The following is a 282,933-nucleotide window of genomic DNA, read 5'->3' on the forward strand; positions in this document are numbered from 1 at the left end:
GACGCTTCGTAGGCGTCAGTTGTTGATGTGTGCAGAAGGTCCCTGGTTCGCGCCCGGGTATGGGCGAGGGGACGGTTTAAATTTGTACTGTTACACATGGATGGTCAGTCCTTGCATCCATAGGTCTGTCTGTAGTTACATTTATCCAAACCCATAATTTTATTACCAAAATAGTGGTGATTTGTTATTGTTTGAACTGCAGATTGCTGGGTTGTGTGGGGTTTTTAAACATCAACAAAATGGCCACCCAGAGACTTGGTTAACAGCTGAGGGATGGGGGAAGGAGAAGTGTAACCACTCTCAAATTCATAGAGAACGATATTGTAGAAACCTTAACCCAACACCTAGCGACCTCGTCAAGAAGTTCAGACATCTTGGCGTAACAGTTATAAGGTGTTGATTTGACAGTCGCTAGGACCCAGGTTTGAGTTCAGCTCAGGGCCTCTCCCTGAATTCACTACACTATGAATACAAGGACTAGGCCATCCATGAGGTCATAATGATAATTTAACCAGTTTTCTAGGCTATATCGTATATTCTAGAATTAATCCATGATGCCATAATGATAGTTTAACCAGGTTTCTAGGATATATAGTATATTCTGAGAATTCATCCATGATGTCCTAATGATAGTTTAACCAGGTTTCTAGGGCTCTGTAGTATATTCTCTCATTTTGTCTGTCACAGTTGAAGTGTACCTATGATGAAAATTACAGGCCTCTCGTCTTTTTAAGTGGGAGAACTTGCGCAATTGGTGGCTGACTAAATACTTTGACCCACAGTATGTCATGCAACAACAACCAAAGTGCTTCTTCGTTCATTACAGGTATATTTGTTGTTCGGTGAAGTTGTGGGCCAATATGGCAAACAGTGTACAAACCCTCATTGTCAGGTTGATGGAAAAGCCAAAAATCATTTTACTGCATTGAAGTGTTTTTTTGATTTGCGATGATGACACAAACATTATATTAAGCAGGACATTCAATCGATCCTTACAATTAACATCCAAAGTAGTGTGAAATGCTCTCATAAGCAACCTGGAAATGGAGGTTACTTCCCTGAGTTTTCCCCCATTCACATTCAGAATACATTGTGAAAAACAAATCTTTGCTCACCATTTTTGCTCCTGGCAGATATACTACATCCATAACTAGTGGTTTCCTCATTACCAGATATACTACATCCATAACTAGTGGGTTCCTCATTACCAGATATACTACATCCATAACTAGTGGTTTCCTCATTACCAGATATACTACATCCATAACTAGTGGTTTCCTCATTAGCAGATATACTACATCCATAACTAGTGGTTTCCTCATTACCAGATATACTACATCCATAACTAGTGGTTTCCTCTATTACCAGATATACTACATCCATAACTAGTGGTTTCCTCATCACCAGTGTCACGGTGCCGACTTTTGCCTAATACCTGCAGCGAATGCCTCTACCCCGTCTTCTGGCTGGGCAGAGTACTTTAGGATTTTAGTTACTGCGGTGTAACAAGGGCCTAGGCGTGCGGCCCTACCAACCCTTCTATTTCTTCGTAATGGCCCTTCGCGTGAGTTGGGTTTGTTCCTTCGTTCATGTTGTCACTCCCTTATTTTCCGGTCTAGTATTGAGGTCTTGGATAGATATACTCCTATTTAAATATTCTGAGTGTTATGGATTCCTCCTGGATTTCCTTACCTTCAAAGTCTCTTTTACCTCTGTATATATCAATACCTAGTAACTTCTTCTCTATTGGTTATTATGCTCGTCAGCTAGGTTTCAGTCACTTGGAAACTAGTATTGGTATATATTTTGACTCTCCTTAAAAATATATTATTGTCCACACAATGAAATATTCTTTAGTGCAATCACTTTAACCTATAACCAGGGTCACTGTTTCCGTTCAGTGAGAGTGTTAAAGGCGTTTGCTCTCCAGACTCGTTTAATCTGGCCTAGTTGTCAAAGTTTCAAGCTTTTATTTAAGTCACTCTGTCTTTGTCTTATACACATTATTACAATTCAATGGTTCTACAGTTTCCTAACAGATCAATAATGCTCAATCAATCCTTAATGCTTTAAGCTATGCCAGATAATATTGCAAAACTTTAAATGCGTTAACACTTCTAACAATATTGACTAAATAGCAAAAATAGTTAAATTACCTTAAATGTCTCCAACCCCTGGTCACTTTCCTGTAATTGGTATTCTCACAGCACTAACACTAGATTCCCAATTCCAATATCTCTATACACTTCCAACTCTGTGTATGGACTCAATATATTGTAACCGGTACTTGGCTGTGTCCTTGTATTGCTAATCACATCTGTACTTGATGTCTCACTGTGTGACTGCCGCTTTGTCTGTGATCAAGAGGTGTCAAGACCCCTGTGTTTCAAATATTGTTCTAGTCTAACAAAAAGCGTATAGTGCAATAGTAAATTTACCTATGATGATTCTCCATATGAAGTCTGTCTCATATGTCAGTGAGGATCATGCCTCTCTTATGATCTCTATTCTCTTTATATACCTTTTTACAGGGGAAGTTAAAGTTCTGGAGCTGTGGCTAAACCACACTTTCACACTGACACTGCCCTGCTGCTTGCACCGGCCGCTTACTCGGGGACTGTAGATTGCTTACACAGAGTGCTTACTCGGGGACTGTAGATTGCTTACACAGTGCTTACACTGGGACGGTAGATTGCTTATTACGTCATTGCAGACCTGTGTCTAAATGGAAGCTTCTTATTCTAAATCTAGGTCATGCACTACTAACTCCCATTCTGCTGCTTCCGTGTTACTGTTGGCTGATTCTACTTAATGATACCAGCTGGTTGTTTCCTCTACCACTTGAGGCGGCGTAGGTGGCATGTCAAGCGTCAGCTGGGAGAAAGTGTTCTGATAGGTATCTCCTCTGCTTCCCCCTGTTGTCCAGTTTCTGCAGGTGTGGTCCATGGTTCCATGAGGTCCCGTGAATGCCCTGTGTTGCTGTCCCATTGCTTGATGGAGTGGGCAGATTCTTTTCATCTCTTGTCACACCAGATATACGACATCCATAACTAGTGGTTTCCTCATTAGCATGGAGGAGTTTATGCAATCAAATTGCCCTCGTGCCGCAATTTTAGAAAACACAAAGGGGCCTGTATTGTAGACCAAAAGTCTTCTACCACACTGCTTAGAGTTCAACAACATGAATAACGTATTTCTAGTCTACAATCTTAGATGTTACTACTAATATGAAAACAAGACAAAATATGACTTCTTGCTCATTTTAAGACAATAATTGTAACATTCATTACAGACATTCAATTGTTGTACAACATCATGGCTATGCTGTTGGCATCAACTTTTACACTGGATTATCGCTGTTATGGGCCTTTAATCATCTGTCTGACTTTGTTGTTCACACAGGAGAGAGACGTGACTATCGTGGATCCTCTGGGGAGCCTCAACAACCTCATGATGCTGAGGAGACAGAGGAAGAGTCTCTCCACATTAGAACACCTCAATAAACACCCGCAGAGACCCACAGGGAAGAGAACTCACTGCTGCTCTGACTGTGGGAAGAGATTCACATCATCAGGTATTGAATACATCAGAGAACACACACAGGAGAGAAACCTTATAGCTGTGATCAATGTGGGAAGAGTTTTGCTCAATCTGGCCAGCTGACCCGACACCAGAGAACACACACAGGAGAGAAACCTTATAGCTGTAATCAATGTGGGAAGAGTTTTAATTTATCTGGCAATCTGACTCAACACCAAAGAACACACACAGGAGATAAACCTTATAGCTGTGATCAATGTGGGAAGAGTTTTGTTTATGCTTGCCATCTGACTCAACACCAGAGAACACACACAGGAGAGAAATCTTATAGCTGTGGTCAATGTGGGAGGAGTTTTAGTCGATCTGGAGAACTGACAGTGCACAAGAGAATACACACAGGAGAGAAACCTTATAGCTGTGATCAATGTGGGAAGAGTTTTGTTCAATCTGGCCAGCTGAGCCCGACACCAGAGAACACACACAGGAGAGAAACCTTATAGCTGTAATCAATGTGGGAAGAGTTTTGCTAGATCTGGCTATCTGACTTTACACCAGAGAACACACACAGGAGAGAAACGTTATAGCTGTAATCAATGTGGGAAGAGTTTTACTAGATCTGGCTATCTGACTTTACACCAGAGAATACACACATAAGATAAATCCTTACAGCTGTGCTCAATGTGGGAAGAGTTTTACTGAGTCTAGCACTGACTAATCACCATAGAACACACACAGGAGAGAAATCTTATAGCTGTGACCAGAGTTAATCTGCTAAAATATCAGAAAATACATACATGGAGTTGTTTCATGATATCAATGAATTAATGTCACAATGTAGAATGTTTTAACATTGTATTAGTCTCAATGTAGAAGCCTTCAGCGAGATGCAGTGCCTTAGACCGCTGCGCCGCTCGTGTGATAAAGGTGTGGGATTCTGGGTAATCCACAGCAGATTTATGGAGAACTTGAAAATTGAGTGGTCCTGGGATAGAAATGTATAAAATTGACATTACATCATTAAATCCACGTTTTAAATCATACATTAGCAATTTATGTTTTAGTAACTACTGTTGTTGGTTTGGCGTCAAGTCAGCCTCTTTGTATGTTATTTGCCAAATCTCTGTTTTCCATGTGGGTTTTATGCTAAAGATCCCTCTTTCAAGTTGGTATCTAACTGGAAAATGCATCTTCTTTAGGAGTGCTATTTGTACCCTGTTCACTACTGATCGTTCATCCACACTGTGGGGGCGGCAGGGTAGCCTAGTGGTTAGAGCATTGGACTAGTAACCGAAAGGTTGCAAGTTCAAATCTCCGAGCTGACAAGGGTCATTTATGACAAAAGTATAAAGTATATGTTTTACAAACTCATGAACACCAGCGAGTTTATCAGCCCGGTTTTGTTAGTTTAGGTGTATTATACTTCTTCGCCACCTGAGGGGGACATTGAGTAATTTTCCATGTCAATTTGATATATTTTGATACTAAAATGGATGACGCGATATTCTGATGTTGTGAATATGAGACACATGGAAACAATTGATTCATTTATAATAGTAAATGAGGAATTAGTAGGAATTGTTAAATCCACTATACGATCACAATGACTTTGATAGACATTTCAACTGTTTTTTTTGTTAGTATATTACAGGGCAGATTAATGTAGAATTGCTGTGGGAGTGGTATTTATATCCCGTCACTACTGATCATTCATCCATACTGTGTGTGTCCCATCATTGCAGCTTTGGAAATAAATGAACTATCCATTCATTGCTCCTTCCTGTGTTGACTCACTGACTTGAGGGATCAGGATGGTCACACTAGCTCGATAGGTTGATATCGAGCTCAAGCTCCATCTCATGCTTTTCATGAACTGTGTGGTTGTGTTATCTAGTGGGAACCCGTTAGCAGGGCTCTGGTGCCTCAAATGAACTGTGTGGTTGTGTTATCTAGTGGGAACCCGATAGCAGGGCTCTGGTGCCTCATATGAACTGTGTGGTTGTGTTATCTAGTGGGAACCCGATAGCAGGGTAGGCTCTGGTGCCTCATATGAACTGTGTGGTTGTGTTATCTAGTGGGAACCCGATAGCAGGGCTCTGGTGCCTCATATGAACTGTGTGGTTGTGTTATTTAGTGGGAACCCGATAGCAGGGCTCTGGTGCCTCATATGAACTGTGTGGTTGTGTTATCTAGTGGGAACCCGTTAGCGGGGCTCTGGTGCCTCATATGAACTGTGTGGTTGTGTTATCTAGTGGGAACCCGATAGCAGGGCTCTGGTGCCTCATATGAACTGTGTGGTTGTGTTATCTAGTGGGAACCCGTTAGCAGGGCTCTGGTGCCTCATATGAACTGTGTGGTTGTGTTATCTAGTGGGAACCCGATAGCAGGGCTCTGGTGCCTCATATGAACTGTGTGGTTGTGTTATCTAGTGGGAACCCGATAGCAGGGCTCTGGTGCCTCATATGAACTGTGTGGTTGTGTTATCTAGTGGGAACCCGATAGCAGGGCTCTGGTGCCTCATATGAACTGTGTGGTTGTGTTATCTAGTGGGAACCCGATAGCAGGGCTCTGGTGCCTCATATGAACTGTGTGGTTGTGTTATCTAGTGGGAACCCGATAGCAGGGCTCTGGTGCCTTCTTGCCGTGGGATCAAAACAACAGAGGAAATCAACCTGCTTGCTCCTTTTTGTTTTGTCAACTTTTCGGTAGGGATGTTACGTTACGTTTGATACCGGAGCTACGAGGCACGCGTCCAAATCGCTAAACAGTAAACTTCAAAGCAGTGTGCCGATGCCTGTATCACTTTATCAGCAGCACGTCATCAATGACGTCTGAATATTATTATTACTTCACACCATCATAGGTAATAGGCTGGTCTTCCATATGACATCACTCCTGACTTTATCATTCTAATGAATTCTGATTGGTTTTATGTAACAACTCCAAAAATAGAACAGTGAGGTGTAACTTTGAATTGGGACTTTAAAAAGAAATGTTGATCTTTTATAAACAATACAAAACATACAAATGACGACATCACACCTGTCCAGACCCACTAGAACACACCTCCATCTCCATTAACTACATCACACCTGCCCAGACCCACTAGAACACACCTCCATCTCCATTAACTACATCACACCTGCCCAGACCCATCAGAACACACCTCCATCTCCATTAACTACATCACACCTGCCCAGACCCACTAGAACACACCTCCATCTCCATTAACTACATCACACCTGCCCCGACCCACTAGAACACACCTCCATCTCCATTAACTACATCACACCTGCCCAGACCCACTAGAACACACCTCCATCTCCATTAACTACATCACACCTGCCCAGACCCACTAGAACACACCTCCATCTCCATTAACTACATCACACCTGCCCAGACCCACTAGAACACACCTCCATCTCCATTAACTACATCACACCTGCCCAGACCCACTAGAACACACCTCCATCTCCATTAACTACATCACACCTGCCCAGACCCACTAGAACACACCTCCATCTCCATTAACTACATCACACCTGCCCCGACCCACTAGAACACACCTCCATCTCCATTAACTACATCACACCTGCCCAGACCCACTAGAACACACCTCCATCTCCATTAACTACATCACACCTGCCCTGACCCACTAGAACACACCTCCATCTCCATTAACTACATCACAACTGCCCTGACCCACTAGAACACACCTCCATCTCCATTAACTACATCACACCTGCCCAGACCCACTAGAACACACCCCCATCTCCATTAACTACATCACAACTGCCCAGACCCACTAGAACACACCTCCTTCCCCATTAACTACATCACACTTGCCCAGACCCACTAGAACACACCTCCATCTCCATTAACTACATCACACCTGCCCAGACCCACTAGAACACACCTCCATCTCCATTAACTACATCACACCTGCCCAGACCCACTAGAACACACCTCCATCTCCATTAACTACATCACACCTGCCCAGACCCACTAGAACACACCCCAGTGGCAATTTTAGCATGTCAATCTTGGTGGGGTCTCCTCAATATTGTTTTAGATGCATGCCTGCAAGACACAACACAACAGTAAGATGTTGGCATGATCAGTTCAATCAAAGCTACCGTAACGTGATTTTACGTAATTTTATCTGTGGCCAATGACCTTGAGCCTTCTTGGAAGGCCACTTGTAATATTAACTCTATGGCAGGATGCAAAGCGCTGACATTTTGGATGTCTACCTTTACTAAGGACATAAACTTCACCACGACGTAGTGTCCCCATGAGTGACAGAACACTGAGCCAATTACAGCGCAATGCTCCTGTTTTTTGCTGGCTCGCCCCACCGCCACAGAAAGCACTGAGCTAAGCTGAAACACCTGCAATTTGGAGCTGCCTTACTCAAGAAAACAAAAATATGCCATGTGTGTATGCAAATGTATTAACTCAATGATATATATATATATATTTTGACATTGTTTGCAACTGATGTGCAACACTTATTAATGCCAAAATAACATGCAAAACAGGCAAGCCCCCCCACATGTTTATATATATTTGATTTCTTGGGGGCAAAAATTCTGGGGCTCTGCCCTGAATGACAGGTCGCCACTGACACACCCCCATCTCCAGCTCCTGCATCACTCTCCGCCACATGGCCTCAAACTGCACCATTTTATTTCTCTCCATCGCCCAGAACTTTACATTTTTAGATAATAAAGAATTTGACCTTTCCGTTGAGTTTACAGTGGAAGATTGGTTGATTTCCAGTTTTTAATATTTAAGATGATTGATGAGAAAAGTATCATCCAACCAACGGGTATCTCAACACACCCTCATATTCCATGTCTTGAAATATGTAGACAGACGGATTAAACACAGTGTCTCCTGACCCCTCCTGTCTCAGCCTCCAGTATTTATGCTGCAGTAGTTTATGTGTCGGGGGGGTAGGGTCCGTTTGTTATATCTGGAGTACTTCTCCTGTCCTATTCGGTGTCCTGTGTGAATCTAAGTGTGCATTCTCTAATTCTCTCCTTCTCTCTTTCTTTCTCTCTCTCGGAGGACCTGAGCCCTAGGACCATGCCAGAAGAGGACTGGCCACCCCACATATGCTCTCTCTAATTCTCTCTTTCTTTCTCTCTCTCTGAAGACCTGAGCCCTAGGACCATGCCCCAGGACTACCTGACATGATGACTCCTTGCTGTCCCCAGTCCACCTGACCGTGCTGCTGCTCCAGTTTCAACTGTTCTGCCTTATTATTATTCGACCATGCTGGTCATTTATGATAATTTGAACATCTTGGCCATGTTCTGTTATAATCTCCACCCGGCACAGCCAGAAGAGGACTGGCCACCCCACATAGCCTGGCTCCTCTCTAGGTTTCTTCCTAGGTTTTGGCCTTTCTAGGGAGTTTTTCCTAGCCACCGTGCTTCTACACCTGCATTGCTTGCTGTTTGGGGTTTTAGGCTGGGTTTCTGTACAGCACTTTGAGATATCAGCTGATGTACGAAGGGCTATATAAATACATTTGATTTGATTTATGATTTATTTCTGACAGTCAACTTTCTAACTCCACCCATATCTTTATGACGTCATAACATTCCCATAACATTCCCAGAAGGATTACTGAGTTATTGGTAGTTTTACACTTCAGACATGACTGCCGTTGTCCTATTCTCCCTGTGCACCTGCCAATGTAAATCCATTAAGTGAGACAAGTTACCAGACAGGACGTATTGCTAATGCTCTTCCCATTGATAACCTGAATGACAATTAACTTGTGGGTGGTGGTGGTGATGACGGCCTATTAGATGATGTCGTCCATCGGGATTCCCCCCAAGAAAGAAGACGCTCTGGATTGATCACTGGGGTCAGATGTGAAGGAGGTTGATCATCAGGAGTCAGATGTGAAGGAGGAGGTTGATCATCAGGAGTTTATGTCCTATCGTTTTGTTGGACAAGTTTGCTTACCACCAAAAGAAAACAACTTCCATTTCACATAATAATCAACTACAATGCTTCACCTTCTACAGTATAAACATGGTGTAGATTGGCTGTCAACAATTAAAAACAAGAAAAATACAAATATTTTTCCCCACAAGCTTCTAGAACTCCCGTCTTCCTAAAAACACACTAGCTTCTAGAACTCTCGTCTTCCTAAAACCCACTAGCTTCTAGAACTCTCGTCTTCTAAAATTCACTAGCTTCTAGAACTCTCGTCTTCTAAAACTCACTAGCTTCTAGAACTCTCGTCTTTCTAAAACTCACTAGCTTCTAGAACTCTCATCTTCCTAAAACCCACTAGCTTCTAGAACTCTCATCTTCCTAAAACTCACTACCTTCTAGAACTCTTGTCCCCTTAGAACGAGTCCAAACAAAACTCATCTCCAATACAGAAAAACGTGTCAAAATAAATTGTGATCCATGGAAAAGCACTGGCTAAACGCAAAACACAAATATTTTTGACTGCCCACCCTTGAAACAATCAGCAACCAAGTTGTCCTTACCACCGACATGTCTGAGTTCAAGAGGAAACTCCTGTAATATCCGTAGTAACTTTCTACCTCACTGCAGAGCTTCTCTCTCTCTTCTCAGGGTTCACTCGATAGGCATGTTGTAGGATCGGGGCCCAGTCTCTAGTACATTTGGGTTGGCACATCTGAGAATGATCCCTGATATTATAAAAGCAGGGCAACAATGTCAATATAATTGTACCCAAAAATTGTCAGTTGGTTGCATAAATAATTCTTAATACTAAATGTTACATTAATTATAAATATGAAAACCAAATGTACACCCCTTTGTTAATATGTAATAATTAACATAATGGTGAGGCATGGAATAATAAAACATGTATCTTTTGTCAGGCTGAATGTTTGAAATATGAGGTGATTTGAGTCATGCTTCTTCAGTAGTGGAATAAAGACAATTAGCACTTGAGTGTTGTCAAGAAATGCTGGAGTGATGTAGGATTGTTAATAAAATTGATTATAGACCAATGTATTATACTGCGACCATGTGTATAGGCTGCAAGTACCTTGAAATTAAGTTGTTTTAAAGTTGTTGAAAAAAACAACCCAAAACAACATTTTTAACTTTCCCATTCAACTACAACCGAACGCATATTGGACGTTGGGCATAGCCTTCTTTTCAATGTCTTTCCAATTACATTTTTCCCCCCCAAGTTTCCAAATCAATAACTGTCACAAGAATGTCTAGTTCCAATGATATGAACTCAAAACTCACGATCTACTTTGACCAATTCCCCAGTCAGACTGCTGGGGGTTGTAAGGCCCCTTCATAGAAGAATTGGACAAAGTCCCAGAATTTCTGCAAAAGGTAAGTTCTTTATTCAGAGAGCTCCGAAAATCATACAAGCACATAGCCTTTTATACCTCACATTTGGTCATATAAATACCCCTACTCTTCTCAAACACTGTCAATGCTGTTTTACAAGTCTTCTCCAACACATACATTGCTTATCATATCCTGAAACATGTTACATAATCTACTGCAAGCCTAACGGTTTCCCTCAGCCCTGGGTGGGGAGACCTCCTTCCTGTTATCAGTTTTACAGTGGTCACAAGTTGTCTGTCACAAGCTGTCTGTTAACAGTTCCTCTTTTCCTTGAATGTCTCACTTGAATTGCTAAATAGTAAAGTCTTCATTTAACACACAATAGAGAATTACAGTCTATTAATTCTAATTCTTTACACAGTTATACGTTCCAGGGTGGAATCCTTTAGTCATTACCTTAAACATATACATTCCATTATCAATAACCAATATGCAGAAACTGTTTGTGATATATTGAAAGCCTAAACATAAAATGTGCTATATACACAAACATCTGCCACAATAATCATATTACTTGAATTTTTCTTAAACAAGCACCTGAAATAAACTGCACAAGCACCAGAAACGCTGTTGTTTTGACAAGTAGCAATAAATCAATGATATCGATTAGGGGGGAGGTCAGATTGTACGTGCTGTTGAAACGAACACAACTAAAAAAACAAATGGAAGAGATATATTTCACCTCACTGGTTAGAGGACAACCTGCAGAAGACAGTCAGCTACATGTTGGAGTGATGCATTTAAATGTAGGGGTCGCTAAACAAAGGAACACAACACTTATTTGTCATCACTCATCGATATCATGTTGAAATCAATTGTGCCGAGAGGAGGGAGATGAGGTTGTCCGTCCTGTTAAAACTAACAGCTCAAAAACCACACGGAATCTGGGAATAATGTGTACATCCCTGGTTAGAGGAAAATGTGTAGAAAACAGCTCGCCACATTGTTGCATTTTGACTCAAGTGGGTCACCAATGTGGTAAGTGTAACGACTCCTTTTGTTAGTCACTTTTCGTTAAATCTCATAAGTAGTACTCTTCCATTTCAGAGCCTGGATTTTTCCCCTGAGGCTAATATCCACATCATGCTGAAATCAATAGAACAGGGGGCAAACGTTTAGGGTTCTACATTGTGACATCATTAAAATAATCCTACTATAATGTTAAAACATTCTACATTGTGACATCATTAGAACACTCCTACTACCATGTTAAAACATTCTACATTGTGACATCATTAGAACACTCCTACTACCATGTTAAAACATTCTACATTGTGACATCATTAGAACACTCCTACTACAATGTTAAAACATTCTACATTGTGACATTATTTCATTGATATCATGAAACAAATCCTTCATGTATGTATTTTCTGATGTTTGATCAGAGATCTTTTTTCAGAGATTCTCTGGTCACATTGATCACAGCTATGACGTTTCTCTCCTGTGTGTGTTCTCTGGTGTATCTTCAGAGGGCTAGATTGAACAAAACTCTTCCCACATTGATCACAGCTATAAGGTTTCTCTCCTGTGTTTTCTCAGATGAATCTTCAGTTCCCCAGATTGAACAAAATTCTTCCCACATACAGTACAGCTATAAGATTTCTCTCCTGTGTGTCTTCTCTGGTGTGTCTTCAGAAGGCTAGACGTAAAAAAAAACTTCCCACATTGAGTACAGCTATAGGATTTCTCTCCTGTGTGTGTTCTCTGGTGTGATATCAGGCCATATGGCTGAGTGAAACTCTTCCCACATTCATCACAGCTATATGGTTTAAATGATTTCTCTCCTGTGTGTGTTCTCTGGTGTGATATCAGGCTGGTTGAATGAGCAAAACTCCTCCCACATTCATCACAGCTATATGGTTTCTCGCCTGTGTGTATTCTCTGGTGTGATATCAGGTTGCTTAGCTGAATAAAACTCTTCCCACATTGATCACAGCTATAAGGTTTCTCTCCTGTGTGTGTTCTTTGGTGTACAATAAGATGGCTAGATGTATCAACACGCTTCCCACATTGAGTACAGCAATAAGGTTTCTCTACTGTGTGGATTCTCTGATGAATTTTAATGCCTGCTGATGAGGTGGATCTCTTCCCATAGTCAGAGCGGTGAATTATCTTCCCTGTGGGTCTCTGCTGGTGTTTCTTGAGGAGTTCTGATCTGGAGACTCTTCTCTGCCTCTTCAGCATCATGAGGTTGTTGAGGCTCCCCAGAGGGAGCCTCTCCTGTGTGAACAACAAAGTCAGACAGATGATTAAAGGCCCACAACAGCGGAAATCCACTGTAAAAGGTGAGGCCAACAGCGTAGCCATGATGTTGTACAACAATTGACGTATGTAATGAATGTAATGATTATTTGACAATTGTCTTAAAATGAGCAAGAATAGTCATATTTTCTCTTGTTTTCACATTAGTAGTAACATCTAAGATTGTAGACTAGAAATAAGTAAATCATGTTGTTGAAACTCTAAGCAGTGTGCCAGACGACTTTTGGTCTCCAATATAGGCCCCTTTCTGTGTTTAATAAAATTGTATGTACTATATCTTCCTAGAGCAAAAATGGTGAGCAAAGATTTTAGTTTTTCACAATGTATTCTGAATGGGGGAAACTCAGGGGAGTAACCTCCATTTCCAGGTTGCTAATGAGAGCATTTCACACTACTTTGGATTAGAGGTCGACCGATTATGATTTTTCAACGCCAATACCGATTATTGGAGGACCAAAAAAGCCGATACCGATTTTTAAAATATATTTTTTTAATGTATTTGTAATAATGACAATTACAACAATACTGAATGAACACTTATTTTAACTTAATATAATACATCAATCAAATCATTAAAGTTATCTAGCATTAAAGTTATCTTATAAAAACAATCAATCAACCATAATCACTAGTTAACCACACATGGTTGATGATATTACTAGATATTATCTAGCATGTCCTGCGTTGCATATAATCTGACTGAGCATACAATCATGCGAGTATCTAAGTATCTGACTGAGCGGTGGTAGGCAGAAGCAGGCGCGGGGGGAGGAGATGACTGTTACATCGAAAGAGGAGGAACCTGGATATCTGGGCCCGGTTTTCCGAACGCATCTTAAGACATCCAATGGTTCAAATGAAGAATTTAGCCATAAGATGGTTTTTAGAAACCGTTCCCTGATTAACACTAGTAAGTACTGTCTTAACAACAGAGGCACAAACTCTGCAGGTGTTAAAGCAGAAATCTGCAATTGCTACATTCATGTTATGACTTTTAAATAATTTATTTATAGCCATTGATTCTTGAAGAATATAACACATGCCTCATGAGCTTAGTTCAACTGTTGTACCCCATCAGAACCCAGAATAAGCTTTTTTTTCTTTAATGTTTAGAAACAATGTAAATAAACACTGTATAACCTCAACATGTCAGCTCGGGGATATGAACTTGCAACCGGTTACTAGTCCAACGCTCTAACCACTAGGCTACCCTGCTGCCTCAACATGGTTAAAACTATAATGTTGATATTATTTTTTTTTTATTTATTTCACCTTTATTTAACCAGGTAGGCTAGTTGAGAACAAGTTCTCATTTGCAACTGCGACCTGGCCAAGATAAGGCATAGCAGTGTGAACAGACAACACAGAGTTACACATGGAGTAAACAATTAACAAGTCAATAACACAGTAGAAAAAAGGGGAGTCTATATATACATTGTGTGCAAAAGGCATGAGAAGGTAGGCAAATAATTACAATTATGCAGATTAACACTGGAGTGATAAATGATCAGATGGTTATGTAAAGGTAGAGATATTGGTGTGCAAAAGAGCAGAAAAATAAATAAATAAAAACAGTATGGGGATGAGGTAGGTGCAAATGGGTGGGCTATTTACCAATAGACTATGTACAGCTGCAGCGATCGGAAGTTGGTGAGGGAGATAAAAGTCTCCAATATCATGGATGGTCAGTCCTTGCATCCATAGGTCTGTCTGTAGTTACATTTCTCCAACCCCATAATCATTTTATTACCAAAACAGTGGTGAAATGACAGATTTGTTATTGTTTGAACTACAGATTGCTGGATTGTGTTTTTTTTAAAAACCACAACAAAATGGCTGCCTAGAGACTTGGTAAACAGCTGAGGGATGGGGGAAGGAGACCCATTGCTAACCACTCTCAAATTCATAGAGAACGATATTGTAGAAACCATAACCCAACACCGAGCGACCTCGTCAAGAAGTTCAGACATCTTGGCGTAACAGTTATAAGGTGTTGACTTGACAGTCGCTGGACCCAGGTTTGAGTTCAGCTCAGTCCCTCCCCCTGAATTCAATACACTATGAATACAAGGACTGGCCATCCATGATGTCATAATGATAATTTAACCAGTTTTCTAGGCTATATAGTATATTCTAGAATTAATCCATGATGTCATAATGATAGTTGCTGACTTTTGCCTTATACCTGCAGCAAATGCCTCTACCTCGTCTTCTGGCTGGGCAGAGGACTTTAGGATTTTAGTTACTGCGGTGTAACAAGGGCCTAGCCGTGCGGCCCTACCAACCCTTCTATTTCTTCGTAATGGCCCTTCGCGTGAGTTGGGTTTGTTCCTTCGTTCACGTTGTCACTCCCTTATTTTCCGGTCTAGTATGAGGCCTTGGATAGATATACTCCCATTTAAATATTCAGAGTGTTATGGATTCTTCCTATAATTCCTTACCTTCAAGTTTCTTTTACCTCTGTATATATCAATACCTAATAACTTCTTCTATTGGTTATTATGCTCGTCAGCTAGTAGTCACTTGGAAACTAGTATTGGTATATATTTTGACACACAATGACAGTTTTTTATTTTACCTTTATTTTACTAGGCAAGTCAGTTAAGAACAAATTCTTATTTTCAATGACGGCCTAGGAACAGTGTTCAGGGGCAGAACGACAGATTTGTACCTTGTCAGCTCGGGGATTCGAACTTGCAACCTTTCGGTTATTATTCCAACGCTCTAACCACTCGGCTACCCTGCTGCCCCAAATATTCTTTAATTGGTTTATTGGTATTCTCACAGCACTAACGCTAGATTCCAAATTCCAATATCCTAATACACTTCCAACTCTGTGTATGGACTCAATATATTGTAACGGGTACTTGGCTGTTTCCTTGTATTGCTAATCACATCTGTACTTGATGTCTCACTGTTTTACTGCCGCTTTGTCTGTGATCAAGAGGTGTCAAGACCCCTGTGTTTCAAATATGGTTCTCGTCTAACAAAAAGCGTATAGTGCAATAGTAAATTTACCTATGAGGATTCTCCATATGAAGTCTGTCTCATATGTCAGTGAGGATCATGCCTCTCTTATGATCTCTGTTCTCTTTATATACCTTTTTACAGGGGAAGTTCGCAAGTTTCTGGAGCTGTGGCTAAACCACACTTTCACACTGACACTGCCCTGCTGCTTGCACCGGCCGCTTACTCGGGAACTGTAGATTGCTTACACTGAGTGCTTACTCGGGGACTGTAGATTGCTTACACTGAGTGCTTACTCGGGGACTGTAGATTGCTTACACTGAGTGCTTACTCGGGGACTGTAGATTGCTTACACTGAGTGCTTACTCGGGGACTATAGATTGCTTACACTGAGTGCTTACACTGGGATGGTAGATTGCTTATTACGTCATCTTAGACCTGTGTCTAAATGGAAGCTTCTTATTCTAAATCTAGGTCATGCACTACTAACTCCCATTCTGCTGCTTCCGTGTTACTGTTGGCTGATTCTACTTAATGATACCAGCTGGTTGTTTCTACCACTTGAGGCGGCGTAGGTGGCATGTCAAGCGTCAGCTTGGAGAAGTCTATGATAGGTATCTCCTCTGCTTCCCCCTGTTGTCCAGTTTCTGCAGGTGTGGTCCATGGTTCCATGAGGTCCTGTGAATGCCCTGTGTTGCTGTCCCCATTGCTTGATGGAGTGGGCAGATTCTTTTCATTCATCTTGTCACACCAGATACACGACATCCATAACTAGTGCTTTCCTCATTAGCATGAAGGAGTTTATGCAATCAAATTGCCCTCGTGCCGCACAAACACAAAGGGGCCTGTATTGTAGACCAAAAGTCTTCTACCACACTGCTTAGAGTTTCAACAACATGAATAACTTATTTCTAGTCTACAATCTTAGATGTTACTACTAATGTGAAAACAAGACAAAATATGACTTCTTGCTCATTTTAAGACAATTTTAACATTCATTACAGACATCAATTGTTGTACAACATCATGGCTATGCTGTTGGCATCAACCTTTACCCTGGATTATCGCTGTGTGGGCCTTTAATCATCTGTCTGACTTTGTTGTTCACACAGGAGAGAGACGTGACTATCGTGGATCCTCTGGGGAGCCTCAACAACCTCATGATGCTGAGGAGACAGAGAAGAGTCTCTCCAGATCAGAACACCTCAATAAACACCCACAGAGACCCACAGGGAAGAGAACTCACTGCTGCTCTGACTGTGGGAAGAGATTCACATCATCAGGCATTAAAATTCACAAGAGAACACACACAGGAGAGAAACCTTATAGCTGTGCTCAATGTGGGAAGAGATTTACTAAATCTGGAGATCTGACAGTGCACAAGAGAATACACACAGGAGAGAAATCTAACAGCTGTGATCAATGTGGGAAGAGATTTGCTACATCTGGCAAACTGACTCTACACCAGAGAACACACACAAGAGAGAAAGCTTATAGCTGTGATCAATGTGTGAGGAGTTTTGTTCAATCTAGCCAGCTGACTTCACACCAGAGAACACACACAGGAGAGAAACCTTATAGCTGTGATCAATGTGGGAAGAGTTTTACTGCATCTAGCTCTCTGACTTCACACCAGAGAACACACACAGGAGAGAAACATTATAGCTGTGATCAGTGTGGGAGGAGATTTGCTACATCTGGCAACCTGACTCTACACCAGAGAACACACACAGGAGAGAAACCTTATAGCTGTGGTCAATGTGTGAGGAGATTTGCTACATCTGGCAACCTGACTTCACACCAGAGAACACACACAGGAGAGAAACCTTATAGCTGTGATCAATGCGGGAGGAGATTTAGTCGATCTGGAGATCTGACAGTGCACAAGAGAACACACACAGGAGAGAAACCTTATAGCTGTGGTCAATGTGGGAAGAGATTTGCTTCATCTGGCTCTCTGACTCTACACCAGAGAACACACACAGGAGAGAAACCTTATAGCTGTGGTCAATGTGGGAAGAGATTTGCTTCATCTGGCTCTCTGACTCTACACCAGAGAACACACACAGGAGAGAAACCTTATAGCTGTGGTCAATGTGGGAGGAGTTTTTGTCGATCTGGAGATCTGACAGTGCACAAGAGAACACACACAGGAGAGAAACCTTATAGCTGTGGTCAATGTGGAATAGGTTTTAGTCAATCTGGCTCTCTGGCTCAACACCAGAGAACACACAGGATTGAAATCTCATAGCTGTGACCAGAGATAATCTGATAAATGATCTCTGATCAAATATTAGAAAATACATACATGAAGTAGTTGTTTCATGATTTCAATGAATTAATGTCACAATGTAGAATTTTTTAACATTGTAGTAGGCGTATTGTAATGATTTCACAATGTAGAAGCCTAAACGTGTGCCCACTTGGATCAAATCAAATTTATTTATAATGCCCTTCTTATATCAGCAGATATCTCAAAGTGCTGTACAGAAACCCAGCCTAAAACCCCAAACAGCAAGCAATGCAGGTGTAGAAGCACGGTGGCTAGTAAAAACTACCTAGAAAGTCCAAAATCTAGGAAAAACCCTAGAGAGGAACCAGGCTATGAGGGGTGGCCCTCGGCTGTGCCGGGTGGAGATTATAACAGAACATGGCCAAGATGTTCAAATGTTCATAAATGACCAGCATGGTCAAATAATAATAATCACAGTAGTTGTCGAGGGTGCAACAGATCAACACTTCAGGAGTAAATGTCAGTTGGCTTTTCATAGCCGATCATTAAGAGTATCTCTTCTGTTCCTGTTGTCTCTAGAGAGTTGAAAACAGCAGGTTTGGGATAGGTAGCACATCCGGTGAACGGGTCAGGGTTCCATAGCCGCAGGGAGAACAGTTGAAACTGGAGCAGCAGCACGGCCAGGTGGACTGGGGACAGCAAGGAGTCATCATGCCAGGTTGTCCTGAGGCCTGGTCCTATCTCGTTAGCATGTAGCATGACGCACTGATTGGTGTCACCTCGTTAGTCAGTATGTTTTACACCTGTGCTGGCTTGTCCATCTCGTTAGTGGGAAGGTGTTTCACCTGAGCTGGTCCAGGTTCTATTTAAGAGTGTCTGGCCCAGTGTTCCAGTTGTCTTGATAGATGTGGAGAGTCAACACCTTTAGTTGCTCCACCTTTTTGGTTAAAATATGTTTTCATTCCAAGTTGAAGCTTCTTTCTGAAGAGAGCTTATTTTTTAAAATGAATCAATACAAGCAAACAAGATCGGTTCCGGGGATTGGTATGGCAAATACCTTACGATTTGCCTGGACTGAAAATGAGATGGAGCCGTGGAGTAGAGAGACATTTGGAAGGACTATTTTGATGGGATGCCTCAGGATAGAGGTGAAGGAAGTGCTCTGCCTTCAAGGGAACCCGAATGAGAAGGCTTTCGATGTGACGTTTCACAAAGAAGAAAAACACGACGAAGTAATGAAGATGGCAAAGGAAGCGGAGAAAACGGGACCCCTGTGCCATTATGCGGTGACCAGCCTGGCGAAGAACAACTTCAGGGTGGTCACCGTAACCATGTACAATCCGCACGTGAAAGATGAAGAGGTGAGGGCCTTTCTGGGGAGGTACATGGACAATGTCTCCTCAGCGAGGTACCTCAGGGACTCCCTGGGTTTCTGGAACGGGAGAAGAGGGTTCCAGGCGTTACTCAGGGAGTCCCCGAAGAGTGTGGATGGCTACCTCCATCCTCCGGCGATGTTCTCCCTGGGGGCTGACAGGGGAACACTCTACTATGCACGTCAGCCCCCGTTCTGCAGGCGTTGTATGGCCTACGGCCATATCCTGGCCTCGTGCAGCGCCAAGAAATGTCGTTTTTGTGGGTCGGAAGAGCACGAGGCCAAGGAGTGTGACGAGCCCAAGGCTTGCCACGGGTGTGGCTCAAGAGCACACCTGTGGCGTGATTGCCCGGCTCGTCACAGGTCATACGCGTCTGCAGCTGGGGGGGGAGCGGGGGATGGGGGGAGGAAAGAGAGGACGCATGCGGATTGTACGGATGGCACAGGGGAGTGGACGGAGAAGGACGAAGAAGGGAAGAAGGAAGAGGCGAAAAGAAAGAGGAGAGAAGATGGAAAGAAGGAAAAAGAAGGAGAGATTAAAAAGAAGGTGGAAGAACGTGGAGGAGCAGAGAAGAAGGAGAAGGGGACAGTGGGACGAGAAGGAGTGGAAGGAGTGGAAGAGGGAAGGGGGACAGTGACGGAGAAGGAGGGAGGAGTGGATGTGGGAGGGGAGGGGGTGGGAGGGGGGGGAGATGGGGGGAAGGAGTGGGGGGACAGCCTGCCAGGCTTCCTCGAGGTCGAAATGAGGGATTTGGTGGAGGGGTTAGTGGGGATGGGACGTTGTGTCTCCCCGCTACCTCCTTCACCAAAGAAGAAAGGGATAAAGAGGGGGAGCTTGGCAGGAAGTGAGAGGGAGGGGGGTGTGGAGGGGGAGGGGGGGGTTAAGAGAGTGGCGGGGGGGGGAGGGGAGGGTAATTTGTCCTCCCGGTTTGCCTCAGCCCCTTGCATTTTAGTGGATGACTCCAGTGAGGGGTCGGTGGGTTGTTTGCTAGAGGGATCCCAACTCCTGTTTGGGGAGATGGGGTCCCCTATATGCAGCCCCGAGGCAAACAGGGAGGGGGGGATGGTGGGTGGGGAGGGAGGACCCAACACACTGCCTGGATCATGGGTTGGGATGGAGGACGGGGGGGCGTCAGGAGAGGAGAGGACGTCCCCGCCGGTGGAGATGGACCAGGGGAGCATCGGGTGAGTCTCCTGGTTTTTCTTTGGGTTTTGGGGTTTTTATTTGTTGTAAATATTTAAATGAATAGTTCTGTTTCTTTTTTTAGTCTAAATGTTAGGGGCTTAAGGGATAATGTTAAAAGGAGGGCGGTTTTTTGTTATTTAGAGGGTGTGGGGTTTGATTTCTGTTTTTTACAGGAGGCTCACCTGAGGGATGGTGGGGATGTGTGTAGATTTAAGAGGGAGTGGGATAAGGGGGAATCTTTTTGGGGCATAGGAGGGGTGCACTCAACAGGAGTAGGGATTTTGTGTGGGCATAGAGAGGTTAAAATAGAGAACACTTTTGTAATAATGCAGGGTAGAGTTTTGGGGATAGATGTTAAGTTTAGAGAAGCTAGATATAGGTTAATTGGGGTGTATGGGCCACAGGTGGCGGCAGACAGGAGGGAGATGGTGGACTGTCTGGCGCCCCTGTGTGTTACAAACAGGCACTTGGTGATAGGAGGAGACTTTAATATAGATTTAGGGTTAGGCGGTGATAGCAGTGCAGGTGCCATCTCTGGGCTAATGGCTTGCCATGGTCTGGTTGATGGTGGCCTGCACACTACTCCGGCAATGGTCGGTCCTACATGGCGCAACTCCAGGGGGGTTGCGCGGAGGCTCGACTACATTTTTGTATCCAGGTCTTTGGGTCAGTTGTCTGGGCGGCTGTTGCCTGTTTTCTTCACGGATCACGACGGGGTGTTCCTGCAGGTGGGGTCGCCAGTCTGCCTCTTCGGTAGGGGGTACTGGAAGTTAGATCGGGATATACTGGAGGAGCAGGCTTTCGTTGATGCATTTTTTTGTTTCTTTCGGAGGCTTGACGGCCTCCGGTCCATGTGCGAGGGGGTGTTAGAGTGGTGGGATTTAGTCAAGGGGAGGATAAGGGTTTTTATAATAGGATATTGTAGAAGGAAAAAAAGGGAGGAAAGGAGGGAGGTGGATCGTATCCAAAGGTTAATTGAACTCGAGTACGAGGCAGGCAACCTCGGCGGGTCGATTGACTGGGAGAGATTCGCAGCCCTAAAGGCGCAGCTCAGGGAGCTGCAGGAGCAGAAGGCTCGAGCTTTCCTGGAGCGTGCGCATAGTGGCTTTCTAGAACATAATGAGACTTGTTCCGCTATGTTCTTTAAGTCGGTTAGGGCCAGACAGAGTAGGAAGGTAATGAAGGGAGTTAGGGAAGAAAATGGTAGTATAGTAAGTAAACCAGAGGAAATGGTCAGGGTGACAACTGATCATTTCCAAGGTTTATTTAAGGAAAGGGAAATAGATGTAGAGCAGGGAAACGTGTTTTTAGAACACTTGTCCCGGCGGTTGCCAGAGGACATTAGAGACGTGATGGAGGCCCAGATCTCACTAGAAGAGGTTGAGAGCGCTCTTAGGAGGATGGGAAAAGGGAAGGTGCCTGGGATGGATGGGCTGCCGGCTGAGTTTTACCTCAAGTTTTGGGGTATACTTGGACCAGTGGTTCTCGAAGTCTTGAAGGCCATCCTTGAGACGGGGGTCCCGGGGGGATCAATGGCTGTTGGTGTGCTGTCACTTCTTTATAAGAAGGGGGAAGCAACTGACCTTGGCAACTGGCGGCCATTGACCATGCTGTGCGTAGATTACAAGATTCTTGCAAAGGTTTTAGCAGACCGGTTGCGCACAGCCCTTCCCTACGTCGTCCACGAGGATCAGACGTGCGGGGTAGAGGGCCGCTCTATAAGATGGAACCTACAGTTGATCAGGGATTCCATCGCTTGGGTTGAAGATAGAGGGCTGCCTTTAATGGTAGCAGCGCTAGATCAGGCGAAAGCTTTTGATCGCGTGAATAGATCTTTTCTATTCAGGGTGTTAGGTAGATTAGGATTTGGGGAGAAGTTTATAGGATGGATCCGTACTTTATATGTCGGAGCGGGGTGTCGAGTTAGTGTAAATAGTCACTTAGGTGACGTTTTTGACCTCTCGTCTGGGGTCAGGCAGGGATGCCCACTCTCGGCTCTCCTCTTCGTTCTGTACATGGAGCCTCTGGGGGCTGCCATTAGGGCAGACACAGGGGTGGAAGGCTTGTTGATCCCTGGAAGCGGTGGGCTGCGTGTTAAGATGACGCAGTACGCCGACGACACTTCCTTGCTGTTGTGCAAGGACTCGTGCCTGACAAGGTCCCTTGCCATCTTTGGGGATTTCACCCGAGCGTCGGGAGCAGTTCTGAACCATGCAAAGTCTTCCGTCAAGTTTTTCGGAAGATGGCGCGGTAGAACGGATGTGCCTGGGGGGTTATCTCTCTGTGAAGGGGCCCTGAGGATTCTCGGGGTTCATTTTGAGACCTCCGGCTCAGCGACGCTAAACTGGAACATGCGTATCGCAGTGGTACAGAGGAAGCTAGCAATGTGGAAGGCTAGGTATTTGTCTTTTATGGGCAAAGTCCTGGTCCTAAAGGTGGATGTGTTGCCGTCTCTTTTGTATGTGGCATACATCTACCCATTGCCGGCTTGTCTGAGGAGGCCTCTAGTGAGGCTTGTGTTTCAGTTTATGTGGAGTGGCAGGTGCGAGTGGGTCGCCAGGGCACGCATGATCTGTCCCATCGGGGAGGGAGGTAGGGGGGTACCACATTTCCCCCTCAAGCTGGACGCCATTTTTGTTTCTTTCTTGTTGACGGAGCTTGCTCGTCCGGTTATACACCCGTCCGGTTACCTCCTGCGGGTGTTCTTCTCGTATAAGGCGAGAAGCGTAATGGTGTGGTCTAACGCGGGTCCTCGGGCGGAACAGCTGCCGTGGCATTTTGGCCATGCGGCCAAGTGGCTGCGTGCGCACCCCGAGGTTGAAGTTGCCCGAGTAGGTTTAGACCACAGGCACCTGTACGAGGAGGTCAGGCAGGCAGGGAGTCCTGCGCCTGTAGCGGGCATCTCGTCAGTGGTCTGGGAGGGAGTGCAGGCGCGGGGCCTGGACAATAGGCTCAAGGACCTGAATTGGTTGGGCCTCCATAAGTGCTTGCCGGTACGTGCCATCTTGTACCGGTATAGTTTGGTGCAATCCCCCACCTGTCCAAGATCCTCTTGTGGCAGGGAGGAGACTGTGCGCCATGCCTTTTGGGACTGTGCCTTTGCCGGACTAGTCTGGGCTAGGGCACGGGTAATGCTAGGTGTGGTTAGGAGTGATTTTGTTTTGACATGGGCTAGGCTAGAGAGAGGCGTAGGGAGAGCAAAGGGAACGGATAGGGACAGGTTTCTGCTCTGGCTTCTCATGAGTCTCTTTAAAAAGGGACTGTGGGAAGCCAGGCAGAATTTAGTCAAGACAGGGAGAGATTGGGGGGTGGAAGGGATAGTGAGAAGGGTGGAAGGTGATTTGAGGGGGAAGATGAAGAGGGAGGAGAGGAAGTGGGGGAAGCATGCGGCACGGGAGAGGTGGAAAGGGGGTTTAGGGCTGGGAGTGTTAGAGTGAGTTTGGTAAGGGGATAGATTAGGGAAGGGGAGATAGGGAAAGGGTTAGGTATTGGTTAGGTATGACGGGGAGGGACGATGCTCCCCTGAGGTTTGTTTTTGTTTGATGTTTTTGTAAATACAATTAATTAAGAATGAATGAGAATTATGATTTTGTAATAGTATGAATGGTATTGATTGTAATAAATTATTTTAACCGTTTTGGTTAAAGATGTTTTCATTTCAGGTTGAAGCTTCTTTCTGAAGAGAGCTTATTTTTTCAAAAAAAAATGAATCAAACAAGCAAACCTGGTCGGTTCCGGGGATTGGTATAGCAAATACCGTAAGATTTTCATGGACTGAAAAGGAGATGGAACCTTGGGGCAGGGAAACTTTTGGAAGGACCATATTGATGGGATGCCTCAGGATAGAGGTGAAGGAAGTGCTCTGCCTTCAAGGGAACCCGAATGAGAAGGCTTTCGATGTGACGTTTCACAAAGAAGAAAAACACGACGAAGTAATGAAGATGGCAAAGGAAGCGGAGAAAACGGGACCCCTGTGCCATTATGCGGTGACCAGCCTGGCGAAGAACAACTTCAGGGTGGTCACCGTAACCATGTACAATCCGCACGTGAAAGATGAAGAGGTGAGGGCCTTTCTGGGGAGGTACATGGACAATGTCTCCTCAGCGAGGTACCTCAGGGACTCCCTGGGTTTCTGGAACGGGAGAAGAGGGTTCCAGGCGTTACTCAGGGAGTCCCCGAAGAGTGTGGATGGCTACCTCCATCCTCCGGCGATGTTCTCCCTGGGGGCTGACAGGGGAACACTCTACTATGCCCGTCAGCCCCCGTTCTGCAGGCGTTGTATGGCCTACGGCCATATCCTGGCCTCGTGCAGTGCCAAGAGGTGTCGATTTTGTGGGTCGGAAGAGCACGAGGCCAAGGAATGTGACGAGCCCAAGGCTTGCCACGGGTGTGGCTCAAGAGCACACCTGTGGCGTGATTGCCCGGCTCGTCACAGGTCATACGCGTCTGCAGCTGGGGGGGGAGCGGGGGATGGGGGGAGGAAAGAAAGGACGCGTGCGGATTGCATGGATGGCACAGGGGAAAAGACGGCGCAGGAAGAAGATGGGAAGAAGGATGAGGTGGGAAGAAAGAGGCGAGGAGAAGAAAAGAAGGAATAGAAGGAGAGATTAAAAAGGGGTGGAAGAAGGTGGAGGAGCTGAGAAGAGGGAGAAGGGGACAGTGGGACGAGTACGAGAAGGAGTGGAAGAGGGAACGGGGACAGTGACGGAGAAGGAGGGAGGAGGGGAGGTGGGAGGGGAGGGGGTGGTAGGGGGGGGAGATGGGGGGAAGGAGTGGGGGGACAGCCTGCCGGGCTTCCTCGAGGTCGAAATGAGGGATTTGGTGGAGGGGTTAGTGGGGATGGGACGTTGTGTCTCCCCGCTACCTCCTTCACCAAAGAAGAAAGGGATAAAGAGGGGGAGCTTGGCAGGAAGTGAGAGGGAGGGGGGTGTGGAGGGGGAGGGGGGGGTTAAGAGAGTGGCGGGGGGGGGAGGGGAGGGTAATTTGTCCTCCCGGTTTGCCTCAGCCCCTTGCATTTTAGTGGATGACTCCAGTGAGGGGTCGGTGGGTTGTTTGCTAGAGGGATCCCAACTCCTGTTTGGGGAGATGGGGTCCCCTATATGCAGCCCCGAGGCAAACAGGGAGGGGGGGATGGTGGGTGGGGAGGGAGGACCCAACACACTGCCTGGATCATGGGTTGGGATGGAGGACGGGGGGGCGTCAGGAGAGGAGAGGACGTCCCCGCCGGTGGAGATGGACCAGGGGAGCATCGGGTGAGTCTCCTGGTTTTTCTTTGGGTTTTGGGGTTTTTATTTGTTGTAAATAATTAAATGAATAGTTCTGTTTCTTTTTTTAGTCTAAATGTTAGGGGGTTAAGGGATAATGTTAAAAGGAGGGCGGTTTTTTGTTATTTAGAGGGTGTGGGGTTTGATTTCTGTTTTTTACAGGAGGCTCACCTGAGGGATGGTGGGGATGAGTTGTCTGGGCGGCTGTTGCCTGTTTTCTTCACGGATCACGACGGGGTGTTCCTGCAGGTGGGGTCGCCAGTCTGCCTCTTCGGTAGGGGGTACTGGAAGTTAGATCGGGAAATACTGGAGGAGCAGGCTTTCGTTGACACATTTTTTTGTTTCTTTCGGAGGCTTGACGGCCTCCGGTCCATGTGCGAGGGGGTGTTAGAGTGGTGGGATTTAGTCAAGGGGAGGATAAGGGCTTTTATAATAGGATATTGTAGAAGGAAAAAAAGGGAGGAAAGGAGGGAGGTGGATCGTATCCAAAGGTTAATTGAACTCGAGTACGAGGCAGGCAACCTCGGCGGGTCGATTGACTGGGAGAGATTCGCAGCCCTAAAGGCGCAGCTCAGGGAGCTGCAGGAGCAGAAGGCTCGAGCTTTCCTGGAGCGTGCGCATAGTGGCTTTCTAGAACATAATGAGACTTGTTCCGCTATGTTCTTTAAGTCGGTTAGGGCCAGACAGAGTAGGAAGGTAATGAAGGGAGTTAGGGAAGAAAATGGTAGTATAGTAAGTAAACCAGAGGAAATGGTCAGGGTGACAACTGATCATTTCCAAGGTTTATTTAAGGAAAGGGAAATAGATGTAGAGCAGGGAAACGTGTTTTTAGAACACTTGTCCCGGCGGTTGCCAGAGGACATTAGAGACGTGATGGAGGCCCAGATCTCACTAGAAGAGGTTGAGAGCGCTCTTAGGAGGATGGGAAAAGGGAAGGTGCCTGGGATGGATGGGCTGCCGGCTGAGTTTTACCTCAAGTTTTGGGGTATACTTGGACCAGTGGTTCTCGAAGTCTTGAAGGCCATCCTTGAGACGGGGGTCCCGGGGGGATCAATGGCTGTTGGTGTGCTGTCACTTCTTTATAAGAAGGGGGAAGCAACTGACCTTGGCAACTGGCGGCCATTGACCATGCTGTGCGTAGATTACAAGATTCTTGCAAAGGTTTTAGCAGACCGGTTGCGCACAGCCCTTCCCTACGTCGTCCATGAGGATCAGACGTGCGGGGTAGAGGGCCGCTCTATAAGATGGAACCTACAGTTGATCAGGGATTCCATCGCTTGGGTTGAAGATAGAGGGCTGCCTTTAATGGTAGCAGCGCTAGATCAGGCGAAAGCTTTTGATCGCGTGAATAGATCTTTTCTATTCAGGGTGTTAGGTAGATTAGGATTTGGGGAGAAGTTTATAGGATGGATCCGTACTTTATATGTCGGAGCGGGGTGTCGAGTTAGTGTAAATAGTCACTTAGGTGACGTTTTTGACCTCTCGTCTGGGGTCAGGCAGGGATGCCCACTCTCGGCTCTCCTCTTCGTTCTGTACATGGAGCCTCTGGGGGCTGCCATTAGGGCAGACACAGGGGTGGAAGGCTTGTTGATCCCTGGAAGCGGTGGGCTGCGTGTTAAGATGACGCAGTACGCCGACGACACTTCCTTGCTGTTGTGCAAGGACTCGTGCCTGACAAGGTCCCTTGCCATCTTTGGGGATTTCACCCGAGCGTCGGGAGCAGTTCTGAACCATGCAAAGTCTTCCGTCAAGTTTTTCGGAAGATGGCGCGGTAGAACGGATGTGCCTGGGGGGTTATCTCTCTGTGAAGGGGCCCTGAGGATTCTCGGGGTTCATTTTGAGACCTCCGGCTCAGCGACGCTAAACTGGAACATGCGTATCGCAGTGGTACAGAGGAAGCTAGCAATGTGGAAGGCTAGGTATTTGTCTTTTATGGGCAAAGTCCTGGTCCTAAAGGTGGATGTGTTGCCGTCTCTTTTGTATGTGACGTACATCTATCCATTGCCGGCTTGTCTGAGGAGGCCTCTAGTGAGGATTGTGTTTCAGTTTATGTGGAGTGGCAGGTGCGAGTGGGTCGCCAGGGCACGCATGATCTGTCCCATCGGGGAGGGAGGTAGGGGGGTACCACATTTCCCCCTCAAGCTGGACGCCATTTTTGTTTCTTTCTTGTTGACGGAGCTTGCTCGTCCGGTTATACACCCGTCCGGTTACCTCCTGCGGGTGTTCTTCTCGTATAAGGCGAGAAGCGTAATGGTGTGGTCTAACGCGGGTCCTCGGGCGGAACAGCTGCCGTGGCATTTTGGCCATGCGGCCAAGTGGCTGCGTGCGCACCCCGAGGTTGAAGTTGCCCGAGTAGGTTTAGACCACAGGCACCTGTACGAGGAGGTCAGGCAGGCAGGGAGTCCTGCGCCTGTAGCGGGCATCTCGTCAGTGGTCTGGGAGGGAGTGCAGGCGCGGGGCCTGGACAATAGGCTCAAGGACCTGAATTGGTTGGGCCTCCATAAGTGCTTGCCGGTACGTGCCATCTTGTACCGGTATAGTTTGGTGCAATCCCCCACCTGTCCAAGATCCTCTTGTGGCAGGGAGGAGACTGTGCGCCATGCCTTTTGGGACTGTGCCTTTGCTGGACTAGTCTGGGCTAGGGCACGGGTAATGCTAGGTGTGGTTAGGAGTGATTTTGTTTTGACATGGGCTAGGCTAGAGAGAGGCGTAGGGAGAGCAAAGGGAACGGATAGGGACAGGTTTCTGCTCTGGCTTCTCATGAGTCTCTTTAAAAAGGGACTGTGGGAAGCCAGGCAGAATTTAGTCAAGACAGGGAGAGATTGGGGGGTGGAAGGGATAGTGAGAAGGGTGGAAGGTGATTTGAGGGGGAAGATGAAGAGGGAGGAGAGGAAGTGGGGGAAGCATGCGGCACGGGAGAGGTGGAAAGGGGGTTTAGGGCTGGGAGTGTTAGAGTGAGTTTGGTAAGGGGATAGATTAGGGAAGGGGAGATAGGGAAAGGGTTAGGTATTGGTTAGGTATGACGGGGAGGGACGATGCTCCCCTGAGGTTTGTTTTTGTTTGATGTTTTTGTAAATATAATTAATTAAGAATGAATGAGAATTATGATTTTGTAATAGTATGAATGGTATTGATTGTAATAAATTATTTTAACCACCTTTTTGGTTTGCTTCCTGTCTGTAAGTTTGGTGTGGGTTTTTCTTTTGTTTCCCTCTTCTTGGGCAGATTTAGTGGGTCTCATGGTGGGTGTCTTATGTCCCAGTTGTTGTTACTAGTCAACTTCCAGTGGACACCCCCATAGTGTCTTTCAGAGCCCCTCCTAAAAAAACAAGCTAATATTTTGGGTTGGATATTCCATCCAATTAATATTTCAATCAATGGAATTTCCTTAATGTTCATTAGTCTTTCAGTTGTTAATCTTCTGTTTGTTGGGTACTAAATATTTTTGTTTATTTTGTGTTTTTTCCTGTGAATCCATTGTGTTGCATCCATGTCTGAAATGTGCTGTATAAATAAAGCTTGATTTGATTTCAACAAATGAACCCAATGACTGACCAATCATCAGACTCTTGGTCCCTCTTAGTATGAAAAACAGTATCAATCCCACTTTTCCAGCCTGCTGAAGGCGTGGTGGCGTGGTAAACACCACCCCCGGCTCTACCAGGGGCTTGAGGTGGTCTCCCACAGCTCTGCTTATGTCATGTTCTGTGGCCTTGCCGTTCCATTTCTTGACTGCCCCTGCAACACAGAAACACATTTAGTCATATTATATAAAACACTCAAAGTAATGGATATGGAGCATCTACAGCCTCAGTTACACCTGGCACCTAAATGTGACTTCTGTCATCTGATCACTCCAAACTGCATTAGGTTCAGATCTACCAGGATGGGCCTTTGACAGTCTGGATGCAGTCAGGCCACTGAATATAAACAAGCAACGTAAAGAGGTGGGGTGAATGAGTGGGGAAAAGTACATTCTACACAAATGACCATAATAGCAAAGAACAAATGCGTGTGCCTGAGGGGAAATTAACTTTCATACAGCCAAAAGGGGTGGGAAATTACACCAATATCAGTGGTCAATTTGCACTAACGTAAATAAACATGGATGATGGAACATATTACCTTTTGCTTACGTGATGAACCGCCAAGGGGACATAAATATTTACCATCTGTGACCTCTCACCTCTGGCTGTAGAAGTGTTCTTCCTAACCAGTCCCTCAACAGCTCTCTGACTGAGCTCCACCCTCACTGGGTCTTCAGAGGAGAGGAAGGCTGAGGAGGGATGGAAGGATGAATGGATCAGTCAGTCAATAAAGTGTAGAGCTGCTGTCTGACAAAATCACTATTTTAGTAGTTCATTAAAGGAAATAAGGCTTTATGACTGCTGAATACCAACTATTAATCACATAGATCATGTATTTTCAGGTAGAGATAGATCCTTGGGAAGTCACTAGCCCGTTGAAGTTGACATTTACAATGGTTAAGGTAGGGTTGAGGGTAGGGATGTCCCAAGGATCCCAGATAACATTGACCATTGTGCATTCTTCTGTCTCTTTTACATAGCAGGTGATGGGTTCTGACTTCTGAACTTGAAAAAATGAAATATCCGTATAATGTGAAATTGAATGAAATAATAATGTATGTTGATGCTAATATGATGTCCAATATTCCATGATGTTTCTATATGATAATAACAGCCTAATATATTTAATATGACATACACTATTTTTTTAACAGTTTCACTGATTCATTTTAATTAACTTAATTATTATGATTCAACATCAGTTCACCGTCTCACCTCATACTGTATTGGAGCAGCAGCCGCTGACTGCCCAGTTCAACATCAGTTCACCGTCTCACCTCATACTGTATTGGAGCAGCAGCAGCTGACTGCCCAGTTCAACATCAGTTCACCGTCTCACCTCATACTGTATTGGAGCAGCACCAGCTGACTGCCCAGTTCAACGTCATTTCGTTGATGCTAATCATCATGTTTTGAATCTGAGAGTAAAGAGATCCGATTACAACTCTAAAAATGAAGGGTTCAACTGGAGTTGTTCTCAGATCCCCTAAGAACCGCAGGGTTCTTGGTCAATGAAAAACAGCCCCAAAAGGTTCTTCAAAGAACTTGTTAGAAGGTGGGTTCATCGAGGAACCTCCGTTGTTGCTGGACTTTTTCCGGGAACTTCGCAATTACAACTGAAAACGACGGTGACAAGTTTGGATGCGACAACAAGTTAAAAAGGTTAAGTTGGGTTGATGTTTGGCTCTGAATATGTCTAGAAATAATAATTATAATAATATAACATACTAATAATTAATAACGAAGACAATGATGGTTTTCTGTGAATATCTTCCGTAACGTTACTATAGTTAATTACCGTAAATATTAGAAAGCCGGGTTTGATCGTCGGCGTTGTATGAGCTACAGTACAGTACCGTTATCTAGCTAGATAACGTTATGTCCTAACTAGGCACAACAAGGTTTGGATTATTTCCCTCAACTATATTTGTTCCCATATATTGTATATATTTTCCATAAAGCCAACATGGCTTTACACTCTATGTACAATGCTATCCCATTTTGGAAACGTTACATGTACAATGCTATCCCATTTTGGAAACGTTACATGGACAATGCTATCCCATTTTGGAAAAGTTACATGTCCGCGTTAATGATCTTAATTATCTTTTCAGAACTTCTCAGAAATGAATCAAGTCCATGGAATGGATATAGACAAAAAGAGAATTCAATTACTAGCAGAGGTAGAGAGGCGAGGCAGGGGGGAGGACATCATCCTGCTATTTTGACAGTCCCTGAAGGAAAATACAGAAGAGGGATTTGCTCTTATTCCTTCCCTTCCTCTAATGTATTTTGTAATAAAATTAGCAAGTGTAGTAAGATCAATGCTTTACTAGGACTGGAGACCACAGCAGCGATTCTGCTCTTGTCCCACCTCTTCAGGACCCGAGTGGCCTTTATGTCCGTGCCATGGTATGCTTATGCACCATTCATCTGTTTCTTCATAAACATAGGTGTGCATGCTTATATAAAACTACAGCTGAACATTTGTTATGGTCTTTGTTAGTTGTATGTGTATTAATCTTTTCTTACTTTTGTTGACACAGATTTCACCGCTCTTCACTCCTTTACTGCACATCGGCGGAAATCCATTTCACCATGAGAGTGAAATCCCGCTGGCCTTTGATGGGGAGGACGTCCCCATGGGACTTGGGGCTCTGCTTCGGCTGTATTTTTTAAAATTTCCCTTAAATTTCCCAAAAATGTCAGAAAAACACTTCTGTTATTAAGTTACTGTGTTCTGGGGATAGCAGAAGTTGGGTGAAGTTACCAGGGCCAGTCATAAAGATGGCAAACTTCCTAACATAACTAGGTGAATATGATATACACACTAAAGCTGAAAATTCTGCATTTATTACCAAGTCTACCATGTTGTTAGTTTACCTATGATTCATTTTTAATGTATGTTGTTTTTATTGTACATCATCATTTAAAAAACATTTTGTTGGGTAAATTGTTTTGTAAATATTAATTCACATTTGTCGTGCCACTAAATAAACAATGAATTATTTAAGTCAATATTGTCAATATTATTATAATATGTTTTTATAATGGAGGGAAGGTGGACAGGGAGTTAAAAAATGAACCCCAAAGGTTCTTTGAGGAACCATGATAAGGGGTTCTTCAAATGACATATAGGGGTTCCCACAAAAGGTTCTTCAAATAACTTTTTTAGCTTTTTGTCTGAAAGTTATTTTCTCAACTGCGATACCAACTCCAGTCAGCAGATGGCGATGTGTGTCTTTCAGGTGATTCTGCCACTGTGACGTATAATCTAGTGGATGGGACGCTCCTTCAACATCAACAGTTAGTCAGACACTTTGGTTCACTCAAACTTGATGGAAAAAAGGTTTATTCAATAAATCTAGCAACTCCTCTCATACTGGGAAGACCCCCACAGGCCTTAAGGGCAGTTTTATAGTTTCATCCTTAGGGTAATTTACCGTACGTAAGTGGACACACTCCCATCAGTTTCTGAGACAACTGCACAGACTTTGCAGACTGTTTAATAATGCTTAAACCTCATCTTTATCAAATTATCCATTAAAGATACCAACTTAAAACCTACGTTTGTCTACATACGGGTTGCTTAAATTATATCTAATTATATTCCGAGTTTTACTTTATCAAATCTCTAGTAATCATTAAACACACATACAATTCATAATATGTTCATATATTCACAGAATCCATATAAAAATAAATTCTTAGCTACTCATGAAAATCATTCAATTGGCTTTTTCAAGGACTCTCCATAGCTACACAGCAGCTCTCCAAACATAATCCCAGCAGAATAAAAAAATTAACTTTTGTTTCTCAGACAAAGACCACGGGATCCTCAACTGTTCTCTAAACCTCCCAGGAACTATAGACCTTCCGCTGCTTTCTAAAATATCATCCCGTTTATCTAATTTTCAATAATCTGACTAAGCATATTTCTATATGTTACTATCCAAACGTCAGATTAAGACTCATTTCCACATCCACACAACTCTCATATCAGTCACACAATGCTATTCCCAAACATACCTAATCAATTAGTTTTTCAACAATATTGTTAACTGCAGGAATATTTTCACATTTCTATCTCATGGTTAGTTCCTAGGATAAAGCAACTCATACATTTATACTCAGAGCCTCCTGACTGGGCCCTGTTTACACCTCCACACAGGAGTACACACTCAGATCCTGACTCGGCCCTGTTTACACCTCCACACAGGAGTACACACTCAGATCCTGACTCGGCCCTGTTTACACCTCCACACAGGAGTACACACTCAGATCCTGACTGGGCCCTGTTTACGCCTCCAAGGTGCCCCCTCACATAGGAATACACACTCAGAGCCTACGAGGATTTTCTAAAAACTCACTTTTAAAAAAACTAGGTGTATAGAATCTGCTCGCTGCCTCTCAGGTCTAAGGTGGGTCCATCTGCTCCGTTCCCAAAGTGTGGTCTCCATGAGATTCCAAGTTTGAGGGATCCCTCGAGGACGATTTACCCAGGTCGTCAGGAGCGGTCACCTAGTCAAGATTCACATTGCAAAATGTGGTTGTTAATTTAATATCAAATGAGAAACAAACTTATCACACAAGTCAGATTTATTCTTATTAAACTAAATCTTTATTCACTTAATAAGGGAGCAGGTCAATACAACACACACATATAAAGTGAATCAATTGAGTGCTCTACGATAATATTGGCTGGTCAACAAATCACCCCCAGATGATTCGTTGAGAGCCACGAGACAAAAGTACAAAGGTCTTTTATAGCTAAGATACACCCATTTCAACCTATATGACCAACAACAGATGTATACAACGGGTCACAAGGTTAAGATTTGTATGAAAGGTACTTATAATTCTCAGCAGACAGTATCTGCTGTCTGGCCCTGGGGTCATCTCTCCCTGGTACCATATAGAACAGAAACATTAACTCTTAATCTGGAATACTGTCTCTTTAGGTTTTAATCACCCAAAAGACATTGTAAATCTCCTGTCAGTGTTTCCTCCCAGAGGCCCATCCTCAGTAGAACACAGACACAATAGTTCTAAGAAACCTCTATTCTGTTACATAAAACAACCATTTGATGCAATAAAAGTACAGTAACATAATGTTGAAGTTTTGCTCTCACAGTGTCCACTGAAAGTTGACTAGTAACAACAACTGGGACCTAAAAGACACCCACCATGAGACCCACTAAATCTGCCCAAGAAGAGGCAAACAAAATAAAAACCCACAACAAACTTAAAAACAGGAAGCAAACCAAAACGGTAGTGCAACTAAAGGTTTTGATTTGTCACATCTATCAAGACAACTGGAGCACTGGGCCAGACACTCTTAAATAGAACCTGGACCAGCTCAGGTGAAAAACCTTCTCACTAACGAGATGGACAAGCCAGCACAGGTGTAACACATACTGACTAACGAGGTGACACCAATCAGTGCGTCCTACGTGCTAACGAGATAGACGTGCTAAAGTCCAACCTCAAAACATAAATGGAAAAACCAAAGCCTGTATCACCTTCCCCCTTAAGACAAGAAACATATCCTATATTTTTGTTGGACACGTTTGCTCACCACTAACAGAAAACAACTTCCATTTCACATTATAATCAACTACAATGCTTCACCTTCACCAATATAAATATGGTGTCTACTGGCTGTCAACAATTAAAAACAAGAAAAAACACCTATTCCTAAATAATAATAAACAATTATGTTATTTTTTTCTCCTTTTTCTTTCTATAGAATCCTACAACTCACTAGCTTCTAGAACTCTCTTCTTCCTAAAACTCACTAGCTTCTAGAACTCTCGTCTTCCTAAAACTCACTAGCTTCTAGAACTCTCGTCTTCCTAAAACTCACTAGCTTCTAGAACTCTCGTCTTCCTAAAACTCACTAGCTTCTAGAACTCTCGTCTTCCTAAAACTCACTAGCTTCTAGAACTCTCGTCCTCTTGGAACGAGCCCAAACAAAACTCAAATCAAAATTGTATTAGTCACATGCACCGAATACAACAGTGAAATGCTTCCTTATGAGCCCCTAACCAACAGTGCAGTTTCAATACGGAAAAGAATAAGAGATAAAACTCCAAATAAACACACTGGCTCAACACAAAGCACAAATCTTTTTGACTGCCCACCCCAGAGATAATCAGCAACCAAGTTTTCCTTACCACGGACATGTCTGATTTCAAGAGGAAACTCCTGCGATATCCGTAGTAACTTTCCACCTCACTGCGGAGCTTCTCTCTCTTTTCAGGGTTCACTAGATAGGCATGTTGTTGGATCTGGGCCCAGTCCCCAATATCATGCTCTAGAACATTTGGTTTATGACATGTGAGAATTAACCCTGATATTCTAAAAACAGGGCAACAATGTCAATATAATTGTACCAAAAATTGTCATGTTGGTTGCATGAATAAATATCACTACCAAATGTTACATGAAATGTAAATATGAAATATTTGATTGCATAGTCATATTTTCAACGTCTTTTCAATATAATTTTGCTTGGTGGGATAGCCCTATGTCAAAACACAGTCCAAATCAATAACCAATATGCAGGAACAGTTTGGGGATAAATTGAAAACCTAAACATAACATGTGCTATTTACACAAACATCTGCCACAATAATCACATTACTTGTATTTTTAAAACAAGCTCCTTATAAACTGCAGAAGCACCAGAAACACTGTTGTTTTGACAAATAGCAATAAATCACTGATATCGATTAGGGGGGAAATTAGGTTGTACGTGCTGTTGAAACTGACACAACAAAAAAACACATGGAAATGGGAGATATATTTTACCTCCCTGGTTAGAGGACAACCTGCAGAAGAGTCAGCTACATTTGGGAGTGATGCATTAAATTTAGGGGTCGCTAAACAAGGGAATGCAACACTTATTTGTCATCACTCATCGATATCATGCTAAAAAAAATTGTGAGAGAGGAGAGAGATGAGTTTGCAAGTCCTGTTAAAACTAACAGCTCAAAAACCACACGGAATCTGGGAGTACATCCCTGGGAGTACATCCCTGGTTAGAGGACAATTTGTAGAAAACAGCACGCCACATTTTGAAGTGTTGCATTTTGATTCAAGTGGGTCACCAACGTGGTAAGTGTAACACAACTCCTAATTGTCCCTAGAATTTCTAAGCAAACAGCTGGAGGCAGGGCTTTCTCCTGTAGATCTCCATTTTAATGGAATGGTCTGCCTATCCATGTGAGAGACGCAGACTCGGTCTCAACCTTTAAGTCTTTACTGAAGACTCATCTCTTCAGTAGGTCATATGATTTGAGTGTAGTCTGGCACCGGAGTGTGAAGGTGAACGGAAAGGCTCTGGAGCAACGAACCGTCCTTGCTGTCTCTGCCTGGCCGGTTCCCCTCTCTCCACTGGGATTCTCTGCCTCTAACCCTATTACGGGGCTGAGTCACTGGCAAACTGGTGCACTTTCATGCCGTCCCTAGGAGGGGTGCGTCACTTGAGTGGGTTGAGTCACTGACGTGATCTTCCTGTCTGGGTTGGCGCTCCCCCTTGGGTTGTGCCGTGGCGGAGATCTTTGTGGGCTTTACTCGGCCTTGTCTCAGGATGGTAAGTTGGTGGTTGAAGATATCCCTCTAGCAGTGTGGGGGCTGAGCTTTGGCAAATGGGTGGGGTTATATCCTTCCTGTTTGGACCTGTCTGAGGGTATCATCGGCCACAGTGTCTCCTGACCCCTCCTGTCTCAGCCTCCAGTATTTATGCTGCAGTAGTTTATGTGTCAGGGGGCTAGGGTCAGTTTGATATATCTGGAGTACTTCTCCTGTCTTATCCGGTGTCCTGTGTGAATTTAAGTATGCTCTCTCTAATTCTTTCTTTCTCACTCTCGGAGGACCTGAGCCCTAGGACCAGGCCTCAGGACTACCTGGCACGATGACTCCTTGCTGTCCCCAGTCCACCTGGCCGTGTTGCTGCTCCAGTTTCAACTGTTCTGCCTGCGGCTATGGAACCCTGACCTGTTCACCGGATGTGCTACCTGTCCCAAACCTGCTGTTTTCAACTCTCTAGAGACAGCAGGAACGGAAGAGATACTCTTAATGATCGGCTATGAAAAGCCAACTGACATTTACTCCAGAGGTGTTGATCTGTTGCACCCTCGACAACTACTGTGATTATTATGATTTGACCATGCTGGTCATTTATGAACATCTTGGCCATGTTCTGTTATAATCTCCACCCGGCACAGCCAGAAAAGGGCTGGCCACCCCTCATAGCCTGGTTCCTCTCTAGGTTTCTTCCTAGGTTTTGGCCTTTCTAGGGAGTTTTTCCTAGCCACCGTGCTTCTACACCTGCATTGCTTGCTGTTTGGGGTTTTAGGCTGGGTTTCTGTACAGCACTTTGAGATATCAGCTGATATAAGAAGGGCTTTATAAATACATTTGATTTGATCCAAACTCTTTTTTTGTTTGTCAATTTTTGTTAAATCACATAAATAGTACTCTTCCATTTCAGAGCCTGGATTTTTCCCCATTATGCTAATATCCATAACATGTTGATATCAATTCATAAGTGGGCACATGTTTAGGCTTCTACATTGTGAAATCATTACAATACTCCTACTACAATGTAAAACAATTCTACATTGTAACATTAATTCATTGAAATCATGAAACTACTACTTCATGTATGTATTTTCTAATATTTGACCAGAGATCTTTTATCAGATTATCTCTGGTCACAGCTATGAGATTTCAATCCTGTGTGTTCTCTGGTGTTGAGTCAGATGGCCAGATTGAACAAAACTCTTCCCACATTGACCACAGCTATACGGTTTCTCTCCTGTGTGTATTCTCTTGTGCACTGTCAGAACTCCAGATCGACTAAAACTCCTCCCACATTGACCACAGCTATAAGGTTTCTCTCCTGTGTGTGTTCTCTGGTGTAGAGTCAGACCGCCAGATGAAGTCAAACTCTTCCCACATTGATCACAGCTATAAGATTTCTGTCCTGCATGTGTTCTCTGGTGCACTGTCAGAACTCCAGGTCGACTAAAACTCCTCCCACATCGACCACAGCTATAAGGTTTCTCTCCTGTGTGTGTTCTCTGGTGTTGAGTCAGATGGGAAGTTTGAACAAAACTCTTCCCACATTGATCACAGCTATACGGTTTCTCCCCTGTGTGTGTTCTCTGGTGTAGAGTAAGACTGCCAGATGAAGTAAAACTCCTCCCACATTGACCACAGCTATAAGGTTTCTCTCCTGTGTGTGTTCTCTGGTGTAGAGTCAGGTTGCCAGATGTAGCAAATCTCTTCCCACATTGATCACAGCGATAACGTTTCTCTCTTGTGTGTGTTCTCTGATGAATTTTAATGCCTGATGATGTGAATCTCTTCCCACAGTCAGAGCAGCAGTGAGTTCTCTTCCCTGTGGGTCTCTGCGGGTGTTTATTGAGGTGTTCTGATCTGGAGAGACTCTTCTCTGTCTCCTCAGCATCATGAGGTTGTTGAGGCTCCCCAGAGGATCCACGATAGTCACGTCTCTCTCCTGTGTGAACAAAGTCAGACAGATGATTAAAGGCCCACAAAAGCGGTAATCCAGTGTAAAAGTTGATGCCAACAGCATAGCCATGATGTTGTACAACAATTGATGTCTGTAATGAATGTTAAAATCTTAAATGAGCAAGAAGTCATATTTTGTCTTTCTTGTTTTCACATTAGTAGTAACATGTAAGATTGTAGATTAGAAATAAGTTATTCATGTTGTTGAAACTCTAAGCAATGTGGTAGAAGACTTTTGGTCTACAATACAGGTCCCTTTGTGTTTTCTAATATTGCGGCACGAGGGCAATTTGATTGCATAAACTCCTCCATGCTAATGAGGAAACCACTAGTTATGGATGTCGTATATCTGGTGTGACAAGATGAATGAAAAGAATCTGCCCACTCCATCAAGCAATGGGGACAGCAACACAGGGCATTCACGGGACCTCATGGAACCATGGATCACACCTGCAGAAACTGGACAACAGGGGAAGCAGAGGAGATACCTATCATAGACTTCTCCCAGCTGACGCTTGACATGCCACCTACGCCGCCTCAAGTGGTAGAAACAACCAGCTGGTATCATTAAGTAGAATCAGCCAACAGTAACACGGAAGCAGCAGAATGGGAGTTAGTAGTGCATGACCTAGATTTAGAATAAGAAGCTTCCATTTAGACACAGGTCTAAGATGACGTAATAAGCAATCTACCGTCCCAGTGTAAGCACTGTGTAAGCAATCTACAGTCCCCGAGTAAGCACTCTGTGTAAGCAATCTACAGTCCCCGAGTAAGCGGCCGGTGCAAGCAGCAGGGCAGTGTCAGTGTGAAAGTGTGGTTTAGCCACAGCTCCAGAAACTTGCGAACTTCCCCTGTAAAAAGGTATATAAAGAGAACAGAGATCATAAGAGAGGCATGATCCTCACTGACATATGAGACAGACTTCATATGGAGAATCCTCATAGGTAAATTTACTATTGCACTATACGCTTTTTGTTAGACGAGAACCATATTTGAAACACAGGGGTCTTGACACCTCTTGATCACAGACAAAGCGGCAGTCACACAGTGAGACATCAAGTACAGATGTGATTAGCAATACAAGGAAACAGCCAAGTACCCGTTACAATATATTGAGTCCATACACAGAGTTGGAAGTGTATTAGGATATTGGAATTTGGAATCTAGCGTTAGTGCTGTGAGAATACCAATTACCAATTAAAGAATATTTGGGGCAGCAGGGTAGCCGAGTGGTTAGAGCGTTGGAATAATAACCGAAAGGTTGCAAGTTCGAATCCCCGAGCTGACACGGTACAAATCTGTCGTTCTGCCCCTGAACACTGTTCCTAGGCCGTCATTGAAAATAAGAATTTGTTCTTAACTGACTTGCCTAGTAAAATAAAGGTAAAATAAAAAACTGTCATTGTGTGTCAAAATATATACCAATACTAGTTTCCAAGTGACTACTAGCTGACGAGCATAATAACCAATAGAAGAAGTTATTAGGTATTGATATATACAGAGGTAAAAGAAACTTGAAGGTAAGGAATTATAGGAAGAATCCATAACACTCTGAATATTTAAATGGGTGTATATCTATCCAAGGCCTCATACTAGACCGGAAAATAAGGGAGTGACAACGTGAACGAAGGAACAAACCCAACTCACGCGAAGGGCCATTACGAAGAAATAGAAGGGTTGGTAGGGCCGCACGGCTAGGCCCTTGTTACACCGCAGTAACTAAAATCCTAAAGTACTCTGCCCAGCCAGAAGACGGGGTAGAGGCATTTGCTGCAGTTTTTAGGCAAAAGTCAGCACCGTGACACTGGTAATGAGGAAACCACTAGTTATGGATGTAGTATATCTGGTAATGAGGAAACCACTAGTTATGGATGTAGTATATCTGGTAATGAGGAAACCACTAGTTATGGATGTAGTATATCTGGTAATGAGGAAACCACTAGTTATGGATGTAGTATATCTGGTAATGAGGAAACCACTAGTTATGGACGTAGTATATCTGGTAATGAGGAAACCACTAGTTATGGATGTAGTATATCTGGTAATGAGGAAACCACTAGTTATGGATGTAGTATATCTGGTAATGAGGAAACCACTAGTTATGGATGTAGTATATCTGGTAATGAGGAAACCACTAGTTATGGATGTAGTATATCTGGTAATGAGGAAACCACTAGTTATGGATGTAGTATATCTGGTAATGAGGAAACCACTAGTTATGGACGTAGTATATCTGGTAATGAGGAAACCACTAGTTATGGATGTAGTATATCTGGTAATGAGGAAACCACTAGTTATGGATGTAGTATATCTGCCAGGAGCAAAAATGGTGAGCAAAGATTTGTTTTTCACAATGTATTCTGAATGTGAATGGGGGAAAACTCAGGGAAGGAACCTCCATTTCCAGGTTGCCTATGAGTGCATTTCACAGTACTTTGGAGTTTAATTGTAAGGATCGTTTGAATGTCCTGCTTAATATAATGTTTGTGTCATCATCGCAAATCAAAAAACACTTCAACCAGTAAAATGCTTTTTGGTTTTCCATCAACCTGACAATGAGGGTTTGTACACTGTTATCCATATTGGCCCACAACTTCACCGAACAACAAATATACCTGTAATGAACGAAGAAGCCCTTTGGTTGTTGTTGCATGACATACTGTGGGTCAAAAAAAAGTATTTAGTGAGCCACCAATTGCGCAAGTTCTCCCACTTAAAAAGATGAGAGGCCTGTAATTTTCATCATAGGTACACTTCAACTGTGACAGACAAAATGAGAGAATGTACTATATAGCCTAGAAACCTGGTTAAACTATCATTATGACATCATGGATGAATTCTAGAATATACTATATAGCCTAGAAAACTGGTTAAATTATCATTATGACCTCATGGATGGCCAGTCCTTGTATTCATAGTGTAGTGAATTCAGGGAGAGGCCCTGAGCTGAACTCAAACCTGGGTCCAGCGACTGTCAAGTCAACACCTTATAACTGTTACGCCAAGATGTCTGAACTTCTTGACGAGGTCGCTAGGTGTTGGGTTAAGGTTTCTACAATATCGTTCTCTATGAATTTGAGAGTGGTTACACTTCTCCTTCCCCCATCCCTCAGCTGTTAACCAAGTCTCTGGGCAGCCATTTTGTTGCTGTTTAAAAAACCCACACAACCCAGCAATCTGTAGTTCAAACAATAACAAATCTGTCATTCCACCACTATTTTGGTAATAAAATGATTATGGGTTTGGATAAATGTAACTACACAGACCTATGGATGCAAGGACTGACCATCCATGATATCAACATTATAGTTTTAACCATGTTGAAGCAGCAGGGTAGCCTAGTGGTTAGAGCGTTGGACTAGTAACCGGTTGCAAGTTCACATCCCCGAGCTGACATGGTACAAATCTGTCGTTCTGCCCCTGAACAGGCAATTAACCCACTGTTCCTAGTCCGTTATTGAAAATAAGAATTTGTTCTTAACTGCTATACAGTGTTGATTTACATTGTTTCTAAACATTATAGTAAAAAATATATTATTTGGGGCTCTGATGGGGTACAACAGTTGAACTCCGCTCATGAGTCATGTGTTATATTCTTTAAGAATCAATGGCTGTAAATAAATAATTTAAAAGTCACAATATGGATGTAGCAAATGCAGATTTCCACCTTAACACCAAACATCAGTTCAACTGCAGAGTTTGTGCCTCTGTTGTTAAGACAGTACTTACTAGTGTTAATCAGGGAACGGTTTCTCAAAACCATCTTACGGTTGAGTTCATCGTTAGAACCATTGGACGCCTTAAGATGCGTTTGGGAAACCGGAACCAGATATCCACGTTCCTCCTCTTCCTCCTTTTTCGATGTAACAGTCATCTCCTCCCCCTCCTCTTTCACGCCATAAACTACATGCTCTCCTTTCACTGTAACACCATCCTCCTCTTTCACTCTGAACGCGTCCTCCTCTTCTTTCACAGTAAAGGCCCCACTCTCTACTTCTTGTTTTACTGTGATATCTTCCTCGTCTTTCACTCTGAACGCGTCCTCCTCATCTTTCACAGTAAAGGCCCCAATCTCTACTTCTTGTTTTACTGTGATATCCTTCTCTTCATTAGAAGGAGAGTAGCTTAGTGACCGCATGGTCGGGGATGTTAGCTAGGCTAATGCTAACTTAACCAGCCCGCTTGCTGACTAATAACAACACCGTAAATATGAAATTAAATCGGATAACTAACTAGACGACAGAAATGGGTTTAAAACACAGTAGCTAATATACACGAAAGCGTCTAAAGAGCTATATTGGTTCGGCTAATTTGTCTAGCAAGCTACCGAGGTGTCTGACGAGCTGTTGCTGCTGATGAAAGAAGCGTTCCGTCCACTAGATTATACGTCACACCAACAGCATAACCATAAATTCCCAGACCGCCATCTGCTGACTGGAGTGGGTAACGCAGTTGAGTAAAATGTTTATTTAATTTTCAGACAAAAAGTTAAAGGGTTGGAATAATAATAATTTTTAAAACGTCGCCAGTCCTAAAATATTAATTAGCCCCCCCTAAATAAATCAATATCAGTCATTCATTTACGTAAATCGTGATTTAGCCAGCAAGCTGGGCTAGTTTTATAGGTGTTGTGACATGAGTATGAAATTGTCACTCTGGTTGTTTTAGGGACACCTTAAACAACCCACAAACCAGGCGGTTGTTTTGTGAAAAAGTGGATGTATAGAATCTAGCTGGCTGAAGAATTTACTGCAAATTGAATGTACAAATTTGTATTTGCCATGCAGATAGATGAAATAACGTATGCTATTGTGCAGTGGATGATTAAAATCCCTGTATGCCCATGGATGTGTAGCTAGCTATCTTCTCCCATATGTTCAACAGGAATCTGTGTGAGGCCTCACCTGGTGTCCACACCACACTAAGTGGCTGCAGAGTACTTTATGCTGAAAAACATGAACGGACCCACAAGGACAAACAATATAGCGTAGTTATAGAAATAATGAAGTGTCTTACTATTCTCCATGGTTGGCCCTCTTGCCTATTCTTTGAAGGTGGAAGGAGCCACAGTTATACACCTGAACCTGCTTACTGTACAACACAATCCAACAATCAGATTGATACATGAGTGTGTAGTTGTGGGTTATCGGGTGTCTAATTGTTCTACATTTTTTTCAAATTGGGTGATTTAAAATAGCCTGTTTTGTTTTTTGCACAGACATCACACCCTTACCTAAACAGCACCCTCACCTGAGAAGTATAAATCAAAGGGAGAGAAACTGGGAATGGAATAACTGCAGTTAACATAGCTAAGTAAATGGAAGAATACTCTTATTGCAATGTGAATGGCTCTTAAAAGAGCCTTTGGTTGTGCATAGTGTAGTCTATGGTGTTGCCAGGGAACAGCACCCTCTTTGAAGAAGTAGGAGGTGAAGATCTCCTGCACACGGATTGCCTCTCTTGCTGCGTTGTTGGACCCAATCCTTGAAACATCCTGCAGAGCAGCAGACTCCTCCTCTGGGACACAGCGGCGAGCTGCAGATCCCCTCCTGGTCCTCGTGTCCATCATGAAGTTATGCAGGACACAGGTAGCCTTCACACACCTGAATTCCTCCAGGAGGCAGTCCCAGATGACCCTGGTCACCCAACCTTGCAGTACCCTACACGGTAACTGTAGGCAATCGTTTTGAAGGAATCTCCAGCTACAAGGTATCTGTAGGAATATGGAAGACAATGTCATTATTAGACTGTTACATCACCAGGTCATTGTGGATTACTAAAGTATAATATCCATGATAACAAATCATGATAACATTGGATTGATAGATACATGGGCACACATATGTGCATGTGTGGCATGTGACAATAACAGGATCATATCAAGGATAGCATCACAAATGAATACATAAATACCACTTGAAGCTTGATGATGAGTTGATCATTTGAATCAGCTGTGCAGTGCTGAGGAAAAAACAACAATGTGCCCCTCTTTGAGTCCCCTAGGACTGAGAACCACTGCTCTTCATTGGGACCTCTTCATATGTAGTCTGGCTTTCATAGAGCTCTTTATCTGAGGACAGAAAACCTAACAAGAAACACACTTCATTATAGTCAAATTACACCACACTGGATATTATGTTACTATTATCTCGGTCCTCACTTCTAGGAACAGGAACAACACAAAAGTACCTGCCCTTTCCAGAATAGCCTCCTCTCTCATTGACAGTTGGGGCTGCTATCCTTTCACCCTCCTCCATGGCTGTTAGCTAGCTAGCTACCTATAAATGCATTTGGAGTTGTTTTTAACAGTGATAAATAGATAGGTAGTTGCTGATATTTAATTCACTTAGCTAGCTATCTATCTATACAGTATTTGAAGTTGGCTAGATAGTTAATTTAGCAGCTCATTCGAGTTAGCCTGCACTGTAGCTGTTAACGATAAACTAGGAGTGGTGGGTGGAATCAGGCGCAGAGAGCAGGGTTCAGTCGTTTGTCAATTTTATTCCCCGGCGCAACAAAACCGGTCACACCAACACACAGGGCGTGTACAAGTTCTCAGTCCAAACAACAGGACATTTTAGTCCGGAGAATAAAGACACAAACAATTTTTTTTGTGGTTAAAATAATTTATTACAATCAATACCATTCATACTATTACAAAATCATAATTCTCATTCATTCTTAATTAATTGTATTTACAAAAACATCAAACAAAAACAAACCTCAGGGGAGCATCGTCCCTCCCCGTCATACCTAACCAATACCTAACCCTTTCCCTATCTCCCCTTCCCTAATCTATCCCCTTACCAAACTCACTCTAACACTCCCAGCCCTAAACCCCCTTTCCACCTCTCCCGTGCCGCATGCTTCCCCCACTTCCTCTCCTCCCTCTTCATCTTCCCCCTCAAATCACCTTCCACCCTTCTCACTATCCCTTCCACCCCCCAATCTCTCCCTGTCTTGACTAAATTCTGCCTGGCTTCCCACAGTCCCTTTTTAAAGAGACTCATGAGAAGCCAGAGCAGAAACCTGTCCCTATCCGTTCCCTTTGCTCTCCCTACGCCTCTCTCTAGCCTAGCCCATGTCAAAACAAAATCACTCCTAACCACACCTAGAATTACCCGTGCCCTAGCCCAGACTAGTCCGGCAAAGGCACAGTCCCAAAAGGCATGGCGCACAGTCTCCTCCCTGCCACAAGAGGATCTTGGACAGATGGGGGATTGCACCAAACTATACCGGTACAAGATGGCACGTACCGGCAAGCACTTATGGAGGCCCAACCAATTCAGGTCCTTGAGCCTGTTGTCCAGGCCCCGCGCCTGCACTCCCTCCCAGACCACTGATGAGATGCCCGCTACAGGCGCAGGACTCCCTGCCTGCCTGACCTCCTCGTACAGGTGCCTGTGGTCTAAACCTACTCGGGCAACTTCAACCTCGGGGTGCGCACGCAGCCACTTGGCCGCATGGCCAAAATGCCACGGCAGCTGTTCCGCCCGAGGACCCGCGTTAGACCACACCATTACGCTTCTCGCCTTATACGAGAAGAACACCCGCAGGAGGTAACCGGACGGGTGTATAACCGGACGAGCAAGCTCCGTCAACAAGAAAGAAACAAAAATGGCGTCCAGCTTGAGGGGGAAATGTGGTACCCCGGCGACCCACTCGCACCTGCCACTCCACATAAACTGAAACACAAGCCTCACTAGAGGCCTCCTCAGACAAGCCGGCAATGGATAGATGTATGCCACATACAAAAGAGACGGCAACACATCCACCTTAAGGACCAGGACTTTGCCCATAAAAGACAAATACCTAGCCTTCCACATTGCTAGCTTCCTCTGTACCACTGCGATACGCATGTTCCAGTTTAGCGTCGCTGAGCCGGAGGTCTCAAAATGAACCCCGAGAATCCTCAGGGCCCCTTCACAGAGAGATAACCCCCCAGGCACATCCGTTCTACCGCGCCATCTTCCGAAAAACTTGATGGAAGACTTTGCATGGTTCAGAACTGCTCCCGACGCTCGGGTGAAATCCCCAAAGATGGCAAGGGACCTTGTCAGGCACGAGTCCTTGCACAACAGCAAGGAAGTGTCGTCGGCGTACTGCGTCATCTTAACACGCAGCCCACCGCTTCCAGGGATCAACAAGCCTTCCACCCCTGTGTCTGCCCTAATGGCAGCCCCCAGAGGCTCCATGTACAGAACGAAGAGGAGAGCCGAGAGTGGGCATCCCTGCCTGACCCCAGACGAGAGGTCAAAAACGTCACCTAAGTGACTATTTACACTAACTCGACACCCCGCTCCGACATATAAAGTACGGATCCATCCTATAAACTTCTCCCCAAATCCTAATCTACCTAACACCCTGAATAGAAAAGATCTATTCACGCGATCAAAAGCTTTCGCCTGATCTAGCGCTGCTACCATTAAAGGCAGCCCTCTATCTTCAACCCAAGCGATGGAATCCCTGATCAACTGTAGGTTCCATCTTATAGAGCAGCCCTCTACCCCGCACGTCTGATCCTCGTGGACGACGTAGGGAAGGGCTGTGCGCAACCGGTCTGCTAAAACCTTTGCAAGAATCTTGTAATCTACGCACAGCATGGTCAATGGCCGCCAGTTGCCAAGGTCAGTTGCTTCCCCCTTCTTATAAAGAAGTGACAGCACACCAACAGCCATTTATCCCCCCGGGACCCCCGTCTCAAGGATGGCCTTCAAGACTTCGAGAACCACTGGTCCAAGTATACCCCAAAACTTGAGGTAAAACTCAGCCGGCAGCCCATCCATCCCAGGCACCTTCCCTTTTCCCATCCTCCTAAGAGCGCTCTCAACCTCTTCTAGTGAGATCTGGGCCTCCATCACGTCTCTAATGTCCTCTGGCAACCGCCGGGACAAGTGTTCTAAAAACACGTTTCCCTGCTCTACATCTATTTCCCTTTCCTTAAATAAACCTTGGAAATGATCAGTTGTCACTCTGACCATTTCCTCTGGTTTACTTACTATACTACCATTTTCTTCCCTAACTCCCTTCATTACCTTCCTACTCTGTCTGGCCCTAACCGACTTAAAGAACATAGCGGAACAAGTCTCATTATGTTCTAGAAAGCCACTATGCGCACGCTCCAGGAAAGCTCGAGCCTTCTGCTCCTGCAGCTCCCTGAGCTGCGCCTTTAGGGCTGCGAATCTCTCCCAGTCAATCGACCCGCCGAGGTTGCCTGCCTCGTACTCGAGTTCAATTAACCTTTGGATACGATCCACCTCCCTCCTTTCCTCCCTTTTTTTCCTTCTACAATATCCTATTATAAAAGCCCTTATCCTCCCCTTGACTAAATCCCACCACTCTAACACCCCCTCGCACATGGACCGGAGGCCGTCAAGCCTCCGAAAGAAACAAAAAAATGCATCAACGAAAGCCTGCTCCTCCAGTATATCCCGATCTAACTTCCAGTACCCCCTACCGAAGAGGCAGACTGGCGACCCCACCTGCAGGAACACCCCGTCGTGATCCGTGAAGAAAACAGGCAACAGCCGCCCAGACAACTGACCCAAAGACCTGGATACAAAAATGTAGTCGAGCCTCCGCGCAACCCCCCTGGAGTTGCGCCATGTAGGACCGACCATTGCCGGAGTAGTGTGCAGGCCACCATCAACCAGACCATGGCAAGCCATTAGCCCAGAGATGGCACCTGCACTGCTATCACCGCCTAACCCTAAATCTATATTAAAGTCTCCTCCTATCACCAAGTGCCTGTTTGTAACACACAGGGGCGCCAGACAGTCCACCATCTCCCTCCTGTCTGCCGCCACCTGTGGCCCATACACCCCAATTAACCTATATCTAGCTTCTCTAAACTTAACATCTATCCCCAAAACTCTACCCTGCATTATTACAAAAGTGTTCTCTATTTTAACCTCTCTATGCCCACACAAAATCCCTACTCCTGTTGAGTGCACCCCTCCTATGCCCCAAAAAGATTCCCCCTTATCCCACTCCCTCTTAAATCTACACACATCCCCACCATCCCTCAGGTGAGCCTCCTGTAAAAAACAGAAATCAAACCCCACACCCTCTAAATAACAAAAAACCGCCCTCCTTTTAACATTATCCCTTAAGCCCCTAACATTTAGACTAAAAAAAGAAACAGAACTATTCATTTAATTATTTACAACAAATAAAAACCCCAAAACCCAAAGAAAAACCAGGAGACTCACCCGATGCTCCCCTGGTCCATCTCCACCGGCGGGGACGTCCTCTCCTCTCCTGACGCCCCCCCGTCCTCAATCCCAACCCATGATCCAGGCAGTGTGTTGGGTCCTCCCTCCCCACCCACCATCGACCCCTCCCTGTTTGCCTCGGGGCTGCATATAGGGGACCCCATCTCCCCAAACAGGAGTTGGGATCCCTCTAGCAAACAACCCACCGACCCCTCACTGGAGTCATCCACTAAAATGCAAGGGGCTGAGGCAAACCGGGAGGACAAAGTACCCCCCCCCTCCCCCTCCACACCCCCCTCCCTCTCACTTCCTGCCAAGCTCCCCCTCTTCATCCCTTTCTTCTTTGGTGAAGGAGGTAGCGGGGAGACACAACGTCCCATCCCCACTAACCCCTCCACCAAATCCCTCATTTCGACCTCGAGGAAGCCTGGCAGGCTGTCCCCCCACTCCTTCCCCCCCATCTCCCCCCCCTCCCACCCCCTCCCCTCCCACATCCACTCCTCCCTCCTTCTCCGTCACTGTCCCCCTTCCCTCTTCCACTCCTTCCACTCCTTCTCGTCCCACTGTCCCCTTCTCCCTCTTCTCTGCTCCTCCACGTTCTTCCACCTTCTTTTTAATCTCTCCTTCTTTTTCCTTCTTTCCATCTTCTCTCCTCTTTCTTTTCGCCTCTTCCTTCTTCCCTTCTTCGTCCTTCTCCGTCCTCTCCCCTGTGCCATCCGTACAATCCGCATGCGTCATCTCTTTCCTCCCCCCATCCCCCGCTCCCCCCCCAGCTGCAGACGCGTATGACCTGTGACGAGCCGGGCAATCACGCCACAGGTGTGCTCTTGAGCCACACCCGTGGCAAGCCTTGGGCTCGTCACACTCCTTGGCCTCGTGCTCTTCCGACCCACAAAAACGACATTTCTTGGCGCTGCACGAGGCCAGGATATGGCCGTAGGCCATACAACGCCTGCAGAACGGGGGCTGACGTGCATAGTAGAGTGTTCCCCTGTCAGCCCCCAGGGAGAACATCGCCGGAGGATGGAGGTAGCCATCCACACTCTTCGGGGACTCCCTGAGTAACGCCTGGAAACCTCTCCTCCCGTTCCAGAAACCCAGGGAGTCCCTGAGGTACCTCGCTGAGGAGACATTGTCCATGTACCTCCCCAGAAAAGCCCTCACCTCTTCATCTTTCACATGCGGATTGTACATGGTTACGGTGACCACCCTGAAGTTGTTCTTCGCCAGGCTGGTCACCGCATAATGGCACAGGGGTCCCGTTTTCTCCGCTTCCTTTGCCATCTTCATTACTTCGTCATGTTTTTCTTCTTTGTGAAACGTCACATCGAAAGCCTTCTCATTCGGGTTCCCTTGAAGGCAGAGCACTTCCTTCACCTCTATCCTGAGACATCCCATCAAAATAGTCCTTCCAAATGTCTCTCTACTCCACGGCTCCATCTCATTTTCAGTCCAGGCAAATCGTAAGGTATTTGCCATACCAATCCCCGGAACCGATCTTGTTTGCTTGTATTGATTCATTTAAAAAAATAAGCTCTCTTCAGAAAGAAGCTTCAACTTGGAATGAAAACATATTTTAACCAAAAAGGTGGAGCAACTAAAGGTGTTGACTCTCCACATCTATCAAGACAACTGGAACACTGGGCCAGACACTCTTAAATAAAACCTGGACCAGCTCAGGTGAAACACATACTGACTAATGAGGTGGTACCAATCAGTGCACCCTCCGTGCTAACGAGCTATCCGTGCTAAAGTCCAACCTCAAAACATAAATGGAAAGACCAAAGCCTGTAACACCTTCCCCCTTTAGACAACAAATATATCCTATATTTTTGTTGGACATGGTTGCTCACCCCAAACAGAAAACGTCCATTTCACATAATCAACTACAATGCTTCTACAATATAAACATGGTGTCTACTGGCTGTCAACAATTAAAAACAAGAAAAAACACGTATTTCTTAATAATAATATACAATCGTATTATTAAAAAAATATCATTTTTCTTTCAATAGAATCCTAAAACTCACTCAAAGACAGGAATTTGATCACCTCAAAGACATTCATACCTAAACTGCACATTAATTTGCCAAGGTAGAGTACATGATCAGTGAATATATTAAATGTACAGGCTACAATGTGGGGATCTCATGCATAGTAATAACTACATGTATATTTGACTTGAATCCTTGGCAAAACATGATATTATATTCTACTCAATCCATAGGCTTCATTAATGTCATTCAGGCTGTTTTGAAGTTGATGCAACTGGCTATGATAGCTGAGGTTCATAGCTAGGTTCTGAACTAATATGTATACCAAACGTTTGGGTCCATACACAGATCGGCTAGATAGCTAGCTACACATCCATGGGCATACAGGGATTTTAATCATCCACTGCATAATAAGCAAGAACAAGAATAACAAGAACATAGCAATCTACGCAATTTCATCTATCTGCATGGCAAATATCAGCAAGTTAAGCTTACAAAATTGCACATTCAATTTGCAGTACATTTTTCAGCTAGCTAGATTCTATACATCCACTGTTTTACAAAATGACAGCCTGGTGTGCTGGCCATCTTTGATCCATTTCTTGTCTGTGTAGGGGTACCCCTCTCTCCTAGTATTTCTGTCTGCCATCTTTGCTGAAGAAAGTCTAACAGTCACTAGTGTAGCAGCAGCCTCCCCCGGTCCTAGTACCGAACCGGTAGGACTTTTAAAATGCGATGGAACGGTTGACGAAAAAAAGAAATCACAGAAAAAATATATGGACTGATATTGATTTATTTAGTGGGGGCTAATATACATTTTAGTTCTAGCGATGTCCCTGATTCCTACCCTTTAACTTTTTGTCTGATAATAAAATATACATTTTACTCAACTGCGTTACCCACTCCAGTCAGCAGATGGCGGTCTGAGACTTTAAGGTTATGCTGTTGGTGTGACGTATAATCTAGTGGACGGAACGCTTCTTTCAACAGCAACAGTAAGTTATCCACCTCGGTAGCTTGCTAGACAAAAAAGCTGAACCAGTAAAGCTCTTCAGACGCATTCGTGTTTATTAGCCACTGTATTTTAAACACACTTCTTTTGTCTAGTTAGTTATCCGATTTAATTTAATATTTACGGCGTTGTTGTTATTAGTCAGCTAGCAGTCTGGTTAAGTTAGCATTAGCATAGCTAACATCCGCGACCATGCGGTCACTAAGCTACTCTCCTTCTGCTAAAGAAGAGGTGGATATCACAGTAAAACAAGAAGTAGAGGCCGTTACTGTGAAAGAAGAGGAAGACGCGTTCAGAGTGAAAAAGGAGGAGGATGTTACAGTAAAACGAGAGGAGGATGCAGTTTATAGAGTGAAAGAGGAGGAGAGAGAGATGACTGTTACATCGAAAAAGGAGGAAGAAGAGGAACCTGGATATCTGGGCCCGGTTTTCCGAATGCATCTTAAGGCATCCAATGGTTCTAATGATGAATTTAGCCAAAATGTGATTTTGAGAAACCGTAACCTGACTAACACTAGTAAGTACTGTCTTAAAAACAGAGGCACAAACTCTGCAGTTGTTGAAATGATGTTTGGTGTTAAAGCAGAAATCTGCAATTGCTACATTCATGTTATGACTTTTAAATAATTTATTTATAGCCATTGATTCTTGAAGAATATAACACATGCTTCATGAGCTTAGTTCAACTGTTGAACCCCATCAGAACCCAGAATAAGCTTTTTTTACTCTAATGTTTAGAAACAATGTAAATAAACACTGTATCGCCTCAAAATGTCAGCTCTGGGATATGAACTTGCAACCGGTTACTAGTCCAACGCTCTAACCACTAGGCTACCCTGCTGCCTCAACATGGTTAAAACTATAATGTTGATATCATGGATGGTCAGGCCTTGCATCCATAGGTCTGTCTGTAGTTACATTTCTCCAACCCCATAATCATTTTATTACCAAAACAGTGGTGAAATGACAGATTTGTTATTGTTTGAACTACAGATTGCTGGATTGTGTTTTTTTTAAAAACCACAACAAAATGGCTGCCTAGAGACTTGGTAAACAGCTGAGGGATGGGGGAAGGAGACCCATTGCTAACCACTCTCAAATTCATAGAGAACGATATTGTAGAAACCATAACCCAACACCGAGCGACCTCGTCAAGAAGTTCAGACATCTTGGCGTAACAGTTATAAGGTGTTGACTTGACAGTCGCTGGACCCAGGTTTGAGTTCAGCTCAGTCCCTCCCCCTGAATTCAATACACTATGAATACAAGGACTGGCCATCCATGATGTCATAATGATAATTTAACCAGTTTTCTAGGCTATATAGTATATTCTAGAATTAATCCATGATGTCATAATGATAGTTGCTGACTTTTGCCTTATACCTGCAGCAAATGCCTCTACCCCGTCTTCTGGCTGGGCAGAGGACTTTAGCATTTTAGTTACTGCGGTGTAACAAGGGCCTAGCCGTGCGGCCCTACCAACCTTTCTATTTCTTCGTAATGGCCCTTCGCGTGAGTTGGGTTTGTTCCTTCGTTCACGTTGTCACTCCCTTATTTTCCGGTCTAGTATGAGGCCTTGGATAGAGATACTCCCATTTAAATATTCAGAGTGTTATGGATTCTTCCTATAATTCCTTACCTTCAAGTTTCTTTTACCTCTGTATATATCAATACCTAATAACTTCTTCTATTGGTTATTATGCTCGTCAGCTAGTAGTCACTTGGAAACTAGTATTGGTATATATTTTGACACACAATGACAGTTTTTTATTTTACCTTTATTTTACTAGGCAAGTCAGTTAAGAACAAATTCTTATTTTCAATGACGGCCTAGGAACAGTGTTCAGGGGCAGAACGACAGATTTGTACCGTGTCAGCTCGGGGATTCGAACTTGCAACCTTTCGGTTATTATTCCAACGCTCTAACCACTCGGCTACCCTGCTGCCCCAAGTATTCTTTAATTGGTAATTGGTATTCTCACAGCACTAACGCTAGATTCCAAATTCCAATATCCTAATACACTTCCAACTCTGTGTATGGACTCAATATATTGTAACGGGTACTTGGCTGTTTCCTTGTATTGCTAATCACATCTGTACTTGATGTCTCACTGTTTTACTGCCGCTTTGTCTGTGATCAAGAGGTGTCAAGACCCCTGTGTTTCAAATATGGTTCTCGTCTAACAAAAAGCGTATAGTGCAATAGTAAATTTACCTATGAGGATTCTCCATATGAAGTCTGTCTCATATGTCAGTGAGGATCATGCCTCTCTTATGATCTCTGTTCTCTTTATATACCTTTTTACAGGGGAAGTTCTCAAGTTTCTGGAGCTGTGGCTAAACCACACTTTCACACTGACACTGCCCTGCTGCTTGCACCGGCCGCTTACTCGGGGACTGTAGATTGCTTACACTGAGTGCTTACTCGGGGACTGTAGATTGCTTACACTGAGTGCTTACTCGGGGACTGTAGATTGCTTACACTGAGTGCTTACTCGGGGACTGTAGATTGCTTCTTACGTCATCTTAGACCTGTGTCAAAAAGGAAGCTTCTTATTCTAAATCTAGGTCATGCACTACTAACTCCCATTCTGCTGCTTCCGTGTTACTGTTGGCTGATTCTACTTAATGATACCAGCTGGTTGTTTCACCACTTGAGGCGGCGTAGGTGGCATGTCAAGCTTCAGCTGGGAGAAGTCTATGATAGGTATCTCCTCTGCTTCCCCCTGTTGTCCAGTTTCTGCAGGTGTGGTCCATGGTTCCATGAGGTCCTGTGAATGCCCTGTGTTGCTGTCCCCATTGCTTGATGGAGTGGGCAGATTCTTTTCATCTCTTGTCACACCAGATACACGACATCCATAACTAGTGGTTTCCTCATTAGCATGGAGGAGTTTATGCAATCAAATTGCCCTCGTGCTGCAATTTTCGAAAACACAAAGGGGCCTGTATTGTAGACCAAAAGTCTTCTACCACACTGCTTAGAGTTTCAACAACATGAATAACTTATTTCTAGTCTACAATCTTAGATGTTACTACTAATGTGAAAACAAGACAAAATATGACTTCTTGCTCATTTTAAGACAATTTTAACATTCATTACAGACATCAATTGTTGTACAACATCATGGCTATGCTGTTGGCATCAACCTTTACCCTGGATTATCACTGTTGTGGTCCTTTAATCATCTGTCTGACTTTGTTGTTCACACAGGAGAGAGACGTGACTATCGTGGATCCTCTGGGGAGCCTCAACAACCTCATGATGCTGAGGAGACAGAGAAGAGTCTCTCCAGATCAGAACACCTCAATAAACACCCACAGAGACCCACAGGGAAGAGAACTCACTGCTGCTCTGACTGTGGGAAGAGATTCACATCATCAGGCATTAAAATTCATCAGAGAACACACACAGGAGAGAAATCTTATAGCTGTGCTCAATGTGGGAAGAGATTTACTTCATCTGGCAAACTGACTCTACACCAGAGAACACACACAGGAGAGAAACCTTATAGCTGTGCTCAATGTGGGACGAGTTTTACTGCATCTAGCTCTCTGACTTCACACCAGAGAACACACACAGGAGAGAAACCTTATAGCTGTGCTCAATGTGGGAAGAGATTTACTAAATCTGGAGATCTGACAGTGCACAAGAGAATACACACAGGAGAGAAATCTTATAGCTGTGATCAATGTGGGAAGAGATTTGCTACATCTGGCAAACTGACTCTACACCAGAGAACACACACAGGAGAGAAATCTTATAGCTGTGCTCAATGTGGGAAGAGTTTTACTGCATCTAGCTCTCTGACTTCACACCAGAGAACACACACAGGAGAGAAACCTTATAGCTGTGCTCAATGTGGGAAGAGATTTACTAAATCTGGAGATCTGACAGTGCACAAGAGAATACACACAGGAGAGAAACCTTATAGCTGTGATCAATGTGGGAAGAGATTTGCTACATCTGGCAAACTGACTCTACACCAGAGAACACACACAGGAGAGAAACCTTATAGCTGTGCTCAATGTGGGAAGAGATTTACTCAATCTGGCAATCTGACTCTACACAAGATAATACACACAGGAGAGAAACCTTATAGCTGTGATCAATGTGGGAAGAGATTTGCTACATCTGGCAAACTGACTCTACACCAGAGAACACACACAGGAGAGAAACCTTATAGTTGTGATCAATGTGGGAAGAGTTTTGTTCAAACTTGCCATCTGACTCTACACCAGAGAACACACACAGGAGAGAAACCTTATAGCTGTGATCAATGCGGGAAGAGTTTTACTTCATCTGGCAGTCTGACTCGACACCAGAGAACACACACAGGAGAGAAACCTTATGGCTGTGATCAATGTGGGAAGAGTTTTTTTCAAACTTGCCATCTGACTCTACACCAGAGAACACACACAGGAGAGAAATCTTATAGCTGTGATCAATGCGGTAAGAGTTTTACTTCATCTGGCAGTCTGACTCTACACCAGATAACACACACAGGAGAGAAACCATATAGCTGTGATCAATGTGGGAAGAGATTTACTTCATCTGGAGATCTGACAGCGCACAAGAGAATACACACGGGAGAGAAACCTTATAGCTGTGATCAATGTGGGAAGAGATTTGCTACATCTGGCAAACTGACTCTACACCAGAGAACACACACAGGAGAGAAACCTTATAGCTGTGATCAATGCGGGAAGAGTTTGACTTCATCTGGCAGTCTGACTCTACACCAGAGAATACACACGGGAGAGAAACCTTATAGCTGTGATCAATGTGGGAAGATTTGCTACATCTAGCAGCCTGACTCTACACCAGAGAACACACACAGGAGAGAAACCTTATAGCTGTGCTCAATGTGGGAAGAGATTTACTAAATCTGGAGATCTGACAGTGCACAAGAGAATACACACAGGAGAGAAATCTTATAGCTGTGATCAATGTGGGAAGAGATTTACTGCATCTAGCTCTCTGACTTCACACCAGAGAACACACACAGGAGAGAAACCTTATAGCTGTGATCAATGTGGGAAGAGATTTGCTATATCTGGCCACCTGACTCAACACCAGAGAAAACACACAGGAGAGAAACCTTATAGCTGTGATCAATGTGGGAAGAGTTTTACTTCATCTGGCAGTCTGAATCTACACCAGAGAACACACATAGGAGAGAAACCTTATAGCTGTGATCAATGTGGGAAGAGATTTGCTACATCTGGCAGCCTGACTCTACACCAGAGAACTCACACAGGAGAGAAACCGTATAGCTGTGATCAGTGTGGGAAGAGATTTACTCAGTCACACAGCCTGATATACCACCAGAGAATACACACAGGAGAGAATCCTTATAGCTGTGGTCAATGTGGGAAGAGGTTTCGTCAATCTGGCGAACTGACTCAACACCAGAGAATACACAGGATTGAAATCTCATAGCTGTGACCAGAGATAATCTGATAAAAGATCTGATCAAATATTAGAAAAAACATACATGAAGACGTTGTTTCATGATTTCAATGAATTAATGTCACAATGTAGAATTTTTTAACATTGTAGTAGGAGTATTGTAATGGTTTCACAATGTAGAAGCCTAAACGTGTGCCCACTTATGAATTGATATCAACATGTAATGGATATTAGCCTCAGGGGAAAAATCCAGGCTCTGAAATGGAAGAGTACTATTTATGTGATTTAACAAAAATTGACAAACAAATCAAATTAATTTATAAAGCCCTTCTGATATCAGCTGATATCTCAAAGTGCTGTACAGAAACCCAGCCTAAAACCCCAAACAGCAAGCAATGCAGGTGTAGAAGCACGGTGGCTAGGAAAAACTCCCTAGAAAGGCCAAAACCTAGGAAGAAACCTAGAGAAGAACCAGGCCAGGGTGGCCAGCCCTTTTCTGGCAGTGCCGGGTGGAGATTATAACAACATGGCCAAGATGTTCATAAATGACCAGCATGGTCGAATCATAATAATCACAGTAGTTGTTGAGGGTGCAACAGATCAACACCTCAGGAGTAAATGTCAGTTGGCTTTTCATAGCCGATCATTAAGAGTATCTCTTCCGTTCCTGCTGTCTCTAGAGAGTTGAAAACAGCAGGTTTGGGACAGGTAGCACATCCGGTGAACAGGTCAGGGTTCCATAGCCGCAGGCAGAACAGTTGAAACTGGAGCAGCAACACAGCCAGGTGGACTTGGGACAGCAAGGAGTCATCGTGCCAGGTAGTCCTGAGGCCTGGTCCTAGGGCTCAGGTCCTCCGAGAGTGAGAAAGAAAGAATTAGAGAGAGCATACTTAAATTCACACAGGACACCGGATAAGACAGGAGAAGTACTGCAGATATATCAAACTGACCCTAGCCCCCTGACACATAAACTACTGCAGCATAAATACTGGAGGCTGAGACAGGAGGGGTCAGGAGACACTGTGGCCCCATCCGATGATAATCTTGGACGGGGCCAAACAGGAAGGATATAACCCCACCCACTTTGCCAAAGCACAGCCCCCACACCGCTAGAGGGATATCTTCAACCACCAACTTACCATCCTGAGACAAGGCCGAGTAAAGCCCACAAAGATCTCCGCCACGGCACAACCCAAGGGGGAGCGCCAACCCAGACAGGAAGATCACGTCAGTGACTCAACCCACTCAAGTGATGCACCCCTCCTAGGGACGGCATGAAAGAGCACCAGTTTGCCAGTGACTCAGCCCCTGTAATAGGGTTAGAGGCAGAGATTCCCAGTGGAGAGAGGGGAACCGGCCAGGCAGAGACAGCAAGGACGGTTCGTTGCTCCAGAGCCTTTCCGTTTACCTTCACACTCAATCACTCAATCATATGACCTACTGAAGAGATGAGTCTTCAGTAAAGACTTAAAGGTTGAGACCGAGTCTGCGTCTCTCACATGGATAGGCAGACCATTCCATTAAATTGGAGATCTACAGGAGAAAGCCCTGCCTCCAGCTGTTTGCTTAGAAATTCTAGGGACAATTAGGAGTTGTGTTACACTTACCACGTTGGTGACCCACTTGAATCAAAATGCAACACTTCAAAATGTGGCGTGCTGTTTTCTACAAATTGTCCTCTAACCAGGGATGTACTCCCAGGGATGTACTCCCAGGGATGTACTCCCAGGGATGTACTCCCAGATTCCGTGTGGTTTTTGAGCTGTTAGTTTTAACAGGACGTGCAACCTCATCTCTCTCCTCTCTCACAATTTTTTTTAGCATGATATCGATGAGTGATGACAAATAAGTGCTGCATTCCCTTGTTTAGCGACCCCTAAATTTAATGCATCGCTCCCAAATGTAGCTGACTCTTCTGCAGGTTGTCCCCTAACCAGGGAGGTAAAATATATCTCCCATTTCCATGTGTTTTTTTGTGTCAGTTTTAACAGCACGTACAACCTAATTTCCCACCTAATCACCTAATCACTATCAGTGATTTATTGCTATTTGTTAAAACAACAGTGTTTCTTTCTGGTGCTTGTGCAGTTTATAAGGAGCTTGTTTTAAAAAATACAAGTAATGTGATTATTGTGGCAGATGTTTGTGTATATAGCACATGTTAGGTTTTCAATTGATCCCAAACTGTTCCTGCATATTGGTTACAATTATATTGACATTGTTGCCCTGTTTTTAGAATATCAAGGTTAATTCTCACATGTGCCAAACCAAATGTTCTAGAGCATGATATTGGGGACTGGGCCCAGATCCAACAACATGCCTATCTAGTGAACCCTGAAAAGAGAGAGAAGCTCCGCAGTGAGGTGGAAAGTTATTACGGATATTGCAGGAGTTTCCTCTTGAAATCAACATGTCCGTGGTAAGGAAAACTTGGTTGCTGATTATCTCTGGGGTGGGCAGTCAAAAAGATTTGTGTTTTGCGTTGAGCCAGTGTGTTTATTTTGAGTTTTATCTCTTATTCTTTTCCGTATTGAAACTGCACTGTTGGTTAGGGGCTCGTAAGGAAGCATTTCACTGTTGTATTCGGTGCATGTGACTAATACAATTTTGATTTGAGTTTTGTTTGGGCTCGTTCCAAGAGGACGAGAGTTCTAGAAGCTAGTGAGTTTTAGGAAGACGAGAGTTCTAGAAGCTAGTGAGTTTTAGGAAGACGAGAGTTCTAGAAGCTAGTGAGTTGTAGGATTCTATAGAAAGAAAAAGGAGAAAAAAATAACATAATTGTTTATTAATATTTAGGAATAGGTGTTTTTTCTTGTTTTTAATTGTTGACAGCCAGTAGACACCATGTTTATATTGGTGAAGGTGAAGCATTGTAGTTGATTATAATGTGAAATGGAAGTTGTTTTCTGTTAGTGGTGAGCAAAAGTGTCCAACAGAAATATAGGATATGTTTGTTGTCTTAAGGGGGAAGGTGATACAGGCTTTGGTTTTTCCATTTATGTTTTGAGGTTGGACTTTAGCACGTCTATCTCGTTAGCACGTAGGACGCACTGATTGGTGTCACCTCGTTAGTCAGTATGTGTTACACCTGTGCTGGCTTGTCCATCTCGTTAGTGAGAAGGTTTTTCACCTGAGCTGGTCAAGGTTCTATTTAAGAGTGTCTGGCCCAGTGCTCCAGTTGTCTTGATAGATGTGACAAATCAAAACCTTTAGTTGCACTATCGTTTTGGTTTGCTTCCTGTTTTTAAGTTTGTTGTGGGTTTTTCTCTTGTTTGCCTCTTCTTGGGCAGATTTAGTGGGTCTCATGGTGGGTGTCTTTTAGGTCCCAGTTGTTGTTACTAGTCAACTTTCAGTGGACACTGAGAGCAAAACTTCAACATTATGTTATTGTACTTTTATTGTATCAAATGGTTGTTTTATGCAACAGAATAGAGGGTTCTTAGAACTATTGTGTCTGTGTGTTCTACTGAGGATGGGCCTCTCGGAGGAAACACTGACAGGAGATTTACAATGTCTTTTGGGTGATTAAAACCTAAAGAGACAGTATTCCAGATTATGAGTTAATGTTTCTGTTCTATATGTTACCAGGGAGAGATGACCCCAGGGCCAGACCCTGGTTTCTACTCAGAGTACTGTTTTTACAGCAGATGCTTATAATTCTCAGCAGACAGTATCTTTCATACAAATCTTAACCTTGTGACCCGTTCCATACATCTGTTGGTCATATAGGTTGAAAGGGGTGTATCTTAGCTAAAAAATACCTTTGTACTTTTGTCTCGTGGCTCTCAACGAATCATCTGGGGGTGATTTGTTGACCAGCCAATATTATCGTAGAGCACTCAATTAATTCACTTTATATGTGTGTGTTGTATTGACCTGCTCCCTTATTAATAAGTGAATAAAGATTTAGTTTAAGAATACATCTGACTTGTGTGATAAGTTTCTCATTTGATATTAAAGAAATTTACAACCACATTTGGCAATGTGAATCTTGACTTGGTGACCGCTCCTGACGACCTGGGTAAATCGTCCTTGAGGGATCCCTCAAACTTGGAATCTCATGGAGACCACACTTCGGGAACGGAGCAGATGGACCCACCTGAGGCAGCGAGCAGATTCTATACACCTAGTTTTTTTTAAAGTGAGTTTTTAGAATATCCTCGTAGGCTCTGAGTGTATATTCCTGTGTGAGGGGGCACCTTGGAGGCGTAAACCGGGCCGAGTCAGGACCTGAGTGTGTACTCCTGTGTGGGGATGTAAACAGAGCCCAGTCAGGAGGCTCGGAGTGTGTATTCCTATGCGAGGGGGCACCTTGGAGGCGTAAACAGGGCCGAGTCAGGACCTGAGTGTGTACTCCTGTGTGGGGGTGTAAACAGGGCCCAGTCAGGAGGCTCTGAGTATAAATGTATGAGTTGCATTATTCTAGGAACTAACCATGAGATAGAATTGTGAAAATATTCCTGCAGGTAAAAATATTGTTGAAAAACTAATTGATTAGGTATGTTTGGGAATAGCATTGTGTGACTGATATGAGAGTTGTGTGAATGTGGAAATGAGTGTTAATCTGACGTTTGGATAGTAACATATAGAAATATGATTACTCAGATTATTGAAATTTGGATAATAAATGGGATGATATTTTAGAAAGCAGCGGGAGGTTTATAGTTCCTGGGAGTCTTGATTTTGCCGTGGTCTCTGGGAGGTTAGACAACAGTTGAGGATCCTATGGTCATTGTCTGGGAAACAAAAGTTTATTTTTTTATTCTGCTGGGAGTATGTTTGGAGAGTTGCTTCTTAGCTATGGAGAGTCCTTGAAAAAGCAAATTGAATGGTTGTCGCAAGTCGCTGAGAATTTCTGACGTTTTATATGGATTCTGTGAATATATGAAAATATGATGAATTGTATGTGTGTTTAATGATTACTACAGATTTGATAAAGTAAAACTGGGAATATAATTAGATACAATTTAAACAACCCATATGTAGACAAACGTAGGTTTTAAATTGGTACAGTGCCTTGCGAAAGTATTCGGCCCCCTTGAACTTTGCGACCTTTTGCCACATTTCAGGCTTCAAACATAAAGATATAAAACTGTATTTTTTTGTGAAGAATCAACAACAAGTGGGACACAGTCATGAAGTGGAACGACATTCATTGGATATTTCTACCTTTTTTAACAAATCAAAAACTGAAAAATTGGGCGTGCAAAATTATTCAGCCCCTTTACTTTCAGTGCAGCAAACTCTCTCCAGAAGATCAGTGAGGATCTCTGAATGATCCAATGTTGACCTAAATGACTAATGATGATAAATACAATCCACCTGTGTGTAATCAAGTCTCCATATAAATGCACCTGCACTGTGATAGTCTCAGAGGTCCGTTAAAAGCGCAGAGAGCATCATGAAGAACAAGGAACACACCAGGCAGGTCCGAGATACTGTTGTGAAGAAGTTTAAAGACGGATTTGGATACAAAAAGATTTCCCAAGCTTTAAACATCCCAAGGAGCACTGTGCAAGCGATAATATTGAAATGGAAGGAGTATCAGACCACTGCAAATCTACCAAGACCTGGCCGTCCCTCTAAACTTTCAGCTCATACAAGGAGAAGACTGATCAGAGATGCAGCCAAGAGGCCCATGATCACTCTGGATGAACTGCAGAGATCTACAGCTGAGGTGGGAGACTCTGTCCATAGGACAACAATCAGTCGTATATTGCACAAAGCTGGCCTTTATGGAAGAGTGGCAAGAAGAAAGCCATTTCTTAAAGATATCCATAAAAAGTGTTGTTTAAAGTTTGCCACAAGCCACCTGGGAGACACACCAAACATGTGGAAGAAGGTGCTCTGGTCAGATGAAACTAAAATTTAACTTTTTGGCAACAATGCAAAACGTTATGTTTGGCGTAAAAGCAACACAGCTCATCACCCTGAACACACCATCCCCACTGTCAAACATGGTGGTGGCAGCATCATGGTTTGGGCCTGCTTTTCTTCAGCAGGGACAGGGAAGGTGGTTAAAATTGATGGGAAGATGGATGGAGCCAAATACAGGACCATTCTGGAAGAAAACCTGATGGAGTCTGCAAAAGACCTGAGACTGGGGCGGAGATTTGTCTTCCAACAAGACAATGATCCAAAACATAAAGCAAAATCTACAATGGAATGGTTCAAAAATAAACATATCCAGGTGTTAGAATGGCCAAGTCAAAGTCCAGACCTGAATCCAATCGAGAATCTGTGGAAAGAACTGAAAACTGCTGTTCACAAATGCTCTCCATCCAACCTCACTGAGCTCGAGCTGTTTTGCAAGGAGGAATGGGAAAAAATGTCAGTCTCTCGATGTGCAAAACTGATAGAGACATACCCCAAGCGACTTACAGCTGTAATCGCAGCAAAAGGTGGCGCTACAAAGTATTAACTTAAGGGGGCTGAACAATTTTTCAGTTTTTGATTTGTTAAAAAAGTTTGAAATATCCAATAAATGTCGTACCACTTCATGATTGTGTCCCACTTGTTGTTGATTCTTCACAAAAAAATACAGTTTTATATGTTTGAAGCCTGAAATGTGGCAAAAGGTCGCAAAGTTCAAGGGGGCCGAATACTTTTGCAAGGCACTGTATCTTTAATGGATAATTTGATAAAGATGAGGTTTATACTTTCAGACAAAAAGCTAAAAAAGTTATTTGAAGAACCCCTTATCATGGTTGCTCAAGGAACCTTTTGGGGTTCCTTTTTTAACTCCCTGTCCACCCTCCCTCCATTATAAAAACATATTATAATAATATTGACAATATTGACTTAAATAATTCATTGTTTATTTAGTGGCAGCACAAATGTGAATTAATATTTACAAAACAATTTACCCCCCCAAAAAAACACATTACAAAATTGCAACATTTCTGCAGACATGTCAGACTATAATAAATAATAAAAGTACTTTGTAAAGTGCTTTTCATGACATTTAAAACACATCTAAAATAGCTGTGGGGTCTTTGTAATGTAGGTTTGATAGTTATATTTTCAATAATGAAGTGTTAGCTGTTATGTGACAATTAGGTCAAAAACTCTATTTTATATTTTTTGGTGTAGATGGCCAAGGAAGTTGCACAGAACTTCCCCAACATCCCAAATTGATATGGAACCTTCAAAAAACACATGGAGCAACTGCAGAAATAAATGGCTGAGGGTATACTAAAAATGTCTGGTATGTAATGACATTTAATTCAAAGTAAATGTCAATTCTTTATTTTTATGTAGTTGTGTGGGACAGCCATATGTTCAGTTCATGCCTATGATTTCAGAGTTCAAAAAAGCCTGCTTCATGTGTGCCACTGATGAAGAACCTGGATGTGGCCCAGACTGACAGGGTTAGTAACTTTATTTAACATGTTTATAATCTTTTGACAACAGTGACGGCATGTAAGACAATTTATGATATAACACAATGGATGGCTAATTCGTCATACTGCATCGATATTTGATATTACTTCTAACGTGTTCCGCTTTGTTTTAGATTGAATGCTTTGCCAACGGGGGTTCCATGTGCTGTGCCTCGGAATGAAGACCAAAGAGTTCACCAGAGTAAAGAACACAAACTGGAAGTGCAGTCTTTGTTGTTGAAAATGTCTGCTCTACCCCATCCACACTGAAGAGGCTCTGACATGTACATCAACCAGGGATAAAGAGGAAGTTAACACTGACATGTACATCAACCAGGGATAAAGAGGAAGTTAACACTGACGTGTACATCAACCAGGGATAAAGAGGAAGTTAACACTGACATGTACATCAACCAGGGATAAAGAGGAAGTTAACACTGACGTGTACATCAACCAGGGATAAAGAGGAAGTTAACACTGACATGTACATCAACCAGGGATAAAGAGGATGTTAACACTGACGTGTACATCAACCAGGGATACAGAGGAAGTTAACACTGACGTGTACATCAACCAGGGATAAAGAGGAAGTTAACACTGACATGTACATCAACCAGGGATAAAGAGGATGTTAACACTGACGTGTACATCAACCAGGGATACAGAGGAAGTTAACACTGACGTGTACATCAACCAGGGATAAAGAGGAAGTTAACACTGACATGTACATCGACCAGGGATAAAGAGGAAGTTAACACTGACATGTACATCAACCAGGGATAAAGAGGAAGTTAACACTGACATGTACATCAACCAGGGATAAAGAGGAAGTTAACACTGACATGTACATCAACCAGGGATAAAGAGGAAGTTAACACTGACGTGTACATCAACCAGGGATAAAGAGGAAGTTAACACTGACATGTACATCAACCAGGGATAAAGAGGAAGTTAACACTGACATGTACATCAACCAGGGATAAAGAGGAAGTTAACACTGACATGTACATCAACCAGGGATAAAGAGGAAGTTAACACTGACATGTACATCAACCAGGGATAAAGAGGAAGTTAACACTGACATGTACATCAACCAGGAATAAAGAGGAAGTTAACACTGACATGTACATCAACCAGGGATAAAGAGGAAGTTAACACTGACATGTACATCAACCAGGGATAAAGAGAAAGTTAACATGGTGAAATCCCACTGCAGCCCACCTCACCAGCTAACTCTCCATCCCTGTTCAGTATATGTATTGGCCAGCAAACCCACTGCAGCCCACCTCACCAGCTAACTCTCCATCCCTGTTCAGTATATGTATTGGCCAGCAAACCCACTGCAGCCTACCTCACCAGCTAACTCTCCATCCCTGTTCAGTATATGTATTGGCCAGCAAACCCACTGCAGCCTACCTCACCAGCTAACTCTCCATCCCTGTTCAGTATATGTATTGACCAGCAAACCCACTGCAGCCTACCTCACCAGCTAACTCTCCATCCCTGTTCAGTATATGTATTGGCCAGCAAACAAACTGCAGCCCACCTCACCAGCTAACTCTCCATCCCTGCTTTGAACAATTAATAGCATGACTCTCGTACTTTGCCATTTTCTTTTATGGTTGATATTAACGATAAAAGGATATATTATCTGTCTCTCTCCTATCTGTCTCTCTCCTATCTGTCTCTCTCTCCTATCTGTCTCTCTCCTATCTGTCTCTCTCTCCTATCTGTCTCTCTCTCCTATCTGTCTCTCTCTCCTATTTGTCTCTCTCTCCTATCTGTCTCTCTCTCCTATCTGTCTCTCTCCTATCTGTCTCTCTCCTATCTGTCTCTCTCTCCTATCTGTCTCTCTCTCCTATCTGTCTCTCTCTCCTATCTGTCTCTCTCCTATCGCTGTTAAATACTGTGGGAAAAAGAAAAAAACAGGGGAAATAAGTACTTAGAACTACCAATTTTTGTAGATAAATATTAAAGAAAAGGGTAAACAACAACACTGGACTGAACCATCTAACTGTCAAACTAATATTAATGTGCAACAATATAGAAGAGACATGACTAGAGGTTATACAATATGGGTGTATATCCACTGCATGCTTCTTAGGTGTGTAATTGACATGGCCAAGGAGCTATTGCAAATTTGAAACTATGAAAAATGTACGTTACACCTTGTGATTTTACACAAACCAGACTGTGCAATATGGAAGGTTAGTCAGCAGACAATAGGTCACACGACCAAGGAGCTATTGAATTTTTAATTTACATTTTTTTAAATGTAAAACCATGTGAGATGAAAATGGACAAACTAAAGTGTGTGCAATATAGAAGGGTAGTCAGTGGACATTCTGAACCTTGTTTGAAGTCAGTAGATCACATGACCAAGGACCGATTGAAATTTGAATATAAAAAAGTTTGTACTTTGTTTATGCTCCCTAACTAATTCAACAAGGAATACAAAATATTGCTCACATTTCCACATGTTTATTAGCTTTGGAAAGATAATTAATGTCCAAATCGTGAAAATAAGAACTGTGCAATGTTGTGCGCAATATTTCCAACATCATGACACTTATTTGGAGTCTGTGGCTCAAGTGGTTTGAAAGCTATTTAGGTTTGAAAGCGCGAATATCTGTCTAATATCCAACTTAAAACTGTCTTTACCTCGGTCGTTACACTGGCATACAAACTCGGTAGCACAGAGTTGATCATCCATATAAGGTTGGGATATTAGTGCATTGTGGGTAGTTTAGAAGATTTTCCGAAATAAGTTAATAAATATGTAATAACGCAAAAACATAACTGTTTGTTCTTATAGGTACCATAAAGTGACTACAACTAGCTTACTAAGTCTTTAACCACACTGTATTGTTACACTGGTGAGTAAAAACTCATGCTTCCTACACTTTAACTTGTTGTCTGAAGATAAAATATACATATTACTCAACTGCGTTACCCACTCCAGTCAGCAGATGGCGGTCTGGGAATTTAAGGCGATGCTGCTGGTGTGACGTATAATCTAGTGGACGGAACGCTTCTTTCAACAGCAGCAACAGTTCGTTAGACACCTCGGTAGCTTGCTAGACAAAATAGACGAACCAATATAGCTCTTTAGACGCTTTAGTGGTTATTAGCCACTGTATTTTAAACTCACTACTGTCGTCTAGTTAGTTATCCGATTTAATTTAATGATTTAATTTCATATTTACGGTGTTGTTATTAGTCAGTTTAGGGGCTGGTTAAGTTAGCATTAGCCTAGCTAGCTAACATCTCTGACCATGACTTCACTAAGCTGCTCTCCTCCTGATAAAGAAGAGGAGGTCTGCTGGACGGAGAAAGAAGCTCTGGTGAAAGAGGAGGAGGAAGTTACAATACAAAAACAAGTAGAGGGTGAGGCTGTTACGGTGAAAGAAGAAGAGAAAGACGTCTCAGTTAAAGAAGAGGAAGATACGTTCAGAGTGAAAGAGGAGGAGGATGTTACAGTAAAAGAAGAGGAGGAAGAGAAAGAGGAGGATGCGGTTTTTGGAGTGAAAGACGAGGAGGAGGAGGTGACAGTCACATCCAAAAAGGAGGAGGAAGAAGATGAGGAAACTGGATATCTGGGCCCGGTTTCCCAAACGCATCTTCAGGCGTCCGATGGTTCTAACAATGAACTTAGCCGTAAGATGGTTTTGAGAAACCGGGCCCTGATTAACACTAGTAAGTACAGTCTTAAAAACAGAGGCACAAACTCTGCAGTTGTTGAACTGATGTTTGGTGTTAAAGCAGAAATCTGCAATTGCTACATCCATTGTTTTACTTTTAAATGATTTATTTATAGTCATTGATTCTTGAAGAATATAACACATGCCTCATGAGCTTAGTTCAACTGTTGTACCCCATCAGAACCCCAAAACGGCTGTTTTGTAGATTTGTGAACATATCAAAATACTTAAACGTACAAAATACCCGCTGTTAACTTTTAAATGATTGGAATGAATTATCCAAGATTGAGTGTAAAGATTTTTATTTTTGGACAAAGACTGGCCATCCATGAGGTCAAAATTATAGTTTAATTTCGAGGCTATATAGTATATTCTAGAATTCATCCATGATGTTATAATAATAGTTAAACCACGTTTCTAGGATATATTCTAGAATTCATCTATGATGTCATAATGATAGTTTAACCAGGTTTATAGGCTATATAGTATATTCTAGAATTCATCCATGAGGTCATAATGATAGTTTAACCAGGTTTCTAGGATATATAGTATATTCTAGAATGACCAGTGTAGATTTCCTGCGGAGGTCAAATTGTTAGAGCTGTTGATAAGTCATTGTATAATATTCAGCCAGATTATTTTCATGCCATTACATCAATATAGTCTAACCAGAAGAGAAAAGACTAACCGAACCACCTCCTCCTGGTGGCCTTTGTAAATTTCTACCAATCTGCGTGCCAGTTATGATTTTTACATGCACATTTTCGTGGAACAGTTTCATTTGATTTATAATAGTATCTCAAAATCATTGTCTGTGATTAATCTACATTCTATCTAAATTAAAATTATAAGTAACTTTTATTGCCATTGCCAACTATGTAAACAAATAGTCTACATAAAGCCAACAAATAAAAGCATTGCAAATAAATATACTATAAATCACATGGCCTGTCTACAATGAACTTGAAACATTGTATAAAATATTCTGGGCTCTCAGTTTCCCGTGCCAGTGAGTTCTGGACAGACACAGTTGTCGGCTATTTGTGAAAGGGGCTAAGAAGTAATCAGGTTTTTTATGACATTTCCACTGGATCAGAGCATTACATTTTTCCCTTTCATGCCGAGTGGTTATCGAAAGGGCGAGAGCTGGAAATATTTTTCAACTACTTTGAGGAACTATTCTCATTTGCAATTGATTTTGATTAGACTTTGTTTACTTGCTGTTTGAGGTGAAGATACATTTGCTTTGAGAAGCTCCACAACTCAATAGTGTTGGTGCGTTAAGACAATCAGAAATACTATCAGACATCCCCAAGTGGGCACATTTATAGGCCTACATTTGTGCGCAGGCCAGGTAGACTCGCCCTACTTCTATATGCCTAATTAGGTGTGTGTCCTTACTCAACATTGACAGGAGTGTTTCAAACAAAAGACAATGAATAAATTGACAAAACTGACTCATCTTGCGGGGTCAGGTCTGGGTGGTCTGGGTCAGTTCTGGGTGGTCTGGGTTGTCTGCCATGGGCCTTTTCATTTAGTATCCGTTTGCGTCGGCATGAGGAGTGATTGTATTTCCCCATGGTATGTTGAGTAAGTAGAGGGAACATTAGTTATAGTCATAACGTTAAGCTTGTCATGTGAGGAACTTAAATACTGGATCTTGCTGTCGGACAGTTTTTTGTATTCAGATCTCTGAAATGCTCTCTACCTACGTAACATTCGGTGTCTCCTTATGTTACGCTGGGAAAACAGTTTTCATTGGCACAGATCCTAAATCATTTCAGAGTTTGCTAAATCCAATGATTCTAACCGAGAGTCACCTTAACTTTATTGACAACACCCAAATCAATACTGTCATTAATGTGGTTCTTCAATAATTACACATAATTCTTAATACTGTAGCTGTTTAGTTACAGTCACATGTTCGACAATCTGTCATTCAGAAAATGGATCAGCTGATCCAGGAAATCATTTTTTGAATGACAGTCAAATGACAAACATAACGACAACAACCAAACTGCTGCTTCATTCATTACTCTGATAAAGACAGTTATGCCGTGCTCCACGTTGGATCCAACATCCCAACAAATTGATGTTTATAATTTGTTATTGTCTCCTTGATTTACTGTAGGGTCTCGTTAGTCTGTTTGGACACAGAGATACCTAACTCATAATTTTTGGAGAAGTGTTCCTTGATGGATAGGCTATTGTACAACACACACGTGCTCCAGTATGTCTGTAGTGTTTGTGGTTCGGGGAAGTTATGGGTCCTACAGTAGGTCTATGTTATTGTTAGGTGAAGTTATGGGCCAATTTGTTATAAACACTTAATGTACAAACCCTCATTGTCAGGCTGATGGCAAAGCTAGCTAAAGAGCATTTTACTGGTTGAAGTGTTTTATAAGTATAAAGCAGTTTATTTGCGACAATAACACAAACATATTAAGCAGGAGATTCAAGCGAGCCTTACAATTATATTCCAAAAGTAATGTGAAATGCACTTATAAGCAACCTGTAAATGGAGGCTATTTTTGCTGTCAGCCTATGAGAACTCCCCTGAGTTTTCCCCCACGGTGGTGAATTAGTGAATAGACACAGAGCTTAATGTGAGTTTCCTTCAGTAGCATCCTGATCTTGCACTGTAATCTTCAGAATACATTGTGATAAAGAAAATCTGCTCACCATTTTTGCTCCAGGCAGATATACTACATCGGTTTCCTCATTAGCATGGAGGAGCTTCTGCAATCAAATTGTGTGTGCGTCGCCCTCATGCCGCAATTTTAGCAAACACAGAAAGGGGCCCTTTTTGGAGACCAAAGGTCGTCTGCCACACTGCTTAGGTTTTGACTGTCTTAAGACAATTGTAAAATAATTTAACAGATGTCAATTGTTGTACAACTTCATGGGGATGCTCTGGGCATCACCTTTTACCTCAAATAAACAGTGGAGTTCTGGTGTTGTTGGCCTTTAAACATCTGTCTGACCTTGTTGTTCACACAGGAGAGAGATGTGACTATCGTGGATCCTCTGGGGAGCCTCAACAACATCATGAGACAGAGAAAAGTCTCTCCAGATCAGAACTCCTCAAGAAACACCAGCAGAGACCCACAGGGAAGAAATCTCACTTCTGCTCTGACTGTGGGAAAGGTTGCAAATCTTCATCAGAACTTAAAATACACCAGCGAGTACACACAGGAGAGAAATCTCATTGCTGCTCTGACTATGGTAAAAGATTAAACTCTTCAGTAAAACTTAAAATACATCAAAGATTACACAAAAGAGACAAACCATATGGCTGTGCTCAATGTGGGAAGAGTTTTTCTTCATCTAGCTATCTCATTGTACACAAGAGAACACACACAGGAGAGAAACCTTATAACTGTGATCAATGTGGGAAGAGTTTTACTTCATCTGGCCAGCTGACGTTACACCAGAGAACACACACAGGAGAGAAATTGTATAGCTGTGATCAATGTGGGAAGAGTTTTACTCGATCTGACCATCTGACTTTACACCAGAGAATACACACAGGAGAGAAGTCTTATAGCTGTGAACAATGTGGGAAGAGTTTTACTAGATCTGACCATCTGACTTTACACCAGAGGATACACACAGGAGAGAAATCTTATAGCTGTGATCAATGTGGGAAGAGTTTTACTAGATCTGACCATCTGACTTTACACCAGAGAATACACACAGGAGAGAAACCGTTTAGCTGTGCTCAATGTGGGAAGAGTTTTACGACATCTAGCTATCTGACTATACACCAGCGGACACACACAGGAGAGAAACCTTATAGCTGTAATCGATGTGGGAAGAGATACTCTGGTAAAAGATCTCTGATTAAACATCAGAAAATACATGAAGGAGTTGTTTCATGATATCAATGAAATAATGTCACAATGTAGAATGTTTTAACATAATGTCACAATGTAGAACCCTAAATGTTTCTCCCCTGTTCTATTAATTTCCACATTAAATGGATATTAGCCTCAGGGGAAAAATCTAGGCTCTGAATTGAAAGAGTACTATGATGTCACAATGTAGAATCCTTTATTCTACATTTATTCTACTTGATTTAACAAAAAGTGACCAAAAAAAGAGTTGTGTTACACTGACCACGTTGACCACCCACTTGAATCAACATGTAGCCAGCTGTTTTCTACAAGTTGTCCTCTAACCAGGGATGTACACATTATTCCCAGATTCCGTGTGGTTTTTGCTGCATTAGTTTTAACAGGACGTGCAACCTCATCTCCCTCCGTTCGCACAATTGATTTCAACATGATATTGATGAGTGATGACAAATAAGTGTTGTGTTCCTTTGTTTAGTGACCCCTACATTTGAATGCATCACTCCAAAATGTAGCTGACTATCTTCTGCAGGTTGCCCTCTAACCAGTGAGGTGAAATATATCTCCCATTTCCAGGTGTTTTGTTTAGTTGTGTTCGTTTCAACAGCAAGTACAACCTGATTTCCCCCCTAATCGATATCATTGGTTTATTGCTACTTGTCAAAACAACAGTGTTCCTGGTGCTTGTGCAGTTTATTTCAGGTACTTGTTTAAGAAAAATTCAAGTAATATGATTATTGTGGCAGGTGTTTGTGTATATAGCACATTTTATGTTTAGGCTTTCAATATATCACAAACTGTTTCTGCATATTGGTTATTGATAATGGAATGTATATGTTTAAGGTAATGACTAAAGGATTCCACCCTGAAACGTATAACTGTGTAAAGAATTATAATTAATAGACTGTAATTCTCTATTGTGTGTTAAGTGAAGACTTTACTATTTAGCAATTCAAGTGAGACATTCAAGGAAAAGAGGAACTGTTAACAGACAGCCTGTGACAGACAACTTGTGACCACTGTAAAACTGATAACAGGTCTCCCCACCCAGGGCTGAGGGAAACCGTTAGGCTTGCAGTAGATTATGTAACATGTTTCAGGATATGATAAGCAATGTATGTGTTGGAAAAGACTTGTAAAACAGCATTGACAGTGTTTGAGAAGAGTAGGGGTATTTATATGACCAAATGTGAGGTATAAAAGGCTATGTGCTTGAATGATTTTCGGAATAAATAATAAAGAACTTACCCTTTGCAGAAATTCTGGGACTTTGTCCAATTCTTCTATGAAGGGGCCTTACAACCCCCAGCAGTCTGACTGGGGAATTGGTCAAAGTAGATTGTGAGTTTATAGTTGATATCATTGGAACTAGACATTCTTGTGACAGTTATTGATTTGGAAACTTGGGGGGGAGGGTAGCCTAGTGGTTAGAGCGTTGGACTAGTAACCGAAAGGTTGCAAGTTTGAATCCCCGAGCTGACAAGGTACAAAACTTTCGTCCTGCCCCTGAACAGGCATTGAAAATAAGAATTTGTTCTTAACTGACTTGCCTAGTAAAATAAAGGTAAAATAAATAATAATAAATTAAAATTGGAAAGACATTGAAAAGGAGGCTATGCCCAATGTCCAATATGCGTTCGGTTGTAGTTGAATGTGAAAGTTGAAAATGTTGTTTTGGTTTTTTTTCAACGACTTTAAAACAACTTAATTTCAAGGTACTTGCAGCCTATACACATGGTCGCAGTATAATACATTGGTCTATAATCAATTTTATTAACAATCCTACATCTATCCAGCATTTCTTGACAACACTCAAGTGCTAATTGTCTTTATTCCACTACTGAAGAAGCATGACTCAAATCACCTCATATTTCAAACATTCAGCCTGACAAAAGATACATGTTTTATTATTCCATGCCTCACCATTATGTTAATTATTACATATTAACAAAGGGGTGTACATTTGGTTTTCATATTTATAATTAATGTAACATTTAGTATTCATAATTATTTATGCAACCAACTGACAATTTTTGGGTACAATTATATTGACATTGTTGCCCTGCTTTTATAATATCAGGGATCATTCTCAGATGTGCCAACCCAAATGTACTAGAGACTGGGCCCCAAATATTGGAGACTGGGCCCCGATCCTACAACATGCCTATCGAGTGAACCCTGAGAAGAGAGAGAGAAGCTCTGCAGTGAGGTAGAAAGTTACTACGGATATTACAGGAGTTTCCTCTTGAACTCAGACATGTCGGTGGTAAGGACAACTTGGTTGCTGATTGTTTCAAGGGTGGGCAGTCAAAAATATTTGTGTTTTGCGTTAAGCCAGTGCTTTTCCATGGATCACAATTTATTTTGACACGTTTTTCTGTATTGGAGATGAGTTTTGTTTGGACTCGTTCTAAGGGGACAAGAGTTCTAGAAGGTAGTGAGTTTTAGGAAGATGAGAGTTCTAGAAGCTAGTGGGTTTTAGGAAGATGAGAGTTCTAGAAGCTAGTGAGTTTTAGAAAGACGAGAGTTCTAGAAGCTAGTGAGTTTTAGAAGACGAGAGTTCTAGAAGCTAGTGAATTTTAGAAGACGAGAGTTCTAGAAGCTAGTGGGTTTTAGGAAGACGAGAGTTCTAGAAGCTAGTGTGTTTTTAGGAAGACGGGAGTTCTAGAAGCTTGTGGGGAAAAATATATGTATTTTTCTTGTTTTTAATTGTTGACAGCCAATCTACACCATGTTTATACTGTAGAAGGTGAAGCATTGTAGTTGATTATTATGTGAAATGGAAGTTGTTTTCTTTTGGTGGTAAGCAAACTTGTCCAACAAAACGATAGGACATAAACTCCTGATGATCAACCTCCTCCTTCACATCTGACTCCTGATGATCAACCTCCTTCACATCTGACCCCAGTGATCAATCCAGAGCGTCTTCTTTCTTGGGGGGAATCCCTATGGACGACATCACCACCACCACCCACAAGTTAATTGTCATTCAGGTTATCAATGGGAAGAGCATTAGCAATACGTCCTGTCTGGTAACTTGTCTCACTTAATGGATTTACATTGGCAGGTGCACAGGGAGAATAGGACAACGGCAGTCATGTCTGAAGTGTAAAACTACCAATAACTCAGTAATCCTTCTGGGAATGTTATGGGAATGTTATGACGTCATAAAGATATGGGTGGAGTTAGAAAGTTGGCTGTCAGAAATAAATCATAAATCAAATCAAATGTATTTATATAGCCCTTCGTACATCAGCTGATATCTCAAAGTGCTGTACAGAAACCCAGCCTAAAACCCCAAACAGCAAGCAATGCAGGTGTAGAAGCACGGTGGCTAGGAAAAACTCCCTAGAAAGGCCAAAACCTAGGAAGAAACCTAGAGAGGAACCAGGCTATGTGGGGTGGCCAGTCCTCTTCTGGCTGTGCCGGGTGGAGATTATAACAGAACATGGCCAAGATGTTCAAATGTTCATAAATGACCAGCATGGTCGAATAATAATAAGGCAGAACAGTTGAAACTGGAGCAGCAGCACGGTCAGGTGGACTGGGGACAGCAAGGAGTCATCATGTCAGGTAGTCCTGGGGCATGGTCCTAGGACTCAGGTCCTCCGAGAGAGAGAAAGAAAGAGAGAATTAGAGAGAGCATATGTGGGGTGGCCAGTCCTCTTCTGGCATGGTCCTAGGGCTCAGGTCTTCCGAGAGAGAGAAAGAAAGAGAGAAGGAGAGAATTAGAGAATGCACACTTAGATTCACACAGGACACCGAATAGGACAGGAGAAGTACTCCAGATATAACAAACTGACCCTAGCCCCCCGACACATAAACTACTGCAGCATAAATACTGGAGGCTGAGACAGGAGGGGTCAGGAGACACTGTGGCCCCATCTGAGGACACCCCCGGACAGGGCCAAACAGGAAGGATATAACCCCACCGAATTTGCCAAAGCACAGCCCCCACACCACCAAGTACAGTTATACAATGTAAAATTACTTTTAATCCATCTGTCTGCATATTTCAAGACATGGAATATGAGGGTGTGTTGAGATACCCGATAGTTGGATGATACTTTTCTCATCAATCATCTTAAATATTAAAAACTGGAAATCAACCAATCTTCCACTGTTAACTCAATGGAAAGGTCAAATTCTTTATTATCTAAAAATGTAAAGTTCTGGGCGATGGAGAGAAATAAAATGGTGCAGTTTGAGGCCATGTGGCGGAGAGTGATGCAGGAGCTGGAGATGGGGGTGTGTCAGTGGCGACCTGTCATTCAGGGCAGAGCCCCAGAATGTTTGCCCCAAGAAATCAAATATATATAAACATGTGGGGGGGCTTGCCTGTTTTGCATGTTAATTTGGCATTAATAAGTGTTGCACATCAGTTGCAAACAATGTCAATATATATATATCATTGAGTTAATACATTTGCATACACACATGGCATATTTTTGTTTTCTTGAGTAAGGCAGCTCCAAATTGCAGGTGTTTCAGCTTAGCTCAGTGCTTTCTGTGGTGTTGGGGCGAGCCAGCAAAAAATAGGAGCATTGCGCTGTAATTGGCTCAGTGTTCTGTCACTCATGGGGACACTACGTCGTGGTGAAGTTTATGTCCTTAGTAAAGGTAGACATCCAAAATGTCAGCGCTTTGCATCCTGCCATAGAGTTAATATTACAAGTGGCCTTCCAAGAAGGCTCAAGGTCATTGGCCACAGATAAAATTACGTAAAATCACGTTACGGTAGCTTTGATTGGACTGATCATGCCAACATCTTACTGTTGTGTTGTGTCTTGCAGGCATGCATCTAAAACAATATTGAGGAGACCCCACCAAGATTGACATGCTAAAATCGCCACTGGGGTGTGTTCTAGTGGGTCTGGGCAGGTGTGATGTAGTTAATGGAGATGGAGGTGTGTTCTAGTGGGTCTGGGCAGGTGTGATGTAGTTAATGGAGATGGAGGTGTGTTCTAGTGGGTCTGGGCAAGTGTGATGTAGTTAATGGGGAAGGAGGTGTGTTCTAGTGGGTCTGGGCAGTTGTGATGTAGTTAATGGAGATGGGGGTGTGTTCTAGTGGGTCTGGGCAGGTGTGATGTAGTTAATGGAGATGGAGGTGTGTTCTAGTGGGTCAGGGCAGTTGTGATGTAGTTAATGGAGATGGAGGTGTGTTCTAGTGGGTCTGGGCAGGTGTGATGTAGTTAATGGAGATGGAGGTGTGTTCTAGTGGGTCTGGGCAGGTGTGATGTAGTTAATGGAGATGGAGGTGTGTTCGAGTGGGTCGGGGCAGGTGTGATGTAGTTAATGGAGATGGAGGTGTGTTCTAGTGGGTCTGGGCAAGTGTGATGTCATCATTTGTATGTTTTGTATTGTTTATAAAAGATCAACATTTCTTTTTAAAGTCCCAATTCAAAGTTACACCTCACTGTTCTATTTTTGGAGTTGTTACATAAAACCAATCAGAATTCATTAGAATGATAAAGTCAGGAGTGATGTCATATGGAAGACCTATGATGGTGTGAAGTAATATGGAGGACCAGCCTATTACCTATGATGGTGTGATGTAATATGGAGGACCAGCCTATTACCTATGATGGTGTGAAGTAATATGGAGGACCAGCCTATTACCTATGATGGTGTGAAGTAATATGGAGGACCAGCCTATTACCTATGATGGTGTGATGTAATATGGAGGACCAGCCTATTACCTATGATGGTGTGATGTAATATGGAGGACCAGCCTATTACCTATGATGGTGTGAAGTAATATGGAGGACCAGCCTATTACCTATGATGGTGTGATGTAATATGGAGGACCAGCCTATTACCTATGATGGTGTGATGTAATATGGAGGACCAGCCTTTTACCTATGATGGTGTGATGTAATATGGAGGACCAGCCTATTACCTATGATGGTGTGATGTAATATGGAGGACCAGCCTATTACCTATGATGGTGTGATGTAATATGGAGGACCAGCCTATTACCTATGATGTAAACTACAACAGAAATAACTTCACATTTTTTACTTCAAATTTAACCAATCGTTTGCAATCATGACTTGAGTGATTAAAGTAAACCAATGTTTGGAAATACATAACGCCATCTAACCAAATAATCAAAGAATGGTAGCTATACAGTATGCAGTTATCTTAGCCAGCCAGCTAACGTTAGCTATTTAGCCAAATAGCAATTAGCCTAACCAGTGTAGCCAACCAGCACGGAGACCATTTACAACCAAACTAACAAAACCTAAACGTGTTTGCAGATCAAAAGATCAGAGACATAGAGAATGATGGACAAAATTAATCTTCAGACGTCATTGATCACGTGCTGCTGATAAAGTGATACAGGCATCGGCACACTGCTTTGAAGTTTACTGCTGAGCGATTTGGACACGTGCCTCGTAGCTCCGGTATCAAATATAACATCCCCACTGAAAAGTTGACAAAACAAAAAGGAGCAAGCAGGTTGATTTCCTCTGTTGTTTTGATCCCACGGCAAGAAGGCACCAGAGCCCTTGCTATCGGGTTCCCACTAGATAACACAACCACACAGTTCATATGAGGCACCAGAGCCCTGCTATCGGGTTCCCACTAGATAACACAACCACACAGTTCATATGAGGCACCAGAGCCTACCCTGCTAACGGGTTCCCACTAGATAACACAACCACACAGTTCATATGAGGCACCAGAGCCCTGCTATCGGGTTCCCACTAGATAACACAACCACACAGTTCATATGAGGCACCAGAGCCCTGCTATCGGGTTCCCACTAGATAACACAACCACACAGTTCATATGAGGCACCAGAGCCTACCCTGCTAACGGGTTCCCACTAGATAACACAACCACACAGTTCATATGAGGCACCAGAGCCCTGCTATCGGGTTCCCACTAGATAACACAACCACACAGTTCATATGAGGCACCAGAGCCCTGCTATCGGGTTCCCACTAGATAACACAACCACACAGTTCATATGAGGCACCAGAGCCTACCCTGCTATCGGGTTCCCACTAGATAACACAACCACACAGTTCATATGAGGCACCAGAGCCCTGCTATCGGGTTCCCACTAGATAACACAAACACACAGTTCATATGAGGCACCAGAGCCCTGCTATCGGGTTCCCACTAGATAACACAACCACACAGTTCATATGAGGCACCAGAGCCCTGCTATCGGGTTCCCACTAGATAACACAACCACACAGTTCATATGAGGCACCAGAGCCCTGCTATCGGGTTCCCACTAGATAACACAACCACACAGTTCATATGAGGCACCAGAGCCCTGCTATCGGGTTCCCACTAGATAACACAACCACACAGTTCATGAAAAGCATGAGGTGAAGCTTGAGTTAGATATCGACCTAGTGTGACCATCCTGATCCCTCAAGTCAGTGAGTCAACACAGGAAGGAGCAATGAATGGATAGTTAATTTATTTCCAAAGCTGCAATGATGGGACACACACAGTCTGGATGAATGATCAGTAGTGACGGGATATAAATACCACTCCCACAGCAATTCTACATGAATCTGCCCTGTAATATACTAACAAAAAAAACAGTTGAAATGTCTATCAAAGTCATTGTGATCGTATAGTGGATTTAACAATTCCTACTAATTCCTAATTTACTATTATAAATGAATCAATTGTTTCCATGTGTCTCATATTCACAACATCAGAATATCGCGTCATCCATTTTAGTATCAAAATATATCAAATTGACATGGAAAATTACTCAATGTCCCCCTCAGGTGGCGAAGAAGTATAATACACCTAAACTAACAAAATCGGGCTGATAAACTGGCTGGTGTTCATGAGTTTGTAAAACATATACTTTATACTTTTGTCATAAATGACCCTTGTCAGCTCGGAGATTTGAACTTGCAACCTTTCGGTTACTAGTCCAATGCTCTAACCACTAGGCTACCCTGCCGCCCCCACAGTGTGGATGAACGATCAGTAGTGAACAGGGTACAAATAGCACTCCTAAAGAAGATGCATTTTCCAGTTAGATACCAACTTGAAAGAGGGATCTTTAGCATAAAACCCACATGGAAAACAGAGATTTGGCAAATAACATATAAAGAGGCTGACTTGACGCCAAACCAACAACAGTAGTTACTAAAACATAAATTGCTAATGTGTGATTTAAAACGTGGATTTTATGATGTAATGTCAATTTTATACATTTCTATCCCAGAACCACTCAATTTTCAAGTTCTCCATAAATCTGCTGTGAATTACCCAGAATCCCACGCTTTTATCACAGGAGCGGCGCAGCGGTCTAAGGCACTGCATCTCGCTGGAGGCGTCACTACAGACCCTGGTTCAAATCCAGGCTGTATCATAACAGGCAGTGATTGGGAGTCCCTTAGGGCAGCGCACAACTAACAGCTCAAAAACCACACGGAATCTGGGAGTAATGTGTACATCCCTGGTTAGAGGACAATTTGTAGAAAACAGCTAGCTACATTTTGATTCAAGTGGGTCGCCAACGTGGTAAGTGTAACACAACTCTTTTTTTGTTAAATCACATAAATTAGTACTCTTCCATTTCAGAGCCTGGATTTTTCCCCTGAGCCTAAAATCCATATCATGTTGAAATCAATTGATGAGGGGGAAAACGTTTAGGCTTCTACATTGAGACTATTAAAATATTCCTAATACAATGTTAAAACATACCACATTGTGACATTAATTCATTGATATCATAAAACAACTCCATGTATGTATTTTCTGATATTTTACCAGATTAACTCTGGTCACAGCTATAAGATTTAGTGCTAGACTCAGTAAAACTCTTCCCACATTGAGCACAGCTGTAAGGATTTATCTTATGTGTGTGTTCTCTGGTGTAAAGTCAGATAGCCAGATCTAGTAAAACTCTTCCCACATTGATTACAGCTATAAGGTTTCTCTCCTGTGTGTGTTCTCTGGTGTGAAGTCAGATAGCCAGATCTAGTAAAACTCTTCCCACATTGATTACAGCTATAAGGTTTCTCTCCTGTGTGTGTTCTCTGGTGTCGGGTCAGCTGGCCAGATTGAACAAAACTCTTCCCACATTGATCACAGCTATAAGGTTTCTCTCCTGTGTGTGTTCTCTGGTGTGAAGTCAGATAGCAAGATGTAGAAAAATTCTTCCCACATTGATCACAGCTATAAGGTTTCTCTCCTGTGTGTGTTCTCTGGTGTGGAGTCAGATAGCTAGATGTAGTAAAACACTTCCCACATTGAGCACAGCTATAAGGTTTCTCTCCTGTGTGTGTTCTCTGGTGTGAAGTCAGAGAGCTAGATGCAGTAAAACTCTTCCCACATTGAGCACAGCTAAAAGGTTTCTCTCCTGTGTGTGTTCTCTGGTGTGAAGTCAGATAGCTAGATGCAGTAAAACTATTCCCACATTGATCACAGCTATAAGGTTTATCTCCTGTGTGTGTTCTCTGGTGTAAAGTCAGCTGGCCAGATTGAACAAAACTCTTCCCGCATTGATCACAGCTATAAGGTTTCTCTCCTGTGTGTGTTCTCTGGTGTAAAGTCAGAGAGCCAGATTGAACAAAACTCTTCCCACATTGATTACAGCTATAAGGTTTCTCTCCTGTGTGGATTCTCTGATGAATTTTAATGCCTGATGAGGTGAAACTCTTCCCACAGTCAGAGCAGCAGTGAGTTCTCTTCCCTGTGGATCTCTGCAGGTGTTTTTTGAGGTGTTCTGATCTAGAGAGACTCTTCTCTGCCTTGTCAGCATCACAAGGTTGTTGAGGCTCCCCAGAGGATCCACGGTAGTCCCGTCTCTCTCCTGTGTGAACAACAAAGTCAGACGATTAAAGGCCCACAACAGCGGTAATCCAAAAAAGTTGATGCCAACAGCGTAGCCATGATGTTGTACAACAATTGACGTCTGTATTGAATGTAAAAACTATTTGACAATTGTCTTAAAATGAGCAAGAATAGTCATTTTGTCTTGTTTTCACATTAGTAGTAAAATCGATGATTGTAGGCTAGAAATAAGTTATTAAAGTTGTTGAAACTCTAAGCAATGTGCCAGATGACTTTTGGTCTCCAAGGCCCCTTTCTGTGTTTGCTAAACTTGCAGCACGAGGGCGATGCACATGCAATTTGATTGCAGATACTCCTCCCTGCTAATGAGGAAACCGATAGTTATGGATGTAGTATATCTGCCTGGAGCAAAAATGGTGGGCAAAGATTTTAGTTTTTCACAATGTATTCTGAATGTGAATGGGGGAAAACTCCATTTCCAGGTTGCTTATGAGTGCATGTCACACTACCTTGGATTATAATTGTAATGCTCGTTTGAATGTCCTGCTTAATATAATGTTTGTGTCATCATCGCAAATCAACCGCTTCGTACTTAAAAAACACTTCAACCAGTAAAATGCTCTTTGGCTGAGGGTTTGTACACGGTTTGCCAAATTGGCCCATAACTTAACCTAACAACAAATGAAGGAAAATAGCTCTGTGTGTTGTACAATAGCCTATCCAAAAAGGAACAGTTCTCTACACATTATGACCACGGTAGGGATGTTGGATCCAACGTGGAGCACGGCATAACTGTCTTTACCAGAGTAATGAATGAAGAAGCACTTTGGTTGTTGTTGTATGTCTTGATGTTTGTCATGTGACAATCATTCAGAAAATTATTTCCTGGATCAGCTAATGATAGATGAACATGTGACTAACTAAACAGCTACAGTATTAAGAATGATGTTTAATTATTGAAGAACCACATTAATGACAGTATCCATTTGGGTGTTGTCAATAAAGTTACGATATTTATTATTTTTCTTAATGTTATTTATTTAACCTTTATTTAACCAGATGGCCATGATGTAATAATGATAGTTTAACCAGGTAGGCCAGTTGAGATCAAGTTCTCATTTACAACTGCGACCTGGCCAAGATAAAGCAAAGCAGTGCGACAAAAAACAACAGAGTTACACGTGGGATTAACAAAGGAACAGTCAATAACACAATAGAAATATCTATATAGTGTCTGCAAATGGTGTAGGGTGGAAAGGCAATAAATAGGCCATAGTAGCGATGTAATTACAATTTAGAAAATTGACACTGGAGAGATAGATGTGCAGATGATGATGTGCAAGTAGAAATACTGGTGTGCAAAAGAGCAAAAAAGTCAATAAAAACATGGGGATGAGGTAGGTAGTTGGATGGGCTATTTACAGATGGGCTGTGTACAGCTGCAGCGATCGGTAAGCTGCTCAGATAGCTGATGCTTAAAGTTAGTGAGGGAGAAATAAGTCTCCAACTTCAGCGATTTTTTCTATTCGTTCCAGTCATTGGCAGCAGAGAACTGGAAGGAAAGGCGGCCAAAGGAGGTGTTGGCTTTGGGGATGACCAGTGAGATAAACCTGCTGGAGCGCGTGCTACGGGTGGGTGTTGCTCTGCTGACCAGTGAGCTGAGTTAAGGCAGAGCTTTACCTAGCAAAGACTTAGAGATGACCTGGAGCCAACGGGTTTGGCGACGAATATGTAGCGAGGGCCAGCCGACAAGAGCATACAGGTCGCAGTGGTGGGTGGTATATGGGGCTTTGGTGACAAAACGGATGGCACTGTGATAGACTGCATCCAGTTTGCTGAGTAAAGTGTTGGAGGCTATTTTGTAAATTACATCGCCAAGGTCAAGGATCGGTAGGATAGTCAGTTTTACGAGGGTATGTTTGGCACTGTGAGTGAAGGAGGCTTTGTTGAGAAATAGGAAGCCGATTCTAGATTTAATTTTGCAATGGAGATGATTCATATTAGTCTGGAATGAGAGTTTACAGTCTAACCAGACACTTCGGTAATTGTTGTTGTCCACGTATTCTAAGTCAGAACCGTCCAGAGTAGTGGTGCTAGTCCGGGGGGTGCGGGCAGCGATCGGTTGTTGATTGAGTCGAAAGCCTTGGCCAGGTCGATGAAGACTGCTGCACAGTACTGTCTTTTATCGATGGTGGTTATGATATCGTTTAGTACCTTGAGCGTGGCTGAGGTGCACCCGTGACCGGCTCAGAAACCGGATTGTACAGCGGAGAAGGTACAGTGGGATTCGAAATGGTCAGTGATCTGTTTGTTAACTTGGCATTCGAAGACTTTAGAAAGGCAGGGCAGGATGGCAGGATGGACCTAGGTCTAACAGTTTGGGTCTAGAGTGTCACCCCTTTGAAGAGGGGGATGACCGCGAAAGCTTTCCAATCTTTAGGAATCTCGGAAAAAAACGAAAGAGAGGTTGAACAGACTAGTAATAGGGGTTTAGAAATTTAGAAAGAGAGGGTCCAGATTGTCTAGCCCAGCTGATTTGTATAGGTCCAGGTTTTGCAGCTCTTTCAGAACATCAGCTATCTGGATTTGGGTGAAGGAGAAGCTGGGGACGCTTGGGGTAGGGTCCAGTGAACAGGAATATATGAACCAGGGAAGCCGTTAGGTAGTCATTACTACGCTAGCCGGGAGATGCGCCTGGCTCGAGGCTAACTGGTGCTAGCTTCGGGACAAGGGCATCACGGACGTCCTGCAAAGGCCGGTTGAGGGCACATCGGACAGAATTATGTTGGCAGACCAGTCGTGATGGACTGGCTCCGTGTTGACATAGGGTCCAGGCAAATTGGCAAGAGGTACTGTAGCTGGAGTAATTGTGTTTGCTAGCCGGGAGATGCACCTGGCTCGAGGCTAACTGGTGCTAGCTTCGGAACAAGGGCGTTAGCCACTATAGCCACACTGGTGCAAAGATCCAGAGCTTACGGCAGGAATCCGGTGATGTAGTGGCTTCTAGTCGTCTTAGTGAAGAGTCTGGGAGGTATCAGCTGTGTGCCCGAGTGATCATAGGGTCCACTGGGGCAGGCCGGGAGATGAGCCTGGCTCAAGGCTAGCTTCGAGGCTGGGCCACTTGGTGGCAGCAAGCTAGCTGCGATTATCCGGTATAATGGTCCAGAGTGGGAATACGGCAAGAATACGGTGATGTAGTGGAGAAAAACAGTCTGATATGCTCAGGGTTGATATTACGCTGTGCAGACTGGCAGGTATTATCCAGGCTAAAAGATGACTAAATAGCTAGTAGCTAATCAGCTGGTTAGCTTCTGATGGCTAGCTGCTGATGGAGGTTCTAGCTATAAAGTCTAAAAATAAGCAGATCCGTATCACATTGGGTGAGGCGGGATGCCGGAAGGTATATTTAATTTAAACATGGAAAAAGAGATTGGAATATTTTGCAATATATAGAAAAAATGATGAAAAAAACCCATAACATTTACAACAGCCATCACTGCTACGGAATCTTGAATTGCAAGATGACTCAGTTAAAAAACATTGGATACAGCAAACTTTGGCACCAAATGGAAAAGGTTGCTGACTGCTGGTGTAGTCTTATCAGAATCTATAGGAGCATAACGACTGCTGGTGTAGTCTATTACCAGAAACTATAGGAGCATAACGACTGCTGGTGTAGTCTATTACCAGAAACTATAGGAGCATAACGACTGCTGGTGTAGTCTATTACCAGAAACTATAGGAGCATAACGACTGCTGGTGTAGTCTATTACCAGAAACTATAGGAGCATAACGACTGCTGGAGTAGTCTATTACCAGAAACTATAGGAGCATAACGACTGCTGTCGTAGCCTATTACCAGAAACTATAGGAGCATAACGACTGCTGGTGTAGTCTATTACCAGAAACTATAGGAGCATAATGACTGCTGGTGTAGTCTATTACCAGAAACTATAGGAGCATAACGACTGCTGGTGTAGTCTATTACCAGAAACTATAGGAGCATAACGACTGCTGGTGTAGTCTATTACCAGAAACTATAGGAGCATAACGACTGCTGGTGTAGTCTATTACCAGAAACTATAGGAGCATAATGACTGCTGGTGTAGTCTATTACCAGAAACTATAGGAGCATAACGACTGCTGGTGTAGTCTATTACCAGAAACTATAGGAGCATAACGACTGCTGGTGTAGTCTATTACCAGAAACTATAGGAGCATAACGACTGCTGGTGTAGTCTATTACCAGAAACTATAGGAGCATAACGACTGCTGGTGTAGTCTATTACCAGAAACTATAGGAGCATAACGACTGCTGGTGTAGTCTATTACCAGAAACTATAGGAGCATAACGACTGCTGGTGTAGTCTATTACCAGAAACTATAGGAGCATAACGACTGCTGGTGTAGTCTATTACCAGAAACTATAGGAGCATAACGTAAGAATTTACGAAGGCCAGCAGCAGCGGGAGGAGGAAGAGTTTTTTTTCTGATGGTTAGGCTATCTTGATCTCTGGTTCCCGAGTCATATGTGTGTCTTAATTATTTAATCAAACAGTGTGCTTAAAGCATCAGACCAGTTCAGTACATATAGTTGATTTTATTAAAAAACACATGGGGTGTGTCTATATATGGAAAAATACACGTTTATAACATTTCTCCCAATCGGTTGGTAGAAAGAAAAGATGATTCTTGGTTGACCCAAGATTTGTTTTAGTTGGGGCCCTAGTGCATTCATTAAGTTCAGACCGGTTCCCTTTATTTTGTTACCTTACTTATTCTAAATTAGATTTTTTTTAAAGAATTAAATGAAAATGTTAAATGTTTTAGAAATGCTTGAGACTCAAATTAATGAATCATGTTTTGAGGATATACAGTGTTTGTTTACATTTACTAATGAACATTGGCGTGAAAAAAAAGCTTATATTTTGGGTTCTGATGGGGTACGACAGTTGACCTAAGCTCATGAGGCATTTATAAGTGATTTCTTCAAGAAACAATGGGTATATATCATTAATGTACAAGTCCCAAAATGCTAGCCCCTCCTGGGCTAATCTAATAGGAGATATTGGGGAGTACAGTATTTCAGGCATTGTCATGGGATGCATTTGATCAATTGTTAACGTTTTGTTGATGGTCCACTCTTGATGTTCTACACGTTACAGTGAAGCTTCAGCCATTCCTACAGAACAACATTAAAGTGTAGAACCCTTTTACTGCATATTGGTTCAACGACTGCAGAGACGGTACTTACTTGTGTTAAACAGATCACCAACCTCCTCTTCTTCCTCCAATGTGACAGTAATCTCCCCCTCCTCCTTCTCATCCTCCTCTTCTTTTACTGTAACATCCTCCTCCTCTTTCACTCTGAACGTGTCTTCCTCTTCTTTCACTGAAACGTCTTCCTCTTCTTTCACTGAAACGTCTTCCTCTTCTTTCACTGAAACGTCTTCCTCTTCTTTCACTGAAACGTCTTTCTCTTCTTTCACTGAAACGTCTTTCTCTTCTTTCACTGAAACATCTTCCTCTTCTTTCACTGAAACGTCTTTCTCTTCTTTCACTGAAACATCTTCCTCTTCTTTCACTGAAACGTCTTCCTCTTCTTTCACTGAAACATCTTCCTCTTCTTTCACTGAAACGTCTTCCTCTTCTTTCACTGAAACGTCTTTCTCTTCTTTCACTGTAACAGCCTCACCTTCTACTTGTTTTACTGTAACATCCTCCTCCTCTTTCACAACAATGTTCTGCCACAGACCCTCTTTCTCCGTCCAGCAGACCTCATCTTCTTTAACAGGAGGAGAGTAGTTTAGGGAGCTCATGGTCGTGGATGTTAGCTAGCTAGCTAGCTATCATTAGCGACTAGGCTCCTGCTAACTTAACCAGCCAGCTACTAAAGCTGACTAATACAAAATAACGTAATATTAAATTAAACAGGTTAACAAGTTTAGACACAGAAGTGTGTCTGAAACACAGTAGCTAATATACACCGAAATCGTATAAATATCTTGAATCTTTCGGCTATGTTGGCTAGCAAGCTACGGAGGTGGTTGACGAGCTGTTTCTGAAGAACCGTCCACTAGATTATACGTCACGCTGGCAGCGTCGTCTGAAAGACGCACATCGCCGCCTGCTGACTGGAGGGGAAACGCAGTTGAGGATCATATTTTATTTTGAGACAAAGGATTTACATGGATTTAATTAAATAATACTATTATATTGAGACATACAAAGACCTGAATGTGTTTATTGATTAGTGCAAATAAAACGTGTTTACTACAGCACATTAAAGGCAGTTTCATTAAATCAAACTAAATCTAAATAAGTAGCTAGCTACTGTCGGTCTATAGATGTATATAATGACCAGACTAGGTCTATACTGCTCCTACATGGTGTAACAATACATCATGTAGATGTATATAATGAACAGACTAGGTCTATACTGCTCCTACATGGTGTAACAATACATCATGTAGATGTATATAATGAACAGACTAGGTCTATTCTGCTCCTACATGGTGTAACAATACATCATGTGTGGACACTACTTTTCAAAAGTTTGGGGTCACTTAGAAATGTCCTTGTTTTTTAAAGAAAATCAACAATTGTTTTTAATCATTTATAAAAACCTGTTTTTGCTTTGTCATTATGGGGTATTGTGATGTCATTATGGGGTATTGTGATGTCATTATGGGGTATTGTGATGTCATTATGGGGTATTGCGATGTCATTATGAGGGGAAAAAATACATTTCATCCATTTTAGAATAAGGATGTAACGTCACAAAATGTGTAAACAGTGAAGGGGTCTGAATACTTTCCAAATGCACTGTATATATAGGGGCAGTACTTAGTGACATCACTTCCTGAAACAGGAGGTACAAATATATAACATAGGTTCACAATATCAACATTCAAGGTATCAAAATATATGACCAAGCTGGAAGTGGAAACGCCAGCCCAGCCACAATCCTAGAGGTTCACTGATGATCAACCTCCTCCTTCACATCTGACTCCTGATGATCAACCTCCTCCTTCACATCTGACTCCTGATGATCAACCTCCTCCTTCACATTGGACTCCTGATGATCAACCTCCTCCCTCACATCTGACTCCAGTGATCAATCCAGAGCGTCTTCTTTCTTGGGGGGGAATCCCGATGGACAACGTCATTCAATAGGCCGTCATCACCACCACCGCCCACAAGTTAATTGTTATTCAGGTTATCAATGGGAAGAGCATCAGCAATATGTCCTGTCTGGTAACTTGTCTCATTTAATGGATTTAAATTGGCAGGTGCACAGGGAGAAACCCCATTAATACACTTTGAAGTCTTTAACTGTATCAAAGTCTGTGGCCTGTGATGTTGGGATAAATGATAGTCCCTTATTATACAAGAGACTAAATTCAAAAATTCTACAGCACAACGGCAGAGTCATGTCTTAAGTGTAAAACTAACAATGACTCAATAATCCTTCTGGGAATGTTATGACGTCATAAAGTTATGGGAGGAGTTAGAAAGTTGGCTGTCAGAAGTACAGTTATACAATGTAAAATTACTTTTAATCCGTCTGTCTGTATATTTCAAGACATGGAATATGAGGATGCAGTGAGATACCCGATGGTTGGATGATACTTTTCTAATCAGTCATCTTAAATATTATACTTAAAACCTGAAAATCAACCAATCCTCTGTTGTTAATTCAATAGAAAGGTAAAATGCTTTATTATCTAAAAGTTGAAAGTGAGTGTGCAACGGAGAGAAAAAAAAATGGTGCTGATGCGGGCGCTGGAGACGGGTGTGTGTTCGAGTGGGTCTGGGCACGTTTGATGGAGTTAATGGAGATGGAGGTGTGTTCGAGTGGGTCTGGACAGGTTTGATGGAGTTAATGGAGATGGAGGTGTGTTCGAGTGGGTCTGGACAGGTTTGATGGAGTTAATGGAGATGGGGGTGTGTTCTCGTGGGTATAGGCAGGTTTGATGTAGTTAATGGAGATGGGGGTGTGTTCTAGTGGGTCTGGGCAAGTGTGATGTCGTTAATGGAGATGGAGGTGTGTTCTAGTGGGTCTGGGCAGGTTTGATGTAGTTAATGGAGATGGGGGTGTGTTCTAGTGGGTCTGGGCAGGTGTGATGGAGTTAATGGAGATGGAGGTGTGTTCTAGTGGGTCTGGGCAGGTTTGATGTAGTTAATGGAGATGGAGGTGTGTTCTAGTGGGTCTGGGCAAGTGTGATGTCGTTAATGGAGATGGAGGTGTGTTTAACGTTTGCAAGCTTGAGCTTGATATCGACCTAGTGTGACCTTCCTGGTCCTGTCGTCTCTCAAGTCAGTGAGTCAACACAGGAAGGTGCAATGGATGGATAGTTAATTTATTTCCAAAGCTGCAATGATGGGACACACACAGTCTGGATGAATGATCAGTAGTCGACAGGGTAAAAATAGCACTCCTAAAAGAAGATGCATTTTCCAGTTAGATACCAACTTGAAAGAGGGATCTGTAGCATAAAACCCACATGGAAAACAGAGATTTGGCAAATAACATATAAAGAGAGGCTGACTTGACACCAAACCAACAACAGTAGTTACTAAAACATAAATTGCTAATGTGTGATTTAAAACGTGGATTTAATGATGTAATGTCAATTTTATACATTTCTATCCCAGGACCACTCAATTTTCAAATTCTCCATAAATCTGCTGTGGATTACCCAGAATCCTATACCTTTATCACACGAGCGGGGCAGCGGTCTAAGGCACTGTTCTTAAATGAATTGCCTAGTTAAATAGAGGATACAAATATTTTACACATGTACACCGTTACACTGGCAAACAAACTCAGTAGCACAGAGAAGATCATCCATATGACGTTGAGAAATACTGCATTGTGGGTAGTTTGGAAGAGTCACAAAATAAGTTAATAAATATGTAATAACGCAAAAACATAACTGTTTGTTCTTATAGGTAACCATATCGTGATTACAACTAGCTTACTAAGTCTTTAACCACACTGTATTGTTACACTGGTGAGTTAAAACTCATGCTTCGTACACTTTAACTTGTTATCTGAAGATAAAATCTACATTTTACTCAACTGCGTTACCCACTCCAGTCAGCAGATGGCGGTCTGGGAATTTAAAGTTATGCTGCTGGTGTGACGTATAATGTAGTGGACGGAACGCTTCTTTCAACATCAACAACAGTTCGTCAGCCACCTCGGTAGCTTGCTAGACAAATAGCCGAACCAATAAAGCTCTTTAGACGCTTTAGTGTATATTAGCCACTGTGTTTTAAACCTACTTCTGTCGTCTAGTTAGTTATCCGATTGAATTTCATATTTATGGTGTTGTTGTTATTAGTCAGCTAGCGGGCTGGTTAAGTTAGCATTAGCCTAGCTAGGTAACTTCCCCGACCATGCGGTCACAAAGCTACTCTCCTTCTAATGAAGAGAAGGATATCACAGTAAATCAAGAAGTAGAGAGTGGGGCCTTTACTGTGAAAGAAGAGGAGGACGCGTTCAGAGTGAAAGACGAGGAAGATATCACAGTAAAACAAGAAGTAGAGAGTGGGGCCGTTACTGTGAAAGAAGAGGAGGACGCGTTCAGAGTGAAAGAGGAGGATGATGTCACAGTAAAAGGAGAGGAAGATGCTGTTTATGGCGTGAAAGAGGAGGGGGAGGGGATTACTTTTACATCGAAAAAGGAGGAGGAAGAAGAGGAGGAACCTGGATATCTGGGCCCGGTTTCTCAAACGCATCTTAAGGCATCCAATGGTTCTAACGATGAATTTAGCCATAAGATGGTTTTTAGAAACCGTTCCCTGATTAACACTGGTAAGTACTGTCTTAACAACAGAGGCACAAACTCTGCAGTTGAACTGATGTTTGGTGTTAAGGTGGAAATCTGCAATTGTTACATCCATATTGTGACTTTTAAATTATTTATTTACAGCCATTGATTCTTGAAGAATATAACACATGAGCTGAGTTCAACTGTTGTTCCCCATCAGAACCCCAAATAAGCTTTTTTTACTATAATGTTTAGAAACAATGTAAATCAACACTGTATAGCAGTTAAGAACAAATTCTTATTTTCAATAACGGACTAGGAACAGTGGGTTAATTGACAGATTTGTACCATGTCAGCTCGGGGATATGAACTTGCAACCTACTAGTCCAACGCTCTAACCACTAGGCTAGCCTGCCGCCTCAACATGGTTAAAACTATAATGTTGATATCAGGGATGGTCAGTCCTTGCATCCATAGGTCTGTCTGTAGTTACATTTCTCCAACCCCATAATCTTTTATTACCAAAATAGTGGTGGAATGACAGATTTGTTATTGTTTGTACTGCAAATTGCTTGGTTTTGTGTTTTTTTTTAAACAGCAACAAAATGGCTGCCCAGAGACTTGGTTAACAGCTGAGGGATGGGGGAAGGAGAAGTGTAACCACTCTCAAATTCATAGAGAATGATATTGTAGAAACCTTAACCCAACACCTAGCGACCTCGTCAAGAAGTTCAGACATCTTGGCGTAACAGTTATAAGGTGTTGATTTGACAGTCGCTGGACCCAGGTTTGAGTTCAGCTCAGGGCTACCCCCTGAATTTAATACACTATGAATACAAGGACTGGCCATCCATGAGGTCATATTGATAATTTAACCAGTTTTCTAGGCTATATAGTATATTCTAGAATTCATCCATGATGTCATAATGATAGTTTAACCAGGTTTCTAGGATATATAGTATATTCTAGAATTAATCCATGATGTCATAATGATAGTTTAACCAGGTTTCTAGGCTATATAGTATATTCTAGAATTGATCCATGATGTCATAATGATAGTTTAACCAGGTTTCTAGGCTATATAGTATATTCTAGAATTCATCCATGATGTCATAATGATAGTTTAACCAGGTTTCTAGGCTATATAGTATATTCTAGAATTCATCCATGATGTCATAATGATAGTTTAACCAGGTTTCTAGGATGTACAGTGGGGCAAAAAAGTATTTAGTCAGCCACCAATTGTGCATGTTCTCCCACTTAAAAAGATGAGAGAGGCCTGTAATTTTCATCATAGGTACACTTCAACTATGACAGACAAAATTAGAAAAAAAATCCAGAAAATCACACTGTAGGATTTTTTATGAATTTATTTGCAAATTATGGTGGATATATATCTCCCTCATTTTTCAGAGTAAAAGCCTGAAACAATGCCTAAAGAATGACCACATGTAGAAGAAGCCATAGAGATCGTGACCTGGGTCCTAAGTCTTTGTATGGTGGATAGGCTTTCAATGGAAAAACAGCCTTTCAAAATAATAGTACTTCCTGGATGGATTTTCCTCAGGTTTTCGCCTGCCATATCAGTTCTGTTATACTCACAGACATTATTTTAACAGTTTTGTAAACTTTATATTTTCTATCCAAATCTACTAATTATATGCATATCCTAGCTTCTCGGCCTGAGTAGCAGGTAGTTTAATTTAGGCACGCTTTTGATCCAAAATTCTGAATGCTGTCCCCTACCCTAGTGAAGTGAAGCATTCTGTTTAATTAAATAATTAAGACACACAAATTACTCGACGTCATAACTAGAGGGAGCCGCTCGTCAACATAACCTGACCGGAGGGATCCGCTCGTCAACACAACCTGACCGGAGGGAGCCGCTCGTCAACACAACCTGACCGGAGGGAGCCGCTCGTCAACACAACCTGACCGGAGGGAGCCGCTCGTCAACACAACCTGACCGGAGGGAGCTGCTCGTCAACACAACCTGACCGGAGGGAGCCGCTCGTCAACACAACCTGACCGGAGGGAGCCGCTCGTCAACACAACCTGACCGGAGGGAGCCGCTCGTCAACACAACCTGACCGGAGGGAGCCGCTCGTCAACACAACCTGACCGGAGGGAGCCGCTCGTCAACACAACCTGACCGGAGGGAGCCGCTCGTCAACACAACCTGACCGGAGGGAGCTGCTCGTCAACACAACCTGACCGGAGGGAGCCGCTCGTCAACACAACCTGACCGGAGGGAGCCGCTCGTCAACACAACCTGACCGGAGGGAGCCGCTCGTCAACACAACCTGACCGGAGGGAGCCGCTCGTCAACACAACCTGACCGGAGGGAGCCGCTCGTCAACACAACCTGACCGGAGGGAGCCGCTCGTCAACACAACCTGACCGGAGGGAGCCGCTCGTCAACATAACCTGACCGGGGGGAGCCGCTCGTCAACTGCTGCTGGACTTTGTAAATTCTGCCGTTCTGCTCCTGAAGTTTGCAGTAATAGACTACAAATAGATAGACTAGTAATAGACTACACCAGCAGTATGCAACCTTTTCCAGTTGGAGTGCAAATGTATCTGACCATTTCTACCAATCTGTGTACCAGTTATGATTTTCATATGCACGTTTTCGTGGAACAGTTTCATTTAATTTATAATAGTATCTCAAAATTATTGTCTGTGATTAATCTACATTCTATCTAAATCTAAATGAAAATTATAGATATCTAAAAGTAACTTTTATTGCCATTGCCAACTATGTAAAAAAAAAAAGCCTACATAAAGCCAACAAATAAAAACATTGCTTTCTGCAGGTAGAAAATATCCCGATAAATGGCCTGTCTACAACAAACTTGAAACATTGTATCAACTATCAACTGGGTCAGGAAACTCGTATAGCAAGCTTGCACCATTGTATACAATATTCTAGGCCCTCAGTTTCCTGCTCCAATGAGTTCTGGACAGACACAGTAGGTGTAGGCTATTTGTGAAAGGGATAAGAAGTAATCAGGTTTTTTATGACATTTCCACTGGATCAGAGCATTACATTTTTCCCTTTTATGCCGAGTGGTTATCGAAAGGGCGAGATCTAGAAATATTTTACAAAAATTCTTTGAGGAACTATTGTCATTTGCAATTGATTCTGATTAGACTTTGTTTACTTGCTGTTTGAGGTGAATTAAGCATTACTTTGAGAAGCTCCACAACTCATTAGTGTTGGTGTGTTAAGACAATCAGAAATACTATCAGACATCCCCAAATGGGCACATTTATAGGCCTACATTTGTGTGCAGGCCAGATAGATTAATCCTACTTCTAAATGGGTAATCAGGTGTGCGTCCTTACTCAACATTGACAGGAGTGTTTCAAATGAAAGACAATGAATAAATTGACAAAACTGACACATCTTGTAGGGTCAGGTCTGGGTGGTCTGCCAGGGGACGTTTCATTTAGTATCCGTTTGGGTCGGCTGGGGAATTATTTTATTTCCCCATAGTATGTTGTACCGAAGTTGACCGACTGAAAGGGAGTGTAACTTTGATTATAATTACACTTCCCTGAAGGAGGGAATCGAGGTTCAACACCTGTTTGTCCCCACCCTTTCCTGGGTTGATGTAGAGCGGCATTACATTTTAAGGAATAAATCCAAGCCTCACTCATCACCTGTAGAAGGCGGGGCTTCCAGCGACGCGTGGATTTAATAGTATGTTGTACCTAGTTTCCCTCCTTCAGGGAACAGTAGTTATAGTCATAACGTTATTCTTGTCATATGATGAACTTCAACTTAAATAAGGGATCTTGCTGTCAGACAGTTGTTTTGTATTCTGAAATGCACTCGAACTATGTATCATTTAGTGGTTCCTTATGTTACGCTGGGAAAACAGTTTTCATGGGCACAAAAATACTAAATAGTTTGAGTTTGCTAGATCCAATGGTTTTTAACTGAGTCATTTTGTAATCCAAGATGGCGTAGCATTAAGACGTGTTTGTTGTAAATGGTATGTTTTTTTCATATTTTTTGTATATATTGCAATATATTTCAATCCTTTTCATTTTTAAATTAAATATACCTTCCGGCAACCCGCCTCACCCAATATGATATGGATCTGCTGTTTTTGTTAGACCTTATAGCTAGAACCTCCATCAGATGCTAGCCATCAGAACATAGAACATCGCCTGTCGTATCAGTTCTGTTATACTCAGACATTAGTTTAACAGTTTTGGAAAATTTAAAGTGTTTTCTATCCAAATCTACCAAGTTTACTTTCATTCGGAGGTGAAAATAGTGCCCCCTACCCTAGTGAGGTTAACACCCCGGCCGTCCTACAATCCAAGCTAGATGCCCTCAATCTCACACACATTTTCAAGGAACCCACCAGGAACAACCCTAAATCTGTAGACAAAATCACTTCTGCAAGCAGGCCTTTCTAATCGACCTGGCCCGGGTATCCTGGAAGGATATTGACCTCATCCCTTCAGTAGGGGATGCCTGATTGTTCATTAATTGTAATTTACTCACCACCTTAAATAAGCTTGCCCCTTTAAAAAAATGTACAACTAGGAACAGATATAGCCCTTGGTTCACTCCAGACCAGACTGCTCTCAACCAGCACAAATACATCCTGTGGCCTACTGCACTAGCGTCGAATAGTCCCCGCGATATGCAACTTTATTAGAGAAGTCATTAACCAATACACACAGTCAGTTAGGAAAGCAAAGGCTAGCTTTTTTAAACAGAAATTTGCATCCTGTAGCTCTAACTCCAAAAAGTTTTGTGACACTGTAAAGTCCATTGAGAATAAGAGCACCTCCTCCCAGCTGCCCACTGCAATGAGGCTAAGAAACACTGTCACCACCGATAAATCCACAATAATCGAGAATTTCAATAAGCATTTCTCTACGGCTGGCCATGCTTTCCTCCTGGCTACCCCAACCAACAGCTCCGTACCCCCCGCAGCTACTTGCCCAAGCCTCCCCAGCTTCTCCTTCACCCAAATCCAGATAGCTGATGTTCTGAAAGAGCTGCAAATCCTGTTCCCGTACAAATCAGCTGGGCAAGACAATCTGGACCCTCTTTCTAAAATTATCTGCCGCCATTGTTGCAACCCCTATTACTAGTCTGTTCAACCTCTCTTCCACAGTCATCCCCCTCTTCAAAGGGGGTGATACTCTTGACCCAAACTGTTACATCCATCCTGTCCTGCCTTTTCTAAAGTCTTCGAAAGCCAAGTTAACAAACAGATCACTGACCATTTCGAATCCCACCGTACCTTCTCCTCAGTGCAATCCGTTTTCCGAGCTGGTCACAGGTGCACCTCATCCACGCTCAAGGTACTAAACAATATAATTTCCGCCATCGATAAAAGACAGTACTGTGCAGCCGTCTTCATCAACCTGGCCTGTTGTCCGGACCTCTGGCAGTCTTTATGGAGTTACCACAGGGTTCAATTCTCGGGCCGACTCTGTATATATCAACGATGTCGCTCTTGCTGCGGGTGATTCCTTGATCCACCTCTAGTCAGATGACACCATTCTGTATACATCTGGCCCTTCTTTGGACAATGTGTTAACAAACCTCCAAACAAGCTTCAATGCCATACAACACTCCTTCTGTGGCCTCCAACTGCTTTTAAACGCAAGTTAAACTAAATGCATGCTCTTCAACCGATCGCTGCCCGCAACCGCCCGCCCGACTAGCATCACTACTCTGGACGGTTCTGACTTAGAATATGTGGACAACTACTAATACCTAGGTATCTGGTTAGACTGTAAACTCTCCTTCCAGACTCCTATTAAGCATCTACAATTTGCTTCCTATTTTGAAACAAAGCCTCCTTCACTCACGCTGCCAAACATACCCTCGTAAAACTGACTATCCTACCTATCCTTAACTTCGGCGATATCATTTACAAAATAGCCTCCAACACTCTACTCAGACTGCATCCAGTTTGCTATCACATATTTGTCGCCAAACCCGCTGGCTCCAGGTCATCTATAAGTCTTTGCTAGGCCGCCTTAACTCGGCTCACTGGTCACCATAGCAACACCCACCCATAGCACGCGCTCCAGCAGGTAGTACAGGAAGTATATCTCACTGGTCTACCTGGTTAAATAAAGGTGAAATAAAAAATTAAATCTTAACTTTATTGACAACACCCAAATGGATACTGTCATTAACGCGGTTCTTCAATAATTACACATAATTCATACTACTGTAGCAAACATTATATTAAGCAGGACATTCAAATGAGCCTTAAATGTATAATCCAAAGTAGTGTGAAATGCTCTCATAAGCAACCTGGAAATGGAGGTTACTCCCCTGAGTTTTCCCCCATTCATATTCCGAATACATTGTGAAAAACTAAAATCTTTGCTCACCATTTTTGTTCCAGGCAGATATAGTACATCCATAACTATCGGTTTCCTCATTAGCAGGGAGGAGTTTCTGCAATCAAATTGCCCTCGTACCACAATTTTAGCAAACACAGAAGGGGGCCTTGGAGAACAAAAGTCATCTGGCACACTGTTTAGAGTTTCAACAACATGAATATCCTATTTCTAGCCTACAATCGTCGATGTTACTACTAATGTGAAAACAAGAAAAATTATGACTTTTCTTGCTAATTTTAAGACAATTGTCAAATAATGTTAACATTCATTACAGACGTCAATTGTTGTACAACATCATAGCTACGCTGTTGGCATCACCTTTTACAGTGGACTTCAGCTGTTGTGGGCCTTTAATCATCTGTCTGACTTTGTTGTTCACACAGGAGAGATACGGGACTATCGTGGATCCTCTGGGGAGCCTCAACAAACTCATGATGCTGAAGAGGGAGAGAAGGGTCTCTCCAGATCAGAACACCTCAATAAACACCTGCAGAGACCCACAGTGAAGAGAACTCACTGCTGCTCTGACTGTGGGAAGAGATTCACCTCATCGGGCATTACAATTCATCAGAGAATACACACAGGAGAGAAATCTTACAGCTGTGGTCAATGTGGGAATAGGTTTACAACATCTGGCTCTCTGACTCAACACCTGAGAACACACACAGGAGAGAAATCCTATAGCTGTGATCAATGTGGGAAGAGGTTTGGTCGATCTTGCCATCTGACTCTACACCAGAGAATACACACAGGAGAGAAATCCTATAGCTGTGATCAATGTGGGAAGAGTTTTGTTCAATCTGACCAGCTGACACGACACCAGAGAACACACACAGGAGAGAAATCCTATAGCTGTGATCAATGTGGGAAAAGTTTTGGTCGATCTGGAGAGCTGACAGTTCACCAGAGAACACACATAGGAGAGAAACCCTATAGCTGTAATCAATGTGGGAAGAGATTTGCCACATCTGGCCACCTGACTCTACACCAGAGAACACACACAGGAGAGAAATCCTATAGCTGTGATCAATGTGGGAAGAGTTTTGGTCGATCTGGAGAGCTGACAGTTCACCAGAGAACACACACAGGAGAGAAACCCTATAGCTGTGATCAATGTGGGAAGAGATTTGCTACATCTGGCCACCTGACTCTACACCAGGGAACACACACAGGAGAGAAATCTTACAGCTGTGATCAATGTGGGAAGAGTTTCACAACATCTGGCTCTCTGACTCAACACCTGAGGACACACACAGGAGAGAAACCCTATAGCTGTGATCAATGTGGGAAGAGGTTTGGTCATCTTGCCATCTGACTCTACACGAGAGAATACACACAGGAGAGAAGCCCTATAGCTGTGATCAATGTGGGAAGAGTTTTGTTCGATCTGACCAGCTGACGCGACACCAGAGAACACACACAGGAGAGAAACCTTATAGCTGTGGTCAATGTGGGAGTAGTTTTAGTCAATCTGGAGATCTGAGAGTGCACAAGAGAATACACACAGGAGAGAAACCTTATAGCTGTGATCAATGTGGGAAGAGATTTGCTACATCTGGCCACCTGACTCTACACCAGAGAACACACACAGGAGAGAAACCTTATAGCTGTGGTCAATGTGGGAGGAGTTTTAGTCAATCTGGAGATCTGAGAGTGCACAAGAGAATACACACAGGAGAGAAACCTTATAGCTGTGATCAATGTGGGAAGAGATTTGCTACATCTGGCCACCTGACTCTACACCAGAGAACACACACAGGAGAGAAACCTTATAGCTGTGATCAATGTGGGAAGAGATTTGCTACATCTGGCCACCTGACTCTACACCAGAGAACACACACATGAGTGAAACCCTATAGCTGTGATCAATGTGGGAAGAGATTTGCTACATCTGGCAACCTGACTCTACACCAGAGAACACACACAGGAGAGAAAACTTATAGCTGTGGTCAATGTGGGAAGAGATTTGCTACATCTGGCCATCTGACTCTACACCAGAGAACACACAGGATTGAAATCTCATAGCTGTGACCAGAGATCATCTGATAAGAGATCTCTGATCAAATATTAGTTAATACATACATGAAGGAGTTGTTTCATGATTTCAGTGAATTAATGTCACAATGTAGAATGTTTTTTATTTTATTTATCATTGTAGGAGGAGTATTGTAATGATTTCACAATGTAGAAGCCTAAACGTTTGCCCCCTTATGAATTGATTTCAACATGTTATGGATATTAGCCTCATGGGGAAAATCCAGGCTCTGAAATGGAAGAGTACTATATCGGATCAAATCAAATGTATTTATATAGCCCTTCTTACATCAGCTGATATCTCAAAGTGCTGTACAGAAACCCAGCCTAAAACCCCAAACAGCAAGCAATGCAGGTGTAGAAGCAGGGTGGCTAGTAAAAACTCCCTAGAAAGGCCAAAACCTAGGAAGAAACCTAGAGAGGAACCAGGCTATGAGGGGTGGCCAGCCCTCTTCTGGCTGTGCCGGGTGGAGATTATAACAGAACATGGCCAAGATGTTCAAATGTTCATAAATGACCAGCATGGTCAAATCATAATAATCACAGTAGTTGTCGAGGGTGCAACAGATCAACACCTCAGGAGTAAATGTCAGTTGGCTTTTCATAGCCGATCATTAAGAGTATCTCTTCCGTTCCTGATGTCTCTAGAGAGTTGAAAACAGCAGGTTTGGGACAGGTAGCACATCCGGTGAACAGGTCAGGGTTCCATAGCCGCAGGGAGAACAGTTGAAACTGGAGCAGCAACACGGCCAGGTGGACTGGGGACAGCAAGGAGTCATCATGCCAGGTAGTCCTGAGGCCTGGTCCTCCGAGAGAGAGAAAGAAAGAGAGAATTAGAGAGAGCATACTTAAATTCACACAGGACACCGGATAAGACAGGAGAAGTACTCCAGATATATCAAACTGACCCTAGCCCCCTGACACATAAACTACTGCAGCATAAATACTGGATGGAGGCTGAGACAGGAGGGGTCAGGAGACACTGTGGCCCCATCCGAGGACACCCCCGGACAGGGCCAAACAGGAAGGATATAACCCCACCCACTTTGCCAAAGCACAGCCCCCACACCGCTAGAGGGATATCTTCAACCACCAACTTACCATCCTGAGACAAGGCAGAGTAAAGCCCACAAAGATCTCCGCCACGGCACAACCCAAGGGGGAGCGCCAACCCAGACAGGAAGATCACGTCAGTGACTCAACCCACTCAAGTGACGCACCCCTCCTAGGGACGGCATGAAAGTGCACCAGTTTGCCAGTGACTCAGCCCCTGTAATAGGGTTAGAGGCAGAGAATCCCAGTGGAGAGAGGGGAACCGGCCAGGCAGAGACAGCAAGGGCGGTTCGTTGCTCCAGTGCCTTTCCGTTTACCTTCACACTCCTGGGCCAGACTACACTCAATCATATGACCCACTGAAGAGATGAGTCTTCAGTAAAGACTTAAAGGTTGAGACCGAGTCTGCGTATCTCACATGGATAGGCAGACCATTCCATTAAATTGGAGATCTACAGGAGAAAGCCCTGCCTCCAGCTGTTTGCTTAGAAATTCTAGGGACAATTAGGAGTTGTGTTACACTGACAAGAGATTTACAATGTATTTTGGGTGATTAAAACCTAAAGAGACAGTATTCCAGACTATGAGTTAATGTTTCTGTTCTATATGTTACCAGGGAGAGATGACCTCAGGGACAGACCCTGGTTTCTACACAAAGAGTACTGTTTTTACAGCAGATACTGTCTGCTGAGAATTATAAGTATCTTTCATACAAATCTTAACCTTGTGACCCGTTCTATACATCTGTTGTTGGTCATGTAGGTTGAAACGGGTGTATCTTGGCTATAAAAGACCTTTGTACTTTTGTCTCGTGGCTCTCAACGAATCATCTGGGGGTGATTTGTTGACCAGCCAATATTATTGTAGAGCACTCAATTGATTCACTTTATATGTGTCTGTTGTATTGACCTGCTCCCTTATTAATAAGTGAATAAAGATTTAGTTTAAGAATAAATCTGACTTGTGTGATAAGTTTGTTTCTCATTTGATATTAAAGAAATTAACCACATTTGGGGATGTTAATCTTCACTTGGTGACCGCTCCTGACGACCTGGGTAAATCGTCCTCGAGGGATCCCTCAAACTTGGAATCTCATGGAGCCCACACTTCGGGAACGGAGCAGATGGACCCACCTTAGACTTGAGAGGCAGCGAGCAGATTCTATACACCTAGTTTGTTTTAAAGTGGATTTTTAGAAAATCCTCATAGGCTCTGGGTGTATTTTCCTATGAGAGGGGGCACCTTGGAGGCGTAAACAGGGCCGAGTCAGGATCTGAGTGTGTACTCCTGTGTGGGGGTGTAAACAGGGCCCAGTCAGGAGGCTCGGAGTGTGTATTCCTGTGTGGAGGTGTAAACAGGGCCCAGTCAGGAGGCTGTGAGTATAAATGTATGAGTTTCATTATCCTAGGAACTAACCATGAGATAGAAATGTGAAAATATTCCTGCAGGTAAAAATATTGTTGAAAAACTAATTGATTAGGTATGTTTGGGAATAGCATTGTGTGACTGATATGAGAGTTGTGTGGATGTGGAAATGAGTCTTAATCTGACGTTTGGATAGTAACATATAGAAGAAATATGCTTACTCAGATTATTGAAATTTGGATAATAAACGGGATGATATTTTAGAAAGCAGCGGAAGGTCTATAGTTCCTGGGAGGCTTGATTTTGCCGTGGTCTCTGAAAGGTTAGAGAACAGTTGAGGATCCTATGGTCATTGTCTGGGAAACAAAATTTTATTTTTTTATTCTGCTGGGAGTATGTTTGGAGAGTTGCTTCTTAGCTATGGAGAGTCCTTGAAAAAGCAAATTGAATGGTTGTCGCAAGTCGCTGAGAATATCTTACGTTTTATATGGATTCTGTAAATATATGAAAATATGATGAATTGTATGTGTTTATAATGATTACTACAGATTTGATAAAGTAAAACTGGGAATATAATTAGATACAATTTAAACAACCCATATGTATCTTTAATGGATAATTTGATAAAGATGAGGTTTATACTTTCAGACAAAAAGCTAAAAAAGTTATTTGAAGAACCCCTTATCATGGTTGCTCAAGGAACCTTTTGGGGTTCCTTTTTTAACTCCCTGTCCACCCTCCCTCCATTATAAAAACAGATTATAATAATATTGACAATATTGACTTAAATAATTCATTGTTTATTTAGTGTCAGCACAAATGTGAATTAATATTTACAAAACAAGTTATCCCCAAAAAAACACTACAAAATTGCAACATTTCTGCAGACATGTCAGACCATAATAAATAATAAAATTACTTTGTAAAGTGCTTTTCATGACATTTAAAAAACATCTAAAATAGCTGTGGGGTCTTTGTAATGTGGGTTTGATAGTTATATTTTCAATAATGAAGTGTTAGCTGTTATGTGACAATTAGGTCAAAAACTCTATTTTATATTTTTTGGTGTAGATGGCCAAGGAAGTTGCACAGAACTTCCCCAACATCCCAAATTGATATGGAACCTTCAAAAAACACATGGAGCAACTGCAGAAATAAATGGCTGAGGATATACTAAAAATGTCTGGTATGTAATGACATTTAATTCAAAGTAAATGTCAATTCTTTATTTTTATGTAGTTGTGTGGGACAGCCATATGTTCAGTTCATGCCTATGATTTCAGAGTTCAAAAAAGCCTGCTTCATGTGTGCCACTGATGAAGAACCTGGATGTGGCCCAGACTGACAGGGTTAGTAACTTTATTTAACATGTTTATAATCTTTTGACAACAGTGACGGCATGTAAGACAATTTATGATATAACACAATGGATGGCTAATTCGTCATACTGCATCGATATTTGATATTACTTCTAACGTGTTCCGCTTTGTTTTAGATTGAATGCTTTGCCAACGGGGGTTCCATGTGCTGTGCCTCGGAATGAAGACCAAAGAGTTCAACAGAGTAAAGAACACAAACTGGAAGTGCAGTCTTTGTTGTTGAAAATGTCTGCTCTACCCCATCCACACTGAAGAGGCTCTGACATGTACATCGACCAGGGATAAAGAGGAAGTTAACACTGACATGTACATCAACCAGGGATAAAGAGGAAGTTAACACTGACATGTACATCAACCAGGGATAAAGAGGAAGTTAACACTGACATGTACATCAACCAGGGATAAATAGGAAGTTAACATGGTGAAATGTTTCATACTTATTTGAAGTTAAGTGTCTGTTGACATGTTGGAAAAGATTAAAGGTCTACAATTTCTGTTTAATTTGTCAATGTTACATTTTTAATCATTGATTTTCTGGCCACCATTACTGTGGTTACATGTTCAGTATTTGTATTGGCCAGTAAACCCACTGCAGCCCACCTCACCAGCTAACTCTCCATCCCTGTTCAGTATTTGTATTGACCAGCCTACCTCACCAGCTAACTCTCCATAACTGTTCAGTATATGTATTGACCAGCCTACCTCACCAGCTAACTCTCCATCCCTGTTCAGTATATGTATTGACCAGCCCACCTCACCAGCTAACTCTCCATCCCTGTTCAGTATATGTATTGACCAGCCTACCTCACCAGCTAACTCTCCATCCCTGTTCAGTATATGTATTGACCAGCCCACCTCACCAGCTAACTCTCCATCCCTGTTCAGTATATGTATTGACCAGCAGTACATTACTTAGAACTACCAATTAAATATTAAAGAAAAGGGTAAACAACAACACTGGACTGAACCATCTAACTGTCAAACTAATATTAATGTGCAACAATATAGAAGAGACATGACTAGAGGTTATGCAATATGGGTGTATATCCACTGCATGCTTCTTAGGTGTGTAATTGACATGACCAAGGAGCTATTGCAAATTTGAAACTATGAAAAATGTATGTTACACTTTGTGATTTTACACTACACAAACCAGACTGTGCAATATGGAAGGTTAGTCAGCAGACAATAGGTCATACGACCAAGGAGCTATTGAATTTTTAATAAAAATTTTTTTTTAATGTAAAACCATGTGAGATAAAAATGGACAAACTAAAGTGTGTGCAATATAGAAGTGTAGTCAGTGGACATTCTGAACCTTGTTTGAAGTCAGTAGATCACATGACCAAGGACCGACTGAAATTTGAATGTAAAAAAAGTTTGTACTTTGTTTACGCTCCCTAACTAATTCAACAAGGAATACAAAATATTGCTCACATTTCCACATGTTTATTAGCTTTGGAAAGAGAATGAATGTCCAAATCGTGAAAATAAGAACTGTGCAATGTTGTGCGCAATATTTCCAACATCATGACACTTATTTGGAGTCTGTGGCTCAAGTGGTTTGAAAGCTATTGAGGTTTGAAAGCACGAATATCTGTTGAATATCCAACTTAAAACTGTCTTTACCTCGGTCGTTACACTGGCATGCAAACTCGGTAGCACAGAGTTGATCATCCATGACGTTGGGAAATAGTGCATTGTGGGTAGTTTAGAAGATTTTCCGAAATAAGTTAATAAATATGTAATAACGCAAAAACATAACTGTATGTTCTTATAGGTAACCATAAAGTGACTACAACTAGCTTACTAAGTCTTTAACCACACTGTATTGTTACACTGGTGAGTAAAAACTCATGCTTCCTACACTTTAACTTGTTGTCTGAAGATATAATCTACATTTTACTCAACTGCGTTACCCACTCCAGTCAGCAGATGGCGGTCTGGGAATTTAAGGCGATGTTGTTGGTGTGACGTATAATCTAGTGGACGGAACGCTTCTTTCAGCAGCAGCAACAGTTAGTCAGACATCTCGGTAGCTTGTTAGACAAAATAGACGAACTGAGTTAGACACTGTGTTTTTAACCCACTTCTATCGTCTAGTTAGTTATCCGATTTAATTTCATATTTACGGTGTTGTTATTAGTCAGCTAGCGGGCTGGTTAAGTTAGCATTAGCCTAGCTAACATCCCCGACCATGCGGTCACTAAGCTACTCCTCTGCTAAAGGAGAGGGGGATATCACAGTAAAACAAGAAGTAGAGGGTGAGGCCATTACTGTGAAAGAAGAGGAGGACACGTTCAGAGTGAAAGAGGAGGAGGAGGATGCAGTTTATGGAGTGAAAGAGGAGGGAGAGATGACTGTTACATCGAAAAAGGAGGAGGTGGGAGAAGAGGAGGAACCTAGATATCTGGGCCCGGTTTCCCAAACGCATCTTAAGGCATCCAATGGTTCTAACGATGAATTTAGCCATAAGATGGTTTTTAGAAACCGTTCCCTGATTAACACTGGTAAGTACTGTCTTAAAAACAGAGGCACAAACTCTGCAGTTGAACTGATGTTTGGTGTTAAGGCGGAAATCTGCAATTGTTACATCCATATTGTGACTTTTAAATTATTTATTTACAGCCATTGATTCTTGAAGAATATAACACATGCCTCATGAGCTTAGTTCAACTGTTGTACCCCATCAGAACCCTAAATAAGCTTTTTTTATTACAATGTTTAGAAACAATGTAAATCAACACTGTATCGCCTCAACTATAATGTTGATATCATGGATGGTCAGTCCTTGCATCCATAGGTCTGTCTGTCTGTAGTTACATTTCTCCAAACCCCATAATCATTTCATTACCAAAACAGTGGTGGAATGACAGATGTGTTATTGTTTGAACTGCAGATTGCTGGATTGTGTGGGTTTAAAAAAAAAACACCTAGCGACCTCGTCAAGAAGTTCAGACATCTTGGCGTAACAGTTATAAGGTGTTGACTTGACAGTCGCTGGACCCAGGTTTGAGTTCAGCTCAGGGCCTCCCTCTGAATTCACTACACTATGAATACAACGACTGGCCATCCATATGGTCATAATGATCATTTAACCAGGTTTCTAGGCTATGTAGTATATTCTAGAATTCATCCATGATGTCATAATGATAGTTTAACCAGGTTTCTAGGATATATAGTATATTCTAGAATTCATCCATGATGTCATAATGATAGTTTAACCAGGTTTCTAGGATATATAGTATATTCTAGAATGACCAGTGTAGAAATGTTCAGTAATAGACTACACCAGCAGTCGGCAACCTTTTCCAGTTGGACCATTTCTACTCATTTCTACTAATCTGTGTGCCAATTATGATTTTCAAATGCACATTTTCGTGGAACAGTTTAATTTAATTTATAATAGTATCTCAAAATTATTGTCTGTGATTAATCTACATTCTATCTAAATCTTAATGAAAATTATACAAATCTAAGAGTAACTTTTATTGTAAAAAAATTTGTAAAAAAAAAAAATAGCCTACATAAAGCCAACAAATAAAAATATTGCATTCTGCAGGTAGAAAATATCTTGATAAAAATAAATATCCTAGAAATCACATTGGCTGCACATGGCCTGTCTACAACAAACTTGAAACATTGTATCAACTATCAACTGGGTCAGGAAACTCGGATAGCAAGCTTGCAACATTGTATAAAATATTCTCCTCCCTCAGTTTCCTGCTCCTGTGAGTTCTGGACAGACACAGTAGGTGTAGGCTATTTGTGAAAAGGATAAGAAGTAATCAGGTTTTTTATGACATTTCCACTGGATCAGAGCATTACATTTTTCCCTTTTATGCCGAGTGGTTATCGAAAGGGTGAGAGCTAGAAATATTTTACGAAAATACCTTGAGGAACTATTCTCATTTGCAATTGATTTTGATTAGACTTTGTTTACTTGCTGTTTGAGGTGAATAAAGCATTACTTTGAGAAGCTCCAGAACTCATTAGTGGTGGTGCGTTAAGACAATCAGAAATACTATCAGACATCCCCAAATGGGCACATTTATAGGCCTACATTTGTGTGCAGGCCAGGTAGACTCGTCCTACTTCTATATGCGCAATTGGGTGTGCGTCCTTACTCAACATTGACAGGAGTGTTTCAAACAAAAGACAAAACCTCTTGGAACTACCCATCCCGGATGCGGGGGAATTGTCATCAACTGACACTAATTAGCATAACGCAACGGACAAAAACTCTTACTAGAATGTGTGAATGAAATCACAAGTGAAATACACTGCTCCAAAAAATAAAGGGAACACTAAAATAACACATCCTAGATCTGAATGAATGAAATATTCTTATTAAATACTTTTTTCTTTACATAGTTGAATGTGCTGACAACAAAATCACACAAAAATTATCAATGGAAATCAAATTTATCAACCCATGGAGATCTGGATTTGGAGTCACACTTAAAATTAAAGTGGAAAACCACACTACAGGCTGATCCAACTTTGATGTAATGTCCTTAAAACAAGTCAAAATTAGGCTCAGTAGTGTGTGTGGCCTCCGCATGCCTGTATGACCTCCCTACAACGCCTGGGCATGCTCCTGATAAGGTGGCTGATGGTCTCCTGAGGGATCTCCTCCCAGACCTGGACTAAAGCATCCGCCAACTCCTGGACAGTCTGTGGTGCAACGTGGCGTTAGTGGATGGAGCGAGACATGATGTCCCAGATGTGCTCAATTGGATTCAGGTCTGGGGAACAGGCGGGCCAGTCCATAACATCAATGCCTTCCTCTTGCATGAACTGCTGACACACTCCAGACACATGAGGTCTAGCATTGTCTTGCATTAGGAGGAACCCAGGCCCAACCGCACCAGCATATGGTCTCACAAGGGATCTGAGGATCTCATCTCGGTACCTAATGGCAGTCAGGCTACCTCTAGTGAGCACATGGAGGGCTGTGCTGCCCCCCAAAGAAATGCCACCCCACACCATGACTGACCCACTGCCAAACTGGTCATGCTGGAGGATGTTGCAGGCAGCAGAACGTTCTCCACGGCGTCTCCAGACTCTGTCACGTGCTCAGTGTGAACCTGCTTTCATCTGTGAAGAGCACAGGGCACCAGTGGCGAATTTGCCAATCTTGGTGTTCTCTGGCAAATGCCAAACGTCCTGCACGGTGTTGGGCTGTAAGCACAACCCCCACCTGTGGACGTTGGGCCCTCATACCACCCTCATGGAGTCTGTTTCTGACTGTTTGAGCAGACACATGCACATTTGTGGCCTGCTGGAGGTCATTTTGCAGTGCTCCTCCTTGCACAAAGGCAGAGGTAGCGGTGCTGCTGCTGGGTTGTTGCCCTCCTACGGCCTCCTCCACGTCTCCTGATGTACTGGCCTGTCTCCTGGTAGCGCCTCCATGCTCTGGACACTACGCTGACAGACACAGCAAACCTTCTTGCCACAGCTCGCATTGATGTGCCATCCTGGATGAGCTGCACTACCTGAGCCACTTGTGTGTTTGTAGACTCCGTCTCATGCTACCACTAGAGTGAAAGCACTGCCAGCATTCAAAAGTGACCAAAACATCAGCCAGGAAGCATAGGAACTGAGAAGTGGTCTGTGGTCACCCCCTGCAGAACCACTCCTTTATTGGGGGTGTCTTGCTAATTGCCTATAATTTCCACCTGTTGTCTATTCCATTTGCACAACAGCATGTGAAATGTATTGTCAATCAGTGTTGCTTCCTAAGTGGACAGTTTGATTTCACAGAAGTGTGATTGACTTGGAGTTACATTGTGTTGTTTAAGTGTTCCCTTTATTTTTTTGAGCAGTGTATATTCAAACACAGCTTAGCCTTTTGTTAATCACCCTGTCATCTCAGATTTAGAAATTATGCTTTACAGCCAAAGCTAGACAAGCATTTGTGTAAGTTTATCGATAGCCTAGCATAGCATTATGCCTAGCTAGCAGCAGGCAACCTGGTCACGAAAATCAGAAAAGCAATCAAATTAAATAGTTTACCTTTGATGAACTTCGGATGTTTTCACTCACGAGACTCCCAGGTAGATAGCCAAAGTTCATTTTTTCCCAAAATATTATTTTTGTAGGCAAAATAGCTCCGTTTGTTCTTCACGTTTGGCTGAGAAATCGCCCGGAAATTGCGGTCCCGTCAACGCCGACAAATATTCCAAATTAGCTCCATAATATCGACAGAAACATGGCAAACGTTGTTTATAATCAATCCTCAAGGTGTTTTTCAAATATCTATTCAATAATATATCCGTCGGGACAATTAGTTTCTCAGTAGAAGCGATTGGAAAAATGGCTACCTCTGTATTTTACGCGAGAGTCACCCTGGGAGCCATCAGGTGACCACTTACGCAATGTAGCCGCCTACGGCTGTTCTTCAACATAAATGCGTAAAACTACGTCACAATGCTGTAGACACCTTGGGAAATACGTAGAAAGCGTAATCTGGTTGATACGGCATTCACAGCTCAATGGGGACTCATTGGAATGCAGCGCTTTCAAAATATGGGGCACTTCCGGATTGGATTTTTCTCAGGCTTTCGCCTGCAACATCAGTTCTGTTATACTCACAGACAATATCTTTACAGTTTTGGAAACGTTAGAGTGTTTTCTATCCTAAGCTGTCAATTATATGCATATTCTAGCATCTTATCCTGACAAAATTTCCCGTTTAAAACGGGAACGTTTCTTTTCCAAAAATGAAAATACTGCCCCTAGAGTCGCAACAGGTTAAATAAAGGTGAAAAAAAAAATAATAATAATAATCGTAACTTTATTGACAACACCCAAATGGATACTGTCATTAACGTGGTTATTCAATAATTACACATACTATTTAATTCTGTAGCTGTTTAGTTACAGTCACATGTTCAACTATCATCAGAAGATCCAAGAAATCATTTTCTGAATGCCAGTCAAATGACAAACATCACGACATGCAACAACAACCAAAGTGCTTCTTCATTCTTAATGTGTAGATAACTGTTCCTTGATCGAATTTTGTACAACACACACAGCTATTTTCCTATATTTGTTCTTAGGTGAAGTTATGGGTCCTACAGTAGGTCTATATTATTGTTAGGTGAAGTTAGGGGTCCTACAGTAGGTCTATATTATTGTTAGGTGAAGTTAGGGGTCCTACAGTAGGTCTGTGTTGTTAGGTGAAGTTATGGGTTCTACATTAGGTTGATGTTGTTAGGTGAAGTTATAGGTCCTACAATAGGTCTATGTTGTTAGGTGAAGATATGGGTTCTACAGTAGGTCTATGTTGTTGTTAGGTGAAGTTATGGGTCCTACAGTAGGTCTATGTTGTTGTTAGGTGAAGTTAGGGGTCCTACAGTAGGTCTATGTTGTTAGGTGAAGTTATGGGTTCTACAGTAGGTCTATGTTGTTGTTAGGTGAAGTTATGGGTCCTACAGTAGGTCTATGTTGTTGTTAGGTGAACGTTATGGGTCCTACAGTAGGTCTATGTTGTTATTAGGTGAAGTTATGGGTCCTATTGTAGGTCTATGTTGTTATGGGTCCTTGAGTACACTATGTGTGTCATGCAACAACAACCAAAGTGCTTCTTCGTTCATTACAGGTATATTTGTTGTAAGGTGAAGTTATGGGCCAATTTGGCAAACCCTCATTGTCAGGCTGATGGAAAAGCTAGACAAAGAGCATTTTACTGGTTGAAGTGTTTTTTAAGTACAAAGCTGTTGATTTGCGATGATGACACCATCATTATATTAATAATAAGCAGGACATTCAAACGATCCTTACAAATGTAATCCAAAGTAGTGTGAAATGCTCTCATAAGCAACCTGGAAATGGAGGTTAGTCCCCTGAGTTTTCCCCCATTCACATTCAGAATACATTGTGAAAAACTAAAATCTTCATTCACCATTTTTGCTCTTGGCAGATATACTACATCCATAACTAGTGGTTTCCTCATTACCAGATACACTACATCCATAACTAGTGGATTCCTCATTACCAGATATACCACATAAATAACTAGTGGTTTCCTCATTACCAGATATACTACATCCATAACTAGTGGTTTCCTCATTACCAGATATGCTACATCCATAACGAGTGGTTTCCTCATCAGCATGGAGGAGTTTCTGCAGTCAAATTGCCCTTGTGCCGCAATTTTAGAAAACACAGAAGGGGGGCCTGTATTGTAGACCAAAAGTCTTCTACCACACTGCTTAGAGTTTCAACAACATGAATAACTTATTTCTAGTCTACAACTTAGATGTCACTACTAATGTGAAAACAAGACAAAATATGACTTTTTGCTCATTTTAAGACAATTGTCAAATAATTTTAACATTCATTACGAACAGAAATTGTTGTACAACATCATGGCTATGCTGTTGGCATCACCTTTTTCAATGGATTTCCGCTGTTGTGGGCCTTTAATCATCTGTCTGACTTTGTTGTTCACACAGGAGAGAGACGTGACTATCGTGGATCCTCTGGGGAGCCTCAACAACCTCATGAGGCTGAGGAGACAGAGAAGAGTCTCTCCAGATCAGAACACCTCAATAAACACCCACAGAGACCCACAGGGAAGAGAACTCACTGCTGCTCTGACTGTGGGAAGAGTTTCACCTCCTCAGCAGGCATTAAAATTCATCAGAGAATCCACACAGGAGAGAAATATTTTACCTGTATTCAATGTGGGAAGAGTTTTACTACATCTGGCTCTCTGACATTGCACCAGAGAATACACACTGGAGAGAAACCTTATAGCTGTGGTCAATGTGGAAAGAGTTTTACTAGATCTGGCCATCTGACATTGCACCAGAGAATACACACAGGAGAGAGACCTTATAGCTGTGTTCAATGTGGGAGAAGTTTTACTAAATCTAGCAATCTTACAGTACACCAGAGAAAACACACAGGAGAGAAACCTTATAGCTGTGGTCAATGTGGGAAGAGATTTACTAGATCTGGCCATCTGACATTGCACCAGAGAATACACACAGGAGAGAAACCTTATAGCTGTGGTCAATGTGGGAAGAGTTTTACTACATCTGGCTATCTGACATTGCACCAGAGAATACACACTGGAGAGAAACCTTATAGCTGTGGTCAATGTGGGAAGAGTTTTACTACATCTGGCAATTTGACTCAACACCAGAGAATACACACAGGAGAGAAATCTTATAGCTGTGTTCAATGTGGGAAGAGTTTTACTACATCTGGCCATCTGACATTGCACCAGAGAATACACACAGGAGAGAAACCTTATAGCTGTGGTCAATGTGGGAAGAGTTTTACTACATCTGGCCATCTGACATTGCACCAGAGAATACACACAGGAGAGAAACCTTATAGCTGTGATCAATGTGGGAAGAGTTTTGGTAGATCTGACAAGCTGACATCACACCAGAGAACACACACAGGAGAGAAACCTTATAGCTGTGGTCAATGTGGGAAGAGTTTTACTACATCTGGCTATCTGACATTGCACCAGAGAATACACACTGGAGAGAAACCTTATAGCTGTGGTCAATGTGGGAAGAGTTTTACTACATCTGGCTATCTGACATTGCACCAGAGAATACACACAGGAGAGAAACCTTATAGCTGTGTTCAATGTGGGAGGAGTTTTACTAAATCTAGCACTCTTACAGTACACCAGAGAACACACACAGGAGAGAAACGTTATAGCTGTGGTCAATGTGGGAAGAGTTTTACTACATCTGGCAATTTGAACAACACCAGAGAATACACACAGGAGAGAAATCTTATAGCTGTGGTCAATGTGGGAAGAGTTTTACTACATCTGGCAATTTGACTCAACACCAGAGAATACACACAGGAGAGAAATCTTATAGCTGTGGTCAATGTGGGAAGAGTTTTACTACATCTGGCCATCTGACATTGCACCAGAGAATACACACAGGAGAGAAATCTTATAGCTGTGATCAATGTGGGAAGAGTTTTGGTAGATCTGACAAGCTGACATCACACCAGAGAACACACACAGGAGAGAAACCTTATAGCTGTGTTCAGTGTGACAAGAGGTACTCTGATAAAAGATCTCTGATCAAACATCAGAAAATACATACATGAAGGAGTTATTTTTGAGCTGTTAGTTTTAACAGGACGTGCAACCTCATCTCCCTCCTGTCGGCACAATTGATTTCAACATGATGTTGATGAGTGATGACAAATAAGTGTTGTGTTCCTTTGTTTAGCGACCCCTATATTTAAAAGCATCACTCCAACATGTAGCTGACTGTCTTCTGTAGGTTGTCCTCTAACCAGTGAGGTAAAAGATATCTCACATTTCCATGTTTTTAGTTGTGTTAGTTTCAACAGCACATACAACCTGATTTCCTCCCTAATTGATATCCGTGATTTTTCTTCTACTTGTCAAAACAAGTGTTTCTGGTGCTTGTGCAGTTTATAAGGTGGTTGTTTAAAAAAAATTACAAGTAATATGATTATTGTGGCAGATGTTTGTGTAAATAGCACATTTTATGTTTAGGTTTTCAATTTATCCCAAACTGTTCCTGCATATTGGTTATTGATTCGGAGACGTTAAAACTGTGTTTTGACATTGGGCTATCCCACCAAGCAAAATTATAGTGAAAAGACGTTGAAAATATGACTATGCAATCAAATATTTCATATTTACATTTCATGTAACATTTGGTAGTGATATTTATTCATGCAACCAACATGACCATTTTTGGTACAATTATATTGACATTGTTGCCCTACTTTTAGAATATCAGGGTTAATTCTCAGATGTGCCAACTCAAATGTACTAGAGCATGACATTGGGGACTGGGCCCCGATCCAACAACATGCCTATCTAGTGAACCCTGAAAAGAGAGAGAAGGTGGAAAGTTACTACGGATATTGCAGGAGTTTCCTCTTGAAATCAGACATGTCTGTGGTAAGGACAACTTGGATGCTGATTGTCTCAAAGGTGGGCAGTCAAAAATATTTGTGTTTTGCGTTTAGCCAGTGCGTTACCATGGATCACAATTTATTTTGACTGCACGGTTCTTTGTATTGGGGATGAGTTTTGTTTGGGCTCGTTCCAAGGGGATGAGAGTTCTAGAAGCTAGTGAGTTTTAGGAAGACGAGAGTTCTAGAAGCTAGTGAGTTTTAGGAAGACGAGAGTTCTAGAATCTAGTGAGTTTCAGGAAGACGAGAGTTCTAGAATCTAGTGAGTTTCAGGAAGACGAGAGTTCTAGAAGCTAGTGAGTTTCAGGAAGACGAGATTTCTAGAAGCTAGTGAGAAAACAAGTTGTTTTTCCTATTTTTAATTGTTGACACCATGTTTATATTGGTAAAGGTGAATCATTGTGGTTGATTATATTGTGAAATGGAAATTGTTTTATGTTGGTGGTGAGCAAACTTGTCCAACACAAATATAGGATATATTTGTTGTCTAAAGGGGGAAGGTGTTACAGGCTTTTGTTTTTCCATTTATGTTTTGAGGTTGGACTTTTGCCCGTGTAGCTTGTTAGCATATAGGGAGAATCAATCAGAGCCCCTCCTAAAACATGTTTAGTTGTGGTTGTTGTTTGTTCCCTCTTCTGTTTGAGGGACATTTTTGGTTTTCTTGCTGGAGAACGTAACATCAAACAATGGAGAAAGACAGGATATTTTGGGTTGCATATTGCAGTGAATTGTTAATATTTTAATCGATGACATTTCCTTAGAATGCTCATTAGTTTTCAGTTATTCTGTTGTTTTATCCTCTTATGTTTGTGTTTTAAATATTTATTTATTTTCATTGTTTTTTCCTGTGAACCCGTTGGTTTGTATCCGTGTCTGAAATGTGCTGTATAAATAAAGCTTGATTTGATTTTAACATATTGCAAAACAAATTAACCCAGTGACTGACCAATCAAGACTCTTGTAAAACCAATGAACAAATATGTGAAAAAGCAAGATCCATCTTAGTGTAAATTCAGTAAATCTTCCACTATGGTATGTGTGTTTTGTATCACTTTTCAACCAATCCCAGGCCATTTGTTGAAGATGAAAAATGTTGAAATCAACCACATGTTAAAGGATTCAACTACTGAAACTAACAAATGGATCAATCCCACTTGTCCAGACTGCTGAAGGCGTGGTGGAGTGGTAAACACCACCCCCGGCTCTACCAGGGGCTTGAGGTGGTCTCCTACAGCCTTGCAGCTTTGCCGTTCCATTTCTTGACTGCTCCTGCAACACAGAAATAAATATATAATATATTTAGTCATATTATATAAAACACTCAAATTAATGGCTATGGAGCATCTACGGCCTCAGTTACACCTGGCACATAAATGTGATTTCTGTCATCCGATCACTAAGCTCCATTAGGTTCAGATCTGACAGGATGGGCCTTGGACGCAGTCAGGCCACCAAATATGCATAAGCAATGTAAAGAGATGTGGGGGAAAGTAAATTATACACAAATGACCTTCATAATATCAAAGAACAAATGTGTGTCTGAGGGGAAATTAACTTTCATACAGCCAAAAGGGGTGGGAAATTACAGCAATATCAGTGGACAATTTGCACTAATGTAAATAAACATGGATGATCGCTCCATTTGGTTCAGATCTAACAGGATGGGCTTTTGACATGTAAAATGGTTACGGTAGGGGTTAAGGTTAGGGTTGCGTTGGTAAATACCCATTAAATTGCTGGGAGATTATACATGGAGTGTGCGACTTTCTTTTGATTGTTTATTCGCCGTTAGTCAGCACCTCCACACAAAGTATTTTTCTGGGTGTGCGCCAGCTCATGTTTTTTAAGGGAAGGTAACAACACATGCTCCACGCTGATCCTCAACACAGTGGCCCCTCAGGAGTGCGTGCTCAACCCCCTCCCGTACATCCTGTTCACTAATAACTGCACGACCAGGCATGACTCCAACACCATCATTAAGTTTTCCGATGCCACAACAGGCCTGATCACTGAGGAGACAGCCTCTCCCTCAACGTGACCAAGACAAAAGAAGATGATTGTGGACTATAGGGAAAGGAAGACAGAGCACACCCCCATTCTCATCGACGGGGCTGTAGTGGAGCAGGTTGAGAGCTTCAAGTTCCCTGGTGTCCGCATCACTAGCAAACTATCACGGTCCAAGCACACTAAGACAATCGTGAAGACGGCACGACAAAACCTATTCCCCCTCAGGAGATGAAAAAATGTAGCATGGGACCTCAGATCCTCAAAAGGTTCTACAGCTGCATCATCGAGAGCATCCTGACTGGTTGCATCACTTTCTGGTATAGCAACAGCTTGGCCTCCAACTACAAGGCACTACAAAGGGTAGTGCGTACAGCCCAGTACATCACTGGGGCCAAGCTTCCTGCCATCCAGGACCTCTATACCAGGCGGTGTCAGAGGAAGAGCCCCCCCACACACTCTGTTATCATCTATGCATTGTCACTTTAATAACTCTCCCTATATGTACATATTACCTCGATTGCCTCGACTAACCGGTGCCCCAGCACGTTGACTCTGTACCAGTACCCCCTGTATGTAGTCTCCACATTGACTCTGTACCGGTAACCCCTGTATATAGCCTCCACATTGACTCTGTACCGTAATACCCTGTATATAGTCTAGCTATTGATATTTAACTTCTGCTCCTTAATTACTTGTTCCTTTTATTTCTTATTCTTATTTGTAGTTTTTAAAACTGCATTGTTGGTTAGGGGCTTGTAAGTCAGCATTTCACTGTAAGGATTCACTGTAAGCATTTCACTACACCTGTTGTATTCGGCGCATGTGACTAATACAATTTGATTTGATAGTACAGTGAAATGATTGATGAATGAAATGAAATGATGAATTGATAGTACAGATTTCTCATAGTACAGAATGAATGACTGACTGCCCAGTTCAACATCAGTTCACCATATCACCTCATGATGTATTGGAGCAGCAGCAGCTGACATGATCGTCCCCAAGTGTGGTCTCCCTGAGACCCCATGTTAAAGGGATCCCTCGTGCACCATTTACCGAGGTCGTCAGGAGCAGTCACCTAATCAGGATTCACATCCCCATCGCCAAATGTGTTTTTTAATTTCTTTAATATCAATTGAGACAAACTTATCACATGAGTCATTCTTAATCTAAATCTTTATTCACTTAATAATAAGGGAACAGGTCAATACAACACACACATATAAAGTGAATCAATTGAGTGCTCTACGATAATGATGGCTGGTCAACAAATCACCCCCAGATGGTTCATAGAGCCACGATACAAAAGTACAAAGGTCTTTTATAGCTAAGATGCACCCCTTTCAACCTACATGACCAACAACAGATGTATAGAACGGGTCACAAGGTTAAGATTTGTATGAAAGATACTTATAATTTACAGCAGACAGTGTCCGCTGTAAAAACAGTACTCTGTAGAGACCAGGGTCTGGCCCTGGGGTCATCTCCCCCGGGTAACATATAGAACAGAAACATTAACTCATGTTCTGGAATGCAGTCTCTTTAGGTTTTATCACCCAAAAGACATTGTAAATCTCCTGTCAGTGTCACCTCCCAGAGACCCATCCTCAGTAGAACACAGACAGTATAGTTCTAAGAACCCTCTATTCTGTTGCATAAAACAACCATTTGATGCAATAAAAGTATTATAACATAATGTTGAAGTTTTGCTCTCAGTGTCCACTGAAAGTTGACTAGTAACAACAACTGAGACCTAAAAGACACCCACCATGAGACCCACTAAATCTGCCCAAGAAGAGGCAAACAAGAGAAAAATCCACAAAAACTTAAAAACAGGAAGCAAACCAAAAAGGTGGTTAAAATAATTTATTACAATCAATACCATTCATACTATTACAAAATCATAATTCTCATTCATTCTTAATTAATTATATTTACAAAAACAACAAACAAAAACAAACCTCAGGGGAGCATCGTCCCTCCCCGTCATACCTAACCAATACCTAACCCTTTCCCTATCTCCCCTTCCCTAATCTATCCCCTTACCAAACTCACTCTAACACTCCCAGCCCTAAACCCCCTTTCCACCTCTCCCGTGCCGCATGCTTCCCCCACTTCCTCTCCTCCCTCTTCATCTTCCCCCTCAAATCACCTTCCACCCTTCTCACTATCCCTTCCACCCCCCAATCTCTCCCTGTCTTGACTAAATTCTGCCTGGCTTCCCACAGTCCCTTTTTAAAGAGACTCATGAGAAGCCAGAGCAGAAACCTGTCCCTATCCGTTCCCTTTGCTCTCCCTACGCCTCTCTCTAGCCTAGCCCATGTCAAAACAAAATCACTCCTAACCAAACCTAGCATTACCCGTGCCCTAGCCCAGACTAGTCCAGCAAAGGCACAGTCCCAAAAGGCATGGCGCACAGTCTCCTCCCTGCCACAAGAGGATCTTGGACAGGTGGGGGATTGCACCAAACTATACCGGTACAAGATGGCACGTACCGGCAAGCACTTATGGAGGCCCAACCAATTCAGGTCCTTGAGCCTATTGTCCAGGCCCCGCGCCTGCACTCCCTCCCAGACCACTGACGAGATGCCCGCTACAGGCGCAGGACTCCCTGCCTGCCTGACCTCCTCGTACAGGTGCCTGTGGTCTAAACCTACTCGGGCAACTTCAACCTCGGGGTGCGCACGCAGCCACTTGGCCACATGGCCAAAATGCCACGGCAGCTGTTCCGCCCGAGGACCCGCGTTAGACCACACCATTACGCTTCTCGCCTTATACGAGAAGAACACCCGCAGGAGGTAACCGGACGGGTGTATAACCGGACGAGCAAGCTCCGTCAACAAGAAAGAAACAAAAATGGCGTCCAGCTTGAGGGGGAAATGTGGTACCCCCCTACCTCCCTCCCCGATGGGACAGATCATGCGTGCCCTGGCGACCCACTCGCACCTGCCACTCCACATAAACTGAAACACAATCCTCACTAGAGGCCTCCTCAGACAAGCCGGCAATGGATAGATGTACGCCACATACAAAAGAGACGGCAACACATCCACCTTTAGGACCAGGACTTTGCCCATAAAAGACAAATACCTAGCCTTCCACATTGCTAGCTTCCTCTGTACCACTGCGATACGCATGTTCCAGTTTAGCGTCGCTGAGCCGGAGGTCTCAAAATGAACCCCGAGAATCCTCAGGGCCCCTTCACAGAGAGATAACCCCCCAGGCACATCCGTTCTACCGCGCCATCTTCCGAAAAACTTGACGGAAGACTTTGCATGGTTCAGAACTGCTCCCGACGCTCGGGTGAAATCCCCAAAGATGGCAAGGGACCTTGTCAGGCACGAGTCCTTGCACAACAGCAAGCGTCATCTTAACACGCAGCCCACCGCTTCCAGGGATCAACAAGCCTTCCACCCCTGTGTCTGCCCTAATGGCAGCCCCCAGAGGCTCCATGTACAGAACGAAGAGGAGAGCCGAGAGTGGGCATCCCTGCCTGACCCCAGACGAGAGGTCAAAAACGTCACCTAAGTGACTATTTACACTAACTCGACACCCCGCTCCGACATATAAAGTACGGATCCATCCTATAAACTTCTCCCCAAATCCTAATCTACCTAACACCCTGAATAGAAAAGATCTATTCACGCGATCAAAAGCTTTCGCCTGATCTAGCGCTGCTACCATTAAAGGCAGCCCTCTATCTTCAACCCAAGCGATGGAATCCCTGATCAACTGTAGGTTCCATCTTATAGAGCGGCCCTCTACCCCGCACGTCTGATCCTCGTGGACGACGTAGGGAAGGGCTGTGCGCAACCGGTCTGCTAAAACCTTTGCAAGAATCTTGTAATCTACGCACAGCATGGTCAATGGCCGCCAGTTGCCAAGGTCAGTTGCTTCCCCCTTCTTATAAAGAAGTGACAGCACACCAACAGCCATTGATCCCCCCGGGACCCCCGTCTCAAGGATGGCCTTCAAGACTTCGAGAACCACTGGTCCAAGTATACCCCAAAACTTGAGGTAAAACTCAGCCGGCAGCCCATCCATCCCAGGCACCTTCCCTTTTCCCATCCTCCTAAGAGCGCTCTCAACCTCTTCTAGTGAGATCTGGGCCTCCATCACGTCTCTAATGTCCTCTGGCAACCGCCGGGACAAGTGTTCTAAAAACACGTTTCCCTGCTCTACATCTATTTCCCTTTCCTTAAATAAACCTTGGAAATGATCAGTTGTCACCCTGACCATTTCCTCTGGTTTACTTACTATACTACCATTTTCTTCCCTAACTCCCTTCATTACCTTCCTACTCTGTCTGGCCCTAACCGACTTAAAGAACATAGCGGAACAAGTCTCATTATGTTCTAGAAAGCCACTATGCGCACGCTCCAGGAAAGCTCGAGCCTTCTGCTCCTGCAGCTCCCTGAGCTGCGCCTTTAGGGCTGCGAATCTCTCCCAGTCAATCGACCCGCCGAGGTTGCCTGCCTCGTACTCGAGTTCAATTAACCTTTGGATACGATCCACCTCCCTCCTTTCCTCCCTTTTTTTCCTTCTACAATATCCTATTATAAAAGCCCTTATCCTCCCCTTGACTAAATCCCACCACTCTAACACCCCCTCGCACATGGACCGGAGGCCGTCAAGCCTCCGAAAGAAACAAAAAAATGCGTCAACGAAAGCCTGCTCCTCCAGTATATCCCGATCTAACTTCCAGTACCCCCTACCGAAGAGGCAGACTGGCGACCCCACCTGCAGGAACACCCCGTCGTGATCCGTGAAGAAAACAGGCAACAGCCGCCCAGACAACTGACCCAAAGACCTGGATACAAAAATGTAGTCGAGCCTCCGCGCAACCCCCCTGGAGTTGCGCCATGTAGGACCGACCATTGCCGGAGTAGTGTGCAGGCCACCATCAACCAGACCATGGCAAGCCATTAGCCCAGAGATGGCACCTGCACTGCTATCACCGCCTACCCCTAAATCTATATTAAAGTCTCCTCCTATCACCAAGTGCCTGTTTGTAACACACAGGGGCGCCAGACAGTCCACCATCTCCCTCCTGTCTGCCGCCACCTGTGGCCCATACACCCCAATTAACCTATATCTAGCTTCTCTAAACTTAACATCTATCCCCAAAACTCTACCCTGCATTATTACCAAAGTGTTCTCTATTTTAACCTCTCTATGCCCACACAAAATCCCTACTCCTGTTGAGTGCACCCCTCCTATGCCCCAAAAAGATTCCCCCTTATCCCACTCCCTCTTAAATCTACACACATCCCCACCATCCCTCAGGTGAGCCTCCTGTAAAAAACAGAAATCAAACCCCACACCCTCTAAATAACAAAAAACCGCCCTCCTTTTAACATTATCCCTTAACCCCCTAACATTTAGACTAAAAAAAGAAACAGAACTATTCATTTAATTATTTACAACAAATAAAAACCCCAAAACCCAAAGAAAAACCAGGAGACTCACCCGATGCTCCCCTGGTCCATCTCCACCGGCGGGGACGTCCTCTCCTCTCCTGACGCCCCCCCCGTCCTCCATCCCAACCCATGATCCAGGCAGTGTGTTGGGTCCTCCCTCCCCACCCACCACCCCCCCCTCCCCGTTTGCCTCGGGGCTGCATATAGGGGACCCCATCTCCCCAAACAGGAGTTGGGATCCCTCTAGCAAACAACCCACCGACCCCTCACTGGAGTCATCCACTAAAATGCAAGGGGCTGAGGCAAACCGGGAGGACAAATTACCCTCCCCTCCCCCTCCACACCCCCCTCCCTCTCACTTCCTGCCAAGCTCCCCCTCTTTATCCCTTTCTTCTTTGGTGAAGGAGGTAGCGGGGAGACACAACGTCCCATCCCCGCTAACCCCTCCACCAAATCCCTCATTTCGACCTCGAGGAAGCCTGGCAGGCTGTCTCCCCACTCCTTCCCCCCATCCCCCCCCCCTCCCCTCCTAACTCCACTCCTCCCTCTTTCTCCGTCACTGTCCCCGTTCCCTCTTCCACTCCTTCTCGTACCACTGTCCCCTTCTCCCTGTTCTCAGCTCCTCCACCTTCTTCCGTCCCCTTTTTCTTCTCTCCTTCTGTTCCATTCTTTTCTTCTCCTCGCCTTTTTCTTCCCACCTCATCCTTCTTCCTGCGCCGTCTTTTCCCCTGTGCCATCCATGCAATCCGCACACGTCCTTTCTTTCCTCCCCCCATCCCCCGCTCCCCCCCCAGCTGCAGACGCGTATGACCTGTGACGAGCCGGGCAATCACGCCACAGGTGTGCTCTTGAGCCACACCCGTGGCAAGCCTTGGGCTCGTCACACTCCTTGGCCTCGTGCTCTTCCGACCCACAAAAACGAAATTTCTTGGCCCTGCACGAGGCCAGGATATGGCCGTAGGCCATACAACGCCTGCAGAACGGGGGCTGACGTGCATAGTAGAGTGTTCCCCTGTCAGCCCCCAGGGAGAACATCGCCGGAGGATGGAGGTTGCCATCCACACTCTTCGGGGACTCCCTGAGTAACGCCTGGAACCCTCTCCTCCCGTTCCAGAAACCCAGGGAGTCCCTGAGGTACCTCGCTGAGAAGACATTTCCATGTATCTCCCCAGAAAGGCCCTCACATCTTCATCCTTCACGTGCGGATTGTACATGTTTACGGTGACCACCCTGAAGTTGTTCTTTGCCAGGCTGGTCACCGCATAATGGCACAGGGGTCCTTTTCTTTCCGCTTCCTTTGCCATCTTCAATACATCATCATGTTTCTCTTGCTTGTGAAACGTCACATCAAAACCCTTTTCATTTGGGTTCCCTTGAAGGCAGAGTACTTCCTTCACCTCTATCCTGAGGCATCCCATCAATATGGTCCTTCCAAAAGTTTCCCTGCCCCAAGGTTCCATCTCCTTTTCAGTCCATGAAAATCTTACGGTATTTGCTATACCAATCCCCGGAACCGACCAGGTTTGCTTGTTTGTATTCATTTTTCTTCAAAAAAAAAAAAAAAGCTCTCTTCAGAAAGAAGCTTCAACCTGAAATGAAAACATCTTTAACCAAAAAGGAGGAGCAACTAAAGGTGTTGACTCTCCACATCTATCAAGACAACTGGAGCACTGGGCCAGACACTCTTAAATAGAACCTGGACCAGCTCAGGTGAAACACATACTGACTAATGAGGTGGTACCAATCAGTGCACCCTACGTGCTAACGAGCTATACGTGCTAAAGTCCAACCTCAAAACATAAATGGAAAGACCAAAGCCTGTAACACCTTCCCCCTTTAGACAACAAATATATCCTATATTTCTGTTGGACATGGTTGCTCACCCCCAACAGAAAACGTCCATTTCACATAATCAACTACAATGCTTCTACAATATAAACATGGTGTCTACTGGCTGTCAACAATTAAAAACAAGAAAAAACACATATTTCTAAATAATAATATACAATCGTATTATTAAAAAAATATCATTTTTCTTTCAATAGAATCCTAAAACTCACTCAAAGACAGGAATTTGATCACCTCAAAGACATTCATACCTAAACTGCACATTAATTTGCCAAGGTAGAGTACATGATCAGTGAATATATTAAATGTACAGGCTACAATGTGGGGATCTCATGCATAGTAATAACTACATGTATATACGACTTGCATCCTTGGTACAACATGATCATATATTCTTCTCAATCCATAGGCTTCATTAATGTCATTCAGGCTGTTTTGAAGTTGATACAACTAGCTATGATAGCTGAGGTTCATAGCTAGGTTCTGAACTAATATGTATACCAAACATTTGGGTCCATACACAGATCGGCTAGATAGCTAGCTACACATCCATGGGCATTCAGGGATTTTAATCATCCACTGCATAATAAGCAAGAACAAGAATAACAAGAACATAGCAATCTACGCGATTTCATCTATCTGCATGGCAAATATCAGCAAGTTAAGCTTACAAAATTGCACATTCAATTTGCAGTACATTTTTCAGCTAGCTAGATTCTATACATCCACTGTTTTACAAAATGACAGCCTGGTGTGCTGGCCATCTTTGATCCATTTCTTGTCTGTGTAGGGGTACCCCTCTCTCCTAGTATTTCTGTCTGCCATCTTTGCTGAAGAAAGTCTAACAGTCACTAGTGTAGCAGCAGCCTCCCCCGGTCCTAGTGCCGAACCGGTAGGACTTTTAAAATGCGATGGAACGGTTGACGAAAAAAAGAAATCACAGAAAAAATATATGGACTGATATTGATTTATTTAGTGGGGGCTAATATATATTTTAGTTCTAGCGATGTCCCTGATTCCTACCCTTTAACTTTTTGTCTGATAATAAAATATACATTTTACTCAACTGCGTTACCCACTCCAGTCAGCAGATGGCGGTCTGAGACTTTATGCTGTTGGTGTGACGTATAATCTAGTGGACGGAACGCTTCTTTCAACAGCAACAGTAAGTTATCCACCTCGGTAGCTTGCTAGACAAAAAAGCTGAACCAGTAAAGCTCTTCAGACGCTTTCGTGTTTATTAGCCACTGTATTTTAAACACACTTCTTTTGTCTAGTTAGTTATCCGATTTAATTTAATATTTACGGCGTTGTTGTTATTAGTCAGCTAGCAGTCTGGTTAAGTTAGCATTAGCATAGCTAACATCCGCGACCATGCGGTCACTAAGCTACTCTCCTTCTGCTAAAGAAGAGGTGGATATCACAGTAAAACAAGAAGTAGAGGCCGTTACTGTGAAAGAAGAGGAAGACGCGTTCAGAGTGAAAAAGGAGGAGGATGTTACAGTAAAACGAGAGGAGGATGCAGTTTATAGAGTGAAAGAGGAGGAGAGAGAGATGACTGTTACATCGAAAAAGGAGGAAGAAGAGGAACCTGGATATCTGGGCCCGGTTTTCCGAATGCATCTTAAGGCTTCCAATGGTTCTAATGATGAATTTAGCCAAAATGTGATTTTGAGAAACCGTAACCTGACTAACAATAGTAAGTACTGTCTTAAAAACAGAGGCACAAACTCTGCAGGTGTTAAAGCAGAAATCTGCAATTGCTACATTCATGTTATGACTTTTAAATAATTGATTTATAGCCATTGATTCTTGAAGAATATAACACATGCTTCATGAGCTTAGTTCAACTGTTGAACCCCATCAGAACCCAGAATAAGCTTTTTTTACTTTAATGTTTAGAAACAATGTAAATAAACACTGTATCGCCTCAAAATGTCAGCTCGGGGATATGAACTTGCAACCGGTTACTAGTCCAACGCTCTAACCACTAGGCTACCCTGCTGCCTCAACATGGTTAAAACTATAATGTTGATATCATTGATGGTCAGGCCTTGCATCCATAGGTCTGTCTGTAGTTACATTTCTCCAACCCCATAATCATTTTATTACCAAAACAGTGGTGAAATGACAGATTTGTTATTGTTTGAACTACAGATTGCTGGATTGTGTTTTTTTTTAAAACCACAACAAAATGGCTGCCTAGAGACTTGGTAAACAGCTGAGGGATGGGGGAAGGAGACCCATTGCTAACCACTCTCAAATTCATAGAGAACGATATTGTAGAAACCATAACCCAACACCGAGCGACCTCGTCAAGAAGTTCAGACATCTTGGCGTAACAGTTATAAGGTGTTGACTTGACAGTCGCTGGACCCAGGTTTGAGTTCAGCTCAGTCCCTCCCCCTGAATTCAATACACTATGAATACAAGGACTGGCCATCCATGATGTCATAATGATAATTTAACCAGTTTTCTAGGCTATATAGTATATTCTAGAATTAATCCATGATGTCATAATGATAGTTGCTGACTTTTGCCTTATACCTGCAGCAAATGCCTCTACCCCGTCTTCTGGCTGGGCAGAGGACTTTAGGATTTTAGTTACTGCGGTGTAACAAGGGCCTAGCCGTGCGGCCCTACCAACCCTTCTATTTCTTCGTAATGGCCCTTCGCGTGAGTTGGGTTTGTTCCTTCGTTCACGTTGTCACTCCCTTATTTTCCGGTCTAGTATGAGGCCTTGGATAGATATACTCCCATTTAAATATTCAGAGTGTTATGGATTCTTCCTATAATTCCTTACCTTCAAGTTTCTTTTACCTCTGTATATATCAATACCTAATAACTTCTTCTATTGGTTATTATGCTCGTCAGCTAGTAGTCACTTGGAAACTAGTATTGGTATATATTTTGACACACAATGACAGTTTTTTATTTTACCTTTATTTTACTAGGCAAGTCAGTTAAGAACAAATTCTTATTTTCAATGACGGCCTAGGAACAGTGTTCAGGGGCAGAACGACAGATTTGTACCGTGTCAGCTCGGGGATTCGAACTTGCAACCTTTCGGTTATTATTCCAACGCTCTAACCACTCGGCTACCCTGCTGCCCCAAATATTCTTTAATTGGTAATTGGTATTCTCACAGCACTAACGCTAGATTCCAAATTCCAATATCCTAATACACTTCCAACTCTGTGTATGGACTCAATATATTGTAACGGGTACTTGGCTGTTTCCTTGTATTGCTAATCACATCTGTACTTGATGTCTCACTGTTTTACTGCCGCTTTGTCTGTGATCAAGAGGTGTCAAGACCCCTGTGTTTCAAATATGGTTCTCGTCTAACAAAAAGCGTATAGTGCAATAGTAAATTTACCTATGAGGATTCTCCATATGAAGTCTGTCTCATATGTCAGTGAGGATCATGCCTCTCTTATGATCTCTGTTCTCTTTATATACCTTTTTACAGGGGAAGTTCGCAAGTTTCTGGAGCTGTGGCTAAACCACACTTTCACACTGACACTGCCCTGCTGCTTGCACCGGCCGCTTACTCGGGAACTGTAGATTGCTTACACTGAGTGCTTACTCGGGGACTGTAGATTGCTTACACTGAGTGCTTACTCGGGGACTGTAGATTGCTTACACTGAGTGCTTACTCGGGGACTGTAGATTGCTTACACTGAGTGCTTACACTGGGATGGTAGATTGCTTACACTGAGTGCTTACACTGGGATGGTAGATTGCTTATTACGTCATCTTAGACCTGTGTCTAAATGGAAGCTTCTTATTCTAAATCTAGGTCATGCACTACTAACTCCCATTCTGTTGCTTCCGTGTTACTGTTGGCTGATTCTACTTAATGATACCAGCTGGTTGTTTCTACCACTTGAGGCGGCGTAGGTGGCATGTCAAGCGTCAGCTGGGAGAAGTCTATGATAGGTATCTCCTCCGCTTCCCCCTGTTGTCCAGTTTCTGCAGGTGTGGTCCATGGTTCCATGAGGTCCCGTGAATGCCCTGTGTTGCTGTCCCCATTGCTTGATGGAGTGGGCAGATTCTTTTCATCTCTTGTCACACCAGATACACGACATCCATAACTAGTGGTTTCCTCATTAGCATGGAGGAGTTTATGCAATCAAATTGCCCTCGTGCCGCAGAAAACACAAAGGGGCCTGTATTGTAGACCAAAAGTCTTCTACCACACTGCTTAGAGTTTCAACAACATGAATAACTTATTTCTAGTCTACAATCTTAGATGTTACTACTAATGTGAAAACAAGACAAAATATGACTTCTTGCTCATTTTAAGACAATTTTAACATTCATTACAGACATCAATTGTTGTACAACATCATGGCTATGCTGTTGGCATCAACCTTTACCCTGGATTATCACTGTTGTGGGCCTTTAATCATCTGTCTGACTTTGTTGTTCACACAGGAGAGAGACGTGACTATCGTGGATCCTCTGGGGAGCCTCAACAACCTCATGATGCTGAGGAGACAGAGAAGAGTCTCTCCAGATCAGAACACCTCAATAAACACCCGCAGAGACCCACAGGGAAGAGAACTCACTGCTGCTCTGACTGTGGGAAGAGATTCACATCATCAGGCATTAAAATTCATCAGAGAACACACACAGGAGAGAATTCTTATAGCTGTGGTCAATGTGGGAAGAGATTTACTACATCTGGCAGACCTGACAGTGCACACCAGAGAACACACACAGGAGAGAAATCTTATAGCTGTGATCAATGTGGGAAGAGATTTGCTACATCTGGCAAACTGACTCAACACCAGAGAACACACACAGGAGAGAAATCTTATAGCTGTGGTCAATGTGGAGGAGTTTTACAACATTAATCTCTCTGAAAGTACACCAGAGAACACACACAAGAAAGAAACGTTATAGCTGTGATCAATGTGGGAATAGATTTTCTACAACTGGCCACCTGACTAAACACCAGAGAACACACACAGGAGAGAAACCTTATATCTGTGATCAATGTGGGAAGAGATTTGCTACATCTGGCAACCTGACTCAACACCAGAGAAAACACACAGGAGAGAAACATTATAGCTGTGATCAGTGTGGGAGGAGATTTGCTACATCTGGCAACCTGACTCTACACCAGAGAACACACACAGGAGAGAAACCTTATAGCTGTGGTCAATGTGTGAGGAGATTTGCTACATCTGGCAACCTGACTCCACACCAGAGAACACACACAGGAGAGAAACCTTATATCTGTGGTAAATGTGGGAGGAGATTTAGTCGATCTGGAGATCTGACATTGCACAAGAGAACACACACAGGAGAGAAACCTTATAGCTGTGGTCAATGTGGGAAGAGATTTGCTTCATCTGGCTCTCTGACTCTACACCAGAGAACACACACAGGAGAGAAACCTTATAGCTGTGGTCAATGTGGGAAGAGATTTGCTTCATCTGGCTCTCTGACTCTACACCAGAGAACACACACAGGAGAGAAACCTTATAGCTGTGGTCAATGTGGGAGGAGTTTTTGTCGATCTGGAGATCTGACAGTGCACAAGAGAACACACACAGGAGAGAAACCTTATAGCTGTGGTCAATGTGGAAAAGGTTTTAGTCAATCTGGCTCTCTGGCTCAACACCAGAGAACACACAGGATTGAAATCTCATAGCTGTGACCAGAGATAATCTGATAAATGATCTCTGATCAAATATTAGAAAATACATACATGAAGTAGTTGTTTCATGATTTCAATGAATTAATGTCACAATGTAGAATTTTTTAACATTGTAGTAGGCGTATTGTAATGATTTCACAATGTAGAAGCCTAAACGTGTGCCCACTTGGATCAAATCAAATTTATTTATAAAGCCCTTCTTATATCAGCAGATATCTCAAAGTGCTGTACAGAAACCCAGCCTAAAACCCCAAACAGCAAGCAATGCAGGTGTAGAAGCACGGTGGCTAGTAAAAACTCCCTAGAAATGCCAAAATCTAGGAAAAACCCTAGAGAGGAACCAGGCTATGAGGGGTGGCCAGCCCCTTCTGGCTGTGCCGGGTGGAGATTATAACAGAACATGGCCAAGATGTTCAAATGTTCATAAATGACCAGCATGGTCAAATAATAATAATCACAGTAGTTGTCGAGGGTGCAACAGATCAACACCTCAGGAGTAAATGTCAGTTGGCTTTTCATAGCCGATCATTAAGAGTATCTCTTCTGTTCCTGTTGTCTCTAGAGAGTTGAAAACAGCAGGTTTGGGATAGGTAGCACATCCGGTGAACGGGTCAGGGTTCCATAGCCGCAGGGAGAACAGTTGAAACTGGAGCAGCAGCACGGCCAGGTGGACTGGGTGACAGCAAGGAGTCATCATGCCAGGTTGTCCTGAGGCCTGGTCCTATCTCGTTAGCATGTAGCATGACGCACTGATTGGTGTCACCTCGTTAGTCAGTATGTGTTACACCTGTGCTGGCTTGTCCATCTCGTAATTGGGAAGGTGTTTCACCTGAGCTGGTCCAGGTTCTATTTAAGAGTGTCTGGCCCAGTGCTCCAGTTGTCTTGATAGATGTGGAGAGTCAACACCTTTAGTTGCTCCACCTTTTTGGGTTAAAGATGTTTTCATTTCAGTTTGAAGCTTCTTTCTGAAGAGAGCTTATTTTTTAAAATGAATCAATACAAGCAAACAAGATCGGTTCCGGGGATTGGTATGGCAAATACCTTACGATTTGCCTGGACTGAAAATGAGATGGAGCCGTGGAGTAGAGAGACATTTGGAAGGACTATTTTGATGGGATGCCTCAGGATAGAGGTGAAGGAAGTGCTCTGCCTTCAAGGGAACCCGAATGAGAAGGCTTTCGATGTGACGTTTTACAAAGAAGAAAAACACGACGAAGTAATGAAGATGGCAAAGGAAGCGGAGAAAACGGGACCCCTGTGCCATTATGCGGTGACCAGCCTGGCGAAGAACAACTTCAGGGTGGTCACCGTAACCATGTACAATCCGCACGTGAAAGATGAAGAGGTGAGGGCCTTTCTGGGGAGGTACATGGACAATGTCTCCTCAGCGAGGTACCTCAGGGACTCCCTGGGTTTCTGGAACGGGAGAAGAGGGTTCCAGGCGTTACTCAGGGAGTCCCCGAAGAGTGTGGATGGCTACCTCCATCCTCCGGCGATGTTCTCCCTGGGGGCTGACAGGGGAACACTCTACTATGCCCGTCAGCCCCCGTTCTGCAGGCGTTGTATGGCCTACGGCCATATCCTGGCCTCGTGCAGTGCCAAGAGGTGTCGATTTTGTGGGTCGGAAGAGCACGAGGCCAAGGAATGTGACGAGCCCAAGGCTTGCCACGGGTGTGGCTCAAGAGCACACCTGTGGCGTGATTGCCCGGCTCGTCACAGGTCATACGCGTCTGCAGCTGGGGGGGGAGCGGGGGATGGGGGGAGGAAAGAAAGGACGCGTGCGGATTGCATGGATGGCACAGGGGAAAAGACGGCGCAGGAAGAAGATGGGAAGAAGGATGAGGTGGGAAGAAAGAGGCGAGGAGAAGAAAAGAATGGAACAGAAGGAGAGAAGAAAAAGGGGACGGAAGAAGGTGGAGGAGCTGAGAAGAGGGAGAAGGGGACAGTCGTACGAGAAGGAGTGGAAGAGGGAACGGGGACAGTGACGGAGAAGGAGGGAGGAGGGGAGGTGGGAGGGGAGGGGGTGGTAGGGGGGGGAGATGGGGGGAAGGAGTGGGGGGACAGCCTGCCAGGCTTCCTCGAGGTCGAAATGAGGGATTTGGTGGAGGGGTTAGTGGGGATGGGACGTTGTGTCTCCCCGCTACCTCCTTCACCAAAGAAGAAAGGGATAAAGAGGGGGAGCTTGGCAGGAAGTGAGAGGGAGGGGGGTGTGGAGGGGGAGGGGGGGGGTTAAGAGAGTGGCGGGGGGGGTTGGGAGGGTAATTTGTCCTCCCGGTTTGCCTCAGCCCCTTGCATTTTAGTGGATGACTCCAGTGAGGGGTCGGTGGGTTGTTTGCTAGAGGGATCCCAACTCCTGTTTGGGGAGATGGGGTCCCCTATATGCAGCCCCGAGGCAAACAGGGAGGGGGGGATGGTGGGTGGGGAGGGAGGACCCAACACACTGCCTGGATCATGGGTTGGGATGGAGGACGGGGGGGCGTCAGGAGAGGAGAGGACGTCCCCGCCGGTGGAGATGGACCAGGGGAGCATCGGGTGAGTCTCCTGGTTTTTCTTTGGGTTTTGGGGTTTTTATTTGTTGTAAATATTTAAATGAATAGTTCTGTTTCTTTTTTTAGTCTAAATGTTAGGGGCTTAAGGGATAATGTTAAAAGGAGGGCGGTTTTTTGTTATTTAGAGGGTGTGGGGTTTGATTTCTGTTTTTTACAGGAGGCTCACCTGAGGGATGGTGGGGATGTGTGTAGATTTAAGAGGGAGTGGGATAAGGGGGAATCTTTTTGGGGCATAGGAGGGGTGCACTCAACAGGAGTAGGGATTTTGTGTGGGCATAGAGAGGTTAAAATAGAGAACACTTTTGTAATAATGCAGGGTAGAGTTTTGGGGATAGATGTTAAGTTTAGAGAAGCTAGATATAGGTTAATTGGGGTGTATGGGCCACAGGTGGCGGCAGACAGGAGGGAGATGGTGGACTGTCTGGCGCCCCTGTGTGTTACAAACAGGCACTTGGTGATAGGAGGAGACTTTAATATAGATTTAGGGTTAGGCGGTGATAGCAGTGCAGGTGCCATCTCTGGGCTAATGGCTTGCCATGGTCTGGTTGATGGTGGCCTGCACACTACTCCGGCAATGGTCGGTCCTACATGGCGCAACTCCAGGGGGGTTGCGCGGAGGCTCGACTACATTTTTGTATCCAGGTCTTTGGGTCAGTTGTCTGGGCGGCTGTTGCCTGTTTTCTTCACGGATCACGACGGGGTGTTCCTGCAGGTGGGGTCGCCAGTCTGCCTCTTCGGTAGGGGGTACTGGAAGTTAGATCGGGATATACTGGAGGAGCAGGCTTTCGTTGACAAATTTTTTTGTTTCTTTCGGAGGCTTGACGGCCTCCGGTCCATGTGCGAGGGGGTGTTAGAGTGGTGGGATTTAGTCAAGGGGAGGATAAGGGCTTTTATAATAGGATATTGTAGAAGGAAAAAAAGGGAGGAAAGGAGGGAGGTGGATCGTATCCAAAGGTTAATTGAACTCGAGTACGAGGCAGGCAACCTCGGCGGGTCGATTGACTGGGAGAGATTCGCAGCCCTAAAGGCGCAGCTCAGGGAGCTGCAGGAGCAGAAGGCTCGAGCTTTCCTGGAGCGTGCGCATAGTGGCTTTCTAGAACATAATGAGACTTGTTCCGCTATGTTCTTTAAGTCGGTTAGGGCCAGACAGAGTAGGAAGGTAATGAAGGGAGTTAGGGAAGAAAATGGTAGTATAGTAAGTAAACCAGAGGAAATGGTCAGGGTGACAACTGATCATTTCCAAGGTTTATTTAAGGAAAGGGAAATAGATGTAGAGCAGGGAAACGTGTTTTTAGAACACTTGTCCCGGCGGTTGCCAGAGGACATTAGAGACGTGATGGAGGCCCAGATCTCACTAGAAGAGGTTGAGAGCGCTCTTAGGAGGATGGGAAAAGGGAAGGTGCCTGGGATGGATGGGCTGCCGGCTGAGTTTTACCTCAAGTTTTGGGGTATACTTGGACCAGTGGTTCTCGAAGTCTTGAAGGCCATCCTTGAGACGGGGGTCCCGGGGGGATCAATGGCTGTTGGTGTGCTGTCACTTCTTTATAAGAAGGGGGAAGCAACTGACCTTGGCAACTGGCGGCCATTGACCATGCTGTGCGTAGATTACAAGATTCTTGCAAAGGTTTTAGCAGACCGGTTGCGCACAGCCCTTCCCTACGTCGTCCACGAGGATCAGACGTGCGGGGTAGAGGGCCGCTCTATAAGATGGAACCTACAGTTGATCAGGGATTCCATCGCTTGGGTTGAAGATAGAGGGCTGCCTTTAATGGTAGCAGCGCTAGATCAGGCGAAAGCTTTTGATCGCGTGAATAGATCTTTTCTATTCAGGGTGTTAGGTAGATTAGGATTTGGGGAGAAGTTTATAGGATGGATCCGTACTTTATATGTCGGAGCGGGGTGTCGAGTTAGTGTAAATAGTCACTTAGGTGACGTTTTTGACCTCTCGTCTGGGGTCAGGCAGGGATGCCCACTCTCGGCTCTCCTCTTCGTTCTGTACATGGAGCCTCTGGGGGCTGCCATTAGGGCAGACACAGGGGTGGAAGGCTTGTTGATCCCTGGAAGCGGTGGGCTGCGTGTTAAGATGACGCAGTACGCCGACGACACTTCCTTGCTGTTGTGCAAGGACTCGTGCCTGACAAGGTCCCTTGCCATCTTTGGGGATTTCACCCGAGCGTCGGGAGCAGTTCTGAACCATGCAAAGTCTTCCGTCAAGTTTTTCGGAAGATGGCGCGGTAGAACGGATGTGCCTGGGGGGTTATCTCTCTGTGAAGGGGCCCTGAGGATTCTCGGGGTTCATTTTGAGACCTCCGGCTCAGCGACGCTAAACTGGAACATGCGTATCGCAGTGGTACAGAGGAAGCTAGCAATGTGGAAGGCTAGGTATTTGTCTTTTATGGGCAAAGTCCTGGCTAAAGGTGGATGTGTTGCCGTCTCTTTTGTATGTGGCATACATCTACCCATTGCCGGCTTGTCTGAGGAGGCCTCTAGTGAGGCTTGTGTTTCAGTTTATGTGGAGTGGCAGGTGCGAGTGGGTCGCCAGGGCACGCATGATCTGTCCCCTGGTCCCCCTCAAGCTGGACGCCATTTTTGTTTCTTTCTTGTTGACGGAGCTTGCTCGTGTTATACACCCGTCCGGTTACCTCCTGCGGGTGTTCTTTCGTATAAGGCGAGAAGCGTAATGGTGCACGCGGGTCCTCGGGCGGAACAGCTGCCGTGGCATTTTGGCCATGCGGCCAAGTGGCTGCGTGCGCACCCCGAGGTTGAAGTTGCCCGAGTAGGTTTAGACCACAGGCACCTGTACGAGGAGGTCAGGCAGGCAGGGAGTCCTGCGCCTGTAGCGGGCATCTCGTCAGTGGTCTGGGAGGGAGTGCAGGCGCGGGGCCTGGACAATAGGCTCAAGGACCTGAATTGGTTGTGCTTGCCGGTACGTGCCATCTTGTACCGGTATATGCAATCCCCCACCTGTCCAAGATCCTCTTGTGGCAGGGAGGAGACTGTGCGCCATGCCTTTTGGGACTGTGCCTTTGCCGGACTAGTCTGGGCTAGGGCACGGGTAATGCTAGGTGTGGTTAGGAGTGATTTTGTTTTGACATGGGCTAGGCTAGAGAGAGGCGTAGGGAGAGCAAAGGGAACGGATAGGGACAGGTTTCTGCTCTGGCTTCTCATGAGTCTCTTTAAAAAGGGACTGTGGGAAGCCAGGCAGAATTTAGTCAAGACAGGGAGAGATTGGGGGGTGGAAGGGATAGTGAGAAGGGTGGAAGGTGATTTGAGGGGGAAGATGAAGAGGGAGGAGAGGAAGTGGGGGAAGCATGCGGCACGGGAGAGGTGGAAAGGGGGTTTAGGGCTGGGAGTGTTAGAGTGAGTTTGGTAAGGGGATAGATTAGGGAAGGGGAGATAGGGAAAGGGTTAGGTATTGGTTAGGTATGACGGGGAGGGACGATGCTCCCCTGAGGTTTGTTTTTGTTTGATGTTTTTGTAAATACAATTAATTAAGAATGAATGAGAATTATGATTTTGTAATAGTATGAATGGTATTGATTGTAATAAATTATTTTAACCACCACCTTTCTGGTTAAAAGATGTTTTCATTTCAGGTTGAAGCTTCTTTCTGAAGAGAGCTTTATTTTGAAGAAAAAAAAATGAATACAAACAAGCAAACCTGGTCGGTTCCGGGGATTGGTATAGCAAATACCGTAAGATTTTCATGGACTGAAAAGGAGATGGAACCTTGGGGCAGGGAAACTTTTGGAAGGACCATATTGATGGGATGCCTCAGGATAGAGGTGAAGGAAGTACTTTGTCTTCAAGGGAACCCGAATGAGAAGGCTTTCGATGTGACGTTTCACAAAGAAGAAAAACATGACGAAGTAATGAAGATGGCAAAGGAAGCGGAGAAAACGGGACCCCTGTGCCATTATGCGGTGACCAGCCTGGCGAAGAACAACTTCAGGGTGGTCACCGTAACCATGTACAATCCGCATGTGAAAGATGAAGAGGTGAGGGCCTTTCTGGGGAGGTACATGGACAATGTCTCCTCAGCGAGGTACCTCAGGGACTCCCTGGGTTTCTGGAACGGGAGGAGAGGTTTCCAGGCGTTACTCAGGGAGTCCCCGAAGAGTGTGGATGGCTACCTCCATCCTCCGGCGATGTTCTCCCTGGGGGCTGACAGGGGAACACTCTACTATGCACGTCAGCCCCCGTTCTGCAGGCGTTGTATGGCCTACGGCCATATCCTGGCCTCGTGCAGCGCCAAGAAATGTCGTTTTTGTGGGTCGGAAGAGCACGAGGCCAAGGAGTGTGACGAGCCCAAGGCTTGCCACGGGTGTGGCTCAAGAGCACACCTGTGGCGTGATTGCCCGGCTCGTCACAGGTCATACGCGTCTGCAGCTGGGGGGGGAGCGGGGGATGGGGGGAGGAAAGAGAGGACGCATGCGGATTGTACGGATGGCACAGGGGAGTGGACGGAGAAGGACGAAGAAGGGAAGAAGGAAGAGGCGAAAAGAAAGAGGAGAGAAGATGGAAAGAAGGAAAAAGGAGAGATTAAAAAGAAGGTGGAAGAACGTGGAGGAGCAGAGAAGAAGGAGAAGGGGACAGTGGGACGAGAAGGAGTGGAAGGAGTGGAAGAGGGAAGGGGGACAGTGACGGAGAAGGAGGGAGGAGTGGATGTGGAAGGGGAGGGGGTGGGAGGGGGGGGAGATGGGGGGAAGGAGTGGGGGGACAGCCTGCCGGGCTTCCTCGAGGTCGAAATGAGGGATTTGGTGGAGGGGTTAGTGGGGATGGGACGTTGTGTCTCCCCGCTACCTCCTTCACCAAAGAAGAAAGGGATAAAGAGGGGGAGCTTGGCAGGAAGTGAGAGGGAGGGGGGTGTGGAGGGGGAGGGGGGGGGTTAAGAGAGTGGCGGGGGGGGGGAGGGGAGGGTAATTTGTCCTCCCGGTTTGCCTCAGCCCCTTGCATTTTAGTGGATGACTCCAGTGAGGGGTCGGTGGGTTGTTTGCTAGAGGGATCCCAACTCCTGTTTGGGGAGATGGGGTCCCCTATATGCAGCCCCGAGGCAAACAGGGAGGGGGGGATGGTGGGTGGGGAGGGAGGACCCAACACACTGCCTGGATCATGGGTTGGGATGGAGGACGGGGGGGCGTCAGGAGAGGAGAGGACGTCCCCGCCGGTGGAGATGGACCAGGGGAGCATCGGGTGAGTCTCCTGGTTTTTCTTTGGGTTTTGGGGTTTTTATTTGTTGTAAATATTTAAATGAATAGTTCTGTTTCTTTTTTTTAGTCTAAATGTTAGGGGCTTAAGGGATAATGTTAAAAGGAGGGCGGTTTTTTGTTATTTAGAGGGTGTGGGGTTTGATTTCTGTTTTTTACAGGAGGCTCACCTGAGGGATGGTGGGGATGTGTGTAGATTTAAGAGGGAGTGGGATAAGGGGGAATCTTTTTGGGGCATAGGAGGGGTGCACTCAACAGGAGTAGGGATTTTGTGTGGGCATAGAGAGGTTAAAATAGAGAACACTTTTGTAATAATGCAGGGTAGAGTTTTGGGGATAGATGTTAAGTTTAGAGAAGCTAGATATAGGTTAATTGGGGTGTATGGGCCACAGGTGGCGGCAGACAGGAGGGAGATGGTGGACTGTCTGGCGCCCCTGTGTGTTACAAACAGGCACTTGGTGATAGGAGGAGACTTTAATATAGATTTAGGGTTAGGCGGTGATAGCAGTGCAGGTGCCATCTCTGGGCTAATGGCTTGCCATGGTCTGGTTGATGGTGGCCTGCACACTACTCCGGCAATGGTCGGTCCTACATGGCGCAACTCCAGGGGGGTTGCGCGGAGGCTCGACTACATTTTTGTATCCAGGTCTTTGGGTCAGTTGTCTGGGCGGCTGTTGCCTGTTTTCTTCACGGATCACGACGGGGTGTTCCTGCAGGTGGGGTCGCCAGTCTGCCTCTTCGGTAGGGGGTACTGGAAGTTAGATCGGGATATACTGGAGGAGCAGGCTTTCGTTGATGCATTTTTTTGTTTCTTTCGGAGGCTTGACGGCCTCCGGTCCATGTGCGAGGGGGTGTTAGAGTGGTGGGATTTAGTCAAGGGGAGGATAAGGGCTTTTATAATAGGATATTGTAGAAGGAAAAAAAGGGAGGAAAGGAGGGAGGTGGATCGTATCCAAAGGTTAATTGAACTCGAGTACGAGGCAGGCAACCTCGGCGGGTCGATTGACTGGGAGAGATTCGCAGCCCTAAAGGCGCAGCTCAGGGAGCTGCAGGAGCAGAAGGCTCGAGCTTTCCTGGAGCGTGCGCATAGTGGCTTTCTAGAACATAATGAGACTTGTTCCGCTATGTTCTTTAAGTCGGTTAGGGCCAGACAGAGTAGGAAGGTAATGAAGGGAGTTAGGGAAGAAAATGGTAGTATAGTAAGTAAACCAGAGGAAATGGTCAGGGTGACAACTGATCATTTCCAAGGTTTATTTAAGGAAAGGGAAATAGATGTAGAGCAGGGAAACGTGTTTTTAGAACACTTGTCCCGGCGGTTGCCAGAGGACATTAGAGACGTGATGGAGGCCCAGATCTCACTAGAAGAGGTTGAGAGCGCTCTTAGGAGGATGGGAAAAGGGAAGGTGCCTGGGATGGATGGGTTGCCGGCTGAGTTTTACCTCAAGTTTTGGGGTATACTTGGACCAGTGGTTCTCGAAGTCTTGAAGGCCATCCTTGAGACGGGGGTCCCGGGGGGATCAATGGCTGTTGGTGTGCTGTCACTTCTTTATAAGAAGGGGGAAGCAACTGACCTTGGCAACTGGCGGCCATTGACCATGCTGTGCGTAGATTACAAGATTCTTGCAAAGGTTTTAGCAGACCGGTTGCGCACAGCCCTTCCCTACGTCGTCCACGAGGATCAGACGTGCGGGGTAGAGGGCCGCTCTATAAGATGGAACCTACAGTTGATCAGGGATTCCATCGCTTGGGTTGAAGATAGAGGGCTGCCTTTAATGGTAGCAGCGCTAGATCAGGCGAAAGCTTTTGATCGCGTGAATAGATCTTTTCTATTCAGGGTGTTAGGTAGATTAGGATTTGGGGAGAAGTTTATAGGATGGATCCGTACTTTATATGTCGGAGCGGGGTGTCGAGTTAGTGTAAATAGTCACTTAGGTGACGTTTTTGACCTCTCGTCTGGGGTCAGGCAGGGATGCCCACTCTCGGCTCTCCTCTTCGTTCTGTACATGGAGCCTCTGGGGGCTGCCATTAGGGCAGACACAGGGGTGGAAGGCTTGTTGATCCCTGGAAGCGGTGGGCTGCGTGTTAAGATGACGCAGTACGCCGACGACACTTCCTTGCTGTTGTGCAAGGACTCGTGCCTGACAAGGTCCCTTGCCATCTTTGGGGATTTCACCCGAGCGTCGGGAGCAGTTCTGAACCATGCAAAGTCTTCCGTCAAGTTTTTCGGAAGATGGCGCGGTAGAACGGATGTGCCTGGGGGGTTATCTCTCTGTGAAGGGGCCCTGAGGATTCTCGGGGTTCATTTTGAGACCTCCGGCTCAGCGACGCTAAACTGGAACATGCGTATCGCAGTGGTACAGAGGAAGCTAGCAATGTGGAAGGCTAGGTATTTGTCTTTTATGGGCAAAGTCCTGGTCCTAAAGGTGGATGTGTTGCCGTCTCTTTTGTATGTGGCATACATCTACCCATTGCCGGCTTGTCTGAGGAGGCCTCTAGTGAGGCTTGTGTTTCAGTTTATGTGGAGTGGCAGGTGCGAGTGGGTCGCCAGGGCACGCATGATCTGTCCCATCGGGGAGGGAGGTAGGGGGGTACCACATTTCCCCCTCAAGCTGGACGCCATTTTTGTTTCTTTCTTGTTGACGGAGCTTGCTCGTCCGGTTATACACCCGTCCGGTTACCTCCTGCGGGTGTTCTTCTCGTATAAGGCGAGAAGCGTAATGGTGTGGTCTAACGCGGGTCCTCGGGCGGAACAGCTGCCCTGGCATTTTGGCCATGCGGCCAAGTGGCTGCGTGCGCACCCCGAGGTTGAAGTTGCCCGAGTAGGTTTAGACCACAGGCACCTGTACGAGGAGGTCAGGCAGGCAGGGAGTCCTGCGCCTGTAGCGGGCATCTCGTCAGTGGTCTGGGAGGGAGTGCAGGCGCGGGGCCTGGACAATAGGCTCAAGGACCTGAATTGGTTGGGCCTCCATAAGCGCTTGCCGGTACGTGCCATCTTGTACCGGTATAGTTTGGTGCAATCCCCCACCTGTCCAAGATCCTCTTGTGGCAGGGAGGAGACTGTGCGCCATGCCTTTTGGGACTGTGCCTTCGCCGGACTAGTCTGGGCTAGGGCACGGGTAATGCTAGGTGTGGTTAGGAGTGATTTTGTTTTGACATGGGCTAGGCTAGAGAGAGGCGTAGGGAGAGCAAAGGGAACGGATAGGGACAGGTTTCTGCTCTGGCTTCTCATGAGTCTCTTTAAAAAGGGACTGTGGGAAGCCAGGCAGAATTTAGTCAAGACAGGGAGAGATTGGGGGGTGGAAGGGATAGTGAGAAGGGTGGAAGGTGATTTGAGGGGGAAGATGAAGAGGGAGGAGAGGAAGTGGGGGAAGCATGCGGCACGGGAGAGGTGGAAAGGGGGTTTAGGGCTGGGAGTGTTAGAGTGAGTTTGGTAAGGGGATAGATTAGGGAAGGGGAGAAAGGGAAAGGGTTAGGTATTGGTTAGGTATGACGGGGAGGGACGATGCTCCCCTGAGGTTTGTTTTTGTTTGATGTTTTTGTAAATACAATTAATTAAGAATGAATGAGAATTATGATTTTGTAATAGTATGAATGGTATTGATTGTAATAAATTATTTTAACCACCACCTTTCTGGTTTAAGATGTTTTTCATTTCAGGTTGAAGCTTCTTTCTGAAGAGAGCTTTTTTTTGAAGAAAAAAAAATGAATACAAACAAGCAAACCTGGTCGGTTCCGGGGATTGGTATAGCAAATACCGTAAGATTTTCATGGACTGAAAAGGAGATGGAACCTTGGGGCAGGGAAACTTTTGGAAGGACCATATTGATGGGATGCCTCAGGATAGAGGTGAAGGAAGTACTTTGTCTTCAAGGGAACCCGAATGAGAAGGCTTTCGATGTGACGTTTCACAAAGAAGAAAAACATGACGAAGTAATGAAGATGGCAAAGGAAGCGGAGAAAACGGGACCCCTGTGCCATTATGCGGTGACCAGCCTGGCGAAGAACAACTTCAGGGTGGTCACCGTAACCATGTACAATCCGCATGTGAAAGATGAAGAGGTGAGGGCCTTTCTGGGGAGGTACATGGACAATGTCTCCTCAGCGAGGTACCTCAGGGACTCCCTGGGTTTCTGGAACGGGAGGAGAGGTTTCCAGGCGTTACTCAGGGAGTCCCCGAAGAGTGTGGATGGCTACCTCCATCCTCCGGCGATGTTCTCCCTGGGGGCTGACAGGGGAACACTCTACTATGCACGTCAGCCCCCGTTCTGCAGGCGTTGTATGGCCTACGGCCATATCCTGGCCTCGTGCAGCGCCAAGAAATGTCGTTTTTGTGGGTCGGAAGAGCACGAGGCCAAGGAGTGTGACGAGCCCAAGGCTTGCCACGGGTGTGGCTCAAGAGCACACCTGTGGCGTGATTGCCCGGCTCGTCACAGGTCATACGCGTCTGCAGCTGGGGGGGGAGCGGGGGATGGGGGGAGGAAAGAGAGGACGCATGCGGATTGTACGGATGGCACAGGGGAGTGGACGGAGAAGGACGAAGAAGGGAAGAAGGAAGAGGCGAAAAGAAAGAGGAGAGAAGATGGAAAGAAGGAAAAAGGAGAGATTAAAAAGAAGGTGGAAGAACGTGGAGGAGCAGAGAAGAAGGAGAAGGGGACAGTGGGACGAGAAGGAGTGGAAGGAGTGGAAGAGGGAAGGGGGACAGTGACGGAGAAGGAGGGAGGAGTGGATGTGGAAGGGGAGGGGGTGGGAGGGGGGGGAGATGGGGGGAAGGAGTGGGGGGACAGCCTGCCGGGCTTCCTCGAGGTCGAAATGAGGGATTTGGTGGAGGGGTTAGTGGGGATGGGACGTTGTGTCTCCCCGCTACCTCCTTCACCAAAGAAGAAAGGGATAAAGAGGGGGAGCTTGGCAGGAAGTGAGAGGGAGGGGGGTGTGGAGGGGGAGGGGGGGGGTTAAGAGAGTGGCGGGGGGGGGGGGGGGGGGGTAATTTGTCCTCCCGGTTTGCCTCAGCCCCTTGCATTTTAGTGGATGACTCCAGTGAGGGGTCGGTGGGTTGTTTGCTAGAGGGATCCCAACTCCTGTTTGGGGAGATGGGGTCCCCTATATGCAGCCCCGAGGCAAACAGGGAGGGGGGGATGGTGGGTGGGGAGGGAGGACCCAACACACTGCCTGGATCATGGGTTGGGATGGAGGACGGGGGGGCGTCAGGAGAGGAGAGGACGTCCCCGCCGGTGGAGATGGACCAGGGGTGCATCGGGTGAGTCTCCTGGTTTTTCTTTGGGTTTTGGGGTTTTTATTTGTTGTAAATATTTAAATGAATAGTTCTGTTTCTTTTTTTAGTCTAAATGTTAGGGGCTTAAGGGATAATGTTAAAAGGAGGGCGGTTTTTTGTTATTTAGAGGGTGTGGGGTTTGATTTCTGTTTTTTACAGGAGGCTCACCTGAGGGATGGTGGGGATGTGTGTAGATTTAAGAGGGAGTAGGATAAGGGGGAATCTTTTTGGGGCATAGGAGGGGTGCACTCAACAGGAGTAGGGATTTTGTGTGGGCATAGAGAGGTTAAAATAGAGAACACTTTTGTAATAATGCAGGGTAGAGTTTTGGGGATAGATGTTAAGTTTAGAGAAGCTAGATATAGGTTAATTGGGGTGTATGGGCCACAGGTGGCGGCAGACAGGAGGGAGATGGTGGACTGTCTGGCGCCCCTGTGTGTTACAAACAGGCACTTGGTGATAGGAGGAGACTTTAATATAGATTTAGGGTTAGGCGGTGATAGCAGTGCAGGTGCCATCTCTGGGCTAATGGCTTGCCATGGTCTGGTTGATGGTGGCCTGCACACTACTCCGGCAATGGTCGGTCCTACATGGCGCAACTCCAGGGGGGTTGCGCGGAGGCTCGACTACATTTTTGTATCCAGGTCTTTGGGTCAGTTGTCTGGGCGGCTGTTGCCTGTTTTCTTCACGGATCACGACGGGGTGTTCCTGCAGGTGGGGTCGCCAGTCTGCCTCTTCGGTAGGGGGTACTGGAAGTTAGATCGGGATATGCTGGAGGAGCAGGCTTTCGTTGACGCATTTTTTTGTTTCTTTCGGAGGCTTGACGGCCTCCGGTCCATGTGCGAGGGGGTGTTAGAGTGGTGGGATTTAGTCAAGGGGAGGATAAGGGCTTTTATAATAGGATATTGTAGAAGGAAAAAAAGGGAGGAAAGGAGGGAGGTGGATCGTATCCAAAGGTTAATTGAACTCGAGTACGAGGCAGGCAACCTCGGCGGGTCGATTGACTGGGAGAGATTCGCAGCCCTAAAGGCGCAGCTCAGGGAGCTGCAGGAGCAGAAGGCTCGAGCTTTCCTGGAGCGTGCGCATAGTGGCTTTCTAGAACATAATGAGACTTGTTCCGCTATGTTCTTTAAGTCGGTTAGGGCCAGACAGAGTAGGAAGGTAATGAAGGGAGTTAGGGAAGAAAATGGTAGTATAGTAAGTAAACCAGAGGAAATGGTCAGAGTGACAACTGATCATTTCCAAGGTTTATTTAAGGAAAGGGAAATAGATGTAGAGCAGGGAAACGTGTTTTTAGAACACTTGTCCCGGCGGTTGCCAGAGGACATTAGAGACGTGATGGAGGCCCAGATCTCACTAGAAGAGGTTGAGAGCGCTCTTAGGAGGATGGGAAAAGGGAAGGTGCCTGGGATGGATGGGCTGCCGGCTGAGTTTTACCTCAAGTTTTGGGGTATACTTGGACCAGTGGTTCTCGAAGTCTTGAAGGCCATCCTTGAGACGGGGGTCCCGGGGGGATCAATGGCTGTTGGTGTGCTGTCACTTCTTTATAAGAAGGGGGAAGCAACTGACCTTGGCAACTGGCGGCCATTGACCATGCTGTGCGTAGATTACAAGATTCTTGCAAAGGTTTTAGCAGACCGGTTGCGCACAGCCCTTCCCTACGTCGTCCACGAGGATCAGACGTGCGGGGTAGAGGGCCGCTCTATAAGATGGAACCTACAGTTGATCAGGGATTCCATCGCTTGGGTTGAAGATAGAGGGCTGCCTTTAATGGTAGCAGCGCTAGATCAGGCGAAAGCTTTTGATCGCGTGAATAGATCTTTTCTATTCAGGGTGTTAGGTAGATTAGGATTTGGGGAGAAGTTTATAGGATGGATCCGTACTTTATATGTCGGAGCGGGGTGTCGAGTTAGTGTAAATAGTCACTTAGGTGACGTTTTTGACCTCTCGTCTGGGGTCAGGCAGGGATGCCCACTCTCGGCTCTCCTCTTCGTTCTGTACATGGAGCCTCTGGGGGCTGCCATTAGGGCAGACACAGGGGTGGAAGGCTTGTTGATCCCTGGAAGCGGTGGGCTGCGTGTTAAGATGACGCAGTACGCCGACGACACTTCCTTGCTGTTGTGCAAGGACTCGTGCCTGACAAGGTCCCTTGCCATCTTTGGGGATTTCACCCGAGCGTCGGGAGCAGTTCTGAACCATGCAAAGTCTTCCGTCAAGTTTTTCGGAAGATGGCGCTGTAGAACGGATGTGCCTGGTGGGTTATCTCTCTGTGAAGGGGCCCTGAGGATTCTCGGGGTTCATTTTGAGACCTCCGGCTCAGCGACGCTAAACTGGAACATGCGTATCGCAGTGGTACAGAGGAAGCTAGCAATGTGGAAGGCTAGGTATTTGTCTTTTATGGGCAAAGTCCTGGTCCTAAAGGTGGATGTGTTGCCGTCTCTTTTGTATGTGGCATACATCTATCCATTGCCGGCTTGTCTGAGGAGGCCTCTAGTGAGGCTTGTGTTTCAGTTTATGTGGAGTGGCAGGGAGGAGACTGTGCGCCATGCCTTTTGGGACTGTGCCTTTGCCAGGGCACGGGTAATGCTAGGTGTGGTTAGGAGTGATTTTGTTTTGACATGGGCTAGGCTAGAGAGAGGCGTAGGGAGAGCAAAGGGAACGGATAGGGACAGGTTTCTGCTCTGGCTTCTCATGAGTCTCTTTAAAAAGGGACTGTGGGAAGCCAGGCAGAATTTAGTCAAGACAGGGAGAGATTGGGGGGTGGAAGGGATAGTGAGAAGGGTGGAAGGTGATTTGAGGGGGAAGATGAAGAGGGAGGAGAGGAAGTGGGGGAAGCATGCGGCACGGGAGAGGTGGAAAGGGGGTTTAGGGCTGGGAGTGTTAGAGTGAGTTTGGTAAGGGGATAGATTAGGGAAGGGGAGAAAGGGAAAGGGTTAGGTATTGGTTAGGTATGACGGGGAGGGACGATGCTCCCCTGAGGTTTGTTTTTGTTTGATGTTTTTGTAAATACAATTAATTAAGAATGAATGAGAATTATGATTTTGTAATAGTATGAATGGTATTGATTGTAATAAATTATTTTAACCACCACCTTTCTGGTTTAAGATGTTTTTCATTTCAGGTTGAAGCTTCTTTCTGAAGAGAGCTTTTTTTTGAAGAAAAAAAAATGAATACAAACAAGCAAACCTGGTCGGTTCCGGGGATTGGTATAGCAAATACCGTAAGATTTTCATGGACTGAAAAGGAGATGGAACCTTGGGGCAGGGAAACTTTTGGAAGGACCATATTGATGGGATGCCTCAGGATAGAGGTGAAGGAAGTACTTTGTCTTCAAGGGAACCCGAATGAGAAGGCTTTCGATGTGACGTTTCACAAAGAAGAAAAACATGACGAAGTAATGAAGATGGCAAAGGAAGCGGAGAAAACGGGACCCCTGTGCCATTATGCGGTGACCAGCCTGGCGAAGAACAACTTCAGGGTGGTCACCGTAACCATGTACAATCCGCATGTGAAAGATGAAGAGGTGAGGGCCTTTCTGGGGAGGTACATGGACAATGTCTCCTCAGCGAGGTACCTCAGGGACTCCCTGGGTTTCTGGAACGGGAGGAGAGGTTTCCAGGCGTTACTCAGGGAGTCCCCGAAGAGTGTGGATGGCTACCTCCATCCTCCGGCGATGTTCTCCCTGGGGGCTGACAGGGGAACACTCTACTATGCACGTCAGCCCCCGTTCTGCAGGCGTTGTATGGCCTACGGCCATATCCTGGCCTCGTGCAGCGCCAAGAAATGTCGTTTTTGTGGGTCGGAAGAGCACGAGGCCAAGGAGTGTGACGAGCCCAAGGCTTGCCACGGGTGTGGCTCAAGAGCACACCTGTGGCGTGATTGCCCGGCTCGTCACAGGTCATACGCGTCTGCAGCTGGGGGGGGAGCGGGGGATGGGGGGAGGAAAGAGAGGACGCATGCGGATTGTACGGATGGCACAGGGGAGTGGACGGAGAAGGACGAAGAAGGGAAGAAGGAAGAGGCGAAAAGAAAGAGGAGAGAAGATGGAAAGAAGGAAAAAGGAGAGATTAAAAAGAAGGTGGAAGAACGTGGAGGAGCAGAGAAGAAGGAGAAGGGGACAGTGGGACGAGAAGGAGTGGAAGGAGTGGAAGAGGGAAGGGGGACAGTGACGGAGAAGGAGGGAGGAGTGGATGTGGAAGGGGAGGGGGTGGGAGGGGGGGGAGATGGGGGGAAGGAGTGGGGGGACAGCCTGCCGGGCTTCCTCGAGGTCGAAATGAGGGATTTGGTGGAGGGGTTAGTGGGGATGGGACGTTGTGTCTCCCCGCTACCTCCTTCACCAAAGAAGAAAGGGATAAAGAGGGGGAGCTTGGCAGGAAGTGAGAGGGAGGGGGGTGTGGAGGGGGAGGGGGGGGGTTAAGAGAGTGGCGGGGGGGGGGGGGGGGGGGGTAATTTGTCCTCCCGGTTTGCCTCAGCCCCTTGCATTTTAGTGGATGACTCCAGTGAGGGGTCGGTGGGTTGTTTGCTAGAGGGATCCCAACTCCTGTTTGGGGAGATGGGGTCCCCTATATGCAGCCCCGAGGCAAACAGGGAGGGGTGGATGGTGGGTGGGGAGGGAGGACCCAACACACTGCCTGGATCATGGGTTGGGATGGAGGACGGGGGGGCGTCAGGAGAGGAGAGGACGTCCCCGCCGGTGGAGATGGACCAGGGGTGCATCGGGTGAGTCTCCTGGTTTTTCTTTGGGTTTTGGGGTTTTTATTTGTTGTAAATATTTAAATGAATAGTTCTGTTTCTTTTTTTAGTCTAAATGTTAGGGGCTTAAGGGATAATGTTAAAAGGAGGGCGGTTTTTTGTTATTTAGAGGGTGTGGGGTTTGATTTCTGTTTTTTACAGGAGGCTCACCTGAGGGATGGTGGGGATGTGTGTAGATTTAAGAGGGAGTAGGATAAGGGGGAATCTTTTTGGGGCATAGGAGGGGTGCACTCAACAGGAGTAGGGATTTTGTGTGGGCATAGAGAGGTTAAAATAGAGAACACTTTTGTAATAATGCAGGGTAGAGTTTTGGGGATAGATGTTAAGTTTAGAGAAGCTAGATATAGGTTAATTGGGGTGTATGGGCCACAGGTGGCGGCAGACAGGAGGGAGATGGTGGACTGTCTGGCGCCCCTGTGTGTTACAAACAGGCACTTGGTGATAGGAGGAGACTTTAATATAGATTTAGGGTTAGGCGGTGATAGCAGTGCAGGTGCCATCTCTGGGCTAATGGCTTGCCATGGTCTGGTTGATGGTGGCCTGCACACTACTCCGGCAATGGTCGGTCCTACATGGCGCAACTCCAGGGGGGTTGCGCGGAGGCTCGACTACATTTTTGTATCCAGGTCTTTGGGTCAGTTGTCTGGGCGGCTGTTGCCTGTTTTCTTCACGGATCACGACGGGGTGTTCCTGCAGGTGGGGTCGCCAGTCTGCCTCTTCGGTAGGGGGTACTGGAAGTTAGATCGGGATATGCTGGAGGAGCAGGCTTTCGTTGACGCATTTTTTTGTTTCTTTCGGAGGCTTGACGGCCTCCGGTCCATGTGCGAGGGGGTGTTAGAGTGGTGGGATTTAGTCAAGGGGAGGATAAGGGCTTTTATAATAGGATATTGTAGAAGGAAAAAAAGGGAGGAAAGGAGGGAGGTGGATCGTATCCAAAGGTTAATTGAACTCGAGTACGAGGCAGGCAACCTCGGCGGGTCGATTGACTGGGAGAGATTCGCAGCCCTAAAGGCGCAGCTCAGGGAGCTGCAGGAGCAGAAGGCTCGAGCTTTCCTGGAGCGTGCGCATAGTGGCTTTCTAGAACATAATGAGACTTGTTCCGCTATGTTCTTTAAGTCGGTTAGGGCCAGACAGAGTAGGAAGGTAATGAAGGGAGTTAGGGAAGAAAATGGTAGTATAGTAAGTAAACCAGAGGAAATGGTCAGAGTGACAACTGATCATTTCCAAGGTTTATTTAAGGAAAGGGAAATAGATGTAGAGCAGGGAAACGTGTTTTTAGAACACTTGTCCCGGCGGTTGCCAGAGGACATTAGAGACGTGATGGAGGCCCAGATCTCACTAGAAGAGGTTGAGAGCGCTCTTAGGAGGATGGGAAAAGGGAAGGTGCCTGGGATGGATGGGCTGCCGGCTGAGTTTTACCTCAAGTTTTGGGGTATACTTGGACCAGTGGTTCTCGAAGTCTTGAAGGCCATCCTTGAGACGGGGGTCCCGGGGGGATCAATGGCTGTTGGTGTGCTGTCACTTCTTTATAAGAAGGGGGAAGCAACTGACCTTGGCAACTGGCGGCCATTGACCATGCTGTGCGTAGATTACAAGATTCTTGCAAAGGTTTTAGCAGACCGGTTGCGCACAGCCCTTCCCTACGTCGTCCACGAGGATCAGACGTGCGGGGTAGAGGGCCGCTCTATAAGATGGAACCTACAGTTGATCAGGGATTCCATCGCTTGGGTTGAAGATAGAGGGCTGCCTTTAATGGTAGCAGCGCTAGATCAGGCGAAAGCTTTTGATCGCGTGAATAGATCTTTTCTATTCAGGGTGTTAGGTAGATTAGGATTTGGGGAGAAGTTTATAGGATGGATCCGTACTTTATATGTCGGAGCGGGGTGTCGAGTTAGTGTAAATAGTCACTTAGGTGACGTTTTTGACCTCTCGTCTGGGGTCAGGCAGGGATGCCCACTCTCGGCTCTCCTCTTCGTTCTGTACATGGAGCCTCTGGGGGCTGCCATTAGGGCAGACACAGGGGTGGAAGGCTTGTTGATCCCTGGAAGCGGTGGGCTGCGTGTTAAGATGACGCAGTACGCCGACGACACTTCCTTGCTGTTGTGCAAGGACTCGTGCCTGACAAGGTCCCTTGCCATCTTTGGGGATTTCACCCGAGCGTCGGGAGCAGTTCTGAACCATGCAAAGTCTTCCGTCAAGTTTTTCGGAAGATGGCGCTGTAGAACGGATGTGCCTGGTGGGTTATCTCTCTGTGAAGGGGCCCTGAGGATTCTCGGGGTTCATTTTGAGACCTCCGGCTCAGCGACGCTAAACTGGAACATGCGTATCGCAGTGGTACAGAGGAAGCTAGCAATGTGGAAGGCTAGGTATTTGTCTTTTATGGGCAAAGTCCTGGTCCTAAAGGTGGATGTGTTGCCGTCTCTTTTGTATGTGGCATACATCTATCCATTGCCGGCTTGTCTGAGGAGGCCTCTAGTGAGGCTTGTGTTTCAGTTTATGTGGAGTGGCAGGGAGGAGACTGTGCGCCATGCCTTTTGGGACTGTGCCTTTGCCAGGGCACGGGTAATGCTAGGTGTGGTTAGGAGTGATTTTGTTTTGACATGGGCTAGGCTAGAGAGAGGCGTAGGGAGAGCAAAGGGAACGGATAGGGACAGGTTTCTGCTCTGGCTTCTCATGAGTCTCTTTAAAAAGGGACTGTGGGAAGCCAGGCAGAATTTAGTCAAGACAGGGAGAGATTGGGGGGTGGAAGGGATAGTGAGAAGGGTGGAATGTGATTTGAGGGGGAAGATGAAGAGGGAGGAGAGGAAGTGGGGGAAGCATGCGGCACGGGAGAGGTGGAAAGGGGGTTTAGGGCTGGGAGTGTTAGTGAGTTTGGTAAGGGGATAGATTAGGGAAGGGGAGATAGGGAAAGGGTTAGGTATTGGTTAGGTATGACGGGGAGGGACGATGCTCCCCTGAGGTTTGTTTTTGTTTGATGTTTTTGTAAATACAATTAATTAAGAATGAATGAGAATTATGATTTTGTAATAGTATGAATGGTATTGATTGTAATAAATTATTTTAACCACCTTTTTGGTTTACTTCCTGTCTGTAAGTTTGGTGAGGGTTTTTCTTTTGTTTCCCTCTTTTTGGGCAGATTTAGTGGGTCTCATGGTGGGTGTCTTATGTCTCAGTTGTTGTTACTAGTCAACTTTCAGTGGACACCATCATAGTGTCATTCAGAATCCCTCCTAAAACCTGTTTAGTTTTTGTTGTCAATGACTTTGTTAGTTCCCTCTTCTTTTTAAGTGACGTTTATGGTTTTCTTGCTGGGGAATGTAACAAACAATGTAGTAAAACAAGCTTATATTTTGGGTTGTAGCATCCAGTTCTTGTTAGTCATTAGTCTTTCAGTTCTGTTTGCTGTGAATGTTTTATTTATTCTTCCTGTGAAATGCATTGCGTTGCATCCATGTCTGAAATGTGCTGTATTATTCAAGCTTGGTTTGAACATATTGCAAAAATAAATGAAACCAATGACCAACCAATCGACTCATGCTCCATCTTAGTATGAAAAAGTTTACATTTAGTGCATTTGTTGAAGATGAAAAATTTTGAAATCAACAATACGAGATGTTACAACGAACTGAACCGTCAATGGAGGTCTTTCTCTTTATATAGCCTGCTACAGCATGCAATACTATTAACTCACAAGGGGGCATAACGTTACATGTACAATACTATCCCATTTTGGAAACGTTACATGTACAATACTATCCCATTTTGGAAACGTTACATGGACAATACTATCCCATTTTGGAAACGTTACATGGACAATACTATCCCATTTTGGAAACGTTACATGTCCGCGTTAATTATCTTAATTATCTTTTCAGAACTTCTCAGAAATGAATCAAGGCCATGGAATGGATATAGACAAAAAGAGAATTCAATGACTAGCAGAGGTAGAGAGGCGAGGCAGGGGTGAGGACATCATCCTGCTATTTTGACAGTCCCTGAAGGAAAATACAGAAGAGGGATTTGCTCTTATTCCTTCCCTTTCTCTAATGTATTTTGTAATAAAATTAGCAAGTGTAGTAAGATCAATGCTTTACTAGGACTGGAGACCACAGCAGCGATTCTGCTCTTGCCCTACCTCTTCAAAGAGGACCCGAGTGGCCTTTATGTCCGTGACATGGTATGCTTATGCACCATTCATCTGTTTCTTCATAAACATAGGTGTGCACGTTTATATAAAACTACAGCTGAACATTTGTTATGGTCTTTGTTAATTGTATGTGTATTAATCTTTTCTTACTTTTGTTGACACAGATTTCACCGCTCTTCACTCCTTTACTGCACATCGGTGGAAATCCATTTCACCATGAGAATGAAATCCCGCTGGCCTTTGATGGGGAGAACATCCACGCCCTCGAGGACGTCTCCATGGGACTTGGGGCTCTGCTTCGGCTGTATTTTTTTTTAAAAATGTTCCCTTAAATTTCTCAAAATGTCAGAAAAACACTTATGTTATTAAGTTACTGTGTTCTGGGGATAGGAGAAGTTGGGTGAAGTTACCAGGGCCGGTCATAAAGATGGCAAACTTCCTAACATAACTAGGTGAATATGATATACACACTAAAGCTGAAAAATCTGCATTTATTATGAAGTCTACAATGTTGTTAGTTTACCTATGATTCATTTTTAATGTATGTTGTTTTTATTGTACATCATCATTTAAAAAAAAAATTGTTGGGTAAATTGTTTTGTAAATATTAATTCACATTTGTATATATTTTTTAAATGTCATGAAAAGCACTATAAGAGGTAAATGTATTATTTATTATGGTCTGACATGTCTGCAGAAATGTTGCAGTTTTGTAATCTGTTTTGTTTGGTAAATTGTTTTGTAAATATGAATTCACATTTGTGGTGCCACTAAATAAACAATTCATTATTTAAGTCAATATTGTCAATATTATTATAATATGTTTTTATAATGGGTGGACAGGGAGTTAAAAAAGGAACCCCAAAAGGTTCCTTGAGGAACCATGATAAGGGGTTCTTCAAATGACATATAGGGGTTCCCACAAAAGGTTTTTCAAATAACTTTTAGGGGTTCCCCCACAGTTTCAAATTGAAGAACCCCTAAAGGATCGAGGACGGTTTACCCAGGTCGTCAGGAGCGGTCACCAAGTCAAGATTCACATTGCCAAATGTGGTTGTTAAGTTTGTTTCTCATTTGATATTAAAGAAATTATCACACAAGTCAGATTTATTCTTAAACTAAATCTTTATTCACTTATTAATAAGGGAGCAGGTCAATACAACACACACACATAAAGTTAATCAATTGAGTGCTCTACAATAATATTGGCTGGTCAACAAATCACCCCCAGATGATTCGTTGAGAGCCACGAGACAAAAGTACAAAAGGTATTTTATAGCTAAGATACACCCCTTTCAACCTACATGACCAACAACAGATGTATAGAACGGGTCACAAGGTTAAGATTTGTATGAAAGATACTTATAATTCTCAGCAGACAGCATCTGCTGTAAAAACAGTACTCTGTGTAGAAACCAGGGTCTGGCCCTGAGGTCATCTCTCCCTGGTAACATATAGAACAGAAACATTAACTCATAATCTGGAATACTGCCTCTTTAGGTTTTAAATCACCCCAAAAACATTGTAAATCTCCTGTCAGTGTTTTCTCCCAGAAGCCCATCCTCAGTAGAACACAGACACAATAGTTCTAAGAACCCTCTATTCTGTTACATAAAACAACCATTTGATACAATAAAAGTACAATAACATAATGTTGCAGTTTTGCTCTCAGTGTCCACTGAAAGTTGACTAGTAACAACAACTGGGACCTAAAAGACACCCACCATGAGACCCACTAAATCTGCCCAAGAAGAGGCAAACAAAAGAAAAACCCACAACAAGCTTAAAAACAGGAAGCAAACGTGTTGACTCTCTAAAGGTGTTGATTTGTCACATCTATCAAGACAACTGGAGCACTGGGCCAGACACTCTTAAATAGAACCTGGACCAGCTCAGGTGAAAAACCTTCTCACTAACGAGATGGACAAGCCAGCACAGGTGTAACACATACTGACTAACGAGGTGACACCAATCAGTGCGTCCTACGTGCTAACAAGCTAGACGTGCTAAAGTCCAACCTCAAAACATAAATGGAAAAACCAAAGCCTGTATCACCTTCCCCCTTAAGACAACAAACATATCCTATATTTTTGTTGGACACGTTTGCTCACCACCAACAGAAAACAACTTCCATTTCACATTATAATCAACTACAATGCTTCACCTTCACCAATATAAACATGGTGTCTACTGGCTGTCAACAATTAAAAACAAGAAAAAACACCTATTCCTAAATAATAATAAACAATCATGTTATTTTTTTCTCCTTTTTCTTTCTATAGAATCCTACAACTCACTTGCTTCTAGAACTCTCGTCTTCCTACAACTCACTTGCTTCTAGAACTCTCGTCCTCTTGGAACGAGCCAAAACAAAACTCAGATCAAATTGTATTAGTCACATGCACCGAATACAACAGTGAAATGCTTCCTTATGAGCCCCTAACCAACAGTGCAGTTTCAATACGGAAAAGAATAAGAGATAAAACTCAAAATAAACACACTGGCTCAACGCAAAACACAAATCTTTTTGACTGCCCACCCCAGAGATAATCAGCAACCAAGTTTTCCTTACCACGGACATGTTGATTTCAAGAGGAAACTCCTGCAATATCCGTAATAACTTTCCACCTCACTGCGGAGCTTCTCTCTCTTTTCAGGGTTCACTAGATAGGCATGTTGTTGGATCTGGGCCCAGTCCCCAATATCATGCTCTAGAACATTTGGTTTGGCACATGTGAGAATTAACCCTGATATTCTAAAAACAGGGCAACAATGTCAATATAATTGTACCAAAAAATTGTCATGTTGGTTGCATGAATAAATATCACTACCAAATGTTACATGAAATGTAAATATGAAATATTTGATTGCATAGTCATATTTTCAACGTCTTTTCAATATAATTTTGCTTGGTGGGATAGCCCAATGTCAAAACACAGTTTTAACGTGTCCAAATCAATAACCAATATGCAGGAACAGTTTGTGGATAAATTGAAAACCTAAACATAACATGTGCTATTTACACAAACATCTGCCACAATAATCATATTACTTGTATTTTTTAAACAAGCTCCTTATAAACTGCACAAGCACCAGAAACACTGTTGTTTTGACAAATAGCAATAAATCACTGATATCGATTAGGGGGGAAATTAGGTTGTACGTGCTGTTGAAACTGACACAACAAAAAAAACACATGGAAATGGGAGATATATTTTACCTCCCTGGTTAGGGGACAACCTGCAGAAGAGTCAGCTACATTTGGGAGCGATGCATTAAATTTAGGGGTCGCTAAACAAGGGAATGCAACACTTATTTGCCATCACTCATCGATATCATGCTAAAAAAAATTGTGAGAGAGGAGAGAGATGAGGTTGCACGTCCTGTTAAAACTAACAGCTCAAAAACCACACGGAATCTGGGAGTACATCCCTGGGAGTACATCCCTGGTTAGAGGACAATTTGTAGAAAACAGCACGCCACATTTTGAAGTGTTGCATTTTGATTCAAGTGGGTCACCAACGTGGTAAGTGTAACACAACTCCTAATTGTCCCTAGAATTTCTAAGCAAACAGCTGGAGGCAGGGCTTTCTCCTGTAGATCTCCATTTGAATGGAATGGTCTGCCTATCCATGTGAGAGACGCAGACTCAGTCTCAACCTTTAAGTCTTTACTGAAGACTCATCTCTTCAGTAGGTCATATGATTGAGTGTAGTCTGGCCCAGGAGTGTGAAGGTAAACGGAAAGGCTCTGGAGCAACGAACCGTCCTTGCTGTCTCTGCCTGGCCGGTTCCCCTCTCTCCACTGGGAGAGAGGGGAACCGGCCTCTAACCCAATTAAAGGGGCTGAGTCACTGGCAAACTGGTGCTCTTTCATGTCGTCCCTAGGAGGGGTGCATCACTTGAGTGGGTTGAGTCACTGACGTGATCTTCCTGTCTGGGTTGGCGCTCCACCTTGGGTTGTGCCGTGGCGGAGATCTTTGTGGGCTTTACTCGGCCTTGTCTCAGGATGGTAAGTTGGTGGTTGAAGATATCCCTCTAGCGGTGTGGGGGCTGTGCTTTGGCAAAGTGGGTGGGGTTATATCCTTCCTGTTTGGCCCTGTCCGGGGGTATCATCGGATGGGGCCACAGTGTCTCCTGACACCTCCTGTCTCTGCCTCCAGTATTTATGCTGCAGTAGTTTGTGTCAGGGGGCTAGGGTCAGTTTGATATATCTCGAGTACTTCTCCTGTCTTATCCGGTGTCCTGTGTGAATTTAAGTATGCTCTCTCTAATTATTTCTTTCTCACTCTCGGAGGACCTGAGCCCTTGGACCAGGCCTCAGGACTACCTGGCACGATGACTCCTTGCTGTCCCCAGTCCACCTGGCCGTGTTGCTGCTCCAGTTTCAACTGTTCCGCCTGCGGCTATGGAACCCTGACCTGTTCACCGGATGTGCTACCTGTCCCAAACCTGCTGTTTTCAACTCTCTAGAGACAGCAGGAACGGAAGAGATACTCTTAACGATCGGCTATGAAAAGCCAACTAACATTTACCTCTGAGGTGTTGATCTGTTGCACCCTCGACAACTACTGTGATTATTATGATTTGACCATGCTGGTCATTTATGAACATTTGAACATCTTGGCCATGTTCTGTTATAATCTCCACCCGGCACAGCCAGAAAAGGGCTGGCCACCCCTCATAGCCTGGTTCCTCTCTAGGTTTCTTCCTAGGTTTTGGCCTTTCTAGGGAGTTTTTCCTAGCCACCGTGCTTCTACACCTGCATTGCTTGCTGTTTGGGGTTTTAGGCTGGGTTTCTGTACAGCACTTTGAGATATCAGCTGATATAAGAAGGGCTATATAAATAAATTTGATTTGATCCAAACTCTTTTTTTGTTTGTCAATTTTTGTTAAATCACATAAATAGTACTCTTCCATTTCAGAGCCTGGATTTTTCCCCATGAGGCTAATATCCATAACATGTTGCTATCAATTCATAAGTGGGCACACGTTTAGGCTTCTACATTGTGAAATCATTACAATACTCCTACTACAATGTTAAAAATTCTACATTGTGACATTAATTAATTGAAATCATGAAACAACTACTTCATGTATGTATTTTCTAATATTTGATCAGATCTTTTATCAGATTATCTCTGGTCAAAGCTATGAGATTTCAACCCTGTGTGTTCTCTGGTGTTCAGTCAGATGGCAAGCTTGAACAAAACTCTTCCCACATTGACCACAGCTACAAGGTTTCTCTCCTGTGTGTATTCTCTTGTGCACTCTCAGATCTCCATATCGACTAAAACTCTTCCCACATTGATCACAGCTATAAGGTTTCTCTCCTGTGTGTATTCTCTGGTGGTGTGTCAGGCTGTGTGACTGAGTAAATCTCTTCCCACACTGATCACAGCTATAAGGTTTTTCTCCTGTGTGTATTCTCTTGTGCACTGTCAGATCTCCAGATCGACTAAAACTCTTCCCACATTGATCACAGCAATAAGGTTTCTCTCCTGTGTGTGTTCTCTGGTGTAGAGTCAGGTGGCCAGGTGTAGCAAATCTCTTCCCACATTGATCACAGCTACAAGGTTTCTCTCCTGTGTGTATTCTCTTGTGCACTGTCAGATCGCCAGATCGACTAAAACTCCTCCCACATTGACCACAGCTATAAGGTTTCTCTCCTGTGTGTGTCCTCTGGTGTAGAGTCAGGTTGCCAGATGTAGCAAATCCCTTCCCACATTGATCACAGCTATAAGGTTTCTCTCCTGTGTGTATTCTCTTGTGCACTGTAAGATCGCCAGATCGACTGAAACTCCTCCCACATTGACCACAGCTATAAGGTTTCTCTCCTGTGTGTGTTCTCTGGTGTAGAGTCAGGTGGCCAGATGTAGCAAATCTCTTCCCACAATGATCACAGCTATACGGATTCTCTCCTGTGTGTGTTCTCTGGTGTAGAGTCAGGTGGCCAGGTGTCGCAAATCTCTTCCCACATTGATCACAGCTATAAGGCTTCTCTCCTGTGTGTATTCTCTGGTGGTGTATCAGGCTGTGTGACTGAGTAAATCTCTTCCCACATTGATCACAGCTATAAGGTTTCTCTCCTGTGTGTATTCTCTTGTGCACTGTCAGATCTCCAGATTGACTAAAACTCCTCCCACATTGACCACAGCTATAAGGTTTCTCTCCTGTGTGTGTTCTCTGGTGTAGAGTCAGGTGGCCAGATGTAGCAAATCTCTTCCCACATTGATCACAGCTATACGGATTCTCTCCTGTGTGTGTTCTCTGGTGTAGAGTCAGGTGGCCATATGTAGCTAATCTCTTCCCACATTGGTCACAGCTATAAGGTTTCTCTCCTGTGTGTATTCTCTTGTGCACTGTCAGATCTCCAGATCGACTAAAACTCCTCCCACATTGACCACAGCTATAAGGTTTCTCTCCTGTGTGTATTCTCTTGTGCACTGTCAGATCTCCAGATCGACTAAAACTCTTCCCACATTGATCACAGCTATGAGATTTCTCTCCTGTGTGTGTTCTTTGGTGTTGAGTCAGATTGCCAGATGAAGTAAAACTCTTCCCACATTGATCACAGCTATAACGTTTCTCTCCTGTGTGTGTTCTCTGATGAATTTTAATGCCTGATGATGTGAATCTCTTCCCACAGTCAGAGCAGCAGTAGGTTCTCTTCCCTGTGGGTCTCTGCGGGTGTTTCTTGAGGAGTTCTGATCTGGAGAGACTCTTCTCTGCCTCGTCAGCATCATGAGGTTGTTGAGTCTCCCCAGAGGATCCATGATAGTCACATCTCTCTCCTGTGTGAATGACAACGTCAGACAGACAGTTAAAGGCACACAACAGCAGAAATCCACTGGTTATTTGAGGTAAAAGGTGATACCCATGAAGTTGTACAACAATTGACGCCTGTTAAATTATATGACTATAGTAAAACGTCAAATGGATCTACCTCCTGGTCCTCTTCCCCTGCCTCTCCCACCAAGGGTAGAGACAGAGATGATCTCGCCTACCGAAATACCGGATTGGGCAAAGCCACCAGAAGAAGGCACCAGCCAACCAACTATTGAACCTGACTGGTGTCAGGAAGAATCACCCTCTGCCTCAAGTGACACCTCTGAATGGGAACAGCTGATAGACTCATTGCTGATAGAGTAAGGGCACTGTCATAAACAGAGGCCCATTTGCGCACTGTAAGAAAAGTGTTTCTTCATTGTTGCTAGAGTAATAGGCTCTGTCATAACAAGAGGCCCATATATGCACTGTAAGAAAAGTATTTCCTGTTGTAAGATATGTCATCACCCTCTCTGCTCTGAGGGAATGGGAGAAGAAGCGGATCGGGTGCAGAGAATCAAAAGGTATATAAAGAGACATTTGCCATTAATTGGCGCTGACTTCCTGAATTCTGAATTCATTTAGACAACCATTTGACTTCGGGTAAATTTACACCTGACTCAAATTACTTAAAGATTCTAACTTGTTGGATCTGAGAAGTGACTTTCCAATATACCGTTTAACTATTGAACAGCTGTTTTGTCGCATATTGACCAGGTGCGTGTGTCTCAGAACCTCGGCCTCGTTGCGTGCCACGGACGCTGCGGTAGTTCAACGGGACTGAGAGTCACTCTAGTCCTTTAGTTGATCTCTTGTTTATACCTATGGTTATCTGAATTGACCCTGTAAGCATATTGACCAGGTGCGTGTCTCAGAACCTCGGCCTCGTTGCGTGCTAGACTTTTTGATATTCCATTGGGGCAAGGGATCACCAACGGGTCCTCTCATCCAGTCCAAACTTGAATCTCTAAATTTAGTAAATCACCGACTTCAAGTCAACTTCTCAGCCAGTAGAGGGGAGTCGCTACTAACTAAATTCTAAAAGAACTCTGACCGATTGACAATCTGCTCCTGATCTCGTGGGTCTCCTCGTCATCTCTCAAAGGTAAGTAAATAACTATTATAAGCATTTAATGTAGAGATAAGTGTTATCATTGTATCAGGCATTTTATAGAGCATTAAGGCATTTGCATGTTTTTGATTAACGCTGTGTGTGACCGAGTAACAAATTGTGTATTTTGAAGTGTTTTTGATTGTAAAAAACGGTTCTCTCAAAGACAGTTAATGGCACGGGAGATAACAACTCTGACACTCCCTGCTACCAGGACACTGGAAACGGGGATCAATGCTCTATGACAGAATGAGTTACCATTAAAAGACAAGGAGGAAGGTGTGTCCAGTAGTGATTCATTTAATTGTCTTATCGATCTATCTAAGTTTTATTTTCCAAGCGATACTTAGCCGACGGGCAGAGTAGTGAGACTAAGTTGACTAAAGGTCTTCACACTTTAAACTAGATACATCACAGAGGGGAAATACTCAACCACAGGGAAATCATATAGAGACTGGTAGGACTAGTGCTTAATAACAACTCAGGGATCAATTAGTGGTGAAACAAAGAGTCTAGAGGATAAACGTGGGGTTCACACATCCCAGCTAGAGCTAGACCGTTGAGAGTGACAAGGCAAAAGACCTCTCTAAGCGGACAATGCTTCGATATAGAAAGAGAGGGAGGGCTACGCGAGCGGTCCTGGTTATACCGAGATAACCTGAAGTATCTATAGTGCCCTGTCCAATCCAGGGAACGGGACGCTAACCACCTCTAGCACCCCGCTGCCGGCCAAGCGGCGGGGCTGAAGGTTTCGTATCGCGACAAAGTATATCTGCTAATGAGGAAACCACTAGTTATGGATGTAGTATATCTGGTAATGAGGAAACCACTAGTTATGGATGTAGTATATCTGCTAATGAGGAAACCACTAGTTATGGATGTGGTATATCTGGTAATGAGGAAACCACTAGTTATGGATGTAGTATATCTGGTAATGAGGAAACCACTAGTTATGGATGTAGTATATCTGGTAATGAGGAAACCACTAGTTATGGATGTAGTATATCTGGTAATGAGGAAACCACTAGTTATGGATGTAGTATATCTGGTCATGAGGAAACTACTAGTTATGGATGTAGTATATCTGGTAATGAGGAAACCACTAGTTATGGATGTAGTATATCTGCCAGGAGCAAAAATGGTGAGCAAAGATTTGTTTTTCACAATGTATTCTGAATGTGAATGGGGGAAAACTCAGGGAAGGAACCTCCATTTCCAGGTTGCTTATGAGTGCATTTCACAGTACTTTGGAGTTTAATTGTAAGGATCGTTTGAATGTCCTGCTTAATATAATGTTTGTGTCATCATCGCAAATCAAAAAACACTTCAACCAGTAAAATGCTTTTTGGTTTTCCATCAACCTGACAATGAGGGTTTGTACACTGTTATCCATATTGGCCCACAACTTCACCGAACAACAAATATACCTGTAATGAACGAAGAAGCCCTTTGGTTGTTGTTGCATGACATACTGTGGGTCAAAAAAAAGTATTTAGTGAGCCACCAATTGCGCAAGTTCTCCCACTTAAAAAGATGAGAGGCCTGTAATTTTCATCATAGGTACACTTCAACTGTGACAGACAAAATGAGAGAATGTACTATATAGCCTAGAAACCTGGTTAAACTATCATTATGACATCATGGATGAATTCTAGAATATACTATATAGCCTAGAAAACTGGTTAAATTATCATTATGACCTCATGGATGGCCAGTCCTTGTATTCATAGTGTAGTGAATTCAGGGAGAGGCCCTGAGCTGAACTCAAACCTGGGTCCAGCGACTGTCAAGTCAACACCTTATAACTGTTTTGCCAAGATGTCTGAACTTCTTGACGAGGTCGCTAGGTGTTGGGTTAAGTTTTCTACAATATCGTTCTCTATGAATTTGAGAGTGGTTACACTTCTCCTTCCCCCATCCCTCAGCTGTTAACCAAGTCTCTGGGCAGCCATTTTGTTGCTGTTTAAAAACCCCACACAACCCAGCAATCTGCAGTTCAAACAATAACAAATCTGTCATTCCACCACTATTTTGGTAATAAAATTATTATGGGTTTGGATAAATGTAACTACAGACAGACCTACAGATGCAAGGACTGACCATCCATGATATCAACATTATAGTTTTAACCATGTTGAGGCAGCAGGGTAGCCTAGTGGTTAGAGCGTTGGACTAGTAACCGGTTGCACATCCCCGAGCTGACATGGTACAAATCTGTCGTTCTGCCCCTGAACAGGCAATTAACCCACTGTTCCTAGTCCGTTAATGAAAATACGAATTTGTCTTAACTGCTATACAGTGTTGATTTACATTGTTTCTAAACATTATAGTAAAAAAAATATTATTTGGGGTTCTGATGGGGTACAACAGTTGAACTCCGCTCATGAGGCATGTGTTATATTCTTCAAGAATCAATGGCTGTAAATAAATAATTTTAAAGTCACAATATGGATGTAGCAATTGCAGATTTCCACCTTAACACCAAACATCAGTTCAACTGCAGAGTTTGTGCCTCTGTTGTTAAGACAGTACTTACTAGTGTTAATCAGGGAACGGTTTCTCAAAACCATCTTACGGTTGAGTTCATCGTTAGAACCACTGGACGCCTTAAGATGCGTTTGGGAAACCGGAACCAGATATCCACGTTCCTCCTCTTCCTCCTTTTTCGATGTAACAGTCATCTCCTCCCCCTCCTCTTTCACGCCATAAACTACATGCTCTCCTTTCACTGTAACACCATCCTCCTCTTTCACTCTGAACGCGTCCTCCTCTTCTTTCACACTAAAGGCCCCACTCTCCACTTCTTGTTTTACTGTGATATCTTCCTCGTCTTTCACTCTGAACGCGTCCTCCTCTTCTTTCACAGTAAAGGCCCCACTCTCTACTTCTTGTTTTACTGTGATATCCTTCTCTTCATTAGAAGGAGAGTAGCTTAGTGACCGCATGGTCGGGGATGTTAGCTAGGCTAATGCTAACTTAACCAGCCCGCTTGCTGACTAATAACAACACCGTAAATATGAAATTAAATCGGATAACTAACTAGACGACAGAAATGGGTTTAAAACACAGTGGCTAATATACACGAAAGCGTCTAAAGAGCTATATTGGTTCGGCTAATTTGTCTAGCAAGCTACCGAGGTGTCTGACGAGCTGTTGCTGCTGATGAAAGAAGCGTTCCGTCCACTAGATTATACGTCACACCAACAGCATAACCATAAATTCCCAGACCGCCATCTGCTGACTGGAGTGGGTAACGCAGTTGAGTAAAATGTTTATTTAATTTTCAGACAAATTTAAAGGGTTGGAATAATAATAATTTTTAAAACGTCGCCAGTCCTAAAATATTAATTAGCCCCCCCTAAATAAATCAATATCAGTCACTCATTTACGTAAATCGTGATTTAGCCAGCTAGCTGGGCTAGTTTTATAGGTGTTGTGACATGAGTTTGAAATTGTCATTCTGGTTGTTTTAGGGACACCTTAAACAACCCACAAACCAGGCGGTCGTTTTGTGAAAAAGTGGATGTATAGAATCTAGCTGGCTGAAGAATTTACTGCAAATTGAATGTACAAATTTGTATTTGCCATGCAGATAGATGAAATAACGTATGCTATTGTGCAGTGGATGATTAAAATCCCTGTATGCCCATGGATGTGTAGCTAGCTATCTTCTCCCATATGTTCAACAGGAATCTGTGTGAGGCCTCACCTGGTGTCCACACCACACTAAGTGGCTGCAGAGTACTTTATGCTGAAAAACATGAACGGACAAACAATACATCGTAGTTATTGAAATAATGAAGTGTCTTACTATTCTCCATGGTTGGCCCTCTTGCCTATTCTATGAAGGTGGAAGGAGCCACAGTTATACACCTGGGGCCTGTTGCACAAAAGTAGAATTAAGACATCCGGGATAAATGACTCAGCTGAGCTCAATGAAGCCAAAACATGTGCGTCCAGGCTTAATTGGTTGCACAAAGACCAAGCCAGGATGAGCAGACACGGATTCATTAAGCCAGGTGAAACCAATCCTGGATAGGTGCGCGCTCACGGCTCACTCAAATAGACCCCGCCACAGATCACAGATTAACTGATTTACCATGGCAACTAGAGCCGCGTACTTTTCCCCGTCGGAAGCACAAATCCTCATGGAGGCATACGAGGAGGTAAAAGATATAATTAAGAAGAAAGGCAACACCGCCACAGTGATAAAGCAAAGAGAAAAACCGTGGCAAAGTATTGCAGACCGCCTGAATGCGTAAGTAGTGCACAATTACACACTCACCGCTCCGCTGAAACATCACAATTACAATTCAAATATTTAATTCACATCTCCAAAAATGCAGTTGTACTGTAATTATGAAACGGTTAATTTTTTTTATTGAAATGCACTGCAGATATGAGTGAAATTGTGTAAAGTAACTCCATCACACTGTATAAAGCTATGATAAAATTTTTGATATTTTTACTGAAAACAAGACAAAAATACCAAGTAATTTTTTGCAGTGTGACTCCATTAAGTGTGTGTGTGTGTGTGTGTGTGTGTGTGTGTGTGTGTGTGTGTGTGTAGATTAAACATGAACGGGCCAAAACGGACATGGCAGCAGGTCAAAATCAAATACAAGAACATTCTGCAGAATGGTATGGTCCCTGACTAATATTTAACAAAGCACAAGCATATATTGTACCCAGAAGGTGCCTGCTCACACATTGTCTGTACTGTTTTAGCAGTGAAAAAGAATACCCACAGACAAGGCACGGGTGGTGGGTCACCAAAGGCTGACCTTACCCCAGCAGAGGACATGGCCTTGGAGCTAAATAAAGGCAGGCCCGTCTTAGAGGGGATCCCTGGGGGGAAAGAGACGAGCATAGGTTCCTCCCAAGATGCCACCCGCTTCATTCAAGGTATGTCCTTCCATCTCTACATGGGATACAACCACATTCATATTGAATCAATTTGGACTGTCTGACTTTGGTTTACCTATTGCCTTGCAGTGTCTGGCAGCACTGTGTTCCTGTTAGAGCCACCAGCACAAGCACCAGACGATGCTGATCCAGTGAGTACTCCATCAAAGGCATACTGTAGGCCTGGCATGTCTTGTCTACTAGCTTCAATATGAATCCGATTAAATGTGATAGGGTGAAGGCCCCAGTGCAGCAGCAACAGCACATGATGGAGACGATGATGAGGAGGAGACCATCTCTCTGGATTCCAGAAGGCATGAGGTATCATGTTAAGACTGTGAAAGTACTATTTACTCTACAATGGTGAGGAGTCCTCATCAAAATCAAAAAATCTAATTTCTTTTACAGGACCCAGATGCTATACAGTGGGAAAACCAGCCTGGCAACATAGTGCGTATTAATAAAAGGACACCACATCCTGCCAAATTCCAGCTGCGCTAATTGTATTGTGTTCACAGAGCTCACAAGCTATCAGAAAGTTGTATGGCAACCACCTCCGGTGCCAAATAGAACTGGCAGACATAGACATTCAGTACAAGAAGAAAAAGATGGAAAATCTTGCACTGGAGTTCGAAATAAAAAAGAGGACAATTAGGAAACTGGACCTTGAAATAAAAAAACTTGAGAGGGAGGTGAGATATGCCTTCAATGTACACTGTATGCTAACTGTAACACAAATGTATTAATCATTATTTTTCTTTCCTCCCCCAGCTCCAAGAAGATGACACAGCTCAAAATAAAAATTAGGTATATTCTCGTAAAGTCAAGTGAGCCATGACATATGAGCTCTTATTGTGAGCACACAGGACGGTGGCATCTTTCTAAGGTTTTTTTTATTTTCCCAGCAATCAGTACAACCAAGTCATCGTTATAAGGCATCGCCCTCTTTTGCCCACCCCCCCCAGCACCAGGTGTGGCCACTAGCCTATATGAAGGCCCAAAATTGTGTGTTCCTTTCTGCTCTGACAATGGCATGCCCATTCGTGCGAGATGTGGTGGATGAAGAAGCACTTGTGCTGAGGAGAGCCTTCAGGTGAGAAAGGGTCTTCAGGGACCGGTTGGACCCACTGGCCTTCCCTGATGACCATCTATATGAAAGATACAGGTTTTCTGCAGATGGCATCAGGTATCTATGCAGACTACTGGGTCCCAGGATTAAGCACCGCACTGCACGGAGCCATGCACTGAGTGTGGAGCAAATGGTTTGTGTGGCCTTGCGCTTTTTTGCTAGTGGAGCCTTCCTGTACTCAGTGGGGGATGCAGAACAGCTGAACAAGGCCACAATTTGCCGCACAATAAGGAGTGTGTGTCTGGCTATCAAAGCATTAGCAGATGTCTTCATCTCCTTCCCTGGCCACAGAAGACTCTGTGACATCAAAGAGGAGTTCTATAGGATTGCAGGTAAGAGGATCTACAAATTACAGGACAACTGTTAACACATAGTAGGATACTCATTACTTTGTGTGACAGGTTTCCCCAATGTCATTGGTGCAGTGGACTGCACACACATAAGGATAAAAGCCCCCTCAGGTGCCCATGAGGCCGATTTTGTGAATAGGAAATCCTTTCACAGCATTAATGTTCAGGTGAACATAACTTTTTGATATTGTCCATTGACGAACACTCTGCATTGCCAGTGATGTGCATTGATTGGTGTAATATTCCTCATCTTATGATTTCAGATGGTCTGCAATGCTGACTGTGTGATCAGCAATGTTGTGGCAAAATGGCCTGGCTCAGTCCATGACTCCAGAATCTTTCGGGCCTCTGAAATCTATCAGTGCCTATCACAAGGTAAGCCACACAACCCCTATTTATAACCATCATGGCTGTGTCAAGAATATCACTGTGTTTATGAGGTAGTAATGATGAGATTTTGTGTTGACAGGTGAATTCTCTGGTGTGTTGCTGGGAGACAGGGGGTATGGCTGCCAGCCTTTTCTCCTGACACCTTTCACAGACCCCCAGGAAGCACAGCAGGCCTACAACCATGCCCATGCCAGGACCAGGGCCAGAGTTGAAATGACCTTTGGCCTCCTGAAGGCACGCTTTCACTGCCTTCACAAATTAAGGGTCAGCCCTGTTAGGGCATGTGATATTACTGTGGCTTGTGCTGTCCTTCACAATGTGGCCTGCCTGAGGAAGGAGAGGGCCCCCAGAGTGCCACCAGCCATGGACTGGGACAATCCGGCAATCTTCCCTGATGACGACAGTGGTCGGCTGCTGAGGGACCAATATGTGTTGAATTATTTTAGTTAGTATGTGTGCTTTCAATTTTGGTTAAATATGTCCTGCGGTGGCAGAGGAATTTGGGTTTTTTTGGGTTCGTTTTTTGACGAATTTGGCCTCTTATGATGTTTGTGCGGTATACTGTGTGTAATACAAGGCTGCAGGGAGGCTACTGCATCCATTCATTTGTCTGTTCAGTTGATGTGTATGGATTTGTCCTGCATTTATTTTAGTGTGCAGACATGCAGGGTGTGTTATACACATTCAAAGGTCTGTATATGTATAATTTTGTATAATATGCTTAGATTCTGTGCTTTCCATCTTGTAGAGTCACTGTGACTTCAGTTTTGAAAGGAGCTGATGGTTTACCTGCTTTGTTTTGTCCTTATTCAATAAAGGAACATAATGTTACACATTGTGTTTTTATATTCATATGGAATGTGTATTTGTTTATATGACAGAGTACTAGGGCCACACTGAAGAAAAAGGATAAAGTCATAAATTTATGAGGCTGGTTCTTTCTGCAGAAAAGCTACATATTGTTTTTACAGTTTTGATACTTATGACAATGTGATACTTAATATTCTGGCACATCAGCATGTCTTTGTTTATGAAACCATACTGAAGTACAATTTCACGAAATGCCCCACATCTGTCATTTTAACAACTGTCCTCCTTTAAAACAACTGGTTACAATATTATGACTTGTGTTTTTTTCCCCTCTGTGGCCCTAATATTCTAGCATTTTATATATAGCCTTATAGTCTATGGGAAACTGTAAATTATCTAATGATAGCAACATCATCTAAAAATCATTTTTTATCCAAAATCATTGAAATTAATGATCACAAACGTTTAAATAACAGTGGGTCTAGTTATATGTGATAACAATGTATAGTGAGCAGTGAAATAACTATTGGTTTCCATTTGTGGTGACTGCTGACTGACATTAGGGATGAGATTAAATAGATCCTGGAATTTAGCCTGGTCTGGAGCAGGCTAGCTCCACAGAATAAATCTCCATGGTAATTTATACCATAACATATCCTCCTGCCCCCTATCCATCTTTAGTGCAACCGGATTACGGATCAATTGAGCCAGGATCACCAAGATATCCTGGCTTAATCCCTTATCCTAGTTTTGTGCAACAGGCCCCTGAACCTGCTTACAGTACAACACAATCCAACAATCAGATTGATACATCAGTGTGTAGTTGTGGGTTATCGGGTGTCTAATTGTTCTACATTTTTTAAAAATTGGGTGATTTAAAATAGCCTGTTTTGTTTTTTGCACAGACATCACACCCTTACCTAAACAGCACCCTCACCTGAGAAGTATAAATCAAAGGGAGAGAAACTGGGAATGGAATAACTGCAGTTAACATAGCTAAGTAAATGGAAGAATACTCTTATTGCAATGTGAATGGCTCTTAAAAGAGCCTTTGGTTGTGCATAGTGTAGTCTATGGTGTTGCCAGGGAACAGCACCCTCTTTGAAGAAGTAGGAGGTGAAGATCTCCTGCACACGGATTGCCTCTCTTGCTGCGTTGTTGGACCCCATCCTTGAAACATCCTGCAGAACAGCAGACTCCTCCTCCTGGACACAGCGGCGAGCTGCAGATCCCCTCCTGGTCCTCGTGTCCATCATGAAGTTATGCAGGACACAGGTAGCCTTCACACACCTGAATTCCTCCAGGAGGCAGTCCCAGATGACCCTGGTCACCCAACCTTGCAGTACCCTACACGGTAACTGTAGGCAATCGTTTTGAAGGAATCTCCAGCTACAAGGTATCTGTAGGAATATGGAAGACAATGTCATTATTAGACTGTTACATCACCAGGTCATTGTGGATTACTAAAGTATAATATCCCTGATAACAAATCATGATAACATTGGATTGATAGATACATGGGCACACATATGTGCATGTGTAGCATGTGACAATAACAGGATCATATCAAGGATAGCATCACAAATGAATACATAAATACCACTTGAAGCTTCATGATGAGTTGATCATTTGAATCAGCTGTGCAGTGCTGAGGAAAAAACAACAATGTGCCCCTCTTTGAGTCCCCTAGGACTGAGAACCACTGCTCTTCATTGGGACCTCTTCATATGTAGTCTGGCTTTCATAGAGCTCTTTATCTGAGGACAGAAAACCTAACAAGAAACACACTTCATTATAGTCAAATTACACCACACTGGATATTATGTTACTATTATCTCGGTCCTCACTTCTAGGAACAGGAACAACACAAAAGTACCTGCCCTTTCCAGAATAGCCTCCTCTCTCATTGACAGTTGGGGCTGCTATCCTTTCACCCTCCTCCATGGCTGTTAGCTAGCTAGCTACCTATAAATGCATTTGGAGTTGTTTTTAACAGTGATAAATAGATAGCTAGCTAATATGAAGTTAGGTAGTTGCTGATATTTAATTCACTTAGCTAGCTATCTATCTATACAGTATTTGAAGTTGGCTAGATAGTTAATTTAGCAGCTCATTTGAGTTAGCCTGCACTGTAGCTGTTACGATAAACTAGGAGTGGTGGGTGGAATCAGGCGCAGAGAGCAGGGTTCAGTCGTTTGTCAATTTTATTCACCGGCGCAACAAAACCGGTCACACCAACACACAGGGCGTGTACAAGTTCTCAGTCCAAACAACAGGACATTTTAGTCCGGAGAATAAAGACACAAACAATTTTTTTTTTTTTTTTGTGGTTAAAATAATTTATTACAATCAATACCATTCATACTATTACAAAATCATAATTCTCATTCATTCTTAATTAATTGTATTTACAAAAACATCAAACAAAAACAAACCTCAGGGGAGCATCGTCCCTCCCCGTCATACCTAACCAATACCTAACCCTTTCCCTATCTCCCCTAATCTATCCCCTTACCAAACTCACTCTAACACTCCCAGCCCTAAACCCCCTTTCCACCTCTCCCGTGCCGCATGCTTCCCCCACTTCCTCTCCTCCCTCTTCATCTTCCCCCTCAAATCACCTTCCACCCTTCTCACTATCCCTTCCACCCCCCAATCTCTCCCTGTCTTGACTAAATTCTGCCTGGCTTCCCACAGTCCCTTTTTAAAGAGACTCATGAGAAGCCAGAGCAGAAACCTGTCCCTATCCGTTCCCTTTGCTCTCCCTACGCCTCTCTCTAGCCTAGCCCATGTCACAACAAAATCACTCCTAACCACACCTAGCATTACCCGTGCCCTAGCCCAGACTAGTCCGGCAAAGGCACAGTCCCAAAAGGCATGGCGCACAGTCTCCTCCCTGCCACAAGAGGATCTTGGACAGGTGGGGGATTGCACCAAACTATACCGGTACAAGATGGCACGTACCGGCAAGCACTTATGGAGGCCCAACCAATTCAGGTCCTTGAGCCTGTTGTCCAGGCCCCGCGCCTGCACTCCCTCCCAGACCACTGATGAGATGCCCGCTACAGGCGCAGGACTCCCTGCCTGCCTGACCTCCTCGTACAGGTGCCTGTGGTCTAAACCTACTCGGGCAACTTCAACCTCGGGGTGCGCACGCAGCCACTTGGCCGCATGGCCAAAATGCCACGGCAGCTGTTCCGCCGAGGACCCGCGTTAGACCACACCATTACGCTTCTCGCCTTATACGAGAAGAACACCCGCAGGAGGTAGCCGGACGGGTGTATAACCGGACGAGCAAGCTCCGTCAACAAGAAAGAAACAAAAATGGCGTCCAGCTTGAGGGGGAAATGTGGTACCCCGGCGACCCACTCGCACCTGCCACTCCACATAAACTGAAACACAAGCCTCACTAGAGGCCTCCTCAGACAAGCCGGCAATGGATAGATGTATGCCACATACAAAAGAGACGGCAACACATCCACCTTAAGGACCAGGACTTTGCCCATAAAAGACAAATACCTAGCCTTCCACATTGCTAGCTTCCTCTGTACCACTGCGATACGCATGTTCCAGTTTAGCGTCGCTGAGCCGGAGGTCTCAAAATGAACCCCGAGAATCCTCAGGGCCCCTTCACAGAGAGATAACCCCCCAGGCACATCCGTTCTACCGCGCCATCTTCCGAAAAACTTGACGGAAGACTTTGCATGGTTCAGAACTGCTCCCGACGCTCGGGTGAAATCCCCAAAGATGGCAAGGGACCTTGTCAGGCACGAGTCCTTTCACAACAGCAAGGAAGTGTCGTCGGCGTACTGCGTCATCTTAACACGCAGCCCACCGCTTCCAGGGATCAACAAGCCTTCCACCCCTGTGTCTGCCCTAATGGCAGCCCCCAGAGGCTCCATGTACAGAACGAAGAGGAGAGCCGAGAGTGGGCATCCCTGCCTGACCCCAGACGAGAGGTCAAAAACGTCACCTAAGTGACTATTTACACTAACTCGACACCCCGCTCCGACATATAAAGTACGGATCCATCCTATAAACTTCTCCCCAAATCCTAATCTACCTAACACCCTGAATAGAAAAGATCTATTCACGCGATCAAAAGCTTTCGCCTGATCTAGCGCTGCTACCATTAAAGGCAGCCCTCTATCTTCAACCCAAGCGATGGAATCCCTGATCAACTGTAGGTTCCATCTTATAGAGCAGCCCTCTACCCCGCACGTCTGATCCTCGTGGACGACGTAGGGAAGGGCTGTGCGCAACCGGTCTGCTAAAACCTTTGCAAGAATCTTGTAATCTACGCACAGCATGGTCAATGGCCGCCAGTTGCCAAGGTCAGTTGCTTCCCCCTTCTTATAAAGAAGTGACAGCACACCAACAGCCATTTATCCCCCCGGGACCCCCGTCTCAAGGATGGCCTTCAAGACTTCGAGAACCACTGGTCCAAGTATACCCCAAAACTTGAGGTAAAACTCAGCCGGCAGCCCATCCATCCCAGGCACCTTCCCTTTTCCCATCCTCCTAAGAGCGCTCTCAACCTCTTCTAGTGAGATCTGGGCCTCCATCACGTCTCTAATGTCCTCTGGCAACCGCCGGGACAAGTGTTCTAAAAACACGTTTCCCTGCTCTACATCTATTTCCCTTTCCTTAAATAAACCTTGGAAATGATCAGTTGTCACTCTGACCATTTCCTCTGGTTTACTTACTATACTACCATTTTCTTCCCTAACTCCCTTCATTACCTTCCTACTCTGTCTGGCCCTAACCGACTTAAAGAACATAGCGGAACAAGTCTCATTATGTTCTAGAAAGCCACTATGCGCACGCTCCAGGAAAGCTCGAGCCTTCTGCTCCTGCAGCTCCCTGAGCTGCGCCTTTAGGGCTGCGAATCTCTCCCAGTCAATCGACCCGCCGAGGTTGCCTGCCTCGTACTCGAGTTCAATTAACCTTTGGATACGATCCACCTCCCTCCTTTCCTCCCTTTTTTTCCTTCTACAATATCCTATTATAAAAGCCCTTATCCTCCCCTTGACTAAATCCCACCACTCTAACACCCCCTCGCACATGGACCGGAGGCCGTCAAGCCTCCGAAAGAAACAAAAAAATGCATCAACGAAAGCCTGCTCCTCCAGTATATCCCGATCTAACTTCCAGTACCCCCTACCGAAGAGGCAGACTGGCGACCCCACCTGCAGGAACACCCCGTCGTGATCCGTGAAGAAAACAGGCAACAGCCGCCCAGACAACTGACCCAAAGACCTGGATACAAAAATGTAGTCGAGCCTCCGCGCAACCCCCCTGGAGTTGCGCCATGTAGGACCGACCATTGCCGGAGTAGTGTGCAGGCCACCATCAACCAGACCATGGCAAGCCATTAGCCCAGAGATGGCACCTGCACTGCTATCACCGCCTAACCCTAAATCTATATTAAAGTCTCCTCCTATCACCAAGTGCCTGTTTGTAACACACAGGGGCGCCAGACAGTCCACCATCTCCCTCCTGTCTGCCGCCACCTGTGGCCCATACACCCCAATTAACCTATATCTAGCTTCTCTAAACTTAACATCTATCCCCAAAACTCTACCCTGCATTATTACAAAAGTGTTCTCTATTTTAACCTCTCTATGCCCACACAAAATCCCTACTCCTGTTGAGTGCACCCCTCCTATGCCCCAAAAAGATTCCCCCTTATCCCACTCCCTCTTAAATCTACACACATCCCCACCATCCCTCAGGTGAGCCTCCTGTAAAAAACAGAAATCAAACCCCACACCCTCTAAATAACAAAAAACCGCCCTCCTTTTAACATTATCCCTTAACCCCCTAACATTTAGACTAAAAAAAGAAACAGAACTATTCATTTAATTATTTACAACAAATAAAAACCCCAAAACCCAAAGAAAAACCAGGAGACTCACCCGATGCTCCCCTGGTCCATCTCCACCGGCGGGGACGTCCTCTCCTCTCCTGACGCCCCCCCGTCCTCAATCCCAACCCATGATCCAGGCAGTGTGTTGGGTCCTCCCTCCCCACCCACCATCGACCCCTCCCTGTTTGCCTCGGGGCTGCATATAGGGGACCCCATCTCCCCAAACAGGAGTTGGGATCCCTCTAGCAAACAACCCACCGACCCCTCACTGGAGTCATCCACTAAAATGCAAGGGGCTGAGGCAAACCGGGAGGACAAAATACCCCCCCCCCCGCCACTCTCTTAACCCCCCCTCCCCCTCCACACCCCCCTCCCTCTCACTTCCTGCCAAGCTCCCCCTCTTTATCCCTTTCTTCTTTGGTGAAGGAGGTAGCGGGGAGACACAACGTCCCATCCCCACTAACCCCTCCACCAAATCCCTCATTTCGACCTCGAGGAAGCCTGGCAGGCTGTCCCCCCACTCCTTCCCCCCATCTCCCCCCCTCCCACCCCCTCCCCTCCCACATCCACTCCTCCCTCCTTCTCCGTCACTGTCCCCCTTCCCTCTTCCACTCCTTCCACTCCTTCTCGTCCCACTGTCCCCTTCTCCCTCTTCTCTGCTCCTCCACGTTCTTCCACCTTCTTTTTAATCTCTCCTTCTTTTTCCTTCTTTCCATCTTCTCTCCTCTTTCTTTTCGCCTCTTCCTTCTTCCCTTCTTCGTCCTTCTCCGTCCTCTCCCCTGTGCCATCCGTACAATCCGCATGCGTCCTCTCTTTCCTCCCCCCATCCCCCGCTCCCCCCCCAGCTGCAGACGCGTATGACCTGTGACGAGCCGGGCAATCACGCCACAGGTGTGCTCTTGAGCCACACCCGTGGCAAGCCTTGGGCTCGTCACACTCCTTGGCCTCGTGCTCTTCCGACCCACAAAAACGACATTTCTTGGCGCTGCACGAGGCCAGGATATGGCCGTAGGCCATACAACGCCTGCAGAACGGGGGCTGACGTGCATAGTAGAGTGTTCCCCTGTCAGCCCCCAGGGAGAACATCGCCGGAGGATGGAGGTAGCCATCCACACTCTTCGGGGACTCCCTGAGTAACGCCTGGAAACCTCTCCTCCCGTTCCAGAAACCCAGGGAGTCCCTGAGGTACCTCGCTGAGGAGACATTGTCCATGTACCTCCCCAGAAAAGCCCTCACCTCTTCATCTTTCACATGCGGATTATACATGGTTACGGTGACCACCCTGAAGTTGTTCTTCGCCAGGCTGGTCACCGCATAATGGCACAGGGGTCCCGTTTTCTCCGCTTTCTTTGCCATCTTCATTACTTCGTCATGTTTTTCTTCTTTGTGAAACGTCACATCGAAAGCCTTCTCATTCGGGTTCCCTTGAAGGCAGAGCACTTCCTTCACCTCTATCCTGAGACATCCCATCAAAATAGTCCTTCCAAATGTCTCTCTACTCCACGGCTCCATCTCATTTTCAGTCCAGGCAAATCGTAAGGTATTTGCCATACCAATCCCCGGAACCGATCTTGTTTGCTTGTATTGATTCATTTAAAAAAATAAGCTCTCTTCAGAAAGAAGCTTCAACTTGGAATGAAAACATATTTTAACCAAAAAGGTGGAGCAACTAAAGGTGTTGACTCTCCACATCTATCAAGACAACTGGAACACTGGGCCAGACACTCTTAAATAGAACCTGGACCAGCTCAGGTGAAACACATACTGACTAATGAGGTGGTACCAATCAGTGCACCCTCCGTGCTAACGAGCTATACGTGCTAAAGTCCAACCTCAAAACATAAATGGAAAGACCAAAGCCTGTAACACCTTCCCCCTTTAGACAACAAATATATCCTATATTTTTGTTGGACATGGTTGCTCACCCCCAACAGAAAACGTCCATTTCACATAATCAACTACAATGCTTCTACAATATAAACATGGTGTCTACTGGCTGTCAACAATTAAAAACAAGAAAAAACACGTATTTCTAAATAATAATATACAATCGTATTATTAAAAAAATATCATTTTTCTTTCAATAGAATCCTAAAACTCACTCAAAGACAGGAATTTGATCACCTCAAAGACATTCATACCTAAACTGCACATTAATTTGCCAAGGTAGAGTACATGATCAGTGAATATATTAAATGTACAGGCTACAATGTGGGGATCTCATGCATAGTAATAACTACATGTATATACGACTTGCATCCTTGGTACAACATGATCATATATTCTTCTCAATCCATAGGCTTCATTAATGTCATTCAGGCTGTTTTGAAGTTGATGCAACTGGCTATGATAGCTGAGGTTCATAGCTAGGTTCTGAACTAATATGTATACCAAACATTTGGGTCCATACACAGATTGGCTAGATAGCTAGCAACACATCCATGGGCATACAGGGATTTTAATCATCCACTGCATAATAAGCAAGAACAAGAATAACAAGAACATAGCAATCTACGCGATTTCATCTATCTGCATGGCAAATATCAGCAAGTTAAGCTTACAAAATTGCACATTAAATTTGCAGTACATTTTTCAGCTAGCTAGATTCTATACATCCACTGTTTTACAAAATGACAGCCTGGTGTGCTGGTCATCTTTGATCCATTTCTTGTCTGTGTAGGGGTACCCCTCTCTCCTAGTATTTCTGTCTGCCATCTTTGCTGAAGAAAGTCTAACAGTCACTAGTGTAGCAGCAGCCTCCCCCGGTCCTAGTGCCGAACCGGTAGGACTTTTAAAATGCGATGGAACGGTTGACGAAAAAAAGAAATCACAGAAAAAATATATGGACTGATATTGATTTATTTAGTGGGGGCTAATATATATTTTAGTTCTAGCGATGTCCCTGATTCCTACCCTTTAACTTTTTGTCTGATAATAAAATATACATTTTACTCAACTGCGTTACCCACTCCAGTCAGCAGATGGCGGTCTGAGACTTTATGCTGTTGGTGTGACGTATAATCTAGTGGACGGAACGCTTCTTTCAACAGCAACAGTAAGTTATCCACCTCGGTAGCTTGCTAGACAAAAAAGCTGAACCAGTAAAGCTCTTTAGACGCTTTCGTGTTTATTAGCCACTGTATTTTAAACACACTTCTTTTGTCTAGTTAGTTATCCGATTTAATTTAATATTTACGGCGTTGTTGTTATTAGTCAGCTAGCAGTCTGGTTAAGTTAGCATTAGCATAGCTAACATCCGCGACCATGCGGTCACTAAGCTACTCTCCTTCTGCTAAAGAAGAGGAGGATATCACAGTAAAACAAGAAGTAGAGGCCGTTACTGTGAAAGAAGAGGAAGACGCGTTCAGAGTGAAAAAGGAGGAGGATTTTACAGTAAAACGAGAGGAGGATGCAGTTTATAGAGTGAAAGAGGAGGAGAGAGAGATGACTGTTACATCGAAAAAGGAGGAAGAAGAGGAACCTGGATATCTGGGCCCGGTTTCCCAAACGCATCTTAAGGCATCCAATGGTTCTAACGAAGAATTTAGCCATAAGATGGTTTTGAGAAACCGTTCCTTGATTAACACTAGTAAGTACTGTCTTAAAATCAGAGGCACAAACTCTGCAGTTGTTGGACTGATGTTTGGTGTTAAAGCAGAAATCTGCAATTGCTACATTCATGTTATGACTTTTAAATAATTGATTTATAGCCATTGATTCTTGAAGAATATAACACATGCTTCATGAGCTTAGTTCAACTGTTGAACCCCATCAGAACCCAGAATAAGCTGTTTTTACTTTAATGTTTAGAAACAATGTAAATAAACACTGTATCGCCTCAAAATGTCAGCTCGGGGATATGAACTTGCAACCGGTTACTAGTCCAACGCTCTAACCACTAGGCTACCCTGCTGCCTCAACATGGTTAAAACTATAATGTTGATATCATGGATGGTCAGGCCTTGCATCCATAGGTCTGTCTGTAGTTACATTTCTCCAACCCCATAATCATTTTATTACCAAAACAGTGGTGAAATGACAGATTTGTTATTGTTTGAACTACAGATTGCTGGATTGTGTTTTTTTTTAAAAACCACAACAAAATGGCTGCCTAGAGACTTGGTAAACAGCTGAGGGATGGGGGAAGGAGACCCATTGCTAACCACTCTCAAATTCATAGAGAACGATATTGTAGAAACCATAACCCAACACCGAGCGACCTCGTCAAGAAGTTCAGACATCTTGGCGTAACAGTTATAAGGTATTGACTTGACAGTCGCTGGACCCAGGTTTGAGTTCAGCTCAGTCCCTCCCCCTGAATTCAATACACTATGAATACAAGGACTGGCCATCCATGATGTCATAATGATAATTTAACCAGTTTTCTAGGCTATATAGTATATTCTAGAATTAATCCATGATGTCATAATGATAGTTGCTGACTTTTGCCTTATACCTGCAGCAAATGCCTCTACCCCGTCTTCTGGCTGGGCAGAGGACTTTAGGATTTTAGTTACTGCGGTGTAACAAGGGCCTAGCCGTGCGGCCCTACCAACCCTTCTATTTCTTCGTAATGGCCCTTCGCGTGAGTTGGGTTTGTTCCTTCGTTCACGTTGTCACTCCCTTATTTTCCGGTCTAGTATGAGGCCTTGGATAGATATACTCCCATTTAAATATTCAGAGTGTTATGGATTCTTCCTATAATTCCTTACCTTCAAGTTTCTTTTACCTCTGTATATATCAATACCTAATAACTTCTTCTATTGGTTATTATGCTCGTCAGCTAGTAGTCACTTGGAAACTAGTATTGGTATATATTTTGACACACAATGACAGTTTTTTATTTTACCTTTATTTTACTAGGCAAGTCAGTTAAGAACAAATTCTTATTTTCAATGACGGCCTAGGAACAGTGTTCAGGGGCAGAACGACAGATTTGTACCGTGTCAGCTCGGGGATTCGAACTTGCAACCTTTCGGTTATTAGTCCAACGCTCTAACCACTCGGCTACCCTGCTGCCCCAAATATTCTTTAATTGGTAATTGGTATTCTCACAGCACTAACGCTAGATTCCAAATTCCAATATCCTAATACACTTCCAACTCTGTGTATGGACTCAATATATTGTAACGGGTACTTGGCTGTTTCCTTGTATTGCTAATCACATCTGTACTTGATGTCTCACTGTTTTACTGCCGCTTTGTCTGTGATCAAGAGGTGTCAAGACCCCTGTGTTTCAAATATGGTTCTCGTCTAACAAAAAGCGTATAGTGCAATAGTAAATTTACCTATGAGGATTCTCCATATGAAGTCTGTCTCATATGTCAGTGAGGATCATGCCTCTCTTATGATCTCTGTTCTCTTTATATACCTTTTTACAGGGGAAGTTCGCAAGTTTCTGGAGCTGTGGCTAAACCACACTTTCACACTGACACTGCCCTGCTGCTTGCACCGGCCGCTTACTCGGGGACTGTAGATTGCTTACACTGAGTGCTTACTCGGGGACTGTAGATTGCTTACACTGAGTGCTTACTCGGGGACTGTAGATTGCTTACACTGAGTGCTTACACTGGGACGGTAGATTGCTTCTTACGTCATCTTAGACCTGTGTCTAAATGGAAGCTTCTTATTCTAAATCTAGGTCATGCACTACTAACTCCCATTCTGCTGCTTCCGTGTTACTGTTGGCTGATTCTACTTAATGATACCAGCTGGTTGTTTCTACCACTTGAGGCGGCGTAGGTGGCATGTCAAGCTTCAGCTGGGAGAAGTCTATGATAGGTATCTCCTCTGCTTCCCCCTGTTGTCCAGTTTCTGCAGGTGTGGTCCATGAGGTCCCGTGAATGCCTTGTGTTGCTGTACCCATTGCTTGATGGAGTGGGCAGATTCTTTTCATCTCTTGTCACACCAGATACACGACATCCATAACTAGTGGTTTCCTCATTAGCATGGAGGAGTTTATGCAATCAAATTGCCCTCGTGCCGCAATTTTAGAAAACACAAAGGGGCCTGTATTGTAGACCAAAAGTCTTCTACCACACTGCTTAGAGTTTCAACAACATGAATAACTTATTTCTAGTCTACAATCTTAGATGTCACTACTAATGTGAAAACAAGACAAAATATGACTTCTTGCTCATTTTAAGACAAAAATTTTAACATTCATTACAGACGTCAATTGTTGTACAACATCATGGCTATGCTGTTGGCATCAACTTTTACACTGGATTACCACTGTTGTGGGCCTTTAATCATCTGTCTGACTTTGTTGTTCACACAGGAGAGAGACGTGACTATCGTGGATCCTCTGGGGAGCCTCAACAACCTCATGATGCTGAGGAGACAGAGAAGAGTCTCTCCAGATCAGAACACCTCAATAAACACCCGCAGAGACCCACAGGGAAGAGAACTCACTGCTGCTCTGACTGTGGGAAGAGATTCACATCATCAGGCATTAAAATTCATCAGAGAACACACACAGGAGAGAATTCTTATAGCTGTGGTCAATGTGGGAAGAGATTTACTACATCTGGCAACCTGACTCAACACCAGAGAACACACACAGGAGAGAAACCTTATAGCTGTGATCAATGTGGGAAGAGATTTGCTACATCTGGCAACCTGACTCAACACCAGAGAAAACACACAGGAGAGAAATCTTATAGCTGTGATCAATGTGGGAGGAGATTTGCTACATCTGGCAACCTGACTCAACACCAGAGAACACATACAGGAGAGAAATCTTATAGCTGTGGTCAATGTTGGAGGAGTTTTACAACATTAATCTCTCTGAAAGTACACCAGAGAACACACACAAGAAAGAAACGTTATAGCTGTGATCAATGTGGGAAGAGATTTTCTACAACTGGCCACCTGACTAAACACCAGAGAACACACACAGGAGAGAAACCTTATAGCTGTGATCAATGTGGGAAGAGATTTGCTACATCCGGCAACCTGACTCAACACCAGAGAAAACACACAGGAGAGAAACATTATAGCTGTGATCAGTGTGGGAGGAGATTTGCTACATCTGGCAACCTGACTCGATACCAGAGAACACACACAGGAGAGAAACCTTATAGCTGTGGTCAATGTGTGAGGAGATTTGCTACATCTAGCAACCTGACTCGACACCAGAGAACACACACAGGAGAGAAACCTTATATCTGTGGTAAATGTGGGAGGAGATTTAGTCGATCTGGAGATCTGACATTGCACAAGAGAACACACACAGGAGAGAAACCTTATAGCTGTGGTCAATGTGGGAAGAGATTTGCTTCATCTGGCTCTCTGACTCTACACCAGAGAACACACACAGGAGAGAAACCTTATAGCTGTGGTCAATGTGGGAAGAGATTTGCTTCATCTGGCTCTCTGGCTCTACACCAGAGAACACACACAGGAGAGAAACCTTATAGCTGTGGTCAATGTGGGAGGAGTTTTTGTCGATCTGGAGATCTGACAGTGCACAAGAGAACACACACAGGAGAGAAACCTTATAGCTGTGGTCAATGTGGAAAAGGTTTTAGTCAATCTGGCTCTCTGGCTCAACACCAGAGAACACACAGGATTGAAATCTCATAGCTGTGACCAGAGATAATCTGATAAATGATCTCTGATCAAATATTAGAAAATACATACATGAAGTAGTTGTTTCATGATTTCAATGAATTAATGTCACAATGTAGAATTTTTTAACATTGTAGTAGGCGTATTGTAATGATTTCACAATGTAGAAGCCTAAACGTGTGCCCACTTGGATCAAATCAAATTTATTTATAAAGCCCTTCTTATATCAGCAGATATCTCAAAGTGCTGTACAGAAACCCAGCCTAAAACCCCAAACAGCAAGCAATGCAGGTGTAGAATCACGGTGGCTAGTAAAAACTCCCTAGAAAGGCCAAAATCTAGGAAAAACCCTGGAGAGGAACCAGGCTATGAGGGGTGGCCAGCCCTCTTCTGGCTGTGCCGGGTGGAGATTATAACAGAACATGGCCAAGATGTTCAAATGTTCATAAATGACCAGCATGGTCAAATAATAATAATCACAGTAGTTGTCGAGGGTGCAACAGATCAACACCTCAGGAGTAAATGTCAGTTGGCTTTTCATAGCCGATCATTAAGAGTATCTCTTCTGTTCCTGTTGTCTCTAGAGAGTTGAAAACAGCAGGTTTGGGATAGGTAGCACATCCGGTGAACGGGTCAGGGTTCCATAGCCGCAGGGAGAACAGTTGAAACTGGAGCAGCAGCACGGCCAGGTGGACTGGGTGTCCCCAAGGAGTCATCATGCCAGGTTGTCCTGAGGCCTGGTCCTATCTCGTTAGCATGTAGCATGACGCACTGATTGGTGTCACCTCGTTAGTCAGTATGTGTTACACCTGTGCTGGCTTGTCCATCTCGTAATTGGGAAGGTGTTTCACCTGAGCTGGTCCAGGTTCTATTTAAGAGTGTCTGGCCCAGTGCTCCAGTTGTCTTGATAGATGTGGAGAGTCAACACCTTTAGTTGCTCCACCTTTTTGGTTTAAAGATGTTTTCACTTCAGGTTGTAGCTTCTTTCTGAAGAGAGCTTTTTTTCTTAAAAAAAAAAAAAAAAAAAAAATGAATACAAACAAGCAAACCTGGTCGGTTCCGGGGATTGGTATAGCAAATACCGTAAGATTTTCATGGACTGAAAAGGAGATGGAACCTTGGGGCAGGGAAACTTTTGGAAGGACCATATTGATGGGATGCCTCAGGATAGAGGTGAAGGAAGTGCTCTGCCTTCAAGGGAACCCGAATGAGAAGGCTTTCGATGTGACGTTTCACAAAGAAGAAAAACACGACGAAGTAATGAAGATGGCAAAGGAAGCGGAGAAAACGGGACCCCTGTGCCATTATGCGGTGACCAGCCTGGCGAAGAACAACTTCAGGGTGGTCACCGTAACCATGTACAATCCGCACGTGAAAGATGAAGAGGTGAGGGCCTTTCTGGGGAGGTACATGGACAATGTCTCCTCAGCGAGGTACCTCAGGGACTCCCTGGGTTTCTGGAACGGGAGAAGAGGGTTCCAGGCGTTACTCAGGGAGTCCCCGAAGAGTGTGGATGGCTACCTCCATCCTCCGGCGATGTTCTCCCTGGGGGCTGACAGGGGAACACTCTACTATGCACGTCAGCCCCCGTTCTGCAGGCGTTGTATGGCCTACGGCCATATCCTGGCCTCGTGCAGCGCCAAGAAATGTCGTTTTTGTGGGTCGGAAGAGCACGAGGCCAAGGAGTGTGACGAGCCCAAGGCTTGCCACGGGTGTGGCTCAAGAGCACACCTGTGGCGTGATTGCCCGGCTCGTCACAGGTCATACGCGTCTGCAGCTGGGGGGGGAGCGGGGGATGGGGGGAGGAAAGAGAGGACGCATGCGGATTGTACGGATGGCACAGGGGAGTGGACGGAGAAGGACGAAGAGGCGAAAAGAAAGAGGAGAGAAGATGGAAAGAAGGAAAAAGAAGGAGAGATTAAAAAGAAGGTGGAAGAACGTGGAGGAGCAGAGAAGGACGAGAAGGAGTGGAAGGAGTGGAAGAGTGAAGGGGGACAGTGACGGAGAAGGAGGGAGGAGTGGATGTGGGAGGGGAGGGGGTGGGGGGGGGGGGAGATGGGGGGAAGGAGTGGGGGGACAGCCTGCCAGGCTTCCTCGAGGTCGAAATGAGGGATTTGGTGGAGGGGTTAGTGGGGATGGGACGTTGTGTCTCCCCGCTACCTCCTTCACCAAAGAAGAAAGGGATAAAGAGGGGGAGCTTGGCAGGAAGTGAGAGGGAGGGGGGTGTGGAGGGGGAGGGGGGGGTTAAGAGAGTGGCGGGGGGGGGGGGGGGGGGGTAATTTTTCCTCCCGGTTTGCCTCAGCCCCTTGCATTTTAGTGGATGACTCCAGTGAGGGGTCGGTGGGTTGTTTGCTAGAGGGATCCCAACTCCTGTTTGGGGAGATGGGGTCCCCTATATGCAGCCCCGAGGCAAACAGGGAGGGGGGGATGGTGGGTGGGGAGGGAGGACCCAACACACTGCCTGGATCATGGGTTGGGATGGAGGACGGGGGGGCGTCAGGAGAGGAGAGGACGTCCCCGCCGGTGGAGATGGACCAGGGGAGCATCGGGTGAGTCTCCTGGTTTTTCTTTGGGTTTTGGGGTTTTTATTTGTTGTAAATATTTAAATGAATAGTTCTGTTTCTTTTTTTAGTCTAAATGTTAGGGGCTTAAGGGATAATGTTAAAAGGAGGGCGGTTTTTTGTTATTTAGAGGGTGTGGGGTTTGATTTCTGTTTTTTACAGGAGGCTCACCTGAGGGATGGTGGGGATGTGTGTAGATTTAAGAGGGAGTGGGATAAGGGGGAATCTTTTTGGGGCATAGGAGGGGTGCACTCAACAGGAGTAGGGATTTTGTGTGGGCATAGAGAGGTTAAAATAGAGAACACTTTTGTAATAATGCAGGGTAGAGTTTTGGGGATAGATGTTAAGTTTAGAGAAGCTAGATATAGGTTAATTGGGGTGTATGGGCCACAGGTGGCGGCAGACAGGAGGGAGATGGTGGACTGTCTGGCGCCCCTGTGTGTTACAAACAGGCACTTGGTGATAGGAGGAGACTTTAATATAGATTTAGGGTTAGGCGGTGATAGCAGTGCAGGTGCCATCTCTGGGCTAATGGCTTGCCATGGTCTGGTTGATGGTGGCCTGCACACTACCCCGGCAATGGTCGGTCCTACATGGCGCAACTCCAGGGGGGTTGCGCGGAGGCTCGACTACATTTTTGTATCCAGGTCTTTGGGTCAGTTGTCTGGGCGGCTGTTGCCTGTTTTCTTCACGGATCACGACGGGGTGTTCCTGCAGGTGGGGTCGCCAGTCTGCCTCTTCGGTAGGGGGTACTGGAAGTTAGATCGGGATATACTGGAGGAGCAGGCTTTCGTTGATGCATTTTTTTGTTTCTTTCGGAGGCTTGACGGCCTCCGGTCCATGTGCGAGGGGGTGTTAGAGTGGTGGGATTTAGTCAAGGGGAGGATAAGGGTTTTTATAATAGGATATTGTAGAAGGAAAAAAAGGGAGGAAAGGAGGGAGGTGGATCGTATCCAAAGGTTAATTGAACTCGAGTACGAGGCAGGCAACCTCGGCGGGTCGATTGACTGGGAGAGATTCGCAGCCCTAAAGGCGCAGCTCAGGGAGCTGCAGGAGCAGAAGGCTCGAGCTTTCCTGGAGCGTGCGCATAGTGGCTTTCTAGAACATAATGAGACTTGTTCCGCTATGTTCTTTAAGTCGGTTAGGGCCAGACAGAGTAGGAAGGTAATGAAGGGAGTTAGGGAAGAAAATGGTAGTATAGTAAGTAAACCAGAGGAAATGGTCAGAGTGACAACTGATCATTTCCAAGGTTTATTTAAGGAAAGGGAAATAGATGTAGAGCAGGGAAACGTGTTTTTAGAACACTTGTCCCGGCGGTTGCCAGAGGACATTAGAGACGTGATGGAGGCCCAGATCTCACTAGAAGAGGTTGAGAGCGCTCTTAGGAGGATGGGAAAAGGGAAGGTGCCTGGGATGGATGGGCTGCCGGCTGAGTTTTACCTCAAGTTTTGGGGTATACTTGGACCAGTGGTTCTCGAAGTCTTGAAGGCCATCCTTGAGACGGGGGTCCCGGGGGGATCAATGGCTGTTGGTGTGCTGTCACTTCTTTATAAGAAGGGGGAAGCAACTGACCTTGGCAACTGGCGGCCATTGACCATGCTGTGCGTAGATTACAAGATTCTTGCAAAGGTTTTAGCAGACCGGTTGCGCACAGCCCTTCCCTACGTCGTCCACGAGGATCAGACGTGCGGGGTAGAGGGCCGCTCTATAAGATGGAACCTACAGTTGATCAGGGATTCCATCGCTTGGGTTGAAGATAGAGGGCTGCCTTTAATGGTAGCAGCGCTAGATCAGGCGAAAGCTTTTGATCGCGTGAATAGATCTTTTCTATTCAGGGTGTTAGGTAGATTAGGATTTGGGGAGAAGTTTATAGGATGGATCCGTACTTTATATGTCGGAGCGGGGTGTCGAGTTAGTGTAAATAGTCACTTAGGTGACGTTTTTGACCTCTCGTCTGGGGTCAGGCAGGGATGCCCACTCTCGGCTCTCCTCTTCGTTCTGTACATGGAGCCTCTGGGGGCTGCCATTAGGGCAGACACAGGGGTGGAAGGCTTGTTGATCCCTGGAAGCGGTGGGCTGCGTGTTAAGATGACGCAGTACGCCGACGACACTTCCTTGCTGTTGTGCAAGGACTCGTGCCTGACAAGGTCCCTTGCCATCTTTGGGGATTTCACCCGAGCGTCGGGAGCGATTCTGAACCATGCAAAGTCTTCCGTCAAGTTTTTCGGAAGATGGCGCGGTAGAACGGATGTGCCTGGGGGGTTATCTCTCTGTGAAGGGGCCCTGAGGATTCTCGGGGTTCATTTTGAGACCTCCGGCTCAGCGACGCTAAACTGGAACATGCGTATCGCAGTGGTACAGAGGAAGCTAGCAATGTGGAAGGCTAGGTATTTGTCTTTTATGGGCAAAGTCCTGGTCCTAAAGGTGGATGTGTTGCCGTCTCTTTTGTATGTGGCGTACATCTACCCATTGCCGGCTTGTCTGAGGAGGCCTCTAGTGAGGCTTGTGTTTCAGTTTATGTGGAGTGGCAGGTGCGAGTGGGTCGCCAGGGCACGCATGATCTGTCCCATCGGGGAGGGAGGTAGGGGGGTACCACATTTCCCCCTCAAGCTGGACGCCATTTTTGTTTCTTTCTTGTTGACGGAGCTTGCTCGTCCGGTTATACACCCGTCCGGTTACCTCCTGCGGGTGTTCTTCTCGTATAAGGCGAGAAGCGTAATGGTGTGGTCTAACGCGGGTCCTCGGGCGGAACAGCTGCCGTGGCATTTTGGCCATGCGGCCAAGTGGCTGCGTGCGCACCCCGAGGTTGAAGTTGCCCGAGTAGGTTTAGACCACAGGCACCTGTACGAGGAGGTCAGGCAGGCAGGGAGTCCTGCGCCTGTAGCGGGCATCTCGTCAGTGGTCTGGGAGGGAGTGCAGGCGCGGGGCCTGGACAATAGGCTCAAGGACCTGAATTGGTTGGGCCTCCATAAGCGCTTGCCGGTACGTGCCATCTTGTACCGGTATAGTTTGGTGCAATCCCCCATCTGTCCAAGATCCTCTTGTGGCAGGGAGGAGACTGTGCGCCATGCCTTTTGGGACTGTGCCTTTGCCGGACTAGTCTGGGCTAGGGCACGGGTAATGCTAGGTGTGGTTAGGAGTGATTTTGTTTTGACATGGGCTAGGCTAGAGAGAGGCGTAGGGAGAGCAAAGGGAACGGATAGGGACAGGTTTCTGCTCTGGCTTCTCATGAGTCTCTTTAAAAAGGGACTGTGGGAAGCCAGGCAGAATTTAGTCAAGACAGGGAGAGATTGGGGGGTGGAAGGGATAGTGAGAAGGGTGGAAGGTGATTTGAGGGGGAAGATGAAGAGGGAGGAGAGGAAGTGGGGGAAGCATGCGGCACGGGAGAGGTGGAAAGGGGGTTTAGGGCTGGGAGTGTTAGAGTGAGTTTGGTAAGGGGATAGATTAGGGAAGGGGAGATAGGGAAAGGGTTAGGTATTGGTTAGGTATGACGGGGAGGGACGATGCTCCCCTGAGGTTTGTTTTTGTTTGATGTTTTTGTAAATACAATTAATTAAGAATGAATGAGAATTATGATTTTGTAATAGTATGAATGGTATTGATTGTAATAAATTATTTTAACCACCTTTTTGGTTAAAATATGTTTTCATTCCAAGTTGAAGCTTCTTTCTGAAGAGAGCTTATTTTTTAAAATGAATCAATACAAGCAAACAAGATCGGTTCCGGGGATTGGTATGGCAAATACCTTACGATTTGCCTAGACTGAAAATGAGATGGAGCCGTGGAGTAGAGAGACATTTGGAAGGACTATTTTGATGGGATGCCTCAGGATAGAGGTGAAGGAAGTGCTCTGTCTTCAAGGGAACCCGAATGAGAAGGCTTTCGATGTGACGTTTCACAAAGAAGAAAAACACGACGAAGTAATGAAGATGGCAAAGGAAGCGGAGAAAACGGGACCCCTGTGCCATTATGCGGTGACCAGCCTGGCGAAGAACAACTTCAGGGTGGTCACCGTAACCATGTACAATCCGCACGTGAAAGATGAAGAGGTGAGGGCCTTTCTGGGGAGGTACATGGACAATGTCTCCTCAGCGAGGTACCTCAGGGACTCCCTGGGTTTCTGGAACGGGAGAAGAGGGTTCCAGGCGTTACTCAGGGAGTCCCCGAAGAGTGTGGATGGCTACCTCCATCCTCCGGCGATGTTCTCCCTGGGGGCTGACAGGGGAACACTCTACTATGCCCGTCAGCCCCCGTTCTGCAGGCGTTGTATGGCCTACGGCCATATCCTGGCCTCGTGCAGTGCCAAGAGGTGTCGATTTTGTGGGTCGGAAGAGCACGAGGCCAAGGAGTGTGACGAGCCCAAGGCTTGCCACGGGTGTGGCTCAAGAGCACACCTGTGGCGTGATTGCCCGGCTCGTCACAGGTCATACGCGTCTGCAGCTGGGGGGGGAGCGGGGGATGGGGGGAGGAAAGAAAGGACGCGTGCGGATTGCATGGATGGCACAGGGGAAAAGACGGCGCAGGAAGAAGATGGGAAGAAGGATGAGGTGGGAAGAAAGAGGCGAGGAGAAGAAAAGAATGGAACAGAAGGAGAGAAGAAAAAGGGGACGGAAGAAGGTGGAGGAGCTGAGAAGAGGGAGAAGGGGACAGTCGTACGAGAAGGAGTGGAAGAGGGAACGGGGACAGTGACGGAGAAGGAGGGAGGAGGGGAGGTGGGAGGGGAGGGGGTGGTAGGGGGGTACCACATTTCCCCCTCAAGCTGGACGCCATTTTTGTTTCTTTCTTGTTGACGGAGCTTGCTCGTCCGGTTATACACCCGTCCGGTTACCTCCTGCGGGTGTTCTTCTCGTATAAGGCGAGAAGCGTAATGGTGTGGTCTAACGCGGGTCCTCGGGCGGAACAGCTGCCGTGGCATTTTGGCCATGCGGCCAAGTGGCTGCGTGCGCACCCCGAGGTTGAAGTTGCCCGAGTAGGTTTAGACCACAGGCACCTGTACGAGGAGGTCAGGCAGGCAGGGAGTCCTGCGCCTGTAGCGGGCATCTCGTCAGTGGTCTGGGAGGGAGTGCAGGCGCGGGGCCTGGACAATAGGCTCAAGGACCTGAATTGGTTGGGCCTCCATAAGTGCTTGCCGGTACGTGCCATCTTGTACCGGTATAGTTTGGTGCAATCCCCCACCTGTCCAAGATCCTCTTGTGGCAGGGAGGAGACTGTGCGCCATGCCTTTTGGGACTGTGCCTTTGCCGGACTAGTCTGGGCTAGGGCACGGGTAATGCTAGGTGTGGTTAGGAGTGATTTTGTTGTGACATGGGCTAGGCTAGAGAGAGGCGTAGGGAGAGCAAAGGGAACGGATAGGGACAGGTTTCTGCTCTGGCTTCTCATGAGTCTCTTTAAAAAGGGACTGTGGGAAGCCAGGCAGAATTTAGTCAAGACAGGGAGAGATTGGGGGGTGGAAGGGATAGTGAGAAGGGTGGAAGGTGTTTTGAGGGGGAAGATGAAGAGGGAAGAGAGGAAGTGGGGGAAGCATGCGGCACGGGAGAGGTGGAAAGGGGGTTTAGGGCTGGGAGTGTTAGAGTGAGTTTGGTAAGGGGATAGATTAGGGAAGGGGAGATAGGGAAAGGGTTAGGTATTGGTTAGGTATGACGGGGAGGGACGATGCTCCCCTGAGGTTTGTTTTTGTTTGATGTTTTTGTAAATACAATTAATTAAGAATGAATGAGAATTATGATTTTGTAATAGTATGAATGGTGTTGATTGTAATAAATTATTTTAACCACCACCGTTTTGGTTTGCTTCCTGTTTTTAAGTTTGTTGTGGGTTTTTATTTTGTTTGCCTCTTCTTGGGCAGATTTAGTGGGTCTCATGGTGGGTGTCTTTTAGGTCCCAGTTGTTGTTACTAGTCAACTTTCAGTGGACACTGTGAGAGCAAAACTTCAACATTATGTTACTGTACTTTTATTGCATCAAATGGTTGTTTTATGTAACAGAATAGAGGTTTCTTAGAACTATTGTGTCTGTGTTCTACTGAGGATGGGCCTCTGGGAGGAAACACTGACAGGAGATTTACAATGTCTTTTGGGTGATTAAAACCTAAAGAGACAGTATTCCAGATTAAGAGTTAATGTTTCTGTTCTATATGGTACCAGGGAGAGATGACCCCAGGGCCAGACAGCAGATACTGTCTGCTGAGAATTATAAGTACCTTTCATACAAATCTTAACCTTGTGACCCGTTGTATACATCTGTTGTTGGTCATATAGGTTGAAATGGGTGTATCTTAGCTATAAAAGACCTTTGTACTTTTGTCTCGTGGCTCTCAACGAATCATCTGGGGGTGATTTGTTGACCAGCCAATATTATCGTAGAGCACTCAATTGATTCACTTTATATGTGTGTGTTGTATTGACCTGCTCCCTTATTAAGTGAATAAAGATTTAGTTTAATAAGAATAAATCTGACTTGTGTGATAAGTTTGTTTCTCATTTGATATTAAATTAACAACCACATTTTGCAATGTGAATCTTGACTAGGTGACCGCTCCTGACGACCTGGGTAAATCGTCCTCGAGGGATCCCTCAAACTTGGAATCTCATGGAGACCACACTTTGGGAACGGAGCAGATGGACCCACCTTAGACCTGAGAGGCAGCGAGCAGATTCTATACACCTAGTTTTTTTAAAAGTGAGTTTTTAGAAAATCCTCGTAGGCTCTGAGTGTGTATTCCTATGTGAGGGGGCACCTTGGAGGCGTAAACAGGGCCCAGTCAGGATCTGAGTGTGTACTCCTGTGTGGAGGTATAAACAGGGCCGAGTCAGGATCTGAGTGTGTACTCCTGTGTGGAGGTGTAAACAGGGCCGAGTCAGGATCTGAGTGTGTACTCCTGTGTGGGGGTGTAAACAGGGCCCAGGCAGGAGGCTCGGAGTGTGTACTCCTGTGTGGAGGTGTAAACAGGGCCCAGTCAGGAGGCTCTGAGTATAAATGTATGAGTTGCTTTATCCTAGGAACTAACCATGAGATAGAAATGTGAAAATATTCCTGCAGTTAACAATATTGTTGAAAAACTAATTGATTAGGTATGTTTGGGAATAGCATTGTGTGACTGATATGAGAGTTGTGTGGATGTGGAAATGAGTCTTAATCTGACGTTTGGATAGTAACATATAGAAATATGCTTAGTCAGATTATTGAAAATTAGATAATAAACGGGATGATATTTTAGAAAGCAGCGGAAGGTCTATAGTTCCTGGGAGGTTTAGAGAACAGTTGAGGATCCCGTGGTCTTTGTCTGAGAAACAAAAGTTAATTTTTTTATTCTGCTGGGATTATGTTTGGAGAGCTGCTGTGTAGCTATGGAGAGTCCTTGAAAAAGCCAATTGAATGATTTTCGTGAGTAGCTAAGAATTTATTTTTATATGGATTCTGTGAATATATGAACATATTATGAATTGTATGTGTGTTTAATGATTACTAGAGATTTGATAAAGTAAAACTCGGAATATAATTAGATATAATTTAAGCAACCCGTATGTAGACAAACGTAGGTTTTAAGTTGGTATCTTTAATGGATAATTTGATAAAGATGAGGTTTAAGCATTATTAAACAGTCTGCAAAGTCTGTGCAGTTGTCTCAGAAACTGATGGGAGTGTGTCCACGGTAAGTTACCCTAAGGATGAAACTATAAAAAGGCTTATAGGATTTTCTCAGTCCGGGTACTACATTTGAAATTAAACTGCCCTTAAGGCCTGTGGGGGTCTTCCCAGTATGAGAGGAGTTGCTAGATGTATTGAATAAACCTTATTTCCATCAAGTTTGAGTGAAACAAAGTGTCTGACTAACTGTTGATGTTGAAGGAGCGTCCCATCCACTAGATTATACGTCACAGTGGCAGAATCACCTGAAAGACACACATCGCCATCTGCTGACTGGAGTTGGTATCGCAGTTGAGAAAATAACTTTCAGACAAAAAGCTAAAAAAGTTATTTGAAGAACCTTTTGTGGGAACCCCTATATGTCATTTGAAGAACCCCTTATCATGGTTCCTCAAAGAACCTTTGGGGTTCATTTTTTAACTCCCTGTCCACCTTCCCTCCATTATAAAAACGTATTATAATAATATTGACAATATTGACTTAAATAATTCATTGTTTATTTAGTGGCACGACAAATGTGAATTAATATTTACAAAACAATTTACCCAACAACATTTTTTTTAAATGATGATGTACAATAAAAACAACATACATTAAAAATGAATCATAGGTAAACTAACAACATGGTAGACTTGGTAATAAATGCAGAATTTTCAGCTTTAGTGTGTATATCATATTCACCTAGTTATGTTAGGAAGTTTGCCATCTTTATGACTGGCCCTGGTAACTTCACCCAACTTCTGCTATCCCCAGAACACAGTAACTTAATAACAGAAGTGTTTTTCTGACATTTTTGGGAAATTTAAGGGAAATTTTAAAAAATACAGCCGAAGCAGAGCCCCAAGTCCCATGGGGACGTCCTCCCCATCAAAGGCCAGCGGGATTTCACTCTCATGGTGAAATGGATTTCCGCCGATGTGCAGTAAAGGAGTGAAGAGCGGTGAAATCTGTGTCAACAAAAGTAAGAAAAGATTAATACACATACAACTAACAAAGACCATAACAAATGTTCAGCTGTAGTTTTATATAAGCATGCACACCTATGTTTATGAAGAAACAGATGAATGGTGCATAAGCATACCATGGCACGGACATAAAGGCCACTCGGGTCCTGAAGAGGTAGGACAAGAGCAGAATCGCTGCTGTGGTCTCCAGTCCTAGTAAAGCATTGATCTTACTACACTTGCTAATTTTATTACAAAATACATTAGAGGAAGGGAAGGAATAAGAGCAAATCCCTCTTCTGTATTTTCCTTCAGGGACTGTCAAAATAGCAGGATGATGTCCTCCCCCCTGCCTCGCCTCTCTACCTCTGCTAGTCATTGAATTCTCTTTTTGTCTATATCCATTCCATGGACTTGATTAATTTCTGAGAAGTTCTGAAAAGATAATTAAGATCATTAACGCGGACATGTAACTTTTCCAAAATGGGATAGTATTGTCCATGTAACGTTTCCAAAATGGGATAGCATTGTACATGTAACGTTTCCAAAATGGGATAGCATTGTACATAGAGTGTAAAGCCATGTTGGCTTTATGGAAAATATATACAATATATGGGAACAAATATAGTTGAGGGAAATAATCCAAACCTTGTTGTGCCTAGTTAGGACATAACGTTATCTAGCTAGATAACGGTACTGTACTGTAGCTCATACAACGCCGACGATCAAACCCGGCTTTCTAATATTTACGGTAATTAACTATAGTAACGTTACGGAAGATATTCACAGAAAACCATCATTGTCTTCGTTATTAATTATTAGTATGTTATATTATTATAATTATTATTTCTAGACATATTCAGAGCCAAACATCAACCCAACTTAACCTTTTTAACTTGTTGTCGCATCCAAACTTGTCACCGTCGTTTTCAGTTGTAATTGCGAAGTTCCCGGAAAAAGTCCAGCAACAACGGAGGTTCCTCGATGAACCCACCTTCTAACAAGTTCTTTGAAGAACCTTTTGGGGCTGTTTTTCATTGACCAAGAACCCTGCGGTTCTTAGGGGATCTGAGAACAACTCCAGTTGAACCCTTCATTTTTAGAGTTGTAATCGGATCTCTTTACTCTCAGATTCAAAACATGATGATTAGCATCAACGAAATGACGTTGAACTGGGCAGTCAGCTGGTGCTGCTCCAATACAGTATGAGGTGAGACGGTGAACTGATGTTGAACTGGGCAGTCAGCGGCTGCTGCTCCAATACAGTATGAGGTGAGACGGTGAACTGATGTTGAATCATAATAATTAAGTTAATTAAAATTAATCAGTGAAACTGTTAAAAAAATAGTGTATGGCATATTAAATATATTAGGCTATTATCATCATATAGAAACATCATGGAATATTGGACATCATATTAGCATCAACATACATTATTATTTCATTCAATTTCACATTATACGGATATTTCATTTTTTCAAGTTCAGAAGTCAGAACCCATCACCTGCTATGTAAAAGAGACAGAAGAATGCACAATGGTCAATGTTATCTGGGATCCTTGGGACATCCCTACCCTCAACCCTACCTTAACCATTGTAAATGTCAACTTCAACGGGCTAGTGACTTCCCAAGGATCTATCTCTACCTGAAAATACATGATCTATGTGATTAATAGTTGGTATTCAGCAGTCATAAAGCCTTATTTCCTTTAATGAACTACTAAAATAGTGATTTTGTCAGACAGCAGCTCTACACTTTATTGACTGACTGATCCATTCATCCTTCCATCCCTCCTCAGCCTTCCTCTCCTCTGAAGACCCAGTGAGGGTGGAGCTCAGTCAGAGAGCTGTTGAGGGACTGGTTAGGAAGAACACTTCTACAGCCAGAGGTGAGAGGTCACAGATGGTAAATATTTATGTCCCCTTGGCGGTTCATCACGTAAGCAAAAGGTAATATGTTCCATCATCCATGTTTATTTACGTTAGTGCAAATTGACCACTGATATTGGTGTAATTTCCCACCCCTTTTGGCTGTATGAAAGTTAATTTCCCCTCAGGCACACGCATTTGTTCTTTGCTATTATGGTCATTTGTGTAGAATGTACTTTTCCCCACTCATTCACCCCACCTCTTTACGTTGCTTGTTTATATTCAGTGGCCTGACTGCATCCAGACTGTCAAAGGCCCATCCTGGTAGATCTGAACCTAATGCAGTTTGGAGTGATCAGATGACAGAAGTCACATTTAGGTGCCAGGTGTAACTGAGGCTGTAGATGCTCCATATCCATTACTTTGAGTGTTTTATATAATATGACTAAATGTGTTTCTGTGTTGCAGGGGCAGTCAAGAAATGGAACGGCAAGGCCACAGAACATGACATAAGCAGAGCTGTGGGAGACCACCTCAAGCCCCTGGTAGAGCCGGGGGTGGTGTTTACCACGCCACCACGCCTTCAGCAGGCTGGAAAAGTGGGATTGATACTGTTTTTCATACTAAGAGGGACCAAGAGTCTGATGATTGGTCAGTCATTGGGTTCATTTGTTGAAATCAAATCAAGCTTTATTTATACAGCACATTTCAGACATGGATGCAACACAATGGATTCACAGGAAAAAACACAAAATAAACAAAAATATTTAGTACACAACAAACAGAAGATTAACAACTGAAAGACTAATGAACATTAAGGAAATTCCATTGATTGAAATATTAATTGGATGGAATATCCAACCCAAAATATTAGCTTGTTTTTTTAGGAGGGGCTCTGAAAGACACTATGGGGGTGTCCACTGGAAGTTGACTAGTAACAACAACTGGGACATAAGACACCCACCATGAGACCCACTAAATCTGCCCAAGAAGAGGGAAACAAAAGAAAAACCCACACCAAACTTACAGACAGGAAGCAAACCAAAAAGGTGGTTAAAATAATTTATTACAATCAATACCATTCATACTATTACAAAATCATAATTCTCATTCATTCTTAATTAATTATATTTACAAAAACATCAAACAAAAACAAACCTCAGGGGAGCATCGTCCCTCCCCGTCATACCTAACCAATACCTAACCCTTTCCCTATCTCCCCTTCCCTAATCTATCCCCTTACCAAACTCACTCTAACACTCCCAGCCCTAAACCCCCTTTCCACCTCTCCCGTGCCGCATGCTTCCCCCACTTCCTCTCCTCCCTCTTCATCTTCCCCCTCAAATCACCTTCCACCCTTCTCACTATCCCTTCCACCCCCCAATCTCTCCCTGTCTTGACTAAATTCTGCCTGGCTTCCCACAGTCCCTTTTTAAAGAGACTCATGAGAAGCCAGAGCAGAAACCTGTCCCTATCCGTTCCCTTTGCTCTCCCTACGCCTCTCTCTAGCCTAGCCCATGTCAAAACAAAATCACTCCTAACCACACCTAGCATTACCCGTGCCCTAGCCCAGACTAGTCCAGCAAAGGCACAGTCCCAAAAGGCATGGCGCACAGTCTCCTCCCTGCCACAAGAGGATCTTGGACAGGTGGGGGATTGCACCAAACTATACCGGTACAAGATGGCACGTACCGGCAAGCACTTATGGAGGCCCAACCAATTCAGGTCCTTGAGCCTATTGTCCAGGCCCCGCGCCTGCACTCCCTCCCAGACCACTGACGAGATGCCCGCTACAGGCGCAGGACTCCCTGCCTGCCTGACCTCCTCGTACAGGTGCCTGTGGTCTAAACCTACTCGGGCAACTTCAACCTCGGGGTGCGCACGCAGCCACTTGGCCGCATGGCCAAAATGCCACGGCAGCTGTTCCGCCCGAGGACCCGCGTTAGACCACACCATTACGCTTCTCGCCTTATACGAGAAGAACACCCGCAGGAGGTAACCGGACGGGTGTATAACCGGACGAGCAAGCTCCGTCAACAAGAAAGAAACAAAAATGGCGTCCAGCTTGAGGGGGAAATGTGGTACCCCCCTACCTCCCTCCCCGATGGGACAGATCATGCGTGCCCTGGCGACCCACTCGCACCTGCCACTCCACATAAACTGAAACACAATCCTCACTAGAGGCCTCCTCAGACAAGCCGGCAATGGATAGATGTACGCCACATACAAAAGAGACGGCAACACATCCACCTTTAGGACCAGGACTTTGCCCATAAAAGACAAATACCTAGCCTTCCACATTGCTAGCTTCCTCTGTACCACTGCGATACGCATGTTCCAGTTTAGCGTCGCTGAGCCGGAGGTCTCAAAATGAACCCCGAGAATCCTCAGGGCCCCTTCACAGAGAGATAACCCCCCAGGCACATCCGTTCTACCGCGCCATCTTCCGAAAAACTTGACGGAAGACTTTGCATGGTTCAGAACTGCTCCCGACGCTCGGGTGAAATCCCCAAAGATGGCAAGGGACCTTGTCAGGCACGAGTCCTTGCACAACAGCAAGGAAGTGTCGTCGGCGTACTGCGTCATCTTAACACGCAGCCCACCGCTTCCAGGGATCAACAAGCCTTCCACCCCTGTGTCTGCCCTAATGGCAGCCCCCAGAGGCTCCATGTACAGAACGAAGAGGAGAGCCGAGAGTGGGCATCCCTGCCTGACCCCAGACGAGAGGTCAAAAACGTCACCTAAGTGACTATTTACACTAACTCGACACCCCGCTCCGACATATAAAGTACGGATCCATCCTATAAACTTCTCCCCAAATCCTAATCTACCTAACACCCTGAATAGAAAAGATCTATTCACGCGATCAAAAGCTTTCGCCTGATCTAGCGCTGCTACCATTAAAGGCAGCCCTCTATCTTCAACCCAAGCGATGGAATCCCTGATCAACTGTAGGTTCCATCTTATAGAGCGGCCCTCTACCCCGCACGTCTGATCCTCGTGGACGACGTAGGGAAGGGCTGTGCGCAACCGGTCTGCTAAAACCTTTGCAAGAATCTTGTAATCTACGCACAGCATGGTCATTGGCCGCCAGTTGCCAAGGTCAGTTGCTTCCCCCTTCTTATAAAGAAGTGACAGCACACCAACAGCCATTGATCCCCCCGGGACCCCCGTCTCAAGGATGGCCTTCAAGACTTCGAGAACCACTGGTCCAAGTATACCCCAAAACTTGAGGTAAAACTCAGCCGGCAGCCCATCCATCCCAGGCACCTTCCCTTTTCCCATCCTCCTAAGAGCGCTCTCAACCTCTTCTAGTGAGATCTGGGCCTCCATCACGTCTCTAATGTCCTCTGGCAACCGCCGGGACAAGTGTTCTAAAAACACGTTTCCCTGCTCTACATCTATTTCCCTTTCCTTAAATAAACCTTGGAAATGATCAGTTGTCACTCTGACCATTTCCTCTGGTTTACTTACTATACTACCATTTTCTTCCCTAACTCCCTTCATTACCTTCCTACTCTGTCTGGCCCTAACCGACTTAAAGAACATAGCGGAACAAGTCTCATTATGTTCTAGAAAGCCACTATGCGCACGCTCCAGGAAAGCTCGAGCCTTCTGCTCCTGCAGCTCCCTGAGCTGCGCCTTTAGGGCTGCGAATCTCTCCCAGTCAATCGACCCGCCGAGGTTGCCTGCCTCGTACTCGAGTTCAATTAACCTTTGGATACGATCCACCTCCCTCCTTTCCTCCCTTTTTTTCCTTCTACAATATCCTATTATAAAAGCCCTTATCCTCCCCTTGACTAAATCCCACCACTCTAACACCCCCTCGCACATGGACCGGAGGCCGTCAAGCCTCCGAAAGAAACAAAAAATTGCATCAACGAAAGCCTGCTCCTCCAGTATATCCCGATCTAACTTCCAGTACCCCCTACCGAAGAGGCAGACTGGCGACCCCACCTGCAGGAACACCCCGTCGTGATCCGTGAAGAAAACAGGCAACAGACGCCCAGACAACTGACCCAAAGACCTGGATACAAAAATGTAGTCGAGCCTCCGCGCAACCCCCCTGGAGTTGCGCCATGTAGGACCGACCATTGCCGGAGTAGTGTGCAGGCCACCATCAACCAGACCATGGCAAGCCATTAGCCCAGAGATGGCACCTGCACTGCTATCACCGCCTAACCCTAAATCTATATTAAAGTCTCCTCCTATCACCAAGTGCCTGTTTGTAACACACAGGGGCGCCAGACAGTCCACCATCTCCCTCCTGTCTGCCGCCACCTGTGGCCCATACACCCCAATTAACCTATATCTAGCTTCTCTAAACTTAACATCTATCCCCAAAACTCTACCCTGCATTATTACAAAAGTGTTCTCTATTTTAACCTCTCTATGCCCACACAAAATCCCTACTCCTGTTGAGTGCACCCCTCCTATGCCCCAAAAAGATTCCCCCTTATCCCACTCCCTCTTAAATCTACACACATCCCCACCATCCCTCAGGTGAGCCTCCTGTAAAAAACAGAAATCAAACCCCACACCCTCTAAATAACAAAAAAACGCCCTCCTTTTAACATTATCCCTTAACCCCCTAACATTTAGACTAAAAAAAGAAACAGAACTATTCATTTAATTATTTACAACAAATAAAAAAAACAAAGAAAAACCAGGAGACTCACCCGATGCTCCCCTGGTCCATCTCCACCGGCGGGGACGTCCTCTCCTCTCCTGACGCCCCCCCGTCCTCCATCCCAACCCATGATCCAGGCAGTGTGTTGGGTCCTCCCTCCCCACCCACCATCCCCCCCTCCCTGTTTGCCTCGGGGCTGCATATAGGGGACCCCATCTCCCCAAACAGGAGTTGGGATCCCTCTAGCAAACAACCCACCGACCCCTCACTGGAGTCATCCACTAAAATGCAAGGGGCTGAGGCAAACCGGGAGGACAAATTACCCTCCCCTCCCCCCCCCGCCACTCTCTTAACCCCCCCCTCCCCCTCCACACCCCCCTCCCTCTCACTTCCTGCCAAGCTCCCCCTCTTTATCCCTTTCTTCTTTGGTGAAGGAGGTAGCGGGGAGACACAACGTCCCATCCCCACTAACCCCTCCACCAAATCCCTCATTTCGACCTCGAGGAAGCCTGGCAGGCTGTCCCCCCACTCCTTCCCCCCATCTCCCCCCACTCCCACATCCACTCCTCCCTCCTTCTCCGTCACTGTCCCCCTTCCCTCTTCCACTCCTTCCACTCCTTCTCGTCCCACTGTCCCCTTCTCCCTCTTCTCTGCTCCTCCACGTTCTTCCACCTTCTTTTTAATCTCTCCTTCTTTTTCCTTCTTTCCATCTTCTCTCCTCTTTCTTTTCGCCTCTTCCTTCTTCCCTTCTTCGTCCTTCTCCGTCCTCTCCCCTGTGCCATCCGTACAATCCGCATGCGTCCTCTCTTTCCTCCCCCCATCCCCCGCCCCCCCCCCAGCTGCAGACGCGTATGACCTGTGACGAGCCGGGCAATCACGCCACAGGTGTGCTCTTGAGCCACACCCGTGGCAAGCCTTGGGCTCGTCACACTCCTTGGCCTCGTGCTCTTCCGACCCACAAAAACGACATTTCTTGGCGCTGCACGAGGCCAGGATATGGCCGTAGGCCATACAACGCCTGCAGAACGGGGGCTGACGTGCATAGTAGAGTGTTCCCCTGTCAGCCCCCAGGGAGAACATCGCCGGAGGATGGAGGTAGCCATCCACACTCTTCGGGGACTCCCTGAGTAACGCCTGGAAACCTCTCCTCCCGTTCCAGAAACCCAGGGAGTCCCTGAGGTACCTCGCTGAGGAGACATTGTCCATGTACCTCCCCAGAAAGGCCCTCACCTCTTCATCTTTCACATGCGGATTGTACATGGTTACGGTGACCACCCTGAAGTTGTTCTTCGCCAGGCTGGTCACCGCATAATGGCACAGGGGTCCCGTTTTCTCCGCTTCCTTTGCCATCTTCATTACTTCATCATGTTTTTCTTCTTTGTGAAACGTCACATCGAAAGCCTTCTCATTCGGGTTCCCTTGAAGGCAGAGCACTTCCTTCACCTCTATCCTGAGGCATCCCATCAATATGGTCCTTCCAAAAGTTTCCCTGCCCCAAGGTTCCATCTCCTTTTCAGTCCATGAAAATCTTACGGTATTTGCTATACCAATCCCCGGAACCGACCAGGTTTGCTTGTTTATATTCATTATTTTTTTATTTTTTTATTTTTTTTTTGAAGAAGAAAAAAAGCTCTCTTCAGAAAGAAGCTACAACCTGAAGTGAAAACATCTTTAACCCAAAAAGGTGGTTAAAATAATTTATTACAATCAATACCATTCATACTATTACAAAATCATAATTCTCATTCATTCTTAATTAATTGTATTTACAAAAACATCAAACAAAAACAAACCTCAGGGGAGCATCGTCCCTCCCCGTCATACCTAACCAATACCTAACCCTTTCCCTATCTCCCCTTCCCTAATCTATCCCCTTACCAAACTCACTCTAACACTCCCAGCCCTAAACCCCCTTTCCACCTCTCCCGTGCCGCATGCTTCCCCCACTTCCTCTCCTCCCTCTTCATCTTCCCCCTCAAATCACCTTCCACCCTTCTCACTATCCCTTCCACCCCCCAATCTCTCCCTGTCTTGACTAAATTCTGCCTGGCTTCCCACAGTCCCTTTTTAAAGAGACTCATGAGAAGCCAGAGCAGAAACCTGTCCCTATCCGTTCCCTTTGCTCTCCCTACGCCTCTCTCTAGCCTAGCCCATGTCAAAACAAAATCACTCCTAACCACACCTAGCATTACCCGTGCCCTAGCCCAGACTAGTCCAGCAAAGGCACAGTCCCAAAAGGCATGGCGCACAGTCTCCTCCCTGCCACAAGAGGATCTTGGACAGGTGGGGGATTGCACCAAACTATACCGGTACAAGATGGCACGTACCGGCAAGCACTTATGGAGGCCCAACCAATTCAGGTCCTTGAGCCTATTGTCCAGGCCCCGCGCCTGCACTCCCTCCCAGACCACTGACGAGATGCCCGCTACAGGCGCAGGACTCCCTGCCTGCCTGACCTCCTCGTACAGGTGCCTGTGGTCTAAACCTACTCGGGCAACTTCAACCTCGGGGTGCGCACGCAGCCACTTGGCCGCATGGCCAAAATGCCACGGCAGCTGTTCCGCCCGAGGACCCGCGTTAGACCACACCATTACGCTTCTCGCCTTATACGAGAAGAACACCCGCAGGAGGTAACCGGACGGGTGTATAACCGGACGAGCAAGCTCCGTCAACAAGAAAGAAACAAAAATGGCGTCCAGCTTGAGGGGGAAATGTGGTACCCCCCTACCTCCCTCCCCGATGGGACAGATCATGCGTGCCCTGGCGACCCACTCGCACCTGCCACTCCACATAAACTGAAACACAATCCTCACTAGAGGCCTCCTCAGACAAGCCGGCAATGGATAGATGTACGCCACATACAAAAGAGACGGCAACACATCCACCTTTAGGACCAGGACTTTGCCCATAAAAGACAAATACCTAGCCTTCCACATTGCTAGCTTCCTCTGTACCACTGCGATACGCATGTTCCAGTTTAGCGTCGCTGAGCCGGAGGTCTCAAAATGAACCCCGAGAATCCTCAGGGCCCCTTCACAGAGAGATAACCCCCCAGGCACATCCGTTCTACCGCGCCATCTTCCGAAAAACTTGACGGAAGACTTTGCATGGTTCAGAACTGCTCCCGACGCTCGGGTGAAATCCCCAAAGATGGCAAGGGACCTTGTCAGGCACGAGTCCTTGCACAACAGCAAGGAAGTGTCGTCGGCGTACTGCGTCATCTTAACACGCAGCCCACCGCTTCCAGGGATCAACAAGCCTTCCACCCCTGTGTCTGCCCTAATGGCAGCCCCCAGAGGCTCCATGTACAGAACGAAGAGGAGAGCCGAGAGTGGGCATCCCTGCCTGACCCCAGACGAGAGGTCAAAAACGTCACCTAAGTGACTATTTACACTAACTCGACACCCCGCTCCGACATATAAAGTACGGATCCATCCTATAAACTTCTCCCCAAATCCTAATCTACCTAACACCCTGAATAGAAAGGATCTATTCACGCGATCAAAAGCTTTCGCCTGATCTAGCGCTGCTACCATTAAAGGCAGCCCTCTATCTTCAACCCAAGCGATGGAATCCCTGATCAACTGTAGGTTCCATCTTATAGAGCGGCCCTCTACCCCGCACGTCTGATCCTCGTGGACGACGTAGGGAAGGGCTGTGCGCAACCGGTCTGCTAAAACCTTTGCAAGAATCTTGTAATCTACGCACAGCATGGTCAATGGCCGCCAGTTGCCAAGGTCAGTTGCTTCCCCCTTCTTATAAAGAAGTGACAGCACACCAACAGCCATTGATCCCCCCGGGACCCCCGTCTCAAGGATGGCCTTCAAGACTTCGAGAACCACTGGTCCAAGTATACCCCAAAACTTGAGGTAAAACTCAGCCGGCAGCCCATCCATCCCAGGCACCTTCCCTTTTCCCATCCTCCTAAGAGCGCTCTCAACCTCTTCTAGTGAGATCTGGGCCTCCATCACGTCTCTAATGTCCTCTGGCAACCGCCGGGACAAGTGTTCTAAAAACACGTTTCCCTGCTCTACATCTATTTCCCTTTCCTTAAATAAACCTTGGAAATGATCAGTTGTCACCCTGACCATTTCCTCTGGTTTACTTACTATACTACCATTTTCTTCCCTAACTCCCTTCATTACCTTCCTACTCTGTCTGGCCCTAACCGACTTAAAGAACATAGCGGAACAAGTCTCATTATGTTCTAGAAAGCCACTATGCGCACGCTCCAGGAAAGCTCGAGCCTTCTGCTCCTGCAGCTCCCTGAGCTGCGCCTTTAGGGCTGCGAATCTCTCCCAGTCAATCGACCCGCCGAGGTTGCCTGCCTCGTACTCAAGTTCAATTAACCTTTGGATACGATCCACCTCCCTCCTTTCCTCCCTTTTTTTCCTTCTACAATATCCTATTATAAAAACCCTTATCCTCCCCTTGACTAAATCCCACCACTCTAACACCCCCTCGCACATGGACCGGAGGCCGTCAAGCCTCCGAAAGAAACAAAAAAATGCATCAACGAAAGCCTGCTCCTCCAGTATATCCCGATCTAACTTCCAGTACCCCCTACCGAAGAGGCAGACTGGCGACCCCACCTGCAGGAACACCCCGTCGTGATCCGTGAAGAAAACAGGCAACAGCCGCCCAGACAACTGACCCAAAGACCTGGATACAAAAATGTAGTCGAGCCTCCGCGCAACCCCCCTGGAGTTGCGCCATGTAGGACCGACCATTGCCGGAGTAGTGTGCAGGCCACCATCAACCAGACCATGGCAAGCCATTAGCCCAGAGATGGCACCTGCACTGCTATCACCGCCTAACCCTAAATCTATATTAAAGTCTCCTCCTATCACCAAGTGCCTGTTTGTAACACACAGGGGCGCCAGACAGTCCACCATCTCCCTCCTGTCTGCCGCCACCTGTGGCCCATACACCCCAATTAACCTATATCTAGCTTCTCTAAACTTAACATCTATCCCCAAAACTCTACCCTGCATTATTACAAAAGTGTTCTCTATTTTAACCTCTCTATGCCCACACAAAATCCCTACTCCTGTTGAGTGCACCCCTCCTATGCCCCAAAAAGATTCCCCCTTATCCCACTCCCTCTTAAATCTACACACATCCCCACCATCCCTCAGGTGAGCCTCCTGTAAAAAACAGAAATCAAACCCCACACCCTCTAAATAACAAAAAACCGCCCTCCTTTTAACATTATCCCTTAAGCCCCTAACATTTAGACTAAAAAAAGAAACAGAACTATTCATTTAAATATTTACAACAAATAAAAAACCCAAAACCCAAAGAAAAACCAGGAGACTCACCCGATGCTCCCCTGGTCCATCTCCACCGGCGGGGACGTCCTCTCCTCTCCTGACGCCCCCCCGTCCTCCATCCCAACCCATGATCCAGGCAGTGTGTTGGGTCCTCCCTCCCCACCCACCATCCCCCCCTCCCTGTTTGCCTCGGGGCTGCATATAGGGGACCCCATCTCCCCAAACAGGAGTTGGGATCCCTCTAGCAAACAACCCACCGACCCCTCACTGGAGTCATCCACTAAAATGCAAGGGGCTGAGGCAAACCGGGAGGACAAATTACCCTCCCCTCCCCCCCCCGCCACTCTCTTAACCCCCCCCTCCCCCTCCACACCCCCCTCCCTCTCACTTCCTGCCAAGCTCCCCCTCTTTATCCCTTTCTTCTTTGGTGAAGGAGGTAGCGGGGAGACACAACGTCCCATCCCCACTAACCCCTCCACCAAATCCCTCATTTCGACCTCGAGGAAGCCTGGCAGGCTGTCCCCCCACTCCTTCCCCCCATCTCCCCCCCTCCCACCCCCTCCCCTCCCACATCCACTCCTCCCTCCTTCTCCGTCACTGTCCCCCTTCCCTCTTCCACTCCTTCCACTCCTTCTCGTCCCACTGTCCCCTTCTCCTTCTTCTCTGCTCCTCCACGTTCTTCCACCTTCTTTTTAATCTCTCCTTCTTTTTCCTTCTTTCCATCTTCTCTCCTCTTTCTTTTCGCCTCTTCCTTCTTCCCTTCTTCGTCCTTCTCCGTCCACTCCCCTGTGCCATCCGTACAATCCGCATGCGTCCTCTCTTTCCTCCCCCCATCCCCCGCTCCCCCCCCAGCTGCAGACGCGTATGACCTGTGACGAGCCGGGCAATCACGCCACAGGTGTGCTCTTGAGCCACACCCGTGGCAAGCCTTGGGCTCGTCACACTCCTTGGCCTCGTGCTCTTCCGACCCACAAAAACGACATTTCTTGGCGCTGCACGAGGCCAGGATATGGCCGTAGGCCATACAACGCCTGCAGAACGGGGGCTGACGTGCATAGTAGAGTGTTCCCCTGTCAGCCCCCAGGGAGAACATCGCCGGAGGATGGAGGTAGCCATCCACACTCTTCGGGGACTCCCTGAGTAACGCCTGGAACCCTCTTCTCCCGTTCCAGAAACCCAGGGAGTCCCTGAGGTACCTCGCTGAGGAGACATTGTCCATGTACCTCCCCAGAAAGGCCCTCACCTCTTCATCTTTCACGTGCGGATTGTACATGGTTACGGTGACCACCCTGAAGTTGTTCTTCGCCAGGCTGGTCACCGCATAATGGCACAGGGGTCCCGTTTTCTCCGCTTCCTTTGCCATCTTCATTACTTCGTCGTGTTTTTCTTCTTTGTGAAACGTCACATCGAAAGCCTTCTCATTCGGGTTCCCTTGAAGGCAGAGCACTTCCTTCACCTCTATCCTGAGGCATCCCATCAAAATAGTCCTTCCAAAGGTCTCTCTACTCCACGGCTCCATCTCATTTTCAGTCCAGGCAAATCGTAAGGTATTTGCCATACCAATCCCCGGAACCGATCTTGTTTGCTTGTATTGATTCATTTTAAAAAATAAGCTCTCTTCAGAAAGAAGCTTCAACTTGGAATGAAAACATATTTTAACCAAAAAGGTGGAGCAACTAAAGGTGTTGACTCTCCACATCTATCAAGACAACTGGAGCACTGGGCCAGACACTCTTAAATAGAACCTGGACCAGCTCAGGTGAAACACCTTCCCACTAACGAGATGGACAAGCCAGCACAGGTGTAACACATACTGACTAACGAGGTGACACCAATCAGTGCGTCATGCTACATGCTAACGAGATAGGACCAGGCCTCAGGACAACCTGGCATGATGACTCCTTGCTGTCCCCAGTCCACCTGGCCGTGCTGCTGCTCCAGTTTCAACTGTTCTCCCTGCGGCTATGGAACCCTGACCCGTTCACCGGATGTGCTACCTATCCCAAACCTGCTGTTTTCAACTCTCTAGAGACAACAGGAACAGAAGAGATACTCTTAATGATCGGCTATGAAAAGCCAACTGACATTTACTCCTGAGGTGTTGATCTGTTGCACCCTCGACAACTACTGTGATTATTATTATTTGACCATGCTGGTCATTTATGAACATTTGAACATCTTGGCCATGTTCTGTTATAATCTCCACCCGGCACAGCCAGAAGAGGGCTGGCCACCCCTCATAGCCTGGTTCCTCTCTAGGGTTTTTCCTAGATTTTGGCCTTTCTAGGGAGTTTTTACTAGCCACCGTGCTTCTACACCTGCATTGCTTGCTGTTTGGGGTTTTAGGCTGGGTTTCTGTACAGCACTTTGAGATATCTGCTGATATAAGAAGGGCTTTATAAATAAATTTGATTTGATCCAAACTCTTTTTTTGTTTGTCAATTTTTGTTAAATAACATAAATAGTACTCTTCCATTTCAGAGCCTGGATTTTTCCCCTTTAGGCTAATATCCATAACATGTTGATATCAATTCATAAGTGGGCACACGTTTAGGCTTCTACATTGTGAAATCATTACAATACGCCTACTACAATGTTAAAAAATTCTACGATGTGACATTAATTCATTGAAATCATGAAACAACTACTTCATGTATGTATTTTCTAATATTTGATCAGAGATCATTTATCAGATTATCTCTGGTCACAGCTATGAGATTTCAATCCTGTGTGTTCTCTGGTGTTGAGCCAGAGAGCCAGATTGACTAAAACCTTTTCCACATTGACCACAGCTATAAGATTTCTCTCCTGTGTGTGTTCTCTTGTGCACTGTCAGATCTCCAGATCGACTAAAACTCCTCCCACATTGACCACAGCTATAAGGTTTCTCTCCTGTGTGTGTTCTCTGGTGTAGAGTCAGAGAGCCAGATGAAGCAAATCTCTTCCCACATTGACCACAGCTATAAGGTTTCTCTCCTGTGTGTGTTCTCTGGTGTAGAGTCAGAGAGCCAGATGAAGCAAATCTATTCCCACATTGACCACAGCTATAAGGTTTCTCTCCTGTGTGTGTTCTCTTGTGCACTGTCAGATCTCCAGATCGACTAAATCTCCTCCCACATTTACCACAGATATAAGGTTTCTCTCCTGTGTGTGTTCTCTGGTGTCGAGTCAGGTTGCCAGATGTAGCAAATCTCCTCCCACATTGATCACAGCTATAAGGTTTCTCTCCTGTGTGTTTTCTCTGGTGTTGAGTCAGGTTGCCAGATGTAGCAAATCTCTTCCCACATTGATCACAGCTACAAGGTTTCTCTCCTGTGTGTGTTCTCTGATGAATTTTAATGCCTGATGATGTGAATCTCTTCCCACAGTCAGAGCAGCAGTGAGATTTCTTCCCCGTGGGTCTCTGCGGGTGTTTATTGAGGTGTTCTGATCTGGAGAGATTCTTCTCTGTCTCCTCAGCATCATGAGGTTGTTGAGGCTCCCCAGAGGATCCACGATAGTCACGTCTCTCTCCTGTGTGAACAACAAAGTCAGACAGTTGATTAAAGGCCCACAACAGCGGTAAACCAGTGTAAAAGTTGATGCAAAACAGCATAGCCATGATGTTGTACAACAATTGATGTCTGTAATGAATGTTAAAATTATTGTCTTAAAATGAGCAAGAAGTCATATTTTGTCTTGTTTTCACATTAGTAGTAACATCTAAGATTGTAGATTAGAAATAAGTTATTCATGTTGTTGAAACTCTAAGCAGTGTGGTAGAAGACTTTTGGTCTACAATACAGGCCCCTTTGTGTTTTCTAAAATTGCGGCACGAGGGCAATTTCATTGCATAAACTCCTCCATGCTAATGAGGAAACCACTAGTTATGGATGTCGTATATCTGGTGTGACAAGAGATGAAAAGAATCTGCCCACTCCATCAAGCAATGGGTACAGCAACACAAGGCATTCACGGGACCTCATGGAACCATGGACCACACCTGCAGAAACTGGACAACAGGGGGAAGCAGAGGAGATACCTATCATAGACTTCTCCCAGCTGACGCTTGACATGCCACCTACGCCGCCTCAAGTGGTAGAAACAACCAGCTGGTATCATTAAGTAGAATCAGCCAACAGTAACACGGAAGCAGCAGAATGGGAGTTAGTAGTGCATGACCTAGATTTAGAATAAGAAGCTTCCATTTAGACACAGGTCTAAGATGACGTAATAAGCAATCTACCGTCCCAGTGTAAGCACTCAGTGTAAGCAATCTACAGTCCCCGAGTAAGCACTCAGTGTAAGCAATCTACAGTCCCCGAGTAAGCGGCCGGTGCAAGCAGCAGGGCAGTGTCAGTGTGAAAGTGTGGTTTAGCCACAGCTCCAGAAACCTGCGAACTTCCCCTGTAAAAAGGTATATAAAGAGAACAGAGATCATAAGAGAGGCATGATCCTCACTGACATATGAGACAGACTTCATATGGAGAATCATCATAGGTAAATTTACTATTAAACTATACGCTTTTTGTTAGACTAGAACAATATTTGAAACACAGGGGTCTTGACACCTCTTGATCACAGACAAAGCGGCAGTCAAACAGTGAGACATCAAGTACAGATGTGATTAGCAATACAAGGACACAGCCAAGTACCAGTTACAATATATTGAGTCTATGCATAGATTTGGAAGTGAATAGTATTAGGATATATGCTTTTTGATAGACTAGAACAATATTTGAGAACCGGATAATTATGCCTAAGTACTTATTGGATCACTATCTGAAGCTACTTGGTTGAACTTTGTGAACCCGAAACTGAGTCTACGAAACACAGGGGTCTAGACACCTCTTGATCACAGACAAAGCGGCAGTCACACAGTGAGACATCAGGTACAGATGTGATTAGCAATACAAGGACACAGCCAAGTACCGGTTACAATATATTGAGTCCATACACAGAGTTGGAAGTGTATAGAGATATTGGAATTCAGAATCTAGTGTTAGTGCTGTGAGAATACCAATTACAGGAAAGTGACCAGGGGGCGGAGCATTTAAGGTAATTTAACTATTTTAGCTATTTAGTCAATATTGTTAGAAGTGTTAACGCATTTAAAGTTTTGCAATATTATCTGGCATAGCTTAAAGCATTAAGGATTGATTGAGCATTATGGATGTATTAGGAAACTGTAGAACCATTGAATTGTAATAATGTGTATAAGACAAAAAACAGAGTGACTTAATAAAAGCTTGAAACTTTGACAACTAGGCCAGATCTGGAGAGCAAACGCCTTTAACACTCTCACTGAACAGAAAGTGACCCTGGTTATAGGTTAAAGTGATTGCACTAAAGATTATTTGGGGCGGCAGGGTAGCCTTGTGGTTAGAGCGTTGGACTAGTAACCTGAAAGGCAAGTTCGAATCCCCGAGCTGACAAGGAACAAATCTGTCGTTCTGCCCCTGAACAGGCAGTTAACCCACTAGGCCGTCATTGAATATAAGAATTTGTTCCTAACTGACTTGCCTAGTTAAATAAAGGTAAAATAAAAAGTAAAAAATATGAATTTTGTGTCAAAATATATACCAATACTAGTTTCCAAGTGACTACTAGCTGACGAGCATAATAACCAATAGAATAAGTTATTAGGTATTGATATATACAGAGGTAAAAGAGACTTGAAGGTAAGGAAATATAGGAGGAATCCATAACACTCAGAATATTTAAATAGGAGTATATCTATCCAAGACCTCATACTAGACCGGAAAATTAGGGAGTGACAACGTGAACGAAGGAACAAACCCAACTCACGCGAAGAGCCATTACGCAGAAATAGAAGGGTTAGGCACCGCAGTAACTAAAATCCTAAAGTACTCTACCCAGCCAGAAGACGGGGTAGAGGCATTTGCTGCAGGTATTAGGCAAAAGTCAGCAACTATCATTATGACATCATGGATTAATTCTAGAATATACTGTATAGCCTAGAAAACTGGTTAAATGATCATTATGACATCATGGATGGCCAGTCCTTGTATTCATAGTGTAGTGAATTCAGGGGGAGGCCCTGAGCTGAACTCAAACCTGGGTCCAGCGACTGTCAAGTCAACACCTTATAACTGTTACGCCAAGATGTCTGAACTTCTTGACGAGGCAGCTAGGTGTTGGGTTAAGGTTTCTACAATATCGTTCTCTATGAATTTGAGAGTGGTTACACTTCTCCTTCCCCCATCCCTCAGCTGTTAACCAAGTCTCTGGGCAGCCATTTTGTTGCTGTTTAAAAACCCCACACAACCCAGCAACCTGCAGTTCAAACAATAACAAATCTGTCATTCCACCACTATTTTGGTAATAAAATGATTATGGGTTTGGATAAATGTAACTACAGACAGACCTATGGATGCAAGGACTGACCATCCATGATATCAACATTATAGTTTTAATCATGTTGAGGCAGCAGGGTAGCCTAGTGGTTAGAGTGTTGGACTAGTAACCGGTTGCAAGTTCACATCCCCGAGCTGACATGGTACAAATCTGCCCCTGAACAGGCAAGTGTTAATGAAAATAAGAATTTGTTCTTAGCTGCTATACAATGTTGATTTACATTGTTTCTAAACATTATAGTAAAAAAAATATTATTTGGGGTTCTGATGGGGTACAACAGTTGAACTCCGCTCATGAGGCATGTGTTATATTCTTCAAGAATCAATGGCTGTAAATAAATAATTTAAAAGTCACAATATGGATGTAGCAATTGCAGATTTCCGCCTTAACACCAAACATCAGTTCAACTGCAGAGTTTGTGCCTCTGTTGTTAAGACAGTACTTACTAGTGTTAATCAGGGAACGGTTTCTAAAAACCATCTTATGGCTAAATTCTTCGTTTGAACCATTGGATGTCTTAAGATGCGTTTGGGAAACCGGGCCCAGATATCCAGGTTCCTCCTCTTTCGATGTAACAGTCATCTCCTCCCCCCGCGCCTGCTTCTGCCTACCACCGCTCAGTCAGATACTTAGATACTCGCATGATTGTATGCTCAGTCAGATTATATGCAACGCAGGACATGCTAGATAATATCTAGTAATATCATCAACCATGTGTGGTTAACTAGTGATTATGGTTGATTGATTGTTTTTATAAGATAACTTTAATGCTAGATAACTTTAATGATTTGATTGATGTATTATATTAAGTTAAAATAAGTGTTCATTCAGTATTGTTGTAATTGTCATTATTACAAATACATTAAAAAAATATATTTTAAAAATCGGTATCGGCTTTTTTGGTCCTCCAATAATCGGTATTGGCGTTGAAAAATCATAATCGGTCGACCTCTAATCCAAAGTAGTGTGAAATGCTCTCATTAGCAACCTGGAAATGGAGGTTACTCCCCTGAGTTTCCCCCATTCAGAATACATTGTGAAAAACTAAAATCTTTGCTCACCATTTTTGCTCTAGGAAGATATAGTACATACAATTTTATTAAACACAGAAAGGGGCCTATATTGGAGACCAAAAGTCGTCTGGCACACTGCTTAGAGTTTCAACAACATGATTTACTTATTTCTAGTCTACAATCTTAGATGTTACTACTAATGTGAAAACAAGAGAAAATATGACTATTCTTGCTCATTTTAAGACAATTGTCAAATAATCATTACATTCATTACATACGTCAATTGTTGTACAACATCATGGCTACGCTGTTGGCCTCACCTTTTACAGTGGATTTCCGCTGTTGTGGGCCTTTAATCATCTGTCTGACTTTGTTGTTCACACAGGAGAGGCTCCCTCTGGGGAGCCTCAACAACCTCATGATGCTGAAGAGGCAGAGAAGAGTCTCCAGATCAGAACTCCTCAAGAAACACCAGCAGAGACCCACAGGGAAGATAATTCACCGCTCTGACTATGGGAAGAGATCCACCTCATCAGCAGGCATTAAAATTCATCAGAGAATCCACACAGTAGAGAAACCTTATTGCTGTACTCAATGTGGGAAGCGTGTTGATACATCTAGCCATCTTATTGTACACCAAAGAACACACACAGGAGAGAAACCTTATAGCTGTGATCAATGTGGGAAGAGTTTTATTCAGCTAAGCAACCTGATATCACACCAGAGAATACACACAGGCGAGAAACCATATAGCTGTGATGAATGTGGGAGGAGTTTTGCTCATTCAACCAGCCTGATATCACACCAGAGAACACACACAGGAGAGAAATCATTTAAACCATATAGCTGTGATGAATGTGGGAAGAGTTTCACTCAGCCATATGGCCTGATATCACACCAGAGAACACACACAGGAGAGAAATCCTATAGCTGTACTCAATGTGGGAAGTTTTTTTTTACGTCTAGCCTTCTGAAGACACACCAGAGAAGACACACAGGAGAGAAATCTTATAGCTGTACTGTATGTGGGAAGAATTTTGTTCAATCTGGGGAACTGAAGATTCATCTGAGAAAACACAGGAGAGAAACCTTATAGCTGTGATCAATGTGGGAAGAGTTTTGTTCAATCTAGCCCTCTGAAGATACACCAGAGAACACACACAGGAGAGAAACGTCATAGCTGTGATCAATGTGACCAGAGAATCTCTGAAAAAAGATCTCTGATCAAACATCAGAAAATACATACATGAAGGATTTGTTTCATGATATCAATGAAATAATGTCACAATGTAGAATGTTTTAACATTGTAGTAGGAGTGTTCTAATGATGTCACAATGTAGAATGTTTTAACATGGTAGTAGGAGTGTTCTAATGATGTCACAATGTAGAATGTTTTAACATGGTAGTAGGAGTGTTCTAATGATGTCACAATGTAGAATGTTTTAACATTATAGTAGGATTATTTTAATGATGTCACAATGTAGAACCCTAAACGTTTGCCCCCTGTTCTATTGATTTCAGCATGATGTGGATATTAGCCTCAGGGGAAAAATCCAGGCTCTGAAATGGAAGAGTACTACTTATGAGATTTAACGAAAAGTGACTAACAAAAGGAGTCGTTACACTTACCACATTGGTGACCCACTTGAGTCAAAATGCAACAATGTGGCGAGCTGTTTTCTACACATTTTCCTCTAACCAGGGATGTACACATTATTCCCAGATTCCGTGTGGTTTTTGAGCTGTTAGTTTTAACAGGACGGACAACCTCATCTCCCTCCTCTCGGCACAATTGATTTCAACATGATATCGATGAGTGATGACAAATAAGTGTTGTGTTCCTTTGTTTAGCGACCCCTACATTTAAATGCATCACTCCAACATGTAGCTGACTGTCTTCTGCAGGTTGTCCTCTAACCAGTGAGGTGAAATATATCTCTTCCATTTGTTTTTTTAGTTGTGTTCGTTTCAACAGCACGTACAATCTGACCTCCCCCCTAATCGATATCATTGATTTATTGCTACTTGTCAAAACAACAGCGTTTCTGGTGCTTGTGCAGTTTATTTCAGGTGCTTGTTTAAGAAAAATTCAAGTAATATGATTATTGTGGCAGATGTTTGTGTATATAGCACATTTTATGTTTAGGCTTTCAATATATCACAAACAGTTTCTGCATATTGGTTATTGATAATGGAATGTATATGTTTAAGGTAATGACTAAAGGATTCCACCCTGGAACGTATAACTGTGTAAAGAATTAGAATTAATAGACTGTAATTCTCTATTGTGTGTTAAATGAAGACTTTACTATTTAGCAATTCAAGTGAGACATTCAAGGAAAAGAGGAACTGTTAACAGACAGCTTGTGACAGACAACTTGTGACCACTGTAAAACTGATAACAGGAAGGAGGTCTCCCCACCCAGGGCTGAGGGAAACCGTTAGGCTTGCAGTAGATTATGTAACATGTTTCAGGATATGATAAGCAATGTATGTGTTGGAGAAGACTTGTAAAACAGCATTGACAGTGTTTGAGAAGAGTAGGGGTATTTATATGACCAAATGTGAGGTATAAAAGGCTATGTGCTTGTATGATTTTCGGAGCTCTCTGAATAAAGAACTTACCTTTTGCAGAAATTCTGGGACTTTGTCCAATTCTTCTATGAAGGGGCCTTACAACCCCCAGCAGTCTGACTGGGGAATTGGTCAAAGTAGATCGTGAGTTTTGAGTTCATATCATTGGAACTAGACATTCTTGTGACAGTTATTGATTTGGAAACTTGGGGGGGAAAAATGTAATTGGAAAGACATTGAAAAGAAGGCTATGCCCAACGTCCAATATGCGTTCGGTTGTAGTTGAATGGGAAAGTTAAAAATGTTGTTTTGGGTTGTTTTTTTCAACAACTTTAAAACAACTTAATTTCAAGGTACTTGCAGCCTATACACATGGTCGCAGTATAATACATTGGTCTATAATCAATTTTATTAACAATCCTACATCACTCCAGCATTTCTTGACAACACTCAAGTGCTAATTGTCTTTATTCCACTACTGAAGAAGCATGACTCAAATCACCTCATATTTCAAACATTCAGCCTGACAAAAGATACATGTTTTATTATTCCATGCCTCACCATTATGTTAATTATTACATATTAACAAAGGGGTGTACATTTGGTTTTCATATTTATAATTAATGTAACATTTAGTATTAAGAATTATTTATGCAACCAACTGACAATTTTTGGGTACAATTATATTGACATTGTTGCCCTGCTTTTATAATATCAGGGATCATTCTCAGATGTGCCAACCCAAATGTACTAGAGACTGGGCCCCGATCCTACAACATGCCTATCGAGTGAACCCTGAGAAGAGAGAGAGAAGCTCTGCAGTGAGGTAGAAAGTTACTACGGATATTACAGGAGTTTCCTCTTGAACTCAGACATGTCGGTGGTAAGGACAACTTGGTTGCTGATTGTTTCAAGGGTGGGCAGTCAAAAATATTTGTGTTTTGCGTTTAGCCAGTGCTTTTCCATGGATCACAATTTATTTTGACACGTTTTTCTGTATTGGAGATGAGTTTTGTTTGGACTCGTTCTAAGGGGACAAGAGTTCTAGAAGGTAGTGAGTTTTAGGAAGATGAGAGTTCTAGAAGCTAGTGGGTTTTAGGAAGATGAGAGTTCTAGAAGCTAGTGAGTTTTAGAAAGACGAGAGTTCTAGAAGCTAGTGAGTTTTAGAAGACGAGAGTTCTAGAAGCTAGTGAATTTTAGAAGACGAGAGTTCTAGAAGCTAGTGGGTTTTAGGAAGACGAGAGTTCTAGAAGCTAGTGTGTTTTTAGGAAGACGGGAGTTCTAGAAGCTTGTGGGGAAAAATATTTGTATTTTTCTTGTTTTTAATTGTTGACAGCCAATCTACACCATGTTTATACTGTAGAAGGTGAAGCATTGTAGTTGATTATTATGTGAAATGGAAGTTGTTTTCTTTTGGTGGTAAGCAAACTTGTCCAACAAAACGATAGGACATAAACTCCTGATGATCAACCTCCTCCTTCACATCTGACTCCTGATGATCAACCTCCTTCACATCTGACCCCAGTGATCAATCCAGAGCGTCTTCTTTCTTGGGGGGAATCCCGATGGACGACATCATCTAATAGGCCGTCATCACCACCACCACCCACAAGTTAATTGTCATTCAGGTTATCAATGGGAAGAGCATTAGCAATACGTCCTGTCTGGTAACTTGTCTCACTTAATGGATTTACATTGGCAGGTGCACAGGGAGAATAGGACAACGGCAGTCATGTCTGAAGTGTAAAACTACCAATAACTCAGTAATCCTTCTGGGAATGTTATGGGAATGTTATGACGTCATAAAGATATGGGTGGAGTTAGAAAGTTGACTGTCAGAAATAAATCATAAATCAAATCAAATGTATTTATATAGCCCTTCGTACATCAGCTGATATCTCAAAGTGCTGTACAGAAACCCAGCCTAAAACCCCAAACAGCAAGCAATGCAGGTGTAGAAGCACGGTGGCTAGGAAAAACTCCCTAGAAAGGCCAAAACCTAGGAAGAAACCTAGAGAGGAGCCAGGCTATGTGGGGTGGCCAGTCCTCTTCTGGCTGTGCCGGGTGGAGATTATAACAGAACATGGCCAAGATGTTCAAATTATCATAAATGACCAGCATGGTCGAATAATAATAAGGCAGAACAGTTGAAACTGGAGCAGCAGCACGGTCAGGTGGACTGGGGACAGCAAGGAGTCATCATGTCAGGTAGTCCTGGGGCATGGTCCTAGGGCTCAGGTCTTCAGAGAGAGAGAAAGAAAGAGAGAATTAGAGAGAGCATATGTGGGGTGGCCAGTCCTCTTCTGGCATGGTCCTAGGGCTCAGGTCCTCCGAGAGAGAGAAAGAAAGAGAGAAGGAGAGAATTAGAGAATGCACACTTAGATTCACACAGGACACCGAATAGGACAGGAGAAGTACTCCAGATATAACAAACGGACCCTACCCCCCCGACACATAAACTACTGCAGCATAAATACTGGAGGCTGAGACAGGAGGGGTCAGGAGACACTGTGTTTAATCCGTCTGTCTACATATTTCAAGACATGGAATATGAGGGTGTGTTGAGATACCCGTTGGTTGGATGATACTTTTCTCATCAATCATCTTAAATATTAAAAACTGGAAATCAACCAATCTTCCACTGTAAACTCAACGGAAAGGTCAAATTCTTTATTATCTAAAAATGTAAAGTTCTGGGCGATGGAGAGAAATAAAATGGTGCAGTTTGAGGCCATGTGGCGGAGAGTGATGCAGGAGCTGGAGATGGGGGTGTGTCAGTGGCGACCTGTCATTCAGGGCAGAGCCCCAGAATTTTTGCCCCCAAGAAATCAAATATATATAAACATGTGGGGGGGCTTGCCTGTTTTGCATGTTATTTTGGCATTAATAAGTGTTGCACATCAGTTGCAAACAATGTCAAAATATATATATATATATCATTGAGTTAATACATTTGCATACACACATGGCATATTTTTGTTTTCTTGAGTAAGGCAGCTCCAAATTGCAGGTGTTTCAGCTTAGCTCAGTGCTTTCTGTGGCGGTGGGGCGAGCCAGCAAAAAACAGGAGCATTGCGCTGTAATTGGCTCAGTGTTCTGTCACTCATGGGGACACTACGTCGTGGTGAAGTTTATGTCCTTAGTAAAGGTAGACATCCAAAATGTCAGCGCTTTGCATCCTGCCATAGAGTTAATATTACAAGTGGCCTTCCAAGAAGGCTCAAGGTCATTGGCCACAGATAAAATTACGTAAAATCACGTTACGGTAGCTTTGATTGAACTGATCATGCCAACATCTTACTGTTGTGTTGTGTCTTGCAGGCATGCATCTAAAACAATATTGAGGAGACCCCACCAAGATTGACATGCTAAAATTGCCACTGGGGTGTGTTCTAGTGGGTCTGGGCAGGTGTGATGTAGTTAATGGAGATGGAGGTGTGTTCTAGTGGGTCTGGGCAGGTGTGATGTAGTTAATGGAGATGGAGGTGTGTTCTAGTGGGTCTGGGCAGGTGTGATGTAGTTAATGGAGATGGAGGTGTGTTCTAGTGGGTCTGGGCAAGTGTGATGTAGTTAATGGGGAAGGAGGTGTGTTCTAGTGGGTCTGGGCAGTTGTGATGTAGTTAATGGAGATGGGGGTGTGTTCTAGTGGGTCTGGGCAGGTGTGATGTAGTTAATGGAGATGGAGGTGTGTTCTAGTGGGTCAGGGCAGTTGTGATGTAGTTAATGGAGATGGAGGTGTGTTCTAGTGGGTCAGGGCAGGTGTGATGTAGTTAATGGAGATGGAGGTGTGTTCTAGTGGGTCTGGGCAGGTGTGATGTAGTTAATGGAGATGGAGGTGTGTTCTAGTGGGTCGGGGCAGGTGTGATGTAGTTAATGGAGATGGAGGTGTGTTCTAGTGGGTCTTGGCAGGTGTGATGTAGTTAATGGAGATGGAGGTGTGTTCTAGTGGGTCTGGGCAGGTGTGATGTAGTTAATGGAGATGGAGGTGTGTTCTAGTGGGTCTGGGCAGGTGTGATGTAGTTAATGGAGATGGAGGTGTGTTCTAGTGGGTCTGGGCAGGTGTGATGTAGTTAATGGAGATGGAGGTGTGTTCTAGTGGGTCTGGGCAGGTGTGATGTAGTTAATGGAGATGGAGGTGTGTTCTAGTGGGTCGGGGCAGGTGTGATGTAGTTAATGGAGATGGAGGTGTGTTCTAGTGGGTCTGGGCAGGTGTGATGTAGTTAATGGAGATGGAGGTGTGTTCTGATGGGTCTGGGCAGGTGTGATGTAGTTAATGGAGATGGAGGTGTGTTCTAGTGGGTCTGGGCAGGTGTGATGTAGTTAATGGAGATGGAGGTGTGTTCTAGTGGGTCTGGACAGGTGTGATGTCGTCATTTGTATGTTTTGTATTGTTTATAAAAGATCAACATTTCTTTTTAAAGTCCCAATTCAAAGTTACACCTCACTGTTCTATTTTTGGAGTTGTTACATAAAACCAATCAGAATTCATTAGAATGATAAAGTCAGGAGTGATGTCATATGGAAGACCAGCCTATTACCTATGATGGTGTGAAGTAATAATAATATTCAGACGTCATTGATGACGTGCTGCTGATAAAGTGATACAGGCATCGGCACACTGCTTTGAAGTTTACTGTTTAGCGATTTGGACGCGTGCCTCGTAGCTCCGGTATCAAACGTAACGTAACATCCCTACCGAAAAGTTGACAAAACAAAAAGGAGCAAGCAGGTTGATTTCCTCTGTTGTTTTGATCCCACGGCAAGAAGGCACCAGAGCCCTGCTATCGGGTTCCCACTAGATAACACAACCACACAGTTCATATGAGGCACCAGAGCCCTGCTATCGGGTTCCCACTAGATAACACAACCACACAGTTCATATGAGGCACCAGAGCCCTGCTATCGGGTTCCCACTAGATAACACAACCACACAGTTCATATGAGGCACCAGAGCCCTGCTATCGGGTTCCCACTAGATAACACAACCACACAGTTCATATGAGGCACCAGAGCCCTGCTATCGGGTTCCCACTAGATAACACAACCACACAGTTCATATGAGGCACCAGAGCCCTGCTAACGGGTTCCCACTAGATAACACAACCACACAGTTCATATGAGGCACCAGAGCCCTGCTATCGGGTTCCCACTAGATAACACAACCACACAGTTCATATGAGGCACCAGAGCCCCGCTAACGGGTTCCCACTAGATAACACAACCACACAGTTCATATGAGGCACCAGAGCCCTGCTATCGGGTTCCCACTAAATAACACAACCACACAGTTCATATGAGGCACCAGAGCCCTGCTATCGGGTTCCCACTAGATAACACAACCACACAGTTCATATGAGGCACCAGAGCCTACCCTGCTATCGGGTTCCCACTAGATAACACAACCACACAGTTCATATGAGGCACCAGAGCCCTGCTATCGGGTTCCCACTAGATAACACAACCACACAGTTCATTTGAGGCACCAGAGCCCTGCTAACGGGTTCCCACTAGATAACACAACCACACAGTTCATGAAAAGCATGAGATGGAGCTTGAGCTCGATATCAACCTATCGAGCTAGTGTGACCATCCTGATCCCTCAAGTCAGTGAGTCAACACAGGAAGGAGCAATGAATGGATAGTTCATTTATTTCCAAAGCTGCAATGATGGGACACACACAGTATGGATGAATGATCAGTAGTGACGGGATATAAATACCACTCCCACAGCAATTCTACATTAATCTGCCCTGTAATATACTAACAAAAAAAACAGTTGAAATGTCTATCAAAGTCATTGTGATCGTATAGTGGATTTAACAATTCCTACTAATTCCTCATTTACTATTATAAATGAATCAATTGTTTCCATGTGTCTCATATTCACAACATCAGAATATCGCGTCATCCATTTTAGTATCAAAATATATCAAATTGACATGGAAAATTACTCAATGTCCCCCTCAGGTGGCGAAGAAGTATAATACACCTAAACTAACAAAACCGGGCTGATAAACTCGCTGGTGTTCATGAGTTTGTAAAACATATACTTTATACTTTTGTCATAAATGACCCTTGTCAGCTCGGAGATTTGAACTTGCAACCTTTCGGTTACTAGTCCAATGCTCTAACCACTAGGCTACCCTGCCGCCCCCACAGTGTGGATGAACGATCAGTAGTGAACAGGGTACAAATAGCACTCCTAAAGAAGATGCATTTTCCAGTTAGATACCAACTTGAAAGAGGGATCTTTAGCATAAAACCCACATGGAAAACAGAGATTTGGCAAATAACATACAAAGAGGCTGACTTGACGCCAAACCAACAACAGTAGTTACTAAAACATAAATTGCTAATGTATGATTTAAAACGTGGATTTAATGATGTAATGTCAATTTTATACATTTCTATCCCAGGACCACTCAATTTTCAAGTTCTCCATAAATCTGCTGTGGATTACCCAGAATCCCACACCTTTATCACACGAGCGGCGCAGCGGTCTAAGGCACTGCATCTCGCTGAAGGCTTCTACATTGAGACTAATACAATGTTAAAACATTCTACATTGTGACATTAATTCATTGATATCATGAAACAACTCCATGTATGTATTTTCTGATATTTTAGCAGATTAACTCTGGTCACAGCTATAAGATTTCTCTCCTGTGTGTGTTCTATGGTGATTAGTCAGTGCTAGACTCAGTAAAACTCTTCCCACATTGAGCACAGCTGTAAGGATTTATCTTATGTGTGTATTCTCTGGTGTAAAGTCAGATAGCCAGATCTAGTAAAACTCTTCCCACATTGATTACAGCTATAACGTTTCTCTCCTGTGTGTGTTCTCTGGTGTAAAGTCAGATAGCCAGATCTAGCAAAACTCTTCCCACATTGATTACAGCTATAAGGTTTCTCTCCTGTGTGTGTTCTCTGGTGTCGGGTCAGCTGGCCAGATTGAACAAAACTCTTCCCACATTGATCACAGCTATAAGGTTTCTCTCCTGTGTGTATTCTCTTGTGCACTGTCAGTTCTCCAGATCGACTAAAACTCCTCCCACATTGACCACAGCTATAAGATTTCTCTCCTGTGTGTATTCTCTGGTGTTGAGTCAGATGGCAAGCATAAACAAAACTCTTCCCACATTGATCACAGCTATAAGGTTTATCTCCTGTGTGTGTTCTTTGGTGTTGAGTCAGATTGCCAGATAAATTAAAACTCTTCCCACATTGATTACAGCTATAAGGTTTCTCTCCTGTGTGTGTTCTCTGGTGTCGGGTCAGCTGGCCAGATTGAGCAAAACTCTTCCCACATTGATCACAGCTATAAGATTTCTCTCCTGTGTGTGTTCTCTGATGAATTTTAATACCTGATGATGTGAATCTCTTCCCACAGTCAGAGCAGCAGTGAGTTCTCTTCCCTGTGGGTCTCTGCGGGTGTTTATTGAGGTGTTCTAATGTGGAGAGACTCTTCTCTGTCTCCTCAGCATCATGAGGTTGTTGAGGCTCCCCAGAGGATCCACGATAGTCACGTCTCTCTCCTGTGTGAACAACAAAGTCAGACAGATGATTAAAGGCCCATAACAGCGATAATCCAGTGTAAAAGTTGATGCCAACAGCATAGCCATGATGTTGTACAACAATTGATGTCTGTAATGAATGTTACAATTATTGTCTTAAAATGAGCAAGAAGTCATATTTTGTCTTGTTTTCATATTAGTAGTAACATCTAAGATTGTAGACTAGAAATACGTTATTCATGTTGTTGAAACTCTAAGCAGTGTGGTAGAAGACTTTTGGTCTACAATACAGGCCCCTTTGTGTTTTCTAAAATTGCGGCACGAGGGCAATTTGATTGCATAAACTCCTCCATGCTAATGAGGAAACCACTAGTTATGGATGTCGTATATCTGGTGTGACAAGAGATGAAAAGAATCTGCCCACTCCATCAAGCAATGGGACAGCAACACAGGGCATTCACGGGACCTCATGGAACCATGGACCACACCTGCAGAAACTGGACAACAGGGGGAAGCAGAGGAGATACCTATCATAGACTTCTCCCAGCTGACGCTTGACATGCCACCTACGCCGCCTCAAGTGGTAGAAACAACCAGCTGGTATCATTAAGTAGAATCAGCCAACAGTAACACGGAAGCAGCAGAATGGGAGTTAGTAGTGCATGACCTAGATTTAGAATAAGAAGCTTCCATTTAGACACAGGTCTAAGATGACGTAATAAGCAATCTACCGTCCCAGTGTAAGCACTGTGTAAGCAATCTACAGTCCCCGAGTAAGCACTCTGTGTAAGCAATCTACAGTCCCCGAGTAAGCGGCCGGTGCAAGCAGCAGGGCAGTGTCAGTGTGAAAGTGTGGTTTAGCCACAGCTCCAGAAACTTGCGAACTTCCCCTGTAAAAAGGTATATAAAGAGAATAGAGATCATAAGAGAGGCATGATCCTCACTGACATATGAGACAGACTTCATATGGAGAATCATCATAGGTAAATTTACTATTGCACTATACGCTTTTTGTTAGACTAGAACAATATTTGAAACACAGGGGTCTTGACACCTCTTGATCACAGACAAAGCGGCAGTCACACAGTGAGACATCAAGTACAGATGTGATTAGCAATACAAGGACACAGCCAAGTACCGGTTACAATATATTGAGTCCATACACAGAGTTGGAAGTGTATAGAGATATTGGAATTGGGAATCTAGTGTTAGTGCTGTGAGAATACCAATTACAGGAAAGTGACCAGGGGGCGGAGCATTTAAGGTAATTTAACTATTTTTGCTATTTAGTCAATATTGTTAGAAGTGTTAACGCATTTAAAGTTTTGCAATATTATCTGGCATAGCTTAAAGCATTAAGGATTGATTGAGCATTATTGATGTATTAGGAAACTGTAGAACCATTGAATTGTAATAATGTGTATAAGACAAAAACAGAGTGACTTAATAAAAGCTTGAAACTTTGACAACTAGGCCAGATTAACGATCTGGAGAGCAAACGCCTTTAACACTCTCACTGAACAGAAAGTGACCCTGGTTATAGGTTAAAGTGATTGCACTAAAGAATATTTCATTGTGTGGACAATAATATATTTTTAGGAGAGTCAAAATATATACCAATACTAGTTTCCAAGTGACTACTAGCTGACGAGCATAATAACCAATAGAAGAAGTTATTAGGTATTGATATATACAGAGGTAAAAGAGACTTGAAGGTAAGGAAATACAGGAGGAATCCATAACACTCAGAATATTTAAATAGGAGTATATCTATCCAAGACCTCATACTAGACCGGAAAATAAGGGAGTGACAACATGAACGAAGGAACAAACCCAACTCACGCGAAGGGCCATTACGAAGAAATAGAAGGGTTGGTAGGGCCGCACGCCTAGGCCCTTGTTACACCGCAGTAACTAAAATCCTAAAGTACTCTGCCCAGCCAGAAGACGGGGTAGAGGCATTTGCTGCAGGTATTAGGCAAAAGTCAGCACCGTGACACTGGTAATGAGGAAACCACTAGTTATGGATGTAGTATATCTGGTAATGAGGAAACCACTAGTTATGGATGTAGTATATCTGGTAATGAGGAAACCACTAGTTATGGATGTAGTATATCTGCTAATGAGGAAACCACTAGTTATGGATGTAGTATATCTGGTAATGAGGAAACCACTAGTTATGGATGTAGTATATCTGGTAATGAGGAAACCACTAGTTATGGATGTAGTATATCTGGTAATGAGGAAACCACTAGTTATGGATGTAGTATATCTGCCAGGAGCAAAAATGGTGAGCAAAGATTTGTTTTTCACAATGTATTCTGAATGTGAATGGGGGAAAACTCAGGGAAGTAACCTCCATTTCCAGGTTGCTTATGAGAGCATTTCACACTACTTTGGATGTTAATTGTAAGGATCGATTGAATGTCCTGCTTAATATAATGTTTGTGTCATCATCGCAAATCAAAAAACACTTCAACCAGTAAAATGATTTTTGGCTTTTCCATCAACCTGACAATGAGGGTTTGTACACTGTTTGCCATATTGGCCCACAACTTCACCGAACAACAAATATACCTGTAATGAACGAAGAAGCACTTTGGTTGTTGTTGCATGACATACTGTGGGTCAAAAAAAGTATTTAGTCAGCCACCAATTGCGCAAGTTCTCCCACTTAAAAAGACGAGAGGCCTGTAATTTTCATCATAGGTACACTTCAACTGTGACAGACAAAATGAGAGAATATACTATATAGCCTAGAAACCTGGTTAAACTATCATTAGGACATCATGGATGAATTCTAGAATATACTATATATCCTAGAAACCTGGTTAAACTATCATTATGACATCATGGATTAATTCTAGAATATACGATATAGCCTAGAAAACTGGTTAAATTATCATTATGACCTCATGGATGGCCAGTCCTTGTATTCATAGTGTAGTGAATTCAGGGAGAGGCCCTGAGCTGAACTCAAACCTGGGTCCAGCGACTGTCAAATCAACACCTTATAACTGTTACGCCAAGATGTCTGAACTTCTTGACGAGGTCGCTAGGTGTTGGGTTAAGGTTTCTACAATATCGTTCTCTATGAATTTGAGAGTGGTTACACTTCTCCTTCCCCCATCCCTCAGCTGTTAACCAAGTCTCTGGGCAGCCATTTTGTTGATGTTTAAAAACCCCACACAACCCAGCAATCTGCAGTTCAAACAATAACAAATCACCACTATTTTGGTAATAAAATTATGGGTTTGGATAAATGTAACTACAGACAGACCTATGGATGCAAGGACTGACCATCCATGTGTAACAGTACAAATTTAAACCGTCCCCTCGCCCATACCCGGGCGCGAACCAGGGACCTTCTGCACACATCAACAACTGACGCCTACGAAGCGTCGTTACCCATCTCAGGTCTCAGAGCAAGTGACGTCACTGATTGAAACGCTATTTAGCGCCCACGCTAACTAAGCTAGCCGTTTCACATCTGTTACACATGATATCAACATTATAGTTTTAATCATGTTGAGGCAGCAGGGTAGCCTAGTGGTTAGAGCGTTGGACTAGTAACCGGTTGCAAGTTCACATCCCCGAGCTGACATGGTACAAATCTGTCGTTCTGCCCCTGAACAGGCAATTAACCCACTGTTCCTAGTCCGTTAATGAAAATAAGAATTTGTTCTTAACTGCTATACAGTGTTGATTTACATTGTTTCTAAACATTATAGTAAAAAAAATATTATTTGGGGTTCTGATGGGGTACAACAGTTGAACTCTGCTCATGAGGCATGTGTTATATTCTTAGAACCATTGGATGCCTTAAGATGCGTTTGGGAAACCGGAACCAGATATCCACGTTCCTCCTCTTCCCCCTTTTTCGATGTAACAGTCATCTCCTCCCCCTCCTCTTTCACGCCATAAACTACATGCTCTCCTTTCACTGTAACACCATCCTCCTCTTTCACTCTGAACGCGTCCTCCTCTTCTTTCACACTAAAGGCCCCACTCTCTACTTCTTGTTTTACTGTGATATCTTCCTCGTCTTTCACTTTGAACGCGTCCTCCTCTTCTTTCACAGTAAAGGCCCCACTCTCTACTTCTTGTTTTACTGTGATATCTTCCTCGTCTTTCACTCTGAACGCGTCCTCTTCTTTCACAGTAAAGGCCCCACTCTCTACTTCTTGTTTTACTGTGATATCCCCCTCTCCTTTAGCAGGGGAGTAGCTTAGTGACCGCATGGTCGGGGATGTTAGCTAGGCTAATGCTAACTTAACCAGCCCGCTTGCTGACTAATAACAACACCGTAAATATGAAATTAAATCGGATAACTAAGTAGACGACAGGAATGGGTTTAAAACACAGTGGCTAATATACACGAAAGCGTCTAAAGAGCTATATTGGTTCGGCTAATTTGTCTAGCAAGCTACCGAGGTGTCTGACTCACTGTTGCTGCTGATGAAAGAAGCGTTCCGTCCACTAGATAATACGTCACACCAACAGCATAACCATAAATTCCCAGACCGCCATCTGCTGACTGGAGTGGGTAACGCAGTTGAGTAAAATGTTTATTTAATTTTCAGACAAGAGTTAAAGGGTTGGAATCAGAGATGACGCTAGTGCTAAAATATTAATTACCCCCCCTAAATAAATCAATATCAGTCAATATATTTTTGTGTGATTAATTTTTTTCGTCAACCGTTCCATCGCATCTTAAACTTCATATCGATTCGGCACTAGGACCGGGGGAGGCTGCTGCTGCACAAGTGGCTGTAGGACTTTCTTCAGCAAAGATGGCGGACAGAAATGCTCAGAGGGGTACCCCTACACAGACCTGAACTGGATCAAAGATGGCGGACAGAAATACTAGGATGGAAGCAAATGTAAGGGATTATAACGTCATAATGAATCATTCAAAAAACATGTACAGTTGACAGGAATGTTAGTCAATGGAGAGACAAACGATTATGCTTTTTTTAATCATAGTTCATTTACGAAAATCGTGATTTAGCCAGGTAGCTGGTCTAGTTTTATGGGTGTTGTGACATGAGTATGAAACCTTAAACACCTTAAACAACCCACAAACCAGGCGGTCGTTTTGTGAAAAAGTGGATGTATAGAATCTAGCTGGCTGAAGAATTTACTGCAAATTGAATGTACAAATTTGTATTTGCCATGCAGATAGATGAAATAACGTATGTTATTGTGCAGTGGATGATTAAAATCCCTGTATGCCCATGGATGTGTTGCTAGCTATCTATTCAATCTGTGTATGGACCCAAATGTTTGGTATACATATTAGTTCAGAACCTAGCTATGAACCTCAGCTATCATAGCCAGTTGTATCAACTTCAAAACAGCCTGAATGACATTAATGAAGCCTATGGATTGAGTAGAATATAATATCATGTTTTACCAAGGATTCAAGTCAAATATACATGTAGTTATTACCATGCATGAGATCCCCACATTGTAGCCTGTACATTTAATATATTCACTTATCATGTACTCTACCTTGGCAAATTAATGTGCAGTTTAGGTATGACTGTCTTTGAGGTGATCAAATTCCTGTCTTTGAATGACGCCGTGTCTGCATGTATGTATTACAATTATACACTTCAACAGTGTTTACCAATCTTGGTCCTGGGACATCAATGGTTACACATTGTAACTAATAGACTAGAAAAAGGATTTAACTAGTTAATTCATATATACAGAAATATAATGTTAAAAAACCCTACACTTCCTATGCATCATGTAAATACTCTTAACACCGGTTCATCTCAACATCTAATGCCCTTCATCTGCATTGATCTGGTAAACACAGGATAGGTGGAGTATTTCATCACATTACACTTCATTTCAACCAGTAGAGAATGTGAAACGCTTTATTGAAAAGCTCATTATCCAAGTGTTATAAATACAAGTTCAATCTGTCCATCAATGCACATCTGTTGTGAATTATAAAAACAGAGGAAGAAAGAGGAGTTGGAGAGAGAGGTGTTAAAGACAGAAAGGGAAAGAGGTAAACACATAGGAGCAGGGAAGGCAGCATATGATTAATAAATCACAGTGCTACATAAATGTTCTCTCAGTTCATCACAATTACATAACCATTGGGCCGACTAGAGACACTGTTATCTTAAAAGCAGGTGAGGTGGCGATGATGGGACTGGGGGTTGGCATCCTCTCACATCAAAACATACCTGCAGACGAGAGACAGATGGAGAGAGTGAGCATGTTTAAGCCTTGTGTATTTAGTTTTTAATCTAACATTGTTAATCATGAATCAGGAGGTGAAATGCAAAACTGACCTGGGATCATTAACTCTGGGACTACTGCATCTCTATCTGTATTTCAATGTAAAGCATCTCTTTAATAATACGTCCTGTATAATATACACTGACCTGGGATCATTAACTCTGGGACTACTGCATCTCTGTCTGTATTTCAATGTAAAGCATCTCTTTAATAATACTTCCTGTATAATATAAACTGACCTGGGATCATTAACTCTGGGACTACTGCATCTCTATCTGTATTTCAACGTAAAGCATCTCTTTAATAATACTTCCTGTTGTCCTGACCAAGTGACCTCTCACCTCTGATCATGCTGTGTCCTCTATGTAGCCAGTTCAGATGCAGGAGGGGTTCACCGACACAGCTGATTTAACCTAGAGGATTTAGGGAGAAGGGGAGAGAGGGATGAAGTGAAGGAGAGAGACTGTTATTGAGAAAATAAGGTAGTTAAAACTGACCCTGTGTTTACAGGTGTCTTCACCTGGTGTCCACACCACACTAAGTGGCTGCAGAGTACTTTATGCTGAAAAACATGAACGGACCCACAAGGACAAACAATATAGCGTAGTTATTGAAATAATGAAGTGTCTTACTAGCCTCCAGTATTTATGCTGCAGTAGTTTATGTGTCGGGGGGCTAGGGTCAGTTTGTTATATCTGGAGTACTTCTCCTGTCCTATTCGGTGTCCTGTGTGAATCTAAGTGTGCGTTCTCTAATTCTCTCCTTCTCTCTTTCTCTCTCTCGGAGGACCTGAGCCCTAGGACCATGCCCCAGGACTACCTGACATGATGACTCCTTGCTGTCCCCAGTCCACCTGGCTGTGCTGCTGCTCCAGTTTCAACTGTTCTGCCTTATTATTATTCGACCATGCTGATCATTTATGAACATTTGAACATCTTGGCCATGTTCTGTTATAATCTCCACCCGGCACAGCCAGAAGAGGACTGGCCATCCCACATATGCTCTCTCTAATTCTCTCTTTCTTTCTCTCTCTCGGAGGACCTGAGCCCTAGGACCATGCCCCAGGAATACCTGACATGATGACTCCTTGCTGTCCCCAGTCCACCTGACTGTGCTGCTGCTCCAGTTTCAACTATTCTGCCTTATTATTATTTGACCATGCTGGTCATTTATGAACATTTGAACATCTTGACCATGTTTTGTTATAATCTCCACCCGGCACAGCCAGAAGAGGACTGGCCACCCCACATAGCCTGGCTCCTCTCTAGGTTTCTTCCTAGGTTTTGGCCTTTCTAGGGAGTTTTTCCTAGCCACCGTGCTTCTACACCTGCATTGCTTGCTGTTTGGGGTTTTAGGCTGGGTTTCTGTACAGCACTTTGAGATATCAGCTGATGTACGAAGGGCTATATAAAATAAATTTGATTGATTGATAATTACTATTCTCCATGGTTGGCCCTCTTGCCTATTCTTTGAAGGTGGAAGGAGCCACAGTTATACACCTGAATCTGCTTACTGCACAACACAATCCAACAATCAGATTGATACATGAGTGTGTAGTTGTGGGTTATAGGGTGTCTAATTGTTATACATTTTTTTCAATATGGGTGATTTAAAATAGCCTGTTTTTTTTTGTTGCACAGACATCACACCCTTACCTAAACAGCACCCTCACCTGAGAAGTAGAAATCAAAGGGAGAGAAACTGGGAATGGAATAACTGCAGTTAACATAGCTAAGTAAATGGAAGAATACTCTTATTGCAATGTGAATGGCTCTTAAAAGAGCCTTTGGCTGTGCATAGTGTAGTCTATGGTGTTGCCAGGGAACAGCACCCTCTTTGAAGAAGTAGGAGGTGAAGATCTCCTGCACACGGATTGCCTCTCTTGCTGCGTTGTTGGACCCAATCCTTGAAACATCCTGCAGAACAGCAGACTCCTCCTCTGGGACACAGCGGCGAGCTGCAGATCCCCTCCTGGTCCTTGTGTCCATCATTAAGTTACACAGGACACAGGTAGCCTTCACACACCTGAATTCCTCCAGGAGGCAGTCCCAGATGACCCTGGTCACCCAACCTTGCAGTGCCCTACACGGTAACTGTAGGCAACTGTTTTGAAGGAATCTCCAGTTTGCTTATTTATATTCAGTGGCCTGACTGCATCCAGACTGTCAAAGGTCCGTCCTGGTAGATTTGAACCTAATGCAGTTTGGAGTGATCAGATGACAGGAGTCACATTTAGGTGTCAGGTGTAACTGAGGCTGTAGATGCTCCATATCCACTACTTTGAGTGTTGTATATAAATCAAATATTATTTGTCACATACACATGGTTAGCAATGTTAATGCGAGTGTAGCGAAATGCTTGTGCTTCTAGTTCCGACAATGCAGTAATAACCAACGAGTAATCTAACCTAACAATTCCACAACTACTACCTTATACACACAAGTGTAAAGGGATAAAGAATATGTACAAAAAGATATATGAATGAGTGATGGTACAGAACGGCATAGGCAAGATGCAGTAGATGGTATCGAGTACAGTATATACATATGAGATGAGTAATGTAGGGTATGTAAAAATATTAAGTGGCATTGTTAAAAGTGGCTAGTGATAACCAAAGCCAGTTCCCCCTTAAGACAACAAACATATCCTATATTTGTGTTGGACACGTTTGCTCACCACCAACATAAAACAACTTCCATTTCACATTATAATCAACTACAATGCTTCACCTTCACCAATATAAACATGGCGTCTACTGGCTGTCAACTACACTGCTTCACCTTCACCAATATAAGCATGGTGTCTACTGGCTGTCAACTACACTGCTTCACCTTCACCAATATAAACATGGTGTCTACTGGCTGTCAACTACAATGCTTCACCTTCACCAATATAAACATGGTGTCTACTGGCTGTCAACTACAATGCTTCACCTTCACCAATATAAACATGGTGTCTACTGGCTGTCAACTACACTGCTTCACCTTCACCAATATAAACATGGTGTGTACTGGCTGTCAACGATTAAAAACAAGAAAAAACACCTATTTTGAAATATTTGTTTCTAATTTTTCTTTCAATAGAATCCAAAAACCCACTAGCTTCTAGAACTCTCGTCTTCCTAAAACCCACTAGCTTCTAGAACTCTCGTCTTCCTAAAACCCACTAGCTTCTAGAACTCTCGTCTTCCTAAAACCCACTAGCTTCTAGAACTCTCGTCTTCCTAAAACCCACTAGCTTCTAGAACTCTCGTCTTCCTAAAACCCACTAGCTTCTAGAACTCTCGTCTTCCTAAAACCCACTAGCTTCTAGAACTCTCGTCTTCCTAAAACCCACTAGCTTCTAGAACTGTCGTCTTCCTAAAACCCACTAGCTTCTAGAACTCTCGTCTTCCTAAAACCCACTAGCTTCTAGAACTCTCGTCTTCCTAAAACCCACTAGCTTCTAGAACTCTCGTCTTCCTAAAACCCACTAGCTTCTAGAACTCTCGTCTTCCTAAAACCCACTAGCTTCTAGAACTCTCGTCTTCCTAAAACCCACTAGCTTCTAGAACTCTCGTCTTCCTAAAACCCACTAGCTTCTAGAACTCTCGTCTTCCTAAAACCCACTAGCTTCTAGAACTCTCGTCTTCCTAAAACCCACTAGCTTCTAGAACTCTCGTCTTCCTAAAACCCACTAGCTTCTAGAACTCTAGTCTTCCTAAAACCCACTAGCTTCTAGAACTCTCGTCTTCCTAAAACCCACTAGCTTCTAGAACTCTCGTCTTCCTAAAACCCACTAGCTTCTAGAACTCTCGTCTTCCTAAAACCCACTAGCTTCTAGAACTCTCGTCTTCCTAAAACCCACTAGCTTCTAGAACTCTCGTCTTCCTAAAACCCACTAGCTTCTAGAACTCTCGTCTTCCTAAAACTCACTAGCTTCTAGAACTCTCGTCTTCCTAAAACTCACTAGCTTCTAGAACTCTCGTCTTCCTAAAACCCACTAGCTTCTAGAACTCTCGTCCCCTTGGAACGAGCCCAAACAAAACTCATCTCCAATACGGAAAAACGTGCAGTCAAAATAAATTGTGATCCATGGCAACGCATATCGATTTGGGAGGAAATCAGGTTGAAACTGCTCTAGAAAGTAACAAAAAACACATGGAAATGGGAGATATATTTTACCTCACTGGTTAGAGGACAACCTGCAATGGAACAGCACTTATTTGTCATCACTCATCAATATCACGTTGACATCAATTGAGCGAGAGAGGGGAGATGAGGTTGCAGGTCCTGTTAAAACTAACAGCTCAAAAACCACACAGAATCTGGGAGTAATGTGTACATCCCTGGTTAGAGGAGAATTTGTAGAAAACAGCTAGCGACATTTTGAAGTGTTTCACTTTGATTCACGTGGGTCACTTTTTGTTAAATCACATAAATAGTACTCTCTCAACTCAGAGCCTGGATCTTTCCCCTGAGGATAATATCCATGTCATGTTGAAATCAATAGAACAGGGGAGAAACATTTAGGGTCCTACATTGTGACATCATTAAATTACTCCTTCTACAATGTTAAAACATTCTACATTGTGACTTAATTAATTGATATCATGAAACAACTCCTTCAACTATGTATTTTCTGATGTTTGATCAGAGATCTTTTATCAGAGTATCTCTTGTTACACAGATCACAGCTATGAGGTTTCTCTCCTGTGTGTGTTCTCTGGTGTGATATCAGGTTGCATTGTTGAGTAAAGCTCTTCTCACATTGAGTACAGCTATAAGATTCTCTCCTGTGTGTGTTCTCTGGTGTGATATCAGGTTGCATTGTTGAGTAAAGCTCTTCCCACATTGAGTACAGCTAGAAGGTTTCTCTCCTGTGTGTGTTCTCTGGTGTGATATCAGGCCTGATGAATGAGTAAAACTCTTCCGACATTGAGTACAGCTATAAGATTTCTCTCCTGTGTGTATTCTCTGGTGTGTTATCAGGCTGCTGAGCCGAGTAAAACTCTTCCCACATTGAGTACAGCAATAAGGTTTCTCTCCTGTGTGTGTTCTTTGGTGACGAGTCAGATTGCTCAATGTAGTAAAACTCTTTCCACATTGAGTACAGCTATAAGGTTTCTCTCCCGTGTGTGTTCGCTGATGAATTGTAATGCCTGATGAGGTGAATCTCTTTCCACAGTCAGAGCAGCAGAGAGTTATCTTCCCTGTGGATCTCTGCAGGTGTTTCTTGGGGTGTTCTAATGTGGAGAGACTCTTCTCTGTCTCCTCAGCATCATGAGGTTGTTGAGGCTCCCCAGAGGATCCACGGTAGTCCCGTCTCTCTCCTGTGTGAACAACAAAGTCAGACAGATGGTTAAAGGCCCACAACAGCGGAAATCCACTGTAAAAGGTGATGCCAACAGCGTAGCCATGATGTTGTACAACAATTGTTGTCTGTAATGAATGTAATGATTATTTGACAATTGTCTTAAAATGAGCAAGAATAGTCCTATTTTGTCTTGTTTTCACATTAGTAGTAACATCGATGATTGTAGGCTAGAAATAAGTTATTAAAGTTGTTGAAATCCTAAGAAGTGTGCCAGACAACTTTTGGTCTCCAACATAGGCACCTTTCTGTCTTTGCTAAAATTGCGGCACGAGGGCGATGCACATGCAATTTGGTAGAAACTCGTCCTCCTAATGAGGAAACCGATAGTTTTGGATGAAGTATATCTGCCTGGAGCAAAAATGGTGAGCAAAGATTTTAGTTTTTCACAATGTATTCTGAATGTGAATGGGGGAAAACTCAGGGAAGTAACCTCCATTTCCAGGTTGCTTATGAGTACATTTCACACTACTTTGGATTAAAATTGTAAGACTCGTTTGAACGTCCTGCTTAATATAATGTTTGTGTCATCATCGCAAATCAACCTCTTTGTACTTAAAAAAAAACACTTCAACCAGTAAAATGCTCTTTGGCTTTTCCATCAGCCTGACAATGAGGGTTTATACACCGTTTGCCAAATTGGCCCATAAACTTCACCTAACAATTACATAGATCTATGTAATGAATGAAGAAGCACTTTGGTTGTTGTTGCATGACACACATAGTGTACTCTAGGACCCATAACAATAACATAGACCTACTGTAGGACCCATAACTTCACCTAACAACAAATATAGGAAAATAGCTCTGTGTGTGGTACTGACCATCAAGGGACAGTTCTCTACACATTAACAGGTAAGAAACTCTGGATCCAAACAGACTAACGAGACCCTACTGTAAATCAAGTAGACAATAACACACTATAAACATCAATTTGTTAGGGATGTTGGATCCAACATGGAGCACAGCATAACTGTCTTTACCAGAGTAATGAATGAAGAAACACTTTGCTTGTTGTTGCATGTTGTGATGTTTCTCATGTGACTGTCATTCAGAAAATGATTTCCTGGAACAGCTGATGATAGTTGAACATGTGACTGTAACTAAAAAGCTACAGAATTAAATATTATGTGTAATTATTGAAGAACCACATTAATGACAGTATCCATTTGGGTGGTGTCAATAAAGTTAAGGTGACTCTCATGTTAGAACCATTGGATTTAGCAAACTCTGAAATGATTTAGGATTTCTGTGCCCATGAAAACTGTTTTCCCAGCGTAACATAAGGAGACACTAAATGTTACGTAGGTAGAGAGCATTTCAGACACCCGAATACAAAAAACTGTCCTAACAGGAAAATAACTTAAACCACAAGGCCAAATCTACACTGGAGGAGCTTACCAAGATGACATTGAATGTTCCCGAGTGGCCTAGTTACAGTTTGTACTTAAATCGTCGTGAAAGTCTATAGCAAAACTTGAAAATGGCTTTCTAGCAATGATCAACATCCAACTTGACAGAACAGGAAGGATTTTAAAAAGAATAATGAATATTCACTTTTTTTTTAATCACTGGAGGACGTCATCAACAATGTAGAATGCCCTTTTAAAAAGCACACATTACTTCAACAAATGCAGAGTTTGTGTCCCTGTTTCATAAGATAGTACTCACTGTATTTACTGGTGTTAATCAGATCAATGTCCCTGTTTTATAAGACAGTACTCACTGTATTTTCTGGTGTTAATCAGATCTCCAGTCTTCTCTTCTTCGTCCTCCTCTAATGTGACAGTAATCTCCTGCTCTTCATCCTTCATTCCAAAAAGGTCTTCATCCTCCACTCTGAAGGTGTCTTTCTCTTCTTCTTTCACGGTAATAGCCTCACCCTCTACTTGTTTTTGTATTTTAACAGCCTCCTCTTCCTCCTCTTTCACGAGAGCTTCTTTCTCCGTCCAGAAGATCCCCTCTTCTTTAACAGGAGGAGAGTAGCTTAGTGAACTCATGTTCGGAAATAATAGCTAGTAAGTATTAGCGACTAGACTAGTGCTAACTTAACCAGCCAGCTAGTTGACTTACAACGTAAATATTAAATTAAATGGGGTATCTAGTTGTTTCCACATAAGTATGTTTAAATCATAGTGGCAAATAAACAACGAAATTGTCTAAAGAACTTGAATGTTCCGACTTTGTTGTCTAGCGAGCTACCGAGGTGGCTGCAGTTGTTGGAGAAGCGTTCCGTCCACTAGATTATACGTCACAGTAGAAACATCGCCTGAAAGACACTTATCGCCATCTGCTGTCTGGAGGGAGGAAACGCATGGTGTATATAATGAACAGACTAGGTCTATACTGCTCCTACATGGTGTAACAATACATCAGTGTGCCAGGTGGACATTGGGTTTGATTCAGACCCTGTCAGTGTGCCAGGTGGACATTGGGTTTGATTCAGACCCTGCCAGTGTACCAGGTGGACATTGGGTTTGATTCAGACCCTGTCAGTGTGCCAGGTGGATATTAGGTTTGATTCAGACCCTGTCAGTGTGCCAGGTGGACATTGGGTTTGATTCAGACCCTGTCAGTGTACCAGGTGGACATTGGGTTTGATTCAGACCCTGCCAGCATGGCCAGAAATCTATTCCAAGGTCAGTAACTTATAACCACAGACCTTTCATGCGTAACTAAAAACACCTAAGTATTAGATTTACTGCCATGGTCTAGTATGTCACCGCCTCAGACACCATTCACAATGCTGGCTGAGGTACGAGTAAAACATGACATATTATTTCCTAACCATTCACAATGCTGGCTGAGGTACGAGTAAAACATGACATATTATTTCCTAACCATTCACAATGCTGGCTGAGGTACGAGTAAAACATGACATATTATTTCCTAACCATTCACAATGCTGGCTGGGGTACGAGTAAAACATGACATATTATTTCCTAACCATTCACAATGCTGGCTGAGGTACGAGTAAAACATGACATATTATTTCCTAACCATTCACAATGCTGGCTGGGGTACGAGTAAAACATGACATATTATTTCCTAACCATTCACAATGCTGGCTGAGGTATGAGTAAAACATGACATATTATTTCCTAACCATTCACAATGCTGGCTGAGGTACGAGTAAAACATGACATATTATTTCCTATTTGTAAAAATGGCAAGGCTTTACCCCAGGGGGCTTCTCCATTGTTGAGGAAAGCAGGGGAAGTGTTGTGAGTAACAGAACTGCCTGAGATGTGGGGGAAGGGAAGCTGCTCACTGATTGGTTGTAGTGACAAGGGTCCCTCCAGAAATCTATCATTATTCCAACTGACATGTCAAATTCACAAATTCTACAGCATAACGACAGTTATGTCTTAAGTGTAAAACTAACAATGACTCAATAATCCTTCTGGGAATGTTACGATGTCATAAAGTTATGGGAGGAGTTAGAAAGTTGGCTGTCAGAAGTACAGTGTTATAATGTCAATTTAATTTAAATAGGTCTGTCTGCATATTTCAAGACATGGCATATGAGGATGCAGTGAGATACCCGTGATGTAGTTAATGGAGATGGAGGTGTGTTCTAGTGGGTCTGGATAGGTGTGATGTAGTTAATGGAGATGGAGGTGTGTTCTAGTGGGTCTGGATAGGTGTGATGTAGTTAATGGCGGTAGAGGTGTGTTCTAGTGGGTCTGGATAGGTGTGATGTCGTTAATGGAGATGGAGGTGTGTTCTAGTGGGTCTGGGCAGGTGTGATGTAGTTAATTGAGATGGAGGTGTGTTCTAGTGGGTCTGGGCAGGTTTGATGTAGTTAATGGAGATGGAGGTGTGTTCTAGTGGGTCTGGGCAGGTGTGATGTAGTTAATGGAGATGGAGAGGTGTTCTAGTGGGTCTGGGCAGGTTTGATGTAGTTAATGGAGATGGAGGTGTGTTCTAGTGGGTCTGGGAAGGTGTGATGTAGTTAATGGAGGTAGAGGTGTGTTCTAGTGGGTCTGGATAGGTGTGATGTCGTTAATGGGGATGGAGGTGTGTTCTAGTGGGTCTGGGCAGGATTGATGTAGTTAATGGAGATGGAGGTGTGTTCTAGTGGGTCTGGATAGGTGTGATGTAGTTAATGGAGATGGAGGTGTGTTCTAGTGGGTCTGGGCAGGTGTGATGTAGTTAATGGAGATGGAGGTGTGTTCTAGTGGGTCTGGGCAGTGAATATTGATGTATGATGTTGTTTGTATGTTTTGTATTGTTTATAAAATATCAAATACAATATTTTAACATTTCCAATGCAAAGTAACACCTCACAGTTCTATTTTTGGAGTTATTACATTAAACCAATCAGAATTCAGAAGAATGCCAAAGTCAGGTGTGAAGTAATATGCAGGACCAGCCTATTCCCTATGATGTCAACTACAACATAAATAACTTCAAATGTAGAACTTTAAGTTAGAAATAATTTGCGCTCATGACTTGGGTGATTAAAGTAAACCACAGTTTGGAAATACATAATGCCATCTAACCAAATATCAAAGAATGTTAGCTATATGCAGTTATCTTAGCCAGCCAGCTAACGTTAGCTATTTAGCCAACTAGCTATTAGCCTAACAAGCATAGTGCAGTTATGGTCAGCGAGACCAACTATCAGTAAGCCAAGGTGGAAAATGTTACAAAACTCCCGTAGTCTAATTCACAGAAAACATGCTGAAAAGTAGTGATGGGGAAACAAATCTTCCTGAAGCATTGACTCTTTCCAGACAATTGTGTCAAAAATAGGTTCATTACTCAAGGCTTTGAACGACACAGAATTTAGAACAGCCACATTATTATAGATGAAGTCCCACACCGTAGCAGCGAAGCCTTTATGTCATATATACATGTATAAATAATAATGAGTAGTTATTTCTGATGCAAGGTGATTTGTAAATTAGTCAGTCAGCAGCCACCTGCACTGTCGGCTGCAAAGTCGAACGAGCCCAAATTAATCAATACCACTCAGGTGTTCGACGAAATGATTCTCCAGACGTCATTGATCACGTGCTGCTGATAAAGGGACACTGCTTTGAATTATACCGCTTAGCGACTTCAGTACATGCCTCATAGCTCCAGTCTCAAACTTAACCCCGTCCCTGCTGAAGAAGAGGCGGTCTGCTGGATGGAGAAAGAAGCTCTCGTGAAAGAGATGGAGGAAGAGGAGGCTGTTACAATACAAAAACAAGTAGAGGTTGAGGCTGTTACCGTGAAAGACGTCTCAGTTAAAGAAGAGGGAGACTCGTTCAAAGTTAATAAAGAGGAGGACGACGACGTTTCAGTGAACGAAGAGGAGGGGGAGGTGACTGTCACATCGGAAAATGAAGAAGAGGAGGAGGTGACTGTCACATCGGAAAATGAAGAAGAGGAGGAGGTGACTGTCACATCGGAAAATGAAGAAGAGGAGGAAACTGGATATCTGGGCCCGGTTTCCCAAGCGCATCTTAAGGCGTCCGATGGTTCTAACGATGAACGGGCCCTGATTAACACTAGTAAGTATTGTCTTAACAGAAGCACAAACTCTGCGGTTGTTGAACTGATGTGTGGTGTTAAAGGGGACATTTGCAATTGCTACATCCATATTTTGGCTCTTAAATTATTTATTTATAGGCATTGATTCTTGAAGAATATAACGAATGCCTTATGAGCTTAGTTCAACTGTTGTACCCCATCAGAACCCCAAATAAGCTTTTTGTACTCCAATGTTTAGAAACAATGTAAACCAACACTGTATCCTTCAACATAATGTTGACATCATGGATGGTCAGTCCTTGCATCCATAGGTCTGTCTATGAATTTGAGAGTAGTTACATTTCTCCAGCCCCATCCATCTTATTACCAAAATAGTGGTGTAATTACAGCTTTGTTATTGGTTGAACTGCAGATTGTTTGATTGTTGTGTGTCTTTTTTAAAGGGGCAACCTAGTTTTTAAACAAACAAAATGGCTGCCCAGAGACCTGAGCTGTGTTAGAATACTCATACTAACCGTACTATTTGATGTTAATGGAGTATATAGTGTGCTTATTGGTCATAGTATGATGTAGTTAGTATGCCAAAAGTTCCCGGATGTCGTACTAAATTCGCCAAAATATGAAATATACACGCAGTACTTTAGGGCCCGTAATGCAATTCTTCAGGAAATGGGCGTTGCTTAACATCATTTTCAGATTTGAAGAAAATGGTGGAAAATAATGGTGGAAAAAGTCGATACAGAGCCGATACAAATGAACTGCTTTAAATAATTATGACAAATGTTAAGAAAATGTTGAGCAATGTAAAAGTAATGACTTTTCAAATAAGTTACTTTACACGTTATGTTAGCTACACTATCCTTACAAAACGCATAGCATATCTTTACAGCAGTATGTATCGGTATGTTAACTAGCTACCTAACGTTAGTTGGCTACTTATACATCAAACTTGCCAGTCTAGTAACTATATTCTAACTAACTACCCAATGTTTGTTGAATTGATTAGAGAGCAGAATAACTGATGGATTTAATAAGTCAACACACGTTGAATATGGCCGGTGTCAGTGGTTTCTGGTGGGGTAATATGGTAGAAACATTTGAGGCATTTATAAGTTCTATTCTTCAAGAGTCAATGGTTATATAGTAAATGGGTCTTTCTATAACTGCCAGTGTAGATTTCATGTTGGGGTCAAATTGTTAGAGCTGTTGATAAGTCATTGTATAATGTTCTGGCAATTATTTTCATGCCATTACATTAAAGGCGAAAGATTGTCTTTTCTTAGCAAGGTGTTGCTTAAATAATGTTAGCTGCTAATCGCTAGTTAGCGGGCTAGCTAGCTTGCTAAATGTATTAAGAGTCGGAGCAAAAGTAACTAGCTAATACTGCCGGGTACCAGTGCTGTTGTAGGCCTAGATAAGCATGTTTGTGCAACGGTATCTTATGTTGGCTTGCTAGCCAGCTACATGAAGTAAGAAAACAACATGTAATGTAACATCTAATTAGGATCAACTGGAAATACTGACCATCACTTTGGTTCCTACCATGTCTTCTTCGCTGAGGTTTGTCAGACTACACTCATCAGGTGTATTGCTGCCACCTACAGTAACCAAAATGCAAAAAAAATGGAATCAACAAATCATACTAATTACCTAAAATAAACACGAACCAAATTCACTCCACTACCCTGAATTTCAAACAAAAATGGTACTATTCAGATCCCTACACAGGTTCAGGAACCTGGGAGGGGCGAACTTCTTCATTCAGTACTCCCTGTAACATTTTGTCTGAAGTCCTGGACATCCAGAAATCCATTTGCCGCCTTCACAATGATGTCTGGCTTCTTAGATGTTTTATTAGTTTAGTATTAATGCAATTTATCACTGTGGCAGTGAGGGCAATGCAAACACAATTTTGTTGTAGAAACTCCTCCAAGCTAATGCGGAAACTGCTAGTTTTAGACGAAGGTTGCTAATAATTTATTAATGCAATTTATCACTTGCGCTATAAACACAACAAAGTCCACCTTGTTCACTATTAGTGTGTTGGGATCCTTCTCCTGCATGGCTTCACTGCAGACTGTGGGACATCCACTACCTTCTCCTCTCTACTCCTTCAGCTATTTTCACTGCCTCCACATAGAATACCTGCTGGATGGGCCTGATCATCCTAGCTACTGTGACATCCTTCATCCGTACAGTGCACTCCGGGAACTCGGGAACGTGATTCCCATCACAATTACAACATGCTTCATCTGACTACGACATATTTATTCCTTCAACAAACACTTGCCACATGTCCAACCTTTTTTACAATTGTAACACTGCAGTGGCTTCTGTATATCTCACTTACCCAGGTTTTACACAAGATGGGAGAACCACGTCACCAAACCACATTAAAACCTTCAGTCTATCATTTGTTTTAATCAACATGCATCTTCCTGAAATGTTATCCCTAAACCACAATAAGCTTTCTCCTTTTGCGCTGTTGACATACAATCGGCATCAATAATTTGCAAGCCCTGCCACATCCGACGAGGGTTGGAGCCGATGTTCAAGGGGTATAGCAATCTCCCCAGGGTAGCAGTAATACATTGAGATATTTGTCCACAAGGGGATACCCCTCCCATAGGTGGCTCATTATTGGGATTCATTGCTGATTGCTACCTGTAGCTCACTATGAAGTGTCTATTGATACAGGTAAAGGGCTCTGTTGGAGATTGGTGGTTGGTAGCTGAGTCGAGGGAACAAGCAGGGTTGGACATGGCCATGTTATTATCCCACACAGTCTGTGGTTTGTATGAACCCCGTTCCTGGGAACGTTACCACAGAAGGGGTCCGTTTGTCCCATTTCCAGCTATGTTAAGAGGCGCTTTGTCATTTCCACAGTCAGTTTATTTTGGTACTGTCCATATGTAGCTTGTTTGTGGTCACAGAATGGCTGAATAAGTGCAACATTTTACCTGGAGCTAACTATGCAGAGCATAGGACATATTGAATGACTAGCTTACCTCCAGGCCTGAGGGCACACGCTCTCCAGTAGGCTTAAATTAAAGATACGGAAAATAGGAGTGGCAATATCGTCCGCTATTATCCTCAGTAAGTTTCCATCTAGATTGTCAGACCCCGGTTACTTGTCATTGTTGATGGACAACAATACTTTTATTAACCTCTTCCACACTGACTATACGGAATTCTAAATTACAATGCTTGTCTTTCATCATTTGGTCAGATTTTCTTGGAAATGTAGTGTGAGCGTTTGTTGCTGGTATGACATGCCTACGTTTGCTAATCTTGCCAATGAAAAAATCATAAAAGTAGTGGGCTTTGTGATGAATGAGCCATCTGATTCAGTTCATTTTTTCCCAACATTGTATGTAAGGTTCTCAAAAGATTTTTTACTATCAAATCTTTGTCATTTATCTTTGTTTCATTGTCTTTTTTCTTTTTATTCAGTTTGTCACATGACTTCTCAATGCAGGACGTTTGCCAATCGGTTGTACAGCCAGACTTATTTGCCATTCCTTTTGCCTCATCCTTCTCAACCATACCATTTTTTCAATTCCTCATCATTCCACTGGGATTCAACAACTTTTAGTCATTTTCTTAATGGTGCATGCTTATTAGTAACTGGAATAAGCAATTTCATAAATGCGTGCAGCTTCTGGTTGCTCCTCATTACGCACCACAGAGCAGCAAATATTCTTTACATCATCAACATAGGAATCACCTGTTTTATTAAATAATTGAGACACAAATGACTTGAGGGAATCAGAGATCAAGATAGCCTAACCATAAGAAAAAAACTCTTCCTCCTCCCGCTGCTGCTGGCCTTTGTAAATTCTGACGTTATGCTCCTGAAGTTTCCAATAATAGACTAAAACAGCAGTCGCCAACGTTTTCCATTTGGAGTGCAAATTTATCTGACCGTTTCTTCTGATCTGGTGCCAGTTATGATTTTCATATTCACATTTTACTGGAACAATTACATTTATAATCGTATCTCAAAATCATTGTCTGTGACTAATCTGTTCTATATAAATAGAAATAAATATTATTTAGATTTATATATTTTTGTATTGCCATTGCCAACTATGTAAAAATAGCCTACATAAAGCCAACAAATAAAAACATCTAGAAAATATCCAGATAAAAATAAATCACATTGGCTGAGCATGGCCTGTCTACATAGAACTTTAAACAGTGTATCAACTACCACCTAGGTCTGTCCGAAACGTGATGGCAACATTGTATGAAATAGTTTGGGACAGACACAGCTGTAAGCTATTTGTGAAAGGGATAAGAAGTAATCAGGTATTGTATGACATTTCCACTGGATCAGAGCATTACATTTTTCCCTTTCATGTCGAGTGGTTATCAAGAGTGAGAGCTGGAAATATTTTACTCTAATCAATAGTTCCTCAAAGTATTTGTAAGACTTTGTTTACTTGCTGTTTGAGGTGAAGAATTACTTTGAGAAGTTCCACAAATCATGAGTGGTGGTGCGTAAATACTATCAGACATCCCCAAATAGGTGCATCTCTCTCTGCATCGCTCTCTGCCCTCTGTTCGCTAAAACGCAATTTGGTTGCAGAAACTCCTCCATGCTAATGCGGAATCCGCTAGTTATACCATAGACCTACTGTAGGACCCATAACTTCACCTAACAACAACATAGACCTACAGAAAGGTGCCTAGTTGTCTGGCACACTGCTTAGGATTTCAACAACTTTAAAAACATATTTCTTGCATAAAATCGTCGATGTTACTACTAATGGGAAAACCAGACAAAATATGACTTGTTCACTTGACTGTCTTTCGATAAATGTCAAATAATTAACATTCATTACAGACATCATTGTTTGTACAACATAATGGCTACGCTGTTGGCATCACCTTTTTACAGTGTATTTTTGCTGTGGGCCTTAAACCACCTGTCCGACTTTTTGTTCACACAGGAGAGAGACCTGACTATGGTGGATCCTCTGGGGGGCCTCAACAACCTCATGATGCTGATGAGGCAGAGGAGAGTCTCTCCACTTCAAAACACCTCAAGAAACACCAGCAGAGACCCACAGGGAAGAAATCTCATTGCTGCTCTGACTGTGGGAAAGGTTGCAAATCTTCATCAGAACTTAAAATACACCAAAGAACACACACAGGAGAGAACCCTTATAGCTGTGGTCAATGTGGGAGGAGTTTTGTTCAATCTAGCCATCTGACTGAACACCACAGAACACACACAGGAGAGAAACCTTATAGCTGTGATCAATGTGGGAGGAGTTTTGTTCAATCTAGCAATCTGACAGTACACCAGAGAACACACACAGGAGAGAAACCTTTTAGCTGTGATCAATGTGGGATGAGTTTTACTGCATCAAGCAATCTGATAAGACACCAGAGAACACACACAGGAGAGAAACCTTATAGCTGTGGTCAATGTGGGAGGACTTTTACTACATCTAGCCAGCTGACTTCACACCAGAGAACACACACAGGAGAGAAACGTTTTAGCTGTGATCAATGTGACAAGAGATACTCTGATAAAAGATCTCTGATCAAACATCAGAAAATACATACATGAAGAGGTTGTTTCAAGATATCAATGAAATAATCTCACAATGTAGAATGTTTTAACATTGTAGTAGGTGTATTTTAGTGATGTCACAATGTAGAATGTTTTAACATTGTAGTAGGAGTATTTTAATTATGTCACAATGTAGAATGTTTTAACATTGTAGTAGGAGTATTTTAATTATGTCACAATGTAGAATGTGTTAACATTGTAGTAGGAGTGTTTTAATTATGTCACAATGTAGAATGTTTTAACATTGTAGTAGGAGTATTTTAATTATGTTCTACCTTATCATTTGCCCTGTTCAATTGATTGCAGCATGATATGGATATTAGCCTCAGGGGAAAATCCAGGCTCTGAATTGAAATATTATTTAACAAAGTGAGTAACAAAAAAAGAGCTGTGTTACACTTACTGCGTTGGTGACCCACTTTAATCAAAATGCAGCACTTCAAAATGTAGCTAGCTGTTTTCTACTAGTTGAAAAAGCTGCTTGTTTAAAAAATACATGTAATATGATAATTGTTGCAGATGAAAGCAGTATAATAAATTGGTCTATAATCAGTTTTATTAACAATCTGACATCACTCCAGTATTTCTTGACAACATTCAAATGCTAATTGTCTTTATTCCACTACTGAAGAAGCATGTCTCAAATCACCTCATATTTCAAACATTCAGCCTGACAAAATATACATGTTTTATTATTCCATTCCTCACCATTAAGTGAAGTATTGCCAATACATATTAACAAAGGGGTGTACATTTGGTTTTGATATTTCATATTTACAATTCATGTAACATTTAGTAATAATTATTATTTATGCAACCAGCTGACCATTTTTGGGTACAATTATATTGACAATGTTGCCCTGCTTTTAGAATATCAGGATTCATTCTCAATGTGCTAACCCAAATGCATGACATTGGGGACTGGGCCCGATCCAACAACTTTCCTATCGAGTGAACCCTGAAAAGAGAGCGAGAAGTAAGGTGGATAGTTACTACGGATATTGCAGGAGTTGGTTGCTGATTGTCTCAAGGGTGGGCAGTCAACCAGTTTTGCGTTTAGCCAGTGCGTTGCCATGGATCACAATTTATTTTGACTGCACATTTTTTCCGTATTGGAGACTCATTGGAGAGGTTTTTTTGTTCCAAGGGGATGAGAGTTCTGGAAGCTAAAATGCTTGTGCTTCTAGTCCTGACAATGCAGTAATAATCTAACCTAACAATTCCACAACTACTACCTTATACACACAAGTGTAAAGGGATAAAGAATATGTACATAAAGATATATGAATGAGTGATGGTACAGAACGGCATAGGCAAGATGGTATCGAGTACAGTATATACATATGAGATGAGTAATGTAGGGTATGTAAACAAAGTGGCTAGTGATACATGCATTACATAAAGATGCAGTAGATATAGAGTACAGTATATTCATATACATATGAGATGAGTAATGTAGGGTATGTAAAAATATTAAGTGGCATTGTTAACAGTGGCTAGTGATACATTTTTTACATCAATTTCCATTATTAAAGTGGCTGGAGTTGTGTCAGTATGTTGGCAGCAGCCACTCTATATTAGTGGTGGCTATTTAACAGTGATGGCCTTGAGATAGAAGCTGTTTTTCAGTCTCTCGGTCCCAGCTTTGATGAACCTGTACTGACCTCGCCTTCTGGATGATAGCGGGGTGAACAGGCAGTGGCTCTGGTGGTTGTTGTCCTTGATGATCTTTATGGCCTTCCTGAGACATCGGGTGGTGTAGGTGTCCTGGAGGGCAGGTAGTTTGCCCCCGATGATGCGTTGTGTAGACCTCACTACCCTCTGGAGAGCCTTGCGGTTGTGGGCGGAGCAGTTGCCGTACCAGGCAGTGATACAGCCCGACAGGATGCTCTCGATTGTGCATCTATATAATATGACTAAATGTGTTTCTGTGTTACAGGGGCAGTCAAGAAATGGAACAGCAAGGCCACAGAACATGACATAAGCAGATCTGTGAGAGACCACCTCAAGCCCCTGGTAGAGCCGGGGGTGGTGTTTACCACTCCACCACGCCTTCAGCAGGCTGGAAAAGTGGGATTGATCTGTTTGATCCAGTAGTTGAATCCTTTGACGGATTGTTGATTTCAAAACATTTCAGTTTCAACAAATGAACTGAGTTGGTTGAAAAGTGATACTAAACTTACATACCATGTAGTGTTTTATCATACTAAGATATGTTTTGCTTTTTGCACATATTTGTTCATTGGTTTTGCTAGTCTGTTGATTGCCAGTCATTGGGTTCATTTGTCTTACAATATGTTCAAATCAAATCAAGCTTTATTTATACAGCCCATTTCAGACAAGGATACAAACCAACGGGTTCACAGGAAAAAACAATGAAAATAAACAGAAATATTTAGTACACAAACAATAATAACTGAAAGACTAATGAGCATTCTTAGGAAATGCCATTGATTAAAATATTATTTGGATGCAATATCCAAACCCAAAATATTAGCTTGTTTTTTAGGAGGGGTTCTGAAAGACACTGAGGGTGTCGACTGAAAATTGACTAGTAACAACAACTGGGACCTAAAAGACACCCACCATGAGACCCACTAAACATGCCTAAGAGGAAAACAAAAGAAAAACCCACACCAAACTTAAAGACAGGAAGTAAACCAGAAAGGTGGTTAAAATAATTTATTACAATCAATACCATTCATACTATTACAAAATCATAATTCTCATTCATTCTTAATTAATTGTATTTACAAAGACATCAAACAAAAACAAACCTCAGGGGAGCATCGTCCCTCCCCGTCATACCTAACCAATACCTAACCCTTTCCCTATCTCCCCTTCCCTAAACTAGCCCCTTACCAAACTCACTCTAACACTCCCAGCCCTAAACCCCCTTTCCACCTCTCCCGTGCCGCATGCTTCCCCCACTTCCTCTCCTCCCTCTTCATCTTCCCCCTCAAATCACCTTCCACCCTTCTCACTATCCCTTCCACCCCCCAATCTCTCCCTGTCTTGACTAAATTCTGCCTGGCTTCCCACAGTCCCTTTTTAAAGAGACTCATGAGAAGCCAGAGCAGAAACCTGTCCCTATCCGTTCCCTTTGCTCTCCCTACGCCTCTCTCTAGCCTAGCCCATGTCAAAACAAAATCACTCCTAATCACACCTAGCATTACCCGTGCCCTAGCCCAGACTAGTCCGGCAAAGGCACAGTCCCAGAAGGCATGGCGCACAGTCTCCTCCCTGCCGCAAGAGGATCTTGGACAGGTGGGGGATTGCACCAAACTATACCGGTACAAGATGGCACGTACCGGCAAGCACTTATGGAGGCCCAACCAATTCAGGTCCTTGAGCCTGTTGTCCAGGCCCCGCGCCTGCACTCCCTCCCAGACCACTGACGAGATGCCCGCTACAGGCGCAGGACTCCCTGCCTGCCTGACCTCCTCGTACAGGTGCCTGTGGTCTAAACCTACTCGGGCAACTTCAACCTCGGGGTGCGCACGCAGCCACTTGGCCGCATGGCCAAAATGCCACGGCTGCCCGAGGACCCGCGTTAGACCACACCATTACGCTTCTCGCCTTATACGAGAAGAACACCCGCAGGAGGTAACCGGACGGGTGTATAACCGGACGAGCAAGCTCCGTCAACAAGAAAGAAACAAAAATGGCGTCCAGCTTGAGGGGGAAATGTGGTACCCCCCTACCTCCCTCCCCGATGGGACAGATCATGCGTGCCCTGGCGACCCACTCGCACCTGCCACTCCACATAAACTGAAACACAAGCCTCACTAGAGGCCTCCTCAGACAAGCCGGCAATGGGTAGATGTATGCCACATACAAAAGAGACGGCAACACATCCACCTTTAGGACCAGGACTTTGCCCATAAAAGACAAATACCTAGCCTTCCACATTGCTAGCTTCCTCTGTACCACTGCGATACGCATGTTCCAGTTTGGCGTCGCTGAGCCGGAGGTCTCAAAATGAACCCCGAGAATCCTCAGGGCCCCTTCACAGAGAGATAACCCCCCAGGCACATCCGTTCTACCGCGCCATCTTCCGAAAAACTTGACGGAAGACTTTGCATGGTTCAGAACCGCTCCCGACGCTCGGGTGAAATCCCCAAAGATGGCAAGGGATCTTGTCAGGCACGAGTCCTTGCACAACAGCAAGGAAGTGTCGTCGGCGTACTGCGTCATCTTAACACGCAGCCCACCGCTTCCAGGGATCAACAAGCCTTCCACCCCTGTGTCTGCCCTAATGGCAGCCCCCAGAGGCTCCATGTACAGAACGAAGAGGAGAGCCGAGAGTGGGCATCCCTGCCTGACCCCAGACGAGAGGTCAAAAACGTCACCTAAGTGACTATTTACACTAACTCGACACCCCGCTCCGACATATAAAGTACGGATCCATCCTATAAACTTCTCCCCAAATCCTAATCTACCTAACACCCTGAATAGAAAAGATCTATTCACGCGATCAAAAGCTTTCGCCTGATCTAGCGCTGCTACCATTAAAGGCAGCCCTCTATCTTCAACCCAAGCGATGGAATCCCTGATCAACTGTAGGTTCCATCTTATAGAGCGGCCCTCTACCCCGCACGTCTGATCCTCGTGGACGACGTAGGGAAGGGCTGTGCGCAACCGGTCTGCTAAAACCTTTGCAAGAATCTTGTAATCTACGCACAGCATGGTCAATGGCCACCAGTTGCCAAGGTCAGTTGCTTCCCCCTTCTTATAAAGAAGTGACAGCACACCAACAGCCATTGATCCCCCCGGGACCCCCGTCTCAAGGATGGCCTTCAAGACTTCGAGAACCACTGGTCCAAGTATACCCCAAAACTTGAGGTAAAACTCAGCCGGCAGCCCATCCATCCCAGGCACCTTCCCTTTTCCCATCCTCCTAAGAGCGCTCTCAACCTCTTCTAGTGAGATCTGGGCCTCCATCACGTCTCTAATGTCCTCTGGCAACCGCCGGGACAAGTGTTCTAAAAACACGTTTCCCTGCTCTACATCTATTTCCCTTTCCTTAAATAAACCTTGGAAATGATCAGTTGTCACCCTGACCATTTCCTCTGGTTTACTTACTATACTACCATTTTCTTCCCTAACTCCCTTCATTACCTTCCTACTCTGTCTGGCCCTAACCGAATTAAAGAACATAGCGGAACAAGTCTCATTATGTTCTAGAAAGCCACTATGCGCACGCTCCAGGAAAGCTCGAGCCTTCTGCTCCTGCAGCTCCCTGAGCTGCGCCTTTAGGGCTGCGAATCTCTCCCAGCCAATCGACCCGCCGAGGTTGCCTGCCTCGTACTCGAGTTCAATTAACCTTTGGATACGATCCACCTCCCTCCTTTCCTCCCTTTTTTTCCTTCTACAATATCCTATTATAAAAGCCCTTATCCTCCCTTTGACTAAATCCCACCACTCTAACACCCCCTCGCACATGGACCGGAGGCCGTCAAGCCTCCGAAAGAAACAAAAAAATGCATCAACGAAAGCCTGCTCCTCCAGTATATCCCGATCTAACTTCCAGTACCCCCTACCGAAGAGGCAGACTGGCGACCCCACCTGCAGGAACACCCCGTCGTGATCCGTGAAGAAAACAGGCAACAGCCACCCAGACAACTGACCCAAAGACCTGGATACAAAAATGTAGTCGAGCCTCCGCGCAACCCCCCTGGAGTTGCGCCATGTAGGACCGACCATTGCCGGAGTAGTGTGCAGGCCACCATCAACCAGACCATGGCAAGCCATTAGCCCAGAGATGGCACCTGCACTGCTATCACCGCCTACCCCTAAATCTATATTAAAGTCTCCTCCTATCACCAAGTGCCTGTTTGTAACATCTCCCTCCTGTCTGCCGCCACCTGTGGCCCATACACCCCAACTAACCTATATCTAGCTTCTCTAAACTTAACATCTGTCCCCAAAACTCTACCCTGCATTATTACAAAAGTGTTCTCTATTTTAACCTCTCTATGCCCACACAAAATCCCTACTCCTGTTGAGTGCACCCCTCCTATGCCCCCAAAAGATTCCCCCTTATCCCACTCCCTCTTAAATCTACACACATCCCCACCATCCCTCAGGTGAGCCTCCTGTAAAAAACAGAAATCAAACCCCACACCCTCTAAATAACAAAAAACCGCCCTCCTTTTAACATTATCCCTTAACCCCCTAACATTTAGACTAAAAAAAGAAACAGAACTATTCATTTAAATATTTACAACAAATAAAAAAAACAAAACCCAAAGAAAAACCAGGAGACTCACCCGATGCTCCCCTGGTCCATCTCCACCGGCGGGGACGTCCTCTCCTCTCCTGACGCCCCCCCGTCCTCCATCCCAACCCATGATCCAGGCAGTGTGTTGGGTCCTCCCTCCCCACCCACCATCCCCCCCTCCCTGTTTGCCTCAGGGCTGCATATAGGGGACCCCATCTCCCCAAACAGGAGTTGGGATCCCTCTAGCAAACAACCCACCGACCCCTCACTGGAGTCATCCACTAAAATGCAAGGGGCTGAGGCAAACCGGGAGGACAAAATACCCTCCCCTCCCCCCCCGCCACTCTCTTAACCCCCCCCTCCCCCTCCACACCCCCCTCCCTCTCACTTCCTGCCAAGCTCCCCCTCTTTATCCCTTTCTTCTTTGGTGAAGGAGGTAGCGGGGAGACACAACGTCCCATCCCCACTAACCCCTCCACCAAATCCCTCATTTCGACCTCGAGGAAGCCTGGCAGGCTGTCCCCCCACTCCTTCCCCCCATCTCCCCCCCCTACCACCCCCTCCCCTCCCACCTCCACTCCTCCCTCCTTCTCCGTCACTGTCCCCGTTCCCTCTTCCACTCCTTCTCGTACCACTGTCCCCTTCTCCCTCTTCTCAGCTCCTCCACCTTCTTCTTCTTCCGTCCCCTTTTTCTTCTCTCCTTCTGTTCCATTCTTTTCTTCTCCTTGCCTCTTTCTTCTCACCTCATCCTTCTTCCCATCTTCTTCCTGCGCCGTCTTTTCCCCTGTGCCATCCATGTAATCCGCACGCGTCCTTTCTTTCCTCCCCCCATCCCCCGCCCCCCCCCCAGCTGCAGACGCGTATGACCTGTGACGAGCCGGGCAATCACGCCACAGGTGTGCTCTTGAGCCACACCCGTGGCAAGCCTTGGGCTCGTCACACTCCTTGGCCTCGTGCTCTTCCGACCCACAAAAACGACATTTCTTGGCGCTGCACGAGGCCAGGATATGGCCGTAGGCCATACAACGCCTGCAGAACGGGGGCTGACGTGCATAGTAGAGTGTTCCCCTGTCAGCCCCCAGGGAGAACATCGCCGGAGGATGGAGGTAGCCATCCACACTCTTCGGGGACTCCCTGAGTAACGCCTGGAACCCTCTCCTCCCGTTCCAGAAACCCAGGGAGTCCCTGAGGTACCTCGCTGAGGAGACATTGTCCATGTATCTCCCCAGAAAGGCCCTCACTTCTTCATCCTTCACGTGCGGATTGTACATGTTTACGGTGACCACCCTGAAGTTGTTCTTTGCCAGGCTGGTCACCGCATAATGGCACAGGGGTCCTTTTCTTTCCGCTTCCTTTGCCATCTTCAATACATCATCATGTTTCTCTTGCTTGTGAAACGTCACATCAAAACCCTTTTCATTTGGGTTGCCTTGAAGGCAGAGTACTTCCTTCACCTCTATCCTGAGGCATCCCATCAATATGGTCCTTCCAAAAGTTTCCCTGCCCCAAGGTTCCATCTCCTTTTCAGTCCATGAAAATCTTACGGTATTTGCTATACCAATCCCCGGAACCGACCAGGTTTGCTTGTTTGTATTCATTTTTATTTAATTTTTTTTTGTTGAAAAAAAAGCTCTCTTCAGAAAGAAGCTACAACCTGAAGTGAAAACATCTTTAACCCAAAAAGGTGGAGCAACTAAAAGGTGTTGACTCTCCACATCTATCAAGACAACTGGAGCACTGGGCCAGACACTCTTAAATAGAACCTGGACCAGCTCAGGTGAAAAACCTTCTCACTAACGAGATGGACAAGCCAGCACAGGTGTAACACATACTGACTAACGAGGTGACACCAATCAGTGCGTCCAACATGCTAACGAGATAGACGTGCTAAAGTCCAACCTCAAAACATAAATGGAAAAACCAAAGCCTGTATCACCTTCCCCCTTAAGACAACAAACATATCCTATATTTTTGTTGGACACGTTTGCTCACCACCAACAGAAAACTTCCATTTCACATTATAATCAACTACAACGCTTCACCTTCACCAATATAAACATGGTGTCTACTGGCTGTCAACAATTAAAAACAAGAAAAAACACCTATTCCTAAATAATAAACAATCATGTTATTTTTTTCTCCTTTTTCTTTCTATAGAATCCTACAACTCACTAGCTTCTAGAACTCTCGTCTTCCTAAAACTCACTTGCTTCTAGAACTCTCGTCCTCTTGGAACGAGCCCAAACAAAACTCAGATCAAATTGTATTAGTCACATGCACCGAATACAACAGTGAAATGCTTCCTTATGAGCCCCTAACCAACAGTGCAGTTTCAATACGGAAAAGAATAAGAGATAAAACTCCAAATAAACACACTGGCTCAACGCAAAACACAAATCTTTTTGACTGCCCACCCCAGAGATAATCCGCAACCAAGTTTTCCTTAACACGGACTGATTTCAAGAGGAAACTCCTGTGATATCCGTAATGACTTTCCACCTCACTGCAGAGCTTCTCTCTCTTTTCAGGGTTCACTAGATAGGCATGTTGTTGGATCTGGGCCCAGTCCCCAATATCATGCTCTAGAACATTTGGTTTGGCACATGTGAGAATTAACCCTGATATTCTAAAAACAGGGCAACAATGTCATATAATTGTACCAAAAAATTGTCATGTTGGTTGCATGAATAAATATCACTACCAAATGTTACATGAAATGTAAATATGAAATATTTGATTGCATAGTCATATTTTCAACGTCTTTTCAATATAATTTTGCTTGGTGGGATAGCCCAATGTCAAAACACAGTTTTTGTGTGTTCAAATCAATAACCAATATGCAGGAACAGTTTGGGGATAAATTGAAAACCTAAACATAACATGTGCTATATACACAAACATCTGCCACAATAATCACATTACTTGTATTTTTAAAACAAGCGCCTTATAAACTGCACAAGCACCAGAAACACTGTTGTTTTGACAAATAGCAATAACCCTATTACAGGGGCTGAGTCACTGGCAAACTGGTGCACTTTCATGCCGTCCCTAGGAGGGGTGCGTCACTTGAGTGGGTTGAGTCACTGACGTGATCTTCCTGTCTGGGTTGGCGCTCCCCCTTGGGTTGTGCCGTGGCGGAGATCTTTGTGGGCTTTACTCGGGCTTGTCTCAGGATGGTAAGTTGGTGGTTGAAGATATCCCTCTAGCAGTGTGGGGGCTGAGCTTTGGCAAATGGGTGGGGTTATATCCTTCCTGTTTGGACCTGTCTGAGGGTATCATCGGCCAGTGTCTCCTGACCCCTCCTGTCTCAGCCTCCAGTATTTATGCTGCAGTAGTTTATGTGTCAGGGGGCTAGGGTCAGTTTGATATATCTGGAGTACTTCTCCTGTCTTATCCGGTGTCCTGTGTGAATTTAAGTATGCTCTCTCTAATTCTCTCTTTCTCACTCTCGGAGAACCTGAGCCCTAGCACCAGGCCTCAGGACTACCTGGCACGAGGACTCCTTGCTGTCCCCAGTCCACCTGGCCGTGTTGCTGCTCCAGTTTCAACTGTTCTGCCTACGGCTATGGAACCCTGACCTGTTCACCGGATGTGCTACCTGTCCCAAACCTGCATTTTCGACTCTCTAGAGACAGCAGGAACGGAAGAGATACTCTTAATGATCGGCTATGAAAAGCCAACTGACATTTACTCCTGAGGTGTTGATCTGTTGCACCCTCGACAACTACTGTGATTATTATGATTTCACCATGCTGGTCATTTATGAACATTTGAACATCTTGGCCATATTCTGTTATAATCTCCACCTGGCACAGCCAGAAGAGGGCTGGACACCCTTCATAGCCTGGTTCCTCTCTAGGTTTCTTCCTAGATTTTGGCCTTTCTAGGGAGTTTTAACTAGCCACCCTGCTTCTACACCTGCATTGCTTGCTGTTTGGGGTTTTAGGCTGGGTTTCTGTACAGCACTTTGAGATATCAGCTGATGTAAGAAGGGCTATATAAATACATTTGATTTGATCCGACTCTTCCATTTCAGAGCCTGGATTTTCCCCATGAGGCTAATATCCATAACATGTTGAAATCAATTCATAAGGGGGCAAACGTTTAGGCTTCTACATTGTGAAATCATTACAATACTCCTACTACAATGTAAAAAACATTCTACATTGTGACATTAATTCACTGAAATCATGAAACAACTCCTTCATGTATGTATTATCTAATATTTGATCAGAGATCTCTTATCAGATGATCTCTGGTCACAGCTATGAGATTTCAATCCTGTGTGTTCTCTGGTGTAGAGTCAGATGGCCAGATTGACCAAAACTCTTCCCACATTGACCACAGCTATAAGTTTTCTCTCCTGTGTGTGTTCTCTGGTGTAGAGTCAGGTGGCCAGATGTAGCAAATCTCTTCCCACATTGATCACAGCTATGGGGTTTCTCTCCTGTGTGTGTTCTCTGGTGAACTGTCAGACCTTTAGATGTAGTAAAACTACTCCCACATTGAGCACAGCTATAAGGTATCTCTCCTGTGTGTGTTCTCTGGTGAACTGTCAGACCGCTAGACGTAGTAAAACTACTCCCACATTGAGCACAGCTATAAGGTATCTCTCCTGTGTGTGTTCTCTGGTGAACTGTCAGACCGCTAGACGTAGTAAAACTACTCCCACATTGACCACAGCTATAAGGTTTCTCTCCTGTGTGTGTTCTCTGGTGTCGTGTCAGATGGCCAGATTGACCAAAACTCTTCCCTCTCCTGTGTGTATTCTCTGGTGCAAAGTCAGATGGTAAGATCCAACAAACCTCTTCCCACATTGATCACAGCTATAAGGTTTCTCTCCTGTGTGCATTCTCTTGTGCACTCTCAGTTCTCCAGATTGACTAAAACTCCTCCCACATTGACCACAGCTATAAGGTTTCTCTCCTGTGTGTGTTCTCTGGTGAACCGTCAGACCGCTAGATGTAGTAAAACTACTCCCACATTGACCACAGCTATAGGGTTTCTCTCCTGTGTGTGTTCTCTGGTGAACTGTCAGACCGCTAGATGTAGTAAAACTACTCCCACATTGACCTCCCACATTGACCACAGCTATATGATTTCTCTCCTGTGTGTATTCTCTTGTGCACTCTGAGTTCTCCACATTGAATAAAACTCCTCCCACATTGACCACAGCTATAAGGTTTCTCTCCTGTGTGTGTTCTCTGGTGTCGGGTCAGGTGGCCAGATGTAGCAAATCTCTTCCCACATTGATCACAGCTATAGGGTTTCTCTCCTGTGTGTATTCTCTGGTGTATAGTCAGATGGCAAGATTGACCAAACCTCTTCCCACATTGATCACAGCTATATGGTTTCTCTCCTGTGTGTGTTCTCTGGTGTTGAGTCAGAGAGCCAGATGTTGTAAAACTCTTCCCACATTGACCACAGCTGTAAGGTTTCTCTCCTGTGTGTATTCTCTGATGAATTGTAATGCCTGATGAGGTTAATCTCTTCCCACAGTCAGAGCAGCAGTGAGTTCTCTTCACTGTGGGTCTCTGCAGGTGTTTATTGAGGTGTTCTGATCTGGAGAGACCCTTCTCTCCCTCTTCAGCATCATGAGGTTGTTGAGGCTCCCCAGAGGATCCACGATAGTCCCGTATCTCTCCTGTGTGAACAACAAAGTCAGACAGATGATTAAAGGCCCACAACAGCAGAAGTCCACTGTAAAAGGTGATGCCAACAGCGTAGCCATGATGTTGAACAGCAATTGACGTCTGTAATCAATGTTAACATTATTTGACAATTGTCTTAAAATGAGCAAGAAAAGTCATATTTTGTCTTGTTTTCACATTAGTAGTAACATCGATGATTGTAGGCTAGAAATAGGATATTCATGTTGTTGAAACTCTAAACAGTGTGCCAGACGACTTTTGTTCTCCAAGGCCCCCTTCTGTGTTTGCTAAAATTGTGGCACGAGGGCAATTTGATTGCAGAAACTCCTCCCTGCTAATGAGGAAACCGATAGTTATGGATGTACTATATCTGCCTGGAACAAAAATGGTGAGCAAAGATTTTAGTTTTTCACAATGTATTCTGAATATGAATGGGGGAAAACTCCAGGTTGCTTATGAGAGCATTTCACACTACTTTGGATTATACATTTAAGGCTCATTTGAATGTCCTGCTTAATATAATGTTTGCTACAGTAGTATGAATTATGTGTAATTATTGAAGAACCGCGTTAATGACAGTATCCATTTGGGTGTTGTCAATAAAGTTACCATTTAATTTTTTATTTCACCTTTATTTAACCAGGTAGACCAGTGAGATATACTTCCTGTACTACCTGCTGGAGCTCGTGCTATGGGTGGGTGTTGCTATGGTGACCAGTGAGCCGAGTTAAGGCGGCCTAGCAAAGACTTATAGATGACCTGGAGCCAGCGGGTTTGGCGACAAATATGTGATAGCAAACTGGATGCAGTCTGAGTAGAGTGTTGGAGGCTATTTTGTAAATGATATCGCCGAAGTTAAGGATAGGTAGGATAGTCAGTTTTACGAGGGTATGTTTGGCAGCGTGAGTGAAGGAGGCTTTGTTTCGAAATAGGAAGCAAATTGTAGATGCTTAATAGGAGTCTGGAAGGAGAGTTTACAGTCTAACCAGATACCTAGGTATTAGTAGTTGTCCACATATTCTAAGTCAGAACCGTCCAGAGTAGTGATGCTAGTCGGGCGGGCGGTTGCGGGCAGCGATCGGTTGAAGAGCATGCATTTAGTTTAACTTGCGTTTAAAAGCAGTTGGAGGCCACAGAAGGAGTGTTGTATGGCATTGAAGCTTGTTTGGAGGTTTGTTAACACATTGTCCAAAGAAGGGCCAGATGTATACAGAATGGTGTCATCTGACTAGAGGTGGATCAAGGAATCACCCGCAGCAAGAGCGACATCGTTGATATATACAGAGTCGGCCCGAGAATTGAACCCTGTGGTAACTCCATAAAGACTGCCAGAGGTCCGGACAACAGGCCAGGTTGATGAAGACGGCTGCACAGTACTGTCTTTTATCGATGGCGGAAATTATATTGTTTAGTACCTTGAGCGTGGATGAGGTGCACCTTTGACCAGCTCGGAAACCGGATTGCACTGCGGAGAAGGTACGGTGGGATTCGAAATGGTCAGTGATCTGTTTGTTAACTTGGCTTTCGAAGACTTTAGAAAAGGAAGGACAGGATGGATGTAACAGTTTGGGTCAAGAGTATCACCCCCTTTGAAGAGGGGGATGACTGTGGAAGAGAGGTTGAACAGACTAGTAATAGGGGTTGCAACAATGGCGGCAGATCATTTTAGAAAGAGGGTCCAGATTGTCTTGCCCAGCTGATTTGTATGGGAACAGGATTTGCAGCTCTTTCAGAACATCAGCTATCTGGATTTGGGTGAAGGAGAAGCTGGGGAGGCTTGGGCAAGTAGCTGCGGGGGATGCGGAGCTGTTGGTTGGGGTAGCCAGGAGGAAAGCATGGCCAGCCGTAGAGAAATGCTTATTGAAATTCTCGATTATCGTGGATTTATCGGTGGTGACAGTGTTTCTTAGCCTCATTGCAGTGGGCAGCTGGGAGGAGGTGCTCTTATTCTCAATGGACTTTACAGTGTCACAAAACTTTTTGGAGTTAGAGCTACAGGATGCAAATTTCTGTTTAAAAAAGCTAGCCTTTGCTTTCCTAACTGACTGTGTGTATTGGTTCCTGACTTCTCTAATAAAGTTGCATATCGCGGGGACTATTCGACGCTAGTGCAGTAGGCCACAGGACGTATTTGTGCTGGTCAAGAGCAGTCTGGTCTGGAGTGAACCAAGGGCTATATCTGTTCCTAGTTGTACATTTTTTAAAGGGGCATGCTTATTTAAGGTGGTGAGGAAATTACAATTAATGAACAATCAGGCATCCCCTACTGAAGGGATGAGGTCAATATCCTTCCAGGATACCCGGGCCAGGTCGATTAGAAAGGCCTGCTTGCAGAAGTGATTTTGTCTACAGATTTAGGGTTGTTCCTGGTGGGTTCCTTGAAAATGTGTGTGAGATTGAGGGCATCTAGCTTGGATTGTAGGACGGCCGGGGTGTTAACCTCACTAGGGTAGGGGGCACTATTTTCACCTCCGGATGAAAGTAAACTTGGTAGATTTGGATAGAAAACACTTTAAATTTTCCAAAATTTTCCAAAACTGTTAAAATAGCCTACAAATAGCCTACACCTACTGTGTCTGTCCAGAACTCATTGGAGCAGGAAACTGAGGGCCTAGAATATTGTATACAATGGTGCAAGCTTGCTATACGAGTTTCCTGACCCAGTTGATAGTTGATACAATGTTTCAAGTTTGTTGTAGACAGGCCATTTATCGGGATATTTTCTACCTGCAGAAAGCAATGTTTTTATTTGTTGGCTTTTTTGTTGTAGGCTTTTTTTTTTTACATAGTTGGCAATGGCAATAAAAGTTACTTTTAGATATCTATAATTTTCATTTAGATTTAGATAGAATGTAGATTAATCACAGACAATAATTTTGAGATACTATTATAAATTAAATGAAACTGTTCCACGAAAATGTGCATATGAAAATCATAACTGGCACACAGATTGGTAGAAATGGTCAGATACATTTGCACTCCAACTGGAAAAGGTTGCATACTGCTGGTGTAGTCTATTACTAGTCTATCTATCTGTAGTCTATTAGTCTATTACTGCAAACTTCAGGAGCAGAACGGCAGAATTTACAAAGTCCAGCAGCGGAGGGGGGGGGGGCTCCCTCCGGTCAGGTTATGTTGACGAGCGGCTCCCTCCGGTCAGGTTGTGTTGACGAGCGGCTCCCTCCGGTCAGGTTGTGTTGACGAGCGGCTCCCTCCGGTCAGGTTGTGTTGACGAGCGGCTCCCTCCGGTCAGGTTGTGTTGACGAGCGGCTCCCTCCGGTCAGGTTGTGTTGACGAGCGGCTCCCTCCGGTCAGGTTGTGTTGACGAGCGGCTCCCTCCGGTCAGGTTGTGTTGACGAGCGGCTCCCTCCGGTCAGGTTGTGTTGACGAGCGGCTCCCTCCGGTCAGGTTGTGTTGACGAGCGGCTCCCTCCGGTCAGGTTGTGTTGACGAGCGGCTCCCTCCGGTCAAGTTGTGTTGACGAGCGGCTCCCTCCGGTCAGGTTATGTTGACGAGCGGCTCCCTCCGGTCAGGTTCTGTTGACGAGCGGCTCCCTCCGGTCAGGTTCTGTTGACGAGCGGCTCCCTCCGGTCAGGTTGTGTTGACGAGCGGCTCCCTCCGGTCAGGTTGTGTTGACGAGCGGCTCCCTTCGGTCAGGTTATGTTGACGAGCGGCTCCCTCCGGTCAGGTTGTGTTGACGAGCGGCTCCCTCCGGTCAGGTTGTGTTGACGAGCGGCTCCCTCCGGTCAGGTTGTGTTGACGAGCGGCTCCCTTCGGTCAGGTTATGTTGACGAGCGGCTCCCTCCGGTCAGGTTGTGTTGACGAGCGGCTCCCTCCGGTCAGGTTGTGTTGACGAGCGGCTCCCTCCGGTCAGGTTGTGTTGACGAGCGGCTCCCTCCGGTCAGGTTGTGTTGACGAGCGGCCCCCTCCGGTCAGGTTGTGTTGACGAGCGGCTCCCTCCGGTCAGGTTGTGTTGACGAGCGGCTCCCTCCGGTCAGGTTGTGTTGACGAGCGGCTCCCTCCGGTCAGGTTGTGTTGACGAGCGGCTCCCTCCGGTCAAGTTGTGTTGACGAGCGGCTCCCTCCGGTCAGGTTGTGTTGACGAGCGGCTCCCTCCGGTCAGGTTGTGTTGACGAGCGGCTCACTCCGGTCAAGTTGTGTTGACGAGCGGCTCCCTCTAGTTATGACGTCGAGTAATTTGTGTGTCTTAATTATTTAATTAAAAAGAATGCTTCACTTCACTAGGGTAGGGGACAGCATTCAGAATTTTGGATCAAAAGCGTGCCTAAATTAAACTACCTGCTACTCAGGCCGAGAAGCTAGGATATGAATATAATTACTAGATTTGGATAGAAAATATAAAGTTTCCAAAACTGTTAAAATAATGTCTGTGAGTATAACAGAACTGATATGACAGGCGAAAACCTGAGGAAAATCCATCCAGGAAGTACTATTATTATGAAAGGCTGTTTTTCCATTGAAAGCCTATCCACCATTCAAAGACTTAGGACCCAGGTCACGATCTCTATGGCTTCATCTACATGTGGTCATTCTTTAGGCATTGTTTCAGGCTTTTACTCTGAAAAATGAGGGAGATCCACCATAATTTGCAAATAAATTCAGAAAAAAATCCTACAGTGTGATTTCTGGATTTTATTTCTCATTTTGTCTGTCATAGTTGAAGTGTACCTATGATGAAAATTACAGGCCTCATCTTTTTAAGTGGGAGAACTTGCACAATTGGTGGCTGACTAAATACTTGTTTGCCCCACTGTACATCCTAGAAACCTGGTTAAACTATCATTATGACATCATGGATGAATTCTAGAATATACTATATAGCCTAGAAACTTGGTTAAACTATCATTATGACATCATGGATGAATTCTAGAATATACTATATATCCTAGAAACCTGGTTAAACTATCATTATGACATCATGGATGAATTCTAGAATATACTATATAGCCTAGAAAACTGGTTAAATTATCAATATGACCTCATGGATGGCCAGTCCTTGTATTCATAGTGTATTGAATTCAGGGGGTAGCCCTGAGCTGAACTCAAACCTGGGTCCAGCGACTGTCAAATCAACACCTTATAACTGTTACGCCAAGATGTCTGAACTTCTTGACGAGGTCGCTAGGTGTTGGGTTAAGGTTTCTTCAATATCGTTCTCTATGAATTTGAGAGTGGTTACACTTCTCCTTCCCCCATCCCTCAGCTGTTAACCAAGTCTATGGGCAGCCATTTTGTTGCTGTTTAAAAAAAAAAAACACACAAAACCCAGCAATTTGCAGTACAAACAATAACAAATCTGTCATTCCACCACTATTTTGGTAATAAAAGATTATGGGGTTGGAGAAATGTAACTACAGACAGACCTATGGATGCAAGGACTGACCATCCATGATATCAACATTATAGTTTTAACCATGTTGAGGCGGCAGCCTAGCCTAGTGGTTAGAGCGTTGGACTAGTAGGTTGCAAGTTCATATCCCCGAGCTGACATGGTACAAATCTGTCAATTAACCCACTTCCTAGTCCGTTATTGAAAATAATAATTTGTTCTTAACTGCTATACAGTGTTGATTTACATTGTTTCTAAACATTATAGTAAAAAAAGCTTATTTGGGGTTCTGATGGGGTACAACAGTTGAACTCAGCTCATGAGGCATGTGTTATATTCTTCAAGAATCAATGGCTGTAAATAAATCATTTAAAAGTCACAATATGGATGTAGCAAATGCAGATTTCCGCCTTAACACCAAACATCAGTTCAACTGCAGAGTTTGTGCCTCTGTTTTTAAGACAGTACTTACCAGTGTTAATCAGGGAACGGTTTCTAAAAACCATCTTATGGCTAAATTCATCGTTAGAACCATTGGATGCCTTAAGATGCGTTTGGGAAACCGGGCCCAGATATCCAGGTTCCTCCTCTTCTTCCTCCTCCTTTTTCGATGTAAAAGTCATCTCCTCCCCCTCCTCTTTCACGCCATAAACTGCATCATCCTCCTCTTTCACTCTGAACGCGTCCTCCTCTTCTTTCACAGTAACGGCCCCACTCCCTACTTCTTGTTTTACTGTGATATCTTCCTCGTCTTTCACTCTGAACGCGTCCTCCTCTTCTTTCACAGTAACGGCCCCACTCCCTACTTCTTGATTTACTGTGATATCCTTCTCTTCATTAGAAGGAGAGTAGCTTTGTGACCGCATGGTCGGGGATGTTACCTAGCTAGGCTAATGCTAACTTAACCAGCCCGCTAGCTGACTAATAACAACAACACCATAAATATGAAATTAAATCGGATAACTAACTAGACGACAGAAGTAGGTTTAAAACACAGTGGCTAATATGTGCTACTGAGTTTGTTTGCCAGTGTAACGGTGTAACGAAGTTACATGTGTAAAATATTTGTATCCTCTATTTAACTAGGCAATTCAGTTAAGAACAGTGCCTTAGACCGCTGCCCCGCTCGTGTGATAAAGGTATGGGATTCTGGGTAATCCACAGCAGATTTATGGAGAACTTGAAAATTGAGTGGTCCTGGGATAGAAAGGTATAAAATTGACATTACATCATAAAATCCACGTTTTAAATCATACATTAGCAATTTATGTTTTAGTAACTACTGTTGTTGGTTTGGTGTCAAGTCAGCCTCTCTTTATATGTTATTTGCCAAATCTCTGTTTTCCATGTGGGTTTTATGCTAAAGATCCCTCTTTCAAGTTGGTATCTAACTGGAAAATGCATCTTCTTTTAGGAGTGCTATTTTTACCCTGTTCACTACTGATCGTTCATCCACACTGTGTGTCTCATCAATGCAGCTCATTTATGACAAATGTATAAAGTATATGTTTTATAAACTCATGAACACCAGCCCGTTTCTCAGCCCGGTTTTGTTAGTTTAGGTGTATTATACTTCTTCGCCACCAGAGGGGGACTTTGAGTAATATTTCAGGTTAATTTGATAATTTTTTGATACTAAAATGGATGACAGTTTATTCTGATGTAGTGAATATGAGACACATGGAAATAATGTATTTATATTTATTATAGTAAATTAGGAATTAGTAGCAATTGTTAAATCCACTATACGATCAATAACGTTGATAGACATTTCAACTGTTTTTTTTGTTAGTATATTACAGGGCAGATTAATGTAGAATTGCTGTGGGAGTGGTATTTATATCCCGTTACTACTGATCATTCATCCATACTGTGTGTGTCCCATCATTGCAGCTTTGGAAATAAATTAACTATCCATCCATTGCACCTTCCTGTGTTGACTCACTGACTTGAGAGACGGGACCAGGAAGGTCACACTAGGTCGATATCAAGCTCAAGCTTGCAAACGTTAAACACACCTCCATCTCCATTAACTTCATCACACCTGCCCAGAACCACGAGAACACACCTCCATCTCCATGAACCACATCACACCTGCCCATACCCACTAGAACACACCTCCATCTCCACCTGCCCAGACCCACAAGAACACACCTCCATCTCCATTATCTACATCAAACCTGCCCAGACCCACTAGAACACACACCCGTCTCCATTAACTACATCACACCTGCCCAGACCCACTAGAACACACCTCCATCTCCATTAACTACATCACACCTGCCCAGACCCACTAGAACACACCTCCATCTCCATTAACTACATCACACCTGCCCAGACCCACTAGAACACACCTCCATCTCCATTAACTACATCACACCTGCCCAGACCCACTAGAACACACCTCCATCTCCATTAACTACATCACACCTGCCCAGACCCACTAGAACACACCTCCATCTCCATTAACTACATCACACCTGCCCAGACCCACTAGAACACACCTCCATCTCCATTAACTACATCAAACCTGCCCAGACCCACTAGAACACACCCCCATCTCCATTAACTACATCACACCTGCCCAGACCCACTAGAACACACCCCCATCTCCATTAACTACATCACACCTGCCCAGACCCACTAGAACACACCCCCATCTCCATTAACTACATCACACCTGCCCAGACCCACTAGAACACACCTCCATCTCCATTAACTACATCACACCTGCCCAGACCCACTAGAACACACCTCCATCTCCATTAACTACATCACACCTGCCCAGACCCACTAGAACACACCTCTACCTCCATTAACTACATCACACCTGCCCAGACCCACTAGAACACACCTCCATCTCCATTAACTACATCACACCTGCCCAGACCCACTAGAACACACCTCTACCTCCATTAACTACATCACACCTTCCCAGACCCACTAGAACACACCTCCATCTCCATTAACTACATCACACCTGCCCAGACCCACTAGAACACACCCCCATCTCCATTAACTACATCACACCTGCCCAGACCCACTAGAACACACCTCTACCTCCATTAACTACATCACACCTGCCCAGACCCACTAGAACACACCTCCATCTCCATTAACTACATCACACCTGCCCAGACCCACTAGAACACACCTCCATCTCCATTAACTACATCACACCTGCCCAGACCCACTAGAACACACCTCCATCTCCATTAACTACATCACACCTGCCCAGACCCACTAGAACACACCTCTACCTCCATTAACTACATCACACCTGCCCAGACCCACTAGAACACACCTCCATCTCCATTAACTACATCACACCTGCCCAGACCCACTAGAACACACCCCCATCTCCATTAACTACATCACACCTGCCCAGACCCACTAGAACACACCCCCATCTCCATTAACTACATCACACCTGCCCAGACCCACTAGAACACACCTCCATCTCCATTAACTACATCACACCTGCCCAGACCCACTAGAACACACCTCCATCTCCATTAACTACATCACACCTGCCCAGACCCACTAGAACACACCTCTACCTCCATTAACTACATCACACCTGCCCAGACCCACTAGAACACACCTCCATCTCCATTAACTACATCACACCTGCCCAGACCCACTAGAACACACCTCTACCTCCATTAACTACATCACACCTTCCCAGACCCACTAGAACACACCTCCATCTCCATTAACTACATCACACCTGCCCAGACCCACTAGAACACACCCCCATCTCCATTAACTACATCACACCTGCCCAGACCCACTAGAACACACCTCTACCTCCATTAACTACATCACACCTGCCCAGACCCACTAGAACACACCTCCATCTCCATTAACTACATCACACCTGCCCAGACCCACTAGAACACACCTCCATCTCCATTAACTACATCACACCTGCCCAGACCCACTAGAACACACCTCCATCTCCATTAACTACATCACACCTGCCCAGACCCACTAGAACACACCTCTACCTCCATTAACTACATCACACCTGCCCAGACCCACTAGAACACACCTCCATCTCCATTAACTACATCACACCTGCCCAGACCCACTAGAACACACCCCCGTCTCCAGCGCCGCATCAGCACCATTTTATTTCTCTCCGTCGCCCACTCACTTTCAACTTTTTATTTTCTTTCTTGCAGACAGACGGATCAAAAGTCATTTTACATTGTATAACTGTACTTCTGACAGACAACTTTCTAACTCCTCCCATAACTTTATGACGTCATAACATTCCCAGAAGGATTATTGAGTCATTGTTAGTTTTACACGTAAGACATGACTCTGCCGTTGTGCTGTAGAATTTGTGAATGTTATCCAAATCCATTAAATGAGACAAGTTACCAGACAGGACATATTGCTGATGCTCTTCCCATTGATAACCTGAATGACAATTAACTTGTGGGCGGTGGTGGTGATGACGGCCTATTGGATGATGTCGTCCATCGGGATTCCCCCCAAGAAAGAAGACGCTCTGGATTGATCACTGGGGTCAGATGTGAAGGAGGAGGTTGATCAACAGGAGTCAGATGTGAAGGAGGAGGTTGGTCATCAGGAGTCAGATGTGATGGAGGAGGTTGATCATCAGGAGTCAGATGTGAAGGAGGAGGTTGATCATCAGGAGTCAGATGTGAAGGAGGAGGTTGATGACCAGGAGTCAGATGTGAAGGAGGAGGTTGATCATCAGGAGTCAGATGTGAAGGAAGAGGTTGATAATTACGAGTCAGATGTGAAGGAGGAGGTTGATCATCAGGAGTCAGATGTGAAGGAGGAGGTTGATGACCAGGAGTCAGATGTGAAGGAGGAGGTTGATCATCAGGAGTCAGATGTGAAGGAGGAGGTTGATCATTAGTGAACCTCTAGGATTGTGGCTGGGCTGGCGTTTCCACTTTCAGCGTGGTCATATATTTTTGATACATTGAATGTTGATATTTTGAACCTATGTTATATATTTGTACCTCCTGTTTCAGGAAGTGATGTCACTGAGTACTGCCCCTATATATACCGTGCATTCGGAAAGTATTCAGACCCTTTAACTTTTTACACATTTTGTTACTTTACAGCCTTATTCTGACATGGATTAAATCATTTTTCCCCTCATCAATGTACACACAATACCCAATAATGACATCACAATACCCCATAATGACATCACAATACCCCCATAATGACATCACAATACCCCAAAATGACATCACAATACCCCATAATGAAAAAGCAAAAACAGGTTTTTATAAATGATACATGAAAAAATATGATTTTCTTTCAAAAACAAGAACATTTCTATGTGACCTCAAACTTTTGAACGGTAGCATACCTCTCTACATGATGTTAAACCATGTAGGAGCAGTATAGACCTAGTCTTTTCATTATATACATCTATGTATTGTTACACCATGTAGGAGCAGTATAGACCTAGTCTGTTCATTATATACATCTACATGATGTATTGTTATACCATGTAGGAGCAGTATAGACCTAGTCTGTTCATTATATACATCTACATGATTTATTGTTACACCAACAATAAAAGGGAAATGATATTATTTTATACTGATACAATTGAAAAAGATAATGACATTAAAATGTTTTATGAGATTAGAGAACACATTGGGTGGGATCTTAGACCATTCCTCCATACAGAATCTCTCCAGGTCTTTGATTTATTTAGTCTACGCTTATGGACTGCCCTGTTCAATTCAAACCACAGATGTTCAAGGGAGTTCAAGTCCGAAGACTGAGATGGCCATGGAAAATGTTGATTTTGTGCCCAAGTAACCATCTCTTTGTGGATGATGATGTGTCTTGCTGGAAGATCCACTTATGGCCAAGTGTCAGCCTCCTAGCAGAGAGGTATCCAGGTTTTGGGCTAAAATATCCTGGTAGTGGGTAAAGTTTATTTATTTATTTCATACAGTAATTTTTGCTCATCTTTATCAAGGGTATCAATAACTAGGTGCTTTTTTTGAAATCTAGTTATTTGACTGAATCAGAAATATAGATGTGGAGTTGATGTAGAGTTTGTTTTAGAATCTCATAAAAAAACTGAACTAATCAAACAACACTTGTTGCTCTTTGTACGTGTTGATATAATATTCTTATTAAATGGAGAGGAAAAAAATGTTTATCTAAACTGCTTTATAATATAATTCAATGAAGAAGAAAAAAAGTTTTCACTCCTCAACTGCGTTTCCTCCCTCCAGACAGCAGATGGCGATATGTGACTTTCAGGCGATGTTTCTACTGTGACGTATAATCTAGTGGACGGAACGCTTCTTCAACAACTGCAGCCACCTCGGTAGCTCGCTGGACAACAAAGTCGGAACATTCAAGCTCTTTAGACAATTTACTGGTTTATTTAACACTATGATTTAAACATACTTATGTGTAAACAACTAGTTACCTCATTTAATGTAATATTTACGTTGTAAGTCAATTAGCTGTCTGGTCAAGTTAGCACTAGTCTAATCGCTAATGCTAACTAGCTGTTACCCCCGACCATGAGTTCACTAAGCTACTCTCCTCCTGATAAAGAAGAGAAGATCTGCTGGACGGAGAAAGAAGCTCTCGTCAAAGAGGAGGCTGTTACAATACAAGAACAAGTAGAGGGTGAGGCTGTTACTGTGAAAGAGGTGGAGGAAGACGTTTCAGTGAAAGACGAGGAAGACGCGTTCAGAGTGAAAGAGGAGGAGGAGGATGTTACAGTAAAAGAAGAGGAGGATGCAGGTTTTGGAGAGAAGGAGGTTACTGTGACAGTGAAAGAAGATGAAGACGTTTTTTTAAGGAAGGACGAAGAGGGGGAGATTACTGTCACATTAGAGGAGGACGAAGAAGAGAAGACTGGAGAACTGATTAACACCAGTAAGTACAGTGAGTACTATCTTATAAAACAGGGACATTGATCTGATTAACACCAGTGAAATACATTGATCTGATTAACACCAGTAAATACAGTGATCTTATAAAACAGGGACATTGATCTGATTAACACCAGTAAGTACAGTGAGTACTATCTTATAAAACAGGGACATTGATCTGATTAACACCAGTAAATACAGTGAGTACTATCTTATAAAACAGGGACACAAACTCTGCAGTTGTTGAACTAATGTGTGAATTTTAAAAGGGCGTTCTACTCTTGAATATGTTTTTGTATTGTATGAATTGTTCATGACGTCCTCCAGTGATTTTTAACTTTTCCTATTGAAAAGTGATAAACAAATACACTAAAGGGAAACAAAATAAATGTTTTGAGCAAAATAGTGTTTTTTTAGACAACTGGAAACTAGAAGGAGTGAGTGATGTCATAGTAAGGTATTTAAGGAGTTGGCTTGATGGGAAGTCGTGATGTCATCCAATAGGCGACTGACCTTCATGTGAAATTCATTATTCTTTTTAAAATCCTTCCTGTTCTGTCAAGTCGGTTTTTGATCTAGAAAGCCATTTTCAAGTCTTACCAGAGACTTTCAATACGATTTAAGTCCAAACTGTAACTAGGCCACCCAGGAACATTCAATGTCATCTTGGTAAGCTCCTCCAGTGTAGATTTGGCCTTGTGGTTTAGGTTATTGTCCTGTTAGTACATTTTTTGGGAGTCAGATCTCTGAAATGCACTCTACCTACTTAACATTTAGTGTCTCCTTATGTTACGCTGGGAAAACAGTTTTCATGGGCACAGAAATTATAAATAATTTGAGTTTGCAAAATCCAGTGGTTCTAACCAAGAGTCACCTTAACTTTATTGACCCAAATAACTTTATTAACACCCAAATCAATACTGTCACTTACGCGGTTCTTCAATAATTACACATCATTCTTAATACTGTAGCTGTTTAGTTACAGTCACATGTTCAACTATCATCAGCTGATCCAGGAAATAATTTTCTGAATTCCAGTCAAATGACAAACATCACGACATGCAACAACAACCAAAGTGCTTCTTCATTCATTACTCTGGTAAAGACAGTTATGCCGTGCTCCATGTTGGATCCAACATCCCTAACAAATTGGTGTTTATAATGTGTTATTGTCTGCTTGATTTACAGTAGGGTCTCGTTAGTCTGTTTGGACACAGAGATACTTAGCTCATAATGTGTAGAGCACTGTTCAGGACATTTAGAATGACAACACATTACAGAGTAGCTTAGTGGGATTATTGACAAAATTATCTGGTGATCAGGTTATGAAATGTCATGACAAAGACATTTTAGTTTCCATGTATCACCTGAAATATGAAATGATTTATAGTCCTAGGTCTATGTTGTTGTTACGTGAAGTTATGGGTCCTACAGTAGGTCTATGTTATTGTTAGGTGAAGTTATGGGCCCTACAGTAGGTCTATGTTGTTGTTAGGTGAAGTTATGGGGCCTACAGTAGGTCTATGTTATTGTTAGTGAAGTTATGGGTCCTACAGTAGGTCTCAGAGTGTTTTGTGCGTAAAAGACAAATGCGGCCATTGTTTCTCTCTTTCCTACTAAGAAGCCACCAGGTCCCGGTTGATATATTATCGAATAGATATTTGAAAAACAACTTGAGGATTGATTATAAACAACGTTTGCCATGTTCCTGTTGCTATTATGGAGCTAATTTGGAATATTTTTCTGCGAAGTCATCACCGCAATTTCTGGTCGAATTCTCAGCCAAACGTGAAGAACTAACAGAGTTATTTCGGCTACAAAAATAATATTTTTGGAAAAAAATAACATTTGCTATCTAACTGGGAGTTTCGTGAGTGAAAACATCCAAAGCTCATCAAAGGTAAACGATTTAATTTGATTGCTTTTCTGATTTTCGTGACCAGATTGCCTGCTGCTAACTGGACAAAATGCTATGCTAGGCTATCGATAAACTTACACAAATGCTTGTCTTGCTGGCTGTAAAGCATATTTTCAAAATCTGAGATGACAGGGTGATTAACAAAAGGCTAAGCTGTGTTTGAATATATTTCACTTGTGATTTCATGAATATTAATATTTTCTAGTAAGATTTTTTGTCCGTTGCGTTATGCTACTTAGTGTCAGTTGATGACAATTCTCCCGGGTCCGGGATGGGTAGATCCAAGAGTTAACAAACCTCCAAACAAGCTTCAATGCCATATAACACTCATTCTGTGGCCTCCAACTGCTCTTAAACACAAGTAAAACTAAATGCATGCTCTTTAACCGATCGCTGCCCGCACCCGCCCGCCTGACTAGCATCACTACTCTGGACGGTTCTGACTTATAATGGCTGGCCCTCGCTACATATTCGTCACCAAACCCACTGGCTCCAGGTCATCTATAAGTCTTTGCTAGGGAAAGCTCCCCCTTAACTCTGCTCACTGGTCACCATAGCAACACCCACCCATAGTACGTGCTCCAGGAGGTATATCTCACTGGTCATCCCCAAAGCCAACACCTCTTTGGCCGCCTTTCCTTCCAGTTCTCTGCTGCCAAAGACTGGAACGAATTGCAAAAATCGCTGAAGTTGGAGACTTACATCTCCCTCACTAACTTTAAGCATCAGCTATCTGAGCAGCTTACCAATCGCTGCAGCTGTACATAGCCCATCTGTAAATAGCCCATCCAACTGCCTACCACGTCCCCATGTTTTTATTTACTTTTTTGCACACCAGTATTTCTACTTGCACATCATCATCTGCACATGTATCACTCCAGTGATAATTTGCTAAATTGTAATTACTTCTCTACTGTGGCCTATTTATTGCCTTACCTCCTTACTCCATTTGCACACACTGTATATAGATTTTTCTATTGTGTTATTGACTGCATGTTTGTTTATTCCACGTGTAACTCTGTTGTTTTTTTGTCACACTGCTATGCTTTATCTTGGCCAGGTCGCAGTTGTAAATGAGAACTTGTTCTCAACTAGCCTACCTGTTTAAATAAAGGTGAAATAAAAAATAGAATCTTTACTTTCTTGACACCCAAAAGGATACTGTCATTAACGCGGTTCTTCAATAATTACACATAGTTCATAATACTGTAGCAAACATTATATTAAACAGGACATTCAATCGAGCCTTACAATTAACATCTAAAGCAGTGTGAAAATGACTCATTAGCAACCTGGAAATGGAGGTTACTCCCCTGAGTTTTCCCCCATTCATATTCAGAATACATTGTGAAAAACTAAAATCTTTGCTCACCATTTTTGCTCCAGGCAGATATAGTACATCCATAACTATCGGTTTCCTCATTAGCAGGGAGGAGTTTCTGCAGTCACATTGCCCTCGTGCTGCAATTTTAGCCTACAATCATGGATGTTACTTCTAATATGAAAACAAGACAAAATATGACTATTCTTGCTCGTTTTAAGACAATTGTCAAATAATTTTAACATTCATTACAGATGTCAATTGTTGTACAACATCATGGCTATGCTGTTGGCATCACCTTTTATACTGGATTACCGCTGTTGTGGGCCTTTAATCATCTGTCTGACTTTGTTGTTCACACAGGAGAGAGACGTGACTATCGTGGATCCTCTGGGGAGCCTCAACAACCTCATGATGCTGAAGAGGCAGAGAATAGTCTCTCCAGATCAGAACACCTCAATAAACACCCACAGAGACCCACAGGGAAGAGAACTCACTGCTGCTCTGACTGTGGGAAGAGATTCACTTCATCAGGCATTAAAATTCATCAGAGAACACACACAGGAGAGAAACCTTATAGCTGTGGTCAATGTGGGAAGAGTTTTTCTGCCTCTAGCACTCTGACTGTACACCAGAGAACACACACAGGAGAGAAACCTTTTAGCTGTGGTCAATGTAGGAAGAGTTTTACTACATCCAGCACTCTGACTGAACACCAGAGAATACACACAGGAGAGAAACCTTATAGTTGTGGTCAATGTGGGAAGTGTTTTACTTCATCTGGCTCTCTGACTCAACACCAGAGAACACACACAGGAAATAAACCTTATAGCTGTGATCAATGTGGGAAGAGTTTTGGTGGATCTGGAGAGCTGACAGTGCACCAGAGAACACACACAGGAGAGAAACCTTATAGCTGTGGTCAATGTGGGAAGAGTTTTACTACATCTGGCCATCTGACTCGACACCAGAGAATTCACACAGGAGAGAAACCTTATATCTGTGGTGAGTGTGGGAAGAGTTTCAGTACATCTAGCACTCTGACTGTACACCATAGAACACACACAGGAGAGAAACCTTTTAGCTGTGGTCAATGTAGGAAGAGTTTTTCTTCATCTAGCTCTCTGACTGAACACCAGAGAATACACACAGGAGAGAAACCTTATAGCTGTGGTCAATGTGGGACGTGTTTTACTACATCTGGCTCTCTGACTCAACACCAGAGAATACACACAGGAGAGAAACCTTATAGCTGTAATCAATGTGGGAAGGGTTTTATTCGATCTGTCCACCTGACTCAACACCAGAGAACACACACAGGAGAGAAACCTTATAGCTGTAATCAATGTGGGAAGGGTTTTGGTCAATCTGGAGAGCTGACAGTGCACCAGAGAAAACACACAGGAGATAAACCTTATAGCTGTGGTCAATGTGGGAAGAGATTTGCTTCATCTGGCTCTCTGACTCTTCACCAGAGAACACACACAGGATTGAAATCTCATAGCTGTGACCAGAGATAATCTGATAAATGATCTCTGATCAAATATTAGAAAATACATACATGAAGTAGTTGTTTCATGATTTCAACGAATTAATGTCACAATGTAGAATATTTTAACATTGTTTTAGGGTTATTTTAATAGTCTCAATGTAGAAGCCTAAACGTTTGCCCCCTTATCAATTGATTTCAACATAATTTGGATATTAGCCTCAGGGGAAAAATCCAGGCTCTGAAATGGAAGAGATTGATTGGTGTCACCTCGTTAGTCAGTATGTGTTACACCTGTGCTGGCTTGTCCATCTCATTAGTAGGAAGGTGTTTCACCTGAGCTGGTCCAGGTTCTATTTAAGTGTGTCTGGCCCAGTGCTCCAGTTGTCTTGATAGATGTGGAGAGTCAACACCTTTTTGGTTTGCGTCCTGTCTTTAAGTTTGTTGTGGGTTTTTCTTTTGTTTGCCTCTTCTTGGGCAGATTTAGTGGGTCTCATGGTGGGTGTCTTTCATATCCCAGTTGTTGTTACTAGTCAACTTTCAGTGGACACTGAGAGCAAAACTGCAACATTATGTTATTGTACTTTTATTGTATCAAATGGTTGTGTTATGCAACAGAATAGAGGGTTCTTAGAACTATTGTGTCTGTGTGTTCTACTGAGGATGGGCCTCTGGGAGATAACACTGACAGGAGATTTACAATGTCTTTTGTGTGATAAAACCTAAAGAGGCCGCATTCCAGAGCATGAGTTAATGTTTCTGTTCTCTATGGTACCAGGGAGAGATTACCCCAGGGCCAGACCCTGGTCTCCACACAGAGTACTGTTTTTACAGCAGATATTGTCTGCTGTGAATTATAAGTATCTTTCATACGAATCTTAACCTTGTGACCCATCTATACATCTGCTGTTCGTCATGTAGATTGAAAGGGGTGTATCTTGGCTATAAAAGACCTTTGTACTTTTGTCTCGGGGCTCTCAATGAGTAGTCTGGGGGTGATTCATCGACCAGCAATCATTATCGTAGAGCATTCAATTGATTCACTTTATGTATGCGTTGTATTGACTTGCTCCCTTAAGTGAATAAAGATTTAGCTTAAGAAAAACTCTGACTTGCGTGATAAGTTTGTTTCCTCATTTGATATTAAAGAAATTAACCACATTTGGGGATGTTAATCTTCATTTGGTGACCGCTCCTGACGACCTGGGTAAATGGTACACCAGGGATCCCTCTAACTTGAGATCTCAGGGACACCACACTTTGGGAACGGCGCAGATGGAGCACCTGGAGCACCTTTGATCTGAGAGGCAGCGAGGCGAGTGGATACCACATCTCAAACCTAGTTTAAATAAAAAGAGGTGATCTAAACACGCTAAGTGTAGTTTTTATAAAAGCCTCGTAAACAGGACCGAGGCAGTAGGCTCTGAGTGTGTTTTCCTGTGTGAGGGGGAACCTTGGAGGTGTAAACAGGGCCCAGTCAGTAGGCTCTGAGTGTGTTTTCCTGTGTGAGGGGGAACCTTGGAGGTGTAAACAGGGCCCAGTCAGTAGGCTCTGAGTGTGTTTTCCTGTGTGAGGGGGGCACCTTGTAGGTGTAAACAGGGCCGAGGCAGTGGAAGATTATCTGAGAGTCAGTCGACTCAGACACCTATCATTAGTCGGTTGCAGGCGACCTAGAGCCGTCTTGACACTGAATTGATCACAGTGGGGATTGGTGCGGTCTGTAGGGGGGAGGGGCCAGGGTGACTGGGTTCTGTCACAGACCAGCTAGATCTACTGCCTCTACTATATTTTGACAGACGAGCTAGTTATACTGTCTTTATTATATTATGCGAGACCAGCTAGATCTACTTTCTCTACTATATTATGAAAGACCACCTAGATCTACTATCTCTTCTATATTATGACAGACCAGCTAGATCTACTGTCTCTATTATATTATGACAGACCAGCTAGATCAAGTGTCTCTACTATATTATGACAGACCAGCTAGATCTACTGTCTCCTCTATATTATGACAGACCAGCTAGATCTACTGTATCTATTAAATTATGACAGACCAGCTAGATCTACTGTCTCTATTATATTATGACAGACCAGATAGATCTACTGTCTCTACTATATTATGACAGACCAGCTAGATCTACTGTATCTATTATATTATGACAGACCTGCTAGATCTACTGACTCTACTATAGTATGGCAGACCAGCTAGATCTACTGTCTCTATTGTATTAGAACAGACCAGCTAGATCTACATTCTCTACTATAATGTGAAAAACCAGCTAGAACTACTGTCTCTATTATATTATGACAGACCAGCTAGATATACTGTCTCTACTAATTTATGACAGACCAGCTAGATCTACTGTGCGTTCTATAGTATCAAAGACCAGCTAGATCTAATGTCTCTATTACATTATGACAGACCTGCTAGATCTACTGTCTGCACTATATTTTGACAGACGAGCTAGATTGACTGTCTTTATAATTTTATGCGAGACCAGCTAGATCTACCTTCTCTACTATGTTATGATAGACCAGATAGATCTACCTTCTCTGCTATATTACGATAGAGCAGCTAGATCTGCTGTCTCTTCTATTTTATGACAGACCAGCTAGATCTATTATCTCTATTATATTACGCAAGACCAGCTAGATGTACTGTCTGTACTATATTATGACAGACCAGCTAGATCTACTGTATCTATTATATTATGACAGACCAGCTAAATCTAGTGTCTCTACTATATTATGACAGACCAGCAAGATCTACTGTCTCTATTACATTATGACAGACCTGCTAGATCTACTGTCTCTATTATATTATGACAGACCAGATAGATCTACTGTCCCTATTATATTATGACAGATCAGCTAGATCTACTGTCTCTACTATATTATGACAGAGCAACTAGATCTACTGTCTCTACTATATTTTAACAGACCAGCTAGATCTACTCTCTCTAATATATTATGACAGACCAGCTAGATCTACTGTGTCTATTACATTATGACAGACCAGCTAGATCTACTGTATCTTTTATATTATGACAGACCAGCTAGATCTACTGTCTCTATTATATTATGACAGACCAGATATATCTACTGTCTCTACTATATTTTAACAGACCAGCTACATCTACTCTCTCTAATATATTATGAAAGACCAGCCAGATCTACGGTCTCTACTATATGATGACAGACCAGCTAGATCTACTGTCTCTACTATATTATGACAGACCAGCTAGATCTACTGTCTCTATAATATTATGACAGACCAGATATATCTACTCTCTCTAATATATTATGACAGACCAGCTAGATCTGCTGTCTCTATTATATGATGACAGACCAGCTACATCTACTCTCTCTAATATATTATGACAGACCAGCTAGATCTGCTGTCTCTATTATATGATGGCAGACCAGCTACATCTACTCTCTCTAATATATTATGACAGACCAGCTAGATCTACGGTCTCTACTATATGATGACAGACCAGCTAGATCTACTGTCTCTACTATATGATGACAGACCAGCTAGATCTACTGTATAGATTATATTATGACAGACCAGATATATCTACTGTCCCTATTATATTATGACAGACAAGATAGATCTACTGTCTCTACTATAGTATCACAGACCAGCTAGATCTAATGTCTCTATTACATTATGACAGACCAGCTAGATCTACTGTATCTATTATATTATGACAGACCAGCTAGATCTACTGTCTCAACTATATTATGACAGACCAGCCAAATCTACAGTCTCTACTCTACTATGACAGACCAGCAAGATCTACTCTATCTATTATACTATGAAAGACCAGCTATATCTACTGTATCTATTATATTATGACAGACCAGCTATATCTACTGTCTGTACTATATTATGACAAACCAGCTAGATCTACTATCTCTATTACATAATGACAGACCAGCTAGATCTACTGTCTCTAATATATTATGGCAGACCAGCTAGATCTACAGTCCCTGCTATATTATGGCAGACCAGCTAGATCTACTCTCTCTACTATATTTTGACAGACCAGCTAGATCTACTGTATCTATTATATTATGACAGACCAGCTAGATCTACTGTCTCAACTATATTATGACAGACCAGCCAAATCTACAGTCTCTACTCTACTATGACAGACCAGCAAGATCTACTCTATCTATTATACTATGAAAGACCAGCTATATCTACTGTATCTATTATATTATGACAGACCAGCTATATCTACTGTCTGTACTATATTATGACAAACCAGCTAGATCTACATTCTCTACTATATTATGACAGACCAGCTAGAACTACTGTCTCTATTATATTATTACAGACCAGTTAGATCTACTGTCTGTACTATATTACGACAGACCAGACAGATCTACTGTCTATATTATATTTCGACAGACCAGCCAAATCTACTGCCTATACTATATTTTGACAGACGAGCTAGATATACTGTCTTTATTATATTATGCGAGACCAGCTAGATCTACTTTCTCTACTATATTATGAAAGACCAGCTAGATCTACTATCTTTATTACATTATGACAGACCAGTTAGATCTACTGTCTCTATTATATTATGACAAACCAGCTAGATCTACAGTCCCTACTATATTATGGCAGACCAGCTAGATCTACTGTCTCTACTATATTATGACAGACCAGCTAGATCTACATTCTCTACTATATTATGACAGACCAGCTAGAACTACTGTCTCTATTATATTATTACAGACCAGTTAGATCTACTGTCTGTACTATATTACGACAGACCAGACAGATCTACTGTCTATATTATATTTCGACAGACCAGCCAAATCTACTGCCTATACTATATTTTGACAGACGAGCTAGATATACTGTCTTTATTATATTATGCGAGACCAGCTAGATCTACTTTCTCTACTATATTATGAAAGACCAGCTAGATCTACTATCTTTATTACATTATGACAGACCAGTTAGATCTACTGTCTCTATTATATTATGACAGACCAGCTAGATCTACAGTCCCTACTATATTATGGCAGACCAGCTAGATCTACTGTCTCTACTATATTATGACAGACCAGCTAGATATACTGTCTATATTATATTATGACAGACAAGCTAGATCTACAGTCCCTACTATATTATGGCAGACCAGCTAGATCTACTGTCTTTATTACATTATGACAGACCAGCTAGATCTACCGTCTCTACTATATTATGACAGACCAGCTAGATCTAATGTCTCTAATATATTATGACAGACCAGCCAGATCTACAGTCTCTACTATATTATGACAGACCAGCTAGATCTACTGTCTCTACGATATATATTGACAGACCAGCTAGATCTACTGCCTCTATTGTATTAGAACAGACCAGCTAGATCTACCTTCTCTACTATATTATGACAGAGCAGCTAGATCTACTGTCTCTATTATATTATTACAGACCAGTTAGATATACTGTCTCTACTAATTTATGACAGACCAGCTAGATCTACTGGGCGTTCTATAGTATCAAAGACCAGCTAGATCTAATGTCTCTATTACATTATGACAGACCTGCTAGAACTACGGTCTGTACTATATTTTGACAGACGAGCTAGATTTACTGTCTTTATTATATTATGCGAGACCAGCTAGATCTACCTTCTTCACTATATTATGATAGAGCAGCTAGATCTGCTGTCTCTTCTATTTTATGACAGACCAGCTAGATCTACAGTCTCTAATATATTATGACAGACCAGCCAGATCTACGGTCTCTACTATATGATGACAGACCAGCTAGATCTACTGTCTCTACTATATGATGACAGACCAGCTAGATCTAATGTATAGATTATATTATGACAGACCAGATATATCTACTGTCCCTATTACATTATGACAGACCTGCTAGATCTACTGTCTGCACTATATTTTGACAGACGAGCTAGATTGACTGTCTTTATAATTTTATGCGAGACCAGCTAGATCTACCTTCTCTACTATGTTATGATAGACCAGATAGATCTACCTTCTCTGCTATATTACGATAGAGCAGCTAGATCTGCTGTCTCTTCTATTTTATGACAGACCAGCTAGATCTATTGTCTCTATTATATTACGCAAGACCAGCTAGATGTACTGTCTGTACTATATTATGACAGACCAGCTAGATCTACTGTATCTATTATATTATGACAGACCAGCTAAATCTAGTGTCTCTACTATATTATGACAGACCAGCAAGATCTACTGTCTCTATTACATTATGACAGACCTGCTAGATCTACTGTCTCTATTATATTATGACATACCAGATAGATCTACTGTCCCTATTATATTATGACAGATCAGCTAGATCTACTGTCTCTACTATATTATGACAGAGCAACTAGATCTACTGTCTCTACTATATTTTAACAGACCAGCTAGATCTACTCTCTCTAATATATTATGACAGACCAGCTAGATCTACTGTGTCTATTACATTATGACAGACCAGCTAGATCTACTGTCTCTATTATATTATGACAGACCAGATATATCTACTGTCTCTACTATATTTTAACAGACCAGCTACATCTACTCTCTCTAATATATTATGAAAGACCAGCCAGATCTACGGTCTCTACTATATGATGACAGACCAGCTAGATCTACTGTCCCTATTATATTATGACAGATCAGCTAGATCTACTGTCTCTACTATATTATGACAGAGCAACTAGATCTACTGTCTCTACTATATTTTAACAGACCAGCTAGATCTACTCTCTCTAATATATTATGACAGACCAGCTAGATCTACTGTATCTTTTATATTATGACAGACCAGCTAGATCTACTGTCTCTATTATATTATGACAGACCAGATATATCTACTGTCTCTACTATATTTTAACAGACCAGCTACATCTACTCTCTCTAATATATTATGAAAGACCAGCCAGATCTACGGTCTCTACTATATGATGACAGACCAGCTAGATCTACTGTCTCTACTATATTATGACAGACCAGCTAGATCTACTGTCTCTATAATATTATGACAGACCAGATATATCTACTCTCTCTAATATATTATGACAGACCAGCTAGATCTGCTGTCTCTATTATATGATGACAGACCAGCTACATCTACTCTCTCTAATATATTATGACAGACCAGCTAGATCTGCTGTCTCTATTATATGATGGCAGACCAGCTACATCTACTCTCTCTAATATATTATGACAGACCAGCTAGATCTACGGTCTCTACTATATGATGACAGACCAGCTAGATCTACTGTCTCTACTATATGATGACAGACCAGCTAGATCTACTGTATAGATTATATTATGACAGACCAGATATATCTACTGTCCCTATTATATTATGACAGACAAGATAGATCTACTGTCTCTACTATATTATGACAGACCAGCTAGATCTACTGTCTGTACTATATTATGACAGAGCAGCAAGATCTACTGTGTGTTCTATAGTATCACAGACCAGCTAGATCTAATGTCTCTATTACATTATGACAGACCAGCTAGATCTACTGTATCTATTATATTATGACAGACCAGCTAGATCTACTGTCTCAACTATATTATGACAGACCAGCCAAATCTACAGTCTCTACTCTTCTATGACAAACCAGCTAGATCTACTATCTTTATTACATTATGACAGACCAGTTAGATCTACTGTCTCTATTATATTATGACAGACCAGCTAGATCTACAGTCCCTACTATATTATGGCAGACCAGCTAGATCTACTGTCTCTACTATATTATGACAGACCAGCTAGATATACTGTCTATATTATATTATGACAGACAAGCTAGATCTACAGTCCCTACTATATTATGGCAGACCAGCTAGATCTACTGTCTTTATTACATTATGACAGACCAGCTAGATCTACCGTCTCTACTATATTATGACAGACCAGCTAGATCTAATGTCTCTAATATATTATGACAGACCAGCCAGATCTACAGTCTCTACTATATTATGACAGACCAGCTAGATCTACTGTCTCTACGATATATATTGACAGACCAGCTAGATCTACTGTCTCTATTGTATTAGAACAGACCAGCTAGATCTACCTTCTCTACTATATTATGACAGAGCAGCTAGATCTACTGTCTCTATTATATTATTACAGACCAGTTAGATATACTGTCTCTACTAATTTATGACAGACCAGCTAGATCTACTGGGCGTTCTATAGTATCAAAGACCAGCTAGATCTAATGTCTCTATTACATTATGACAGACCTGCTAGAACTACTGTCTGTACTATATTTTGATAGACGAGCTAGATTTACTGTCTTTATTATATTATGCGAGACCAGCTAGATCTACCTTCTTCACTATATTATGATAGAGCAGCTAGATCTGCTGTCTCTTCTATTTTATGACAGACCAGCTAGATCTACAGTCTCTAATATATTATGACAGACCAGCCAGATCTACGGTCTCTACTATATGATGACAGACCAGCTAGATCTACTGTCTCTACTATATGATGACAGACCAGCTAGATCTAATGTATAGATTATATTATGACAGACCAGATATATCTACTGTCCCTATTATATTATGACAGACAAGATAGATCTACTGTCTCTACTATATTATGACAGACCAGCTAGATCTACTGTCTGTACTATATTATGACAGAGCAGCAAGATCTACTGTGCGTTCTATAGTATCACAGACCAGCTAGATCTAATGTCTCTATTACAACCAGCTAGATCTACTGTCTGTACTATATTTTGACAGACAAGCTAGATTTACTGTCGTTATTATATTTTGACAGACCAGCTAGATCTACTGTCTCTATTATATTATGACAGACCAGCTAGATCAAGTGTCTCTACTATATTATGACAGACCAGCTAGATCTACTGTCTCCTCTATATTATGACAGACCAGCTAGATCTACTGTATCTATTATATTATGACAGACCAGCTAAATCTAGTGTCTCTACTATATTATGACAGACCAGCAAGATCTACTGTCTCTATTACATTATGACAGACCAGCTAGATCTACTGTCTCTATTATATTATGACAGACCAGATAGATCTACTGTCCCTATTATATTATGACAGACCAGCTAGATCTACAGTCTCTACTATATTATGACAGACCAGCTAGAGCTACTGTCTCTACTATATTATGACAGACCAGCTAGATCTACTGTATCTATTATATTATGACAGACCTGCTAGATCTACTGTCTCTACTATAGTATGGCAGACCATCTAGATCTACTGTCTCTATTGTATTAGAACAGACCAGCTAGATCTACATTCTCTACTATAATGTGAAAAACCAGCTCGAACTACTGTCTCTATTATATTATGACAGACCAGCTAGATATACTGTCTCTACTAATTTATGACAGACCAGCTAGATCTACTGTGCGTTCTATAGTATCACAGACCAGCTAGATCTAATGTCTCTATTACATTATGACAGACCTGCTAGATCTACTGTCTGCACTATATTTTGACAGACGAGCTAGATTTACTGTCTTTATCATTTTATGCGAGACCAG

At 43.8% G+C, this 282,933-nt stretch overlaps 12 protein-coding genes and 3 pseudogenes across 14 annotated transcripts; 9 read left to right on the top strand and 6 right to left on the bottom strand.

Moving 5' to 3' along the window:
• The first annotated feature begins 3,590 nt into the window (after window positions 1-3,590).
• LOC139394353 (zinc finger protein 436-like) lies at window positions 3,591-4,907 on the top strand (annotated as a pseudogene).
• A 7,356-nt stretch (window positions 4,908-12,263) lies between these two features.
• LOC139394354 (zinc finger protein 180-like) lies at window positions 12,264-13,092 on the bottom strand (annotated as a pseudogene).
• Window positions 13,093-17,104: 4,012 nt separating this feature from the next.
• Window positions 17,105-18,388, top strand: LOC139394355 (zinc finger protein ZFP2-like; the record flags this gene model as incomplete). The annotated part of the gene is made up of 1 exon (XM_071142403.1): window positions 17,105-18,388. A coding segment is annotated over one exon (1,284 nt), but the record flags the coding sequence as incomplete, so codon positions are not given.
• Window positions 18,389-38,489: 20,101 nt separating this feature from the next.
• LOC139394344 (zinc finger protein ZFP2-like) lies at window positions 38,490-235,447 on the bottom strand. The gene is made up of 7 exons (XM_071142391.1): window positions 235,316-235,447; window positions 216,952-216,961; window positions 163,163-163,284; window positions 162,964-163,111; window positions 81,737-82,691; window positions 38,899-39,109; window positions 38,490-38,495 (listed from the first exon to the last, which is right to left on the bottom strand). Exons 1-7 carry the CDS (start codon window positions 235,445-235,447, stop codon window positions 38,490-38,492), a joined length of 1,584 nt encoding a protein of 527 aa, XP_070998492.1.
• Window positions 52,684-58,299, top strand: LOC139394342 (zinc finger protein 271-like). The gene is made up of 3 exons (XM_071142389.1): window positions 52,684-53,059; window positions 55,754-56,848; window positions 57,435-58,299. Exons 1-3 carry the CDS (start codon window positions 52,735-52,737, stop codon window positions 57,980-57,982), a joined length of 1,968 nt encoding a protein of 655 aa, XP_070998490.1. The 5' UTR covers window positions 52,684-52,734; the 3' UTR covers window positions 57,983-58,299.
• LOC139394345 (zinc finger protein 180-like) lies at window positions 68,610-72,980 on the top strand. Its single transcript, XM_071142392.1, has 2 exons — window positions 68,610-69,030; window positions 72,036-72,980. The coding sequence occupies exons 1-2, from the start codon at window positions 68,610-68,612 to the stop codon at window positions 72,914-72,916; spliced, it is 1,302 nt and encodes a 433-aa protein (XP_070998493.1). The 3' UTR covers window positions 72,917-72,980.
• LOC139394343 (zinc finger protein 420-like) lies at window positions 91,889-114,773 on the top strand. Its single transcript, XM_071142390.1, has 3 exons — window positions 91,889-92,495; window positions 113,141-114,361; window positions 114,529-114,773. Exons 1-3 carry the CDS (start codon window positions 92,078-92,080, stop codon window positions 114,771-114,773), a joined length of 1,884 nt encoding a protein of 627 aa, XP_070998491.1. The 5' UTR covers window positions 91,889-92,077.
• Window positions 95,774-100,689, top strand: LOC139394350 (zinc finger protein ZFP2-like). Its single transcript, XM_071142399.1, has 3 exons — window positions 95,774-95,785; window positions 99,338-100,137; window positions 100,305-100,689. Exons 1-3 carry the CDS (start codon window positions 95,774-95,776, stop codon window positions 100,687-100,689), a joined length of 1,197 nt encoding a protein of 398 aa, XP_070998500.1.
• On the top strand, window positions 126,090-181,716 carry LOC139394346 (zinc finger protein 391-like). Its single transcript, XM_071142394.1, has 4 exons — window positions 126,090-126,418; window positions 177,184-177,469; window positions 180,161-180,607; window positions 181,112-181,716. The coding sequence occupies exons 1-4, from the start codon at window positions 126,269-126,271 to the stop codon at window positions 181,465-181,467; spliced, it is 1,239 nt and encodes a 412-aa protein (XP_070998495.1). The 5' UTR covers window positions 126,090-126,268; the 3' UTR covers window positions 181,468-181,716.
• Window positions 157,409-159,369, bottom strand: LOC139394351 (zinc finger protein 271-like). Its single transcript, XM_071142400.1, has 2 exons — window positions 159,366-159,369; window positions 157,409-159,216 (listed from the first exon to the last, which is right to left on the bottom strand). Exons 1-2 carry the CDS (start codon window positions 159,367-159,369, stop codon window positions 157,640-157,642), a joined length of 1,581 nt encoding a protein of 526 aa, XP_070998501.1. The 3' UTR covers window positions 157,409-157,639.
• On the top strand, window positions 164,998-168,032 carry LOC139394348 (putative nuclease HARBI1). 3 transcript variants are annotated; one of them, XM_071142396.1, is made up of 10 exons: window positions 164,998-165,068; window positions 165,156-165,332; window positions 165,423-165,484; window positions 165,567-165,653; window positions 165,741-166,024; window positions 166,104-166,139; window positions 166,238-166,793; window positions 166,863-166,978; window positions 167,075-167,186; window positions 167,281-168,032. In XM_071142396.1, exons 7-10 carry the CDS (start codon window positions 166,592-166,594, stop codon window positions 167,649-167,651), a joined length of 801 nt encoding a protein of 266 aa, XP_070998497.1. In that variant the 5' UTR covers window positions 164,998-165,068; window positions 165,156-165,332; window positions 165,423-165,484; window positions 165,567-165,653; window positions 165,741-166,024; window positions 166,104-166,139; window positions 166,238-166,591; the 3' UTR covers window positions 167,652-168,032. The 3 variants fall into 3 exon arrangements, with proteins under 3 accessions (XP_070998497.1, XP_070998498.1, XP_070998499.1); XM_071142397.1 differs by having other exon boundaries at window positions 165,004-165,068; window positions 165,741-165,782; window positions 165,851-166,024; window positions 166,104-166,793; XM_071142398.1 differs by lacking the exons at window positions 164,998-165,068; window positions 165,156-165,332; window positions 165,423-165,484; ... (1 more) ...; window positions 165,741-166,024; window positions 166,863-166,978.
• LOC139394352 (zinc finger protein 180-like) lies at window positions 220,352-226,075 on the bottom strand. Its single transcript, XM_071142402.1, has 4 exons — window positions 225,810-226,075; window positions 222,634-222,724; window positions 222,323-222,331; window positions 220,352-221,745 (listed from the first exon to the last, which is right to left on the bottom strand). The coding sequence occupies exons 1-4, from the start codon at window positions 226,073-226,075 to the stop codon at window positions 221,065-221,067; spliced, it is 1,047 nt and encodes a 348-aa protein (XP_070998503.1). The 3' UTR covers window positions 220,352-221,064.
• On the bottom strand, window positions 232,061-233,431 carry LOC139394349 (zinc finger protein 436-like; annotated as a pseudogene).
• Window positions 235,448-255,099: 19,652 nt separating the features above from the next.
• Window positions 255,100-262,673, bottom strand: LOC139394347 (gastrula zinc finger protein XlCGF17.1-like; the record flags this gene model as incomplete). Its single annotated transcript, XM_071142395.1, has 3 exons — window positions 262,210-262,673; window positions 255,875-256,382; window positions 255,100-255,214 (listed from the first exon to the last, which is right to left on the bottom strand). Coding segments are annotated over exons 1-3 (1,017 nt in total), but the record flags the coding sequence as incomplete, so codon positions are not given.
• Window positions 262,674-268,282: 5,609 nt separating this feature from the next.
• LOC139394356 (zinc finger protein 180-like) lies at window positions 268,283-273,309 on the top strand (the record flags this gene model as incomplete). The annotated part of the gene is made up of 3 exons (XM_071142404.1): window positions 268,283-268,643; window positions 272,242-272,926; window positions 273,095-273,309. Coding segments are annotated over exons 1-3 (1,261 nt in total), but the record flags the coding sequence as incomplete, so codon positions are not given.
• Between the last annotated feature and the right edge of the window lie 9,624 nt (window positions 273,310-282,933).

The sequence above is a fragment of the Oncorhynchus clarkii genome, unplaced genomic scaffold (assembly GCF_045791955.1).
Source record: "Oncorhynchus clarkii lewisi isolate Uvic-CL-2024 unplaced genomic scaffold, UVic_Ocla_1.0 unplaced_contig_399_pilon_pilon, whole genome shotgun sequence".
NCBI classification, from domain to species: Eukaryota; Metazoa; Chordata; class Actinopteri; order Salmoniformes; family Salmonidae; genus Oncorhynchus; species Oncorhynchus clarkii.

What these genes read in the sequence shown, in the direction of transcription:
- LOC139394352 (XM_071142402.1), bottom strand. Translation starts at nt 226,075, where the DNA reads ATGCGGTCACTAAGCTACTCCCCTGCTAAAGGAGAGGGGGATATCACA. An exon ending in GTGAAAGAAGAGGAGGACGC is followed by an intron (nt 222,725 to 225,809) that starts GTTCAGAGTGAA and finishes ACCTTTTTACAG; the next exon opens with GGGAAGTTCGCAAGTTTCTG.
- LOC139394350 (XM_071142399.1), top strand. An exon ending in TGTGATCAATGTGGGAAGAG is followed by an intron (nt 100,138 to 100,304) that starts GTTTGGTCATCT and finishes ATGTGGGAGTAG; the next exon opens with TTTTAGTCAATCTGGAGATC.
- LOC139394343 (XM_071142390.1), top strand. Translation starts at nt 92,078, where the DNA reads ATGCGGTCACAAAGCTACTCTCCTTCTAATGAAGAGAAGGATATCACA. An exon ending in CCGTTCCCTGATTAACACTG is followed by an intron (nt 92,496 to 113,140) that starts GTAAGTACTGTC and finishes TTGTTCACACAG; the next exon opens with GAGAGAGACGTGACTATCGT. An exon ending in AACACACACAGGAGAGAAAC is followed by an intron (nt 114,362 to 114,528) that starts GTTATAGCTGTG and finishes CAGGAGAGAAAT; the next exon opens with CTTATAGCTGTGGTCAATGT.
- LOC139394342 (XM_071142389.1), top strand. Translation starts at nt 52,735, where the DNA reads ATGCGGTCACTAAGCTACTCTCCTTCTGCTAAAGAAGAGGTGGATATC. An exon ending in CCGTAACCTGACTAACACTA is followed by an intron (nt 53,060 to 55,753) that starts GTAAGTACTGTC and finishes TTGTTCACACAG; the next exon opens with GAGAGAGACGTGACTATCGT. An exon ending in GAGTTTTACTTCATCTGGCA is followed by an intron (nt 56,849 to 57,434) that starts GTCTGACTCGAC and finishes CTAAATCTGGAG; the next exon opens with ATCTGACAGTGCACAAGAGA.
- LOC139394348 (XM_071142396.1), top strand. Translation starts at nt 166,592, where the DNA reads ATGGTTTGTGTGGCCTTGCGCTTTTTTGCTAGTGGAGCCTTCCTGTAC. An exon ending in GGAGTTCTATAGGATTGCAG is followed by an intron (nt 166,794 to 166,862) that starts GTAAGAGGATCT and finishes TTTGTGTGACAG; the next exon opens with GTTTCCCCAATGTCATTGGT. An exon ending in TTCACAGCATTAATGTTCAG is followed by an intron (nt 166,979 to 167,074) that starts GTGAACATAACT and finishes TTATGATTTCAG; the next exon opens with ATGGTCTGCAATGCTGACTG.
- LOC139394345 (XM_071142392.1), top strand. Translation starts at nt 68,610, where the DNA reads ATGACTTCACTAAGCTGCTCTCCTCCTGATAAAGAAGAGGAGGTCTGC. An exon ending in CCGGGCCCTGATTAACACTA is followed by an intron (nt 69,031 to 72,035) that starts GTAAGTACAGTC and finishes TTGTTCACACAG; the next exon opens with GAGAGAGATGTGACTATCGT.
- LOC139394346 (XM_071142394.1), top strand. Translation starts at nt 126,269, where the DNA reads ATGCGGTCACTAAGCTACTCTCCTTCTGCTAAAGAAGAGGTGGATATC. An exon ending in TAAAACGAGAGGAGGATGCA is followed by an intron (nt 126,419 to 177,183) that starts GTTTATAGAGTG and finishes GCTAAAGAAGAG; the next exon opens with GAGGATATCACAGTAAAACA. An exon ending in GACTCAACACCAGAGAACAC is followed by an intron (nt 180,608 to 181,111) that starts ATACAGGAGAGA and finishes ACAAGAGAACAC; the next exon opens with ACACAGGAGAGAAACCTTAT.
- LOC139394344 (XM_071142391.1), bottom strand. Translation starts at nt 235,447, where the DNA reads ATGAGTTCACTAAGCTACTCTCCTCCTGTTAAAGAAGAGGGGATCTTC. An exon ending in GAGTGAAAGAGGAGGATGGT is followed by an intron (nt 163,112 to 163,162) that starts GTTACAGTGAAA and finishes GAGGAGGGGGAG; the next exon opens with GAGATGACTGTTACATCGAA. An exon ending in TTACACCAGAGAACACACAC is followed by an intron (nt 39,110 to 81,736) that starts ATAAGATAAATC and finishes GAGAACACACAC; the next exon opens with AAGAGAGAAACGTTATCGCT.